A 268,443-nucleotide genomic window follows, 5' to 3' on the forward strand; every position below is an offset into this window, starting at 1 on the left:
ACTGCAGGACGAGACAGCCTGTTGGTGTGACCCTGGCTGCTGTGCGTGTGACCTTGGACAAACCTACCCTTGGGGCTACCCGCCTGCCTGCCAAGGGGGCTATCTCCGGGTGCCTTCCAGGATTGTCCTGAAGCCCCCCCTCTCTCGTGCACCTCGTTTCTCTCCTGAGACTCGGTGTTGTGGGCCACTCACCAGAACCACGTGACACCCAGCAGCCTGAGCTTCTCCCGTGACAGCCTTGTTTCCACAGGCACTGGCTCTCAGCTTTGTCTTTCATGAGGCCACACAGACTTAAAAATACAAGCTCATTATGTCCCCATTGTTAGTCTCTTCCTCCCACTGGCCGGCGTGAGCGCTGCGCAGGGACAGCTGGCCTGGGGCCCGGATTGATGCAGAACACAGGCCTTGGGTCCAGTGGGTTTTCCAGGATGCAGAGGCTCCCTCTGGGGTCGGGGTCCTGGGGCAAAGAGGGAGTGGGTACTGGCCCGGGGCCAGAGGTCTTCAGACCTGAAAGAGACCGGCCTGCTACAGATTATGAGGTCAGTCCTAAGGAAAACAGCCCGGCCCTTGCTGGCAACTAGCTGGAGAGCAGAGCAGGCCAGCAGACTCTGCCCAGGGCCCAGACTCTGCTTTTCGTCAGGCTTTCTCATTGTGATGGGGGCTGGCTCCTGGCTCAGCCGCTTGCTGGCTCCCAAGAGTGCTCATGCAGCCCAGCCCAGCCTGGCCCAGGGTGGGGCTCCAGGATGAGGTCTGTGGCTCCCAGAGCCTCAGCCACACCTAGATTGGCCTGGAAGCCTCCAGCTTCTCCTAGCTCCTTGGAAGACCTGAGGAGACAGGGGACCAGTAAGTACCTGGAGTTCTGCAGCCCACCTGCAGGCAGGCACTTTCTGATCCCCGGGCCCTCAGGGTGGAGGCGTTACAGCTTCTCTAGGATGGGCAGTAAGACTTCCTGGAGGAGGGGACACTGGGAGTTGGGCTCGGGCGGCTCAGTGGTGAGGGGAGTTGGCCAGGAAGAGGTGAGGGTGGTAAGAGGTCGGTACCGCAGACTAGGAAATGCCACGGACAGAAGCCGGGAAATCCCGGCAGTTGGAGTTGGAGTTGTGGTCCCTGGAGCCTGGAGTGGGCAGGGTCGGCTCAGCCTGCAGGGGCCTGAAGCCGGCAGTCCTAGAGTCTGCACGACCCCTGACGCATCCAGGATCTGGGGAAAGAAGCTTCCAGAGGGGTCTTGCTCTCCCAGTAGCTCTCTGGCACAGCCAGAATAGGCGGTCTGCAGCGTCATGTCAGCTTCCGGCCGAGGGCCAGGGGCACCATTTCAGTGTTTGCTTCTGGAATGGAGGCCGAGTGCTGGCCTTGGCCAGGAGCTCAGGGCTCCAAGCCGGGACTGGGCGGGTGTGCACTGACAGGAAGCAGCGGTACTGCGTCTTCGGAGGACAGATAGCCTCTGTCGCAGGCAGTCCTGTCCCTCCCACAGACAACTGCCCCTCATCATTCCCAGCTCATTGCTTTTGTACAAGAGCTGGTTCTGGGCCCTTTGCTGCTGGGAAGCACATGGCCTGACTTAAGTACCATTCTGGCCCACAGGGGCCCAGGGTGTGTAGCCTGAGCTAGAGATGGCCCTTGTGAGGGGCTGGCAGCCTGGCTATCAGCTGAGGTCAGAACTCTTCCGGGTAGTAAGACAGACTCACGGGCTAGAGGCACTTAGCTGGGGGTGGAGGGTGATTAGCCCCAGGCCTAGGGGACGTAGGAAGGAGGGCTCCCTGACAAGCAGTCCCCTGGGCCTGGATTCCTGCACCTCCCAGGAAGCCAGGACACCCTCCCACCCAGCCAGCCTGGGCTTGCAGCCACTTGCAACAGCGGCACCCAGGATTCCAGGATCCCATTTGGTTCAACTTGCCGCTTGGGACTTCAGGGCGGGCAGAAGGAGGGGAGTGTATGCAAAAGAGCAGGCAGATTTATGCCGAAGCAGTCTCAAGCAAGTGCCCCCAAATTTCCTAGAGGCGAAAGCTAGTGCTGCTGCTGTGCCCTGGGCACGTTGGGTGACCAGCCCTTGCCTGGGTGTGCGTCCATCTGACTCCGGCTGGTAATTAGCCCATGGTCTTAGTTCATGGGCAATTCTCAATGGTAACTGGGTGTATTAAACTTGATTCAGACGTGACGGTTTAAATTGTAAACAGCTGTGAGGAGTTTCATACTTAATTACCATATTTAAGTTTTACCATAAAGCACCCTTACTTCCATCAAACATGTAAATGCTGGAGACATTCAAATGAGATTTTATCCTTCGTGAAGTTTAATTGGCATGGATCAGTCAGCTTGTTTAGGGATTTAAGAATTTTTTGTTCAAAAAATTTTTTTTTGTAAAGGCAGTTGCTACGAATTCATCTCTCAATTAGACCCCGCTGTCTGGTGGCGGGGAGGGAGTGGGGCCAGGCCAGCCAGGCCTGAGCTTGTACCCTTGAAAGGGAGGCCGGGCTTTCTGAGGGAAGCACCTTGTTGCTTCTGGGTAGTTGGAGCCCGCGCTGGCCCTCCTTGCCCCGGGTGGCGCTGACTAGCCCTGGACCAGGGGGGTGGGCTGGAGCGTGGGGACCAAGCCTGGGCATGTGTTTCCACCACCGTCACTGTCATCATTGACTTCTCTGCAGAGCGGTGACCTGTGCTGGGGAACGGAGGTGTTCCGACATGGTACATGGCCCCACAGATGGGGTGGTGCAGGCAGGGGAGCTAACAATACTTTCAGATGCCCAAGGGCCTGGTGGGGCAGCCAGGCCTGTCAGCACGCAGAGCTGGGGATACTGGAGAGGTGGTCACATTGGAGTTTGACCTTAAGGGGTGAAGGGCCAGGTGTGGGAAGGTAGCCTCATGTGTCACCCCCTCTATGTGAGTTCTGGCACCGAACCAGGCCTTGCTCCCTCCTCCCGCCCGTGGTGGGGTCCAGGCACCTCCCTGCGGTGGCCTTGGGCGAACCGGCTGTACCCTCTCTGTGGCGCTCACGGTCTGCTCTCCAGTGCCAAGGGCTGAGTCAGCGTGTAGAGCCCTCGGGTAGCTAGTGGGGCTTGGTGGCGGAGGGGTTACTTGTTGGGCTGCTAACTACAAGGTCAGCAGTTTGAAACCACCAAGCCATTCCTCGGGAGAAAGAAGAGGCTTTCTACTCCCGCAGACGGACAATCTTGGAAATTCACGGGGACCGTTTTCCTCTGTCCTACAGAGCTGCTGTGGGTCGGCATCGACTCGATGGCAGTGAGTTTGGTTTTCCTGGAGGAAAGGGGCCCTGGTGGCCTGTGGGTTAAGCTTTGGCCTGCTGTAACCACATGGTCAGTGGTTCAAACCCACCAGCTGCTCAAAGGGAGAGAGGGGAGGCTGCCTGCTTCTATAGGGATTTAAAGGCCTGGAAACCCACAGGACAAGTCTACCTGCTCCTGTAAGGGTGTCGTGAGTCGGGATAGGCTCAGAGGCGGAGAGTTTGGTTTGGTTTTTGGCTTTCCCAGAGGACATGGAGACTTGGTGTCCCCGTGGTTGGTTAAGTGTTGAGTTGCTAACCACACAGCGGGTGGTTCAAACCTACCAGCCCGCACCGGTAGAAAGATGCGGGTTTACCGTCTCAGACAAAAGCCCTCAGGAGCAGTTGGTGGCACGCTGCCCCATGGGTGGCTCTGAGTGGGAGTGGCCCGGCTGACGATGGGGGCTTGGGCCCTCAGAGGAAGTGAGCCCCGGCCTCTGCTGCTGTGGCAGAGGGGAGGAGCGGAGAGGGCCAGCAGCCAATGCAGAGGTGCTTGCCACGGGGCAGGGATTTGTGGGGCACCCAAGGAGAGCGTGACCTCTTCCACCTGCAGCAGCCATGCCGCAGTGACCTGGGACGGCCTCCATCCAACAGGCACCCCAGAGCCAGGCCTGGTCCTCAAGGAGAGGGCATGGTCTGGTCTGGGGGCCCAGTCTTCCAGTTCAGACTTGGATCCCCTGCTGACACTGCATAACCCCTACACCCACTTCCTGTTTTTCAGGCCCAGGCTGTCACCCTCACCGTAGCCCAAGCCTTCAAAGTTGCCTTCGAGTTTTGGCAGGTGTCCAAGGAAGGTGAGTTTCACCTCCCCACGTGAGGCGGGGGCGGGAAGAAGGCAGCAGGGAGGTACTTGGGGCTCCCAGCCTCCTCCTCACCCAGCATGGGACTTGGGACCCTTCACCTGAGTCTCAGCTTCCCCATCTGAAAATGGGACAGGGGGCACCCTCCCCAGGGGTCTTTGCTGCAGAAACACCACCTGGGAAGCGCTGTCTAGCCCGGCCCTGGGTGCTGGGCAGCTGCAGCAGACTGTGCCTTGGTCCCACAGAGAAGGAGAAGAGGGAGAAAGCCCACCAAGAGGCGGGGGACGTCCCAGGCGGGGCCCACCGTGACAGCGTCCCCTCACTGAAGAGCCGTGAGTCTTGGGCCAGAGGAGGGGCCAGGCTGCTCTCTCCTGGGCTGGGGCGGGCTCGGGGCCTTCAGTCCTCCTTCTTCTGTGTTTTAAATCAGTAATGCTTGTTCATCATCGATGCATTGGAAAATGCAGCTAAAGGGGCGAGAAGATCGAGTTGTTTGGCACGTCTTCTCCCACCCGTGTCTGTGCAGGGTCTGGCTGCATCTCGCCGTCTATCCTGTCACATGCTCTCCGACACCGCACTCTGGTGACAGTCCAGTCCCAGCCCAAGCCCAGCTTGGGGGGAGATACCTTGTGGGCTGCCAGGCACTACCAATCCCCGGGGGCTTTGGGGGCGCTGACTGCTAGGCTTGGGTCTGCTTCCTGCTCCTACCCAGGCTGGGCTGACACCCCTAACCGCACCCCTCTAGTGGTCGCCACCGGAAACCTGTTAGACTTGGAAGAGACCCCTAAGGCCCCACTGTCCACAGTCAGCGCCAATACCCCTAACACGGATGAAGCTCCTCGGCCTCCAGCCCTGAGCAACAGCGGTGTTGTCTGGGTGAGTGGTTGGGGCCGGGGCCCCTGGGAGCCCAGCTCAGCCTCGGACATGTGACCCATGGCCTCTGGGAGTGAGGGTCAGGCCTGGCCCAGCAGCTTCCCAGCTGCCGGGTAGGGGTTGAACAATGTACCTTTGGAACTCAGGGCTTTGTCCTCACCAGGCCTGACCCCCCACCCCCCACAGCTGTCCCCTCACAGTGCCAGCCTCTTGTCCTGAGCCTCTGAGGCTCCTTGTTGTGGGTGTGGGCGGGGTTTGCTTCTGCACTCCCCCACTGGGAGCCAGGGGCCTGGCAGTCGGTAGCCTGGCCCTGCCTTGCCCTGTGATGCAAGGCGAGCCCCCTGCCCGCTCCCTGTCTCAGGCTTTTCCCCCTCTCCGTGAGATCTCTGCAGGACCCTGACTCTTGTTCAGGTGGGCAGGGGCTGGTGTTTTAAAATGGGTTTAGTTTTTCAATTGGAAATAATTTCAGCCTTTATAGAAAGTTACCAAAATAGTACAAAGAATTCCTGTTCAAATGTTAGCATGTTATATAACCACTCGACGCTGATGAGCACCAGGAAGTCAGCCCTGAGAAGTGCTAGTCCATTCTGCAGACCTCGCTCCCGGGGCCCCACCTATCCCCCTGCCCCATTATGGCCTGGGGTCCGGGGCAGGAGCACAGGATACTTTGTGGGGCACACCCATTTAAATCTCGTGCCCCATGCCCCGGGAACTATGCCTTTTCTCCAGGGAGGCTGTGGTAGGGGGCGGGCGCGCCTCGCTTCCCAACCTGGGCGGGGGGACGTGCACCACCAGCTAGCCCTCTTGAGGTGTCTGAAAGCCCAAGACCCTCTTTCCCAGCTCCCTGCTTTGATGGAAAGGAAAGCTGTTTCCCAGAGAGGACCAGTGAGTGGCCCGAGATCTCCTGGTGGGCAGTGGCCGAGCTGGGAACTGGACCCCCTCTGCCCTCTGTGCCATGCTCTTCCTCTGGGCCCTCCCAGCCCACGGCCCATGGGCAGGTGCTGACCCGACGGCGGCAGGCCTGGTCGCCCCTCGGGCCTCAGTCGCTCCCGTGGGCGGGGCCAGCTCTGCCGTGCGTGGGCTCCTCTTAGGGCTCTTCTCTCCTGCTGTTTCCCCAAGGAGCTGGATGATGGCCTGGACGAAGCCTTTTCAAGGTACAGGAGCTGGGTTTCCAAGGGGCTGGGTTTGGGGTGGGGGCAGCAGCAGCTGTCCTTGGTTCTGGCCTGCCCTTTCCTCCTGGGCCCCTTGGTCGGGTATGACAAAGTGATCCACTCCAGAGCAAGAGGCCCCATCCCTTCTTGCTTGCATACCTCCAAGGGCCAGGGGGCTCCGTGCCCGAGGGAGCCCGGCCAGTGGTAGCCATCCCACAACCAAACCCCCAACCCCCCTGCCAGCTGTCCATCTCCTCGCAATTCCTACTCCTAGTGCAGCAGCCTGCCAGGGTGTCCAAGACTGTGGCTCTGTCCGGGAGCCCACAGACCCCTCTTCTCCCAAGGAGCAGCTGGTGGGTTGAACCTCACACCTGTGGTTAGCAGGCCGCCCTCAGTGCCCCAGCCCAGGGCACACTCAACACTTCTTGGGGGCTGCACCTGGTGTGGCCCCACAGGTGGCTCTCCGAAAGTTCACCTTTGTGGAAAGGGGTTGAGTGAAGGCCCCAGAGTGTGGCCTCCAGGAGATTTGGAGCCAGCCTGAGGGCAGTGGGTCCTCCCCGGAGCCTGCGTCGGAGGGACACTTAGTCCTGGACAGCTCAGGGTTCCCCCATCCGGGACACAGACTGGAGGAACAGCCAAGACTGTGGGCACTGGGTGGAAGCGGCATCTCATCCACCGGCGGGCAGCCTGGCAGACCACTCGTTGCCTGTGGCAGCCGGCCGGCCGACCACCAGCCCTTTTGGAAGAAAATCAGCCGTTTGGTTTCCAGATCACTCAAGTGTCACACGCCCTTTATTGGTTACTTTGAGACTCAGCAAAGCACTTAACAGAAAACAGCACTGCCCCACCCACAATCCCACAGCCCAGACTTTATACATGTCCTTTTCTTCTGCCTCCATCAGCTCCTCGCACCCTGATTTTCCACTGGGCACCACCAGTGTGTAGAAGTGACCCTCCTGGCTGTTGTGCCATGTTAGAGATGCCTCGCCTTCTCACCAGGGGGCCTGGCCTTGTCGCCTTCCTTTTGCTGAGGGCTGCTGTGTTGGCTGGTGGCCTCTGGCGGGCCCCGTGCCCCATGCCCCACCCCCAGCATTGCCCTTCCTCCTCCCAGGCCTGTCTTGGTGGTGCTGGGACACTCAATGGGAATGCCTGCCACCTGCCCCATGGTTTTCTGAGCTCCTTAGCTTGAGGCATTGCTTCCCCTGGCACCTGGGGCTGTGCTGTGCTCGCTCCGTCCCCCCCCCACAGCTCCCCCACCCAGATCTCCCCCTCCCCCTACAGCTCCCCCAATCCTCCTGGTCCTGGCCTGGCCCTGTGCTCACACAGCCCCGCATTCTAGGCTGGCCCAGTCTCGGACGAACCCTCAGGTCCTGGACATTGGCCTGACAGCCCAGGACATCCAGTACGCCCAGTGCCTCTCGCCCGTCGACTGGGACAAGCCTGACGGCGGTGGCACCGAGCAGGACGACCTCTTCAGTTTCTGAGGACTCCAGGCGAGCGGACACTACCCGAGGGGACCAAAGCCTCCAAGGCCCCCCGCCCCCCCAGCTGCAGCCTTCGTTGGCAGGGAGCCGAGAGGGGCGTGTTTTCTCTCACCCCGCTCTTTCTCTAGGAGCTGAAAGATGCCTTGAATATTTATTCAGTGACTCTACTGTTGTTGCTTGGACCCCAGTTTGTGTCCACCACACCTCCCGCTGTGTACCGTGTGTGGTGTTAGAACTAGCTTCCCGATCGCGCTCTGGCTGAGGCGTCAGGACAGGGACGGAAGCCTTCCCTGTCCCTCCCTGCTGAGGGCCCACGCTGCCCCGGAGGCCCCATCGCGCGCAGGGAAGGCAGACCCACTGCCACTCATTCTGACGCACAGAGACCCAGCGGGACACGCGACCCAGCGGGACACAGGAAGTGCTCCTTAGCGTTTCTGAGACTGAGCTGCTTTCTCCCTTCGTTTGAAGCCCAGTGAGTAGCCCACGGCATGGCCGGTGCAGGCCTCCTCTCTTCCCGAGGGTGGTCGACTTTCTGAAGCTGTGCACGGGCGGGCCCTCGCAGCCTCAGGAGGGGACTGTGGCCCCAGGGGCCCTCGGACGGCTGGGCCCTGACCAAAGCCACCACGCAGCAGGGCACTTTATGACGCTCACAGTGGATGGGTGGTGCTCCCAGGCACCTTTCTTCCCGCCTGACTCCCAGAGTCCCTGTGGGGGAGCCCCACCCATGCCCGGGACCAGGGTCGTGGCCCCCTCGGACTCCAGGGCCATCACTCTGCCCATCGTGCAGACCAGGTCTGCCTGCTCTTTGAGTGTTGAAGCCCAATGTCTGCACTCGCTCAAACTGTTGTCTTGCCCTTAGACAGTTGAGGCAACACAGACTGCAGGGAGGCAGGGTTGTGGGGGGCTGAGCCCCATCCGATGCCAAAGCTGCTTTCTCCAACCCCCCCTCCACCCTCACCCCCCACCCCAGCTTTGTTGTCCTCCCAGGAACCAAAAATCCCCAGCTATTTTCTGACCAAAATGTGTTTCGTAACAAACCATCTGGTGCCTTCTGCGTACAGAGCTGGCACAGCCTCCACGGCCGCCTGCTCGCTCCATGTTCATTTCCACACAAACCAAGTGCTTGAAGTCTGAGAAGCAGAGAGGAAATAGTCGATTCCACCGCGGCGCGCGGCCCCTTGCTGACAGGACAGCCCGGCCTGGCCTGGGGCACAGCGCAGGCTGCCCCAGCACCCTGAAACCCAGCCGTGGCCGGGCGTGGGGCAGGTTGGCCACGCTCCAGGAAGAGGCGCGCCCCGTCTCCACCAATGATAACACAGACCCAGCCCCCGGTGCGGTGGTGAGGGGGCCTTTGTGGGCTCTTCAGCAGAACCCAAGGTCCTTTCACAGCCCACCCCTATGCCGCCATCCCCTGCGGGTGTCAGGAGGCAGTAGGGTGCCCTGTGCGGCCGGGCCAAGGCTGCCGCCCCCCAGTGTGTCTGCAGCTCCTCTGGTGGTGCTGTGGTTTGGGGCGCTGTAAGGAAGATCTAGCGAGAAAACAATAAATGTTACTCTTTCAAAGACAGCAGCTTTCAGGTAGTGGTTCCTGGGCCCGGCTGTGCACCCCAGGTGGGGCAGCCTCGCAGCAGATGGGGACCTGGAGCCATGTGTGCCAGCACTGAGGGGGCCCGCGCCAACGCGGTGAGGGGTGTGTGGTCGTCCATGGGAGAGCAGCTGTCAGAGGACCGTGGTGTCGATCCATGGGGCTGCTTGCGTCCAGGGGCCAGGCCCGGTGACAGGTGACAGGCCGGGCCAGGCCCGGTGGGTGTGTCTTGATCATGAGGATTCCCCCAGGGTGGCCTGGCAGAGCCGTGGGGGCTGCCGTCAGATGTGAAAAGTAAGCTAGCCCGTACTCTGCCTGTGCCCCTGGGTCTTGTGAGACAGCCTTGGGGAGTGGACGGTGATGCGCCAGTGAGGGACGTCGATCCCTAGAGCAGGAGTGGGCCCACCAGTGACAGACAGCTCTTTGGGGACGTGTGGTTCCGAAGCTCAATAGAAAATGGAATTTAAACTGTCATTTAATTTAAACATTCAGATAATGGTGACTTTACTTGTTTGTAAAAATACATTTCTGGCTCTTGACTCATTTTAAAATTGTTGTGAGGGAATCTGGATTGGTTCTCCCATTGCAAAAGCTTGCCAACCCCTGGTCAAGAGCAAGACGGTTGGGAGCAAAGATGTGCTGCTGCCGGAAGAGGAAACTGCTGGCCACACTCACCGGGCCCTCCCTGATTGCCAGGCTCTGTGCTGAGCTTGTCACGCAGTCTCAGCCAAGTCCTAGGCCTGCCGAGCCAGGTCCCGTCACCCTGTACACTCGGCGCCCCACAGCCTGGAGAGGCAGTGTGCTAGTCTGGTTGACTGGAGACACAAATCCAGATACACTCACATGTGTGTAAGAGACAGCTTTATATCAAAGAACAATTGTATATTGAGAAAACAGCCCAGCCCAGCCCTGATCGAGTCCATAAGTCCAATATTAGCACATATGTCCAATACCAGTCTATAAATTCCTCTTCAGACTCAGGCAGCACATGCAATGATGCCGAATGCAGGAGGATCACAGGCTGGTGGGTGGGAAGTCCTGTGGAACCAGTGGCAGTGGAAGCATCTCCAGGGCCCTGGCTGCCATCAGCATGGCTCCATGTGGTTTGTCAACAGTAATGTGTACCAGCAAGAGAGTTCCCAGAATCCTCATGAGAAGGCCACACCCACAAGGAGGGATGTCAGGTTGTGACCTGATTGACAGACTAGACTCCACCCCTTCATTCTTTTATCAAGTTGGGTAACCACCACAGGAAGTCAGTGTCCAGGGACTTCACAGAGCCCTGGCCCAGACTCCAGGAGCCGGGTCTGTGGTCCTGCTGCCTGAGGGGCCTGTCCTGCAGTGGCCCTCACAGAAGGACCGCTCTCACCAAGCTGGCCCGCCTCCCGGTCAGCTGTGGTGTGTAGGGCCTCTCTGGCCGGACCTCTGTCTTACAGTGACACTGAAGTGCAGGACCCAGAGGCTGAGCCCGAATTGCTGTGGGTTTTTAGTGGCTCGGGGATGACAACAGAGCCATCTCCTTCCTGCCTTTCCTCCGAATCTGAAAAGATGGCGGGTGTCGTCTCCAGATGCGGCAAGTGGGGCCCCTGCTCCTTCCTGCGAGGACAAGGTCACCCTTCAGATTGTGACCTTCATCTTTCAGGGGGGTCTTCTCCCCCGGGAGGAGCAACCAGCCTGCAAGTGTCACTCCCATGATGCATGGGTGAGCCCGCGAAGACCTGGGTGTTGGCCTGTCCTGGGTGCTGGAGGGGCCTGGTCCTGCTGCCACCTCTTGACCAGCCTTCTCCACCCTCATCCCATGGACGTGAGGGCCTTCCACGCGTCTACCAGGTGGGTGGTCCTATGGTCATCTCTGGAGTGGGACACCTGAAGGTCAGAGAGAGTGAATTGACCATAGTCCCTGAGCCAGTAAGGGGAGGGCCCCACATCTGTATTTCTGGCATCTCCTGTGGAGAAGAGCAAGCCCAGGCCTGGCAGGCCATGCCCTGCTCTGCTGTGCCAGCTGATGGGCAGACTCTCCACAGGGGACCTTTGGGGCGGCTTCTGCAGACGGGCTCATCATCCAGGAGGCGCCTCCTCATCTTTGCCCCTGGCAGTCACTGCTCAAGCTCCGATGGGCCCAGGTCAGCAGTGGCCCGGGCCGGAGCAGACAGGGAGGTGCAGAAAACTGCCTGTGGACACCAGCAGAGCTCTGTGCGTACATGCTAGTTGAAGCTGAAGCCTGTGGGTATTTGAGTGAATGGTGTGGAGGCCACGCCTGACTTCTTGCTACGAAATCAGTCAAGGCTGATTGCCACACGGCCAGGAACAGACATGCTTCCACCCCTTCCCCACCCCGCCCCCCATTTCCCTTGCCCCCTTCTGACACGAAGCTCTCCTCCCTAGACACTGCTCTTTGCTTGGGTTCAAGAATTCATTTCAATGGTCACCCAGAACTCAGACAACACGCAAACTCATGGGGGCTCCTCGGGAGCTAACGGTATCACAAGCCAGATCAGGAAACATGGCGGATACAGTCAGTGGTCTACAGCAGGCCTCCTCCCACCATCAGCCAGGTCTCTCTGGTCCTCAGCCTCTCAGCCATTGGCCCCTTGGCCTCTGCCTCACGGTCCCCTCAGCTCCGCTGCTCGGCTGCCTCTGCTACTTGAGACAAGGGCTTCCAGTGCGACGCTTCTTCCTCGATGGTCCCAGGAGTTCTCTCTGTCCCTGCTTCGGCGATGGCTCTCTCATGCACAGAGGAGAGACCACAAAAACGGACCCATCCCTGCTGTTAGGCTTTCACACACACTGTTTGCATAGTCCTACCCATTCCTTTGGTGGGAGTTAGAGATGTGGATAGAAGAGCCATCGTAAGAAGCTTTACTTCCCCACGGTGTTAGCAGTCAATTGTAGAGGTGGCACACCGGGGCCCACAGCAGGTGCATGTGTGGCCACACGGCTGCTGGCACTCTGTCTGCGTGTTCCTGCTGCCCAGGGGGAATGGGGACCAAACCGAATGGTGCTTTCAAGCTCCCAGCTGGTCACCTGTGCACGTTACTTATCCTCTCGGGCCCTAGTTCCCCCTCCAAACTGAGGATCCGGGCTCTGGGCCTGGCACAGAGGTGCTGGAGGAAGCCGGTGCCATTGCCTCAGTGCCAGGACAGACGCGGCTGGCAGAGTCCTTGTTGTAGGGCAGCAGTTCTGATGCTTCTGAGCCCAGCAGGGGGCAGCTAGGGCTTCCTCGGGTCCTGCAGGGGCACAGCAGATGCCTTTCCCTTTACAGCCTGGACTGTGCGTCATGGACCCTCAGCAAGGTTTGCTCCACTCCAGGGACATGGGAAGTCAGCTGAGGAAGGTTTCTGGGGAGCCACAGGGCACTACTGGGGAGGTATGGTGAGGGTGGGGCAGGTCATTTGGACCTTGAAGGGGATAGGAGGTTGGAGACTGCCAGCCTGGGAACCCGTGAGGTCGGGGCTGTGTCTTAGTCTCCTGGTACCAGTAGCTCATCAAAGGGGAGAACCAGCCAACATCCCGGAGCTCTGCTGTGCAGAGGGCAGCCCCGCTAGATGCTAGAGGCTCTGGTCCACTTTCAGGTGGGCACAAGGCCAGCCCACTGTGGCAGAAGTCCACGGGGCACGGGAGGCTCAGCACTCTCACTGCCTGGTACACAGACCTGGGCCTCCCCTTCGAGATAGGCCACATGTGCCGCCTACCAAATCAGCCACCCTCCCCGAAGATCTGGCCTTTCAAAGAGTCCCCAGAGCTAGATTCTAGAATGATGGTGCAAGAAGAGCCCCCCGACCCCTGGTAGTTCCCCCCCCTCTCCCCACCCACCCGCCTGGTTCACAGCTGGCAAGCCCAGGCCCATGGAGGGCGGGGACTTCCCCGGCTGGGCTCTGTAAACTATGCTGTCAGGGACCCCAGGCCTCGGCCTCCCTCTGCCCCATCTCAGCAGAAGGCACCACGTGCTGGCCTATGGGGCAGTGGGAATAATTACAACGTGACGAGGTTGGGGAAAAGGCCCTCCGTGACTTGTCGTGAGCCTCCGCTCCCCCATCCCTTCACTCCCCCCTGTCTCGAAGCCCCAGGGCCGTGCCTACAGCTGTGCCAGCAGCCAGGGCCCCAGGAGGCAGTGGATCGTGAAGGCAGCAAGGCCCTGGGCCCAGCTCTGCGGCTTACGAGCTGCGAGACTTTGTGCCTCAGTTTCCTCGTTCGCAGAAAGTCTGAGCAGGGTTGCCGTGAGGGGTAAATTAGTGAGTGAGCTTACTAGGTGCTACACAGGCGGGGCTCAGTCAAGGTGCCAACGTTGGGGAGGGGACAGAACATGTCCCCCAAGGGACATCTGGGACCCTCACGCTTCCATCCAGGGAAGCAGCCCACCCGGCCAGTGGAAGGGCTGTGGGGAGAGGAAATCCCTGCAGGGCCTTCTGGGGAACAGCTCTCGGCCACAGCTCCTCACTGGTGGAGGAGGAGGATGGGGCGGGTGGCCTCTCAGGATGAGGGAGAGGCCATCTTGCAGCCCGCCTGCCCTGGCACTCCTGTGGGTGAGAAGGAGGAAGCCTTGCCCTCTTGCCTACTGTGGGGAGAGCTCCCTCATTGAGGCCCAAGACTCAGGCAGGGGAAAGGGCCCGCTCAGGAATGATGAAGTCTGTCTGCCCATGAGCTTGGGCTCAGTCCTCTGGGTGCTCTTGGGGCAAGAGTCTCATTCTACACATGTTGATTGATCATATGCTATGTGCCAGGCTTAGTTCTCAATGCTCAGGATACGGCAGCAAACAAGATGAACAAAGTCCACTAGCTATGGGACAGTCCTTCGCTTGTCTCTGAGAGACAGACAGGAGGGTCCCATGCAGGTGGGAGGACGGCTCAGAAAGCGGCTGTGAGGGCCCATGCAGAGGCCTGTGATTGTCCAGGGTCAGGCCCGCGAGTCGTTTCTAAATAGGTTGGGAGAAGGTTGAAGGGGAGGCATTTCCCTCCCTGATTGGGGACATCTGAGTGGGTGGAGGGGCAGCATGTACGCCTGGCCAGGGGGCTGGTGAAGCTGTGGTGTCTGCGGCTGGGAGCCTGAGTACCCTTGGGTGTTGCTGGCGGGTCCCTGCCCGCTGTGAGGCTGCAGCGGGGCCGTGTGGGGGCCGCTTTGTTCACTCTCCGGGTGTGTGTGTGTGTGGGTGTGTGTGGATGTGGGTGCGGGTGAGCGTGGGTTGGCTGTGCAGCAGCAGCAGAGATGCTTGTGCATAAGAGCGTGCACACGAGGGCAGTGCGGGCGGGCAAGCGGGCGGTGTGTCTGGGTGGGCACCTGCTTGTCTACAGAGGGAAGTGGGGGTGGGGGTCCGTATCTGATTGTGGCCCTGTCACTGTCTAATTTCCTGGCTTGCTTGAGCGTCTAAAGAGTTTTGACAGTGAATCACAGCAGAGGGCTCCTGGGACCCAGCGGGGTTGGTGTGTGGTTCGTCGGGGCTTGGGGTGAGGGGGAGACTCTGACAGCTGACGTATGGAGGACAACCTGCCCCAGGCCCCACAATGCACTGCTTTAGACCCAGAGACGCTCCCCTCCCAGCCCCGCCCCCACCACGGTGAACAGGTTGGACGGGGGTCTCCCTCCCTCGGTAGGAAGACCAGACTTGGTTTGAGCCTCCAGGCAGCCGTGTCCCTGCCACTGATGAGTCTGCTCTAACCCGGAGGGGCAAGGGAGACGGTTCTAGGAGCTCTTAACTTGCCTACCCCAGTATGCTCCCCAGAGCCTGCGGAGCCCTTGTTGCAGAGAAGCGCCGTGGTGATATTGAGCAGGTGCTCCATGCTCAGCTGCCACAGAGTCATCAGCTCCCACTTGTGGTGGCTCCACGGGCCACAGAACGAAACGTGTGCTCCTGCGTCTCCTCCAAGACCCCTGGGCTGCTCCAGGCCATGGCTGCGGCCACGGAGTGTTCTGAGTGCCTGCCTGCTGGGGCGTGTGTCCTTCAGCCCTACAGACCTGCCACGTGAATCCCCATACACAACGACCCTACAGGACAGAGGAGAGCTGTCAGAAGAAACCCATCTCTAATAACCAAGGGGTCCGTAGGCGCCATTGTGCGGTGGTAATATATACAGATCATAGTAAAGTCACAGGCGATAGGAGAGAGAGTGAAATAAAGGAGTCAGGCATGTTTTATTACCATAAAATGCTCCTCTCAGCCCCTCTTGATGGTCCACGTGGAGGTGGGAAAAGAGAGTGGGAGAGAGGAGGAGAGCGTGTCTTGTCTTGGGATATTTATAAGTAGCCATAAGACATGCATATTCAGTAGATACATACGTCACAAGGTGGGTGGTAACCACAGTAAGGTCCCTGAGCTCACACGTGAGGAAACCTACTACCTGCATTGGGGGAAGGGATGAGGAGGGATGGGTGCTGCGGCGGGAGGAGATCATAAGAATGTCCGCTTCTAAAGGGCGATAGCATCCACCCTGTGCTCACTTTAAGGCAGCAGAGCTGTTCGGGCAGAATCAGTGGGAATGATATCTAAAGCAGGATTATGTACTTGGTTTATCTCTAACTTACCAAAGGATGGCTTTCCCACCGTCGGATACTAGCTTTCCAGATTCCCTCTGTTATAAGTTAGGCAAGATAGTCCTGGTCCTATTTCCCTCAGTGTGAGTTTCCCACAGAACACCCCCACAGGACTTCCAGGTGGTAATCTGTACAGAAGCAGATGCCAAGTGGTGCTTACCACTGCAGGGCCAGGGTACTTGCCAGCTCTTGACTGACCAGTCAAGTTAGGGTCCACAGGCTTTCCAGTGACCAATGCTTAAAGTTGATCACCCGCCTTTCTTCCAGCTCTCCTGAACCTTGCACACCAGGGGTGACCGGTTGACACTTGAAATATTGGTGTCACGGCTTCCAGCTTCACGCCGACATGCGGGCCACCACAGTACTACAGGCCGACACAGACGGCGGCCCACACTGCCGGGCTGAGCGGTTTTCTTGTTTTAATACCATGTTCAGAACAGCTCTGTAAAGGAGGGGGTGCTAGCCCCGCTTTATAGATGAGAACGCAGGCTCAGAGAGGCGAAGTCACACAGCCAATAGGGGCAGGACCAAGACTGAGCCCAGGTCTATTCAACGAGTCCCTGCCACGGCTGGTGAGACTGAGACAGGGCCCCAGAGAGGGCATGAGAGGTGCCCAAAGCCGCCTCGAGGAGGAGCACAGGGCCGGGGCTGCTGGCCAGCATTCTCTTCTTCAGAGAACAGGCATGGAAGGGCAGGGACAGGCACCTGCGAAGGTAGCAAACCCCACCTGTATGCCTGGAGCCCTCCCCATGAGCTGAGACATGGGCCAGTGCAGGGGCTGGCAGGGGCTGGCAGTGTGGCCTGGGCAGCGCTCACCATCTCGAAGACCAGAGGGACACCTGCCTGAAACACAGGCTCTGTGGCATTCGGCTGGGGAGGGCTGTCGATGGGAGTGGTGCCTGCTGTGGCCCTCCGGAAGCATGGCATGCACCCTCAGGTGGCCCCGGCCCCGGCCAACTCCCGCCCAGGGCCTGGAATAGATCAGGAGAGAGGAGCATGTCTTGACTGCTGCTTTATCGCAATACGTTTGTCGATTCAGCTCATTACATTTAATTAGAATTATTTAATTAGAATCTTAATAAAAGAGTAAAGCAGGAAGGAGGCAGAGCAGAGGAGGGAAGGATGTCGTCAACGTGCGTTGCCTGTAAAGTAGGCCCTGCGGGGAGGGCGGCAGCAGGGGGTTGGGAGCAGGCCTCTTCCCTACCCACCTGTTCTCTGCCGAGGCCCTGGGCTGGGTTCATGGCAAGGTGGCAATTAGCAGGGCCCACCCCACCCTAGAGGAAACAGACAGGAAGTAGAGGGCTCCAATGCCCAGTGTGGGGCCCCTGCATGGGGAGGCCGAGGCCACTGGCAGCCCTCTGGACCCCTAGCTGGGCATTGGACAAGACTGTGGGCCAGAGATGCCTGCAGTGTTTTGTCTGGATGATGCACTTGCTGCGGGGAGAGGAGAAAGAGAAACCTGCACCTACCAACCCGGGACCACTGCTGCATAGGGGTTTTGTTACTTGGAGCCAAATGCACCCCGCATGCTGCAGGGAATGCAGGGCAGGAAGAGAAGCCCACCTGGGACCAGGTTGGAGGCCCTGCCCGCATTTACAGGGTGGGTAGAGGAAGCGGAGGCTTGTAGATCACTACTGGCCCTTGTATTGAACACCTTCAAATGACCAGGCCAGCAAATGCTCATCTCGACTCGGTCCATTTCCAGAAACCTGATCCGGTTGCAGTAAAATAACAAAATTAAAAAAAAATTTTTTTTAACCTAGAAAGTTCCTAGGCTTCTGACTATGTCTCGAGTCAAGACTTCAGGAGCTTAAGCTTGTTGCTTTCTCCCTTCGTTGTCCAGTGTCCTAGAAGCAGCCACGCAGCCGGCCGTCTCGGGAATGTCTGTGCCCTTCGCCTGTCCCAGGGCAGCGGTCACTCGGCACTCACATCCCCGCCTCCAATGGCACTGTCTCTTCCAGATGGCCACGGGCCATCGTTTAATTAATCTAATTTAATTAGCTGTTTCACAACAACATTCCACAGGCTGCGAGATCCTCTCCCCTGGATACTGGCTGGATGTTCACTGCTTTCAGTCCCCGCTCAGCAGAGAGCCCTTTCCCAAGGGCTTGCTGTGCAGCCCCTCCCTCTGACCAGCTCCCACACCAGCCAGGTTTCACGGTTATAAACCACGGGGCTGGACTCGCTGAGTCTGAGCAGAAGAGGTATTTCCGTGACGGGTGTGCGGCTGGAGAGCAGCTCAGGGGATGGGCAGGCATCCAGGGAGGCTGGCCGCTCAGGACACAGGCCCCCTAGAGGACATACCCGGACATCACAGCCTCCGCACGGGGGGGGGGGGGGGGGGGGGAGTGAGGGGGGTGAGGGGGGGGGCCTCCGAGCTCTCCCTCTCAGACCACGTGCCTGCTCCTAACTGACCTGGACCAGTGTCAGGCCCCCTGTAGCTTTCACATTGTGAGCACAGAGCTGCCTCGCTTTGACCTTCAACGATGCCGTACACCCCAAGCAAGAAAGGGGTTTGTCTGACCACGAGGCAGAACAAAGGGGAAACAGCCAGCAAATGCTCCTCTCGACTCGGCACGCTTGAAACATTTTTATTGTAAAAATATAGAGCATGCCATCGACTGTTGTCTCCACTGTTAAGTGTGTGATTGAATAAAAACGACCATGGGGCTGGGGCCGGAGTACACCCTGTTGTCCAGAGGGTCTCCCGTCAGACCAGCTCAATGGCACCTAAACACAGCAATTCAGTGTCCTTGATGACACTCGCTGTGCCGTGCACCCGTCCCCGTAGTTCCGTACCTGTTTGTCACCCCCACAGAGAAATTGCGCCCATTAACTGATAACCCCTTCCTCTCGCTTCCTCCAGCCCCTGGTCACGTCTAATCCATGTCCTGTCTCTATGACTCTCCCTGCTCTCGATATTTCACCTAAGTGGGATCCTACGGTTTGCCCTTACATCTGCCTGAGGGTTTCAAGGTTCCTCTGGGCCACGGCCTGCGGCAGGACCTCCTCTCTGTGGTGGAGTAATACCCCGTCAACGCTCGTGATGGAAGACCAGACGGGTTATGAGATGGCATCAAGGACACTGGAGGTCTGGCTGCCTCGGTGTCAGTCTGGGTGGACTAGAGAAACGAAGCCAGGGAGACTCGGATATGTATAGGAATGAGCTTGATATCAAAGGGGAATTATATATTAAGGAAACATCCCAGCCCAGTCCAGATCAAGTCCGTAAGTCTGATATTAGCCCATGAATTCCTCTTCAGACTCAAGCACCACATGCAACAATGCTGAAGGCAAGAGGATCACAGGCCAATGGGTGGACAGTCCTGTGGGTCCAGGGGCGGTGGAAGCATCTCTGGAGCTCTGGCTGCCATCAGCGTGGCTCCATGTGGCTTTGTCATCAGGAATGTGGAGCAGAGAGAGAATGTGTGGCCTTCCTTCCAAGGAGAAAGAGTCAGTTCCCAGAATCCTCATGAGACGACCACGTCCACACAGAGGCATCATTGGCTGCGACCTGATTGACGGGCTAGACTCCACCCCTTCACTCACAATATCCTCAAGTTGACATGTGATGACGTAATCACCACCACATCTACCGCTCGCCTTCCAGGTCGTTGTACTGTGTGGGCCTGCGTGTGCGTTGCTGGGAGCTACACCCCTGGGATTTCACACAGTCACCTGTGGTGGGCAGGCTTCAGTGGAGCTTGCAGTTGAGAAGGACCTGGTTTTCTACTTCTGGGAACAAAATAGTGAGAACTTCATGGATGTTGTTGTTGTTAGATGCCTTCGAGTCAGTTCCATCTCATAACAACCCCGCGTAGATACAACCAAACACTGCCCCGTTCTGAGCCCAGCGCTGTCACTGCTGTGTCAATCCATCTTGTCACTGCCCCTCTACTTTACCAAACACGATGACCTTCCTTCCCCAGGGACCGATGGACCCTGGCAACATGCTCAAAGTATGTGAGATAAAGTCTTACCATCCTTGCTGCAAAGGCGCATTCTGGCTGTACCTCTCCCATGTCGGCTTCATTTGTTCTTTTGTCAGTCCGCGGGACTTGCAATCCTCTTTGCCAAACCACAACTCAAGTTTTCTTCCTTACTCCGTGTCCAATTTCACCTGTATGTGAGGCCGTTGAAAACCCCATGGCTTGGGTAACCTCCTTGTTGTCGAGACTTTTAAGAGGTCTTGTTGAGCAGATGCACACCATGCCATGGCCATGTGGTCTCCTGGCTGCTGTTTCCGTGAGCATTGATTGTGGACCAAGCAAGATGAAATCCTTGACAGTGTGCGTCTTTTCTCCCTTCAGGATGTCACCTCCTGGTCCTGGTGTGAGGGTTTGCTTTCCCTTACATTGAGTTGAAATCTATGCTCCAGTCAGTTCTTGATGTTTCATCAGCCAGTGCTTCCAAACCTGCCCCCGTGAGCAAGCACGGATGCATCATCTGGGCTCCGCAGGTTGTTAATAAGCCTGCCCCCACTCTGATGCAGCAGTCTTCTTCATATGCGCCAGCTTCTCTGATGGTTTGCTCATAATACAGATTGCATAAGTACAGCGAGAGGATTCGACTCTGAGGCACACCTTTCGTTAATTTAGACCACGCAACGCTCCTTTGTTCTGCTCTCCCCCGGCCTCTTGATCCATGTGCAAGTGCCACATGAACACAGGGAAGTGTCCCGGGATCCCCGCTCTTCTCAAGGCAAGCCGTTATTGGTTATGGTCCCCACCGTCGAAAGGCGTAGCACAGTTAATAAAAACACAAGCAGCCATCTTTCTGGTATTCCCTGCTTTGCACGACACCAGCAACGATATCCCTTATTCCACATCCTCTTCTGAATCCGACCTCAACTTCTGGCGGCTCGCCGTCAATGAAACTGATCTTCAGCACCATTCTACTTGAATGTGATATCAATGATATTGTTCTTTAATTTGAGCATTCTGTTGGGCCACCAGTCATTGAAATGGGTACAGATAGGATTTTCTTCCAGTCAGCTGGCCAAGTAGCTGTCTTCCAAATTTCCTGGCACAGACCAGTGAGTGTTCCCAGTGCTTCATCAGCTTGCTGAAAGTTTTTATTTGGCATTCCATCAATTCCTGGGGCCTTGCTTTGGGCTAATGAAGGACTTCTTCCTTCAGCACCATTGGTTCTTGCTCCCGGGCTACCTCCTGACACGGTGGACTGTCACCAGTTCTTGGTACAGTGACGAGGTATCCTTTATGATGCTTCCTGTATCATTCAATATTTTCCCATGGAAGTTTTCAACATTGCCGCTTAAGGCTCGAGTTCTTTCCTTCGAGTCTTTCAGCTTCAGAAGCGTGCTCTTACTTTTGGCCTCTAGGTCTTTGTACATTTCATGGCAATCTTTTACATCGTGTCGTGAAGCTGCCCTTGGCATATTTCACTCTGATGTACTTTGTATTGTTGAGCCACCCTTTAGAATCTTCTGTTCAGCTCTCTGACTTCGTTTCTCCCGTGCGCCTGAGCTGCTCCACGAGGAGGAGCAAGTTTCAGAGGCCCTCTGACATTCACTTTGATCTTTCCTGTCTTTTCGGTGACCTTGTGCTCTCGGCGTGGGTGCTGCGCTTGATGTCCTCCCACAGCTCCTCAGCTCTTCTGTCGCTGGTGTTCAGTGCGCCAAGTCTGACCTTGAGAAGTTCTCAACATTCCGGTGGGATCGACTCAAGCTTGTACTTGGGCTCTGGTGGACTTGCTTTCGTTTCCTTCAGCTTCCACCTGAGCTTCCGCATGAGTCACGGGTGGTCTGTGCCGCAGTCAGCCCCCGGCCTCGTTTTACCTGCCGACACTAAGCTTCTCCTTCATGGGGAGCCGCCGATGGAGTCGATTTGATTTCTGTGTGTTCCGTAAAGAAGCCCGCGTGTATAGTCACAGTCTGGGTTGTTGAAATAGGTATTGCGATAGAGAAGTCGTTGGTCTTGCAAAATCCTGTCTTGAGATCTCTGGCTTTGCTTTGCTCACCAAGACCGTCTTTTCCATTTGCTCAAACATAGTTCTGTTTGTCTCCAACTTTTGCAACCTAATCGCTAATTGTTATCAATGAATCTTAATTGCATGCTCGATCAAGTGCAGACTGACGACGTACGTAGAATTCATCTTCTTCATCACTAGTTTTAGTAGTTGGTGCATCACTTTAAATAATAGTTGTATTGATTGGATTTCCTTGAAGATATATCAATATAAACCTGTCTATCACAGACACCATTGTACTTCAAGGCAGACCTTGGCATGTCCATTTTGACACGGAATGCAATTTCATTCCTCTTGATTATAAATCAGCATAGTAAACCATATGGTTTTCTGACTCAAAATGACCAATACCAGTTCATTTAGCTCACTGGCGCATAGAATGTCAATCTTGATGCATCCCATTTAACTTTTTACAACTTCCAATTTTCCTAGACTCACACTTAGTACATCCTGAGTTCCAATAATCCATTGATGTTTCCAGCTGTTTCTCCCCATTTTGGGTTGTGCCCCATCAGCAAATGAAGGTTCTGAAGGCTTTCTTTTCTGCAAGCTCTACTCCACCCACGTTGTTTCGACAGATAGTCCGTTCAGAAGGCAGCTCCCCCTCAGCCCTGTGTTGAGTGTCTTCCAACTGCAGGGGCTCCTCTTCGGCTACCTCTGACCATTTCTGCTTCTTTGCATGGCGTTTTCAGTATCCGGCAATGTTCTGGTCCTGTCCATGAGGTGTCCCATGACTAATTCCTCACAAGTGGACAGCCTTGTCCTTCTTCATGGTCTGTTCTCGGTCTGGAAGCTCTGTTGGAACCTGCTCACTTTGGGGGACCCTGCTGGCATTTGAAATACCGGTGACCTGGCTTCCAGCATCTCAGCAACACACAGACACCACAGTACAACAGAGTGACAGACAAGTGGTGAATAGCAAGAGAAGATGGCCTGACATCGAGTCAGAACATGAATCCCTTGGGCTGCAAACCAAGCTCACTGCCATCAAGTCGCCGCCTCAGGTTGGAGGGGGACTCAGAATATAACTGGGGTGAGCTGCGTTCTCAAAGTAGAGTTGACCCGAATGGCAGGTGGAGTAGTTTTTGAGATGGTCATTGGCTGATGTGGTAGGACAAACATGAGACGCAACAGCTGCAAACACCTGTAGTAATGAAAACACGGAATGTACCCAGTATGAGTCCAGGAAAACAGAAAGCTGTCGCAAAGTGAAATGGAATGCTTGAAGATTGATAACCTAGGCAGTACTATGCTGAAATGGACCGGCCTTGGTCATTTTGAATTGGAAAATGATATAGTCTACTGTGCCGGGCTGACAGATTGAAGAGGAATGGCCTCCATGTCTAGCCCGAAGCACAACACTACCAGGGACAGGATAATACCCGTATGGCTATAAGGAGGACCAACCGGTTACTATCACTATTCTTCAGATTCAAGCACCAATCACTAATGGCAACGAGGAAGAAATGAAAGATTTTTACCACCTTCTACAGTCTGCAGGTGAACGAACATGCAATCAAAACGCAGTGATAATCACTGGTGATTGCCTTCTGACCAATTCTTCATTTACCGGTGGTGATAGTTTGCACATTAAAATTGCTGCCTTGTGGCATGGATTAACAGCACTGTCTTTACTAACAGAAGCAAAATTATCAGTGCCTGGAGATTTAATTGATCATATTTGAAAACAATTTAGAAAACTCAACCTTAAACTTTTATTTCTCTAGAACCACTCTTGGTATAAAATGTCTTAGGCTGTTTTCACTAAAGAAGCACAATCAGTGTAGCTTCTAGATATAAATAGAAAAAGACACGTTTATATCAAGGAAATGTGTCACACCGTTGTAGATGTGTGCAGGTCTATGGGTGACACCTCGGGCTGGAGGCTTCTGCTGTCTCCAGGAGTTGTGCAGGCCGACGCACCCAAGGAAGAGACAAGCATGTGGGGCTGCCAACATGGACTCTCCTTTCCCCATGAGCTCCATGTCAGCAGGTCAGGCACTCTGTTGCAGAAACAAATGAAGCCCAGCTGGTGGGCCACATGAAAGGCCACTGCTGACTTTCAGGATAGGGAGGCAATTGTGTAGGCATTTGGCTCAAGTGTAAACAGTAGGAGCCAACAAAAAGCAAGGAAACTCTTCCACAGTGTCCACTTATATAGGAGTCAGACCACATTCCCAAGGGGTTTATATAGTGACATAGTAAATAAATTATAAAATTCAGACAATTAAACAATTAATTCAAGATTAACTATGAGGCAAAAGGAAAACCACACCCAAATCTTTGCAATTTTTTTATGCTTCTGCCCCAAGCTACTTATCCCTAATTCTTTTTTGTTGTTAAGATTAAAAAAACAATTGAAAAAAATTACTGGTGATTGGAACGTGGGCGTTTGAAGCAAAGAAGAAGGGTTAGCAATCAAAAGGTATGGCCTTGGTGATCAACGGTGCCGAAGATCACGTGATATAATTTTACAAATACCCTTTTCAACATCGGTGGTAACGAGCCCAATGTGAGTACCTCCCTGCGCGGAATGCACAGGCATCAGATCAACCCTGTGCGTGGATGGAGATGACGATGGATGATCAAGGCCCGGGCCAACTGAAGAACAGAACACTCGGGTGCATATGCCAGCTCAAGGTGAAGCTGAAACTAATCCAAAGGAAACACAACCATGAGTTTATTCCACCTGAATTTAGAGACAATCTGAAGAATTGATTTGATGCATCAAGCGCTCATAAGAGAACACCACATGAGCTGTGGTATGATATCAAGGACATTATACACGAATAAAGCGAAAGAGCACATAGGGAAGACAGAAAAGACCAAGGCGAATGTCAGGGAGACTCTGAAACTTGCTCTGAATGTGGATTAGCTAAGCGCAGGGGAGAAACGATGAGCGCAGAGAGCCGGATAGATTTGAAAGGGTGGCCCAAGAAGGCAAAGCAAGACATTGTAATGAAATGTGCAAAGACCTGGAGTTAGAAAGAGAAAAGAGGACATGACTGGCATCTCTCAAGCTGAAGCGACTGAAGGAAACGATCCAGGCCTTGAGTTGCAGTGTTGCACTATGGGCAACAGATTGAATGGTGCAGGAAGTATCAAAAGAAGATGGAAAGAAGACACAGAGACACTGTACAAAAAGAATTGGTCAACGCTCAGCCATTTCTGGAGGCTAAGTAGCGTAGGACCCAGACCAATGGTACTGAAGGAGTAAGTTTCGAAAGTGCGGGTGAACACCAAGGCTTCTGGAATGGATGGAATGCCCGTTGTAATGTGGCAGCAAACAGATGTCATGCTGGAAGTGCTCACTCATCTATGCCAAGCAATTTGGAAGACCGCTAGCTGGCTGACTGGAAGAAATCCATATCTGTGCCCATTCTAAAGTAAGGTGATCCAACAAAATGTGTAAATTATTGAATAACATCACACTTCATCACGCACAAGTGAAGTTTTGCTGAGGATAACTGAAAAGAGTTACAGCAGTCCATTTGACTCGCCAGAAATGCGAGTCAGATTCAAAGGAGGATGTGCAACGAGAGAAATAATTCTTACTACTATCAGATGGAACGCGGCTCCATGCGCAGACTGTCAGGAAGATGGTCACCATGCTTTATTGACCAGGAAAAGCCATCCAACTGTGTGGGTCACAGCACACTGTGGGTGACATTGTGAAGCACGGGAATTGCAGAACACCTAATTGTGCTCATGTGGAACCTGTACACAGACCAAGAAGCAGTTTCTCGCACAGAACAAAGGAATGTGCATGGCTTAAAATCAGAAACGGCGTGCACCAAACTTGTACCCTGATCCCATCTGTACGCTGAGCAAATCATCAGAGAAGCTGGTAGAGGACACAGCCTTGCTCGCGAGTAAGAATCAAGGAGTTATTTGAAGCACCGACTGCTGAAGATTACAGACTGCGGCCTTCATTAACAAAACTCTCTAAAGCTGGGCTAATAAGCAATGTCATGCTAATCATCATCACATTTGTGAAAACATTGAAGTTGTGAAGGATTCCATTTCACTCAGTTCCACAGTCGACGCCATGGACCGTGCAGCCCAGAAACCAAAGGATGAATTGTCTCTGGCAAGCCTGCGGTCAAAGCCTCCTTTCAGGTGTTACAAAGCAAAGATGCCACTTTCAAGACGAAGGCGCACCTGACTCAAGACGCTGGGCCATGCGTGAGGAGGCCTGGAGGGCGTTCCCCTTGGGTGCCTTTGAACCACGGTGCTGGCGAAGCCTGCTGACGGTCAGACAAACAGACAAGTCTGCACGGAGAAAATGCAGTGGTAAGACTTCTTGGAAGGGTAGGTGGCAAGATTTCTTTTTTAAAAATCATTTTATTGGCGCCATACAACTCAGATCACCATCCATCCATCCATTGTGTCAAGCACATATGTACACTTGCTGCCATCATCATTCTCAAAACATTTGCTTTCTTCTTGAGCCCTTGGTATCAGCTCCTCGTGTTCCCCAACTCTATCCTCCCTCCCTCCCTCCCTCATGAACCCTTGATAATTGATAAAATTTTTTTTTCATGTCTTACACTGACCGAGGCCTCCCATCACCCACTTTTCTGTTGTCCAACCCCCTGGGAGGGGGTTATATATAGATCATTGTGATTGTTCCCCTTTTCTACCCCCCCCCCCCTCCTTACCCTCCTGGTATCGCTACTCTCATTATTGGTCCAGAGGGGTTTATCTGTCCTGGATTCCCTGTGTTTCCAGTTCTTATCTGTACCCGTGTACATGCTCTGGTCTAGGTTGAGTTGGGATCACGATAGTGGAGGGGAGGAAGCATTGAAGAACTAGAGGAAAGTTGTATGTTTCACCGTTGCTATACTGCACCCTGACTGGCTCTTCTCCTCCCCACGACCCTTCTGTGAGGGCGTGTTCAGTTGAGGTGGTCAGATTTCATCTCACATCTTTTGACTATCTTTTCAGGGGAGACAATCTCTGGAGAAGGTCACCATGCTTGGTAAAGGCGAGGGGCAGCAAAAATGAAGAAGACCCTCCATGAGGTGGTGGTGAGGGGGGCATCGGACTGGGCAGGGGTTTGTGCTGTCGGGTCCTGGGTGGCTCGGTGGCACCTAAGAACACTAGCCGTGATGTGTGTACCCGTTCATCTGTAGACAGACATGTGGGCTATTTCTTCCTTGGGGCGCAGGTGAATGATGCTTCCGTGACACTCGGGCACACGTACCTGCGAGCTCTGCTTGCACGTCTCTGGGGAAATTCTACTCCTTGTACTTAGGATAAGGTGACCAGATTTTAACATTGGTAAAGCGGGACACCATTGACAGGGGTGGTGGGGTGAGGGGGCGTTCTTGATTAAAAATTTGGTCTATATGGAGCAACAAAAATTTTCATAGAACGTAAAATAGTATTGTAATATATTTTTCAAAATTTCAACATAAGTACAATTTACAAATATAATACATTAAAATTATGTATAGTATTATTTCATTCTTTGACATATTTCTCATTTGAGTGAATTTTTTTAGTAGATTGCTCTCGTTTAAAAGGTCATGAAAATTTTCACAAGAATTTGTTAAATTATATTTCACATATAAATGGCTTTCAAAGTCTCAACACTTAATTGTGATTTTTCTTACGTCCACACTTTACTTACCGTAGAAAAAACGTGTTCATTGGCAGCATTAGTTCCTGGAAAGGACAGCGCGTATTCCACAATTTTTAGTGCATTATTGTATGGAACATGGTTTGTTTCAAAATGATGAAATATTTCTAACCATTTGTTCTCTATTGTGATTTTTGCTGATTCCTAAGATTTAACCTTTTCCTTATCAATGTATTTTTTAATAACGATACCTCATTAAAAAGATCATTTTTAGAAATATTACTATCTGGGAAATTTGGAGTAATATGATCGAATGATTTGTGCACATTATTCCAATTAAGTTCTTGTTTTTTTTTTTATTAGGGGCTCATACAATTCTTATCACAGTTCATACATATACATACATCAATTGTATAAAGCACATCTGTACAGTCTTTGCCCTAATAATTTTTTTCTCCTCTTTTCTTTTTTTACATTAGGGACTCATACAACTCTTATCACCATCCATACATATACATACATCAATTGTATAAAGCACATCCATACATTCCCTGCCCCAATCATTCTCAAGGCATTTGCTCTCCACTTAAGCCCCTTGCATCAGGTCCTTTTTTTAATGTAACTCAGTGAAAATGTTCAATATCATTGCAATGTACCATCCACTCTTCTAAATAATCTATGCAGTTACTATAGAACTTTGTAACGTGATTCATGATATCTGCACGATTTATTGCACCTTGTTCTTCTAGCTGGCTTATACTATTGTGGATAGTTAACGAAAGAAATTATTTTCTAACCGCTCTTGACACTGAAATTTTAAATTATTAACCTCATTTGCTACTTCAATTACCGAAATTTTGTCACCTTCAATAAGTTTTTATAGCATTTTGAAAAAGAGCTGCTTGATTGTGTACAAACTCTAGTCAAATTCTTGAAGATTCTTTTTCAAAAATCTCTTCTAAAATTCTAGGACATTTATCCTGTGACAGAAAGTAGGATTTCAAAGGATGGTATATTTTCAAAATTCTTTCGACAGCTGGCAACAGAGCTAACCAGCGCGTTTTACTGTGTCCAAGTATTTTCTGATATTCGACTTCTGCAGTTTCACAAAATTCTTTAAGTATTTCAATATGCACAGTGTAGATATAGAAATAAGAATATATATATATATTTTAATTTTTTAAAAAATTTTATTTTAACAATTTATTGGGGCTGATACAATTCTTTTCACAGTTCATACATATACATACATCAATTGTATAAAGCACATCTGTACAGTCTTTGCCCTAATCATTTTTTTCTCTTTTCTTCTTTTACATTTTATTAGGGACTCAAACAACTCTTACCACAATCCATACATATACATACATCAATTGTATAAAGCACATCCATACATTCCCTGCCCCAATCATTCTCAAGGCATTTGCTCTCCACTTAAGCCCCTTGCATCAGGTCCTCTTTCCCCCCCCCCTCCCTCCCCATTCCCCCCTCCCTCATATGCCCTTGGTAATTTATACATCGTTATTTTGTCATATCTTGCCCTATCTGGAGTCTCCCTTCCCTCCTTCTCTGCTGTCCCTCTCCCAGGGAAGAGGTCACATGTGGATCCTTGTAATCAGTTCCCCCTTTCCAACCCACTCACCCTCCACTCTCCCAGCATCGTCCCTCACACCCTTGGTCCTGAAGGTATCATCCACCCTGGATTCCCTGTACCTCCAACCCTCATATGTACCAGTGTACAGCCTCTGTCCTATCCAGCCCTGCAAGGTAGAATTCGGATCATGGTAGTTGGGGGGAGGAAGCATCCAGGATCTGGGGGAAAGCTGTGTTCTTCATCGATACTACCTCACACCCTAATTAACCCATCTCCTCTCCTAAACCCCTCTATGAGGGGATCTCCATTGGCCGACACTTGGGCCTTGGGTCTCCACTCTGCACTTCCCCCTTCATTTAATATGATATATATATACATATATACACATACATATATACATATACACATATATACACATACATACACACACATATCTTTTTTTTTTTTGCATGATGCCTTATACCTGGTCCCTTGGGCACCTCGTGATCGCACTGGCCGGTGTGCTTCTTCCATGTGGGCTTTTTTGCTTCTGAGCTAGATGGCCGCTTGTTCACCTTCAAGCCTTTAAGACCCCAGACACTATCTCTTTTGATAGCCGGGCACCATCAGCTTTCTTCACCACATTTTCTTATGCACCCATTTGTCTTCAGCGATCCTATCATGGAGGTGTGCAGTCAATGATATGATTTTTTGTTCTTTGATGCCTGGTAACTGATCCCTTTGGGACCACTCGATCACACAGGCTGGTGTGTTCTTCCATGTGGACTTTGTTGCTTCTGAGCTAGATGGCCGCTTGTTTATCTTCAAGCCTTTAAGACCCCAGTCACTATCTCTTTTGATAGCCGGGCACCATCAGCTTTCTTCACCACATTTACTTGTTCACCCAAAGAATATATTTTAATAATAATATTTTCCACATCTACGGGCAACAAATCAGCAGCTGTTTGAATGGTGTTATGTATTATGTGCACTGCACAACCAACACCAATAATGTTTTAATTAAGGTTTTTGTTTAATTTATAAAAAATATTATTTGTACTTCTCGCTTTTCCTCCAAAATTTGTGTTCATGTTGTCTGCACAATATGCAATCATTTTATGTTTAAAATTTTTTCCAAAATATTAATAATGGAACTGAAAATTATTTCAAAAGTTTCGCTGGACACAGAAATGAAATATAAAATTATAATTTTTATTCCAGCTTCCAAATAAAAAAATCGAATAATGGTTGGAAATAACTTTATATCCATATGATTAGATGCATCAGAATATATGGATATAAAATTAATTTTTCTAGATTTTTGTTTAATTCTGAAAATGCATATGGGGAAAGCACATTACACACAACTGCCTCAGATTTTGTTCTAGCACAGGCACATTTTTTGTTGATTAACTTTTTGACAACTTGTGATGTACAGTCCGTAGAGCTGAAGGAATGATTGTGATTAATAGCAGGAAAAGACCTAAGTCCTTCTGCTAATGCTAATTTCTTTTCTTTGTCTCCATAAGTTGTTTTCTGAAAAAGTTCCTGTATTTTGGAGGAAGATGCAGCAGTATTTAAATATCTTTTATGTTTCTGTGTCTCCAAGTGCTTTGAAATATCATTCTTCCCGCCGTGCAAAATAGAAAATTCACCATTGCATTTCTCACATTTTACCATGTAATCGCTTTTGATTTTTTTAATAAAAGGAAATTCACTTCTTAGATCATCGTTGAATTTGCATCCTTTTTTTAAAAAAACATTTTATTAGGGGCTCATACAACTCTTATCACAGTCCATACATATACATACATCAATTGTATAAAGCACATCTGTACAGTCTTTGCCCTAATCATTTTCTTTTTTTTGCATCCTCTTTTCTTATTCATTATGTTAAAAATCTAAAAAAAATTAAATTATATTATAAATTATTACATATATATTGCTTAAAACACATAATTACATGAACATATTTTATTGCTAGTTTATAAATTAAATTAATTTGATTGTTATAAAGTAACTATATTTTAAAAATTATTTTAATTTTAATCCTATATTTCTTTCTAAATAATAACAATTCTAACTTGTATTATTTTTTTCTCTGAATTTGCTGTAACATAAGTCGTGTCACTTTCAAGGCTGGCACTAGACTTTTTGCCACCACTATAAAATATAAATAATACGAGTACTGTCTGCTAAATTCAAGAAAATTTATCTATTTATGAAATAAATAAATTACTTACCTAAATGATCTGAATGGCTGATTTGTTGACATCACTTGTTTAACTAGCACTAGCACGCAGTACGATGTGTATCTTCTGAGAGACAGTTACAAAATGTTTCATCGTTGCCAATGCCAAAAAATGCCATTGTTCATTAAGTCCAAACAATGGTGGTCCAATTCTAACAACTGATCAACAATGCGAACATTGATAAGCAGTTCTTGATAATCAGTTTTCAACAATTATTTGTTATTATTAAAATTAACATTATAAAATTAACAAAAATAATATAAAACTCTTATCCTGGTGAAATAGCCACATGGCAGCCAAAAAACCATATTTTCCCTTCCCGTTCTCCTGTCGTTCCCTAGCTTGTCATGCATTCTTTCCAAAAATCGGGACTTTTTAAAATGTCACAGGACAAATTGTTAAAAATTGGGACTGTCCCGCCAAAAGCAGGACGTCTGATCACCTTAACTTAGGAGTAAGCAGCTTCGGGACCCACAGATCGTGGAGGTTCACAGGACCGGGCAGCGTCTCATTCCCTTGTGGATGACGTGGCCATGATCAAGATCGACTCAATGGCCGTTCATATAACAACTAATCTGATAGAGACTCATTAATATAACAAAGAAAACTTGCCTTCCAAGCAGGCTCACATCCTTGGGCTTAGGGGCCAGGACTTACATCCGTAGTTCAGGGAAGCAACTCAAGCCATAGCGCCTGCCTTCCTAGGGGGTGTGACGTGGTATGTCAATCCCCGTGCCAACATCGGGAAGGCATCGTCTCAGCTCCGACTCAGCAGTGTTCTTTGGAGAGGTGTTGCTCTGACCAGCCTGGCACTAGAGGGAGGGACGCCCGCTCCTTCCGCAGCAGTAACCTCGGGCGCTCGAGGCTCAGGGAGGACCCGAGCAGACACAGGCATGGAAAATAGCTCAGCACCGGATCTCCATTGCGGCTGACCTTGCACTTGGGGCCTCCGCAGTGACCAAAGGGCCTGTCCAGGCCGAGCACTTCCTCATTCTAGGTGCTGCTGCTGCGGGCCTGATGGGAGCCAGAGCCCGTGGGTCCTGGACCACAGCCGAGCGCAGTTTCTCACCGAGCAGAGCCAGGGGGTTGCCGAGAACATGTGTTTCTCTTCAAGACGCTGGCCCAGGCCCATGACCGGAGGCAGGCCCCAGAGCTGGGGGAGCTGCTGGGTTCTCAGGAACTGAGAGAAAACCCCACCCTGTGACTGGAGAAGGGGACAGGGCCTCTGATACGGAGAGGGGGCAGCTGCCCAGGGCCCAAGCACTGATGGGGGCCATCTGGCTGTTGGAGCCTCCCCCTTCAGCCTAGGGCCCTTCAGGGCCTCTCTCTCTGGACTGGAGGCTTCAAACGGCAGAACGATGTCCTGTTCAACATGCTGGGGCTTCCTGTGTATGCCTGTCCCCCCAGCTTCTAAGGGTGGGACTGACTTCCTGTGGACTAGGGGCACTGGAAGACAGGCCTGGGCGTTCTCACTGAGAAGTCGGCGGCCAGCAAGAGGCAAGGCGATTTGAGAAGTGGGAATACCACAGCTGGATGGGATGTGGTGGCCCCCTGGGGGAAGGAGGCCCAGACAGGGGCAGAGCCTGCTGAGCTCACCCACCAGGAAATGTCCCAGGATGCTTGCCTCCAGCCAGAAGGGTCAGGAGGGACAGGGGGAGGTGTGGCCTGAAGAATGCTGCTCTCAGAGCCAGGAGGAGGGGGCAGCCCCGTGAGGACCCAGCTGGCAGCTGCCAAATCCAATCCCTTGGAAGCATCTCTTGTTCTGTCTTGGATGTCGGAGTCCTTGGCCAGTGTCCCAAGCGATTGCCTCATCCCGCCCCACCAGGGAAGACAGATGTGCACAGCTGGGGGAGGGTCCCTGTGCTGAGAGGAGACAAGCTCAGAGCAGGGCTGGGCCTCGGGAATCAGGCGGCCTCGCTGTGTGGCTTTGGGCCGTGCCCTGACCTCCCCAACCTCTCTTTCCTTCTCTGTCACACCTGGCTGAGCTGCGGCAGGAGGCAGGCGTTGTGCTGAGCCCTGCCCCCATGGTCCCCTCTTCACCCAGTGCATGCTCCACGGGAGGTGACAGGAACCATGTGTAGCCTGGGACTCCGATTCGCTTGTTTCCAGTCACTGAGCAGTAGTAGGACCCAAGGGGCAGGGTCACAGTCCAGGATTAAAGCACGACGCTTAAAATCTGAATCCCAGAGGCAATGAGGCATGCTCCCTACCTTTTCCCCAGCCTGTGGCTTGAGGGGCTTGGATTGCGTGTGTGTGTGCGTTGTGTGCATGTGTTGGGGGTGACCAGTTCTTCCCTCCTTCCTGACTCCAGCATCTTTGGGGTGCCGTGGAGCATGTGGCTGCACTGTCCTGCCACCCCTTGGGTGGGTGCCCATAGGGAGTTTGCTGAAGAACTGCCGCTTCCTAGAGTCCAGGGGCTTCCGATTCCAGTCTGGCTCCGGGCTGCTCAGAGGCGGTCCATTGCAGGTGCAAGTTTGCAAACCCCGGGGCCCCAGAGCGGCTAGCCAGGCAGTTCTTTGAACCTTGTGAATCAGGCATATACAAACATATGTGCTATAGTCGGCTCTCAGGGACAGGCCCGTACGTAGATTTCCCCAGTGGGCATTGCGTCTCGATGGCCCGTGTGGCCTTGGAGGCTGGCTTCCTTCGTTAGTGTCATGCTCTAATTGCTAGAGTCTAGCAGGTGTCAGCACCCCTCATGCCTCCGTTCTCAGAGCCCTGGCGGCGTAGTTCGTTAATTGCAGGCCAGCGGTTTGAAACCACCAGCCCCGCGGGATGAGGCTTTCGTGAGTTTGTCTTGAGTCTGAGCTCCCTTATTAGGGACTATGTTACAGACACCTTCTTGCACCTGATGCTGTGTTCCTTTCCACGGGCTCTCAGCAGGGCTGTGGTGGCCCCGGCCGGCCCTCTGCAGGGAGTATGTGTGTGTTCGTTGGGGTCCGGTGGGGCCGCTGCTGTGGGTGAGGTGGCTTCTATGCAGCCTTTGCCCAACCAAGTGCAGCTCCTGCCCAGAGCCCTCTGCCCCACTGCTGCTGCCCCCTTAGGGGGCAGGTGCCTTCTTGTGCGGGTTCCAGAAGTTGGCTGGACACCAGAGATGACCAGGCCAGCTCTCCTCTGTGAGGTCTGCTTGAAGGTCACGCAGTCATGACAAGGGCAGGCCCCTCCCACAGGCGCCTCCTTCGTCTCCTCTGCCCCCTTTTTCCCCGCGGCCGCATCCCTGAGAGAGGCCAGCCTGCACGCCCAGCAGAGCCCCTTGCCCCATTTGAACAAAGGGCCTATAGGGAAATGAGGCGTTGGACTGTGCCACTGGAGACCCATATTGAAAGTACCAGGTGCTGCTAAAAGGACAGCCCAGTCTGTCTTGGAAGAAGTAAAGCCGGAGTGTTCCTTAGAGGCAAGGATGCCGAGGCTCCGTCTTACGTACTCTGGACATGCTGTCAGGAGGGACCAGTCCCTGGAGAAGGCCGTCCTGCTTGGTAAAGTGTAGAGGCAGCAGAAAAGAGGAAGGTCCTCAATGCAATGGCCGGACGCCGTGGCTCCGTCCGGCCCAGGAACCTCTGTGAGGACGGTGCAGGACCGGGCAGTGTTCGTTCTGTTGTGCAGTGAGTGGCGATGGGCCATAACCGGCCCATAACGGGGGCGTGGGGGGAGAGGACACAGCTTCCATATGAACCTGAGGAGGATTCCTGCCCCGACCCCATGCTTCTAGAAGGACAGGGGCGGGACTCAGGGTGGCTGGGCCGGCCTTAGCCTGTAGGGCGATGGGTCTGGCCCCGGCTCTTAGAGCCTCTCTTCAGAATGTGGGGTGCCTGAGTCCTTCATCTCCACTTGCACCCACTTGTCAGTCTGGGACGATTGGAAAGGATGTTCCCCAAAAGTGCTGCGAGGGGAAGTGGAGAGAAGGTCCTGCTCTGATCTTGGGGTGTCCTCGGGACGTGGCAGTTCCCGGGGTCCAGAAGCCGGAGGGGGTGGTGTGTCAGAGACGCAGCGGCAGCTGTGTCAGGGGCAGTGAGCTGGCACGGTGAGAGGCTCAACCTCTGCTTCTCTGATCCGGGCAAGTCCTGGATGATGATGGCCCCCCAACAGCATCGTCCTTCTGACATAAGTCAAATCCCTCTAGTTTCAGTAGGTTTGGTTTGGTTTCATCTTTAGACATCTTGATCTTCAAACACCCTAAAGAGAAGCCCTAAGAATGATAACTCCAGCCAAAGCACCCATGGCAACGGTGTCTGCACGGTGTCAGGGGAAGCCAGCCCCTAACACATCATTACGGGTCCGGTAGGCGCAATTGTACAGCGATAATAAGTAAAGATCATAGAAAAGTTATAGAGAGCATGAGAGATAGAAGTAAAGTATTGAAATAAATGGGAGTCAGACAACGATTCATGGTAGCATGCTCACCTCAGCCCCACTCGATGGTCCAGAGGGAGAGAGAGAGGGAGGGTTTAATGGTAGCCCTGGCCCCTTTTATATTCTCTGGGAACATGCAAGCCCCCTAATTACAGGTGAGGATATACTTCACTGGAAGGGGCTGTCCTATAGGTAATACAGTAATGAGAGGGGGGTGGCCTAGGGACATACACACAATAGGAAGGGGAGGGATCCTAGGTTCAGGATGGCAGCCTAACTTTGACCCATTCCCTAGATCTCCATAGGAACCATTATCAGTAGGGTGTGAATGCTTGGTCTCAGGCCTCAAGGGGGAATAGTTTATTGTTCCCAGTAGCAGGGAGTGAGGCCTGCCATATAGTCTGGTTGACTAACTTCCCTAGAGGCCTACCCTGTAGTCTGGTGACTAACTACCCTGGGGAGGATGTCTGTAAGCGTTTGACCTCTCCCCACAGAACGGATCACTAACAACCAGATGCACACAAACGGGCAAACAAAACCACGTGTCTCGATGTGACTCATGTGACTCAACTATGTCATAGAGGCTCCTCGTGCTCACCAAAGTCAGAATGATGCCCACCAACCTCCTTTGATCCATGGAGATGTCCATCATGCTCAGAGGAGGGGGTGCTTGCCCGAAGCTGACCTGTAAAGAAGCTGGGACATGAACCTGGCTCTATCTGGCTCCAGCCCAGAACCGCCAGGTCCATTTGACCCTGCTGGGTTCCATGGTACCGCAGGCCCACAAGGTGTGTCCATCCTGTCCCCGCCCTCCCCTTTTCTCTTCTACTGGGGGGTCCGCATGGTGCAGCCAACCTTGGGAACAAAGAGGGGTCAATGGACAAGAGAACTAGCGCTCCAGAGTCAGCCGGCCTGGGATCTAGTCCCCACTCTGGTTCTCTCTATCCTGCCAAACTGTGTGACCCTAGGCCAGTCTCTTCCTCTCTGATGGTCCGTTTGCTCGTGGGTCAAGTCTCCATCCACCTTAATTCACTGCATGCCCGTGTTACTGATGGCCCACAGAGGATGCATGGCCATGGAACTCAGACCCCTGGCACCCAGCCCAGGGCTCTTCCTCCTCTACCACTCTCCCAGAGACCCAGGAAGTGCCCATTTGGGGCAGTGTGGGCAATCAGGGCAGAGAATCAGAGACTCAGATTTCTGACGCTTAGTACCAGGGCTTTCCTGACAGCCCTGTCTCTGCCTGCACCTTCTCAGGGGTGGGGGGTGGGCAGGCGGGGCCTGGGGGAATGCCTCCTCATTCCCTAGGGCTCCACCTGCTCCCTGTAGACTACTCCCTGCAAACACCTGGTGCCAACAGACCGACTGCCTGCCCAAAGCGCCTGTGTACCTAGAGCCTGGCTTCAGTCAGACTGTGTGGGGTGGCAGTGCTGGGCCAGGGAGTGGCTTGAGTTAGAGTTGCTGGAGCAGACCCTGTCATTGCAGGTGCTGAAGAGAGGGGTGTCTGTCTGCCTGTCCTTGCTGGACACCCCACGCTTCCTGTGCTTGGCCAAGATTCCAGGAGCCCTGGCTGTCCCTGGTCGGGTACAGATTCACATCCCAGAGCCCCGCCATGGCCGAGCCCTGATTCTGGTTCCAGGCTGAGACTCAATCCAGGCCCAAGGCTGAGCTCACCCCCAAATCACTCTTCAGTCCCTGCTGAGCTGAGCCTCCAGGTCTGGGCTGAGTGCTGATCCAAGTTTCAGGCTGAGCCTTCCCTGTAGACTGAAATCTAAACCAGGCTCTCGACGCCGCCAGAAATTGAGTCATGATCCAGATTTCCTTTCTGTCCTGCACACAGGCTGAGCCCCTGAACCCCAAATTGCAAACCACCCCTTGACCTCTAGCCTAACCCCAATGGGAGCTGGGAGTCCTTCAAACCAGCTCCGGCCTCGTGCTGGCTGGCACGAGAAGGAAGGTTGGTGCCTCATCGGGCAGTTGTGGAAACTGCCAGCCCAGATGCACCAAGTGGGGGTTGGAGATGGCCAGGGCCCCCTCCCTCCACAAGGAGGGGCGTGTCCAAGGCCTGGAGCCCACCATCCGAGCAGGGTGTGTGGGAGGCTCTTGGATGCAGAGCCCATAGCTGTGGCTCAAAGCTCCGCTCCATCATTCATCCGTGACCCGATTCTGGCTGAGGGGACGTTCCCTCGGCTGAAGCGCCTCCGCCCGCTCTCCTCGCTGCCGTGGCTCCTTGAGGTCTCAGAGCAGCGGTTCTGCACCGTCCTCAGGCCGTGGTCCTTTCATACCACCTCACGTGGCGGTGACCCCAGCCATCACATTATTTTCGTTGCTACTTCATCACTGTCATTTTGCTACCGTTATGAATCGTCATGTAAATATCTGATAGGCAGGATGTATTTTCATTGTTACAAATGGAACGTCATTAAAGCACAGTGATGAATCACAAAAAAAATATGTCATTCTATAGTGTGAAACATTTATTTCTAATGACAAATAAATGAAATTTTGTCTTGAAGCAAGGTGTAACATGGGTAACAGTCTTAATATAACAACAGTAAACTACATTGTTACATTTTGCGACAGTATGCGTAAACAGGCTACATCAGTGCTAAGGCTGAAATAGCTTCTTTCTCACCAGCTCAGCATATCTGCATGTGGGCGGACCCGCCTGGAGACCGATAGAGGAGTGGTGTCTCGGTTCCTAAGACCATCGGAAATAAGTGTTTTCTGATGGTCTTAGGCGACCCCTGTGGAAGGGCCATTCAACCCTTAAAGGGTTCTCCACCCACAGGTTGAGAAAAGCTGTCTTAAAGCAACATTTATATCTTGCCCACTCTGCGCTTCCCAGATGAAATCCCCCCCTTCCTCCAGGCAGTCCTCCCAAAGCTCCACACGATGGACACCAGCCTGGCCACCCAGATGCCCCTTCAGGGAAGGACAGGCCTCTATGAAGGTTGGTTGGCAGGTGACCTTCAGCCTCTGGCCATCACCCCCTTCAGGGCTGTGCCCACCCTGGTGGGATCAATGGCTGCTCAGAGTGAGGGCATCTCCCACTCATACAGAACACCTCCTCATTGGGCCTGCATGGCAGCTCAGCTCCCCCTCCCCACGCTCCTCCCTCCCTCCCACGGGTGTGGATCCAACAGTAACAGTTGCCACCGAGCTGGTTTTGACTCAGGGCGACCCCGTGTGTATGTCGTGCATGTCAGAGTCCACCTGTGCTCCACGGGGTCTTCACTGGCTGAGTTCCCGGCTATAGATGTCACCAGCCGGCTCTGCAGGGAATTGAGCCTCCACCTTTTTAGCAGCCAAGCAAGAGAACTGCCGGCACTACCCACGTGCTCCGCAGTTAAGGACACTCCCTGGCACACACCTGATAACTTAGTCTTTTCTCGTGTCTTGCTCAGGCTGCTGGTTTTATCAGGCCAGAGGCACGTGCACGGACACCCAGCACCAGCGTCATGTGGTGCGAGCCGGAGCGGGTGTCCTGGGAGATAACGTAGAGGCAGAGCGGTAGTAGATGTCCAGAGCTCATCTCCCGCATTCCGATGCGACACGCCTGCAGAGAGGGGCCTGAGCGGCTGCAGCCATCTCCCTGCCCCACTCCGCAAGCAGTCAGTTGCTCTCAGCAACAAGAACTACCTCCATCAGGATGTCCAGGTGGGGGAAACACCGGGAGTCTTGTGTGCAGAGGCTTGCACGCCCAGGATCTGGGAGAGCTCACCAACATCCACCAGAGCAGACATCTGAGCCAGCTCCCGGCTAAACCACCAGAGGCCTGGAGAGGAGCCTCCGGGGCCCTGCAGGTGTCTCTCTCGTGCAGAGTGGATGCTTGCTGAGGGCAGGGCTTCTCTGTCTGGTCTCCTGCTCAGTAGCTGTGAGGTGTGATGTGGGTAGTCACCAGATCTGAAGGAAGGAGTGGAAAAGCATTATGCCAGGCAGGGGGCAATTGGAGAGCCATGATTCTTCTAGAAGTATCTCCTTAGGAAAGGGAAGGAGGTGGCGGGAAGAGAGTCTATGAATGGCCTCCATGAATAAGCACCAGCCAAGGTAAATGTTAACAGGAAGTCCCTCAGCAAATCTCGGCGGTCTCTCAGGCAGGGCTCAGGGCAGCTGGGGGACTGAGCAGGCAGAGCACAGTCTCAGTCTTAGGGGAGCCTCTTCTCTGAACTGCAACTCACCCTGTTCAGCTCCTCTGACACTCCAGAAAATTCCCGAACCAAACCCGTGGACATTGAGTCGATTCTGACTCATATTGCCCCCAGGGGTGACCGAGTTTGACTACACGTCACAGGTTTCTTTTTCTGTAAACATTGTATTAGGGGTTCTTACAGACATTATAACAATCCGTACATAAATTGTATCCAGCGAACGTGTGCAATGTTTTCAAAACATTGTCTTTCTACTTGAGCCCTCTGATACCAGCTCCTCTTTGTTCCCTCCCTCACCCTGCTGCCCTCGTGATCCTTAATAAATGATACATACAGTTTTTCATATCTTACACCATCTACTGTATCCCTCCACCCACCATCATTGCTACCAGTTCTCCCTTTCTCCCTGCCCCACGCCCTTCCCTGTGCACTCATGGCAGCGCTACTCCTGTTACTTTTTCTGAGGGTTTGTCTCTCCTGGATTCCGTGTGTCGAAAACCACTCATCTGTACCAGTGGACACATTCCACTTCTTAATGGCTGCTCTTTGGAACGTCCATCAGCAGAGTTTTGTTTTGTTTTTCTCCAGATGCCTCTGAGTGGACCCGAACTGCCAACCTTTCAGCTAGCTGCCAAGTGGGTTGACTGTCTGTACTCCCCAGGGCCTCCTCTCAGACCCACTAATGGTTCCATAAACTCGCCAAACCAGCCAGGGTCTTCACCTTGCGCTTCCAGTCATCTAGACCCATCCTCTCTCTTCCTTCAGGTCAGTACAGATGTCATGTCCTCAGAGAGACCTCATCTGGCCCCTAGCCTCAAGCAGCAGCCGTTGGCTCCCGCTGCTGCCCAGCGTTTCTCTTCCCATCATACGATGGCCATGGGTCTGAGCCAAGACCAGGGCAACCAGCAGGGACCCCACTTTACAAAGTGAAGATGTCACTTCGAGGAAGAAGGCGAGCCTGGCCCAATCGCCCGGCCTCATCTGCATGGTGTTGGACGATGAAGAGGGAGACAGAGCATAGATGTAACGGGCCTCTGGTGCTGGCAAGGACTCGGACACGGACTGCCAAGCCGTTCTCCAAAAACTCCCATCAGCAACATCCTTGCCATGGAGGCTGGGCAACGTCCTCTTGTGTCCTGTGGACACAGCACAAGGCAAGACCAAATGCTGGGAAAGGAGCCACGGTGGGTGAAGTGGATGGCCAGGGGGCCAAGGGAGGCCATCAGTGAGCGGGACCGAATGCAGGTCTCAGTCATGGGTTGGAGCATCCCAGCGGCCGTGAAGGTGGCTCAGGACCAGGCGGTGGTTGTCCTCTTATGCACCCGATGGACGTGGGTTGGGATGTGTTTGACAACGACACCCTGGTAATTTAATTTCTCCCCCCCCCCAACCCCATGCTGACTCCCTTCCCCAAGAGCTTCCTTAAGGACGCCGTCCGCAGGTTTACCTACAGAAACCCTGCTGTGTCTTTTATTTCCTCTAGGTCAGCGGTTCTCAACCTGTGGGGCGCGACCCCTCTAGGGCTCGCCTGATTCATCTCAGTAGCAAAATGACAGTGATGAAGAAGCAACAAAAATAATGTGATGGTTGGGGGGGCACCACCACATGAGGGACTGTATGAGTCATGGCATGAGGAAGGTTGAGAACCGCTGCACTAGTTGGTCAAGCTTGACTGTCTTCTCAGTGTCTCGCCAGGGCCCCAGGCTACCCCAGCAGGCTGACCCCAGCAGGCTGACCCCAGGGCCTCCCTAAACCATCCAATCCATAGTAGCTTTGAGCAGTGTGCATACAAAGGACAGGGACTTAGCGCAAGCTCGTATGTCCACTAGGAAGTCCTCCTTCGTGGGGATAACGGTGATCCCCAATCCTCATCTCGGACCTCTCAGGGCATCACAGATTTGCTATTTCTCAATCTGCACTGGCCGAATGCTGCTTGTCCCTCTGAGGAGCTGAGGGCTGCTGCTGCCTGGGGCCTCTACCTAGATAGCATGTGAGAGTCCCCTTCGTGATCGGAATCTACCCAGAAAACTTGGGCCGTGCATCACCCCTGAGGGACTCAGGAGAGAGATAGCAATCTGTCAGTCCTGTCCGTGTCCAGGCCGGGGTGCCCCGCTTTCATTTCTCAAAAGGACTTATCGCGCATGAAACTGTATAGACATGACGAACATACCTGTCTTGGAAGAAGTGGAGCCGCAAGCGAGGATGGCATGACTCTGTCGCACGCACGCTGGACATCTTATCAGGAGGGACCAGTCCCGGAGAAGGAACTCGTGCTTGGTAAAGCGAGGGAAAGGACTCACGCCGGGCTGCACCAGAGGGCTCAAACGCAGCCCTGACCGTGAGGATGGCGCGGCCCAGGCAACGTCTCACCGTGCCGCCCGTGAGGGTTGCGACGAGTCAAACCTCCAACAAGCACAGTGTATTTTTCCAACCCATAGATTTTCCTTTACTTAACTCTCATGCTTGAAAAGTTTCAACTGTGATGGCTGCAAAGCTGCTCCATGCTCACGCAGCACCCCCCCCACCCTAACCCTCCCCCCCAACCCCCCCGCTGTGCTATCAGGAGATCTGATCGTCTGTGGACGTGACCTGTCAGACGGCCATTTAATTTCAGGGCGTTCAGAGCGCTTTACTTGGCAGGGCTATTGGGATCTCGCGTAGCCGGGATGCGGACAGGACTCTGCCCGAAGGCATTTATATTCAGACGGAAAAAATGGGCCTGCAAATCCAAATCAAAGGAAAAAGCCCCCCAACTTGCGTTCAACACGGTGACCTCGATTGGATGCAAGAGAAGAGGCCAGTATTCCCTAGATCTGCAGATGCCATTTTGAATAATACTTACCAGTGATTCTTCTCTGCGCCGTGCCTCATCTAATCCTTCTTGGTGTTTATTTAAATCGTTTAATTTTTTTCCTTTTTTGGGGGGACTAGAATATTTTACTTCTTTTTTCTTCACGAATAAAGCCAACCCCTACACTGCTTTTCCGCACCCCCTTGTAAATGGTAGTCAAATGTTTGGTGAGTAGTTGCAACCAGTTTGCAACCTTTTACCTCCTTTAAAACGTTTTTCATTATGCCTGTATTTTATTAATAAGCAGATATGATGGTGACCTCGTCACCTCCAACCTGCAACACTACCTGACCTTGCACCATCGTCTTCAGGTTTGCTACGCTTAACCCCTGATGTGGTCACTGTGTCAACCCAGCTCCGTGAGGGCTTCCCTCATGCGCTTGACCGCTGCCCTACCAAGCCCACAGCCTCGTCTAGCTCCTGTGTTCAAAGTCAGCAGGACAAGGCTTCACCATGCACGGATCTAAGGAGCATTCTGATTGTAGTTCTCCTGACAGATGTGTCTGTTGTCCATGGGGTGTATTCTTGGCCAACACCGGTTTCCCTTGGAAGCATATGTAGTTATATGAAAATCCAACCTCGGTGAGAGAAATGACACCAGAGATTGCAGGGGAGGATTCTGAAAGACAGTGACATGTGTCGTGGGAATGCTGTTGGAAATGACACGACATGTGGGCCTCACCTGTGGACTAGACAGGAGTCAAATCACCCACATCAATGGGAAACCACAATGGCGAAGTTCAAAACCTTCGGTCAAGACAAAGTCAGGGACTGACCATGGGACAGACCGTCCACTGCTTCTATGCGTGCCTAAATTGAAACTCGAGAGAATTTAGGTGAGTCTGCAGAGTGTAGGTACGACCTTGAAGACATCTCATCTGTTGAGACCATCTCAGGAATAGACTCGATGCGCTGGGCTCGAATGGCTGGAGTCGGAAGAACACTGAGATGATATCCCACATGAAGAGAGTGAAATCATTACAAACAAAAACCCGACAACCATGATGGCTGAGAGACTCAGAAACTTGAATGTAGCTAAACTGAATAGAAGAAGTGGTGACGTAAAGGATTGAACAGAAGACCCCAAGGGCAACTCATTGAGACATGGTCAAGACTTACAATGAAAGGCATTGGGGTAAAATATACAAAACATAAAAATAGCCACTTTAGCCATTTTTCAGTGGAAAAGTAGCCTCTGACTCACAATGGGGTTCTATTCCAATGTTGTATGTTGATTCTGACATGTCAAATCTCTTTTTAAGTCTTCATTATGACAGTATTTGATTATTCATATATTTATCAACACAGTTGTTGTCTCTGGGGGCTGGCGATGTTGCATATAAACTCACAGATAGACTTCAATACCTGAAAAGAAATCAATCCATATAAACAAAAATGAACCATGTTGTTGTAACCCATTTGTGGAAGGTTCTGGATCATCCCTGGGGAGAAGGCTGGTGTTGTCACTTTACTCCCTGCAACATTGCGTGTAGTATGTACTACTAACACACACACACACACACACACAGAGAGTACCAGAGTGTGGTATACTGTCATTCAGTTCTGCTCCAAGCCTGGGTCTTCGGTACGCTCCTGGGCACTAAGCACACAATGTTATGCAACCAGCCCACGATTTGTTTCCATAACTTTTTTCTCACCTCAAACAGAAACTCGACACCAAGTAAGCAACAATTCCCCGCCCCTACCCCATAGACCCCATGGTAACCCTGCTTTCTGCTTCTGGGGAGTTTGTCTATTCTCGAAATTCCATCTATATGGATTCTATCCTACCGATGGTCGGCTTATTTCACTGAGCCTCACGTTTGGTCAAGAGGAGCCTGGTGGGACAGTGGGTGGGGCAGTGAGCGGCCCCCACAGGTCAGCAGTTTTCACCACCAGCTGCCCCGAGGGAGAAGGGTGGGGTTTCTGCTCTGGAGAGTCCCAGCCTTGGAAGTCTACAGGCCAGTTCTCCCCTGTCCTGTAGCGTCGCTGTGAGTCGGCATCGACTCCTGGCAGTGAACGTTGGTGCCCAGGTATATTCAAGTCATGGCGTGTATCAGAACATGATTTCTTAGTAGTCCGTTGTATGGATATCCACATTTTGCTTATTCATTCTTGAAGGGCACGTGAGTTATTTCCAGCTTTGGGCTACTGTGGATCCTGGGGGTGTTAATCTTGTATAACAACCTCTGTTTCCAGTCTTTTGGGCGTCCGTCGAGGAGCGATATTGACCGACTCCACGTGGAGTATGGAAGTTGTTGTAGGTGCTGTTGAGTCCGTTCCGCCCCACAGTGACTGTCCAAGCACAACAGGACGAAACACTGCCTGGCCTGTTCTGATGTTGAGCCCGTTGTTGCTGCACAGTGTGGAAGAGGAGGACCAATGGCCACATAAAACCAAGCAAGCCAAGTAATTTTACACCGGGGGTTTTATCCTCTCACTCGTCTGACATGAGCAAACCGACTTAACAACTCCCCTACCCACCCGGGCTTCTGGGAGCCCACCTGCCTGCCCCTATGCCCAGCCTGCTTTCTGCCTGTCTGCCTGCCCATCCACACATGCCTTTGCTTCCCCACTTGCTGACCCGTCTGAGCATCTACACAGGCATGTGCCAACCCATCAAATATATGAGTATATAACCACCCCCTCCACTCCCAGTCTCTGAATATCCTGAATCTCCCCACCCATTTCCTGCATCCATCTTCCTACCTGTCCATCCATCCGTTCATCTAACCACCTCCCTCCGTTTGCTGATCCCACAGTCTACCCATTTATCTGTCCACCCATCCGTCCATTCAATCTGTCATCTATCTGTTCATGTATCCACCCATTCTTCCATCCATTCCCCACACCTATCCTGACCCTTGTTCTCCTATTCTCGCTGAATGAGAAACCATGGCTGGCTCTTTTTCACCAAATTCTGACTTGAGAGATTCAGTTCTTTCTGAAAATCTCAGAATTCTGTTTGTCCCTAATCCTTCCCTCCCATTATCCTTCTGAATCACGAGTCTTATTTTCCCAGAGCAGAGCCCTAGATCATCAGAGTTGGGAGAGACTACAGAGAAACCACCATATCCAAATATCTCATGTTTTAGACAAGAAACCGAGACCCAAGGCCCTTCAGCAAGGTCACCGAGTGAGCCAGTCCCAGTATTAGAAGGCTTTTCTTTCCCAGGCTAAATCTGTCCTACATCAACTATTCATGGGTTTCTAATGGCAGGGCCTGACGCAGCCTGGCATCAGCTCACTGGGTAGTTTTCCACCGGAATCCTTGGGTCCAGGGACCTTGGGGGGTAGGAAGTGGTCTAGTCTGAGTCATACAAATCTATTCGGCCAGAGCACATGGAAAATTGGCTTGAACAGTGGGTTTGGTTGTTCAGAAAATAATGTAAATACTCTGTCTTTATCCAGAGCCTTGTGGTGTAGGCCAGGGTGTTGGATGTGTGCTCAGAGAGGAGCCAGTGCTGGCTGAAGGCCATGCAGCAGGTAAGTGACAGAGCTAGGTTGCAGACTCAGTTTTCCTTGTCTTTTCTCTTGTTGAGTTTCTGGACTGGGGTGTGTAGGGAAGAAGGAATTCTCTTCTTCCATCCCAGGGATTGCCAGGCCTCCAACCCCTTGGTTATCAGTGACCAGAGTCCACCAGAAAGGAGATCACACACACACACACACGAAATGGAACCTTCAATTCCTCCTTGCTGACAGCTCTTGAATCGCTGCTTCTCTTCCCTTACAAAATGCTGCCGTTAGAATTCAGAGAGCAGAGTCCTCTTGTTCCCTGTGATCAGAATGTTGTTGTTTTTTAACCATTTTTGTTGGGGGCTCTTACAGATATGATAACAATCCATAAAGCAACCTTATCAAGCGAATTTGTACATACGTTGCCATCGCCGTTTTCAAAACATTATCCAGTCCCGCATTTTATGGTTGTAGGGAAGAGCTGGGCACACTCAACCTGCTGGCACAGACAGGGCAGAGCCACGAGTGAGGATGGTGGCATCCTGATTGCCCAGCTTCTTGACCATGGCAGAGGCTGCCGCTCCTGTGGAGGCCCATTCTACGGGGTTCCTTTGGGAATTCTTCCTGGAAGCTCAGCGTGGAGTCCACCTCCAGGTGTCTCCTCGGTGTGGCAGGTGCCTCTTTCCTGCAAGTCCCCTTTCTACTGACTGCGCCGCAGCGGGTTCTGTGGTCTGAAACGAACCCATCCCAGTGTATTACCGTCGAGTCCCCTCATGACAGTCATTCTGGTAGGCCCATGATTTTCGGTTCCCTTTTGATCAAAACGACAGTTTCATCTGGCAAGTACGCCGAGCTGTTAGGAGGGAGGAAGCCCACTCTGGCCCAGTGAACAGAAACACTTCAATGCTGCCTTCAGCCACCCCCAAGCCAAGCTCTCCTTCATGAGCAGCTCCTCTGTGTCAGAGCCTGTGCTTGCTGGGTTCCGTCCAGCCAGTTCTGACGCTCAGAGACCCTGTGCACCACAGGGGGAACCACCGCCGCTCCTGCGCCATCCTCCCCATTGCTCCATGGCTTGAGCCCGTTGTTGCAGCCACCGAGTCCATCTCGTTGAGGAGTTACCTGTTTTTCACCACCTCTCCCCTTTACCAGGCATGCTCTCCTCTCCTGGGGACTTGCCTTCCCTCCTGGTGACATGTCCAAAGTACTTTGGATGCCAGAAAAAATACAGCAAAGTCCAGTTACATGTGATTGTCAGAGAAAGGGCCAGAAATGCATGAGTCATGCTTTGCATGGGCCACACAGGAACCAGGATCTGTTATTCATGTGGAATTCAAATGGAATTCAAATATAACTGGGCCTCCAACGCTTTTCTTCGGGACCTCGGGGACAGAGGACACAACAGTCACCGGACTCAGCCCTTGTCCCTAGGGAGTGGCAGGCTTAGAGGTTGGTCCATCTGCTTCTGCCAACGACATTTGACTCTGCATGGGTGAGCAGGTCCAGGAATACCTCTTCCCATGGGTCCCCCCTCAGTGCAGTGGACAGGACCTCTATGAGGGGGCTTCAGCACACCTGTGGGCAAATGGAACGAAAAGCTTATGGAATTTTCCCAATTTCTTGAAGCCCCCAGGTGTGGACAGACCAAAGAGTACAGCTTTGGGGTACAGCCCCCGCCTGTTCAGACCTGGGAGTCCAACTCCATCCTGGCCATCCTGGGCCTTCTTGCATGATAAATTATGGCTTGCTGGTCCATGCTGGTCCCTCCGGTTTGACCCTTTGCTGGACCATCTCACAGAAGTCACAGTTTGGTGACGTCAACAAGAAGAGCACAGAAGAGACCCATATGGTGAGGTCTGCGAGGGTCCCCAACACAGTGACACCCTCCCATGGCTGCCAATGTTCTTCACCATCCAGGAAGCTAAGGGAGAAGAAGCGTCCAGCACCGCCCTCGGGAGTCTCGTTACACGGTACAAATTCCAGCCCTCCCCACAGAGGCCTGCCACTACCAGGAAGTCTGACACCATGGGACTTTCGGGCCTGGCCAGCCCTTGCCCACTGGCTTCACCACCTCACCTACCTGAGTGATGTGTCACCTGGAGACCTTTTCAAAGACACTGAACATTCCAAGGTAGGGTTTGAAGTTATTGTTTGTAAGATTCTCTCTCAGGAGCCAAGACAATTCTTTGGGTAAAGTGAACATTAACCCCATAATTTCCATATGAAGTTGGATAACAAATGACCTTGAGTAACTTACCATCAGAGAATTTCATCCACTCACATTTCTGGAGGCTGGAAGTGCACACTCGGGACGTCGGGCTTGCCGTGCTCTTTCCGGGGGCCCCAGGCAAGAACCTCACCTTGCCGCCTCCTGGCTCCTGGTGGCCCTGGCGCTGCTGGGTGTTCTTGGTTTGGAGCGGCCTTGCAGGATCTCCACCTGCATCCACATGAAGGCTTCATCTCTGTGGGTCTGTGTCCTCTGACCACTGGGCGCAGGGCCCACTCACATGCAGTAGGAATGCATTTACCACCTGCATCTACAAGGTCACACCCGGACGTTCCAGCTAGACATGGATTTACAGGGAAGCCACTTGTTCTTAGGTGCCGTCACGTCAGCCCCAACTTGTAGGAACCCTGTGTGTAAATGAGTGAAACGATGTCCACAGTCGCCGTGTGTGAGTCCATCGATGCAGCCTCTGTGTCAATGCATCTCATCAAGAGCCCTCCTCTTTGTCACTGACTGTGTTAGTCTCGGTAGACTAGAGGAACACATCCAGAGACAGTCATGTGTGTATAAGAAAGAACTTTCTATAAAGAGAAATTGTGTATTAAGAGAACATCCCAGCCCAGTCCAGATCAAGTCAATACGTCCGATATTAGCCCTTATGTCTGATACCAGTCTATAAATTCCTCTTCAGACTCATGCAACACATGCAATGATGCTGAGTACAGGAAGATCACGGGTCCGTGGGTGGAGAGTCTTGTGGATCCAGTGGCCATGGAAGCATCTTAGCACTGGCAGGGGTCTCCATGTGGCTCCTCCAGCTCCGGAGCTCCATCAGCATAGCTCCATGTGGCTTGTCAGCAGGAAGACAAAGCAGCAAGAGTGCGTCCCACCTCCAGGGAGGAAGACAAGAGTTCCCAGAATCCTTCTGAGCAGGCCATTTCCATGCAGAGGCAGGCCTCACTGGTTGTGACCTGATTGACAGGCTGGACTCCACCCTTTCGCAAGTTGGCAGATTATGTAACTGCCACACTGGCTCTCCACCTGACCAAGCATGGTGTCTTTTCCAGGCACTGGTCTCTCCTGACCCAAGTACACCATGGCCGTGCTTCTTCTGAGACAGGCTTGTTTGTTCGTCTGGTGGCCCACGGTTCCTCAATTCTCTGCACCCACACCGTCATGCAAAGGCACGGTCCTTCTGCGGTCTTCCTCATTCACTGTCCCGCTTTCACATACCCCCCAGGCAATGGGAACAACTCCCCCCCCCCCACCAAACCCCTGGCTTGGGTCAGGGCCACCTGCATCCTCAAAGTGAAATCTTTTTGCCCTTTCATACTTGCAATATGCCAGGTGCAGGCAGGAGATGGGCTCAATCTTAAAGGGACACGACCACCATCTTAAAGGAACCCTGGAGGCGCTGTCAGGTAAGCATCGGGCTGCTAACCGGTAGGCTGGTGGTTCAAACCCCTCAGTCCCGCCAAGGGGGAAAAAGGACGCTCTCTTCTCCCGGAAAAAGTGTCAGCCTCAGAACGAGTACACAAATCACACTGAGTGCAAGGAAGAAGTTTGCTCGAGAATTGAGTGGTAATTGTCCGACTTTTCTTGATGTATTGAATTACCGTGGGTGACTCGCCAATAAAACTGTGAACAAAGAAAACGGAAGTTAGAGCCTCGGAAGCCCTGGGCTGGATTACAGTGAGAGCTGGAATGGACTTGAGGCAGTATGTTTGGTTTGGTTTGTTGTACTGTCTTACAGGGGGCATTTAGAGAAACTGCTGTGGTTGAGGCAACCCCCAGACCTCCCCACCCAGGGCCCCTTTTTCACTATCTCTGACACACCACTGCAGGTGGCCCTTTCTCAGAGGTCCGGCAGTCTCACCTCCCAGGAGAACCTACGTCTGCCATGTCCCTATGTCTGCACCCACCCCAGGTGCCAGTGGCCCCGCAAGCTGTCCAGCATGAAGCAGCTGTCCGAGGCCCGGAGCAGCCAGCCTATCTCGCCATGACCGTCAGGGCCTGGCCAGTGTTTGCACCCGGTTGCCTGATACAGGGGAGAAGGGATCCCCTCTCCTTGGCCTCTGTCTGTAGTGTCTGGTGGCAGCTCCGGCACCTCTGGGGATTGTGCAGCATGCCTCCGGCTCCTCTCTGCTTTCTCCCCATGGGCACTGGGTGAGTCAGGGTCCTGGTTCCACGGTCAGTCACGGTCTGTGCATCAGCTTTTCTGCTGTCTACTGTGGTTACTGTCCTCTTCTCCTCTGTGCTGATTATCCACGTGGTTGTATGCCTTCAGATAAAAAACCCAAACCACCTCTTCGGCCTCGGAGTTAATAAGGCGTCAGGAGTGCGCGTGGGTTCACCATGTCTAGCCTGAGCAGAGATTCGGGTCTAATGTATTCTTCACAACCAGACCGCAGGGGAGGCTTCTCCTCCTGCTTGCCTATCACGGGAAGCTGAGGCCCAGAGAAGGTGCCCCAGAGCTGGGGAGAGAGGGCGGAGCCGTCTCCAGTCCTGCCACTTGCTCACTCATGGATCTGCACCACTCAGCCCTCGGTCTCCAACATGCTTAACAACCTCACATGCCTGCCCCTGGGCGTGTGGACTGCCTTGGTTTCCCGGAAGGATAGCATGTCTTTGGCCCTTCCTGAGACTCCAGGATTGCCCATCTCGTCAGGGATGAGGCCATATCAGGGTGATTACTTGTGTGGAAAGGAGCAGCATGTCCACCAGTAGGGGTTCAGGTAATTAATTACGGCCTAAGACTCCACCTCACTGCCATCCAGCCCGTGCGGGCTCACAGCCCCCTTCTAGGACAGGGAGGATTACCCCCGTGAGTTTCTCAAATCAAAACACCTTATGGGAGTAGAAAGCCCAGTCTTTCTCCCAAGGAGGGACTGGTGGCTTCCAACTGCTGGCCTTGCAGTTAGCAGCTCAACGCGTAACCACACCAGCACCACAATACTATTCAACTAAGCCAAATGCTGTGGTGGAAGAATATTTCATTTTACAGCGAAGTGCTGCTGAGGTGTGAGTGAATTAAAGAAATCAATGTCCTACACTCCTCCAAAACTCCAAACCCACTACCAGTCAGTGGTTTCTGACACGCAGCGACGCTGGAGGACAGAGAAAACGGCCCTGGGCTCTGAGACTGCAACCCTTTAAGGAGTAGAAAGCTCATATTTCTCCAGCAAAGCAGCTAGTGGTTTTGAACTACTGACCTTGGGGTAAGCAGCCCAATGCATACCTCACCTATGTAGGTGCTGTGTATTCCCATGTTAAAAGCAAGCAGTTCTCAACCACGGCTGTTTTGTGTTAGGGTAGCACAGTGTATGCTGTGTGTTAGAGTAGCACAGTGTATGCTGTGTGTTAGAGTAGCACAGTAAACGCTTTCTGTTAGAGTAGCACAGTGTATGCTGTGTGTTACTGTAGCACAGTGTATGCTGTGTGTTAGGGTAGCACAGTGTATGCTGTGTGTTAGGGTAGCACAGTGTATGCTGTGTGTTAGGGTAGCACAGTGTACGCTGTGTGTTAGAGTAGCACTGTGAGCGCTTTCTGTTAGAGTAGTACAGTGTATGCTGTGTGTTACTGTAGCACAGTGTATGCTGTGTGTTAGAGTAGCACAGTGTATGCTGTGTGTTAGGGTAGCACAGTGTATGCTGTGTGTTAGAGTAGCACATTGTATGCTGTGTGTTAGGGTAGCACAGTGTATGCTGTGTGTTACTGTAGCACAGTATATGCTGTGTGATAGGGTAGCACAGTGTATGCTGTGTGTTAGAATAGCACAGTGAGCGCTTTCTGTTAGAGTAGCACAGTGTATGCTGTGTGTTAGGGTAGCACAGTGTATGCTGTATGTTAGAGTAGCACAATGTATGCTGTGTAATAGAGTAGCACATTGTATTCTGTGTGTTAGGGTAGCACAGTGTATGTTGTGTGTTGTTAGAGTAGCACAGTGGATGGTGTGTGTTACTGTAGCACAGTGTATGCTGTGTGTTAGAGCAGGACAGTGGATGCTGTGTGCTTTTGGAAGTAGATCTTCCAGGCATTTCTCCCAAGCGGCGCTAGGTAGACAAGGGAAGACACAGAGTACATCCACCACACACTAAGCACATACATGTGGAGCTGCAAATTCATTAAGAAGTGGTTAAAGGAGGAGGGAGGCAAAAAAATAAAAGAGGAGTTGATTCTATGGGCTCAATAGAAAGTAAATATCTAAAAAAGAATGAAGGCAATATATGTACAAACACGCCTGATGCAATCGATGGATAGTTTGTAATAAGAATTGTAAGAGTCCCCAATGAAATGATCTTTTAATTAAAAAAAAAAGGTTGACATTTATCTGCAAGTCCTGATCCTGGGGATTTGTCCAAACTAACATCCAGAGTCCAAGGGAATTCTATCTCCTGGAGGTGATGAGAGCCAGCTCCTGGTCTCTGTCTCCCTCCGTCCCAGCCTGAATGATCATGAAGCCTATGGTTCATCTTTGCTGGGGAAGAAAGTTCGTCAGGTGCCTCCCCCACTCTGCCCCTGGAATGCTGTGCATGCCATGCGCATCCTTCAGATAGTTTCCCCTTTATTTTCCCTCCTGGCCTCTTATAGTCTCTTGTCTTGCAGGGGAGTTGTGGTGGTGGTGCCACCGGGTCTGTGTTTGGGTCCTCGTGACCCCATGGGACAGAGAAGAACCGAGGCTGTGTCATCTCTGAAGAAGCGGCAGGCAGGCCTCTCTCCCCAAAGTGCTGGACACGTGGGATCTTCCAGCTTCTGCCCAAAGCCTAAGGAGGGTGCCCCTCTAGGGAGGGAAAGAATGTCAGTTTCCAGCAGGAATGAAACTTCCCTGATGCCAATGAAATAAGAGGAAGCAGTGCTGTGAAATCCAGCCACAGCCCGTAGTGGGAGATGGCGGGTCTCCTTTGCCTGAGGCCTTCGATAAGAAGGAAGATACATTCATACAGGATGCAAGCCGTGTGCTGTCAGCTGAAGGGCACTAGCCACGATCTCTGTGCCACCTGGAGCCCTCTGGGGTCGTGCTTACACATCGGTCTGTGATCTGAAATGTCAGCAGTTCAAGCCCACCAGCCGTGAGAATGATCGGGGGCTTCCTCTCCTGTAACAGTCACTGTCTCAGAAACTCTCAGGGACAGGTCGACTCTATCTAGAGGGTCAGTATGAGTCTGCATCGAGCCAAAGGCGGTGAGTTTGGTTTTTAGAGCTTTCTGTGTCGCCCAGGCCAGTATCCGGTAGCCACGTGGGCCTCTGGGTACACTTGAAATGTGGTTGGTCGGAACTGAGATGTTCTGAACGTGTAAAATACACACTAGATTATGAAGAAGTGAAAAGGTACGCTGTGTCTCATTCATCATCTAAAAATAATGACGACATATTGAATTGATAACATTTGGCTATTGTATTAGGCAGGGTTCTCTAGAGAAACGAAACCAGGACACATTATTTATATATATATGGATAGGTTTATACAGGGAGAAGGGATGTAACAGCTAATTAGTCCACACAGCAGCACAGAGGGCTCAGTTCAACTCACTTCCTGGAACAGTTAATATACTGGAAGTCCTTCAACTCATTGTGGGCTGCCGGGTCTTAGGTCAAAGAAGCAGACAGCAGAGTCCTCCCTGGGGTAATACAAGCAGAGGCTGCCATGGGCAGCAAGCAGCAGGGTCACCTACAGTCAGTAGCTCGGGACTTAGCGAAGCAGGCCCGGAGGGGATATCGAATGCAAGCAGTGTAAGGTGATGGAATCCACCATCCCCAAGCTCAAGTGATGCAGCACCAGCAGCGTGGCGAAGCAGGTCTTGAAGGAACCTCAAGCTCTAGCGACTCAATCCATGGGATGCCCACAGGTAGTGCAGTTCACAGGCTGAGATAGAGAACTGGCCACAGCAGCAGCATGCATGCTCCACCATGCTCTGATCATCAGAGATCAAGAGAGAGGGGGGTGGGCCTTACAGAGCCATTGATCTCTTAGCCCTCCAATCAAACTGTGACCTGATCATTCCCACATGTTCCTATTGGCCAGGTGGGCCCAATAAACCTACCTATCACAGATATATTAGGTGAAATAGAAAAGTACTATTAAAATGAATTTTGGGAGACCCAAAAATCCACCAGCAAGACAATTGGACAGTCCCTCTTCGAAGGGCCTCACAGAATGTAGGCTAAATCCAGAGAGTGGTGTGGCACTGGTGAACCTCATAACTGTCCTCTAGTTCTGCAAGATTTCCTCCCCTTACTATTATGGTCTGTACATGATATGCCCCATTGGTCATGTTAGACTTGTGTATCTGCATTTGTATATTTCAGATCGCTCGGTACATGGTAGTCAGATAGATGACCCCTCGGGGACAGTGACAGGAGTAAGGGTTTCCTGAGGGCGCGGGAAGTGAGGCGGGAGGAAGGAAAGAGGGGGAAAGGGGAGTTGGTAGCATTGATGATTGTATAGCCTCACTGATGGGATTGAACAACAGAACTGTATGGAAAGGGGTATACTGGAATGAGCAAGATATGCCAATACAAATATTATCCGAATAAAATAGAATGAATTCTACTCGTTTCTTTTCCCTTTTTAGAGTTTGGCTGCTAGAAGATTTGCGGTTATCGTATTTCTCTTGGGCAGTGTGACCTTCGAGAAGCCTGAGCTTAATCCTGTGGGCTATTCCATTAGCCAAGGAGCCCTGGTGGTGTCATGGGTCACACGTTGGGTGGCTAACCACAAGGTCCAAAGCTTGAAACCACCAGCAGCTCCTTGGGAGAAAGATGAGGCTTTCCATCCCCGTAAAGAGTTCCACCCTCAGAACCCCGCAGGGGCAGCACTGCCCTGTTCTAAGGGGTAGACTTGATGACAGCGCCCGCTGAGCTACACCAACAAGTGGTCCGCAGGCCTCGCTGGCACACACAGAGCATGCTCACCTCTCGTTCAAACTCCATGGCCAGCGTGGCCGCGCAGGTGCACGGAAGACGCTGTTCGTCGCAGTCCGGCAGGGAGCCAGGCCCTGGGTGACTAACTATGTGTCACCTTGCTCGAGGGCACGTCAGAGCTCCTGACCAGGTGCTGCTGGCCAGGAGCTGCTCTGACCTGGAAGTGACACGCCTGTTCTGTTCACAGTGGCTCCACCAGCGTGCTCAGCGGCAGGGAGGCTGGTGCGGACAGGCCGTGTTTCCTTCTGTTATACAACCCCCCCCCGCCCCTTCCCCCCATCCCCAGAAGCCCAGTTCTGCCCTAACACACAGGGGTCACCGTGACTCAGAGCAGCTGGAAGCAACGGGTGGTCACATGGTTTCTCCCAGCCTTAGGGGGCGAGGGCCTCGCTGGCACGAGCCCCAGACTCCTTTGAAATAAGCAGACCAGGAGAAGGACGTCCAGTGGGATGGACGGAAGGAAACACAAACCATCAGGGTGCTGGACACACTTTTAAGAATTGTGGTTGAGCCTCGTGGAGGATTGGAAGTCTTCACGGGAAAAAAAGGGGTCAGAGACCCAGCACGCGGGTGCCTTCTGCTTTCTCGCTAAGCAGGTGCTCGCTGGCTGGTCATCTCTAGGATGTGGTGGCCCCCTCGGGTGAGGCAGGGACCTCCATGGTGCCGTGGGATCTGCTAACCTCAGCGCTCTAGCCTCCTGGTTGACGGTTCAGGGTCCCCCGCTCTCCTTGAAAGAGGCACACTCTCAGAAACCGGACGAGTCGGAGCCGCCGTGAGTCAGCATTGCCTTGCTGGCTGACAGCGAGTTACAGGTGAAGAAACTGCCCACCAGAGGCGAGTGACCAGCTGCACAGGCCCCGATCAGGTAGCAGAGCTGGGACTGGACAGGGTAAATATACCTGTATTTACTCAGATGCCTTGAAACAATGTTCTCCACCGACTGATGGCCAGCAGGCATCAGCTGTGTCCCGCAGTCCAGCAGCCACAGGGCACATGGGGCCGATGTTAAGAGGAGGCACTGTGTGTGCATGCGCTATTCTTTATTCTTTTCATGATAACAATGTCCACATTAAGGAGCCCTGGTGGTGCTTTTGGGCACGCGCTGAACTGCCAACCACAAGTTTGGCGGTTCAAATCCACCACCCAGTTGGCTCCCAATGGACGACCTTGGAAACCCTAGAAGAACAGTATGAGTGGTCATCGACTCAACGGCGGTGGGTTTAATGCTAATGTTTGACATACACTGAGCTGAGTATTACCTAGTGCCATTTTCTAGCAAGGGAACTAGGCTCACACCAGCAAGATGACTTGTCCCCAAGTGTTCTTCTGTCACTCTGGCTCATCCGTGAGGTTCTAGAAAGGGGGGGAAGAGAGAGAGAGAGAGAGAGAGAGAGAGAGAGAGAGAGAGAGAGAGAGAGAGAGAGAGAGAGAGAGAGAGAGAAGAAGAAGAAGAAGAAGAAGGAGGAGGAGGAGGAGGAGGAGGAGGAGGAGGAGGAGGAGGAGGAGAAAGAAAGAGACCACCAAAAAACACACAGAATGGCATAATGGGTGAGGTGAGTGGGAACTTCCTGGGACGGTTTGGTCCATCCGTTTGGCCTTTCTTCACCCAGAGTGCATGCCCGATGCCTCAGCCCCTCTGGTCACCCTGAGCCCAGAGCAGCGAGTACTTTGACACCTGGCACAGATCTGGGGCCTCAATAGAAACAGACAGGCAAACGCTTCTTGACATTAGTAAGTAGAAGCAAGTGAATAAAGTATGCCTGGGTTGCAATTTAAAGAGGCGATTTTATTCCCAGCTTGATGGGGCTTGGGGTAAGCTTTTGGGGATGCATTTTTATGAGTTCCAAAGGTATTTGTTTCACATGCCTTTAAGAGGTACCAGTACCATAAATAATAACTGATATTGAGCTCTAGCTATATGCCAGCTACTCTGCTAAGTACGTCCACGTGGATCATTTCACTGAAGCCTCACAGGTCTGCGAGGTAAGCCTCCCCGGGCCTCGGCGTGACAAGGGCCTGGCTGTCTTTCTGCGCTGGCAAAAGTGGCAGCTGTGGGGTCCTCCTGTTCTGAGCATTCAAGCTCACTCTGCCTCTAACTGCAAGTTACGAACACACTCTGCTTCTGCGCTCCACATCTGCTGTGCTGCACCTCTGCGCTGTGCTCTCTCAACTCCTGGAAGAGAGTGGCTTGAGATCCTCGTTTCCCCCTAGGAAAACTTGATTTAAAAAAAGTAAGCAATTGAAAAACTAACCACAAACCTAGGGGCACTAAGACAAGGGATGTCTATACTACCAAACATAATGAAAAACACCCACACCACAGAAGCTAAAGCAGAGGGCTGGGACCTTCTGAAAATCCGACATGAATGTCCCTCAAAAGACTTCCTCAGAAGAGGAGGAAGAGAACTCGAAGACTGGGAAGAAAATATTTGGCAATAATGTACTAGGTAAAAGGCTAACTTAAAATCCACAGAAAACTGTGACACCCTACTAAGAAAATGCAAATAACCCAATAAAAATGGGAACAGAGCATGAACCATTTCCTAAAGATGACAGACATCAGGGGCCAACAACCATATGAAGAAATGATGGCATTCATTAGCTGTAAGAGAAACACAAATTAGAACAATGATGTGATACCACATCACACTGACACTCTTGGCAAAAAATTTTGAAAACATACATGCTGGAGAGGCTGTGGAGAGACTAGAAGGCTCATGCATTGCTGGTGGGATTGTAGAATTGTACAGCCGCTATGGAAGACAGTCTGGTACTGCCTTAAACAAATGGAAATACAACTACCTTATGACCCTGAATCTCTCTATGTGATATATCCCTGAAGGCACAAAGAACAAAACATAAACGGATGTAGGCACACCCACGTTTATCACAACAATTTCTGTGGCAGCAAAAAGATGGGCACAATCGAAAACCCCATCTCTGGAGGAAGAGATGAGCAAACTCGCACATACACACAAAGAATATTATGCCTCCGTGAAAAACAATGATGAGCCTGTTGAATGCCTCGTGACATTGACAAACGAGGACAGTCTGTTGAGCAAAGTTAGTCAATCTCATAAAGATAAATATTTCATGATATCATTACTATAAAGAAAAAAATGGTTTTCACACCGAAGGCCAACTCTTGGAAGACTGGGACAAGCCAGGGGCAGGGGAGGGAAGGCAGAGAGGAGGGACAGATTGGTGAGGAGGGAGGCTGGGTGAGCAAAGAAAAAAAAATCACATACACAGAGGTTCACTGGGATACTATCCTTGCTTTGATGCCATGTGCTGCGCTGTCCAATAACATATAGTGCTTTTTTGGTATCTATTATATTTCAAAAATAAAAAGGAAAATAGTACAAAATCATTATTTTATTTTAGAGAGAGAGAGAGAGTCACAGGCTTAGTAATGCTCAAGAGCCTTTACCTGGCAGATGTGCGCACTAGTCGGAGGGGCGACTAAAAGAAGAGAAGCAACATCGAGCACGATTTAAATTGGTTTGTGGCACACGAGGTTGTTTCAAACAAACAGACAAACAAACAAACAAAAAGGAATTAAAAAAAAATTAATGTGGCTTGTGTCCTCCAGAGATACATATTGAAACAGTAACTGCTGTACCTGTGAGCGACCCTGTTCAGCAACGGGTTTCTGTTTCCTTTTTGTCATGTCATTTGGGACCCATGAGAGTAGGATGGATCCCAGGTCTTGTAAAGAGCAGACTAGACACAGGGAGACAAACAGAGAGAAGACAGACCTCAGGCGACTACACAGCAGAGGCCTGCCGACCTGTCCAGGAATGCCGAGGATGACCAGCAGGGACTAGGAGCTCAAAGAAACAAGGAAACGTTTCTCTAAAGTCTGTGTCCCAGCTTGGATTCCCAGCCTCCAAATGTGGGCGACAATGAATTTCTGTTCTTTGATACCAAGACATTTGTGGTATTTGTGTCGCAACAGCCTGGGACGATTACCGTTGAGTGTCAACTTGGCTAAGCTTTGATTCTCGGTGGTTCGGCAGATAAGGGACTGCTTGCTTGTCCAGAATGTAATTGCTTTGAATGACGTGATCGGATGTACTCAGCCATCAGTCGAGAGTGGAGGTTCCTGGGCAGGATGGCCTGACTCCAGGATATAAGTGCATGTCTGACAGCATTCTCTCTCTCCAGCCTGTATTCTTTCCTCACCTGACCTCTGGTTCTTGGGCTGTGAGCCTACAGAAGTCTCTGGCCTGCTGCCTGATAGCTTTCGGATTCACCCCCATAGTTAGCCAGCATAGGTCTCCAGCCTGCCACTCACCTGTGGATTTTGAACTGGGCAGTACCCACAGCGCATGCACCATATCCTTGAAGTAAATCTGTCTGTCTGTGAATGTGTGTCTATCCAAACCTGCTATGGTATTGATTGCAACTTGCTGTTGTTGTTCGACCCCTGGGCACAGCGGAACGAAGCCCAGCTCGGACCTGCTCCATCGGCACAATCGTTCCTAGCCTGAGCCCGTAGATGCAGCCACGCGTCAATCCATTTCATCGAGAGTTTCCCTGTTTTTCCCCACTTTCCCACATATGATGCTCTTCTCCAGGAACTGGTTTCTCCTGACAAAGTGCTATAAGATGACGTCTTGCCATCCTGGCCTCTAAGGAGCCCACTGGCCGTACTCCTTCCGACACAGAGAAGTCTGTCCTTTGAGCAGTGCTGTGGTACTCCCGACATTCTTCTCCAGCCCCACGATTCAGATGCATCGATTCTTCTACGGGCTTCCTCATTCTCCACTGCATATGAGGCAGTGGAGAACATCATGGTTTCGGCCAGGCACACCTTATAGCAACCCTGTAAGACAGGACAGAACTGCCCCTGGCAGTTTCCAGAATGGTAACTCTTCACGGAGTAGAAACTCTCACCTGTCTCCCACAGAGAAGCTGGTGGTTTTGAACCGGTGACCTAGTGGTTAGTAGCCCAATGCATAACCACTGTAGCACCAGGGCTCGTGTGTGTGTGTGTGTGTGCGTGTGTGCATATTTGTGTATGTAGTCACTGGCTTGGCTCCTCTAGAGAACCCATACTAAACACAGCCGTAAGAAACAAACACACTTGCTATTCTGCAGTTCTGACATCCAGGGTGACAGCTATCCCCTCCAACGTCTCCTCTACTGTTCCCTCAGTTCAGAGACTTTCCCCATTCATTGTGTGTTTCCATCTTTATGCTCCTAAGCTTGAGGCCCCAGATGAAGCTGGGGTTTGAGACTGATTATTCCACACTCCACCCTGCACTGACACTGTCCAATTGTGGAGTGTTTCTCTGTCCCTGGGTACCCCCTGTGTGTTCCACTAACTGCTGTATCCCTACCCTACTGTTTATGTAGTATTTTTCTCTAAAGCTATTCATGCTTGTTACTGAAACATGTTTATTTTAAAAGACCCCTTTGTAGCAATGCCATTCATGGAAAACTAGAACCGTACTATCCATAGAAAGTAACCATAAAAAATACCAATAGTCAGAATGAAAGTTCATGAATTGTCTGCCAAGGCTGTGAGCCTGAGGCCTGGACTCTCTACATTAAAAAGAGATATGCACCCCCGGTATTTTTAAAGCCATGCTATTTCTCTGTGTGATATTGTAATGGTAGACGCATGACATCATACATTTGTCAAACTCATAGGGTTGAAAAGCACAAATGTGAACCCTCATGTGAACTATGGACTTCAGCTAAGAATAAGGTGCACATATTGGTCTGCCATATAGGAATGTGTATATAGACCAAGAGAAAATTATTTGAATAGAACAGAGAGGCTACTTCATGGCTCAACGTCAGGAAGGGTGTGTATCTTTTCACTATAGGTCCTCGATCTGTATGCTGAGCAACTAATCCGATCAGCTGAGCTATACAGAGAAGAGCATGACATCAGGATTGGAGGCAGGCTCACTAACCACCTGCAATATGCAGATGACACCATGGCGGCTGCTGAACCGGAGGAGGACTTGCAGCACCCGCTGGTGAAGGTCAAAGACTTCCGCTTGGAGGGCGCTGCAATAGAAAGACAACACAAATCCTCACAACGGGACAAATAAGCAACATCCCGTTAAGTGGCAGAAACATTACAGTTGTCAAGGATTTCATATTGCTTGGCTCCACCATCAATGCCCACAGAAGCGGCAGGTAAGAAATCGAACGACATCTTGCATTGGGCAAGTCTGCTGCAAAAGACCTCTGGAGAGCATCGAAAAGCAGAGACGCCCCTTTGAAGACTAAGGTATTTTCAATCTCCTATGCATACAGAGGCTGGCGAAGGAAGATGAAAACAGAATGGAAGCAGGTGAATTATAGTACCGGTGAAGAGTAGTGATATGGTGAGCAGCCCAGAGGATGCAGGAATCTGTACTGGCAGAGTAGTCAGGAGGCTCCTTGGAAGTGAGCATGGTGAGAACGGCGTCTCTGGCACTTTGGGCATGCCGCCAGGAGCATCCAGCCCCAGAGAAAGACGTCCTTCGTGGTAGAGGGTCGTCAAGAGAGGAAGACCCTCCACGAGCTGGACTGACCCAGTGGCTGGAACAATAGGCTCAAACACGAGAGTCGGGGAGATGGCGAGGACCAAGCGGTGCTTGGTTCTGAGATGCATCAGGTCACAGCATCCAACAATGATCAGTCTCTCCGTCGTAACAAACGCACCCGAGGAAGACCAGCTGCTCCTTACAGAAGCAGCAGTGTGTAGGCAGAGGACTCAGGGGGATGCAAACGTCTCTGAAAATGATTTAAAACACTGCACCCAGTAAAGGGAGGTAGTGGCTAGAGACACAGGTCGGGGGGTTGAGGGGTGCCCTGGTGTGACAAATGGTTATGGTCTTGGTCGCTAACCAAAACATTGGCAGTTCAAATCCACACAGCAACTCCGTGGGAGAAAAGGGTTGGCAATCTTCTCCCATGAGGACAACAGCCAGGCAAACTCTGTGGGGGGCAGTTCTGCTCTGTCCCATGGGGTCATGATGAGTCGAAATCGGCTCAACAGCCCCAAGCAACAACGTACAACTTTCCGACATGATATGGAGGTTTGGGAAGAAAACAACTCAAAAGCAGGGCGCATCTTTGGCTAGTTGCTTCAGTGTTACCCGATATGCTGGGGGACGACTAGAATACGCTGTCACTGTATTGCAGTCGTTGAAAACAGAACATTGCAAAAAAAAAGTCATTGCAGAAAGATCAGGCTCTAGGGCAGCAGTTCTCAACCTGTGGCTCGCGACCCCTTTGGGGTCGAACGACCCTTTCACAGGGGTTGCCTGATTCATCACAGTAGCCAAATGACAGTGATGAAGTAGCAACGAAAATAATGTTATGGTTGGGGGGTCACCACCACACGAGGAACTGTCTGAAAGGGTCACGGCCTGAGGAAGGTTGAGAACCACTGCTCTAGAGTCAGGCAGACACAGTGTCATCTCCACTGCTTCCTGTGTGACCTTGGGCCCACCCAGTTACAAAGTGTGCAAAGTGGGGATCATGACAGAATCCTACACAGGACTGGTCAGAGAGGACCTCCTTGCACAGTTGCCACTATTCTTATCTAGACCGAGCACAGACTTTCTAACATGAAGATTGGTTTGTACAGACTAACGAAGGAGGGCTTTCATAGGGACCTCACTGTTAGTTGTTAGGTGCCAGGGCTTTGGCCGCCACTCACAGCGACCCTCTCTACAGCAGAACCAAACAAGACCCAGCCTTCGACCTCCTCAGACTTGTGGTTATAGTTGAGCCCATTGTGGCCTCAAAGGTCTTCCTCGTTTTCATTGACCTTCTACTGTAGCAAAGTATGACATCCTTTTCCAGGGACTAGTCTCCCTGACACCATGTGGAAAATACCCGAGACAATGTCTCACCCTCCTTGCTTCCGTAGACCTTCCGCTGTGCTTCTTCCAAAGCGGGCCTGCTTGCTTCATCTGGCGGTCCACACCACCTTCCATAGCCTTGCCAGCGTCATCATTCGAACGCATCAATCCTCCGCTGGCTTTCCTTAGTCAGTATCCAACTTTCTTTTTTGAAAAACCTACATTATTTTATCCAGAAAGCAGTCTGATCACACAGGGTCCAAGAGCACTCGAATAGCAAACCAAACAGGATCAGATGTTATAGATTGGCCTTCAAATATCATGGCCAGCGACGCCATGCGTGCCTGGGAGCTCACCAAGATAAGACCGCCTCTATCCCTCAGTGGCCAGCCCACCACTCAGCAGAGCTTTCCTATGTGCAGCCGCTTCAGGCTCCATCGACTCTTTATTTTCAGGCTCTGAATAGCTGGGGTGATCTCAGCAGAGGTCAGAGAACCGGCTCCACATTGGCAGTGTGCCAAAACGTGGGCAATTGAGCCTTCGAATACGTCACAGCAACGTTTACCATCTCCAGAACCTCACCAGGTTACAGACAAATTCGGATGGCTCTAGGAGAGAAAGCCCGGGGTCCCCAAGGACCGGGGTCCCCAAGGACCAGCTGGAAGTCCCCTCCAGGAAGCCAGTGTCCACCTTTCACGTGCATGTGAGGCGATTGAAAACACCATGTCTTGGTCCGGTGCACCCAGTTCTCAAAGTGACCTCCTTGCTTTTTCCACACTCTAAAGAGGTCTGTGTGGCAGAGTTGTCCGGTGCGATGCATCTGTTGATCTCTTGACGGCTGCTTCCATATGCACTGATTGTTGATCCAAGCAAGACGAAATCTTTGACGATTCCATCTTTTCTCCATTTCCCTTTCCTACTGGTCCAGGTGTGAGGATTTTGGTGGTCTTTACATTGAGTTGTCATCCAGACTGAAGGCTGCACTCTGAGATCTTCATCAGCAAGGGCTTCCAGCCCCCTCACCGTCAGCAAGCGAGGCTGTGTCACCTGCATACCGCAGGCTGTTAATAAGCCTTCCTCCCGTCCTGATGCCATGGTCTTCTCGTAGACCCCAGTTTCTCGGATTATTTGCTCATCATAGAATGGAGCAAGTATGGTGAGAGGACACAGCCCGGGGACAGAGTATTTTTAATGAGAAACTTGGGGTTACAATGTTTCCGTTCCAGCCAGGCTAGCTTGCTTACTGTAAGCAAAGGAGGTCTCTCTTCATGCATAACATTTATCCAGAAAGCGCTAGACACAGTAACATTTACAAAGATTAGCTCTTCAGTTCTCACCACAACCGCATGTGGTGGGAACCCTGACAGCCCCATTTCACAGACGAGGACACTGGGGCCCCCAGAGGTGAACAATGGATTGGCTCTACGTCTCACTGCTGGTAGGTGCCTGAGCTCAGATTCAAGCCCAAGCATTCTGGGGTCCTCCTTGCTACCACGCCCCTCTCTCTCCTTTTGCAGTTAGGATTTGGGTCGGGCAAGACCACATGCTAGGCGGGGAAATGCCATGGAGCAAGTCCAGCCCAGGCCCTGCCTCCTGGGTGGGGGGGGAGTGCAGCGTCTGCTTGGAGCGCGGTTGTTTTCTTACCTTATTGAATTCTCCCATTCTCTTGTGTAGCTGGGTGTTCCTATTGACCCCATTTGATGGATGGGGAGATTGAAGTTGAGAGAGATCAGGTAAGTTGCCCACGTGTGGCAATCCAGCCAGTGAGTGGCAAGGACAGGATCCCTAGGTGGGCCTGTCTGACTTCCAAGCCTTGGCTTCAGTCCAGGTTTCTCACTCTCAGCACTGGGTGGGGTGGGGTGGTGGTGGTGGTGGTGTCATTCTTGGTGGTGGGAGACTGTCCTTTGCATTGTAGGATATTTAGCAGCAGCCTCCCTGGTCTCTCTGCCTACTAGAAGCCAGCAGCAACACCACCCCCGTTCCTTCCCTCTGTAACAACCAAAAATATCTCCAAACACTGCCAAATGTCCCCTGGGGACACCATCCCAATCCCCTTGTCTTCACCTACCCACCATTTGAAGACACCGCTCAAACCACTTGGCTGCCTGTGTCGGGTCCCTTGGCAAGAGCCTGGCTGGAGGGGCTGCTTCTCCTGTAGGGCTGGGGGCTCAGGCAGGAAAAGCTCAGAGAAAGGCGTCCTGGGTCTGAACTCAGCTCTTGGGGCTATCGGCAGGCCCTACAGTCACCAAGTCTCTCCTGCCCCAGGATCTGAAAAGAAGTCACTCCCTGTGGGCTTGAGGATTTGTAGACTGGGCCTGTGAACCGTGTGTCGGCCTTCCTTTTGGAGGCTGAGCCTGGGCTTGCTCCCACTCTCCTGGGCCCAACCTTCTCAGGGGTTCACCACGATTGCCTTACACTCTCAATGGAGATCATGGGGGTCTTGCCTCCAATGAGGGGTTGTTTCCTGCCCAGCTCCCTGAAAGTAAGCCTGCTCCTTCCTTCCTCTGGTGGGAAAGAGATGGTTGGGTGGTGGGAACCGGGAGAGGCCAGGCCTCTGGGTTCCTGCCTCTAATAGGTCATATGCCTGTCTCTGATGTTCCCAAGTGACTCTAGGGCACTGACTCCTGCCAGCCAAATTCACACGAGAAGGTTTCATGTGAACAAGCTGTGTCCATCTGTGGGGTTTGGGACAAGCCCTGGTGGTGCTGTGGCCTAGGCAGGGGGTGGGGTGGGGGCTTATGCTAAGCTCAAGGTTGGCAGTTCAAACCTGGACTGCCTCCCGTGGTAAAGGTTTATAGTCTTGGAAATTCTACACTGACTCACTACGACTCAGAATCAACTTGATTGCAATGGGGTTCAAAGGTTTTGGTATTCCAAACCAGCGAGCAAAGTATTTGTACCTCTTGCCCCAAACAGCCTTTTGGTTTTTGTTTTCAAATGAAAGAAATGTACAGGCCTGGGTTATTTAAATACCAGGGGAGGGTCTGCTGCCCGTGGCCTGGCCTAGAAATGAGGGCAGTCTGGTCTCGTGGGGGCCCATCTGCAGCAGGCCTCAGGGAAGAAGGAAGAATTACGAGGTGAAAGCCTGCCTGGGCCGCTTCCTCTGTCAGGAAAGGCCTCCCTGCAGTATTTTCTGTCTCGTCAACGCTGCATTTCATTTTAAATTGCAGCCGAAAGCAGATATTTTCCCTCTTGCCTATTACACCTCTTAATTTGTCTCTCCCTCTGCTGTTATTTGTCTCTATAAAGTATTTTGCATGAAAGCCCCACACAGCACAATGTTGTTTTGCCTGGGGACAGGTTTAACAGGCTTAGCAGACCCAGGGAGGCTTAGGCTGGAGTGGGCAGGTGTGAGGGTCTTGGCGGTAGACCCACGTGCCTGAGCACATATACCTGGACCAGGTGTACACGTGCGGACTTTGGGTGGTACCTGTTGTCTGACAATGTCTGTATGTGTGCTCATGCCAACGCGTACATACACATACATGTTTTCTGTTTCTGTGTAATGACTTGAGTGCACGTTGACTAAAGTGTTTTTGTGCAACGCCAGTCTGTGTGCCTGCCATCTCTGCACAGAGCACACGCGTGCACCCAGACACAGGCACCCAGGCGCACACAAGGCAGATAATGTGTGCGTACCTCTGTGCCCACGCCAGGGTTCCCGCCTCTCCCTGCCCCACCCGGTGGCCCTGGCCCAAAGTGGAGCTGTGGGTAAAGGAAGGCAGCTGCGGTCTGCGGGGAGATGGGGGCATTGGAAACCCTGCCTTTAGCCCTCAATCGCAGCCGGTACAGCAGCCCCATCGAGGCTCATCCTGAAGCTCGGCGACTCCCTGGATAGGTCCCGGGAGCGCCGGCCGGCCGCTGCCAATCCCGGGCTGGGGTAAGAGAGGCCACCCACCGACGGGCCGAGAACGCCCGACCAGGGCGATCGCCTGCCTCCTCCGAAGGAGCAGCCGCCGCCGGAGCAGCGGCGCGGACGGAGGTAGGGGAGGGGGTCAGGGTGGCTCCCGGTCCGACGAACGCTGGGCAGTAACCAATGGGCGACGGCGGCCCAACGGGGATCCCTCAAAGGCAGCCAATGACCTTGCTCCGCGCTGCACCCCGCCCTCGCGGCCCCGCGCCGCTGGACCATTGGTGCCTGCGGGAGTGAGTGTGGGGAGGGGGCGGGGGCGCCGTACCGGCCAGTCTGAGCGGGGGCGGAGCCTCGAGGCCCGGCCCCGCTCTCCACCCTCCGGGGCGCGGGCTGCGGCGCCGGGAGAAGCGGGCGGCGGGGCGCGCGCAGGGGGGCGTGGCCGGGGGCGTGGCCACGCGGGAGGCGGGGCGGCGGGAGCTGTCGCAGTGAAAGCCCGAGCGGGCGGCGGCGGCGGCGGCGGCGGAGGCGGCCGGCGGGGGTTCGCGCGTGCGGGGCGCAGGCTTGGCGGCGGCGGCGGCCCGTCTGGAGCGGCCGCGGCGAGGACGCCAGCTGCAGCAGGGGCGCCGGCGGGCCGGGAACAGGTGATCCCCGCAGGGGCCCCGAGCCCCGCCGAGTTGGCGGCGGGAGCCCGCGCTCCCGAGCGCAGCTGCAGCCTCCCCGCCGCGGCTCGTCGCCTGCCTCGAGCTCCCCTGGGCTCCCGGGGGCCCGGCCGCCCGCTCGCCGCGGAGCAAAGTTGGGGACGGGTCCCGGCCACTGAGCGCCGGTGCTGTGGCCCCTGTACCGGGCGGCGCGCCCTCGGAGCGGAGAGGAGCCGCCCGCCCGCCGCCGCCGCCGGGTCCCCGAGCCGGCGCCTCCGGAAACTGCTTCCACGGCTGAAACTTTGGGCGACGCCGCGCGCGGGCGAGAGGCCGAGGGGCCGCGGGCGGCGCGCGGGGACCAGCACGCCGGCCGGCCGCGCGGCGGACGGCATGTGACGGCCCCGGGGGTGGCCGCAGCGCGGGAAGGCGCGGGCCCCGCTGCGGGGAGAGGCTGCAGCGCGCGGCCGGTGGCTGCGGGCCCGGGCCCCGAGCCGTGTCGCCCGGCGCGCCCGGGCCCCGCTGACGCCGCTGCGCCCCCGCCTCTTCGAGGGAGGACTCTCTCCAAACTCCCGGAACTTCGGGGGGGGGGCTGTCCCAGAAGCCGCGGAGCTCGCTGAGTGGGCAGCCTTGCCCGAGGGCCCCCGCCCGGGCTTGGCCTCGGACGCCCTCTCCTTGCCCAGCCTCGGCCACCACGTGCCTGGGCTCCGAGGGCTCCCCGAGGCCGTGATCGGAGCTGACTGCCCCCAGCCCTGTGCCTGCTCAAGATGCTCGTGAGGAAAGTGCCCGGCCTGGTCCCGGCCTCCGCCTGGGGGCTGCGGTTGCCGCAGAAGTTCCTCTTCCTTCTCTTCCTCTCCGGCCTGGTCACCCTGTGCTTCGGTGCCCTCTTCCTGCTGCCCCACTCCTCTCGCCTCAAGCGCCTGTTCCTGGCCCCCCGGACCCAGCAGCCTGGCATGGGACTGGTGGCCGCGATCGCTGGCCACCCATTGGTCCGGGAGCAGGAGCCGTTTCCCAACCCGGCCCCAGCTGCGCCGGCCCCCGGGGAGGATGACCCCAGCAACCGGGCCAGTCCCCCCCGCAGGAAGGGGTGGCCGCGGCGCACTCGCCCAACGGGGCTTCGGGAGTTGTCCACAGCGTCTCGGGTCAACAGCATCGTAGCTCCCAAGCCCCTGGAGGGGAACGTCCCCTTCAGCTTTGACTACAAGGCGTTCCGGAGTCGTCTCCGCCACCCGGTGCTGGGGAGGCCCGATGAGAATGAGGAGTCCCGGAGCCTAGTGCAAGACCAGCGCGAAAAAATTAAGGAGGTAAGGACCGACACCCCCCCCCAAATAAAAGACCCAGCCACCCCTAAACCACAGCAGCATCAACAACCCCCTGTGTTTCTTTCTCGCACTTCCCTGACCCTACTCCTTCCTGGATCCTGCTCCACCCTCAGCCCTGCAGGCACTCTTCTTCCCAAACTTCCTACCTTCCCACCATCCCTCCCACTTTCCCCCCACCCGCCTGAGTCCACCATACCCAGCCTGGCCACATAGCCCAGCCCCGGGCCAGCTTTCCCCTCCACCTGATGCTGGTCTTTCCTGTCCTCCCCCCCACCCCTCTCTGGGAGACTAGAGGTCTGGTTCCTCAACAGTTCTGGTTTCTCTCTCCTTGCATTTGTCCGCAGGCAGGCAGCTGCTGGGCACATCCCTTCTCACTGTGTGCCTGTAAGGCCTAGCCTCCCCGAAACCCTCTTAGGGTTTGCCACCCTCCCCAGAAGCCCAGCACTGGGGGTGGGGGTGGGTGGCCGTATTTGGGGTCCTTGCAAGTCTTTTGTCATCTAGCCAGCAACCTACAAATCAGGATGCTGTGCCCTCCGCCTGTTTCTGTGGCGCCGCAGACCAGATGAAATGCACAGCCGGGGCATGTTACAGAAAGGCCTGGCTGTGCAGCCCCCAGAGCAGCACATCCAAAGTGAGTGGGTCAAACCCTACGGCTGCTCTCTGAGAGGAGGATGCGGCTGTGGGCGTTTATAAAGATGTCCAGCTTTCAGAACCATCCAGAGAGGCTGACTCTGCCATACAGGGTCCCTGCCAGTGGCTGAGGCATGGGAGCAGTTGTGAGGCTGGTCCAGGACCAGGCAGTGTTTGGTTCTGTCGTGCATGGGGTACAGTGCAGGAGGCAGACTGCATGGTAGGTGCCTGACACCGCCCCCTAAGCAAACAGCAACCAGCACAGCCTCAGCGGGACTGGAAGGCCACTTGTGACTCTCCTGTTATACCACGTTGAGAGCTGCCTGTGTGAGGCTTGCGCCCAGCAGTGTGGAGGGGCTGCAGTGACACCCCCAGGCCACGAGGGGGCTGTGGGCAAGCCGTGGGCCAGGGTCTCCTCCCTGGAAGAGAGGAGGTTTCCCCTTCCCCCCTGCAGACCCAGAAGGAAAGGGCTGCTTGTGTTTGCACTTGGTGGCTGCTGTGAGGAGTCCACGGGTCTGCCCTGAGTTGCAGAGAGCGCAAGGGTGAGGACCCAGCCTGCCAAGACCTTCTAGGGAGCGGGCAGAGCATTCTTCCCTCTCTCTCAGTGGCCCTCTAGCCTCCTCATTTCAACTGTGTTTCAACCGTTCTCTGCTAATCCCTGTTCAGACACTGTCTGAACGAGCAATCCCAGGGTTTCTTGTCACACTAAGATAGGAAGCCCCGGAGAAGCTGAGTCCTTATGATTCACAACTCCCCTCCACACACACAGCTCAGTTTCCGGATTCCTCTTGCAATCTCAAAGGTTAATGGAAGGCTGGACTGTGCACCAGACAAGTCATCTGCTCCTCCCCTTTCCTGTTCAGGAACTTTGTTATTGAATACTCACTCCCCTGGACCACCTGCAGCTCCCTCTCTAATCACCTCTGGTGGGCATTTTCAGCCCTGGAGGGCACTGCCTGCCACTGACACGACATTCACTGCATGCATCTGTTTTCCCTGAGGGGTGGGGAAATGGGGTCCAGATGTTCAAAAGGCTCTCTGAAAGAATTAAGAATTAGCTACTGCCTCCTGGGTGTTTGACCCATTCCTGAAAGCCTCTGGCTGGGAGTGGTACAGGAAGGGGGCCTGGCTACAGGGCACTTGGCCCCCACATCTCTGTACTGTGAGGACAGCCTCCTTGGCCAGCAGGGGCTGGGGCTTGGTGAGAGGCGTGGAGACTTGGTGCTTCTCAGGAGACTCTGCTTTAACGGGCTTAGCAGTGGTTTGAGTTGGTTGTCCGATGTTGTGCAAATCTGGATCCGTGATTTGGCGTTCCCCTGCACCCTTGTTCCCAGTCGGAAGCATTCTTAAGTGTACCTGCAGTTGGTGTTCTGTGCCTGAGCTCCCCATTGGCGGATTCAAGGCCTTCATTGTTTGCTGCTGTGGAGCTGGGCCTGACTCATAGTAACTCCAGGCACAATGACATGAAGTGCTGCCTGGCCAGCCCCATCCTCAGGACCACTTGGGAATAGGGTCATTTTGATCCATCGGGTTTCCTTTCTTTGTTCAATAAAGACTTATTTAAAATATTTTTAATGAGAAAAAAAGTATTTTAATAATTTTACTGACATGTAATTCATATTATACAATTTAGTGGTTTAAACATATTGAAAAGAATTGTGCAAGCACCCCGCAGTCCATTTTAGAATATATTCTTTCTTGTGCTATTAAGAGCTCCCCATTGCCCCCAACCTCCCCTTGCATGACCCTAAGAAACCATTCATTCGTGACTGTCCTTAAAGATCTACCTATTCTGGATTCCAGATCTACCGGAGTTTCATTTCACAAGTAAGATCATTGGGCCGCCTTCCTAGCCCATCTTGGTCAGGAAGCTCTTTCGAAACCTGCTCAGTCTCTTAGCAATACGCAAGTGTCCACCAACAGATGGTGGCAGGGAGGCACATTAGCTGGGACTTGAGCCTGGGTGTGTTAGTCCAGGTAGACGAGAGAAGTGAATTCAGGGATACTGATATGTGTAGAAGAAAGCTTTATATAAAAGAGCAATTGTATATTGAGAACATCCCAGCCCAGTCCAGATCAAGTCCATAAATCCAATATTAGCCCATATGTTCAATACTAGTCCATAAAGTCCTCTTTAGACTCATGCAGCCATGCAGTAATGCCAAGTGCAGGAAGATCACAGGCCAGTAGGTCAAAAGCCTTGTAGATCCAATGGTGGTGGAAACACCTCAACATTGGCGTGGGTCTCCGGCATGGCTCCTCCAACTCCAGGGCTCTGGCTCCATCAGTGTGTCTCCACTTGGCTTGTCAACAGAAATGTAGCAGAGTGTGTGTCCCGCCTCCAGCGAGCTATTTATCTCCTTAGTGCCTCCTAATGAGGTCATCAAGCTGCCACCTGATTGACAGGCTAAACCCCACCCCTTCACTCAAGTCTCTAGCTGACACCAGATGATGTAACTACCATGCTGGTCGGCCACAGGGAAGGCGAGACTTCTATCATTGAGCCTCACCATCCCTGATTTTGAGCTCCTTAGAGTGGAGATACAGGGTCACATAGACTATTGTGCTTTGAAGCTGCTTGTCTCTTCTGGAATTTGACTCCCCCCTCAGATGACCTGAAGAAGGTGGAGCCGATCTTTTGGTCTGGCTGTTTACCCAGAGTCATGCCTTCCCTGGTGCCACCTGATGAGGAATGCACGTGGCTTTCTTGTCTTCTCAGTTAGATCCCGCTCTGCTGTGCTCGGGGCTAGCCCGTTTCAGAGAGGCGCCTGTTTGCTCAAATAGGACCTGCGTTCCTCTCAGCCTCCTTGGTTTCCAGACAACGATGGATTAGACCCGGGGGCAGAGGGGACATCGCCATCAGATAAAACAGGCCCTGTGCTCAAAAGATGAGGTTTCTGAGGTGAAAGTAAACACTAGGAGGGACTCAGGATGACAAATGAGAGCCGATGCAAATGCAGGCAGGAGAGGAGCAGCGTGGCCTGAGAGATGGACACGCCGCAAGGTCTGCACTGATAAGACAGGTTGGAGCAGTGGGTCCTGGGTGTGCACGTCTCAGAAAGCAATCTGTCACTAGAACCAGCACCTTCTTACTGCACGATTTGGGGACTTTGGAGGAGGCAATGTGTGGTGCACAGGGGAGACCCAGAGAACCCGGACCCAGGGCTCCACGTAGTCATCAGCTGGCTGAGTGTGACGTGGGATACAGATGGGAGAATAGGCCGGTGGCCTTCACTCTTCCAACCCTGGCCTCCTAAGTGGACTGCCCTCAGTTGGTCTTGTCTTAGACCTGTTTTCAACCTGCCTCAGTTCCATGGAGCATTGCTGGGTGGTGCCCGCTGCTGCATCCCAGCACCTAACTGAGAGATGGTGTTCAGAGAGTTGACTCTGTTCATGATTCCCGTCACCCGTGGGGAAGGCTGGGATGCGGCTGGTACAGTGACAGAATCCCAGGGAATGTGAGGGGGTGGCAGCTTGCTAGCAACCACCTCAGTCAGATCTAAGTATGATGAAGGAAATAGGGCGACCTCAGCAGAGGTGGTGCGTTTCTTATGGATTCAGGTTCACGCAGACTCTTCTCACTCTCAAGAAGTACTGGGAAGGTAGTGTGTCAAGGCCACGTCCCAGTGAAGGATGGTAAAATCTCTCAGACCCTGTAGACCAGGGGTCCTCAAACTTTTTAAACAGGGGGCCAGATCACTGTCCCTCAGACCTGTTGGAGGCCAGACTATAGTTTAAAAAAAAAACAACCCTATGAACAAATTCCTATGCACACTGCACATCTCTTATTTTGAAGTAAAAAAACAAACAGGGCAAAAACACCCGGAGGGCCGGGTAAATGTCCTCAGCGGGCCACATGTGGCCCGTGGGCCGTCGTTTGAGGACCCCTGCTATAGATGGTAAGCCCTGTGAGGTAGTGGGCTACACAAGTCAGCAGTTCCAAACTCAGGGAGCGCTCCCCGGATGAGACAAGGGTGTTTACTCCGTTAAAGAGCTGCCATCTCAGAACCTCTCAGAGCAGGTCTCCCCATCCTATAGGGTCGCTGCGAGTCAGCACCGGCTGGGTGCCAGGGAGTACAGTGAGTGGGTCCTACAGGAAATGGCTGGTTGCCCAGCTTCTAGAAGGACATCGGGCTCTTTCTGTGCTGGCGGGAATCTAGATCGGGGAGAACATGGTACAGCGAGTTGGAGTCGCCCTTACCCATTTGTTATTTTTGGACAAGCTACAGAACAGAGGACCCCTTCCCCTGGGAATTGAAGCCTCCCTGAATCCAAATTCCATGAGTTGAATGTCACACCCCCTCCCCCCCCCCACACCCCTGCACCTCATTTGTCCAGCCCAGTGCCCTTCGGTGTCACCACTGGATTTGGTGGCCCTGCTAAAAGTCCAGCCTGGGCTCCTATCTGAACCATGCCATCAACTCTAACTTAGGGAAATACCCTTTCCTCACTGACCCTCAGTCTTGGTGGCAAAGCGAAGAGGCTGGCAGTTAGTGGATCCGCCTCTGACTCTTAACTCCCAGCTGTTGACAGTTTATAGAGCTGCCCAAGTGCCCAGCACAGGGCTGACACCTAGTAGGAGCCCAGCTGTTTGGCTCAATGGCTACGGTAAAGATCCATAAACTTTAAGGTTGCTAGTTGGCCAGTCTGAGTTTTCTTCCTAAAGGAGCCTGGCATTCCAAGGGAGCTCCGAGTTGGGGCGATGGCCAGGTGCAGGGACTTAGCAGCTTGGGGTCCAGAGAGGCATGCAGAAGTTGCAGTAATTTTCCAAGTGCAGGGAGGTGGCGGCCGTGAGTAAACCCTCTGATGCCTGGATGGCAGTCTCTGGAGGTTTCCCCGGAGTGCCTGCGACTTGGCAGGTGTGCCCCACCCCCTGCCCTGCGTGGCCGCTAAACAAAACCTCTGGGATATTGTTGGTTATGATAGATGATGGTGTCTGAACAAGGCATCTTGGCAAATGATCTTTGCTCCCCATTAATGGGTCCCTTCGCTAGTCCTGAGCGGTTTCTCTGTGGAGCGGACTTACTGTCCATGGAACGCGGGGCCAGGCGGGGGCATGAGAAGGCTCTGTGTTCTTTCAGTGTGGGAGCCTCAATCTGCGAGCTGGTTGGGAGAAGTGGGGATACGCACACCTCGGATGTCAGGAGCTGCCCTGCGAGAGCTCTGTCGGGGTTGCGGGTGCACGTAAGTGCTTTCGCTCCCAGCGCCATCCTTCGGCCCTCCCGTCTGCTCCTGCATACCCATAGGACAGATCAACTCTGAAGGAAGGAAGGCCTCCCACAGCACACCAGCCCCTTGGGAGGCTTTTGCATCCAAAGCCCAGCCATGCACCGCCTCCTCTCCTTTAGAGCTGAGTGCTGCAGGTAGGACGATGCTTAGAACTTGCCCCACCTGGTGTCCCCTGAGCCCCCACACAGCCGGTTGGGCGCCTCACCTTTTCGTGAGGATCAGGTGTCGGCATTCCACGAGCGAGTGCTTTTCTGGCCTTAGATCTTTAACTCTTGTCTTTAATGTGAGGGCTAGAAACCAATGGAAAGATGACTTTCAAAAGTCAGCTGCTTATTTCACAGTGCAGTTAGCAGGGGGGCAAGGAAACAGATTCCCTGGCGGTTTCTAGAGTGACTGATTTACATCTGAGCTCGGGAAATGCCTTTTCTTCAGCTTTCCCCGAAGACTGATCCATTACTCCACCAAAAATAAATATTGTGATATATATCAGGCATACTTTGCTCAAAGGGACTTACATCTTTTCTCTTATTGAAAAAAATAAATCAGGCTCGCGGGTTGTGCAGGCCGGTGCAGGGAAGCTGTGGCGTGGCCTGGTCTCCCCCGGCCGCTGGGCATGGGCTCTGGCTGGGGTGCCAGGTGGAGCCTGTGTTTGGGCAGGTGCTGGAGGCCTTCTGTCCTCCTGCCGTGCTTCAGTTGGCCAGCGGCCACTGGACCCAGGATTCAGGACAGGTGTTCTCTGGTGGGCTTGTGCCTGTTTCTTCATTTACTGTAAAGTCGAACCACACATGGGGGAGGAATGAGGATTTCAGAGCCTAGGATGATTGTGGGTGCTCGTTCTGTGCACCCGGGTCCCAGATGGCCAGAACCACATCCTGACAGTGGACCCTGGCCCCACACGTACAGCTTTTTTGTTATCATTTTTGGGAAAAAAGATACAACAGACTTTGCTAGCCCTATATTTCCAAGGAGGAGCCCTGGTGGTGTAGTGGTTATGCTTTGGACTGCGATCCCCATGGTTGGCAGTTCAAAACCACCAGCAGCGTCGCCGGAGAACGACTGAGTTTTCTATTCCTGTAAGTACAGTCTTGGAAACCCCACAGGGGGTCGCAATGAGCCAAGAGTGACTCCCTGGCAGTGAGTTTGGTTTTGGGTTGTGTTTCCACAGCAGATGAAGGTAAACTAAACTGGAGACCCCTCAAGGAGTGCTGCAGACCCCACAACTTACCTGCTACTTGGTTCCCTCTCCCCTTCCTCCCCCACCCAGGGGGCTTGGTCACAGCCGAGCGCAGCACAGCCTCGGCTCTCCTACGTTGCTGAAGCTGAGATTGCTCATAAGTCAGACCTGCAACGAGAACAGGAAGGGCCGAGACCACAGTCCCTGGCAGGTGGCTTCTCCCTTCAGAGACTAGACTCTGAGGTTTGCGGGGAGCCCCCAGGCTGGGCAGGCAGGGTGGGGCAATAGCTCTCACTCCCCTGGGGCCAGAGTCTGTCTCTTACTCGTCACTGATTGGAGGCCGTCCCCATCTTTCAGTGCAGAGCTTTCCACAGTGACCTTTACAGAGGAAACTTGGGGCATATTGATTAGTACCCTCCTTAATAGAGGAACCATAATTATGCTTTTATTTCCCATCCCCTGGGAGTCAGCTGCTCGTGTCCATCTTCCAGGGAGTGAATTTTCCCTTAATAGCACCCATTTTCAGTGCCCTCAGTGCCTCAGTTGGGCATCATGTGTGACTGATGCGCAACTCATAGCCACCAAGACTGCACTCTCGATGGAGTCAGGCTGTCACACCCTCCTCTTGTTCCTGGGTTCCGGTGAACAGCCCAAAACCTTGTCCCTGGGCCACCAAGGCCCTCTGACTCAGGAGAATGGCTCCGTAGGGTTTTCTAGTGTGTCAGCTTTACTTGAGTTCGAACTGCCAACCTTTCACATATCAGCTGAGCGTTTTAGCCACTGCACCAACCCTTCACGCTGACTTGGTGTCATTATAGAACCCATAGGGCCCCCGGCTGGGTAACGGGTTAGCGGCTCAGACTACCAGCCATTCTGTGGGAGGGAGATGAGCCTTTCTACTTCGGGGAAGGACTATAGTCCTGGAAACGCACAGGGGCAGTTCTACCCTGTCTCACAGGGTCTCAGTGAGCGGGAAGGCTGCAATGGCAGGGAGTTACAAAACCCACTGTGAGCTGGTAATGCCCTGCAGGGGCTGCTAAATGAAGCGTAAGACTGGCTGCCTCTCAATGCCTGTTGTATTTCGTCTTGTTTTTCACCACACCCACCCGGTGCTGGTGCTGCTTACAGGAAGGCTTCAGAAAGTTTGTGAGAAAATGCCAATACCTTTTGATTCAATTTTTTCCATGAAGCTCCTTTGTATTTCGATATACTCTCCATGTATGATATACTCAGCTCTTAAAATCTGTTGGTTTCTGAGTTTGTGTAGACACCCGTGGAACATTTCCATCCCTTCACAAAGTTCACTTTGCCCTTCCCAGTCATCCCCCCATCCCGCACTCTCCTTATCTCTAGTCACTGTCCGGGTGTCTGTCACCAGAGATTAGTTCTACCTGTTCTTGAGTTCCCAACACATGGATGCGCCCTTTTATGCAAGGCTTCTTTGACTGAGATAATGTTTTTGAAACTCACCCATGTGTGGCTATCAGTAGTTTATGTCTTAACTACTGAGATGTTTCCGTTGTACGAATATACCACAATTTGTCCACTCACCTGTTGTCAGGTCTCTGCGTTCGTTCCAGTTTGGGGATATTATGCTGTGAACATTTATGTATGTCTTTATGTGGACATAAGTTTTCCTTTTGGGTAAACACCTAGGAATAGAGTTGCTGGCTCACGGTGTAGATGTGTGTTTAACTGTATAAGAAACTGCACCCCGCACGTTCCCCAAGTATAGCTATTCTGTGTTCCTTCTAGCAACGTGCGAGCTCTCTATCCTGTGGCTCTCAGAATCGTCAGGCCTGTCAGCCTTAGCCGTTCTGCGCAGTGCACAGAGATAGCTTGCCGTGGATTTCAGTTGCATTTGCCTGTAAACTAATGACCACGGAGTATCTCTCGTGCCCTTATTTGCCAGTTGCATTCCTTCTTTGGGAGTTCTCTTCAGGTCTTTTGCCCTGCCCGTTTTAAAGCTGAGTCTCTTAGTTGCCTTAGTGTATTGTCTTGCTGTCTTTTTGAATTGTAGGATTTAGTCTCATATTCTGGATGCAGATTCATTGTCTTTATTTCAAATGCTCCCATTCTGTGGCTTGCCGTTTTATTTCTGCCTATTTTTAAAATGGTGTCATTTAAAGAGAACGTTTTAATTTTGATGAATTTCATTGCTTGGGTATTTTCTTTTGTGGTTAGTGCTCTTTGTGCCCATTCTAAAATATCTGTGCCTGCCTCGGGACCATAAAGATCATCCCCCTTTTAGTTGCAGAAGCACCAGCACTTCAATCCATACATTTAAGTCTGCAGCCCCCTCAGATAAATTTTTATTTATGAGATAGGGGTTGAGGCTCATTATTTTCCATGGAGATATCCAGTTGCTTCATACTATTTATTGAAAAGACTTTCCTTTCCCTGATAGAATTGCTTTGATACTTCTGTCAGATTAATTGACTTTATGGATGTAGATCTATTGCTGGACTCTGTTCTGGTCTATAAATGAATCCTTAAGCCAGTGCCACACTGCCTTGATCACTGTAGCTTTAGAGTGTAGCTTGAACACAGGGCAACTCCATCTTTACATTTCTTTTTCAAAATTGCTTGCCTATCATAGGTCCTTTGTGGTTCTGTATGTTTAAGGAGAAGGTTAATTTCTATGAAACATCTTGATGGGATTTTTAATGGGTTTGCCTTGAATCTATAGATCAAAGTGAGGAGAAATGACATTTTAACGCTTTTGGGTCTTTCAATGCTATTTTTCTGTGTTTTTTTTTTAGGGTTACTTTAATTTCTCCTGACAGTGTTTTATAGTCTTTAGTGTAGAGGGTTTGAGCATCTTTTATTAAATACATATCTTGAGCCATGGTGGTTTAGCGGGTAACACAATGGGCTGCTAACTGCAAGGTCTGCAGTTCGAAACCACCAGCTGCTCGGCAGAGAAAGATGAAGCTTTCTCCTCTTGGAAGCGGTACCGTGTTGGCAACCCCACTGGGGGAGTTCTGTTCCCCTGTACAGGGCTGCTACGCATCAGAATCAGCTTGCTGGCCGTGAGTTTGGAGGTGGGGCTTTCATTTTCTAATTGTTTATTGCTAATATATGGGATTGCTATATAGATTGATGTCCTGTTTTGAAACCTTGTCAAATTCACTTATTTGATTTTTGTTTTTGTAGATTAGTTTAGGACCTAGCATGTGTACAGTCGTAGGAATACAGACAGCTTGACTGCTTCCTTTCTCATTTGTGTGCTTTTCATCCCCTTTCTTGTTTCTTTGCGTGGACTAGGATGTCCAGTATAGGGTGGCGTGGCAGTGGAGAGAACCACCTTATTTGCCTGATTTCAAGCAAAAAGAATCCAAACGTTCACCATTCAGTATCACATAGGCAATAGGATTTTTTTTTTTTGGTAGATGCCTTATCAGATTGAGAAAGTTCCCGTATTTTGCTAGTTTGCTGAGGTTTTTTTATGAATGGAATTGAATTTTGTCAGATACTTTTTCTGAGTCTTTGGAGTCGATCATTCAATTTTCTTCTTTAATTCTGTTAATACGGTGAATCACTTTTGCTTTAAAACATCAAATCAAACACGCTACTTGATTTGCTAATATTTTGTTATGGATTTTTGCTTCTATATTCATGAGGAGGAACCTTGGCTAGCCATCGGTCAAACGCAAAGGTCAGCAGCTTGGACCATGCGTTGCGCCCCAGGAGAAAGAGGTGGTGTCTGTGTCAGGAGAGACGCAGAGCCTCGGCAGCGCTCTGTGGCAGTTCTGCTGCCTTATGGGGCTACGATGAGTTGAAATTTGGTTGGCGGCACTGACTTTGCCACTCTGGTTATATTACTAATATATATATTACTTGGTAGCTTTTTTGTAAAGCCTTTGTTTGGTTTTTGGTATCGGGTTATTATCTTGGTCTCATACAACGAGCTGAAAAGTTTCCTTATATTTTCTGAAAGAGTTTATGTGATACTGATGTTATCTCTTTCTTAAGTGTTTGAGAGAATGCCAAGCCTCCAGGCACAGAGGGCAGCTTCTATGTGTGTGAGTTTTCAATTATGAATTCAATTACCTTATCGGATATAGGGCAATTCAGAATTTTTATTTCTTGTGTCAATTTTGTGAATTTATTCTCCAAAGAATTTGACCATTTCATCCAAGGTATAGAATTTACCGGAATAAAGTTGTTCCTAGGCTTCTCACTCTCTTTAAATTTTTGGGTCTATACTTTTTTTATTTTGGCTATCAGGTGTATGCACATTCGGGCTCTTTTATTTTCTACTTTAATGGATACATTTAACACTATAATGTATCTTAGTCTCTGACGGTGTTCCGTGTCTTCACATCTAGGTTGCCTCGTTACTGTAGCCTTAGAGGCTTTCTTGTGGTTCGTCTTGACTTGGTCCTCTGTTTAAAGCGAATCTTTCATAAATAGCATATAGTTGGGTCTTGCTTTTTCCTCCAGTCTGACAATCTCTGCCTTTTAATTAGTCATATATATTCATTGAGTTTAAAGATATTATATAGCAATTTGTGTGTTTTTCTATGAGCCTCATATATTATCATATATTATTTGCTTCTTTTCCCTTCATCTGAAGGGAGCCCCAGCAGTGCTGTTGGATAAGCACTGGACGACTAACCGCAAGGTCAGTGGTTCAAACCCACCTGTCACAGACGAGGCGGTCTGCTCCTATGAAGATTGATTTACAAAGCTTCAGAGACCCTGTATTGGGTCGCTATGAGTTGGAATTGGTTGGGTGGTGGTTGGTTTGGGGGTTTGGCCTTCTTTTGAATTAATTAACTATTTGAAATTCCACTTTATCTCATCTATTGACCTTTGACAGTTTTGTTGTATTTTTATGTTTCTGTACCACCTTCACCATCAGTGATTGTTCTAAGGATTATAATGATCTTTATCTTATCATACTTGTATTAAAATAGCATTTCATGTGTGATGTACAGCCTTTATAATAATATATTTTTATTACTACTCCCAGCCTTTGTTTCATTTTTGCCATATGAGGATAAGTAAAAAAGTTTTGCTATAAAATTATAGAAATTTTTATTAAACAAAAACTTCAAAATATAAAGCTATTGTTTCTCAATTTCTAGTTCTTTACCCTTCTGAAGGTGGTGTCTGCGTCTCTACCTGTGGCCCAAGGAATTCAGTGGTCTTTGATTTACACCATGGCAAAGTGGCCCTTCTGACATCCTCCAGAGATTCCAATGGTGTTTTTTTTCCAATGTTTTTTGAGTTTGTGAAATAAAAGTATAGCAGGCCAAGGTCAGGGCTAGTGACTGGGGTAAGGCTTCCCAATGAAATTCTCCTAAGACAGCCCTGGCTGCCTTAGAAGAATGAACAGGTGATTTGTCCTGATGGGGAAAAAAAACATTCCTTGGCATAATATTTTTTTGCCTTTTTCTCAGCACTAAAGTTTTCTGTTTTTTAAAGACTTCTTCATAATGGGCTCCCAATATTGTCCTCTGTCCTTCTATTAAGATGATCTCTTTGGAATTCCAAAAAACTATTGCCATAAACTCAAGAACTGCTTTGTCTGGCTGGAATTGACTTGGCCCACGAGATTCCCCGGGAAGCTACCGTGTTGATTGGATCTGTTTTATGAAATCTCACTCTACTGAGACCTAACACAAATGTATTACAGAGAAAACTTGTGTGCAGCCACCCAGTGATCACTGAGATCTGTCTGAACACACAGGAATAAACCTGTGCAGATGCGAACTAGAATTCTGGTAGCAATATATTTGGACTTAATCTAATATGTTACAAACCCCATAATACACTGGTATTATTTTTGCTTTAAACAGTCATTTTATGACAGGGCTTAATCAATGCTAGGCTCTTTATGTACCCACATGTTGACATCACCAGTTTGTCGTACTGCGGCTGCGTGTATGTCACCGTGATGCAGGAGCCATGCCGCTGTCGCCCAGAGTGAACGTGCTTCAGTAGAGCTTCCAGACAAAGCACAGACGACACAGAAGGAGCAGCCTGTCCACTTGTGAGGAATCGGCCACCGAAACCCTATGGCTAGCACCAAAACATTGCAGATGCTGACAACCTCACGCACAGAAGCAGAACGTTGTCAGAAATAGTGCTAGGAGAGGAACCCCTCGGGGGGCTCCGTTACAGGAACACACAGCCTCCTCTTTCCTCCAAGGAGTGACTGGTGGGTTTGAACCATTGGCCTGCGGTTAGCAGTTCAGTGCTTACCCAACAGCTCTACTTGGGCTCTTTTCAACTGAAGGCAGGAAAGGGGAAAAAGAAACAAAGAATACATGGTAATAAAATAGGGGACTAATAAAAAAACTAACAGGGACTAATAAAAAATTGCTATATGATAGCAGTAGTCCTCAAAATCTGACTGAGGAGGAGCTGCTTTCTCAAAGTAGAGTCGACCTCAAAGAGCCTGGAAGATGAGTCTGTCCGCTCCTGTGGAGATTGACTTACAAAGCTTCAGAGCCCTGTATTGGCGGCTGGAATACCGCAGATGGAGTAAAGCCGCCCAGGGCTTGCTCTGCTGGTGGGGCAGGACTCCACGTGAGAGGAAACAACAGCAAGCAACAGTGAATCGTTGGAACCTGGAATGAACCAAGTATGAAACCAGGAAAATTGGAAATGGTTCAAAAGGAAATGGAGTGCCTATGATCGATATGGAATGGACTGGTGTTGGCCATTTCAAATCAGAAAATCATATGGTTTACTAAGCCTGGAATGACAAATCCAAGAGGAATGGTGTCACATTCATCATCAAAAAGGACATTTCCAGGTCCGTCCTGAAGTACAATGCTGTGAGTGGTAAGAGGTATCTGTCTATACTCAATAGGTTGACGTTGTCAAAGCTTTCTTCTTGCTTGGATCCACCGTCAGTGCCCATGGAAGCAGCGGTCAAGATCAAATGACCATTGCATGGGGTCCATCTGCTGCACAAGACCTCTGTAAGGTGCTGAACAGCAAGGTTGTTACTTTGCAGACTAAGATCACCTGACCCAAGCTGTGGTATTTTCAGTCGCCTCATAATGCATGTGAAAGTTGGATGTTGAATAAGGAAGACTAGAGAAGAATTGATGTACTGTGTTGTATACTTGAGTATAAGTCGACCCGAATATCTGCCGAGGCACCTAATTTTACCACAAAATCTACATTGAAAAATGTGCCGGAAAACTGGGTTTATACTCGAGCCTATGCGGTACTTGACTTATTATTCTGGTGAAGAATATTGGAACTACCAAGGTCAGCCACAAGAACAGATCAGTCTGCGTTGGAAGAATCACAGTCATACTGCTCTGCAAAGATGGTGAGACTTGTGTCGTGTACTTTGGTCGTGTTACGGGTAAAGTCGAGGGGCAGTGAAAGAGAGGAAGGCCCTGGACAAGAGGCTGAACACGGTACATACAACGGTGGGTGCATACATGAAGGTCGGTGGTGAGGACGGCCCAGGACCGGGCGGTTTGAATCGGAACCAACTCCAATGGCACCTAACAGCAACATACTGACCATTTCTCATGTCCGTCATTCCTTCATGAAGGGAATTCTGGTGGTAAATTCTTGTAGCTTTTAAAATCCGAAAAATCTATTTTGTCTTTGTTTTCAAAGTATATTTTTGCTGGATACAGAAATCTGGACCAACTATTGTTTGTTTACAATAAAGGTCATTCCACTGGTATTTTTCCCTGTGTGTGTGTGTGTGTGTGTGTGTGTGTGTGTGTTTTGGGGGAGGGGCGGGGTGGCTGTCTTTCTGAAACTTGTAATTTGTGTTGTTTCTGGAAAGAGTGAAATATCCTGGGTGAGAATTTTGAACCGTTGGCATGTTCTTGATAACTACAGTACTTCTGCTATCTTAAAGAGCCCCTAGGGTCACTCACTGTGAGATAAAATCACTCCATTGTGATGGGTTGTTTTTTTAATTGCCTTTGTAATCTTGACCTCTAGACCACACCTGGGGTTATGCTAATGTATGGAGGCCGCCTTCTCAAGGCGGAGAGATGAAGGCGACTCTAATCCAACACGCTTTGAAATGAGGCCACCGAGGCACTGGACTCCCTGCGCTGCCCATGCGAAGGCGGTGCATCCTTTAGGGTGGAGGCTCCGTGCTGAGCACCGCCCAGACCTGTCCTACACGTGCCTTTCCATCACTGAAACTGCAGTCTCACAGGCATGGTATCTTCCATGCAGTCTGTGAGGGGTTCCAGTGAATTACCAAACCCAAACGTGGAGAGGCCAGGCAGCAGGTCGGAAGTGAGGGGCTCGAGGGGTTGACACCCCAGTGGAGCAGAGGAGACCTCACTGCCCCATTAGGTGGCACATGGACTTCCAAGCTTGTGACCGCCTGGGTTGGCACTGTGGCAGATGGGGCTGCCCGGGAAGCTGGTTTCACACTGAGCGGGGCCGTGACAAGTAGAGATGGGTTATATCCTGGTGTGGAGGAGGGGCCTTGGTGGTGTAGTGGGCTACGGTCCAAAAGGCCAGTCAGTCGAAACCACCAGCCGCTCCTCTGAGTCTCTGAGGAGACTCAGGCCAAGTGATAGTCTTGGAAATGCACTTGGCAGGTCTGCCCAGCCCTGCGGGTCCCTACACGTCCTCCTGACCCGATGGCAGTGAGTTTGGTTTGGGTCATGTTCAGGAAGGACTTTAGGACTCAAATTGCCACACGAAGCCCCATCTTCAATATTTGGGGGGGGGGGTTTGGTTTGTTTAATCTTCAAGTTCACTGGTCTTTCCTTCTTTCATGTCCAATGATTTTTAAAATTTCCGGTTGGAACTTTAAAATGGTTTTTGTTTCTCTGATCTCCTCAATCTTTTCTGGTTTGCATCTTTTCCTTCTGACGCATTGAACTCACTGCATCGAACTGAGGCCGACTCCGACACACACCTCAGGCTAGTGGGTCCCAGCTCTGTGGGTCTTAGAGACTGTAACTCTTCACCGGACTACAAAGCCTCAACTTCCTCCTGCACAGCCGCTGGTGCTTTTGAACCGCTGGCCTGCGGCTAGGAACCTGTGCGTGACCACTGCCGCACCAGGGCTCCTACCGTCCTTTGTGAAGAAGTCTGTGTGTGCCGTTTCCAACGCCCGCGCCATCACTGGGTCGGCCTCTGCAGAGTTTTCGTTCACCGGTTGTGCACATTTTCCTCTGCAGAGCATTGTGGCTCCTGCTTTCGTGAGACGCTCTCGTCACCTGTTTTCTATTAGACTCTTGGCTGCGGCTTCTTGTAGCAGTCAGGGTACCTGTGTCAGGGCTGGTTTTGTTCTGTGTGTCGTCGCTTGCTCTTTTCTAACCTGGAGTTGGCTAGGAAACCATTTAATTGAGCTTGTTAACATTATATGTAAAGTACAAATAAGCCGCTTCCAGTGGGTCTCTAAAGACTCCTGAATCAACTACGTGAACTGCAATGTACAGATTTTAGCTGAGTTTAGCTATTTAAAGACACTTGTTTATTTTTTTTAATTGGCATTGGGTCAGTAAACTGTGCTGAAGCAGTGTCCAGGACAGGGCTGCTGATTTTTGACTGGTGTCGGGTGGATTCTTTTTTTTAAAATCATTTTATTGGGGGCTCATACATCTCTTATCAGAATCCATACATACACCCATTGTATCAAGCACATTTGTACATTTGTTGCCCTCATCATTCTCTCAAAACACCTGCTTTCTACTTGAGCCCCTGGTATCAGCTCCTCATTTTTCCCCTCCCTTACTGTGCCCCCTCCCTCATGAACCCGTGATAATTTATAAATTATTATTATTTTGTCATATCTTATACTGTCTGATATCTCCCTTCACCCACTTCTCTGTTGTCCATCCCCCAGGGAGGAGGTTATATGTAGATCCCTGTAATCGGTTCCCTTTCTACCCCACCTTCCCTCTACCCTCCCGGTATCACCACTCTTACCACTAAACCTGAGGGGACCATCTGCCCTGGATTCCCTGTGTTTCCAGTTGCTATCTGTACCAGTGTACATCCTCTGGTCCAGCCAGATTGTAAGGGAGAATTAGGATCATGATAGGGGAGGGGACACTTAAGAGCTAGAGGAACGTTGTATGTTTCATCGTTGCCGCCCTGCACTCTGACTGGCTCGTCTCCTCCCCGCAACCCTTCTGTAAGGGGATGTCCAGTTGCCTACAGATGGGCTTTGGGTCCCCACTGCGCACTCCCCCCTCATTCACTATGGTAAGTTTTTTTGTTCTGATGATGCCTGATACCTGATCCCTTCGACACCTCGTCGTGATCACACAGGCTGGTGTGCTTCTTCCATGTGGGCTTGTGGGCTTTGTTGCTTCTGAGCTAGATGGCCGCTTGTTTACCTTCAAGCCCCAGACGCTAGGTCTTTTGATAGCTGGGCAGGATGTGTAGATTCTTGCTTCCCGGCTTTTTGTAGGTGTTAGCAGGAGAAATGTTTTCTGGTATTTGTGATGTTCCAACAGCCTGCTTTAATTAGCGCTACTGTCCTCGAGGGATTTTATAAATTCTGTCAAATAGTTTCACTCCTGGCCCTGTTCCTTAAGTGGAATAAGTACTTTTAAAACTGTGTACTTTGTAGCCCAATGCCTTTCCCCCTATGTTTCAAATGAACTTGTAAGTTATTAAAGACTCCAAGTCTACTTCAATTTTACTTTTCCTTCATTTTTAGCTACTCAGACCAAGGAATCCGAAGGGGTGTAGTCCTATGTTTTAAAAAAGAAAAGAACCATTTACAGAGTCCAGGTTGCTGAATTATCGATCAGCCGACAAACCTGTTGGCATCAAGTTGATACTGACTCACAACGACCCCATAGGACGGATGGCAAATCTTGACGGAGCAGACAGCCTTGTCTTTCTCTCAAGAAGCTGCTGATGGCTTTGAACGACTAACCTCACAGTTACCGGCTGGGTGCTTAACCCAGTGTGCCACTAAGACTCCATTACTGATCCTAAGGAAGCCAGATTGACATGGCGGAAGGAATTTCCAAGATGCCGTCTGTGAGACTTGGTCTCTGTCTCCCCTCATCCAGAAAGTTCCACGTGAAGGAAACGCAGTACCAGGGCGAGTTAAAGAGTATTGCTCTCGTTCAGACAAAGCGTGTTGAAGCGCGACTCTGCGGTCATTAGGTGGCTGCGGGCAAGTTCTCAGTGGTACACCTGCCTTGGTCTCATTAGGCAGGATGCCGTCCAAAAAGAAGGCCCCATCTCAGCAGTGGCTTCCAGAGAGACCTGCTGGGCCAGTTCAGTTCCAGGTGGAGAGGTCAGCCCAGGGGGTTATGGCACTGTTTTTGTGGGATGTCCAAGGGTTGGGGTCCTGGATAGATTTTTCTCAAAGGATACAGAACGATCACAAGGTTCATTAGGAAACGGATGCTCCAGGAGGGAGAAAAGTTGTACTGAGAGATGCTTTCCATCAGGGCTGCTTGCTCTCCTGACTGTCCTGCAGGACTTTTCGCTGGGCAGTGAGGGGTGGTCCTTAGGACCCCTGCTGTTTGGAGCCTGCAAGCCTTGGGTCTCCGTGTCGACCAGCCCTGGTGCACGCTCGCATCTCTTTCTTCTAAGATGTCTAGTTTTGCAGCAGGGCTTTCTGACTCTCCCTCATGCCTTGTCCCTGTGGCTGCCTTTCTTTTTTCTTTGCGGGGTAGGAGCTGCCCAATACAGACTCTTATTTAAGGTCCCTCCCGCCCGCTCCTACCCCTTTTCAGAAGCTAAGCCTCACTTGTCCGAAGACACTGCCTCATCTCTGTACTCTTTCTTCCCTGCACTTGCGTTCATGACCTCCATAGCAAATCTGCCTCCTGTAAGACTCACCCTGAAGCCATTCCCCCACCTGCCCTGTCACCTACTGCTCAGAGCACTGGAGCAGCCTTGGCTTTCTGACGATAAGAATCAATGGGGAGAGGAGAATCTTGTTTGCAGAAGTGGACCTCTTAGGAAACAGCCACTAGACTGAGAGTGTAGTCAATGTACGTAGTTCCTTCTGAGTCTAGAGACCAAACTTCCTGTCCTGGAGTCAGTGCTGACTCCTAGCGATGCCCCTGTGGGGGCCTGAGACTATAATTGTGTCTGGGAGTAGAAAGTCCCATCTTTCTCACAAGGAGCTGCTGGCTTTTTGGAACAGCCAACCACGTGGATGGCAGCCCAACACGTGACCACTGCGCTGCGGGGCTCCCAGTGTAACGGCGCTGGGTGTAGAGAAAGGCTGGGCCGGGAGAGAGCAGCTCAGCCCAGAGTCTCGGTGCAGACCTGCTTGGGGCTGTAATGACGGCAGGGGCAGCGGCCTCCCCTGCTGCCCCATGGAGGGGGCGGTGAGCGAGAGCCCCTAGGAGAAGGCAGGAGTGTCTGCGGAAGACCCCTGGGGCAGTCCAGACTGCAGGCAAGCAGCCGCAGACGTTTCCTGCGATTAGGCTCTGTATTGGATTAAAGTGGCCTAAGAGCCTCTCTGCTCCCTGTAAAGTGCTCTTAGGCTTGGTACCAGTGGGGGCGAGGACTCAGCCTGTCGTCAGTCTCAGTCCTTGAAGGCTTCGCACTTGTTAGAGAAGGTGCTTCTGACTCTCTGGCCTCTCTGCTACCCTTGTTGTTGTTGTCTTTTAAAATTATTCTGTTGTGGGAAAATACATATTAATATTATGATCACACTTGGTTGTGCCCCTGCGGGACGTGTACATGGATCACGAAGCACTTGTGCGAACAGAACGGGGAAACACTGCCTGGTTTCACATGAGGAAAGGTGTGCGTTGGGGCTTTGTTCTCTCCCTGTACTCGCTCAGCTGTGTGCTGAGAGAAGCCGGGTTCTGTGAAGGAGAAGGCGGCATCCCGGTGGGAGGCAGGCTTGTGAACAACCTGCGCTGTGCAGCGGACACCACCTTGCTGGCTGAAAGCGAGGAGGACTTGAAGCGCTTGCTGATGAAGATCCCGGATTGCAGCCTGCAGGACGGATGATGACAGCTCAACACACAGAAGCCCAGCGTGCTCACACCTGGACCCGCAGGCAGCAGCAAGATCAGCGGAGAGAGGACCGACGTTGGGAAGGCTTCCCTCTGACTCGGGTCCGCAGTCAGCGGCTCCAAGGACACACTGCATTGGGTAAATCCGCACAAGGCCTCTGCAAAGGGTTTGAAAACAAGGATGTTACCTTGAGGAGCAAGGTACACCTGGCCCAGTCCTAGTTCTGTCCATGGCCTCAGGTGCATGTGAAAGTTAGACACTGAACAAGGAAGGCCCAGGAGCGTGGAGGCATCTGAATGATGGCGTGGTGAGCAGTAGTGGGGGTACCATGACCTGCCGAAGAACAAGCACCTGTCTCGAAAGTCCAGCCGGAATGTTCCCTGGAGCAAAGCATGGCACGAGCCCGCCTCGTGTACTGTGGGCACGTTGTCAGGAGAGACCAGTCCCTGCAGAAGGATAAAGTAGAGGGGCGGCGAGGGAGAGAGGCCCTGGATGAGATGCACCGACCCAGTGGCTGCAGCACAGCCTTAAGCATAAGAGCACGCGTGAGGCTGGCACGGGACCGGGCAGTTTCATTCTGCTGGACGCACGGCCCTGTGAGCGCGGACCGGCTTGACCGCACCCAACAAGCGGGGCTCAGCGACAGTGACTGCACCCACCACGCTGTGCGGACGCCACCCGCGCTGCCTGCACAAGTTTCCCATCCTCCTCCAGGGAAACTGTACTCCAGAGGCAACAGAGCCCCATTTCTCTCCCACCCGCCCGGGCCACCACCACGAAGACCTGTCTCTGTGCCCACTCTGCATAGTTCATCTAAGTGGTACTCCCAGCGTGTGTCCTGTGTCTGGCTTCTCTCACTTGGTGTTAGCTGCCACCCAGTTGACCCCCTCATGGTGACCCCATACACAACAAGGTCAGGCCATTGTTACCCAGAAGGCTTTTGTTGTCTGACTTTGGGGGAGGTGGTCCTCGTCTGTCTGAGTCTGGCAGCGCGATCGGAATGTGTTCAACACCCTCATAGCAAGCACGTCTCCAGAGACAGACAGGTGGGGGCTGTTGGAGGGGCGCTGGCTGGTAAGGGGACCCAGGTCTCCTGCATGGGTGGTGAGGTTCTACGACAGGACCCCCACTGTCCTCATGATTACACTGGGCATGATGTTTGTGAGGTCCCTCCAGGTCGTGGGATGGACACCCTTGCTCCTCAAGGCTGACTCGGGTTCTGTTGTGTGTGTGCACCACGCCTGGTTTATCTGTCCATCTGGTGATGGGCACTTGGTGTGTGTGGTGCTGCTGGACATGGAGGCTTCAGGGCGCTCCGTTCTCTGTGTGCAAATCTTCAGGGTGTACACGTAGGCGGGGGACTGCGGGGTCACATGCAGTTGTCCAGAGAGGCGGCCCCAGCTTACATTCCCACCACGGAGATTCCGTTTTCTCCACTTCCACACCAACACTCAGCATTGCCCTCCTACTTCCTGTTAATAGCCATCCTAGTGGGCGCGACTCACCTGTTGTGCTTTGAATGGAAGACTCTCCAGGCAACCTGGTTTGGCCCACGGGGCTGATGCCAGTCCCTTTCCGGACAGAACAGACTGAAAATTCCTTGTCAATGTGGTGTTTTTCATGGGGCCTCAGCATCTATTATGGGTCTAGCTGATCCCACAACAGCCTGGTTGCACAGGGTGCGGACGCTGGGCCCACGAACAGGGAAGCTGGGTCACGGGCCCTCCTCCAGTGGAGATTGTAACGCACTAACTTGCACTGACCCCCACCTGGAAGTTCCTGTGCTCACTTTACATCATCTGAAAGCTGAGAGGCGAGCGTGTCGAGCAGCGGTTCTCAACCTGTGGGTCGCGACCCCTTCGGGGGTCGAACAACCCTTTCACGGGGATTGCCTAAGACCATTGGGAAAAAACATAAATATTTCACAACATGTAATTACATATTGTTTGGTGATTAATCTCTATGCTTTAATTATGCTTAATTATGTTCAATCTGTAACAATAGAAATACATCCTGCATATCAGATATTTACATGACGATTCATAACTAGCAAAATGACAGTGATGAAGTAGCAGTGAAAATAATTTTATGGTTGGGGGTCACCACCACGTGAGGAACTGTATGAAAGGGCCGCAGCATAAGATGTAGAGGGAGTCTATCAGCGTGGAAAGGCATCAAGTGGAACTTGTCACCCCTTGGCGGGCGGGTGTTCCCATGGACTGGTCCTGTGACTAGTCAGACCTGGGCTCCAGCTAGCCCTGCAGCCTGGCATGGCCTGGGAAGCTCAGTAAATCCGGGAGCCTGAGGTGCTTACTCCCTGGCCCTTCTGATTTGATTGGGTTGGGGTGCAGTCTGTGTGATGGGATTTTTGAGAAGGTCTGGCTAGATTCTAAATCGTCTTCTCTGCTCAGTGGGCCCCGGTCACGGTGGGCTGTGATCCCCATGGTCGGCGGTTCCACGGGAGAGAGACTGGGCTTTCCGCTGCCATGGACAGTCACCGTCTCGGAAAGCCACGGGGTCGCTGTGAGTCAGCGTTGACTAGACGGCAGTGCGTCTGGCTTTTGGACTGTACTTGGGAGCACTGGTGACAGGGTCAGCAGTTGGAAGCCCCCAGCCACCTCGAGGAAGAATGATGCCACCGAGCCTGCCTGCAGTCTTTCTAGGGCAGTTCTCTCTCCTAGGGCCACTATCATGGGAATGGATTCCACAGCTGAGGGTTTAGCCCAGAATCGGGTTTAAAAAAGGTGGGGGAGTTGAGGATGGCCTAAGAGATGACGGTTTCCTGCTAATCTTATCAAGAGAAGCCAGGAAGGTGTTGAAACTTCCAGGAAAACATTGGAAGCCCCAAGAACCCAGCAAGCCTCGTTACAGGAAACGAGGCATCTTAGTGCCCTGCCCCCCGGCCCGCGGGCCTCACCCACCACCCTTCCTGCCACCGCCCGGCGCGTGGAGGGAGGTAAGCGCCGCAAGCTGTGTCAATATTTGCCCATCCCACCTAAACAGTTTGGGAGCCGGAAGCAGACAGGACGTAAATGTCTGAAAGGAAAATATTTGCCTCCTCCGAAGCAGATTTCCCTCAAAGAACTCCAGCCCTCCCCTCCGTGGCTGTCTGCAGCCTTCCAGCGAACCTGCCTGCCCTGCTGCTCGGGCCTCTGCTCGGCCCTGGGGGTCAGCAGAGCAGGCCGTAGTCTGTGTAGTCTGTGTAGGTGTGCGCAGGGAGAGGGCCAGTCCCTGGCAATCAGACGCTGCTGCGGCCGGGGCCCCGTAGCTGCCCATCTCCCCCTCCATGGGAAGTTTGGGGTGAGCTCCAACATGGGAACTGCTGCCTTGGGGTGGCCAGAGTAGCTCTGTCCAGGCCCCATCTGGCGGTGACTGTGTGTGAGAGAGAGTCATACGGATTTGCTTGGATGTCCCCAGTAGCTTTGTGTCTGTGGAGAAACCAGCGACTACCAGCCTTTGCCGGGCTGCAGTCTGCCTTTTCATCTGTCCCACGGTTCCTAGTAAAACTCTGCCGCTTGTCCCCGAACTCGTACACTAAGCTCCAAGGAGTGGCTAGCCAGCCTCGGAGCAGCCTCCAGACTTCGGAGCAGGAACGTCCCCCTGTTGCGAAGGCTCCTCTGAGCCTGTGCTTGCTCAGAGGCCTGGGCTGCAGGCAGCAGGGACGAGCCTGGAGCTTGGCAGATGGCCGTGGCTGTGGTCTCCTAGAGCCGGTGAGAGGAGATGATTGTTGGTATCTTGGTGTTCGTGTGCATACTGGTCTTAGTTTCATCTTCCTGAGCTACCCAGATGCTATGGTGATAGATTGATTCGAAACGACTCATTTGTCAGGGTTCCGTGGGGGACGCAGGTTTCCTTCCCCTGCGCAATGGAGTCTGAAAGATTTAATTAGATGCGGAGGCATCGCGGCCTGGGTACCTCTCTGCCGGTCTGCCCAGCTGGACGCCATGCCCAAGGTTGGAGAGGGACGGCAGCGGGGGGCAGGGGGGCGCTTTCTGGGCTCAGCCTCCTCCTCCTCATTTTGTCTCTCTGCAGTCCGCAGTCCCGCCTCCCTTCATCTGCTGTTTTCCCCCCGTCATCGTCGCTTTTTCCCCCTGTTCTGGAAGCTGCCTTGCTGCTGCTGCTGCTGCTGCTGCTGCTGCTGCTGCTGCTGCTGCTGCTGCTGGAACTTTCAGAGCTCGCTCGTGCTGGAAATCTAGTCAAACAAGTCAAAACCAGACTTTATGAAATAATGTAGTTGAACCGATAGACAGTGAGAGCAATATTAACTACCTGCTGCTTATCTGTTCTGGTGCCAGCTCAGCTTTTTCAGGGGCTGACTCTGATCTTACTGGGAGCCAGCCAAGCCCTGGGTGCAGAGACGGTCCAGGTGTGCCTGAGGTCCTTCACAGGTGCTGGCTGTGTGTCTGGAGGCGAGGGGGCCATCACAGGCGAATGGGAGGCCATGGGGAGGAGGGGGTGTGAGGCACGGCCGGAATGGACTTGGGCCGGGCCTTGGGAGGTGAGGTTCGGAGTGGCCATGGTTTTGACTTGGGGTACAGGATGACATCATCACATGGGAGATGGGGTTTGGAGAGGCCAGGGTTTTTCCCTGGGCCCCAGGCTGACATCAGGTGGCAGGGCAGGGAGAAATGCTGGGGGCGGGGAGGAGGGGGTGAGTTTCATCGTGGGCATGTCACAATGAGTGCTTGTGAAATGGATTCTCATGGGTGGTTGGGAATGGGGCTTTGAGGGGGGGGCGGCACACAGAGCCTATGACAGGGTGTGCTGGGGGGCATTTTGCGGGCACTGCCACCTGGGGAGAAGCTGGGTGGCGAGGCAGAGGGGTCAGAGCCTTGGGGTGGCAACATCGCAAAGAAGAGCCTGAGATGAGGGGAAAGGCAGGGTCACTTCGCTGGCCAGTGCTGCCTCAGTTGCCGTCCACGGAGCCTCGGGAGCCCCTCCTGTCCTCAGGCCAGGGCTCCCACTTGGCGTCCGTGCCTTTGGCCACTGCCCTTCTTGCTTCTCCCAACCTTGCCCCCAGTTTCCGAGGACTGCTTTCATTGCCCCCGATGCTTTCCTTCCTAGCCTGCAGCGAGCGTCAGAAAGTCCATCTGCCCCCTCCACGCCCTGATGGTGTGTCTGGACCCAGCGTGGGATGTCAGCGGGATCTGTGTTCAGATTTCCCGCCAAGAGCCTTTGCGCCCGGCTGAGCAGGGCTCCGGGACTCGGCCGCCGGCCCTTTGCTGAGTGCACCCAGCTGTGGTCACTGCCTCTGCATCCCATGGGACACTCCAGCCACTCCAGCCCCTGGGTGTGCCTCCCTGGCCCGCTCCTCCATTAGACAGAAAGCAGGTGGCGGTGGTGCGTGGTGCAAGAGGACTTCCGGTGGCCGCGTGGCTCCCGAGGAAAGGCCGATACTAGTGAGAAAGATGCATCGGGTCCCAGTGACCACGCTCTCAGCGTGGCTGGAGAGACACCACCACACCTTCCTTGGCTCGTGGCCGGAATCTGCCCTCGAATGCTCCAGCCCCTGACCACTGAAGGGGGGCCACTTGGCAAAGTCCTTGCGGAATCCACCCCCTCAGGGGACAGCGGCACTCTTACACCGGGAAGGGATTCCAGCTTCTCTGCTGATACCTGGGCCCGCACCACGGACGCAAACGCCAGCTGCTTCTGGACCCCGGCTTCTGGGCTGTGGAGGTCTGCCACACAAGAGCTGACATGTGAGTGTCCACAGTGGCCCTCACCACGATCTAGAAGAAACACTGGCAGCTGTGGCCCCAAAGCTTTCCTGGCGTGCGGTTCCCAGTACACTCGGGCCTCTCTGCCTTGCCCCATCCTTCCAACTTTCCCTGCAGCGGCCTGGCGTCTTGACGTCTGAATACGGAGGTCTGGTGGAGTCAGATCTGACCACTGGAGACCCCCCGTAGGTCAGAGTAGAACTGTGTTCCAAAGGGGAGGGGCTGATGCTCCTCCCAGCAGTTCTCCAGGCCTTTCTGCTGAGGGGCGTCTGGGTGGGCAGGAACTCCCAGCCTCCGGTTAGCAGCCTAGTGTGTTAGCCCGCTGCCTCACCCAGGAACTCCATGGTGGACTGAGACCGGCGGAGGTTGTGTTTCCAGTGGCCAGTCTTGGTTGCTCGGCCTCCCCAGAGAGGTGCTGAGAAGCTGAGCCGAGTTCTTCCTCCTTCCCCAGCACAGGGTCTGTGCTGCCTCCGGGGCCTGTGGCCACCGGGCTGAGTGCGTGGCTCGGCACACGTGGGCAGTGCTGACCACAGAGCCCGCAGCCTCACCACCGCCGGGAAGCGTTCACACTCGGGCAGCTGGGGTTGCTAGGTCGCGCTGAGGAACTGGCCACTGCTGTGCGAGGCAGTGGCGGTTTTGCAGGGTAGAAGACACACGCACACACACAATTGCATGTTAAAGCATGCAGTTCCATGTGTTCTCAGACTTGCCTCTCGCTCACCGCTCTCTGGTTCAGGAGTGATCTTATCGCAGGCAGTCACGTCCCTCGGCCCCTGGCAGCTGCTGGTGTACTTGGGTGTCCTCGTTGCTTTCGTAGAGGTGGGGAATGGTTGGGCTGCTTGGTGGAGGCTGGCACTTTCACTCGATGTGGTGCTGCCGGGCCGCATCCCCACGGCAGCCCCGGCCAGTGTGACGCTCCTGTTTGCCGCTGGATGGTATTCCATTGCTTGGGTGGCCTGCCCCGTTATCTGTTGGTGGACATTTGGGTTTTTTCCGCCTTTCGGCTGCCGTGATTAATGCCATCTGACACAATTCATAGGCGCGCGCGTGTGTGTGTGTGTGTGTGTGTGTGTGTGTACCACCCTGTACAGTTCTTCTCCATGTGGACTTCAGGAGCAGGACCCCGGGGTCAGATGGGTCCTTCTGTGCTCACTTGTTGAGGAACCACCCAATGGTGCCAGCAGCCTGCAAGGCCCCCCCACCCCCAAGCAGGGTCTGAGAAGTGTGCGAGCCCTCTGATGTGATGTGCGCTCCCCGGGAGTGAGAGTCAGGGTGGCAGGACCAGCAGCAGTGAGTGGAGGTGGGTGCAGAGCCTGGGCGACTTAGGTCCCATCTACAGGGCAGCTGAGTTCAGGGCCCCCGCATCCACAGAGGTGGCTGAGCCTTCCCTAGGTTGTAGGAGTGTGTGATAATTGGGCCACGTGGTAGACTTGGGAGGTGGCTCCAGGAAGCCCCTGTGGACATGAGATGTTGGACCCTGAGCCTGGCTTGGTGGCAGAGTGTGTGGCTTCTTAACCCCTCACCTGCCCAAGGGAAGATAGAGTTACAGAGACACAGACAGGCCCAAGCGCAGCCTTCAGGTCAAGCTGATGTGGGAAGGGGAAGGGAGCACTCAGCCAAAAGTAGCCAAGGTGAAGCTGTTGACTGCCCACCTAGGGGTCTACTCAGGTACAGGTGGTGCAGTGAGCTCCTTGGACTGGGGAGGGTGTACTGAGCGGAGCCCCTCTCCCGAGGCTGAGGCTTCCTCCGGCTCAACAGGTGAGCGACAATGCTCCCTGGCAGGGCCCAGACTCTGGGCCGGACACTCAGAAGCTGTGCTCAGCCTCTCTGGTATGCTTCTCAGTGGCGGCTCCTGCTCCTCTGGGGAGTGGAGACCAAGGTCTCGTTTGAGAGAGGAAAGCGTAATAGGGACAATGAAGAGATGTGGGTTGTTTTTTTTGGTGGGGGGGGGCAGAAGGGAGGAGCAGCTATTTGTGAATTAAATGCATTCATGGTACCACTGCACCGGGTTCTTGGTGGCTAGGCTAGCTGCCACAGGACCTGGGGTAGGTGAGCGGACATCACGGCTGAAATCAGATCCTCTGGGGTAGAGCAAGTATGGCAGGGCCGTCCCCACCCACCCCCAACTGCCAGACCCACTCCTGGAGATGTAGGCATCCATATCGTCAGGACGGGCTGCTGAAGTTTCTATGTCAGGGATCTCAGCCCACCTTGGGCAAAGGCCTCCGGTGGGGCCATGGGCTGTGCCGCATCTAGTGGGGACACTTCTCCAGCCACTGCCTCCTGCTGCTTCAGCCACCGGAAGTTCGCTCCCAGTCTACAGACTGAGGTTTAGACAGAAAGCACATGAGCTGCACTTCCTGGCTCTTATGATTGCCTTCTGCTTCTTCTCAGGAACCTGAGCAGGGGGCGGGGATGCTGCCCGCCCGCCCCTCATCCCCATCTCTTTTCCTGCCCCTGTCAGGCTCCCTTGACCCCTAGTGATGCCCCCACGCGCCTGTGCCATGTCTGGGCAGCAGCCTCCTGACGGGGCGCCCCTCACCTGAAGTCTGCAGGTCTCCAGCTTGAACCTCGGCTCTGGCGAGGCACAGTTCAGCATCTCCGCTGCAGCTTGGCTCTTAGCAAATGGTAAGCGCGGCTTGAGGGCAACATTCAATTATGAAAATCTATTTCTCTTGACACATTCAAAAAGTCTCCTAATGCGCCTTTGTGCACACGCAAAGCTAGTGACACATCACTAAATGTGTATGTGGTTGCCATGGAAACGTCTCCCTTCTAACCCAGCATTCCAGGAGCGAAGATACGGGAAGTTTTCTTTGTAAAGAGAAGCAGAGCAGAACTTGGCTAGTTGTCATCACACTAATCCCCAAACTGTCATTCTTCCCTGACTGCCTATCTCCTACTTCCTGTCAAAGCCCTCGCACGGTGCACCACCGGTCTCTTCTGCTTCCTCAGGAATTCCACAAGCTTTGTTCTTAACCTGGATGCCAGGCGAGGTACAGGAAAGACCCCAGGGCTTCTGCGAAGCTTGGGCGGCCTGCCTTCTGAGACGACCGGAGTTTGCCTCTCAGGAACATCGCGGTCTCAGAAGAGCGCCAGGCTTTTCAGGCAACGCAAGCCTCGCCCGCCTTCTGAGGATGCTCTGGGCATCTTTCCACCAGGGACTGTGCGCTGCTCGTTGTGTCTTGATGGCAAGTGCACGATAGGATGGCACACGTACCCAGGCATTTTTGGAGTATCAGAAAGCCCCATGATTTTCCTATGAAAATCACTGTGTGAGTCGGGGGTCCCTGGGAGGGGCAAAGATGAAGGTTGGAGGTCTCAGTCCCCCAGAGGTACCTCAGAAGAAAGATCTGGTCATCTATGTCCCCCCAAATTAGCCATTGAGACCCCGGGGCATCCAGTTCTTCTGTGACACATGGGGCTTCCCGGTGTGCACAGGCCCGTAGTGTGGAGAAAGGTGGAGGAGGATCCCTGAGGCTCAAGGCTGGTTGGAGTGATTTCTACGCTTGCTGGCTCTGCCTTCTGTGGACTCCGCCCTCACCCTGTTTACACCTCACTCAACTATAAATAAGTTCTTACACTTTTAGATCATTACTGACAACCTCTGAGGAGATCCCAGGTCCCCAGGCCTGGACCTCTCAGGCCCCTCTGGGGGGATTCCAGACTAACACCCTTTGGCTGGCCTTCGTTCGCTAACCGCCTGTACCCCCTAAGGACGCCTCCTGTCTCTTTAGGCTCCAATAAACCCAGCAAACTCGGTTGGATAGATGGCTGGTGGGAGAACTGGCTGCCCTTTGAGCTCCTGGCTTGTGCAAGTAAATATCAATTTCATCGGTATAGAAGGAAAATAAAGGCGACTTGGTTGTCTCCCTAATCCACAGACCCTGTAATTATCACCTGGAAAATCTGGCTCTCCTATTTCAAATCACTTAATGTCAGAGGCCAACACAGGCTTTGTTACTCTTATCCCAGCTTAGAGTTAAACTCGCTTTTCACCCGTTTGTTTGGTAAATAAGAAACCCCCTGAAGGGAGACCCCAGGGGCCAACCTTGGAGAAAGCGAGAACTGTAAATGACCCCAGAAAGCCGGGCTCCAAAGGGAAGCAAAGCCCAGCTCTGGGGACAAACTTCCGCCCAGATTGGGGCTCACCAACTGACCGAGCAGAAATTCTAGAAACGTGTCGATGTCCAGCGAGAACCAGAGAGACCGCTGGGCCCCGGAGCTCCAGTAGGATATGCACTGGCCCCCTCTCTCCCGCCAGCATCCACTGGGGAGACCTGGGTGGGAACCAGGCCTAGCCACCCTGAGAGATGTGCGCCTGGCCTGAGGGGTGGGAGGGATCTGAAACCTAGGGTTTGGTTGGCTCTCTGTCTTCCCTGGGTTCTAGAAAGGCCCGTCTGTCTCTGCCACTGTCCTGTGGGATCGGGATTGGGAAGAGCAGCCCCTACCCATCACTGTGGACCACACTCTGTCAAGGGAGTGTCCATCTCCTCCAGGGCCCGGGAGGCCATGACCCGAGGTGACCATCCTCTTAAAATAAGAAGAGGCTGCTCAAACGAACGTGCTCATTCATTAGTCGGAGGCTAATTCTTCTGGAAGGAGCCCTAGTGACGCAGAGATTAAGCGCTCGGCTGCTCACAGGACGGTCAGCAGTTGGAACCCACTAGCTGCTCCGTGGGAGAGAAATGTGGCAGTCCGTTTCCGTAACGATCCCCGCCTGGAGGAGGGGGGGTGGGGGGGAGAGGAAGCTATTATGGAATCAACTCAGTGACAGTGGGCTAATCCTCTGGCTCTGGCTGTGGCCTGCGGCTGGATGTCCAGAAAGAAAACTGTTCCCCATGGAAAGTCTGTGGCTGAGGGTCACACCTGGTGTTTCAGGTGTGCACCGGAACTGCTGGGTGTAGGGTTTAAACAAGCGACCAAGCCTGTGCTGCCTGAAGCAAGCCAGGTACGGGCTAGATTGGGTGGAGTCGAGTGGTCCCACATCAGTGCCGCTGTTGGCCACGAAGGGGGCAGGGGTGGGGGTGGGCACAGTCTGCCACCTGCTTGCTGTGACCCAGGGCTGGCCCGAGCAGGCTAGCTGAGTCCTTTGGGAAGCTCGGGCCTGTTCTGTTGCCAGCAGTGGTCATCCAGTGTCAGAGGGTTTATCTTCCTAGCAGCGCCTGACTCCTCAAAGTCTGACCGGCTGACCCCGAGGTTTCCGGGCATTCCCTGAGGACACATGTGACCCTCCCTCCCAGGGTTTTAAGCGGAGGAGCCTTCTCCTGTGTCCTCTTGCCCCATAGACTGGCTGGCTGCCATCACAGGCCTCCCAGACTCCAGGTCCAGGCAGGGCATGGGCCCCTGCCCCTGGCCCCGCTGCCGCCTTCCTGGTTGCTGCTGGGAAACAAATAGCTTCTTTTCTGCTCGCTGCCAGGGAAGCCTGCTCCGTGCGGCAGAGTCACGCTCTCCTGGGAAGTGAGGCTCTGCTAATGTGTTCTCAAGTCCCGTTCCAGCTGGCAATGGCCGCCGCCACCCCACAGGCTGGAAGCCCCCAGCACCCACCCAGGCTTGGGGCCGACTCGCTGGCAGCACTTAGCAGACCGAAACCTGCTGCCTGCCTCAGTTGTGCCCTCTTCCCCCACCTCTGGCAAGCCTGGGCCAGGGCCTTGTGGGGCTCGGGCACACAGCCACTTCTTCCTGCCACCCCAGCGCCCTCCCACTGATGGGCAGGACCAGTGATAAACCTGGAGCGAGTTCCTTCACCACTGCCTCAGCTTCCCTTTCCGAGTGACGGTGGCAGTGGCCCCATGTGTGGGCTGGCTGGGAGGATGAGTCACACACGGGCAAGCCCATCGCTGTCCAGTCTCAGTTCCACCTGGTGGCAGCCCCAGGTGCGGGAGCAGAACTGTGCAGCAGGCAGCTTTGTTGGTTGGTGTTTTGTGTGCTTGTGTTGCTGTTGAGAACGCACACGGCAGGACCCACACCAAGCCTGCCGTTTCTCCACCCGCAGTTCCGTGCCATCGACCGCCGTCTCTGGTCACCTGCTTGTCTGAGCCGTCCCTCCCATCAAGACACTCACTGCCCGCTGAGGGTCCAGCCTCGCCTTCGGGGTTCTGCTGTCCCTTGGATCCCAGGCAGATCGTTCACAGCAGACCTGCTTTCACTCGCTAAGTGAAACGGATTTGGTTTTAAGATGACGTCAGAGGCTGGTTCTGGCTTGAGGTTGAAAGATGATTTCAGGGCAATATTTTTGGGGAGTCCCCAGGCCTCGATGGCTCCAGAAAGTCTGTGTTCCATGGAAATTTAAAATTCTGGCCTGTAGTTTTTTCTCCTTCCTTTTTGATCAGGTGAGGTTCTTTGTTTACACGCCCGCCCTATGGAATCTTTTATGAAAATGTTGGGTTCTGGCAGCCAAGCACCACCCAGTTCTTCTGGTCTCGGGACAAAGAGGCCTTGTTCTTGGAGGCAGTTAGCCACGCGCTCTGTGTCCCCTTTCTGTTCTGGACTCTCCTTCCTCTGTGGCTCCAGACAGACGGAGACTGATTGGTGTGTCTTGGATGGCCACTTGCAAGCTTCTAAGACCCTGCACAGTATGCCGTGAACTAGAAGGTAGAACATCACACTAAACACATTTGTAGGCCAATTTACTAGACTGTCCCCTGAAACCATGACCCTGAACTCCAACCCAAGAGACTACGTCCCGTGAGGTGTTCGGTGGTACATGAGCAGACTCAGCAGCTTCTCTGACCGGTGTTTGTTTGGTGAGGTGAGGAGCCATTGTTATAAATACACAATGTACAGCTTTCTCCAGCTCAGCTTCTCACAAGCGTAAATTTATCGCCAGCCATTACCTTGACTGGGCAATTCTCCTCATAATCAGTGCCATCTCCCCATCACCATTGACCACCTCCCAGACCTGCTCCCGGTGATCACGATGTATGCACGTGCCGTTTTCTGTCCGCTTATGTAAGGGAAGGCATGCGCTCTTTGGCCTTTGTGCTTAATTTATCCCACTCAATACACCGTCTTCGTTTCATCCACATTTCGGCATGTATCTAGCCATCATTTCTCCTGCTGGCTAAGTTGTATTCCATTGTATCCAGATACCACATTCCATCTACCCACTTATCTGTTGATGGGCATTGAGGTGGTTTCTACCTTTTGGCTATCGGGAACAGTGCTGTAATCAGTTGGTGTGAAGTCTCCGAGTCTCTGCTTTTGCAGGTGTACCCCACGAGCGGACTTGCTGGGTCATATGGGAGTTCTGGTGATGTTGTGGGCTGTGCAAGGCCCTGCTGACCGCAAGCTCAGTGGTTTGAACCCACCGGCCACTCTTCAGGAGAAAGAAGAGGCTCTTTCAGTAAAGATTTAAAGTCTCGGAAAGCCCACAGGGCAGTTCTGCGGTGTCCTGTAGGGTTGACCGAGTGGGGACTCCACCGCGGTGTCAGTGAGCGAGTGAAGGTAGCTGCATCTTTAGTTTGGGGGAGGATCGCCACACTGATTTCCACAGCCTCTGGGCCATTTTGAAGTCTCGCCTGCAGGGGATAAGGCTTCCCGTTTGCCCACATCCTCCTCAACGTCTGTCATTTGGGGTTTTGTTGTTACTTTAATCTTAGCCATCCTAGTGGAATAAAGTGGTATCGCGTTGTGGTTGTGGTTTGCATCTCTCCGGCGGCTAATGGTAAAGAGCAGCATTCCAGGTGCTTGAGTGTTCTTGGTGAATTGTCTGCTCAGACCCTTCGCCCAATTTATGATTGGGCTATTTGTCTCTTTGTTGTCCGCTGTTGGAGTTTTATACATACTTTAGCTATTAGAGTCTCACCAGATATATTGTTTCAGAAGATAATCTAGTCGGTAACTTATCTTTTCACTTTTTTTGGTTAAGTCTTGAATTTGAATATAAGTTTTTACTTTTTTATTATGTCTTATTTATCTAGTCTTCTGCTGTTTCTTCTTTTGGTATTATATTAGATATTAGCTTGCTATAAAGCCAAGCCCGACAGTGTTGCCCTTGACTTTTCTTCTAAGAACTCTATGACTTTAGATTACACATTTAGGTCCTTAATCTATTTTGAATATTTTTGGTGTGCTCTGAGGCATGGATCTGGGGCTTTTGGCATGTAAAAAACCAACTTTCCAATAGCATTTATTGAAGAGATCCTTCTTTGCCCATTGACTAGATTTAGCATCTTCATAAAACATCTGCTGATCATAGATGTGGTCCCATTGGGTTTTGTTGTCAAGGATTTAATTTTATTTGGATCCGTAATCAACACCCAAGAACACAGCAGTCAAAAAAAACAACAACAAAAACCAAATGATGTATTCCCTTGGTTAAATCTGCAACAAAAAAAAACATTGTAAGCTAAAGCTGTCACTTTGAGGGCTAGAGTGTAGCTGCTGCCCCGAGCCATGGCATGTCCGATCTCATATGAGAGCAAAAGGTGGCCCACCACGAAAGGACCAAAGCAGAATCGATGCATTTGAATTCTAGTGTTGGTGAAGCAGATGGCGGAGTATGCCCACGGACTGCCGGAAGAATGAGGGTCTCTGGATTAGAAGTACAGCCAGCAAGCGCTTCGAAGTGAGGGTGGTGGAACTTTGGGTGTGTTATTGGGTGAGACCAGTCCCTGAGCAGGACGTCAGGTTTGGTAAAATAGAAGGTCACCGAAAAAGAGGAAGACTCTCAAGAAGCTAGATTGATGCAGTGGTTGAAACCATGGGCTCAAAAATAGCAAAGATTGTGGGGATGGAGCAGGGCCGGGTGTTGTTTCAGTCTATTATGTGCGGGGTTGTTATGAGTCCGGACCACGTTGAAGGCACCTAACAGCAGCAGCAGCACTCTGTGAGGACGCAGGTTGTCAGGGCAGAGAGGGTTTGACCGTGTACGTATTGGACAGGAGCCCCTGCCTACGAGTCCATACTCCCTTGTCTTTAGCAGTTCGAGCTCACCTGACGGCTCCAAGGGGGAGAGGCTGACAAGCAGCCTCTGCAGAGTCTGTGGCCCAGAGAGTCCAGGGGCAGTTGTACTCAGTCCCCAGGGGTCGCTGTGAGTCAGAGCCGGCTCCGTGACACCCAGCACCACCCCCAGCCGCGCGGGAGGTTGTCTTTGCGGAAGGTTTTTGATGTAGAGATTGTTGTTGTAAGGGACACTGGGCTGTCTTCCTGACCCGAGACCCCAGCCTCCTTCAGAGGGTACGGCTTGGTGAAAGGGAGCCGTTCAGACTTTGGTTTTTCTTAGGACTGCCTGGCTGACTCTGGAGCTGGAGCTAGACTCCGAGATGAGGAGGTTGAGTGGGCGCCAGCCTCACCGTCACCTCCAGCTCCCCAAGGTCCCAACACGCCTTGGCTAAATCCGTTTTCTCCTCCTTTGTGCTCAGCGAGCTTCTGCCGTCCTCTGTGCGGCCACGCTGGGAGCCGATTCTACAGCAGAGCCGTGGCGTGTAATCTGCTCACGTCATGGCCGTAAATTTCCCGTGGTCTCTGAGTGCGGGGAGCGGCTCTGGAACACAGGCTGGGCTCTGGTAACTGAAGTGGCTCAACACAAAGCAAGGCCTGATCGGTTTGAAACGAACCGTCTTTCGGGCTAGGCTACTTTTAAAGAAGCTAAAAACAAAACATCGAGCGTCTCTCTGATGGAAGACACCAGCCCACTTCATCCCCAAGGGCCCCTGTGGACTAAGGAATTGTTCTGCCAGGCCTTTGACTTCCCCAGATGCAGATCTCACTTATAAACGTGGGCACCAAGCCCCCTTCCCGCAGCTCCCTCGGGCTCAGCTCTGGAGCTGGGGGAACTGAGGGCTGTGCACGCCTGCTCCCCCAGGGCTAAAATTGCCCCTCGCAAAGGGTGAGCGCGCGCTGGCTCCCCTGCTTCCCTCTGCGATGACAATGCTCAGATGCTCTCGAAATACCAAGTGACGAGATTAGTTACACAGACTGGCTGGCAGTTGTAGTTTAAATCTCTCTTCCTGCCTCCAAATGGGAACTGCTCTCCGGTCTCTTCCCGCGGGGCTGTGAGATGGTCATTGTGCAGGTAGCAGGGCTGTTGTCAGCCTCAAACTTCCATGGCTCTTGGACGAAATCTCTCCCTTCTACAAAAGTCTCTAGAAAACACCGGTTTTCCCTCAGGGACTTCTTCCCAGGGCCGGTAGGACCGTGTAAAGAAATTCAATCTTGCCCCCAAACCCCAATTTCTCCCGCTGCCGTTTGACTTAAAGAGAAAGGGGGAAAACAGTCTTGTCCTTGGGACTGATGGTGTGGAAGCAGCTGGCAGGTGCAGGGACCGCAGGCCTGGATTGGGGACCTCAGGAGCCCCTTCCTGCCCTCGCAGGGTCTCCGGATGGATGGTCCAGAAAACCTGCTTACGTCTTGGGTTGGTATTATGCGTTCTCTAAAAATGATGTCAGTTCACAGTCTTGCTAAAGGTGAGCTTGGCACCTTTGCCAGGGCGAGCAGTCTGCCGAGGCTGGTAATGCGCTGCCACCAGGCTAGCTCAGGAGGCTTCCTCAACGCCATAGGGCCTCCTCATGCTTGCGGGAATGTGTGCACGCGCGGGCCCGTGCCGGCGGTCCATCGGGCCGTGCTTCTGCCTAATTGTAGTGAGGGCTTGCAAAGTACTGTCAGAAGTAGAACGAAAGGAGATGGTGCTTGTGTTGCCGTGCCCGCATCCCCAGGCTGCCACCCTGCTCTCTGCTCCGGGTGCCCGGTCAGGGAGGAGGCAAAGGCGACAGAAGGAGGTGGAGAGAGAGCCGCTTTGAGGAGAGGCTGTGCGCCTGGGCTGCAGGGGAACAGGCTCCAGGGCACAGCCTTCGAGTGAGAATTGGCCGTGGGGAAGCCTGTCCTCACGCAGCCACGTGGTTCAGGGTCCTGCAAACCCTTCTCGGGTCTGCCCGAGCAGAGCCGGTCGTGGAGGTGGTACAGGACTGGGCGGGCACGTGGAGTGTCCATGTTAGAGCCCACTCCGGGAGGAGCAGCAGAGGAGGAAGAGGAGAACTTCAGAAGATCTGGGTTCAACGTGTATCTGTGTTGGTGTCTGTTTTCAGACGTCATCGCAGCCCGTCCAGGGTGGGAAGGGGCCTGGGTGGGCTGCTGATGAAGTGGTGAGCCATCCACGTTGTTGTTCCATGCCATTGACGCGGTTCCAGCTCACAGCAGAACGGAACACTGCCTGGACCCGCCCCCTTCACAGCGGTGTTACGTTTAAGCCCATGGCTGCAACCGCTGTGTCACCCGTCTCTGAGAGCCTTCCTCTCTCATTGACTCTCCACCTCGCCAAGCATGACATCCTCCAGGGAATGAGTGGTCCTGACTTCCGAGGAGCACTTCTGGTTGGACTTCTCCCAAGACCAGAGTTGTCCTTCTGGCAGTCAATGGCTTGCTCAGTATTCCACAGTATTCCAGCAGCATAATTCAAATGCATCAATTCTTCTTCAGTCTTCCTTATTTATTGTCCACCTTTTGCATGCAAATGAAGTGATTGAAAACGACGTGGTGTGGGTCAGGCTCCCCTCAGTCCTCAAGGAGACGGCTTTGCTTTTTAACTCTGTAAAGATGTCTTGTGCAGCAGGTTGTCCCAGTGTTGTACTTCGTTTTACTTCTCGACAGCTGCGCTGGGCAGCCAACCACAAGGTCAGCAGTTCAAAACCATCAGCTGCTCTGCCGGAGAACACCGAGGCTCTCTGCTCCCGGCAGAAGTTACGCGCCAGAGACCACAGAGGCAGCTCCACTCTGTCCTCGTGGGTCGCTCTGAGTCAGAAGGAATTGACTCCATGGCAGTGAGTGATCGGTCGAATGAGCTTTGGCGGGCACTCGTTGTGGGTCCACGGGAAATGAGGCCCTTGGCGGCTCTGATCCTCTCTCCGTTTATCAGGCTGTTGCTTCTGATCCACTTGTGGGGATTTGGCTTTTCTCCGGGTTGACCCACACCAATGGCCACAGCCTTGGATCTTGGTCACAAGTGCATTAAGTTCTCTTCACTTTCAGCAAGGAAAGCTGTGTCATCAGCATATTGCCCTTGTGGTTAATAAGCCCTCCTCCCATCCTGATGGCCACCTTCTTCTTCAGTTAGTCCAGCCCCTCAGACTGTGTACTCCGCAGACAGATGCACTGAGAATATTGAGAAGATACAACCTTTAGGCACCTTTAAGCCCGGCAGTGTCCCCATGGTTTGCTTGCACACCTGCCTCTTGGTCCAGGTCCTGTTTCTGCAGGAGCGCAACGGAGTGCTCTAGAATTCCCACGCTTCACAATGTTAGCCGTAGCTTGTTATGATCCACACGGTGGAATGTTGAGCCACATACAGCATGCACAGCAATTTATGCTCCTCATTATTCTTTAGCAAGAAATACTTTCCGACTCATCTGTCACTTTAGAGTTAGACTAAAGGGCCCTGTGCTCCCTGTGCTGAGAATGTAGTTGCTTGTTGGCCCTTCAGTTCTATTTATGTCCCCGCTGGAGGCAGGGGCAGGGGGGCTGCCCTTGGCAAATACAAATCAGAGGTGGACACAGCCAGTGCAGCAGGACCACGAGAAGGCAGGACCGGCCACCAGTCACCTTGCTTTATGCCAGTGGTTCTCACCCTTCCTCGTGCCGAGACCCTTTCATACAGTTCCTCATGTGCTGGTGACTCCAACCATCACATTATTTCCGTTGCTACTTCATCACTGTCATTTTGCTACTGTGATGAATCGGGCATCCCTGTGAAAGGGTCGTTCGACCCCCAGGTTGAGAACTGCTGCTTTATGCCCTGCTACCCTCCTGGCTTTGGCCCCAGTAAGTGATCACTGCCCCCCCCCCAACCCCAGTCTTTTATCTATCACCCTCCCTGAAGAAAAAGCCGATGTAACTCTTGCAGGCGAGCCAGCCGCCCGGCAGTGTGGTCAGGGGAAGGGGCTCCGCGCTGCAGCCGACCACTGGATGAAAAGAAGGAACAGTGACGTCTCGCTGACCCCTGCAGCTAGACTCTTTCCTATGTCCAGGCCCCCCCCCCCCCCCCGCACCGCCACACACACACACCCCTGAGGGGCCATTTATGGCCAGGCCCTGTTGTAGCCCCAGCCTTGAAGACAAGAACATCAGGTTTCCCTCTGGGGGCCAGTAGATGTCAGCGACTGCTCCTGAGGGTGGGCCTTTGCCACGGGCTGTTCATTTCACAATGGTTCCAGGAAGCGGCCGTCGCCTCTGATGGTTGAGGCAGCTGAGGCTCGCAGCTCGAAGGTGGCAGAGCTCCATGTGACTGTGGAATGACGGTGAGCCTGAGCCTGCGCTGCACATGGATGGAGAGGAAAGGGGTGCTTCTCTGGGCCTCACAGGGTCCCTGGATGGCCCGACCAGGACAGTGCCTCCCATGTGGTCAGCCCACTGCATCTCCTTTGCCTAGCCTTTCCCCTTCTTGCCTCTTGATCTTCAAGCGAGTTGCTCAACTGCTCCTTTCTTACCAGATGAGGAAACGGGCTCAGCAGAAGATTCTGCCTTATTGGAGGTGGTGTTGCCCTGGACGAAGAAGGCCTGGTGACAGTGGTTAATGGTCAGTTGCTCAGATTCCATGGGAAAAAAAGACCTGCATCCTGCCCCCACAGAGACTCTGGCCTCAGATATCCTCGGGAGGGCTGGCCTACCCTGGCCAGACCACCAGCCAAAGGTTGGCACTGTGAACCCACCGGAAACACCTGGGAAGGCAGGCTGCCCTTCTGTTTCCAGGAGGTGACAGCCGTCACAGCTGCAGGGCGCAGTCCCACTTGCGCACACGAGGTTGCTGTCAACTTCTAACGACGAAGACGATGCTAATGGTAGGGGGGCAGTTGGTGGTTCGGTGGCAGGAGTCTCGCCTCCTGGGGAAAAGACCTGGTTTATGCCTAGCCAATGTGCCAGTGCACAGCTACTGCCTGTCGGCTTATGTGTGGGGATCACGCTCTACAGATTTCAGCGACGCTTCCACACTAAGACGAGGAAGCAAAGCCTTGCATTCTCGTCCCCAAAGCCAGCCAGGGAAAGCGCTGGTCCCCAACTGGACGCCACAGGACCAGGCAAGGTGCATGCACTGTGCCAGCTAATGATAACAAGCAAACAGCTTGTGGGCCCACCATCCTTGTCTTTCCCAGACCCCCTGTCACTTCGGATGGGCGCTGCATGTGGCCTGGGACAAGCAAGGGTCCTACAGCCAGCACCTGGCCTTCCCCATCCCTGGGCTGGCTAAGCCCCTCTGCAGCCTCCTGGCACCTCTCAGAGGCACTCATTCCCCTGCCCACCCAGCCCCGCTGCTTCCTTCACATTTGGAATCTACATGGACCCCCTGCGCTCCTGTGCTGTCCATGCTGGGTGCTGCCGGCAGTGTGGTGGCCGTGTGACCAGCCGCTGGCCCTGCTCATTGCTTCCTCTGGGACCCCATCCTGCTCCTGAGCCCTGTGCCGAGGAGGAAACATTGGACAGCCAGCAGTGTCCCGGGCGCTCTCTCCCCGCACCTGACTGAAGGACTTGAACTGCAACTCAGGCATGTGCGTCCTATCATGGTCCCTAATTTAGACTCAGCCGGGACTCCCGTGCGGAGCCTCTGGATCGGGTGTGGGTTGGTTTGCCTTGTTGTTGAGACAACAATGTGGGCCGCTTTCAAAATCAGAGCTGGCTTGTCCTCCTGGGTCACCGTCTCTACTACTAATTCTGCTGCAGCTCCTCTGTCACCACCCTCCCGCCCCTCTCCCTCAGCCGAGAATTTCCCCTCACTTTGCGGCCTGCAGGCGCTGCAGGGTTGGCTGCAGCGTTGGCTGCAGCGTTGGCTCGCAGGGAGCCCTGGTGGCATGTCAGCAGGCATTTGTTAGCCACAGGCTGGCAGGTCAAACCCTCCTCCCGCCCACGCTCCCTGGAGAAGGCTGAAGCCACTTGCTCCCGGGAAGATTCCCAGCCTCAGGAACTGACGGGGCAGTTCTCCTCTGTCCTGTGGGCTTGCTAAGAGTCGGGAGCGCTCAGTGGTTGTGGGTTTTCAGTTTGTTTGTTTGTTTGAGTGGTTATAGGACCCAGAATGTAATTCCAAAGAAGGTCCGCGTTTCAGACGCTTTGGTATGGGTTCTTTATAGGTCTCTGACTGCAGAGTTCCAGGGCAGCTTTCTGAAGCTAGACCTCCTACCACACATGTAGCTTTGCTGGCACCCAAATGACAGTGTGGTCTGCCTGCTGGGTGCCCTCGTGCTGGGCTGGAGCTGAGCCCGGGGAACCAGGTGTTACCGCTTCAGAAATACGGAGAGTGAGTGTGGAAACATCTAACAAATTATGTTGAAAATAAGGGCGCAGATATTCCAGACGTCATCATTCAAACTATTACACCACATTTCATGACTTATCAGTGGGTTGGAGGACATCTGTCTAATGTGTCTCTACATTGAGTGTCCTGTGTGTTCCTTCCCAACATCATGCCGGAAACTTGAAATTGACCATCGTTGGAATTATTTACACCAGAGAAATGGGTTACTTCATGGTTGTGACTAGGCTTAGGACAGTGATGGAGGAAATATTAATCAGGATCCTAACCCTAAAAAGAGTATCATTGTGGATAACCTGCTTGCACGCACAAAACAAACAAAATCAATAAAAACAAACTTTTCTTCCAGTAAGAAGTTGCTTGCTTATGTCATCGACAAATATGTGAAATTCTGATATAGTTTTGTTTTTCCATTTGCATCTTCCTTGTGAGGGTAAATGGATGCTGTGTTAGTCTGCGTTGACTAGAGAAACAAATTCATAGACACGTGTTTGTTAGAGTTTTATATCAAAGAGCAATTGTACATTAAGAAAACACCCCAGCCCAGTCCAGATCAAGTTTATAAGCCCGATATTACCCTGTATGTCAATACTAGTCCATAAATTCCTTTTTAGACTCATGCAGACCTGCAATGATGCTGAATGCAGAAAGATCACAGGCCAGTGAGTGAAAGTCTTGTGGATACAGTGGTGGTGGAAGCATCTCAGCGCTGACATGGGTCTCCATGTGGCTTTTCCAGCTTCAGGGTTCTGGTTCCATCAGCTCCATCACTGTAGCTCCATGTGGCTTGTCAACAGGAATGTCTTGCAGGGAGAGGACGTGTATCTGGCCTCCAGTGAGCTATTTATCTCAATTTACGCCTCCCAAATGAGGTCATCGAGCTATGACCTGATTGAAAGGCTAGATTCCTCCCCTTTGAAAGTTGACAAGAGATGTAACTGCTACAGAAGCATCGGCCAGTGTTCAGGGCAGAAGCTAGTGCACCCTTGGGTGCAGCTCTGTTAACATCCTGTGTGTTCTGCCATCTCTCTGAGGGAGCCTTAGGGACATAGTGGATTGAGCGTTGGATTGGTAACCACAAGGCCAGCAGTTCTAACTCACCAGCTGCTCCTTGGGAGAAAGATGAGGCTGTCTGCTCTCACAGAAATGTATACTCTCAGAAACCCACGGGCAGGTCTCTACTCTGTGGGGGCAGGGCTGTGAATCAGGTTGGCTATGCTTGGACCCGCAGGCCTGAGCACCCTTGCACTCCCAATTGGTTTAACAGAAACACACGAGCATGTGCTGCATGGACACACATTGAGGAAAGCAGCCGAGGTTCAGTTCTAGTGGACGGAGGTGGACAGTACTCAAAGTCAAGGTGCTAACTCCATGTACGCATTTCCAGGTGCTTGCCCTTCACCAAGGTAAACATGCCCCTCTGTGCCCCAGTCTCCCTCTGCCTGCAGAGGGCAAGCGGAGCCTCCTTCGTGGCCACATTGCTCAGCAGTGCCCTGGGAGGGACGAACCTCAGCTCTCCCAGGGGGCTCCGGGTCTGGGCAATTTTGGTGTGAACGGCATTGGACTCAGTCACCTAGGCTTGACCGTGGGCAGGCCCTGCGAGATCACTTTCTTTCAAGTTTGTAAAAACCAGAGGCCACCTCCCACCCCAGGGTTTGTTCTAGATCCCCGTGCTCTGCGGTTGACGGAGATCTAAGATGAGGCTGGAAACCGTGTCATGAGAACCAGAGAGGAGCACTCTCACCCACTCATCTATCTGTTCGGCACATAAGGGCCCAGCGCCGGTGCGCACAGCCGCACAGCCGGGTGATCCGACTGTGGGACAGTTTACAATGCAGGCACAGTCAGAGCGATCCAGAAGCCCCCACCCCGCGGCCCCAGTCTCTTTAGCCTCCTCAGGCCCTTCTTCCATCAGCCAAGTTCTTTCCCTGTGTACCCCACTCAGCATTGCACACATCTGCATGTGCATGTGCATCCCACATCTGTCTCTGACAAGAACGTCTGCTCCGGGAGGGCAGGGACACTGGCTTGCTCACAGACCCTGGTATGAGGAGGCACGCAGGAAAACCGCATAGAGGGCAGGACAGAAGGGAGGGAGGGGCAGCATGGTAGAGAGACCCTTATGGCCCTAATGGCCTCAGAGGCTATCCTGGAACTGGGCGGGTGACCACTTCATTCTCTGACACGCTCCTTTGAATTCGTCAAGGTCCGGGCCCAGCATCACCCCCTTAGCAGCGTCCACTTCCCCCGTTCTCTGACAGCACACAGCACTTTGTGTTCTAGCTGCCACTGGGCTCTGAGCCTCTTCTTGGGTTGCAGACCCCCATGCCAATGTGACAAGAACTCAAAGTCGGCCTCCCCAGCAGAATGCTGGGGGCACTGCACACACACAAGTAAGCATCTATCTCGGGGTTCCCTGAAACTGACTTGTCAAGACCACGCTCTAGAAAATGGTATCTTCGTGGCCGGCAGGCCTCTGCTTCCTCCGCAGCCCACCACCCCTCATGACTGCTGGTCCCTCAGCGACAGCTCACACAGGATACTTGGCTGGTGAAAGGAAGCGGGGCTGTGTGGATGGGCATGTTGAAAGGCGGCAGGCCACCCAGAGCTGAGCGGGTCATTCCATCAATGTCCCAGGGGAAGGGCCTGAGGGAGGGGCCACTAGCAGTGTCCCTCATTGCACTGAGTGGTCTCGGCCCCGGGATGTGCTTCTGCTCACACTTGGGAGACCTGCCAAGCCCGGAAGACCATTGTACAACTTGAATCCTGGACGTGGTAGCCAGCACAGTGTTTGAAAATGAGGCAAAATAGTTTAAATCGAGCCTGTCTGAGGAAATCAAGGGCTGGAGAATTTTAAAGGACTGTAATTTAACCCTGAGCTTGATTGAATTGTTCTTGGGGCTTCTTTAAATGGCCAGATGGGCTGGGTCAGGGGCTGGACTACACTTACCATAGAGCCTAGGGTAGCTCCCACCCACCCACCCCCTCCCGTAGAAGGACCCAACATGGCAGCCCATCTACCCCGCATTTTCTTCTGTGGCCACCTGTCCATCTTCTACAGTTAGCAGTACCTCTACTCCCACCAAAAAAGGCAATCACATCCTGGTCTCTAGAGTTTTTGATACCGGAAGCTTAAACGAATTTGGGGGGAGCCTTTAATCCCTGCCTTTCACATGAGGACCCTTGACTGTGCGCCGTTTCAGACACCAGCAGACCTCAAAATCATGGTAGGGGGGAGATTGGGGGGCCGGGACACACACAACAACAAACCAACAAACACTATAATAATAGAATCTTCTTGGGAAACAGTTGTCAAGTAAATAGATTTTGCAAAAGCATTTCCTCCCAGGAGAGCTCTCCCTTTCCGTGTATCCCCATATTGAATATTATTCTCCCGTGTGATCTTGGTAGGCAGAGGTACTAGTGGCAGGTAATTTGTCTAGCCAACATCTAATTATGAATTAAAGCCCTGGCTGGCACGGTTTCAGCTCAGCAGCCAATGGTGGGCGGCGTTCAAGTTCAGCCTGTAGTGCATCTGAAGTCTTCTTGGACTTGCAGTAATGACGGAAGATTTCTTGGCCCGGGCTACAGGCTAGGGAATAGGATTCTGTAAACTCTATTAGCAGACAATAGAAGCGCCTGATGGATGGAGCTGAAGTAGCAAAATGCTGTTCGATTAAAAGGAGAGGTGAGGACCCCCGGGGCAGGGGCTTCCACTCCAGGCCTCCCATGGGGAGTTATTTATCTCATGATTAAGCATTTGGGTGTCACAGCACCAGCTGGTGCTACTTGGAGGCTCTGTCCCTTGTAGGGATGCTTGGCTCTGAGCAGACCTCACAGGCGAGGCTGGTGGGTTTCATTCTTGCTTGTGGGAACTTAGTCCAGGCAGGGCTGGTGGGGTAGGTGGGGCGGCCGCAGACACTGGGCAGGGGCAGGTGGTTCATCACAGCTTCACCAAGGGCCCAGCCTGGGTAGAGACACGGGGGTGTTGCTGTGAGAGAGGCGGGGAGCTGGCCATGGCTGTCCGTCATTTCCATTCATGGGGGCTCTGTTGTATTTGTGGGAACCTTTCATTATAAAAAACTATTACTATGGGGTGGATTATCAGTGTTCTTCCTTCCAGTCTTGTTGCCTGGTAACAGCGCATTGTGCATAAGGCCAAGCGTATCTCAGGTGCCCACGGGCTGGAGAAATGAATACTTCCCTCGCTCAGCCATTCTTGCCACCACCATATGATCAAAAAAAGCTCTTTCACAAGAGAGAGCAGAGCCAAGTGTGTGCCCTGGCTGACAGACGGACCCAGGGTGGTGACAACTGCCTTGTGGAAAAGACTTCATTTTCACCAGAACAGTGCTTGCTGGCTCGACGTTCCCCCAGGACCAAGATGGAAAAACGCTTCTAAACAGTTAAACTGCATCCTACTCTCCTCTCTCGGATACCATTCCATCCCATTACAGACCAATCTCTGCTCCAGGACCCATCGTGCGCTTCCGCACGGACTGCCAGAGAGGCGGGAAGCTGGGGGATCTTTCTGGTTTGGACGATTTCCAACCGAAGAAATGACCAGTGATGGAGAAAATCGGGCAGTAGCTATTGCAGGTAGAGTGTGTCTGGACTTGGGTTATCTCACCCTGCCGGCTTCAAAAACGCCCCATTAGCCGGGTGATGGTGGCAGTGATCGCCAGGAGTACTCAGAATCGTTCTCTTTAAAGGTCACCCCGGTGGCATTTCCAGATAATGCTTGGCTCTGCTGTCTCTCTGTGTGAAGTGCAGAAGCAGCTGCTCCCGGCCTGGGAAGAGGTCACTGGTTGGGTTGTAGGCTTCCAGTCATGGCTGTCAGCCCAGAGAAGTGGTTATCGCTTCACAATAATTACATTCCGCATTGTTCACGCCGCACTCTTGAGATGGACTGATTGGCATATTTAAATCTCATCTCCCAGGCATTTGCTAATTATCATAGCCTAGTTGTGGGAAAGGGAAAAAAAAAAAACCCGAAAAAAAACTCTAATCAAATAACTGGAAATGCTTGGCATTTTAAAGTGGTGCTGGGTTTGAGGGAGGGATGGGGGTGCACCATGAGGTCTCCCTGTTTGTTCCTTGACCTCAGGCCAGCTGATCCCTCAGCGAACATTTTTGGCAGGGAAATTCTCTGACTTTTTGCCTTCCTTCCTTCCTTCCTTCCTTCCTTCCTTCCTTCCTTCCTTCCTTCTGTCCATCAGTCACCCTCTGTGCCGGCCACACTTAGTCCACCTCTGGGGGAGGGGGCTTGTGGAAGCCCAGCTAATGGGGCCATCCCTGTCAGTGGGAGCAGCCAGGCCTGGAGTCAGCCAGAGCTGAAGCAAGAGGCTGGTCCTCCTAGTGCCCAGGAAAAAAGGGAGGAAAGATGAAAGAGCAGCTTCTCAGGGCGGCAGGGTGAGTAGCAGCTAGCCTCTGTGGGGGTGGGGGGATGAGGTGTTAGGATATCAGCAGGAGCTGGAGAAGACCCCCCCTTCCCTTCCCCGCCCGCGGAGCTGCCAGCCTGCCAGCCAGTGGGTTTTCAGCCACTGGGCCTGGCCACAGACTACGCAGTTGTTGGTGACAGAAAGCTCACCGAGGCCTGCCTTCCCCGGGCGTATCGGGGAGGGCCTATCGCGGAGATTTATGAAAGCACCCCGGCGTGCACGCCACCATCACCACAAAAGCAAATGCACGGCCGGCGCGTGTTGTGAAGGTTGTGCGGAATCACCTGTCAGGGGCTGTCAGCTTGTGTGTGGCCCTTCTATGCAGGGGTCTGTTTGGCCCACTCTGCAGGAGCTGCCCTCTCCCCCAGCAGGAAGCCCAGATCCATCTTAGGCTGCTTAGAAACAGGAAAAGCCAGGCCGCTTGAGAAGCCAGAGCGGTGCGGCAGCAGGCGCAGGGGAAGGTGTATCCGCGATTTGGGAGCGAGGGATGCTCACGTTGGTGGAGGTGGGAGGAGGACCGGAAAATCAAGCCAGCCACTGCCGGCTTGAGCTTTGATGCGGATGGTTGAAACGATTGGGAAACCTGGGAGATGGGAAGATCTGAGCTTCCCGTCTCCCTCCTTGCCTGTCCCGTTCATTCATGGAGATCAGAGAGCCTTTCTGTGTTCCTTGTGAATTATCCCCTGGTCCTCTGGCTCAGGGTTTGGAAATCAAATGGCTCAGTGTTTGACTCACTCCCCGTGAGTGGGTTCTCTTTCCTAACCCGGCTGCTGCCCTGCTCGGTGGAACTGCCGAGGAAGGTCCCTCAGCGTCCCATGAAATCTACCCTCCCAGGAGCGAGCAAGCACCAGAAGTCCCTGACTGTGAGTCCAGAAGGGCCACCATCCATCATCACAGACCGGGACAGATGAAAGGGAAGAGCTACACGGAGTCGTCTGATTAATGCAAACTCAAGGAATGCTGATGGGGCAGCAGGGACTTGGTTTTGCAGGATGAATGAGCTCCAGGGCCTGAGTCACTTCCTCTGCTGTTTGTAAGGCCGAGCGGCTCTGCCTGCTGCTGGGAAGGCCCGGCTGGGGAAGGGCACGTGGGCAGTGGGCCTGCAAGCCTCCCTGGCCCAGAAAAGCAGCCACCTGACGCGGGTGTTTGACTCCCACTGGGGGCCTAGGAGGAAGAGGGAGAAGAGCCCAGTGTCTTTCCTGGGCTACACATGGGAAGAGGGAGGAGGCCTTTTTTCTCCCAGACACTAGTTAAGGTCTTGGATGGCCTGGAGGCATAGTGGGTAGCAGTGGGCTACTGACCCTCAAGGTCAGCTGTTCGAGACCGCCAGCTGCTTCCTCAGGAGAAAAACTGAGACTCGCTACTCCCGCAGATAGTTATGGTCTCGGAAACCGTCAGGGCGGTTCCGCTCTGTCCTACAGGGCTGCTGTGACTTGGAGCCCACCCAATGGCAGGAGTGTGGAGCAGGACAGCGAAGGTCTCCACTCGGTCACTGTCTTGGAGAATGTCCTGGGCCACCCCCACCCTTACCTGGTCTGCCTTTTTCTTGCTTGAGCATCTTCCAGGCGGATTGCCTGCTTGCTTGCTTGTTTCCTTGTGGTTGCCCATCTCCAGGATGTGCGAGTCCCAAGAGCGGGCATCCTGCTGGCCTGAGTACCAGGACCCTGGGCATCTGCTCCAGACATGCTTGCTGAACGGATGTTGGGGTGACGGGTGGTCTCAGGAAAAGAGCAAGGAGAGTCAGAGGTTGGAAGCAGGCAGACCTGGGTTTGGCTGTGTGGGCTTGTCCTAGTGCCGACAGCTCTCCGCAGCTCAGTTTCCTTGTCTTTAACATGGGCACGTTCCTCCGTCCCAGAGCAGCCGTGGATGGTTCGGAGGCATAACGGATGGGCACGGATCTGGCACAGGGCCAGGGACATGCAGGTGCCTGGAAATACTGGTTCTCTCTCCAGGCCTGGTTGAAACTGTTTCACTGGACAGACAGGCAGTGCCCTCAGCTGCCTCCCTGAGCCCAGGATTGGACTCTCCCAGGAGAGTGCTGCTGGTGGGTGCTTGCCGGGCTGCAGGGAGAGCCTCCAGGAACAGATGGTGCCGACTGGAGAAGTTCCACCAGACCACTGCCCTCCTGAAGCCTCCTGTCTGCATCCTCTGCCAAGGGCCACCCTCCGCCCCCAGACGCTCTGAGACAGGCCCCTTGCTGACACAGAGGCTGAGCAGTCTTGTTTAGAAAGGGAGCACGGAGGCTGGGCCTGGAGCACCCCCCCAGGGGGAGACCCAGCCCATGGAAGATGAGCTCTCTCTGCGCACCGGTCCACTCCCTCTTATTGTCCTCCTTCTGCTCAAGCCTGTGCTCGCTTCCTCCGCCCTCCTCTTCCTTCCCCCCACCCCCCGCCCGCTCCTTTCTTTCTGCCTTTTATTGTTAATATTTGCGCAGAAAGACTGTTTCTGCCTCTTTTACGTTCCAGATGCTCCAGGCACAGCTGGGGTGCTTTAAAGCGGGTCACCCCTACCTCTGGCAGCCAGCCTTCACAAGGCGGGCATCGGGACGTTTCCCACCTTCAAAGAGAAGCTGACCTCGCAAAGGGCCGGTCAGCCCGTCCTGCTTTGATTCTCTGCGCTGCATGCTGTCCAGAGACGTTCGGTCGATGTGTTGCTCGTTCATCCATTAGCCAGCCAGCAGCCTGGGGAGATGGAAAGGCTGGGCCCGTCTTCACACAGTGGCCCTGTCACTGGCCAGCTGCATGGCCCAGCTGTGTGACGGGGAGAGTGTATGGCGAGGCTTACCTGGGAAGGCCGGTGGGTGGGAAGCAGTAGTGGAGTGGTGAAGGGTGCTGACTGCCCACTGAGCCCCTGACGTCCCTTTTCTGGCCCTGACACTTTTTGTTTTATGTCCTCGGACAAGTCGTTTAACCTTCTAGCGCTTAATTACACTGGAGCTTCGTCAGTGGCGATGGTGATGTAATTAATGGCGGTCCACCATCCAGGGTCTGCGTGCTCTGAAGGGCCCAGCATGTAGCAAGGGCTGGGCAGGTGCTGGTGATTGGATGACGATGGCGCTGGGTCGAGGCAGCAGGACATAGCAGCTGGACTGAGTTCCTCTGTGCTGGACTCTGGGCTATAGATCAGGACGTGAAGGTGGATAGATCCTGCTCTGCCCGGGATAGGAGAGACAGATGTGAATGACTTCATCACCCAGCATGCTGCTGCCCAGCCTCTGGACTCTCAGAATTTCCCCCGCAGGAAAGGGCTGTGGGGGACTGGACAGCCCGCTGTACACGCACCGAGTGGGCTTTGGTTCATCCACTGGCAGGTACCAGGACCCCGCCGTGGCGGACTAGTTCCTGACCGCTACCGTAACAGATTGCCATCGGCTCTGCCACTTCAGCCAGCACAGGATGCACCGTCTTCCAGTTCTGGGGGCCAGATGCCTAACGTGGACTAGCAGGGTTGTTTCTTCCCGAAGGTTCTAGGGCAGGGGTTCTCAGCCTTCCTAATGCCGTGACCCTTTCATACAGTTCCTCAGGTGGTGTTGGTAACCCCCCAACCAAGCATTATTTTCGTTGCTACTTCATCACTGACATTTTGCTACTGTGATGAATCGGGCGACCCCTGTGAAAGGGTCGTTTGACCCCCCAAAGGGGTCGTGACCCACAGGTTGAGAAGCACTGTGGTAGCGGGTCATCTGTATTCTTGCCCTTTCCAGCTTCTGTGGGCCAACCTGCCTGCCCTGACTCCTGGATTTGAAGCCAGCGTGGCCAGTGAACTCTTCCTCACTCCCCCTCACCCCGACGTGGACTCTCCTGCCTCCTTCTCGCCCTTTTGAGCACCTTGTGATCACATTGCGCCTCTCTGAGTGACCCAGCACAACCTCCCCTCACCCACCATCAGCACCTGAATCCCACCTGCAGTCTGAATCCCTCCTTGTCCTGTAACCTAATGTGCCAGGTGGGAGGAGGCTGTGAGTGCATGTGGTCATGTCCAGAGGTCCCTGTGACTGGAGAGAGGATCTGGAAAGAGGGGTGGGGGTGGGTGTCACGTCTTTCAGACACAGTATGATAGATCACTCTGGGAGGCCCTGACGCAGGAATAGCATGGCATTGTTTTAAAGGATCTCTGGCCACTGAGCAGGGATGGGAGTCGGGGCAAGAGGGGAAGCAGGGAGGCCAGCAAGGTGTGGTCATTGCCAGGGTGCAGTTGAGAGGTGATGGTGGATGTTATTGGAGGTGGGGGTGGACCAGAGGTGTATGTCAGAGTCTAGTCAAGATCGCCAAACACATTAGGAGCCCTGGTTGGCGTAGTGGTTATGCGTTGAACTGCTAACCACAAGGTTGGCAGTTTGAAACCACCGGCCGAGGGAGAAAGATGAAGCTTTCTACTCCGATAAAGAATTAGTCTCAGAAACCCACAGGGGCGGGTCTACCCGGTCCTACAGGGTCACCTTGAGTCAGAATCGACTCAGTGGCAGTGAGTTGACTTTGTCAGTCAACGCACTGGCGAGTCGATGGGAAGTGTGGCAGGAAGGAGACGCCAGGGGAACTCCAGGGCTCCCCACCCAGATAACCAGGAAGATGGTGGTGCGGTCTCCTGATGTGGGGACGACGTGGGGACTAGAACCCAAGACAGGCAGTAAGAAGCCTAGCGTCTGTTGGAAACATGGCCGGCCCTGCCCACCCCACAGCTGTTGCTGTGCTGGGGCCTGTGACGCAGGCCTGTGTCACGTCATCCAGCTGAGGCTTCCTCTCCTGCTGGCTCCTACTTTACCAAGCATGGCGTCCTTCTCCAGCGACTGGCTTCACGTGACAGCACGCCTGTCCCGGAGCACGTGAGGCAACGTCTGACCGCCATCACGCCTAGGCAATATTCTGGCGATATTTCTTCCAGGACAGTCCTTCATTGCTCTGGCACCCCGATCTTCTCACCAGTTACTCTTCCACTAATACCCTGTCAAAGGTGTCAGCTCGCCTCCCGTCTTCCTTTCCCATCGTCCAGCTTCCATGGGCAGGAGAGGCGACTGAAAATACTATGGTTTGGGTCTGCTGCAGCTGGCTCTTCAAAGGATCATCTCTTGAAGAGCACCTCGCTGGGCTGGGGGAAGGCCCAGTGGGTGCTTGGCACAGGGCACCCATACAGCAGGTGGAGGTGGTGGAGGTGGCGGTGTGTGCCCGTGTGTAGATGCAGTTTATCTGCAGAAGGCAGTGGTCGTCTCTACCCTTCCTAATGCACAGGTGATGATAGGCACCGCCCAAGGGCTGGTTTTGTGCTGATTGCTACAAAAGGGCCTAGTCAACAATGCCCCCTGGGAGCTTGACTTGGGATCAACTGAGAGCATTCCCGCCTGCATCCATCTTTTCCCCACCCTCACCCCACTTCCATCCCCCCTACGTGCCCAGCACCCAGCCCCAGATACAACCAGGGAGCAGGGAGGCCCCTTCTTTCTGCAGCCAAAGCACCAGTCTAGCTACGCTGGGGGAGCTGGGCTGAGGGAGCTGGCAGCGGCATCTCCTCTGTCTTGGAAGACGCTGCGAGAATGCAGCTTCCGCAGGGCCTCTGAGTTGGAGCTGTTTTCTTGTTAGGCCAGGGCTGAATCCTTGTTGAGCCCGAGCCATTGGGTGATGGGCCTTGGGTGCTGCCCCTCACACCCTTTCTCTCTGTGGTCCCCTCAGCCTGAATATCCCCAGGGGGCTCCTCACCATCCGCAGATGTTGGGTCAGCATGTGCTTATGGGGTGGGGGTGGGGGGAGCTTTGTGTACCAGGCTCTCTGCTGGGTGCTGGGAGCCCACAGTGAGCACCCGGAGCCTGGCGACTGGTGAGAGCGGGTGATAATAGATGCTAATGAAATAATCACACGTAATAGGAAATTACATCTTTAATAATGCTCCACAATAGGGGGAATGGACTAGACTTGGGGGCCAAGGGCATCTTCTCTCGGCGTCTTCTCTCGGAGCTAAGCTGAGATCTGAAGATGAGTGGAAATCACTAGGCCAGCGGGAAAGGAGCAGCGTTCCGAGGAGGGGGTTATTTTGTGCAAAAGCCCTGTGGCAGGAGCCGTGGTTCTTTGAAGACAGAAAGCAAACCCGGGTGTCTGGGGCAGAGACGTGGGAAGAAACGTGGGGACCGGGGGTCTGGGACGCCGCAGGGCTGGGGAGGGCATATGAAGAAGCTTGATCTTCATACCTGATTGAAGTGCTTGCCTGTGTGTCTGTGTTGGGGTTAGGGAGAGAGAGGAATAGATTTGCATTTCAAATGGATCACACTGTGTTGGCAGAACAATTTGGAATGAGGCCAGAGAGGACCCTTATCTGCCATATGGAACCTGCTCAAGGAGCCCAGGAGCCCCAGGGAGAGATGGTGGCAGTGCTTTGCCTTGGGGTGGTGCTCCTGGTGGGGAGGGAGGGTGAGGGGGATGGGAAGGGAAAACACACAGTGGCTAAAAGGATAACAGCTGTCCCCTAGCTGCATTTTAATGAGCACGTATTATGCTCTAGCCAAAGGAAACCTACAGGGTCACTGTGGAATTGACCTCTGGCAGTGAGTTTGAAGTTTTGAGGCCTGACAGCTAGCTCCTGGCCTTGGGAGCTCACTGTGAGCAGCAGGGGCTCCAGGCTTTACAGCCCAGGTGAAGCTTTTTGCTGAGATTCCTGAGAATAGCAAACCTGGATCCCAGGGCAGGGTGTGGGGCCTGCCTGGACCCGCAGAAGGCCAAACTCACTGTCCCGAGTGAATGACCCTGTAGGACAGGTCGGAGTCGCCCCTCTGGGCCTGTAACTCTCTACAGGACTAGAAAGCTCCATCTTCCTTCTGCGAAGCGGCTGGACCTCAGATGGGTAGAAAAACACACAGCATTTAAAAAAAATCATTTTATTGGGGGCTCATACAACTCTTATCATAATCCATACATACATCAATTGTGTCAAACACATTTGTACATTTGTTGCCCTCATCATTCTCAAAATATTTGCTCTCCACTTAAGCCCTGGCATCAGCTCATTTTCCCCCCTCCCTCCCCGCTCCCCCTTCCTCATGAGCCCTTGATAATTTATATTTTGTCATATCTTACACTGTCATATCTTACCCACTTTTCTGTTGTCCGTCCCCCAGGGAGGAGGTTATGTGTAGATCCTTGTAATCAGTTCCCCCTTTCCACCTTACCCTCCCTCAACCATCCCGGTATCGCCACTTGCAGCACTGATCCTGAAGGGATCATCTGTCCTGGATTTCCTGTGTTTCCAGTTCCTACCTGTACAAGTGCACATCGTCTGGTCTAGCCAGATTTGTAAGGTAGAATTGGGGTCATGATAGTGGTGGGGGGAGGAAGCATTGGAAAGTTGTATGTTTCATCATTGCTACACTGCACCCTGACTGGCTCGTCTTCTCCCTGCGACCCTTCTGTAAGGGGATGTCCAGATGCCTACAGATGGGCTTTGGGTCTCCACTCCTCCCTCCCCCTCATTCACAATGATAATGATTTTTTGGTTCTTTGATGCCTGATACCTGATACCTTCGACACCTCGTGATCACACAGGCTGGTGTGCTTCTTCCATGTGGGCTTGGTTGCTTCTGAGCTAGATGGCCGCTTGTTTACCTTCAAGCCTTTAAGACCCCAGATGCTATAACTTTTGATAGTTGGGCACCATCAGCTTTCTTCACATTTGCTTATGCACCCACTTTGTCTTCAGGGACCACGTCGGGAAGGAAAAGCACACAGCATTTCTGATTGCCTGCCTGCATTTGCCTTTCAGTCGCTCAAGCAGACGCCTCCACCCAGCCCAACCCCAGCCTGTCCAGCGTCTGCAGTCAGGTTGCACTGAGATGGGCTGTGGGAGACTCTAACGGGGATGGCTTTCAGGGACCAAGCTGTCGCCAGCGACTCTCTAGGGCTGTGCTGAAGGTGAAGGAAAAAGCAGTCTGTGGCCCCAATCCCCCTCTTTGTGAGGGCATTAGATCCTGGGATCCTGAGACACCAGCTCCTTCCCCATCAGCCCTTGCAAACATCCCCCCCACACATACTCCCCCACCCACCCACCCCCGTGCCCCTGCTGGGAGACACCAAAAAGGCTTCCTCTCATGGTGTGAAAGCATGGCCTCAGTGACTGGGAAAATCCATTCCCTTCCTGGCAACTTGGGCAAGTCCTGGGTCACTTCCAAGCTGTCTGTCTGTCTGTGCTGCATTTTTCAGTCATGATACAGAGTGGAGGAGGAGTTCCATCCCCGTTTCTGTGTGTGTACCCCTTCCTCCAACACCTATCCTCACAGGATTTCCGGTGCAACCCGTCTTTCCATTTTCTATGTCCATTTCTGAGCCCCTTCGAATGCACCCCTTCTCTCCTGGTTCCATTTTACCGAGTGCCTCAGCTCCCTGGGGATGGGGGTGGCGGGCAGAGGGCAGGGTCTGTGCCCAGGTGCCACGGGGAAAGGCCTGTCTCTTCTCTGCAGGAGAATTCTCTCCTACGCAGACAGGTAGAGAGAGAACAGGAGCAGATCACCCAATAAGCGACGTAAGCATGGGTGTACTGTTGCTTACTGACCAATCTGCAGTGAAGTTGCTCTGGTTTGCTCGCTGCAGATTAGGAAGGAAGCACCAGGCCCCCTGAGCTTCCCTCGCCGGCCCGTTGGCTACAGTGGCCGTGAGCGAGTCGGTCCGGTGAATCAGCCGGGAGAAAGCACACCCGGCTGCTGTGCCAGTCCCCGTGCATCTCGGCAGCTGTTTCCTGCCTGTGCAGGACCAGGCAGGGGGAGCCTCGCGGTCTGTTGCCAAGCACTGCTTGAAACCATAAATCAGAGACTGCTAGGGGTGGGGGTGGGGGGTCTTCCAGAAGCACCTGGTCTCGGAGCCTGGAAATGCACGCACGTGCACACCTGATGTGTGTGTCTACAGCCTGCGGCAAGAGCCGTGTAGTCTCTCTCAGTATTTGGTTCTCATCCCTCTCGGTTCTGCAGGCCCTGCGCACGACTGCCCCAAATTTCCCTTGCTGTAGCTCAGGCTGGCTCGGCCCTGGGCAGCTGCTTCAGCGGCCTGACCTGTGTTCTCCGAGACCGGGTCACCCTGTGCTATTAACTTCCTGGCCGTGGCAAATCATTTCTCCCCTCCGGGCCTCACGTAGGCTTTGTCCAGTGTGTCTGCGGGGATGATGCTGGCACTGGCCCGACATTATGGTTGGCCCTGGGACTGTCCTGCTGGAGGTCTTCTCACCATGCACCCCCCCACCCCCACCCCCGCTCTAAAGCTCTGCCTCTCTCCTCCAGTCACAGCCCTGGCTCAGTCGGACCCTCAGGTGTTCTCTGAATCCCCTTTGATTTAGGGGTAGCCTCAACTCAGGGCACCCTTTTGTTTTCCATTGCAACCCCGTTTGTTTATTTCTTTATTTACACATACTTGCAGGTCTTTATTGTAGAACATTCAGGAAATACGGGTCGATGAGAAGCCGTGAATCGGCAAACTCAGCATTTGGGTGCATTTCCTTGCAGTCTTGTTCTCAACCCTCGTCCAGAGACCAAGGGGTTTCCTGTAATTTGGTATCTTGCTTTCTCAATATTATGCAGTGTGTATTTTAAACATTTAAAAAAGGTAGTTTTTAATATCCGTTTAATCTTTCACCACCCATCCTTTATTTAACCCTTGCACAATCCTATTTCTAGAGGGGAGGGAGGGTCTATCCTGCCACATCCTCTCAACTACCCACGTCAAATGAGATTAAGTTTGCAAAGAGCCACGTGGCACGTGGGAGCAGTGAGAATTTGTTAGTAACCCAAGTTAATGGCTTTACTGTGCTACTGAGAGATATACCTAAAACCCCTGCCGTGGGTCAGTCTGCCTCATAGATTTATCATCTTGTAGGAAACCTATCCATGTAGGTTTCCAAGATACTCAGTCTTAATGGGAGCAGATAACCCCATCTTTTTCCCACAAAGTGAATGGTGGGGTCGAACTACCAATCTTGTGGTTAGCAGCTCCTTGTTTGTCCCACTGTGTCACCAGTTCTTCTATTTACCTGTGGTCGTTACATAATCTGTTGTCAATTTGAGACTTAACAGTGAAGGGGTGGAGTTTAGTCCATCACTCAGGTTGGAGCTTGATGACCTCATTTGGAGGTGCTAGGGAGATAAATAGCTCCCTGGAGGCGGGGCACATGTTCACTTCCTGTGAGACATTCCTGCAGACAAGACACGGAGCCCTGGAGCTGGAGGAGCCACTTGGAGGCCCCTGCCAGTGCTGAGATGATTCCACTGCCACTGGATCCACAAGACCTTCCACCCACTGACCTGTGCTCTTCCTGCATTTGGTGTCATTGCATGTGTTTTGTGAGTCTGAAGAGGAATTTATAGATTGGTATCGGACATATGGGCTAGTACTGGATTTATGGGCTTGATCTGGAATGGGCTGGGATGTTCTCTCAATATTTAATTGCTATTGTATATAAAGCTCTCTCTTACACACTTATGAGCGTCTATGAATTTGTTTCTCTGGTCTACCTGGACTAACAGTGCCCATTCACCAAGTTTTATCCTGTTGGGCAGCACACGTGGGTTGGCTGTCATCTTCAGACGGGTCTGTGTATATGAATAGCTTTTTTTCCTTAGCAATTTCATATGGACTTAGGCCTGAGGAAATGATTTGAAAAAGGAATGTATACAAAAAATGTTCATTATGGCATTATTAATTTATAACAGTCCCAAACTAGAAAACACTCAATTGTCCAGTTGCATGGGAGAGAGCTGAAGTGAATGGTGCTGAATCTGCTGGGTGGGTGACCCACGAAGCCCTTGTAATGCATGTGAAGTGTGGAGGGAGAGAATCGCCGGAGGAAGCAGAGCCGTCTGGACAGACAGACACCAGGATGGGAACGGGGTTGTAGTGGAAAGGTGGCTGGTTGTTTTCCTCCCCTCGGTCTGAGCACACATGCTCCTTGTCTGCACTGCACACGCACGTGTGTGCTCTGGAAGGGCCCCCGCGGAAGATGAAGTCGAGGGGCCAGCACAGCGTGCGCAGAGTGGGGAGGAGGACCCGCGGTCGAGGCCTGCACGGAGCTGAGACCACAGGACAATGCTCAGGGCCACCAAAGGGTCTTTGGGTTTCTCTTTTGGAGCAGGAAGGATAGAGTAGGGACCAGCACCTCTTTGAGCATGGTGGTATCTGATCCCGCACCATGGCCATCGCGTCAATTCCAACGCATAGTGACCCTCTAGGACAGGGCAGAGATGCTCCTGCAGGTTTCCGAGACTGTAACTCTTCTTTTTTTCTTTTGTAACTGGCATGGTATTGGTTGGTTTGAGATCAGTACAGAGACATTATGAACAGTTTGTTCACAATTCTTAATGCGCATGCCAAAATCCTAAAATGGCACCTAGATACAATTCGTTTCTAAATTCCAGTGACTTTCCAGCCTTAAATTTGGAGGCAATTTCTAAAAAGAAGTTATCGAGTACCACTATTTTCAAATGTTGATAAGCTGTTACATCTTACGCCCCACTAATTCACAATGACACACACACCACACTCAAATCTTCAACCCTTCATAGCCCCTGAGACTATAACTGTTTTATGGAAATAGAAAACTTCATCTTTCTCCTGAGGAGCAGCTGGTAGTTTTGAACTGCTGACCTTGTGGTTAGTAACCCAATGCGTAACCCACTATACTACTGGGACTCCTTGGTATCATTGTAGTAGGGAGGAAACAATTGCGTGCTTGACTCAATCCTTTGGCCAGAGTGAGCAGGATGGCATAGGTGATGGGCCATGGAGAGACTGGTAAGGGGCATGTTTTGTCCTGATTTATTTACAAGGGTGAGACAATAAAATTCTGGCATGTACTGACTTGGGTGGAAACAATGTCAACAACCTTCACCAAAATCCCTTAGCATATGATTATTTAACATTTCAGACTTGCAGACAGGTTGCAAAAATCCACCGAAGATTTCACATCTACCCTTTACCCCGATTCTGCAGATGTTATTATTTTAAAGTGTTTGCTCTCCTGCTCTCCCCGCTCCCTCCTGTATAACCCTCGCCCCTCATTTCTCTACCGCAGTCCACACAATTACTGTTCACTGAGCCATTTGAGAATAGAGTGCAAACATGGTGCCCTTTCCCCTTAAATGCCTCATCGTTTCCCCCAAAGGCGATCGACTCGCTTGTGCATAACCGCAGCAGAACCGTCACAACCCAGAAACTCAGACTGCCCTCTTTCTACCAGCCCATGCCTCTCCCCGACTCACGGGTGGCCATGGCCTTTAGACGGACGAGAACAATCGCTGCTGCTGGGAGACCCGGCTAGTGCTCTTCGCCCGATCACCTCCAGTCTGGAACGGCTCTTCGATTCGTCTTTTGCACTCAGGACCTTGTTGTTTCTTGATGAGTGCGGGCTAGTTAATGTTGCAGGTCTCCCCCTCAGTCTGCATTTGGTGACTCCTTGTTTTGTGGGGGGTGTGGGGGTGGGTCAAGCTGTTTCCCAAAGAGGCTACACCATTTACGTTCCCAGTGTGTCCGGGCCCCCTCTGTGCACACCCTCACCAGCACGACACTCCAGTGCTCTCCGTGTGGCCATCCTCCCGGGGCAAATAGGGTGTGAGTGAGTGACCGATCAGCATCAGTACAGCGCATGATGGATGATCCACAGCAGCCAGTTGGGTTTCTGAAGAGCAAAATCGTGGCAGCTTAACCCCTTCTCTTCCTTACAGAGGAAGCAAAAGAGCAGCTGAGCAAAGGGATTGTGTGTTTCGGCCCTGTCTTTCACAACCTGCCAGTGGACAGACCTGGAGAATGGGCTTGTACTGACTGTGGTAGAGCCCTCGTTGGCTGATAGGCCCAGGGGAGGAGTCCCTGAGGCTGCCACCTGGACACTGTCTATAGCCTGGCTTGTTAGTGTTGCTGTCCAAATGCTGGCGGGAAGACTGCTAGCGACAGCCCCATCACGACTGCAGCGTATCTAAAACCAGCAGACACCTGACTTCCTGGTTCCAGAACATTTGAGATGCAGTGATTGGGCCACATGGTGAGGCCCCCGCTCCTGGAGAGAGTCCAGCTAGCACCAGGGAGCACTTCTGCGTTGATTTCTGCGCATGACCAGAGGCGTACCCACAAGAGATGGCCAACAAGTGTTGAAACACCCCAGAAAATCAAAGACCTTGGTCCAGGGGGTCTGCAGCCCGAGTGCCGGGGACTCCGAGCCACCCAGTCCCGCTGGTGTCCAAGGAAACAGCTCTTCACTTGGGGGGAGCGGTGAGCTGACTACCGGCTGCCCTCAGGGCTCACCGAGGAAAGCTGACTGACTAAGGAGGAGCTACCGAACGCCTCAGTTGGGATGGCCTGCCTGGTGAGGTGAGGTGAGATGAGGTGGTGAACTCCCCATCCTTGGGGTGTTCAGAGAGTGGCGGTTTAACCCTTCATTATGGAACCTGCGGTGAGGACTCAGCCGCTGGCCAGGAGGTGGCCTGGATGACCTTGGGGGTCTGAGAGCTGCCTATGTGTGATGTCAGGGATTGGCCAACTCTAAAGCCAAGTCTAGGGCTATGCCTGTGCCAGTTCTGGTCTCTGCAGTCTCGCCCTTCAGTGAGCCCTCCTCCCCTCCTGTGCCCCAACAGGCCATGAGAGTCTCCGTGAAGGTTTCCTGGAGATGCATGTCTGCCTTTTCCTGAGCGCCTGGCTCCACAGCCCCTCCTCTGACCCTCCCGTCACTGAGCATATCCACTCTCCCCACTGCGCGCTAAGCAGCTTAGGGTTGAAATCATGCATTCTGCAAATAGTTCATGAGCACCTACTAGCACCTGCTACTGGTGGTGCAGTGGTTAAGTGCTCGGCTGCTAACCACCAGGTAGGCAGTTCAAGTGCACCAGCCACTCCATAGCCACAAGTGAGGCTGTCGGTCCCCATGAAGAGTTACAGTCTCAGAAACCCTCACGGGCAGTTCTACCCATCCTTCAGGGTCAATGTGAGTGGGAAATCGACTCAATGGCAGTGGGTTGGGTTTTGGTTTTCCTAGGTGCCAGTTCCTGAAGGAGCCTGGCCTGAGGTCAGGAGCGATGCTGTTAGCCAAATGGTTTTAAGCACAAACATTTGGCATCTAGCTGCTGTGGGACCCTGCAGCAGGGCTGCAGGTGGGAAGGGGCCGTGCTGCAAGAGTGCCGTCTCAGCTGGGTCCTGGTGGAAGAGCAGCAGTGGCCGGGAGGACAGGGTGGTGGCCGGTGCAGCGCTCCCACCAGGGGTGCAGCCAAGCACAGGGTGGGAAGCCTGGCGGGGCTTGTTGAGGATGCGTTGTTGACGGTAACCAGCAAGAGTCAGCTCTCACTGCCAGTGCCCTGTGTGTTCTAGAGCAGGACTGCCCGTAAGGTCTTCTCATCAGTGATCTTCGCAGCAGCAGCCCTGGCAGTGTAGTGGGTAATGAATGGAGCCGCTAACCACAAGGTCAGCGGTTTGACCCCGCCAGCTGCTCTGAGGGAGACAGATGATGAGCCTGTTTCTGAAAAGATTTGTAGTCTTGAACCCACAGGGACCGTTCTACTCTGACTCATACGGTTGCTGTGGGTCAGAATTGACTCGATGGCAGTGAGTTTGTGTGTTTGTGGGAACTGTGGTAGTTATGTAATCTACTGTCAATTTGAGACTTATGAGTGAAGGGGTGGAGTCTGACCTGTCAATCAGGTCGCAGTTCGATGACCTCATTTGGAGGCCCTAAGGAGATAAATAGCTCTTTGGATGCCAAGTCCCTGCGAGACATTCTTATTGACAAGCCACATGGAGACAGGCTGATGGCAGTCAGAGCCTTGGAGCTGGAGAAGCCACATGGAGACCCCTGCCAGCTCTGAGATGCTTCTACCACAACTGGATTCACAAGACTTTCCATCCACTGGCCTGTGATCTCCCTGCATTCTCTGTTATTGCATGTGTTCATGAATCTGAAGAGCAATTTATAGGTTGGTATTGGACATATGGACTGATACCGGACTTATGGACTGATCTGGGATGTTTTCTCAGTATTCAACTGCTCTTGGATGTAAAGCTCTTTCTTAAGCACATATGAGTGTCTATGAATTTGGTTCTCTCGTCAACCCGGACTAGCACAGTCACCTTTATGGAAGGAGCCTTGTTGGCCTAGTGGGTCATGTGTCAGGTTCTCTCGTGGCAAGGTCAGCATTGCCAACTCTCAGAAGAAAGGTTTGCAGCCTCAGATGCTTAAAGGGCAGGTCTGCTCTGCCCTAAAGGGTCGATGTGAGTTGTGGTCGACTTGGTAGCAGGTTTAATCGTTACAGAAACAGATCACAGGCTGGGTCATTTACAGAGCCGCCGGGTGGCTATGAGCCACCAATGCCACCCAGGGCCCTGCCCAGTGAGTTAGGTCCGGCTGGGGCACCTTCCCTGCCCACCCCATGCCTTTGCTGGCTCCAGATGGGAGGCAGGTGTCCACCTGAGTGCCTGTGTGGCCGTGCACAGGTGTGTGGTCACGAGGCAACTCTGAGCCCTCTGCATCTAGTTCCAATGAGGTGGGGACTGTTGGGACCCCTGTTGCCCTCTGTTCCTGTGGGTGACTGCAGGAACAGGCCACCCCTGCCAAACACCGTCAGGCCCGTGGTGACAGCTCCTTTTACGAGCCTCTCCTTTACGCCTACACACCCACTGCTCGGGGCACTTACAGCAGGAGCAGCTTTGAGGGTGACGCAGGCCTCCCCTATGCCCTGCCCTCCCCTTCCCCGCCCTCACTGAGGCCCCTTCCACCCAGCCACTCCCCCACTGCACCCTGACTCAATGGACTGAGCCCCCCAGATAAGAGAGGCAGAGGGACAAGGCCAGTCGCCCCCCAGCACTCATACCCAGCAATTACTTCCCGTTATTGCCAATAAAAGATAAGTAGAAAATAACAGAGGAACGGAACCAGGACTCACAGCCCGTGCCAAGCGCTTGGCATGCGTTACCATGACATTTGCATGTGTGTCACATGAGGCGCCACATGTCCTGCCAGGCACGGGGGTGGGCTCTGCTGACGTGGGAGTGCAGAGGCCTGGATTCCAGCCCAGGCCGCCCATCTCCCCTGTAAAATGGTGTGTTCTGCCGGTTCTCAGAGAGCCTGGGCCCTAGACCCAGTGCGCTGCCCCCTAGTCCTCACACCCACAGGCACGCCCGGAGTGACTACCCAGATGGGCCAGGAGCAGCGGGCCGAAGGGTGCCTGAGTTGCTGCCGGACTAAGGGCTGAGGTGGAACAGGCGGAGGAGGAGAGCCAGAGAGTGCAGGTCTGCAAGTGAGGGGAAAATTGGAAACAAGGGTGCTGTGGGCTAGACCTCGGGCTGCTGACTGCCAGGTTGGCCGTTCAAACCCATCAGCCACTATGGGAGAACGAGACGGCCATGTGCCCATATAGATGGGCAGTCTTAGAAACCCTGTGGAGCAGCGGTTCTCCACCTTCCTCACGCCGTGACCGTTTCACACAGCTCCTCGGGGTAGTGACCCCCAACCATAACATTATTTTTGTTGCTACTTCATCACTGACATTTTGCTACTGTGACGAATGGGGTGACCTCCGTGAAAGGGTTGTTTGACCCCCCAAAGGGGTTGCGACCTACAAGGTGAGAACCCTTCTGGAGGGGGTTACTATGAACGGGATTTTAATAGGTCACTGGCTCTCACCTGTGGCCCAAGGGCCAGCGGCATCACTTGGAAACTTGTTAGGAAGGCCAGTTCTCCAGCTGCATTAGGGACACCGGTGCACCGAGTCTCCCCGGTAAATCCGAGGCAGTGTCTCTGGAGAAGCTGGCGGAGGGGCCGGAGGAGGGTGGGTGGCTGGGCGGGGGTCAGGTGGGACTTGTGCTGGCTGAAGCAGGAAGAAGTACCTGCTACCTGGTGCCCCCCCCCACGTAATCCTTGTGACAGCCAATTCTTAGTGCCCCCACCTCACAGAGTGGGCAACTGGTGCTGGAGACATTCCGTCACTTTCCAAAGTCATAAAGAGTGTGGCCCAGGGACGTAGGTGGGATTAGAACTCTTGCCCCTGTGGCCACAAGCCCACGTCTTTGTTCTCATCTCCTCCGCTGTGCCTGAGTACCTCTGCTCACTGGTCCCCCAGAGCCTGCTGCTCAGAGGCAAAGATGGAGGCCTAGGGGGACAGCGCAGGGGTGAGAGGATGGCCACAGGTGCAGCCAGCTCTGCCCAGCCCAGGGCTTGCATGATACGCTTACGGGGGCTGAGAGGAGCTGCCTGCCGTGATACGAACTCACACCCGCCCCCACTTGTGACAAGTCGACAACCAGTGGGTGATGCCTACCTGAGCCGAGCCCCGTGCTGGGTGCCATGGGGTGCACGGAGGCAAGGCAAGAGTGGTTTCTGGCCTCTAGAAGCCCATGTTCCACAACCAAGGAAACAAGAAACCACGTGTGCGGAGGAGCCTGTCAGCCAGGGCAGATCAGGCCCAGCATTGAGGGAGTCCAGTAAGCAGCAATGGGGACTTTCAGGGCTGGGCTGGGCTCCAGAGCCGGGAGGAGAGGAGGGGGGTTCAGCTTCCAGCTCTCAGTGACTCGCCTGGGAGCCTTGGCAGGCTATCTGATGTCTTAGCGCAGCCTCCTTATCTCCGGGCGGGCTTTAGCAACAGCTAGCTCGCGAGCTGGTTCTGTTAGATTAAGTCAGGTCAGGCGAGCAGCCAGTCACTGGCTCGTAGAAGACTCCTTCCTTCCCTTCCGAAGATCGCTTTGTTGGTGTTCGGTGCTGGGGCTCCTCTCGACCCTCTGTGGGAACAGCAGAAAACACCGCACGTTGTTCTTGGCCTTGAAGCCACTGTGCCAGGCTGCTTTGTCAAGGACTGTGGCCACTTTCTAGTCTACCAAGCACGATGGCTTTTTCTAGGGACTGGTCTCTCCTGGTAACATGTATGTGAGACAAAGTTTAGTCAACCTTGCTCTAGAACAGAGGTTCTCAACCTGTGGGTCGAGACCCCTTTGGGGATCGAACGACCCTTTCACAGGGGTCTTCTAATACATCCTGCATATCAGATATTTACATGACGATCCATCACAGCAGCAAAATGACAGTGAGGTAGCAGCAACGAAAATAATGTGATGGTTGGGGGTGACCACCACATGCATGAGGAGCTGTATGCCAGGGCCGCGGCATGAGGAAGGTGGAGAACCCTGCTCTAGCTGTACCTCTTCTGAGACACATGTGTTTATTTTCTCGGCAGCCCGGGGTACTTGCAGTATCCTCTGACAGCGCCATAATTCAAATACATTGATTCTTCCTTGAGCGTCCGTATTCAGTGTCTAACTTTCACATGCATGTGAGGCGGTTGAAAATACCTTGGCTGGGTCAGGCGCACCGAAGCCCTCAAAATGCCATCCTTGCTTTTCGGCCCTTTAAAGAGGTCTTGGGTGGCAATTCGCCCAGTGCAGTGCATCCTTTGATCTCTGCCTGCTGCTTCCATGAGCATTGATTGTGGACCCAAGCAAGACAAAACCCTTGGCCACAATACTGGGCCACAATCTTCCCTCCGTTGGATGTGTTACCTGGTGGTCCTGTGGTGAGGATTGTGGGGGTCTTTACATTGAGCTGTAACCCATACTGCTGGGTTGCTTTAGGCCAGTGGGAGACGGAGAGGCTTCATGGAAGAGGTGGTTTTGCATGGTGGTTGGCGTTGAAGGATGGAGAGGGCTGGCCGTCCTTGGAGCTTTCTGCACGTCCTCTGGGAACTCCGGGGGGCGTCTGTGCGGAGCTGCCCAGAAGAATGACCCCCACAGTTGCCTTCCTCACTTTGGAAAACGCAGCAGGTTATGTCTTGGCTGTGGCTGAAAACCCAGTGGCAGACAGACAAAGCCAGCGGGTCGGCCCAGCGAGGGGGGCCGCCTTGCTGAGGTTCTCGGTGTCCCTGCTCTCTTGCAGATGACGCAATTTGCCTGGGAGAGCTACAAGCGCTACGCCATGGGGAAAAACGAGCTTCGTCCGCTGACCAAAGACGGCTACGAGGGCAGCATGTTCGGTGAGTGGACCTGCGCCGCTTTGGTGGAGGGGAGACCCGGCGCCGCTGCCTCGGGGGCCAAGTGGAATTTGACCTTCAGCTCCTCACCTCCTAGCGCATGTCCCTCTTCCTCCTGACCCTGGGCTCTCGTAGGGGCTAAACCCAGGTGCTTGTCTCCAGCCCCCAGACCTCCTTGCGTAGACTCATCATGTAGATGTTAAAGCTGAGAAGCCTGCAGGTGGGAGGGGGGACCTGGGAGACGGCAGGTTGCTTCCCCGGAGAAGGTGCGGCATGACGAAGGACTTAGAGACCTGAATTTTAAGTGTGGACCTCTCCAGGGTGGGCAATAAATGAACTGGGGCTTTCTGTGCTGCCTTTTGAGTCTTGGGGGAAAGACTCTCCTGCACTGACAGAAACCGGACTCACTGCCATGCTGCACCCTGTGACCCGACAGGACAGGGAAGAACTTCCCCTGTGGGTTTCTCTGCGGGAGTGGAAAGCCCTGTCTTTCTCCCTTGGAGCAGCTGGTGAGCATGGCTGGGAGCGTGGGCACATAAGGCTGCCGCCCTTGGGGCGCCTTGTGCTGCTGCTGCTGCTTGGCACTTGTCACAAGGATTTGCAGCCTCCTTGTCGTCGTTGGTGCCTTGCATTCCCCACCCCCGCCTTCCGAGTCCTTCTGACCCAGAGCCTTGAAAGCCGCTCCCACAAGGTGTGGGCCCAGCCTCAGATTTCAGATTCATGTCACACCTGCAGAGTTGTCAGCTCTCGTCTCTGCAGGTCTTTCACCGGAGATGGTGGGGATAACCTGGCATCCTTCCTCCCTGGAGACAGGTGCTGTCTGGGGCTGGAGGTGGGAAACGCATTACCTGTATCCCTGCTCCTCCGAGATGCAAGCTCTCCGAGTGTCAGGATCTAGGTCTGAGAGGGAATTAACCAAGAAAGTTGACTGGGGACGGGCACCACTGACACGGCCCGGTCAGAGTTGGCTAAGAGGACGACAGCACAGGCCCACCTCTCCTTGCTCTAACCAGTCTGCACTCAGCCCTCTGCCTGTCCTGAATACCTCTCCCCTTTGAGCAGTCTGGTCCTCCTTCTGAGCATCACAGGTATGTAGGAGGAAAAAGGGGAGTTCTGGAAAGAGGACCACACAGTATACCCACCACGGTCCAGTCAGTTCCAGCTCCTCGGGACCCTGTAGGACGGAGTAGAATACACTACTATTTCTGAGACTGTTGATCTTTACAGGAGCACACAGCCTCATCTCTGGCCCTCAGAGTGGCTGGTGGGTTTGAACCACCGACCTTGTGGTTAACAGCAAACTGCTTAACCCACCATGCCACGAGGGCTCCGCTGCCATCCAGTCTGCCCACACGCATATTGCCATGGTGTAGTTAGGTGCCATCGATAGTGACCCTGTCTACACAACAAGAGGAACTGCTGCTTGGTCCTGCGCCGTCCCCACAATTGTTACATGTGAGGCCGTTGTTGCAGCCATTGTGTCACTCCATCGCATTGAAGGCCGTCCTCTTGTCCCTGACCCCCGACTTCCCAAGCACGATGTCCTTTCCCAGGGACTGACCTTCCCTGCCACCATGCCCAAAGTACGTGAGACCGTTTCGCCATCCTGACTTCCAAGGATTATTTTGCTTGTCCTCTTGGCAACTCGACACAATGTTTCTGAGACTCTAAATCTTTATGGGAGCAGACGGCCTCATCTTTCCCCCATGGAGCGGCTGGTGGGTTTGAACCACTGACCTTGTGGTTAGCAACCCACAGCACCATGAACGAGCATGTTTACCCTCCTAGCTGCGGCCTTCATGAACAGCTCGGCTCGTTGCCTTCTGATCTTGTGTGTCCTGCTCGGTGCTCTTCGGGCACAATTTATGTCCTTTCTTTTGGGCTTCGTGTTACATCATAAAGTATTTTTCTAAGCGTGTTCTTGAATGTTTTTCATGGTGACATTTATTTGCGTGGATGTGCCTTAATTTATTTAACCATCCCACTCATGTTGGACATTCAGGTGGTTCCCAGCTGGGGCTGCTAAAAATAACACAGCAGCCCCCATCTCTCTGCATAAGCTTTCGTCTTGGGATAGATTCCCAAGAAGAAGTGTACTGAGTCAGAAGGGAGGAGAGGGGGGTGGTGTTGCTAACCGCACATGTGAAGGGTGAGGATTCAAGTTGAGGGGCCCTGCTGCTCTACCTCCCTGGAGAACCAGCCGTCCCCAGCTCCCCATGTTAGCCCCGGGAGACACTTGCTGTAGTAGCTCTCCTCAAAACTGTGTTGTAATCCAGGGGCATGATCAGTTTGGCTGGGAGTTTGCAGGGAGTGGGTGCGGATGGGAGAGGTTGGTTTTTCAGTTTGCTGGGAGTTTGCAGGGAGTGCGTGTGGATGGGAGAGGTTGGTTTCTGAAGCCACACAACAGGGGCTAAACCATTGCTCAAACCGCCCATTGGGACAGAGGGGTCTGCACGGGGAGTGGCTGTTGGGGGGCATTGAGTCAGTTTGGACTCATGGCGATCCCGTGTGCAACAGGGTGAGCACACCATTGTCTCAGCCCCTGGGTCTGTCTGCCCAGCTTGTTGAAGGCCCTGCGCTGTTTCACCGACCCTCTGCTTTACCAAGTCTGGTGTCCTCACTAGGGACTGGTCTCTCTGGACAGTGTACCCACAGGGAGGGATTCAGCGGAACCACCTCCTCTCCCGTGGAATCCAGAGGGCCTGGGACTTCATTGGCAGCCCTCCAATCCTTCTCCGATCATGACGTGTGAGTTGGCTGTCGCCCAAGAACGACCTTGGAAGGCCATTAAGTGCCCCTCACCCAGTGTCTGCAGCCCTGCTGGCAGCCAGCAGACGAGCCCCAGGGTGCAGGCACTGGGCAGGGAGAGCCACGCTGGCCTCACTTATTTGACAAATGCCAAACTCAACTCCAGCTGCTGGGAGTACAGGGCTAAATGCCCAGCGAGAGCACCCCCACCTGTGATGGGACCTGCTCGCTCAGCGGTCGCCAGGGCCAGCTGAGGGCTGGCTGGGTGCTGTCAGAGAGAGGCAGGAGTGGACGGGCCTTTGCTGACTTGAAGTTCTGTGTCTGGAACCCGGCAGGCCTGGGCTCCAAAGCTGACATCACTACTTCCTGGCTGCAGTGACCCGAGGCAAGAAGACACTTTTCCCTGAGCCTGAGTTTTCTGCAAAGTGAGCTCATGATAACAGAAGGTACCCAGCCCAGGGCCTGCCTGACACATAACTACCTGCCATCAAGCCAGTTCTGACTCCTGGTAACCCGCACGTGCCAGAGCAGGGCTGTGCTCCAGAGGGGGTCAGAGGCTGGTTTCTCAGAAGCGGGCCACCAGGCCTGTCTTCCTCGGTACCTCTGGGTGGACTCAGACTGCCAGCCTTTCAGAGAGCCACCGTGCATGCTTACCATGCCCGCCACCCAAGGACTCCCTCCAACACATCCCAAAAAGAAAGAAAGAAACCCGAGCCAACTGCCATGGGGTCAGTTCCAACCCTGGTGACCTGTGCAGCGGTTCTGAGGCTGTCACTTAACACACGGTCGCTATGATGCATGCTCCCACGGATGGTTTCTTATGAGACAGGCCTTACAGGGACACAGCCAGAGGATGAGGTTTCTAGGCTTCTTAAGAAGCTAAGAGAGGTTCTATTTCGGGCTAGAGTCATGGGCAGCTTCAAAGCCAGACTCGTCTCAAAATGCCCAAACCAACCCCCTTTCGATTAAGCCCATTCCAACCACGGCCCCTCACATGCTACTGATTGGAACTGCCTTGTCGGCTTTTTTTGGCTCTAAGCTTTATGGAAGCAGTTTTCCAGGCCTTTCTTAGGCAGAGCCACGAGTGGGCTCAAACTGCCAACCTTCCGATGAACAATGATTGTAAACTAGTGACACCGCTGCCTGGACTCCGCCACAGAGGTAGAGGAGTGAATTTGCCTCAATGAATTGATTACCCACACCACCACTCCTAGCCTCAGGGAGGCCACTCCTGGCCACTGGCCTCCTCTGTCATCAGTGGGCTTTCAGAACAGCAAGCGGAGCATGGTCTGGTGGCAGCAGTACCCTGCCCCCCTGTAGCTGAACCTGTCTCCCTGGGCGCTGCATGCAGCGAAGAGTTAATGAGTTCATACTAGCCCTGCTTGGCCAAGAAGTACAGGAGCCAGCCAGGGTACAGTGAGCTCATGGGATCCCCGAGCCTGTCCTCCCTGGGCAGCCTTAGCCAAATTGAGCGCCCTCCTCCGGCTGCCTTTGTTCTGGCTTCGATGGAAGACCTCTCCAGCCAGTGTTTGTGCCCTGAGCCAATTCCGTTTCAAAGTGATTTCTTTTATACCATCACCCGGCGGCTCAGCAGGTCTTGTCAGAAAGACCTCCCAAGACCCCAGTGCTCTGAGCAAAGAGAACACAGGCCACCAGATCTCATCTCAGGACCCAGGCCCTGGCAGCATCTGCCCCTCCCCCTCCTCTGAGAGGTGGCCAGTAGCCAGATGGGACAGTTGATGGACAACTGGGTGGTGGGAAGAGCCTGGACTTTGGGTCACAAGAGGCCTGGGTGGGCCCTCTGCAGTGTAGCTCAGCAGCTGTGGCCGCAGAGTGGGGTGAGGATGCTGACCTGTGGTCTGGGCCTCGTGACCCCCATAGGGAGAGGGGCGGGACAGACACCTGACTGGGGAGCTGTGATCACATTGGAAGGCCCCAGGTGTGAGCTTGCCAGTTGAAGCATGCATTGGGGGGGGGCAGGGAGAAGCAGCAGAGCGTGGCCACAGAAAGTGACTGCAGCACAGAGGTCCTGGGGAAAGGGGGGGCAACTGCTGCTGGGAATTGGGGTGGCGGGGTGATGGATCTGGGGCCCAGTGGCTGGCCTTGCATACTACTCTGCCTTCCCAGCTGCCTGACTTTGGGCCATTTCTTAATTTCGCCTGGCCTCCGTTTGCCCACCTGTAGAATGGGACAGTAACTGTCCCTCCGTCCCTCCCGGAGTTGTTCTGAGAACTGAGTGCGTGTGCTGTACCTGGCATGCAGGAAGCCTTCTCCAGGTGGCCCTGCTCGGAGGACGACAGCAGGGCCCCAACATGGGTGTTTCTTCCATCTTCCCTGGCGGGGGTGGGGTGCCACATTTGGTGGGCCTAGGACCCATGTGCGGGCTCCTGTTCCCTGCTGCCCCCAGCCCATTGGGAGGCAGTCGCCCCTCGGCCCCTTGGCTGAGGTCTTAAAGAGTAGAGATAAGGTCCAAGGTCTTGGGATGAGGCAGCCACATGCGGCACTCTGAGCTGTAAGTGGCACCCAGCAGTCTGTCTGTCCACCCTTCACCAGCAGGTGCTTCCCAACAGGCCAGTGTGCTCCGAGCGCTGCTGGGGCTGAGGGCTGCCAGCAGGCCCAGAAGCTTGGAATGTCACCACCAGAGGAGCCCCTTGGGTTAGAGCTGGGGACACTGGGGTCCAGAGAGGGCAGGGACTTGCTTGAGGTGACCGGCATGTTGATAGGAGGTTTAGGACTTGAATGCTGGTGGCCCAAGTCCCAGCGAATTATACTCTACCCGCCCATTTCTGAGGGGCGCTCAATTGCCCTCTGCTGATGTGCCGACGCAGGCCGTGAGCATGGCCAGATCACCCCAACCAAGGGTGTCCGTCAGGTGGAGTCTGATGCCCAGTTATAAATCTTTACAGGAGCAGATAACCTCAGCTTTCGCTTAAGGAGTGGCTGTTGGGTTGGAAACACTGACCTTGCAGTTAGCCATCCAGCCGGATCACTCCCAGGAGCTAGAAATTCTCAGGAGCAAACCAGCTCTGAGGATACCTGTCATGCCAGGTACGGCTGCTGCTCCTTGCGTGTCCGCAGGGCCCTTGGGAGAGGCAGATAACCTATCTTGCTCCCATTTCACAGATGAGGACGCCGAGGCTTGATGAGGTGAGGGGTTTGCTGTGTCACACAGTTAGTAACAGGGACTTCACTCAGGTCTGTGAGCCTCCAAAGCCTAAGCCATAAGACTCCAGGTGCCTCGCCCTCGGTGACCATGTACGGAATGTTCAGAGACGGTCTCGGGCAGAGGGGTGGTCTCAGGATGGAAGAGTTGCATGTGCCACTCCATCCCCCCCTTGGGGTCAGGGGGCCAGGGTCCTCCCATCAGTAAAGTGCTGGACATCAGCTGAGTGTTCAGGGCCAGACAATAGCCTGAGATTTCCATTTTACCTCTGACCACAGCAACGTCTTTCATCCCTGCCCAGGAACCTAAAAACACCCGCTCGCAGCACAAGCCGTGGACCCTTGGCGTGAAAGGTGTTTGAATCTCAGCTCTACTTACTCATTATGTGGCCCTGGACACGTTTCCAGGTCCCAAGAGGTCATGTATACAATTGCTTCGAGAGCTGTGTGCAGAAACGTTCACACTCTGCTACACACACCTCTGTGTCTCAGTTTCTCCACGTAGAATGGGGGAAATGCCGACTTGCCCCAACAACTGTGGGGGTTAAAGCGCCTGGTTTCGGGGTGTTTGTGAATGTGTACTTCCTGAGGCCACCCCGCTGCTCCTGCTGCTATTAGAGTGGGGAGAACATCAGTAGGAGCCCCTGTGGTGCCGTGGCGAGAGCAGGCGGCTGCGCACCAGCATGCAAGGTCAGTGGTTCAAAGCCACCAGCAAGGCTGTGGGAGAAAGAGGGCATGTCGTGTTGGTGGGTTTGTAGTCCTGGAAATCCTATTGGGCAGCTGGACTCTGTCCTGCAGGGTTGCTGCGAGTAGGAGTTTAACGCAATGGCTGCGAGCTCCGTTTGGGTTTTATAAATAATTATAATTCTGATTCTGCTCCAAAGAAAGCCTCGCACAGTAGAGGCTCCCGGTAACCATCGTAGACCGAATGAACTGTCTCCTGCGCTTCTGCCTGCCCGGGGTTCCCTGTGTCCTCCATCCTGGGTTTGGCTGGAGTGGAGCTGGGCCCACCCTGCCCCCCTCTCCTCTCTGGCTGCCATGCCCTCTTCCTCTGCCACAGAGGGCACCCAGAATTAGCAGACGGACCCCGGCAAAGCCACAGTCCCGCTTCATCAGCAGGCCAGAAGCTTGGCAGCCTCACCCACAGGGTAGAGGTACTTGTGTGGCCAAGAACAACGCCCCCTGCTCCGAGCCGGCCCCAGGATGACCGTGAGAGCCCCAAATTGGATTCTGCCTCAGCCTCCTGAGTCTCCGATAGGACTGCCATCCAAATCCCCATTTCGAGGGATGATTTATGGTCTTGGGTGAGTTAAGAGGCAAAATGAACACAGCATGATTTTCAGATCACAGGCTGGGAATGTTCGGCCTTGGCAGAGAGAAAAATCATCTTTGCCGTGTAAACCGAGCAAATATGATGTTGAAGAGGGAATAAATCCAAGCCCCAAGATGTCATTTCTACAATTGCTTTTTGGCATGTGACTTAGTAGTGCCGTCTGCAAAATGCTCCACTCTCCGCACATCTACGTGCTCACACACATGCAGAGCTTGCCTTCTGGGGGGTAAGGATCGCCCCACCACGGGGGGTGCCTTGTGGACACCTCCTTTGCCTGGTAATTTATGGACACCACCTGCTTCCCGGACCCTCCTCCCAGCCCCACGTTGGTTCTGGGAGGCAGACAACACGTTTGACTTCGAAGAGAGGCCTGCTTGCCAATCCCAGCCTCACCATTTACCAGCGGTGTGGCACTGGGCTAGTCTCCTGCTTCTCTGAGCTCGGAGAAGCCGGTGAGGGGAGGTGACAAGGAGCCCTGGAACAGTGAGCGCCCTCCGGAGCCGGGACACAGCAGTCCTCTCCTAACGGACCTTTTCCTCCTGGCATGCACACCGCCCCCACCCGCTCCAGCTGGTGAGCAGAGGGTGTGGACTTAGCTGGCCTAGGGGACCATACTCACTTCCACCGGTTTTGGGTGTTTGGAGGCTTTGTCTGTTTTTCACGCCCACTTAAAAAAACAAACAAATGCCATAATTCTTGGAAAATGGATGCCAGGCTGCGTTGCTTGCCGAGTTGGGCCGGCTGGCCAGCACAGGCTCCTGACTCAGGCGGTGAGACTGTTGGAGACGGAGCCGCCTTCAGCCTCGGGAGTCTTGGTGGCAGTCCCTGGGATGGTACGGCTCTCACGTGTTTGGGGAGCCCCGCTGCCCCACCGGGAGGAGGGCAGAGACGGGAAATGCTCAGGAAGCAACGGCCTGCAAGTGCTGGTCACTGTATTTAGCACAAGGCGGGTGTGTGTGTGTGTGTGTGTGACTGGGTGGATAATAGGAGCCCCCCACGTGTGAAGGACAGGCAGGCGGAGCTGGCAGTGGCGGGCGGATGCTGCAGTCCCGTGAGGCTTCCCTGTGGCCTCCGCGGACAAACCCACGTTTTCTTGGCCACCTTCGGATGACCGAAAAGCCCACGAGGGTCACATCGGGTGACTGCAGAACCAAAGCCTCCGGCTCTCCGTGGGCTCTTGCACCTTCCCAAGCTGCTGACTGTCCGGTGGCCACGTGGTGCCCGGCCCCTCTTCCTTCAACGATTTCTTTCCAAGCAGTTCCTAATTAAGATGCGCCTTGGCCATCTTCTTGCGCCTTTTAAAAGGCTTCCCGTTGGCACAGACCACAGTTCCTCTCCAGAACACGGAGGAGCCCGTGGCTGCCAGGCCTCGCTTCTCAGCCGGCCCTGGCGCCACTAGCCCGAGGGCCAGTGCCCTCCGCTGGGCCACGCTGCTCCCAGAACAAAGGGGCTGGGGCTCCCGTCCCATCCCCCCACCGTGCCCTCTGCCCCACTGTGAGCGCTCTTGGGCCTTTGGCGATCTTACTGGCTCCCTTGCAGTCTGGAAATCGCGCAACAGGTCTTTGTCCTGTCAGAGAGGCGTGCGCCGAGGCTGTCTATTCCCAGAGCAACTGGCTGGGGATCTGTAGGATGACTCCTATTGAAACTGACATCCCTTCCTGGGGGCGGGGTGTTCCCGCCCACTTTCCAAAGACCTTCCTTCCCTTGGAAACAAGGCTGAGCCAACAGCCGACATCAGCCCCGTTTCTTCTCACCGCTCAGCTCCATGTCAAGCAATTGCCAAGTTTCCCGGTAAACCCAGCGGCAGATAGGTAGGCAGATTCCCACTCTCCAGAGGCAGCACCAGGTGGATTCTTCGAAGCCATGGGGAGGAGGACCCAAGGGAGGGGAAGGTGGGCACAGAGAGAGGAAGGCTGTGAACCCCGGGGTCTACTGCAAAGGTCCCCGAGGGGTGTGACACAGATGATCTGCACTCAGCTGCAGGCCTAAAGGTTCGGGCCCACGCCCATGGCACTGAGGCAGACAGGCTTGGCGAAGATGACCATCAGAGAACCGCTACCCACCCGTCACACGGGCCGCCAGGAGTCACAGTCAACCAGCTAGGGGTTCTACCCCCAACCCTTACCTTGATGCTGCCTTTTAATTACTTTTTAAAAATCTTTTCATTGGGGGCTCATACAGCTCTTATAATACATACATACATCCATTGTGTCAAGCACATCTGTACATTGGTTGCCATCATCATTTTCAAAACATTTTCTTTCTACTTGAGCCCTTGGTATCAGCTCCTCATTTTTCCCCCTCCCTCCCTTACAAACCCTTGATAATTTATAAATTGATATCATTTTTTCCTGTCTTATACTGACTGACCAATGTCTCCCTTCACCCACTTTTCTGTTGTCCGTCCCCCAGGGAGGGGGTTATATGTAGATCATTGTGATCGGTTCCTCCTTTCGCCACCACCTTCCCCTTATCCTCCTGGTATTGCTACTCCCGTTACTGGTCCTGAGAGGTTGATCTGCCCTGGATTCCCTGTGTTTCCAGCTCTTATCTGTACCCATGTGCATGCGCTGGTCTAGCCGGATTTGTAAGGTAGAATTATAAATCTCACAGAAGGGTCACAAGGAAGAGACGAGCCAGTGCAGCACCGGTGAAACATACAACTTTCCTCTAGCTCTTCAATGCACCCCCACCATGATCCCAATCCTACCTTAATTACTTTTTAAAGGAGGTATAGTTTACTGCATACAGTGCAATGCACCTGTCTCCAAGTGTACCGCTCAGTGACCATCACAGGTGGCTACACCCAGCTGACCGCCGCCCAGATCAACATGGAGAATGTGCCCATGGATTGGCCCAGACGGGTCCTCAGGCCCCTCCTAGTCAGGAGCCCCAGGAGTGGCAACGACTCTTGAGTCTCTCACATCTTCCTTCACACTGTGTGTGCTCTTTGCGGCTTGGTTTTCACTCGTTGCTCTGTCTGTGAGTTCACGGGCCCGCGCGCCGCCCTCTGCAGTGCCGGGTGCTAGACGGTGACTGAAGGTCCCCTTTCTCCTGCTGGACATTTTCATTTCCAGTCTTGGGGCTATTGTGAATGAAGCTGTGGTGGGCATTTTTTTGTGACTAATTCAGTGGCTTTTAGCATATTCACTGACTTTTGCAACTGTCACCAAAACAATTAGAGCATTGCCATCTTCAAGGGGAGCCCTGGTGTGGTGGTGTGTTATGCAAGTGGGCTGCTAACTGCAGGGTCTGCTGTTCAAAGCCAACAGCCACTCTGGGGAAGAAAGATGAGGCTTTCTACTCTTGGAAAGAGTTTCGGAAACTCACAAGGGCCATTCTCTCCTGCCCTCGACGGTCAACTGGAACCAGAATCGACTCAGTGGCAAGGAGTTTGGTTTGGGTCAAATCATCCCCAGAAGAAACTTTGGACCCATTAGCAGCCTTTCTCCATTTCTCCCCAACTCCTCCTCCCACAAAGCCCTTGGCAACCACTAGTCTACAGCCTATCTCTGTTTGAGCCTGTTGTTGCCACCACTGCATCAGTCCACCTCGTGGAGGGCCTTCCTCGTGTTCGCTGCCCCTCCACTGTACTCAGCATGATGTCCTTCCCTGGGGTCTGCTCTCTCCTGACCACATGTCCAAAGTACATGGGATGCAGTGTTGCCATCCTTGCCTCTAAGGATCACTTTTACCGCCCTTCCCCTGAGACAGATGGGTTGTTCGTTTGGCCGCCTATCGCACTTGCAGTATTCTGTCAGGAGATGTCTCGGTACTTTCTTCTTCTTCTTTTGCCAAATAAGAGTCCTCTACGTTTTGTTTATCCGATCATCGTTTGGTAAACATTTGGATTGCTTCCCTAGTTCTGCGGTTGTGAGGAATGCTCCTGTGGACATTCGCGAAGAGGGTGTTGTGGGACGTAGGTTTTCATTTCTCTTGGGTTCGTGCCTGGGTATGGACATGCTGAGTCATATGGTAACTGTTTAACCTGTTAAGACACTTCTTGGCCATTTCCCAAAGTGGTCGTGCCATTTTACATCCCATCTGCAGGATATGAGGGTCATGTCAGTTTGTTTTTTTAATGGACATAAGCATTCAACTGTGTTGGGATGTACTGCTGGACAACACTGCCTGTTAAGCTTTAGTTGGATTCTGCCAGCTTTCCTAAGTGGTTGAACCAACTGATACTCCTACCACCCATGTGGGAGAGTCCTGCTGGCTCCCTTTATCCTCACTAGTGTTTGCTATGGTCAGACTGTTTACCTGCTGCATTCTCCCCCTCTCCTAGTCAAGCACAGGGGAGACTGAGCCAGCTGTGGCCCCCACGGGCTCTGCCAGATGGTCAGCATGGCTGGATTGGTTGGGTCATAGTAAGCAGTCACCAGTGAACCAGGCCTGGCCAGGATCCCCAGAATGCAGAGCCCCAGTGTCTTCTCCCTCTCCCAGACCCCAAGAGTCAAGGAGACCTGGCTTCTTGTACCCTGGGCAGCAGTCTGCTCTGGGACCCAGACAAGGCCTGCCCCCCTCTGATCCCATTTCCTGTCCATCACAGGGACTCCCAGGTTCTTTCTGGGTCGGTGGTTGACCACTCTTGGGTGTGTTTCACCATAGCCAACGAGAGTGTGCTGGGCTGAGTGGGTAGGGTCAGCGACAGAGGCAGAGGTGCTGCGTTAGTCCTGGGGGCCCAGCCCGGAGTGGGGCCAAGAGAAGGCCTCGCTCTGGGAGCTGGTGGTGGGGGCTTCACCTCCCGCCCTCCCCCGGCTGCTGCTCTCCCAAGCGTACAGGGTTGGCATGAGAATCATGCCGGGATCAATAGGAATTGTGGGGGAATTCCAAAAGGAGAGCCTGGAGGAGGACAAAGCGACCCGGAAGTGTGTTGTCAGCACTATTGGGTGCTAATTCTCCAGTTTCTTTTTCGTCCATCACGTCTGAAAGGCGATTTGAAATCCACGGCCCTTGTTTCTTTTAATGACTGATAAAGCACAATTGCATTTTCTCCCCCAATAACTCTGAATCCTGGGGCCAGACTGGGTGGGGGGATTGCTATTGTGTAATCCCACCAATGGCCACACTTTCCGTTAGAGCAGGAAGCTCAGGGTGGGGGTGGGGTGGGGGAACGGGCACAGTGGGGCCTCTGCCTGCTTCATACACCCAGCAGGCACAGCTCAGCCCCCCAAACCCCGCCCTTCACAACTGGCATCCACCCAGGACAAACATCTGCATGTTGCCTCTCAACAAGTCGCTGCCAGCATGTGGAGGCTGGGAAGTGTCTATTATTTCTGAAGTTTTCATTCAACTCAGCGACTTGTTATCAAATCCCTTTTATTTACCCAGCTCTGAGCTGGCTACGGAGTAGGGAAGCGTGTGCAGACAAGCAAGCTACACCGGGCACCTCAGAGATGAGACGCATAGCACCGTTTATCTCTGCTGCTAGGCCGAGCCTGTGCCTGAGAACCCGGCTACAGGAACGTGAGGGTGTGCGCGACTTAAGAGAGAAGCCAGCTGTGTCAGTCTGGGTGCTTTAGAGAAACAAAGCCACAGAAAGTCATATGTATAAGAGAGAGTTTTACGTAAAGGGTAAGTGCACATCAAGAAAACACCCCAACCCAGGGCTGTCCAAGCCCACAAGTCCAACATTAGCCCATATGTCTGACACCAATCCACAAAGTCCTCCTCCATCTCACAAAACACACACAATGATCCTACTGCAGGAGGAAAGCTGAGTCAGTGAACATGTAAGCATCTCAGAGCTGGCAGGGGTCTCCACATGGCTGCTCCAGCACCCAGGGCTGCACCAGGATAGATCCACACAGCTTCTCCTCAGGGATGTCTTGCAGGTAGTGAGCCTTGCAAGCTAAAGCAGGGAACTGGCTAAGGCAGCTGCACCCTGGTCCGACCATCACAAAGCAAGAGACCCGAGAACTAGAAAGGCAAGGCTCACCGAGCCATTTATCCCTCCGCTCATTAACGCCACATGTGGTTATCGGCCAGGTTGGCACAGGAAACTAACTCACCGGCCGAGATCCTTCAGACAATTGTAAGTGTTTGTTTGTTTTTGTACACCCCTCCTCATTTCATTGCTGGGGAGTTCCAAAGAGGACGGGCGGCCTTTGAGAGGGCAGGTCGTGGGTAGCTGGGTTGGTAGATTTTGACAACAGAGAGTTCCAAGTGTCACAGGGAGAGGATCGGTACAGGAGGTGGGTGTTGGGATGGGGAGCTGTGGGACTTGGGCTGGACGATGCCAGGCGAAGCCCTCGCTGTTGTTAGCGACCCCCTGTCCAGCAGAACAGAGCACCTGCCCTGCCTGCCAGCCCCACAGCGGCTGCTGTGTTTGAACCCATTGCTGTAGCCACTGTGTCGCTGCGTCTCGTCCACCATCTCCTCTTTTCCACTGCCCTTCTGCTTTGCCAGAAGCACCATGTCCCGTGTCAAGTAAAGCCCCTGGTGATGCAGTGAAGCATTCAGCTACTAGTCCGAAGGCTGGTGGTTCAGACCCACCCGGAGGTACCACGGAAGAAAGGTCTGGCAATCTCCCCAGATTCTACTCTGTGGGCAGGGGGTTTCCATGAGTCTGCGTCCACAGAGCAAGTAGCAGCAACAGCATTCCCATGAAATTCCTCAGGTAGCGGGCACTCGGCACACAGATAGGGCTGTCCATGCAGAGTTTGGCGCACGGATAGGGCCGCCCATGCAGAGTTTGGCGCACGGATAGGGCCGCCCATGCAGAGTTTGGCGCACGGATAGGGCCGCCCATGCAGAGTTTGGGGGCGGGAGCAGGAGAGAAGAGAAGCCCAGGCTCGTTAGAGACCGTGTTGGTCCCGTAGATGGGGGCGGTGGGGCAGGATTGGAGGCGGGGGTGGGGGGGGGGACACATTAGGACTCCCAGCCTGGCACTTCCCCAGATGCAGGACTGGCATCACCATGAGCACAGCAGGTGCTGTGCCCACAGGAATGTGCTCATGTTCATTTCTTCTATGTGAGGGCAAAAGACAATAGTGCAGTTAGAACACAGGCCAAACTGCCACCACCCAGTCGACCCTGACTCCTAGTGCCCTCGTAGGACAGAGTAGAACCGCGCCGGGGGCAGTGTCTGAGACTGTATGTACGTCTTTACAGGAATCGAAAGCCTCATCTTTCTCCTAAAGAGCGGCCGGCGATTTTGAACTACTGACCTTGGGGTTAGCAGCTTAAGAGTGACCCACTGTGCCACCAGGGAGCCATACCGGTGCTGTTAAGAAACGTCGTTTTCAAAGGGTTTTGTGGAGGAAATGATAGACCAGAGCAGCACTGCCAGGGCCCACGGGGAACAGAATGCAGCCCCGTCCCTTGTCATCCTCATTGGGTGAGAGGCCTGGGTAGGTTCCCTTCCTGCCCTTGTCTGTCAGTGAAAGCTGGCAAATAAGGCCTCTTCCAGCTCGGACTCCCTGTCTCCACTCCAGCCAGGCAAAGCCGCAGGGTCCTGTGAGACTGCAGGTGCTCCACGGGGCCGCTGTCCTTAGGGGCAAGAGAAGAGCCTGGGAGGAGGAGCCTGCCCAGACCTGCGAACCTGGTGGAGCGACAGAGCAGTGGCTCAGACCCAGACATGCCTGCCTCCAAAGCCCTCACCCTGTTCCCTGCCAGGACATCCCGCTGGGAAGCTCCACCCTCCAGTTCTGCCCCGCCTCCTTCTGTGCTGCTCTCTCCAACCCTCAGAGCTCCCCTGCCCCCTTGCGCCCACCCCCCAAACTCTGTGCATGGGCAGCCCTACCAGTGAGTGTTTGGGGGCGCCCAGAGATGGCGGTGAATGGCCTGGAGACTGGTGAAGGACGAGGGGGCTGTGTGTCTTACTGGTTCAAGGGACACAGGTTTCTGTTGACCACAGAGGGTCAAGCCCACATCAGGCGCTGCTCACTGCTCACCACAGTGAGGAGGATGGCCTCACTGCAGGGCTTCTTTTGTGTTTGTTTTTCATTTTGTTTGATAACAGTAAAAAATAGAAACTGTAAAATTTGCCGTTTTCGCCATTTTTACGTGTCCAACCAGTGACAGTAATCATATTCATCACCGCTGTCTGTTTCCACCCCCCCACCGAAACCCTCTCCCCACTGATCTTCCCCTCCCCTGCCCTTGGGAACCCAGAATCCACTCTGTGTTTCCTGTTCCAGAGTCTCATTCCAGGTGCTCTGGTGGCGTAGTGGGTTATGCACCAGGCTGCTAACTGGAAGGTCAGCAGTTTGGAACCACCAAGCTGCTCAAAGGAGAAAGATGAGGCTTCTTAATCCCATGATAACGTGCAGTCTCATCCACAGAACCCTATGGAATGAGAGATGGAACTGCTCTCCCACAGACTCCTCATACCCACAGCGTCTGGAGTACCGGGACATTGGGAAAATTTATGATAACTTATACCCCAGGCGTGATTGACAGTGCTGCACTGCTTAGTTTATATGGCTTTTTGCTTCCTCCTTGTAGCTTGCTTTTCCCTTTTCTGTGGGTGCATGTGTGTGTTCTGTTTGTTTGGCTGCTAGTTGGCTTATGGTTGCTATTGATGCAGTTGGTCTTACAGGGTTTTGATTGTGTCATATATTGTGTCATATTAAGACCACCAAAGTAAACCTGAGACGTGGCGTATCCCATGAACAAGCAGATGGAGTCTGGCTTCCTACAGAACTCTAACCCCATTTCAAGAAGAGTTAGTTCTGATAACAGGGCCCTGCTCGATACTCACCTTCATGAAGTGGTCACTGAAGATAAGGGTACTACAGCAAAGTGTGGTGAAGAAAGTAGATGGTGCCCAGCTATCAACAGTGTCTGGGGTCTTAAAGGCTTGTATTCAAACAAGCAGCCATCCAAGTGAAAAGCACCCCAGCTTGTGTGGTCCAAAGATGACAACGTGAAAATTTGAATATAACAAGTGAAAAAGTATCAGGGCTAATTATGAACACCCAATTTGTAGAAGGCTATGGAGAACAGTGGGGTCCCCAACCCATCTGCAGAGTATCTAGTCAGACTGAGCCATGGGCGGATCTACTCCAGCCAAAGGCACCAGTCTCGATCAGCCTTCCTTTCAGGCAGAGACCATTGTAATCTTAATTAGGCTGGACTGAACTCAATACTCAGCCAGTTGGCCTCCCTTTAGCCCCGACCCGAATTGGTTTTGGTACAAGTATCTCTTACTTGTTCCATGACAGAAATTTCTTCCCTAGCTATTTGAATGAATGGGGGTCATTTTTGGAGATGCCGAGGCAGGGGTGGCTGAGAGGGAGGGAACGTGATTTCAGGAATCAGTAATGAAGGTGGGAGGAGGCTGGGAGCCCTCGAACTGTGATTACACAACTCATTTTAAGGGCGATTTCACCCTGGGATGGGGGGCGTTCTAAATTTGATGTGGGCGTGATTTCATAATTCCCCTTGATGTGATTGAACGACTGAATTGTATGCTAGATAAATATGTGCCAATCAAAGTGTTGGGGGGGTTTGACCCAGCGACACAAAGATTTGCAGTCGCAGAAACCTGCCTCGATGGTGGTGAGTTTGCGATTATGATCCACAGATGCGGACCGTACCACACCTGCCCTTCTGGGTCTGAGGGCCTTGACTGAGCATGGTGACCCCACGCTCCGCCCACGTCACCGCACGAAGCAGAGCTCCATTCCTCTTCACGGCAGAGTAACGTTCCGTTGTGTGCATGAGCTGTGGGGTGGGGGGGGGACACTGGCGCTGCCCACCCCCGCCCCCGCCCTACCCCTTGGCCGCGGTGAGTGATGCTGTGTGAACACGCTGAGCACGTTGGCTTGAGCCTGCTTGTGCGTCTTGGGCATACGCCTTGGCATGTGATCACAGGGCCACGTGGTAATTCAGTTGCACCCTTGGAGGAACTGACAGACTGGTTTCCACAGTGACCACACTGTCTTCCATTTCTCCCCGATCGTCCTGGGACTTGGCTCTCTCTCTCGTTCTAGCAGCGGTACTAGCGGAGGTGAAGAGGCATCTCCTTGTGGGGTTGGATTTGCATTTCCTTAGTGACTGAGGATGTGAGGGCTTTTTTTGGCCCTTTGTAGGCCTCCTTTGGAGAAAGGATAACTCGGCCTCTCTGCCCTTTGCCACCATTGTCTAGGAGTTCTTTCCCTGTGTTGGTGGGGCTTCTTGAGAAGAGCTCCAAGAAGGCAGAAGGGAAATTCGGCTCTCCTAGGCCTCCGTTTCCTGCCCAAATTGAACAGCAATAGTTCAGCTTCCTCTGGGCCAGGCAGTTTCCCGGGAAGGAAGCTTGAATGCCCAGGACCTGAGACACACCCAGATTCCGCTGTAAATATAACTGTAGTCTCTCCACAGGCTCACAGTCAGGGCTGGCTGCCCCTGCTCTTCAGGGAGCACAACTGGCCAGCTGCAGAGGCCCATCCACCCCAGAGCCAGCTCAACCCCCTGACGGGGGAGGAGGCAACCCCCACCCACTCACCCCGCCCCAAGAGAATCCAAACATTCTAAGGCAGTTAAACTACCCGATCAGAAGCACAGGGTTTGCCCCACAGGATGTTTGGGTTCACGCTCCCTGGCTGCGTGACCTTGAGCAAGTTAGTTAACCTCTGTGTGTCTCTGGTTGTGAAAACTCCGGCGTTTGAGATGGTCAGCACATGGGAGCTGCCGAAGGTACTTATTCGTCCGATTATCTTGCTCTTTATAATGATCAAAACTGCCGAGGGAAGCTGGTGAGGTTGGTCGCATTCTGCTAGTGACTGCCTGTGTGACCTTGGACACCCGGCGCCCCTGCTTTCTAGCCGGTGGGCTCAGTCTTGCTGCCTAGAAGATGGGCCATGTGGACCCATTTCCGGCTCTTCACCAGGAGAGAACATCAGAATTGCCCAGGGGGTTTCTAAGCAGACTTCCAGATTCGACCCCCGGAAATTCTGATTCACTGGCTCTCGAGCGAGGCCCAGGGATCTGAATTAAGAACCAAAGTTTCCTTTGGCGTTGCTGGCCACCAGCTTAGCAGGAACAGAAGGGACATGCATCTCCTTGGAGTTTCCATTCAGTAGGTCTTTGGTGAGGGTGGGCAGAGGAGTGGGGCGAGGCGGGGAGGAGGGTGGCATGCTTTGTGTCTGCTGTACCAGCGGCTGGTCTTGCTCGAGAGTAATGCTGGACCCTCCCAGGGTGGCTGCAGCTTTCTATCACCTGCTTGAGATGGATTTAGGGGACTGTTAGCCAGTGCCCCTGCCTTCTTGCAGAGCCCAGAGGTTTTTAGATGCCTTTGCTGGAGAAGCCTCCAAGAGGTTTACTTATTGCCACCAGTGGCCCGCTCCTTTGCCACAGATGGGCCGATCTTTCCACCTTCCCCTGGCTCCTCCCTCCAGCCACTCACTGTCTGCCACTAGGGCCCAGCTCCTCCCCTGATCAGCAAGAAGAGGCTGTAAACTCCATCCGAAGCCTTGGTGTCCGTGACGGTGACGCCCTCCCGTCTATCCCCCAAGGCAGCCTCCAGCCAGCCCTGCAAAGAACCCCTTCCCCCTGAGATGAGCAGCCCTCCGCCTCCACTCCCCAGATCTCCTCGTCTAATGCCAGCGAGGCCAAGGGGAGCTGTCTCTCTCCCAGAGGGCATGTGCTCCGCTACCAACTCTTGATGAGACCGGGCACAGGTGCCCAGAGCCACCCACAGGCCAAAAGTCGGTCTCCTGCCCACCGACCTGGCCTCCGGTCGGTGGGAGGCTTGGGACAGAAGTGGCATTTGGGCAGCCAAGACAGCCCCACACCACAGCTCCACAGGAGCTGGCGCAAGCATCTCAACAGTTACTATAGTTACGCGTCTAACCACTTGCATTTGGCATGTGTCTCAAGGTGCTGGGTAAGCATCTTGTCAACTTCAACACAGCTGACAAAGTTATGACATGGAGAATGTTTAGACTTTGCAGTTTTCCCCGACCTCCAGCTGATCCTGTTAAAACGTCTCTCCTTCCAGAGAGCTGATTTGTGCCCCAAATTTTCTCATCTCAGCGGGAAGGGGCTCCTTGCGAGGGAAAATAGAAATTCGTTGTCATCCTGAGCCTCTGATTTAGTGTTGTCCGGGAGGAAGGTGCGTTTCATAGCTGGTTTGTCACTGGTTTTCAAGGTTGGTTTCCCATGGAATGGAGGATGCAGGAGGGCGCACTGGGGGTGCGGGTGGGGGTGGGGATACTTTAATGCTAAGCTCTTCGCTGCAGTCGCAAAACCTTTAGCTGTGCCGGATTTTTCTTCTTCTAAGACCTGCAGTTCTTCACACATCTTCTCAGTTGGGAAGTGATGAGGTTTCAAGTCTCTTTATCCATGTTGGCATTATCTGAGTATGTGTGTGGGGAGAATTAAAACCACTTTTTCTACCTTTAAAATTACCCTTTCTCTTTTCCCTCCCCATTTCTAAATGCTAAAAAGCAGTACATGTCCGTCATATCATAATTAGAAATTGCCAATAAGAACTAGAAAGAAAAGCCCGTGTCACCCCACCAGCCAGGAGTGACCTCATGTACATATCCCCATGCCAATAAACAGATAGAAAGGGTATTTTTGCATCCATAGAATCATGATTAATACTGTCTCAGTCTGCTTGCTTCTCTTAACAGTGTATTATGGTTGTGTGTTCGTGGTGTTAAACATTAGATCCCTCTGCCATTGAGTTGATTCTAGTGTGTGGAGACCCCGTAGGATGGAGCAGAATTGCCCCCCTGGGTGTCCAAGGCTGTCTTCCTCCGGGGAAGCCCTGGGGAGTTTGAAATGCCAGCATTTCGGTTAGCAGCCAAGTAAGTGCAACGGGCTGTGTCAGCAGGGCTCCTTCTCCAGCCACTGAAGAGCCATGTTGTCATATTGAATGGCTGTGTGGAGTATCTATCTGTAGTCAGTCCCTATTTCTGACATTTAGATCCTGTCTGATTTTATGCCATCGGGGGCAATGGTGAAATGCAATTTTGAATTTAGCTCACTGATCATTTTGCATGCAGCCCCTGGGCGGTACAGAGCTCACACTCAACTACTGACCCAAAGGTCACAGGTTCTAGCCATCCAGCGGCCCCTTGGAGAACAGGCCAAGCGGCCATGTTCCAGCATGTACCATGTGCTAGTCTGCGAACTGCCTTGCCCACATTCCTACTGAAGCTCTAGACAGTTCAGCACAGACCTAGCCACCCTTCACAGGTGAGGGAACCGAGCCTCCTTGGTTGGGATCACACAGCTGGCAAGTCGCAGTCAGAATTCAGACCCGGCAGCTCCTGATACGAGAGACTGTAACAGGAACCAGGCAGTCTGCTGGCTGTCTGGCCAGCTTACCTGAACCCTGGTCACACACACACACACACACACACACACACACAGACACACACACACACACACACTCCCCCAGGTCCCTATTGCTGCACGCCCAACGGTAAAGCGCGAACCGGCAGTGTGTGTCAGTGGCATCACAAAGCCTTTACGCACTGTGACCTAGATAAGCCCAGAGGACCCCTTTCATGCGCTCTTGGGCCGAAAGGTGCCTTCTAGGAAAGGTGGCCTCTGGGGACCCCGTCTTTGAGGAGCTGCAGGTGAGTGTCTGCATGGGTCCCCAGGGCTGGCCAGATTGCTCGCCCGGGCTCAGAGCGAGCGTGGTTGAGGGAGCTATTGCCCTGGGAGAGTTTGCTTTTGCTAGTCAGGGCCCCAGCTGGGAGAGTTGGCAGGCACCAGGCAGCCTGAGACCACAGCAGAGAGGATGCTGGGAAAAGCAGGAAGCCGAGGGAGACAGATGCCAGGACAGAGGCTGCAAAAGATGTGCTCGGGGAGAACGCTGCCAAGATGGACAGAGCCTTGACCGCCGCCCGCTTTGCAGGACCCTGCTTTTCAGGGAGCACTGAGGCAGGCTGAGGCTGGTGGCTGGGAAGTGAGACCTGTCTCATGACCCTCGCGTGGCCTGGCTCTTGGTCAGAGGCCCTGCTGTTCCCAGGTAAGCCGAGGTCCTTTGCTGTGGGGCATGGGCTGTTGTATGGCTGATCCCACCCCATCCACGGGGACGCAGGCAGACGAGGCAGAGCACCTCCGAGGCTCCCCACCTCAGCCTGCTCCCGGGGAAAGTGAAGAGCAGAGAGAGAGGCGGCCGTGCCCCACGCGGCCCAGTTAGCCCTTCCTGATTTATCCACAGATTGCGCTTGATGATCCAGACGCATATCCATCCAGCTAATCACGCGAGTTATTTCTGCAATTTAGGTCTTCGAATAAGTACACTTGGTTGCTGAATATGTGATCAGCCAGATTTCTTATTCTTTAAAACCCGGGGAGCGGAAATGCCAACACATGCAGGCTTCTACCCCCCACACACACACACAAAACGGGGTGCTCCAGTGACTTTCCACCTCGCCGACCCCTAACCCCCATCGCTCTCCACTTGCCTATCGGTGCTCCGTGTACAGCCCAGGCGGGGGCGCTTTACCAGAAAAACCCCAGGGTATGGTAATCAAGAAATACTCCTGCACATTCTTTGTACTCACTAGAGAATTCCAAAGGAGAACAGGCATTCGGGGGCTTCAAAAGGGCGGGCTCCAACTTGGACAGCTACTGGAGTCTTTGAGGTGGAGAGGTCAGCTGCCACCCGACCGCCCTGGCCACCCTGAGCATGGCTGTCACCTTGACTAGCACCCGCTTCTCTTCTTCTTGCTCAGCAGCAGCACCCTGGGCAGGACTAATCACACCTTCTCTGGAGCTCCCCCAGGTGCCAAGTATGGAGGTCAACGCTGGAGAGCTCAGAGACGAGGGGACCCCAGGCCCTGCCCTTGAATCCCTCCTCATCCCACAGGCGAGTCCCTGGGCAGGGTGACTGGTTAAAGGGCCTGGCTGCCAGACGGACAGACTAGGCATTGTAACCCACGTCCTAGAGGCACTTTGGAAGAGAGATCCGGCAATCTACTTCCAAAAACTCAGCCACTGCTGGTACCAGGCGTTCCATGTTAAGCTGCTAACCACAAGGTCAGCAGTTCAAAACCACCAGATGATCCTTGGGAGAAAGATGAGGTTTTCTGCTGCTGTAAAGATTTACAGCCTTAGAAACCAACAGGAGCAGGTCGACTATAGCCTATAGAGTCACGATGGATTGAGATCCACTTAATGGCGGTGAGTGAGAGCCCCCTGTGGAGCACAGCTCTCTTACCCCCAGGGGGTCACCTCCACAGCTACTGGCTGCCTTCCTCTCCTGGCCCAGACAGCTGCACACAGCTGAAGTGCAGGCGCAGGTGCTGGGAAGTAAGTGTAAGGAATGCAGAGGAGGCTGGGCCTCCCTCCCTGTTTGGGACTGTCTGTGCCCAAAGTCTGGGCGCAGCTGTTGAGGAGAAGCTGCTTGCTGATTTCTCTGTGAAGCCTGAGTGTGGGTGTTTGGCGTGGTGATGGGCTTATCGGGGAGGAAGAGAGCACCCCCAATTCTGACTCATAGTGACCCTGTAGGGCAGAGTCGAACTCCCCTTTTGGGTTCCCAAGCCTGTAATCTTCATGGGAGCAGCCAGCCTCAACTTTCTACCAAGAAGCGACTAGTGGGTTTGAACCACTGACCTTGTTAGCAGTTCAGTGTGTAGGGCTCCTTGTAAAGGCATCCAGGAGTTGACAGTAGCTAACCTGTGCACCTCAGTTGCAGTCTCCTTGTTTCCCAGGACGATTAATGCTGATGTGCAGTTCCGGGGACATTCAAGTGACAGCCTCTATCTGAAATGATAAGAATGAGTGGACAGAGGGTGGCCTGAGACATGAAGACACCCTGGAGCCAAAATCCAGAGCCAGCCTTCATCCTCCCAGCCCAGCAGTCTGACTTCCCTGACCTCAGACATTTTAAAAGGCCCTACTAGAGCAGCATACGTCAATGAGTGCCCGTCCCTTGAGAGGGATCCCTTGGAAAGGCAGGCACACAGCCTCCTGCTGCTGCAGCCCACTCAGAGCAGCCACTGCCACCACCGCTGCCACTAGGTGTCGTCAAGCCAGTTCGATTCTTACCACCCATGCACACAGAACATGGTCCTGCACCATCCTGCCAATGGCTCCTAGGTTTGAGCCCGTTGTTGTAACCAGTGTCAAGCCGTCTAGCGAAGGGTCTTCCTCTCTGTTGCTGCCTCTCTGCTTCTCAAGCACAATGCACTGCTCCACACTCACTGCGCTCGGGTCGATACTGACGCATAATGACCCTGTAAATCAGAACTGCCCCTCTGGGTCTCCAAGGCTGTCATTGCTTACAGGAGCAGAGTGATTGGTGGTTTCGAACTGCTGACCTTGAGGTTAGCAGCCCAGCGTATAACCATGCCACCACCAGAGCTCCACGATGCACTGTCAGTCAGCTTCCACGAACTTGTCGCTGCTCATCAGACAGGGAGCCTGATAAACTCTGGTGGTGTCTCAGCCGCTGGAGAGTCTGTCGGCAGCATCTCCGGCTCTGTTTCCTTCTCTGTGAAATGGACGAGCTGATGGTGGTGAGGTTCAAATGCGGCCACACATAAATCACCTGACTCGGTGCCAGGCCCCTGGGAGATCCCAAGACACGGCAGGAAGAGCTCTGCGTTCAGAGTCAGCAGGGGGCCTGTGGGACCCGAGACAAGCACTGAACCTCTCAGACGCTGGTTCCTCATCAGAAACATGGGTGACTGGTTCCTGACCTTGGCCAGCCTTGACGGGTTCATGTAAGAAGGATTAGATTCAAAGAACTGTATGCAAATGAACTGCATGCAAATGAACTGTATGCAAATGTTTTTAAATGGAAGATGCTGGCTACCCTCTTGTGGTCTTCCTACCTGAGGCCGTGAGGAGTTGGATTCCGAATCAGTGCCAGAGAGCCATGGTCTCAGCAAGTCTCTGAAGAAGTCCTGCTAGATCTCACACCCTTACAGCCGGGCTGTGACCCTCTTGTTGTCCTGACTGCAACACTGACCTCAGCCCATGTCCACTGCCATGGAAGAGCCCAAGACCTCCCCCGGTCAGCTCCCTACCTGTGCTAGGACACTAAGCAAGGGAAGGTTGCCAGGTGTCAGAACGTCTTGTCCTCACAAAATAGCTCCCTTCCACTGGGAAGAGCCCTAGGCTTGCATGCTCTGAGGCCGGGAATCGGTTTTTCAAGGTGGGCAGGTAAGGCTGCCCATCCGGAGCCATGGGAATGAGGACTGAACTGTCAGCGGTGTGTCCTGCTCCAGCAGAGGAGATGCTTATGCGCCTGGGACAGTCCATGGGGGAAATGACAAGAGCAAGTCAGCTGGTTGGGCGTGGAAAAATCCCCAAGGCCCCTGGATTCTGGGACAGCTCTAACAGCAGCTCCAGGCCTCAAAGGCTGGCGTATAGTAGGTGCTCACTAAATGTCTATGGCAGCAGTCTTCAACCTTCCTCATGCCTCGACCCTTTCATACAGTTCCTCAATGTTGTGGTGACCCACAACCATAAAATTATTTTTGTTGCTACATCATAACTGTTGTTTTTGCTACTGTTATGAGTTGCCATGGAAATATCTGATATGCAGGATGTATTCTCATTGTTACACATTGAACATAACCACAGCTGAATATAAAAAGACCGATCAGCATCCGATTAAGTTCCCATGGTACAGATATTTTTTTACAGTAGTTGATGATTTTACATTTACCCAGTAATTGTAATTCATGAAGTGTCATTATACCTCCAATACTGCTGCTTTCAACACAGTAGCTGCTTTCTACACATTAGCTACTCTACATATATGTGACTGGTCCCCATAAGTACATTTTGGCGCCAACCCTGTCACATACACCTGTATTTGTACGGGGTGTATGTGATGGGGTTGACACGATGATGTCACATGCCCGGTACTCATAGGTGGGCGTATCTGCATGTGGGCAGACCCGCCTGGAGACGGGTAGAGGAGTGGTATCTTCGTTCCTAGAGCTATCGGAATGATGTGTTTTCTGATGGCCTTGGGCGGCCCCTGTGAGAGGGTCGTTCTGCAAGACTTCTTCAGCTGTGTTCCTTCGCGAGTTGTACCCGGGCCTCTTGGCTATGGTGAGTGAAGTACAAGGACTGCACCTGGAGGTGGCTGGAGAGCAAGAACATTGCTACTCACCAACACTTCATTCATATTGTCCATTTTAGAAGTCCCAGCCCTCTGGTAGGGGAAAACGCCATGTTCTTTGTTGAACCCCTTGACATTAGTTTATTTAACTCCTCAACACTTTTATGAGGGGACAGAGATGAATAATCCCCAAAGACCTGTCCAACACCTGGGGTTGGCGTTCCATTTAACCATGAGCAAGCAAATCTCAGTGAGCCTTGGCTTTCCCATGAATCAAGTGGAGTGGGTGCCTTAAAGCAGTGTTGTGATAATGATTTATAAATGATCAAGGATTCATGCGGGTGGAGGAGAGAGAGGGAAAAAAATGAGCTGATACCAAAGGTTCAAGTAGAAAGAAAATGTTTTGAGAATGACGATGGCAACAAATGTGCTTGACGCAATGGATGAATGTATGGATTCTGATAAGAGCTGTACGAGCCCCCAGTAAAATGATTAAAAAAGAAAAGAGTTGTGAAGACTAGCTGTCATGATATGTCAAAGGCCTGTCCTGTCCAAACCCACTGCCATGGAGTCAGTTCCAACTCAGTGTCTCTGTAGGGCAAAGAAGAGCTGCCTCTTTAGGTTTCTGAGGCTATGAATCTTTTCAGGAGCAGAAAGCCTCATCTTTCTCCCGAGGAGCGGCTGGTGGAGTTGAACTCTTGACCTTGTGGTTACCAGCCTAATGCATAATCCAATACGCCACCAGGACAGGCACTCCATAAATGTCAGCTGCCACTGTTGTGATTCACTCCTTTTGCTTGCTGACTGAAAGATGGTAGCAGGCACCAAAGGTTAAGAAAAATTTATGAGAGAATGACTGAATAATGGTGATAGCTACCACTTACTGAATACATAATCCCAAACCAAAACCATTCCTGTCAAGTCCATTCTGACTCAATGACCCTCCAGGACAGAGGAGAAGGGCCCTGTGGGTTTTTCTCGGGGCAGTAAATCTTGACAGAAGCAGACTGCCTCATTTCTCTCCCACAGAGCTCTGGGGGGCTTCAAACCACCGCCTTTCTGTTAGCAGGTGAGCCTTTAACCGCCGCGTGTGCATGCCAACTGCTAGCCTAAGTGCTCTTATAGATGAACGTGAGTGTTGAGAAATCTTACTGAGTTCCCAAAGTTTTACAATTTGAGTGAAAGCTACAATGGCCTGATTTTCATGATTGCAACTTGTGGGAACCCAGAACTTTCTAGGAGCATAAGTCTAGCACCTCAGAGGTAGTGGGGGGACTCCAGAGTATGCATCCACATAACCTCCCCATGCCTGTCCCTGCCCTTCTTTCAGAACCTGAGGGCTGAGGGTGTGGTAAAACCCAAAACCAAACTCACGGCCATCGAGTGGTGCCGCCTCACAGTGACCCTGTAGAGCAGCAGTTCTCGGTCTTGAAGGCCGCGACCCTTTTGTGCAGTTCCTCATGTGGTGGTGACCCCCAACCATAACAATATTTTCATTGCTACTTCATAACTATAATTTTGCTACTGTTAGGAATCTTCATGTAAATATCTGATAGGCAGGATGTAGTTTCATTGTTACAAGTTGAACATCATTAAAGCATAGTGATGAATCACAAAAACAGTATGTAATTCTATAGTGTGAAATATTTATTTCTAATGACAAATAAATGAAATTTTGTCTTGAAGCATGGTGTAGCATGGGTACCAGACTTCACACTGGGTACTTGTATGTGGGCGGTCCACCTGGAGACGATAGAGGAGCCGTGTCTCAGTTCCTAAGACCATCGGAAATATGTGTTTTCCTATGGTCTTAGGCAACCCCTGTGATAGGGTTGTTCAATGCTGCCCCCAAAGGGGTCGTGGCCACAAGCTGAGAACCCCTGCTGTAGGACAAGGTAGAACCGCCCTCATGAGGTACTGAGGCTGTAACTCTTTACAATAGTAGGAAGCCTCATCTTTCTCCCCAGGAGCAGCTGGTGGTTTTGAACTGCTGACCTTGCAGTTAGCTGCCCACTGAGTAACCACTATGCCACCAGGGCTCCCGGATGATTCTTTAAAAAAGGTTCCTTTTAAAAAGGTCAGTGTTCAGTGGCGCTGGAAGGAGCCCGGGGAGTGGTGCCCAATTCTGGAGTCTTGCCCCTTGCAGGTGTGGCTGTTGAGAACATGCCTCCTTTCCTGGACCACACGGCCCTCAGTTGTTGGGAGTGCTGAACTCAGTGACCTGTTGACGATGGGCATGTAGCAAGCCACCCCAAAACCTGGAAGCTTAAAACCAAAGCCATTTCTTTCTCATGCTTCTATAGGTCTTGGTTGGGCTAACTCGTGTCTCGTCGGCTGTCAGGCCACCTGGGGCAGGTAGGCCAGGGAGGGTCTTGGCTGGGTGACTCAACTTTACTCCGCACGGTCTCCTCTCGGCGGCTGGCAGAGGCAGGGGTCCTAGGAGAAGCCTCTGAAGACCGAGCTCCAGAACCAGGGCACAGTCACTTCCTCTGTAACCTAGGGCCAAAGCAAGTTAGGATCCGGGGATGAGGACGTGGACTCCATCTTTGATGACGGGGCTGCAGCGTCTCCTCGTCAAATGCACGGATGAGAGGGGGGTCGGGGAAGCAGACACAGGGGCCATCCACCACACTGAGTTCATCCCCACGCAAACCCCTCTACACTCAGGTCACTCATGGAGCGGTGTGGGACAAAGAAGCCCTGTGCCCGTCTCCTGGAACCCAAGCTACCCAGTCAGTCACTCTGGGTGCGGGGCTCAGCTCCCTGTGATCACATGGACGGGACTGTGGCCCCCCGTGGAGCCTTTAGTGAGCACCAGCCCTGGGCCAGGGACGGAGCTAAGCCCGAGGAGGGAGACGACAGCCTACTCTCAAGGCTCCCTCGGCCTATCCCGGCTGAAACCCCATGTGTCCCAGGGCCTTGTCCTCTGTAGGGCTTTCAGTGGCCCTGATCTTTCAGAAGTCGGTCTCCTGGCCCTTCTTCCAGGGTCCCGTTGAGTGAATTCAACTCTCCAAACATTCGGTCAGTAGTAGAACGCTTAACTATCTGTGCCGCTCGGGGGTCAGGCCATGTGTCAGTAGGAAGCCTAGGGTCCCACTTAAACTCCATGGCTGTGGACCAGCCCCATCCAAACTCTCTGACACCAGGCAGCCAGGAAACAGGGAAACAGAACAAGGTGTCCACAGCCAGCGTGGGCGGTCCAGGATGTCCGCTGCTGTGCTCCAGGCTGCTCTTGGCGGCCACGGAAGACACCCAGGGGCGCCTCTCGCACTCCCGCGCCACCAGGACTCAGGAGGGAGCTAGTGAAATCATCGCATTTCCGCCTGTCCCTCCTCAAATAGGCACCCAGCTGGCATTTCGCCTTCAACGCCACGCATTTTTTAGACGGAGAATCATGTGGGTGACATTGGACTAGATCACACTGTAAAATGCAGAGTAGCAGAAAGTCCATTCAAATTATTCTCTTAATAGAGTTCTTCTTCAGCGTGAGGAAGTGACCAGAGAACATAATCACTTCTTTTGTCATTTGGGCAAAACATAAGGGCTTCCATCCATTTGTCTGCAAATGTGTCTCTTCGGTACAAATTGCAGCAAGCAATCTCTTCCCAGGGTAAATGGTCTTTAATTAAAATCAGGCCGTTCCTTGTCTTGGGTGGCTGAGGGAGGTAGGAAGTTGAAACCCAAACTGATGGAAATTTCTTTTTGCCCTAAAATAAATAAATAAGAATATATTTATTAGAATTGCATTTCCTCCCCAATTTGGTAATTAGGGAGACGCCTTGTTTATGAGTAAAGATATCCTGGCTCTTTTCGTGGATCAAATGCTCGCAGCGGGCCTCTGAGAAACGGGAAGACTTCCGAAGCAATCCTGGTAAAAGCTCACCCTCCAGCATTGATTTTCGGAGCTGAAGTGCATTATGTGTTTTGCATGAGCTTTTGAAAGCTTAGATAAATGAGGTGGCTCAGAAAGCAGATAAAAAAAATGGGAGGAAATTATACCGATCCAAAAGAAGATAAATGTCCACTAATTCTCAGATTAGCGTTTTAGACTCTTTTATTTTTATAGGGGAATTTTTGCAGGCTGATAATGTGAGCTTGGTTTGCAATGTCACACACCAAGTAGAATCTGTGAGATCTGGTTTGTGTTCAACAAACAAGGAGTCAGCTACACCAGAAAGGGGTGGGGTTAAGACAACCACCTGGTGGTCCCCAGGCCTCCACAGGGATCAGGTGGCAGCGCTAATCCCAAGATGGCATGTTTTAAGAGTGACATTGACCTTCGAGATGAATTGTGTCTGCTTGCGCTTTCTGGGTTGCAAGAGACAAAAGAGCCAAGCCCATTTAGCTTAAGCCCCAGAGGAGTTTGCAGAGATGCCATGATGGAAAGTCATTTGGAGTGGGTTGCAGGCATAGCTTGATCCAGGGTGCATGTAAAATCACAAGACTTTCTCCTCCTCTGCCTCTGGACTCCACTTCCTGACCATGGCCCTTCCTTCATGCATCAACTTCAGACTCTATCTCCTTCCAAAAGGGTTTTGGTTTTAGCTTTACATTTAGGACCATGATCTATTTTGAGTTACTTTCTTTGTAGTATAGCATAAGGTGGAGATCTGACTTCCTTCTTTTGCATGTGGGTATCTATCCAGTTGGCTCAGCACCATTTATTTGAGCTGCCTTAGTATCCTTATTAGAAAATAAATCAGCTAGAAGTCTATTTCTAGACATCCCATTCTATTCTGATGCCAGTACCACACTGTCTTGATCATTTGAACTCTGTGGTAAGTTTTAAAATCAGGATACTTCAAACGTGTGCGCGCCCTACCCCACCCCTGCCCCCATGATCGTTGTGGATATTCTAGGTCCCTTGTAGTTCCTTATACATTTTGGGATTAACTTTTCACCTTTTTTTTTTTTTTTTTTTGCCAAAAGAAAGCCAGCTGAAATTTCCTAAGGATTACACTTTGGGGAGTATTGTCATCTTCAGAATATTAAGCCTTCTGATGGATGAATGTGGGCTGTCTGCCAGTTTATTTAGATTGTCTTTCATTTCTTTCAGCCATGTTTTCACTGTACACTTCTTATAACTCTTTTGTTATTTATCCTTTTTGATTCTATTGTAATGTTTCCTTAAGTTCATGTTCAGAATGCTTATTGATTGTATATAGAAGTACAACTGATGTTTTATATTATGTATCCTAAAATATATTTTTAAGTATATTTCTTACCATTTTTTATTCGCAAGATTATGACATCTATAAATAGCATTTTAATTCTTTCCATCTGGATGCCTTTTCTTTCTCTTGCCTAATTGCCCTGCCCAAGCCCTCCGTCCAATGTAAATAGGAATGAGAACAAGGCGACCTTGACTTGCGCCTGCCTGTAGGGGAAGCTTCTAGTGGCTCACCATTAAGCCGTGTCAGCTGCGAGTCTCGTTTCAGATCCCCCTTTGCTGGATCCCTTGTTTTTCTCTTGCTTGGTTTAATTCTATCCAGTAGCCTCCTGGAAAGGGACCCTTTGAAACTAAAACCTACCCATTTTACTCTGCTGCTTAAATGGATGACTAGACAAAAATAAAGAATTCTAGGATGGAAGTAATTTTCCTTAGAACTTTGAAACTGACCCATGGCATCTAGCATCTACCGTTCCCAGCTTCTCACGTCCCTTCCACCATTCGGATATGTGACCATTTGTATGTGACCTGTGTCTTTTCCCTAGAGGTTTGTAGGATCCACTCCTTGTCTTCCGTGTTCTGAAATCTCTCAATGCTGTGTCTTGGGAATGGGTCTGTTTTCCTCCATTGTGCTGGGAAACTAGGGGAGCTTTTCAATCTGAAAACTCAATGCCTTTCCATTCTCCTTTCTGGGAACCTTCTAATTCTTCTGAATTTTTTGTTTCTGCTAATGAATTCTCAAGATCTCTGTTTTATTTTGTGATTGTTGGGTGGTTGGTTTGAGCATCTGTTTATTTTATGTTTTTGAAGAGAAGATTAAGTTGTTGGGTTTTTAAATCATTTTATTGGGAGCTCATACAGCTCTTATCACAATGCATACATGCACCCTCTGTGTCAAGCACATGTGTACATTTGTTGCCATCATCATTTTCAGAACATTTCTTTCTCCTTGAGCCTTGGGTATTAGCTTGTTTATTTTGTTATGACTGTTTTTTTGAGCATCTGTTCTTTTCTTGAGGATGCAATATTCCTCATCTCCTGAAAGTTTCCTTCTTCCTGTGGAAAAACCGTGTCCTCCAAGTTGGCTTTTCCTGCTTCCTTGTTTGTATATGCAGATTTCTGTCTGTCTGTCTTTCGTGGTCGTTTCCCTCATATGTGTGTGTACCTTTGGCTATGTGCATACCGTATATACTCAAGTATAAGCCGGCCCGAATACCAGCCGAGGCACCTAATTTTATCACAAAAGCGGCATTAAAAATGTGCTGACGTATTATATGGCCACAGTGGTCAAAACTGTGGCACTGGTACAACGACAGATCTTCAGACCAATGGAAAAGAGCTGAAGACCCAGAAATAAAAGCGTCAGCATACAGGCAACTGATCTTTGATAAGGGGCCAAAAATATCAAATGGGAAGCAGATGCCCTCTTCAATAAGTGGAGCTGGAAAAAATGGATATCTACCTGCAGAAAACGAAGCAAGACCCTTACCTCACTCCATGCACAAGAGTAAACTCAAGGTAGACGACAGACCTTGAAGTAAAACCCCAAACTATTAGGGCCATTAATGAGAGAATTGGGACAAACCTGAGAAGCTTAGCACATGGAATACATAGGCTATCAGAAATAGGGAAGGATAGAAACACAGAGGAGGCAAAGTTGACAAGTGGAATGTGCCGAAGATAAATCACCTGTGTACATCAAAAGAATTCACCAAGAGAGGAATAAGAGAGCCCACAGACTGGGAAAACATCTTTAGCAATGCCACATCAGACAAGGGCCTTATTACTAAAATCAATAATACTTTGCAAGCTTACAATAAGGAAAAAACTAACTTCCCATTGAGGAGGTGGGCAAAGAACCTGGACAGAAGTTTCCCAAGGGCAGAAATCCAAATGGGCAATAAACATATGAGAAAGTGTACCCAATCATTAGCCATAAGAGAAATGCAAATTAAAACAACTATGAAATACCACCAAACACCCTCAAAGATGGCCCAATGAAAAAAATCAGAGAATAACAGGTGTTGGAGGGGCTGTGGGGAGACAGGAACGCTTGTCCACTGCTGGTGGACCTGTAGGTGTGAACAGCCATTATGGAAATCAATTTGGCGATATTTAAAACAGATGGAGATTGAGCTACCATACGACCCAGCAATCCCCCTACTGGGCATAGACCCAAAAGAGGCAAGAAACAAACCACGACCAGACATCTGTGCTCCAGTGTTCATCGCAGCACAGTTCACAACTGCAAGGAGTTGGAAACAACCCAAATTCCCACCAACAAATGAGTGGATCAAAAAACTGTGGTCCATCCATACAATGGAGCATTATGCATCGCTAAAAAGCAGCAACGAGCGCATGATGCACATCGCTGCATTGCAAGAACTGGAGGGAATCATGCTAAGTGAAGTAAGCTAAGCACAAAAGGACAAGTACAACATGAGTCCACTGAAGTAAGTTTTAAAAAAAATAACGGAGCATAAGGGAAAAGCTACTATATACACACTTTCCTGGGGTGAGGTCCAGCAACTATGGCAGGGACAAAACCCATTCCAGGGATACATATGGCAGCCAACTATGTAAGGGGGAGAGAATGGGTGGGGGAAGCCATGGGTAGTGGGGAGCAGGGCACTAATCCACCGAAGGAGAGGGAGAGAGAAACCAGGCTTCAACCCGATGCGTCAAGACGTGAATACAACAGACCGGCATGTACCAAGAAACCAATAGAGAGGTCTGCAGGGCTGGCCCCAATCCCAACTATGTAGACACCCCTCCCTCCCCTTCAGAAGAATTCCCTGGGGCATTCAGAGGACAGCACTGGGGCTACAGTTTGGGGAGAGGGGCACGTCGGATTAGAGCACACTGGAGAAACGCAAAGGGGTGGAGAGGGAGGAGAAGAGGACATCCTGGCCCACTAAGTCCCAAGGACGATGTTCCTGCTTGGAACAGACAATGCATGGGGAGGGCCGTAGAGTCCACCCCACCACGGGACATGGTGTCCCTCATTGAACCCTGGTGCTGCGGGGGACAGACTGGAGACCAGTGCGGGAAGAGTGCGCGGTCTGGCCACATCATGCTGGGCGAGGCACTGAGGACAGACAGCAGAGCAGCATGGGAGCAGAGTGATGAACCCCCCCCCCCGGGAATACCAAAAATAGACTTGAGAGACAGAGTACGGCACCCCATCAGACTTGACTGAAAACACTCGTAAAGGCCAACAAATAGACCTGGAACTATTTATAGGCTTTTCCATTTTTGTCAGTGACTCTCTTTTTATTATTGTTATTTGGTGGGGTTTTGTTGCTATTGTTGTTTTGTTGGTATTGACTTTGTTGTTTTATTCAACTTTGCCTGATTTTGCACTTATTAGCGGATCTGCATGTCTATGTAGATAAGATACGCAGGATAAATAATTCAGAGATGAAAAGAATGGGACCAGTGGTTCTGGGGGGATACGGGAGAAGGGGAGGTGGGAGAAAGGAAGGGGAGCAGGGACCAACCCAGGGACAAGGAACAACAAGTGAACTAAAATCAATGGAAGGAAGGTCATAGAATGCCTAGTGGGGCTCAATCAAGGGCAAAGTAGCAGCGAGGAATTACTAAACCAGAATGAAGGCCGAACATGAGGGTGGGACAAGAGGGAAGCAAAAGGACATAGAGGAAAGAACCAGGAGGCAAAGGGCATTTATAGAGGCCTAAGTACAAATTATATATATATATATATGGAGAGAGAGAGAGAGAGGAATAGAACTATGCTCATATCTTTATGTTATGAACTAAGGTTGCAGATGGACATTGGGCCTCGCCTCAAGTACTCCCTCAACACAAGAACACTTTGTTCTAACAGTCTGGCAGTCTGTGAGGCTCACCTTCCTGACACGAATGCTGAAGACAAATTGGTGCATAAGCAAATGTGGTGAAGAAAACTGATGGTGCCCAGCTATCAAAAGATATAGCTTCTGGGGTCTTAAAAGCTTAAAGATAAAACAAGCTGAGAAGCGACAGCCCACATGGAAGAAGCACACCAGTTTGTGTGATTATGAGGTGTCGATGGGATCAGATATCAGGCAGCTAAGATCCAGAATAAAACATGCCCAAGGTGAATTGGGGGGTAGGGGTGGGGCTTGGAGTGGAGACTCAATGCCCATCTGTAGACAACTGGATATCTCCTCACAGAGGGGTCACAGGGAAGAGATGAGTCAGTCAGGGTGTAGTACTGCACCAGTGAAACACACAACTTTCCTCTAGTTCTTTGGTGCTTCCTTCACCCCACTATCATGACCTCAATTTTACCTTACAAATTGGATTAGACCAGAACATGCACACTGCTACAGACAAGAGCCTGCAACACAGGGAATCCAGGATAGGTAGATCCCCCAGGGCCAACAAGGAGAATAGAGATACCAGGAGGATTAGGGGAGGGTGGGGAAAGAAAGGGGGAACCGGTCACAAGGATCAAACTAGAACCCCCTCCCAGGGGGACGAATAGTGGAAAAGTGGATGAGGGGCGACGGAGGACAATGTAAGGTATGGGAAAAATAATCTATAACATCAAGAGTTCATGAGGAAGGGTGGGTGGAGGAGGGAGGGGAAGAAATGGGGAGCAGATATCAGGAGCTCAGGTGGGAAGAAAATGCTTTGGAAATGATGATGGCGGTATATGTGCAAATGTGCTTGACACAAGGGAGGAATGTATGGATTGTGATGAGATTTAAGACCCTCCAATAAAAGTATTTTTTAAAGTGCTGAACAGTTCGGCTTCTACGCGAGTATGTACGGTATATTAAATGTGGGGCATGAGAAAGTGTGAGTAGGTCTTTAGTGTGCCTAGTGTGCCCTAGGTGGCCTTGCTGTAGGGAGATGGAATGGGTGGACTCTTTTTTTTTTAAGATCATTATATTGGGGGCTCAAACAGCTCTTATAACAATCCATACACCAATTGTATCAAGCATATTTGTACATATGTTGCCATTTTCTAAACATTTACTTTCTACTTGAGGCCTTGCTACCAGCTCTTCTTTTTTCCCTCCCGACCCCCCCTCCCACCCTCGTGACCCACTGGGTGGACTCTTGATGGACGGGGTTTTGCCGTCTGGGGTTGGGCAGTTGCTATTTGAAAGACATGCGACTCTCCTACCTAGAAAGTGAACTTTCTGAAGGGGAGGATCCAGAGTCCAAAATCCTAACTCTTGTGTTCTCAGGCCAGTGCCTCACTTTCTGCCAGGCGCCCTGAGTCCCCAGGCCCTGTTACGCTTCACCTCAAGGCCCACTCTCCGATTCCAGGGGGGCATGTTCTTCACTGAGCAGAGCAGGGAGGGACTCTTTAAGCTACCTTTCCCTCCATCCTGCGGCCAGCTCTCCTCCAGAGATGCCGGCATTGCCGCTCCTTGCAGAGACGGGGATCGTGAGCATAACCCAAGGGCTGCTTTTGACTCGCATCCTCGTGGGGGTTAGGAGGCTCGTTTGTTGTCAATGCCTGTAACTCAATGCCTATGTGACTCTCTGCTTCCAAAGCGTGTTGCTCTTGGCTTCTCCTGCTACCCTTAAAAAAAAAATACCACCCTGTTGTTTTAATGAGAGGCTAATGCGTTCATGCAACTCACTGTCTTCGGCCACAAACTCTTGGTCTTCCAAATGTTTGGTTCCCTGAGGCTCCGCTTCCAGGGGCGGGGGGACGCTCACTGCTACAGAGTCCTTTCCAGTTCATATCAACCCTGTAGGACAGGGTAGAACTGCCTCTGTGGGTTTCCGAGACGGCAACTCTTTCCAGGAGTAGAAAGCTGCATCCTTCTCCCTCGGAGGGGTTGGTGGTTTCCAACTGCTGACCTTGCAGCCCACTGTGTAACCACCCCACCCCCAGGGCTCCTGAGCCTCAACTTCATCATCTGTGACTTGGACCACATGGTCCCTGCCTTGATAATGCCTAGGAGCCTTTGTGAGGATCAGATGAGATTTGTGTAAAGATTCACTGTTCTGACTGCAGGGTATATATATGCCTGTGCATTCTAAGTGATGCGTGGGAGCTGAAGGTAGGGGGAACGTTTTCTGGAAGCAAGGCTGGAGAGCAGGGTGCCTGAGGCTGAGAGACCCTCCATTATCTGTGGCCACGATCACGGTGCATAACAAGCACCCGCCTCACTGGCACGCTGATTGAGCGTGGCAGTCTGCAGGGTTCAGCTGCCCAGTGGGCCGGCGCTGGAGGCAGTGGGCCGGCACTGGAGGCAGCCCTGATGATCTTGAATCTGCTCCCCCCAGACCTTGGAGCAGCTGCCAGTGGGCTGACTTCATGCCTGCGGCAGGAGCGATGGTGGTTGTAGTGGCTACAGATTGGGTTGCTAACCTCAAGAGGAGCAGTTCGAAATCACCGGCTGCCTCGCAGGAGAATGTTGAGGCTTTCTACTCCTGGAGAGTGATGGCCTCAGGAACCCACATGGGCTGTTCTGCCCCCTCTGTGGGGTCAAGATGAGTCAGAAGCACTGGGTGGCAGTGGGAGCATCTGCCCCAGCTGGCCCACCAGGTGTCCTGTCACGGAGGTGGCCCCAGGACAAGTGGAAACCGCCCAGCACTTTCCCTAGCCTCTCTGCACCACTTTCATATCACAGGCAAAAGTTGGCCACATGGGTGAAGACAAGCGGAACAGCCCGCCTCGCTCGAGAGGCAAAGGGCCTGGGTACAGGGAGAGGCGAGGGACTGGGGCTGTCCATCAACCGCTCCTGACTTGGAACCCAGAAGCCAGACCCATCTCTCAAGCCATCAGAAATTCTTTCACTGACAGAGAATACACTCCCAGGTTTCGGGCTGGGGCTGTAGATCACAGACAACTGATTTAATCTGCTTAATTATTTGATTCAATCAGAAGTTGGCTTAATTATTTTCTTGCTTCTCACCTCTTTTGAATCCATTCTGGAAACTGATTATGTCTTTAACACCAGCCCAGAGATAAGCGGTTCAATTGGGAAATGTAATTAGCCCAGGAAAAGGAAAGTGGGAGCTGCCTTTTGTCAAAGCGCCATTAAAACCCAATGCTGGTCAATACCGATGTGTGGGGACAAAGGGCACCATGCATGCTTGCGCTCCTCTGGTGGCTGCAGGCGGGGCAGGCCAAGCGAGAGCAGGGGAAGCAGGCTCCTGGGGTCTTTGCTGGAGGAGCGCCGGCATGCATCGGGAAGCCTGCTCACTAGATTGGTCACCAGGGAACCATGGGTGAATTGAGCATGTCCTTTCCCTCCAAAGGGAGAGTTCTTGGGGGTGTAAAGACCCACATGTCATTTCCGGGGACAGTCCTGTGGGGACAGCGGGAGCTGGGCTGAGCAGATGACAGTGGCATGAACCCTGAAGGATGAGCAGGAGGGTCCCAGGCGGGGAGAGCAGCCTGCAGAAGGCGTGGGTGCACAGGGCATGGCCCTAGAGCCTTCCAGCAGGTTCCAGCATTAAATGTGAACTGGGCTCCCCACAAGAGATGGCTGAGGGGTGACTTGGGCAGCCCCCCACCGTCAGCCTTCAGCTCCTTTGTGCCCCTCCTGACACTCGCAGCGTCACCCCACCATGTCCTCCAGGAGAAGGTATGACGGATTCTCTGGAAGTGCTGTGTTGGTGGAAGTGGAAGGTGTGTGACTCCTGAGGAACACTGAATGAACTGGAAGCCGGGTGATGGGTGCAGGCCATTCAGAGCCATAGCCCTGCAGGCCAGGAGGGTGGGAAGGAGGCACTCGGCAGAGGGCACAAGCTGGGCAAGGGGATGGGACTCCGGTTGCATGTGAAAGGTGGGTAAGCAGCCACCGCAGGGGCAGCTGGAGACCAGCTCTTCCAGGAGGGCCTGCAGGTGGTGGGCCCTTCTCCGGTCCTCCAGCTGCCCCTGCCCCTTCAGCCCCTCTGCAGTAGCGTGCTTCATTTCAAACACTGCAAGTGCTCAGGACAGCGGCCCCTGGCTGGCCTTCATCTCTACCTGGGTCCGAGGCCTCTCTGAAATGCAGTGGGGTGGAGATTTCCTGGCCAGGCGCTCTGCCCTACAGAAGAGGGAGGGAGGAGCCCTCGCTGCCACAGCTGCACCCACCTGGTTCCTAGTCACCTGAGCCCTCAGCCCTCCTCATAAGAAGCATGCCAGCTGAGAGCAATCATGAGCTACAGAAGTTGCCCGAACCCACTTCACTCCCGCACACAGGTGGGGAGGCCCAGTGGCCAGAGTGCGTGCCATTCTATGTCTTGCTTTGTTGCTGGTGGGAACCTGATAGCCTCTTTCCTTGCCCTCCCCAGGTAAGGCCCCTTGTCCCCTGTGAGGCCAGCTGCTGTTCGGAGACGGCCCAGCAGTGGCAGGCATTACGGCCTTGCTTCTAGCTCACTGGCTGTGCGACCTCGGGCAGGGTGCTTAATCTCGCTGAGCTTTGCCAGCGGCGTGGTGACAAGGCACGTGAGACACACCAAACAAGTGACCGTATTGCTAGGGGGCCCATTCGACCCAGTTCAGGTGACTGACTGCCCAGGGACAGACCGGGCGGGTACCCTTGAACCTCCGTGAGCGTCCGTGTTTCCTCCTCTGCAAAGTGAGGGTGATGGCACCCCTTGGGGTTCGTATCAGGTTCAAACAGATGAAAGACTTTGGGAAAATTATGCTTGGTCCCCTTGCGGATAAAGATCCTGGCTCAGGGTGTGGGATTTCATTCTGCCAGGTGATCCGGCTGGAGCTAACTGAGGGAGCAGAAGGGGGTGCTAGTGACGTGGGGTGGGAGTGAAGGGCAGTAGAGCCCTCTCGGCACATCCCCCCCAAGTTGTGGCCAAAGAAACACCTTCAAGTTGCCTGCAGCTAAACCCATCACGTCACCCACTGGCACTGCACGCCCTTCTTCACATGTCCCTGAGGGGGTCTCAGCACCAGTCAAGAGCTGGGAGTATAGACAGCTCAGGAGTGGGTGCCCGTTACCCACACCGCTGATAAGCCTCCTTCCCAAGTCCCTGCTCTGGTCAGGTGGGCAGGAAGGGTGCTCAGCTCTCCAGAGGTGGCATGTTCTGAGCACAGAGGCTGGGCCTGTGCAGAAACCTGATAAGATCCCGTGAAGTCTTCCTGGCTGCAGAAGCAGGCGTGCATCTTCCTGGCAGGGAATGCAATTTCCTGTTAATGAGTTGTGAGCGGTTGGAATCAGCCATCAGTGGGAGGCTGGGCCGCCTCTTCCCAGGGGAGCCCCCAGGAGGTGGGAGGCAAGCCCAGCCTCCTTCCTCCCTGGGTTGAGCTATTTGGGGAGCAATTCTGCCTGGAGTGAGGGTCTCCAATCTGGGTCAGCATCCTCTGGGAGACCATGACCCCGTGCCTAGAGCTTCCCATGCTCTCTCTCAGCCTGGCAGCTCAGAGAGACCACAGAGAGGGGTAGCGTTTCCCTGCTTGTCTGTTACCGCTCCCATTCATTGTCTTACTGGAGCCTCACAACATCCTACGTGAGAGAAACAAAATAATATGCCTGAAGTCATTGTTTGTGGTAGGAGTGTATTTTAAGGCAATGTTGGCTACTGTAGCAGCTACACCTGAGATCTCAGTGGGCAGAGACCCGACGTTGATTTCCAGTGCGCGTAAGGGTGGGAACTGTCCTCACAGTCGCTCAGGGACCCAGGTTACTCGAGGCTCCGGACACTTCAGGTTGTGGCTTCCACAGTTGTCTTGACCTGGGAGGAGGTTTCTGTGGGCCAGAGTTCAGAGTGGTGTGGACAATGAATGCCCAAAGACGACTGACCAGAGCCCAGTCATACAGCCCCACCTGGCTGCAAGGCAGGCTGGGAAGGGCAGTGCCTGTCTGGGCAGCACTTGCCCAGCAGCTCTGCTGTAAGGAGAGGGGCTTATGCTATGCTGGGCCTAGGAGAGGTGTTTTCCCAAACCGAGGCTGGAAACCCCAGATAAGGTGGTGGGTAGTCCTTGATGGGTGGCAGGGGGGTTGTCATTTATGAGTCAGCAAGTGTCCACTGTGGACAGAGACCTGGGAGAAGACACGGGAGCTCTTGACCCCAAGAGGGGCCCAGCTCTCAGCACATGCAGCCTCCTCCCTCCCCTCTGTCAGCTTTGATAGCCCAGCCCCAATAACCTACCATCATGACACCCCACAGCCCTGGCATGGCCCTGGCATCCACAGATCTTTGCAGCAGGATCCAACTCAGCTTGCCAGCGTTGCCTACCATCCCACCCCACGCCCTGAGCTCCAGCCACTAGCCTCAGGTCCTTTGCCTGTGCTGGGCCCTCCGCCTGCAATCTTCCTCCAGCTGCACTCTGCCCACTCAGCCAGCAGCTGCGCTACATGCTTCCTAGAGATGACCTCGTACAGGCCTCCCATGGCCGTGAGGCTGGCGGCCCATTTTACAGATTCGGCCCCAGGGAGCCTGGCTGCTAGTGGGTGACACAGCCAAACGCCAAACCCAGCTCTCCGGAGCCACCAGAATCCCAACCACAGGGTGTCGTCCTCCCTATTAAGAAACCAAGCCCCCAGCCAGCAAGTGGAGACCTACTCATAGCCACGCTGCAGGGCGTCTGAGATGAAATCTTAATGACGGCCTCATCGCTCTCCCTTGGAGCAGCTGGTGTGTTTGAACCTCGGACCTTACAGCTCAAAGCACAGCACCACATGGACTTCTTTATCCCACATCCCATGACCGTTAACCCACGTACTCACAAAGCTGCTGTTAATTTGCTTGCTGTCCTCCCAAGAAAGTGGCTGCAGGAGCCCTGAGGGTAGAGATCACGCCTTCCCAGCCTGGGATCTCCCTGGTTGCTGTCACTGCAGCAGCCAAGGCCTGCCATTGCCCCTCAAACAAATCCCTCGCCCTCTGAGACTCATCCAGAAATCCTCCTCTCATCATCCGTCATAATCCCCTTCCGGCTTCCCTGTCAGTTTGGGAGAGTTACCCTGAAACCATTTGAGAATTATTCAGGAGGTGGGGCCGGCCCCTCCATGCCTGATTAAGTGCGATGGCTTTTTAATGACTGGTGCTGTGCCTCGTGTGGATTGACAAGAATGGATTACCATATATTTCGGAACACTGTGTCACCAAAATCCGATATTTTTTTTTCTGTCGGGCTCACAAACTTTGCCTGTGCTTGACACATTATCCGGGCTTTAATTGTTCAGTCACCAGAAGGCGGGGCTGAAAGCCCCCTGGGGTTGGATCGTTAGGAAATTGAACTGTGTGTTTTCTCTGAAGTGCAGAGAGCCGTCTCCTGGGCTGGGGCACGTTTGCAGCATTTGTGAATTGCTTGGGCCCGGAGATCCAAAACGGAGGCCGTTCTCACCTGGGCAGCTTGTGTGCTCAGGATTGATTCGAATGAGCATGAGTTGGGGGTGCCCGGGGTCTCTACCTGCACAGACCCATCCACCTGATTCCTTTTCCTGACAGACTGCCGGGAGCCCAGCACCCTTCACGACATGGGAGCCTCCCGCACACACACCTTCACAAGACTGGCTCTCCGTAACTTGGTAATGGTCACACAGCTGACTGTGAAAGTGGCCTTTCAGACTTGTACAAGTGGGTACGTTCTGTCCCCTTCAAGCCCATGAGTCATAATAAGCTGTCTCGTGTAGTTGCCGGGGCTTGAACCTGGAAGCAGGAAAGCCATAGGGTGGGGGAGGCCAAGGTCAGCAGATAAGCTAGCAGGCTGCTGATAGCTCCCAGGGCCGTCAGGCAGTATGGCTGTCAATCTGCTCAAGTCCAAAGCGCCAGAGCTCAGTGAGGCACGTGCAGGACCCAGGCCAGCAAGAAGAGTCAAGCAGGACCAGGTGGTGCTTCTTCCTGTGGGACATGGAGTTCCCATCCGCCATCCAGCTCCCTGGCACTAACAACTCCACCCTAGTCTTCCCATAGCTGCATCGTTGGGTCGCCTTGTGAGAGAGGCCGCCAGTGCCAAACTGCTGAGGATCCTGGCCCAGCCAAGTTGGTACGAAGCCTAACAATCACACCACTGCTTCCTCTAAAAACAGACCAAATGAAGGCGCCTCCTCATTGCATACCAGCCAGTGCCAACCACTCCGGTCATGTGGCTTCCCCGGCACCGTCCCCATTCCGCAAAGGAGAGTGTTGGGAGGCATGGTTGTTAGTGATAGCTGAGGTGAGAGTCAATGCTCCATCTACCCAACTCTAAAATGACCCTCTCACCATCCAACCCGAGGATCCCCTCTCTCAATCTAGCAGTCAGCACAGGTAACGAGCCACTGAGAAGGTTGGAATAACACACATGTAAAGATCTCATCAATTAAGCCATGGGCTGGGAGGATTTTTTTAGATGCTAAAGGCCCAGCATCCAAAGAAAGGGGATATCCTGGTGTGGAGGGAAGGAGGGTGGGTCTGCCCTGGCTCTTGGTTGGGGACTGGGGGTGAAGCAGGAGGGAACCCTCCAGAGCCAGCTGGCGAGAGGACCACCGAGATCCAGCCTCTGTCGTGTTTGCCGGCTGCCGCCTCAGCTCTCTGGGTTCATGCGGTACATGCTTCCTCAGAGCTAGTGTGCACCCAGCATCCAGCCATGCTCCTGATGGCCCCAAAGATGACTATGCCTGCCCCCCCAAGACCCCCTGCCAGTGGGACAGACCGACACAGGGCCATCTTGTACATCCACCTGGATCGCCCTGCCTTCTGATGTGGCCTCCCCAGGGGGCATGGGGAGGCTTGTGCCAGGCTGGTCCGTACCTGGGGGCCGGCCCATGCAGCACCTGCTACAGAGGGGTGCCACTCCAGCCCCCAGGTGGAGGAACTGCATACCCCTGTGCAGGACCCCAAAAAGATGGCCTGGGGTCCTGAAACCACAAGTCCTTCCCTGGGACCCCCTCAAACCCTCCAAACCAAGAGGCCTGTTTTCTAGAAACCTGTACAGTAGCAGGCTACCATAGCAGGGAACGCCTCTCCCATTACCGACCCTGGGAAATCTACTGAACTTCACTAAGCCTCAGTTTCCCCACTTGTCAGGCAGGAGCAGTTGTGCTGTGAGGCAGTCTGCATCCACTCACCTGCAGGGCCGGGCCCCACAGCTCTCATTAGCGAGGCCTGCTGTGGGCAGCTGCCCCGTCCAGGCCGCACACACGCTCCGGGACCACTAACCCTCAGGACAGTCCTGTAAGGGGAGCTAGCCTTGCCCCCACTGCACAGATGAGGGAACTGAGGCAGGTCGTAAGGGTGACTCCAGGACGTGGCCCCTTTCTGCTGGCCCTCCCTCTGAAGACCAGCCGCCCCCCAGCTCTGCCCACTCTGCCTCCGTCTTTTCTGTTGCTTCGCGTGAATGGGGTCTCTGGATTCCTTTCTTTCCCCTTTTCCAATAATTATCATTCATCTGGATATCAGGGCTTCACATCTGTGACTCTTGGCACCGGTCCCTGTTGGCCACAATCAATGCGTAGCTCTGTGTGGCGCCGGTGTAGACTCGAGACCCCCCACCTCATTTGCTGTGATTGGATTGGTGGGTCCTACTCCTGAGCATCCTTCAGGCTGCCAGCACATGCCACCGCCACATACCATCACCACATGCCACCGCCTCAGCTGCTCCTGGTCCCGGCTTAATCTCTCTCTCTTTATTGTTGATATTAGAATAGGTAAGGAGATGTCACTTGTCCAAGTCTTTGTTTACCATTTCTCAACCGGACTCCTTTGTTCACCTGCGCAGGTGTCTACTGAACACTCGGGCACATTATGGGGTGTGGGGAGTGGCCAACACTTGAGCAGATGGCGTAATTTGAGTCGTCACGAGGCTTAAGAATAGGATGTATCTGATGACACGTGTGGGGTGCTCGGTCAGAGCTCACTGCAGTGGTTGTGAGTAGCCACTGGTGAGGGGGAGAATTCCATACACTGACTGCCATCGAGTCAATGCCAACTCAGAGACCCCGTAGGACAGAGTAGAACTGCCCCTTGAGTTTCGGAGATGTAACTCTTCACAGGAGTGGAAAGGTTGGTCTTTCTTCGGCTGGTGGTTTCGAACTGCTGAGCTTGCAATTAGCAGCCCACTGCGTAACTGCCACGCCACCAAGACTCCGGTCCACATCCAAGAGCTTGCCTTTCTGCCGTGTCTCCTGTGGGCCAGTATTGTGGAGCAGCGTGCTGCTGGTCTCGGTCCTCCAGACTCTCATGCCAGGTAGGCTTGTCTCTGCCAAGGGAGAGGCCTCTCCCCTGGGTGACCGCACTGACTGTCCGGGGTGCTCCTCTCTACAGAGACCAGCCAAGCAAGGGGTCCAGCCCTTCAGGCAGAGACCCTGGGCTCTGCAGGGCCCCAGTTGGTTTGGATCACAGGCTTGATTTCAGCCCTCAAGATGCTGGCTGCTGGGATGGACCTGACAAAAGGATGTGTTACCATAGTGACCACCGAGAAACAATTCCTTTGATGAGAGAGTTCAGAGGCGGGTGAGCGTCGGGTCCAGATGGGGCACTCGGAGATGTCTCTGTGGAAGGGGGAGCATTTTAACTGGGGTTTGCAGTAGACATGAGATTAAGACATGTTTGGGGACACTCTGGGTTGTGGCAGAAGGTGGTCTGAACAGAGGGCAGGAAGGTTTGGCAGCTCACCAGAGTAGCCACGTGCACTGGGTCAGCCAGATAAGAAGTAAACATTGTCACCACACAGCAGGGCCATCTGTTATGCAGCAGTTTGACAGCAGTGGCTGACTGATACAGCAGGGACTTCGGTCGATCGAGACTGTCCTTCGCTGGGCCCAGCTGTGCTCCCAGCTCTTTAATCCTTCTTGGACAGGGGGCTATTTGAGGAAGGTTCTGCTCACAGCAAAAGGAAGGGGTGTGAGAGAACCAGCCCACCATGCAAACCTATCGCAAACCTCTGCGCCAGGCATGCCCACCAGTCCCATGGGTCTCACGGCTAAGCCTGAAGTCCAGGTTCCTGTCCATCGCGAGAACAAAGCAAGTTGCATGGACAGGTCCAAAGATAATGAGACAGGAACGCTTGTTCCTGCCCATTCGGGGGAGCCCGGAGTGTGGAGAACTCGGGTTCTGACCTCGGGAGCTGTCCCGAGTGGCACTGGGCTTTGGCCTCTCTCGAGATGGGCAGCTGAGAGCCGATGGGGTCGTGGAAGTGCCGCCAGGTCTGCCCTGCCTGGGGCTCAGGCGTCCTGGCTGCGTGAAGTCAGCTCCATCGCTTCCAGCGGGGCCAAGTGCCGGCAGCTGTGCCAGCCTGGGTGTGGCCTCTACTGGGCTGAGCCTTACACCCACAGCCTGGCGTGTTGAGCACCTGCCCTGTGCTGGGTGTTCCCCGGGAGCGCTCGGTGTGGCCGTGCACCCCACAGGCCAAACCCCAAGACCCATGTGTCAGAGTAGACCTGCGTTCCACAAGGCTCTCATGGCCGTGCCCCGGAGGAGGCAGAGCACTGGACCTTTCTCCCAAGGCCCCTCGTGTGGGTTTGAGCCGCCGGCCTCTGGGTTAGTAGTTGAGTGCTTGACCTTTGCCCCACCCTAAGAGGGAGGGCTTGGAGAGGCTAGAGCTGAGTCACTCGGCTAGGAAGGGGTCCGGCTGAGGTCAACGCCACGGTTGGCTTGCTCTTGGAGTGTGCATTTGTGCCCGCACCCAGGCTGCCTGGCAGGAAGCTCACAAGGTCGTGTGGTCTGGAGGAAGGTCTCCAGTGACAGCTCTGTCCCTTGGCCGCCGTGTGACTTTGGAGACGTCACTGCAGCATTCTGGGCTTCAGGCTCTCCGCGTGTCCCCTTCTCTCAGAGGAGTTCTGAGCTGGACTCTCGGTCCGCAGCAGCCCCAGGGGGGCGTCTCCAATACAGGCATCCTGGTCTGACAACACCCGCCGTGCTCTTGTTTAAAAACAAACCAACCAAACACTCACACGCTCGAAACACACTCCTGCTTTCCAACCAGGGGCCCTGGCCGGTCTCCGCTGCAGTGAGCCGTGTCCAGGCGTCTGTCGCGGTGAAGCCCAGCCAGCAGCGACCACCACAGACCCTCCCTAGCCGGCTGTGGCATCTGTTTGGGAAGGGTGGGGGAGCCATTCGTTCTGCCAGGGCCCCAGCGTCTATAGCTGCCCATCTTGTCTCTCTGACAGGGCTTTCCTGGGGTAAGTAGCCACTGCTGTGTGGTTGTGTCCGGCCTTCGGGAGCATGGCGGGCACTTGCCCAAGGAAGTGCTGTCCCCATATCTACTAGCTTTTCATTCATTTCAACCACCACTGGTTCTGATGTTCACGGTGCCTAGCCTGGGGGTAGATGCTGGGCTAACGGGAAGGATGGGAACCAGCCACTGCCCAGGACCCATGGACATGGGAGCCAAGCAGCACAGTGTGGGCTGAGAGGAGCCTGGACGGAAGCAGGTGTGTGCAGAAGGACGGGAGGAGCCAGTGCTGCCTGGTCGTGCTTCAGCCACGTCGTGGGAGGAGACAATGCTTGAGCTGAGGCCAGGGAGATGAGCAGTTCCCCAAAGCAACTCAGAAAAAGGAAGTTGTACCAGGCAGAGCAGGGGAGAGGTGGCACAGGAGCCCTGGCAGCTGGGCCAGGGAGAACCAGAGGGGATGGTGGGCTTGTAAACCAGACAGGGATAGCGTCAGCTCTGACCGCCCTTTGTGATTCCACCTCTGGAACAGTGGTTCTCAACCTGGGGGTCACGACCCTTTCACAGGGGTCGCCTAAGACCATTGGAAAACACATATTTCTTTTTTTAATTAATAAATCTTTTTATTGGGGCTCATACAACCCTTATCACAATCCATACATACATCAATTGAGCAAAGCACCCTTATACATTCGTTGCACTCATCATTCTCAAAATTCACCTTCTACTTGGGTTCCTGGAATCAGCTCGGTTTCCCTTTTTTCCCCCTCCCCTTCGCTCCCCGCTCCCCCCTTCCCCCTGGTCCCTTGATAGTTTATAAATAATTATTATATCTTATCTTACACTCCCCAGCGTCTCCCCTCACCCACCTCCCCATTGCCCATCTCCCAGAGAGGAGGTTACACATAGATCTCCAAGATCGGTTCTCCCTTCCTACACCCCCTTTCCCTCCTGGTATCGCCACTCCTACCGCGGGTGTTGAGGGGTTCGTCTCTCCTAGATTCCCTGTGTTTCCAGATCCCTACTGCACCGCTGTACATCCTCTGGTATAACCAGGTCTGCAAGGTAGAATTGGGGTCATGATAATTGGGAGGGGAGGAAGCGTTCAGGAACTAGAGGAAGGTTTTGAGTTTCATTGTTGCTACACTGAACCCTGAGTGACTCATCTCCTCCACACTACCCCTCTGGAAGGGATGTCCAGCTGTCTACAGATGGGCATTGGGTCCCCATCATGTACTCCCCCTCTTTCACGGTGATGTGATTCTCGCCACCACCCCGCCTTTGTTGTTTGAGACCTGGTCTCCTCTGCCCTTCACGATCACCTATGTTGGTGTGTTGCTTCCGTGTGGGCTTTGTTGCTTCTGGGCTAGATGGCCGCTTGTTTGCTTTCAAGCCTTTAAGTCCCCAGACGCTATATCTCTCAGTAGCTGAGCACCATCAGCCTTCTTCACCACACTTGCTTATGCACACTTTCATCTTCAGCGATTATGTGAGGAAGGTGATCACACTGATTGTTTTTGTTCCTTGGTGTCTGCTACATGGTCCATTCAACACCTTGTATTCGCTTAGACCATGTGCTTCTTCCATGTGGGCTTTGTTGCTTCTGAGCTAGATGGCTGCTTGTTTGCCTTCAAGCCTTAAAAACCCCAGACACTATATCTTTTTGATAGCCGGGCACCATCAGCTTTCTTCACCACGTTTGCTTACACACACGTCTGTCTTCAATGATCATGTCGGGAAGGTGGGTATCCTGCAATGACCATTTAGCAGGGCGAGGTACTATTGTATTGGGGGAGTATGCATGAGGAGGCCCAATGTCCATCTGCTACCCTACTACTGAACCTATAAATATATGCATATAAATCTATTGACCCCCATAATCATAAATATATTTACATATGTACATATCTGTATTTAGGCTTCTCTGTATGCACTTTGCCTCCTACTCCTTTCCTCTATTTCCTTTCGCTTTCCTCCTGTCCCACTACCATGTTCAGCCTTCATTCTGGTTTCAGTAATTCCTCTCAGTTACCTTGCCCTTGGTCACTCCATACCAGTCCTCCCCCCCTCCCTCCTCTGGTTTTGAACCACTCGCTGTTCCCATATCCCTGTGTTGGGCGACACCTCCTCCCTTCCCCTACCTCCCACACTCTCATGTTCCTCCAGGACCGTTGGTCCCATTATTTTCTCCTCTCATTGTTTGTCCAGCCTATCTTGCCTAGGTGGACCTGCGGATATAGTAATATGTGCATACAAATACGGATGGCTTTGACAGCGCCCAAGTGGCACATATGAATATGGCTTCGACAGCAGCAACACTGACACGCTGATAAGCAGAAAAGCCACTAACATACAAAATTTACAAGGTAAAAAAAAAGAAAAGACAAAACAAAAAGATAGCAAATATTAAAAGAAAAATTGCTAGTAGTTCAAGGTCAGTTCGTTGCCCTTTAGGGGTGTTTTCTAGATGTAACTTGTGAGGTACCACGTCCTGGCCTGAAAGTCCATCCTTTATACTCCCTCGGGATCCCTTTGCTCTGCTTCCTCCGCTGCTCCACTGCACGCCCCCAGTGTTTGCCTCAGTGTGGTGGGGTCAGCTCAGTCGCACATCCCCCACTGTGTATCAGGTGCTGTCCCGTGGAGGGCCATGGGAAAACACATCTTTCTGATGGTCTTGGGAAACGAGACACGTATCCGTCTCCAGGCAGGTCCGCCCACCTATGAGTGCTCGGCGTGAAGACTGTTACCCCTGCGACACCACGCTTCCACCAGAGTTTCACTGATTTGTCATTAGAAACAAATATTTCACACTATAGAATTACATATTGTTTTGTGATTCATCACTATGCTTTAATGATGTTCAATTTGGAATAATGAAAATACATCCTGCCTATCAGATGTTTACATGACGATTCATCACAGTAGCAAAATGACAGTGATGTAGCAGCAACGAAAATCATGTGATGCTGGGGGGTCCCCAGCGCCTGAGGCACTGTGTGACAGCGGACGACAGGCCTGAGGATGGTGGAGAAGCACTGCTCCAGAGGCAGCCTTCTCCGGGGTTCCAAGACAGCTAGTCGGGAGAAAGGCTCCCGATGTTGCAGGGCGGGCGGGACACAGGCTTCCCACTCCCGTGCAGGCTCAGTCTCAGCAGCCCACACGGGGTGGGGGGCGGGGGCAGCCCTTCCCTGCCCTCGAGGGTGGCTGCTGCCAGTCAGCATCGACCTAAAGGTTACATTTTGAGTCCTCTAGGAGATTCAAGAAATCCCCAGAAACATTGAACTTCCTGTGAGCAGAAAGTTACCCTCTGGAGTCGATCCAAAGGGAATGGCCCTGCTGGAGAAAGCGGGGGCATCCAGGCCGTCCAGAAACTGAGGTCCGGAGTGCTCCAGGAGGACACTTTGGAAGCATATGGAGATGTCGCTTCAGTTAATCTACGCAGTGTCCCGGTTACAACAAACGTGACGGCTGGCCGCCGTGATTTCCTTATGCTCCCAGAGCCGGCGGGGCTGTAAGTGGGTATCCGCGCCACCATGGCTGGGCCCCAGCTGAGAAGGCTGGAAGAATCTGGAAGCTTTGTCCCTCACACGTCTGGGATGGACGGAGGCCGCAGTTGAAGCTGGCAAGTAGAAAGCCTGTGTGCAGCCTCCCTGCCCTCTCTCCGTGCGGGTTCAAAGGGCTTCCTCTCTGCATGGCGGCTGTTCCAAGAGGCAGGAAGTGGAAGCTGCCCATTTCTCAAGGTCTGGCGTGGTCATCCCTCCTGCCTGATGCTCCTGGTCCAGGCCATCACAGTGCCACACCCAGTCACCAGGGTGCTGTCACTGTCAAGGGCACAGGGAGATTCCTCACAGGGTGGGGGGTCCTGGGCCGCCATCTTCGGGAAGTACGACCTAGCTCAGAGAAGCACACGGGTGCCCTTGGGAGCTGAGGGAAACACGTCTGTGTTGTTTGTTTGCAGACTAAGGGGGTTCTCTGAGGCCGGTCTGGGAGTGCTCAATAGACCGGTGATCCCACACACACACACACACACTCAGTGTTCTCCCTTCTCAGTGTTCTTCCCACAGCTTGTGCCGCCCAGCCTGACCCATTTCTCTCACATCGTTCTGTGTGCATGAAAACCTCTGGCCATTAGCATCGCGGTCAGCTGAGTGGTCACAGACCACAGGCCAGGAGGACAGGGCTGTTCCCAGCCAGGCAGTGCCCAGGGGAGGAAGCCGCGGTGACCTGGGGATTCCCTTAGGACGGTGCTTGGAGCGCAGCAGTCCCCTCGGCCGATGTGGACACAGCCAGTGTGGGCAGCCAGCCTTGCCCTGGATGGGCTTGTTGGCAGAGACCCAGGCCAGGGACTCGGTATGTTCACTCAGACACACCCACTTTGAACCCCATAAAGGGCCCGGTCATGCCAGGCCCTCAGACGGAGACGGCCGGGAGCCAGAGCTCTTTCAGGAGTCCTCGCAACCTGAGGGCGAGCCCTGTACCCCAAAGACCCCCAGGCCTGTGCCGCGTGGCCAGGGGGACTCCACAGTGAGCACGACAGACTCCCCACATCCAGGAGCTGTCAGCCTGTTGGAAAAACAAATGGCACAGAAGCAAGCAGCTCACTGTAGACTGTCCTTGGTAAGAAAGGAAACCACATCAGAATCCGAGCCTGGCTCAGGGAGGGTGGTGGTGGTGGTGTTTTAGCAGAGTGGCTCTTAAGGGCGAAGCTTCAGGAGGGGTTCAAGGAAGAGCGAGCTGTTGGAGGGGGTCAAACAGGGAGCGAGGGGACAGACCTGGGGAGTGGGAGTTTGGTTGGTAACTGTGAAGCCTCCACTTTTTAGCTCCTAGTTACATGGGAGTCCTGGGTGGGGGTGGGAGGAGGTTTAGAACAGAGGAGGGACAGGATCCAACTTACTTTTTTAAAGCACACACTAGGGAGGGGGTGGAGGGTAGAAGCCAAGGGAAGAAGTAAGTGGCTCTTGGAATAATCTAAAAGGGAAGAAGGTGCTAGACCAAAGGAGGAGCCGCCAGCGGCCTGGGAAGGAGGCGTGGCTGGGCCGTGGGCTCCCACTGGGTGGGGAGTGCTAGCGGGAGCGGAGCTGAGTCAGGGCTGGGGAGCAACAGGACTGGTTTTATCAGTGGCCGTCATGTCCGACTCCTGCAAGGTCGTTGTGGGACGCTTGCGGGGCCCCAGGGGAAATGTGAGCAGGGCGCTAGATAGATGAGCCTGGGACGCAGGGCGGGGTCTCCGCTGGAAGGGTCAGTTTAGGGATCCTCAGCGTGTGTACGGGGCTTGGCACTGTGGGAGCAAATGGAATCACGAAGAAAAGTGAGGACAGAGACAAAAGGAGGTCTAAACACGGAGCCACGGGACACCCCAGTCTTTACCAATTGGGGTGATGAGTCAAACGCCAGCAAAAGGAGATGGGGAAGACGCACACAGATGGAAAAGCCAGGGGCAGAGGGGCACCTTGAATGCCAGGGTCCAGCACTGAGCAACCGTGACGCTGGGGCTGGGCCCTATCTGGCCGCCTCCCTGCACGGGGCGACCATGTCTCATCACAGAAACCCTGAGGGACAGGGGCACGTCACTGGCAGAGCTCCTTCAAGGGCGACGAGAGGAGGGTGGCTGTGCCCTGCAGATGGAGGCACACGACGCAGGGTGCGCAGTGCAGACCTACGAGCGGGGACCTCAGAAGGAAGCGCGAAGCTGCACAGCGAAGGTTGAGACTTCGTGCAGACCCCGAGGAGGAGAGCCGGATGGCTTCATCGGGAGAGAGACGCGTGAAGGGAGCCGGAGGTGCCCGCCAGCCCAGGTGGCGTCGCGTGAGGGCCATCCACAGTGCAGTTTGATGAGGTTGCAGGCGTGGGGTGAACGAGGAGGCCACAAGCGAGTGGCTTGTTTGGGCTAGGGAAGCCTGCTCCTTGGGGTTAGTCAGAGAGGAGGCCAGAAAGGTCGAGGGTGGGCCAGTGGGAAACCCTGTCCTGAAGGAGCTTCACAGTCTAGCTGGGAGATAAGATAAAGCCCCACTGTGGGGCAGGGGCAGGGGGGCTTAAGCGAGAGGCCTGAGGAAACGGCACGGCTCCGAGCTCGGTGGAATGAGAAAGGCTGCGGTGGAACGTGGACCTTGAAGAGTGTGTAGACCAGGGGTCCTCAAACTTTTTAAACGGGGCCAGTGCACTGTCCCCCAGACCCGTTGGTGGGCTGGACTATAGTTTTAAAAAAAAAACTATGAACAAATTCCTATGCACACTGCACATATCTTATTATGAAGTAAAAAGCAAAACAGGGCAAAAACACCCGGCGGGCTGGATAAATGTCCTCGGTGGGCCGCATGTGGCCCACGGGCCGTGGTTGGAAGACCCCTGGTTGTAGACTTTGAGCATACCGAGCACGGAGACGTGCTTGGTGGAGAAACAGAGCCGTGTGCCACACGCTCAGGCGGCGGAGCTTGATGGAGGGGAGACTGGCAAGCGTCCTTAGGGATGGAGCCACAGAGCTTCACAGCCTTAGTGCGTGCACGGGTTCTGGGGAGCCATGGTAGGCTCCCGAGCTGTGGGGGGACACAGTGGAAGCTGGTTCTAGGAAGACTTGTCGGACGACAATGTACGGGTGAATCAGGGAAAAGGGTCTGCAGGCAGGAACTCTTGGAGTCAGGACACAGCGGTTGGGAAAGTGTGGGCCTCAGCAGCAGACCCTGGTGGGTCCTGTTATCAGTTGGCCAATCCTCCCACTCCACCCCCAATATATGTTGTCTGCCTCTTAAGACTTCTACAGGCAGGAAACAGCCAACGCAGCTCCATCTGTTCTCTTCAAAAAGAAATAAAGAAAATAACCTCCCAGGAGCACCTTGGGGCTCTGTAGACCTGCTGGGGAGAGGGTAGGACCCTGATCTTCTGGGTTTCAGAGGGTGGGGGTCATAGTCTCCTGGATCTCAGTCCACAGCCTCCCAGCTTTCAAAGAGGAGCGTCTTCCTCGGCTCTGTGCTGCAGTGTGAGCCAGCCATTAGTGTGTATCAGGGAGATGGACCTCGAGCCAAAGCTGAGGGGCAGGACCCAGGCCCAAGAGCAGGAAAGCAGGTCCTACTGGGGCTTCGAGGGTAGGGTTGTCACTCAGATGGACTAGCAGAACGGGTCGCTCAAACCTGAGGGGCAGGACTGCCATCTCAGTGGGCCCAGAAGGCAGACCCGCGGCTAAGTGGCTTCTACCCAGAATCAAGAGTGTGTCCCACACCGAGGGGCTGGAGAGTAGGCCATTGTCTGGATAAGAGATGAGCAGATAGGGTTATTTTGAAGCCTGAGAGCTAATGAAAATTGTTCTGCAAAACACTCTTGTCCTCCAATTTCTCCCATATGTAATGGAAATTCTCTGTACCTGCCCCACCATTGTATTTCAGAAGCAGATCCCTTGTATTCTAGATTTCACAGGTTGGTGGATGGAGAGGTACTTAGTCTTGGGATGGAATTGCCTGGTGTGTTGATTCAGAGGATTCTGAAGATGAGCTTTTGGTGGGTTGAAGACGTCAGGAATGATGCGATGTGGTGAATGTGCTTGATGCGTAGCAAGGACATGGGTTTTGGAAAGCCAGAGAGTTTTAGCTTGTGTTCCCCTAAAACGTGTGTCGTAAGTCCTAGCCGCCACACTTGTGGCTCGATTGCTATTGGGGAGTGGGTTTGTTAAAGCTCTCAGGAGAGATAGGCCTCGCTCCTTGGCTTCTCACGAGAAAGAATTCATGCCAAAGCCTGGTTTGTGATCCCAGTGGGTTTATAGAGATTAGAAGCAGTTTCAGGTCCTACAGTAAATGGAACACAAGCCAGTCAGAGTCCGAGGCACATTTGCGGGACTGCGGCCTGGTCGCTCCAGACTGCGGCCTGGCTGTACTACATCCTACATGGTGTAGCAGCCGCTGGGAAAGAGAGGCAGCCCAGAGCAAAATCTCTGGCTTTTTCAGGGTCACCTTGGGAGGCGTGGTCGGTTGTACTGGTCAACCCCATTGGCTGGATCAAATTCACCTGGCTTAGATGGCCCAACCCAGGTGTGATGCCCACCTAGGTGTACCACCCCTTCCTGGCTGGAAGCTCCAACCTCTGAGCATGCGTCATGGGCGCCCCAGTCCTTGTGGTAGCTATCTAACAGGTTTCTCCCTATCATGTTAATGGGGCAGGATTCCTGTGGGGTGTGTCTTGAGGGGGTCTCATCTGAGGCATACAGGAGATTGAACAAGCGAGCAAACCGAGGAGCGATGGGGCAAGACCCATGCTAAGCCTCGTGGACATCTCAAGGAACCGGACACAGCAGCTAAGGGGACAAGGGCCTTCCTTCAGAGCCAACCAAGCCAGCACCCTGCGTTCACACTGCAGGTCTCCTCGGCTGTGAGGAAACGCATTTGTGTTTGGTAAAGTCACCTGCTCGTGGGCTGTGTTACAGTCACAAGGGTAACGAAGACAGGCCCCCGGTGGCCTTTTGCTTGGCTGGGCCCAGGGTTGTAATGCTGCTCACGGGCCTCTCGGACCTTCAGGAACACCGCCAGCCTTCTACCACCCAGAGGCCTGTGCAGAGGAGCCAGTGAGGGCCACACATTCCCGTCACTTCTTGCTGGGCTGACTTCGCAGGTGCGAATTTCGTTCCACCCGGCATCCCACTCAGTTCTCCCAGAAGCCTCACGAGATAGGGCCTGGCATCATCTCCATTTTTTCGGATGAGGAAGATGAGGGTCCGAGAGGTTCCGGGACTTGCCCTGGCATACAACTGGGAAGCGGTAGGGCCAGGATTCGAACCTGCATCTCTCTGATCCCCAAATCAGCCTCAACCGCTAAGGAAGGTTGCTTTGAAGAGACTCTATTCAATACTTAAACCAAGACCAGCACCCACTACCCCCACTAGAGGGAAGGGCAAGGGTCTCCTATCCTCAGCCTCCCCCTACTCCCAGGCCAGGTCAGGGCAGAGTCTCAAGGTGAGCAGAGAGAGCCCAGAAATAGGAACCATAGACTGAGTCCACAGGCACGTGCCCTGCGCCTGGTGTGCACAGATGTGTTCTGCAGATGGACTTGTGTCAGGCACATGTGTGGTAAGTTTCTGTCAGCTCAGTCTTTGCCCAGGGGTCTTAACTAGGTTTTACACATGAGGACTTCGATGCTAAGCAGATGGCTGCTGTCCCAAGCCGGGATTTGAACCTGGGCCTGTCTGATTCCTGGGCCTGCAATCCTGACATTCCTCCCTGGCTCTAGTTCTCACCAGCAGAGACCTCTGGAGCTGGCAGGAGCTGGGAGAGGGCCAACCAGCCCAGGCACTGCCTTTTCCTGCCCCAGTGGCTCTTTGCATATGAATATGGGCCTGTTTACAGCCGCAGGCTAGTGGCTTTCCCCTGGGGAGCTGCGCTGGGACCACAGGTGCAGGCAGGGTTGAATTAGGGACAGGGCCTTCTCTCCTGCCCAGCCCAGCACGGGCTGACCTCTGGCCTGGAATGAAAGGCTTTCCATAAGTGCTTGGCTGGACTGCAGCCCAGCTGTGTGGTGGGTGGGGGGCCAGGATGGGAAAGCAACCAGCAAAAGAATTCAGGAACCTGAGAACCGGGCCAGGATCCTGCCAGCAAACCCCTCCGGTGCAATTGGGAAGGAAACGTCCTCGGTTGCCCTGGGCAGAGCAGGGCCCGAGGGCCCTTGGCTGCCCGCCCAGCCCTGCAGAGGGCCTCAGGCCCAAGGACTCCTGCTCTGCTGGTGGAAGCAAGGTCTCAGGGTGAAACAGCAAGCCTCCCAGGACAGGATGCAGAAACTAGATACTCTTGGATGCCTCTCTCTGAACCTCAAAGAATGCTGGGCTTCTCTTCCAGCCATAGCTGAGCACAGAGGCCTCCTGCCTCTGTAGGGCAGGCTGGGGTTAGCAGTCAGACCTGAGATGTTTGTTCTGAGAATCGGGGCCTTGTGGGCGAAGGGAACATACTGCCTGGGCCCCTCCCTCCTCCATCTGATCCCTCAGCCGTGAGATGAAGGGCCTGGGTCCGGAGAGCTCACAGTCGCTCCAGCCCCTTCAAAGAGCCAGGACTGGGGTGGAAGAGGGCTTTGGAGCCACGAGGGTGGACGCCAGGCCCGGCACCGTGACCAGAGCACCTCAACGTGCAGGAAAAAGTCCCCCTGAGCCACACTCCACCCAGACAGACCCAGAGAGGCTGCAGTCTGTCTGTCTGTGGAGGGTGTCTTCATCCTGCCCTTGCGTGTGGGAGAGCTGGAGATGGTGGAAACTCACTTCAGCCCCGGCAGCGGAGCCATCCCTGGACCAGCCACTCAGCATGGGGAAGCCGCTGCCTCCCTCCACTGGCACTGTTGCCCCTCCCGGTGGCAATGGGCCCTCAAACTGCCAGCCTTCTCTCTGTCCTTCCGCCTACCTCACTCCCTCTCATCCCGCCCAAGCGGCCCTGCGAGTTTCAGAAGGGTCCCCTGCCCACAAAGACAACACCGGCCAGCATGGATGAAGGAGCGGGTCGGAGGTGCGAACACTGCATGGGCAGGGCTGCCCAGCCAGTGCATCGGCTCCGGGCGCTCAGTGTTTCCACACACGCCCCACCACCTGAGAGCAGGGGGAGCCCCGTGCTTTGAGCTAGAAGATATCATAATGGATGCACGAAAAAACTGTTCTAGAAATAACGGTAGTGATGTACGCCCCACTCGCTAATGTACCGAAATCACTGTTACAGGATGCGTCAGTTACACATCAACACTTTCGCCGCTGTTTGGGTTTTTAAAAATATTCTTGAAGATGTCATGACTTCTCTTGGGGCTCCAGTCCTTGGAGGGAACTGCTGCCCCCCTGTCATTATCAACAGAGGACAGCTAGAGCTCCTCTTCCAGGAAGCCCTCTGGGATAGCACCAGACTCGACCTCTTCCCCCTCCTCCCCTCTAGTCCATCACGCTCCAGGCTCCCGCTGCTTCCCGGCACTCGGTGTGTGGCTTGGCGACTGCCCTTGGCATAGTTCCCCGGATGGCATGGCACCCTGAGTGCCAGCACCTCCTGCTCTGGGTGCTCCCAGCCCTGAGGCGAGTGTGGGGACCACACCTGGGTTTGGGCATTTGCTCTGATTTCTTTTCCCAAACTTTCTCTTTCTTCCCAAAAACCGAAATGCATTTCTGAGTATCAGCCTACTCTCTACGTGAAGAAGTGAGAAAGCGCCTGCCATCCCAGGCACCCCGAGATAACTGTGGGGTCACCGGTTCCCCCAGGCTCCGTGTGTGCATGTGAATGCGCAAGCACGCACATTTGCTTACTACAGAGATTGCACTTTGACATTTTTCAGAATTCACTTAACATCCCGTGGATGGTCCTCCAAGTAAATAAACCCAAGCCTGGGCCCCTCGTGTGTAGCATCCTGTTTGCTGTTTGAGACGTCATTTATAGAAAGGATCCCCTCTTCAGGAACCCTGGTGCCGTGATTAGGCCACCGGTTTGAACTCACCAGCTGTTGGGTGAGAGGACAGAGCTGGCAGCCCGTCCCTGTAAATACTTCACCCTGGGGGCAGTTCTACTCTGCCTGCGGGGGCAGAGGCGCCGTGAGTCGGCAAAGATTGACAGTGTACAAGGACATTGCCAGACTTGGGGGATGGGGGAGTTCTACTTTTTCCCATCACTTGTGGTTCTACACTAACATCTCCTTGGCTAATTGTTGATAAACTTCCTTTTTTTTTCTTAGAATAACCCGTGTATAAAGATATTTGTAGACTGAACGCCCCAGCACCTGCCGGGCACTGAGCAGGGCTCCTGGGCCCGGTCGCTCGTGGAGTGGGGGTGGGGGTAGGAAGGCTCAGCATGACCCTGGCTTTCTGTCCTTGCAGGGGGGCTCAGCGGGGCGACAGTCATCGACTCCCTGGACACGCTCTACCTCATGGAGCTGGAGGAGGAGTTCCAGGAAGCCAAGGCCTGGGTTAAAGAGCACTTCACCCTGAACGTGGTGAGTCCCCGGGTCAGCCCCACCTGTCAGCTCTGGGGCGTCACCGGGTACAAAGCCAAGCTAGCTGTCCATAACCCAGGGCTTCGGCGCCCTCTACTCCAGTTGGTCCTCCAGTACTGACCAGCCTGGTCCCTCCCCTGGGTGGGGGACAGCCACCACCACTCCCAGGCGCGTAGCTCACACCCAGCAAGCCCCTTCCGGGGCTGTAACTGGCTCATTGCCGCCCCACCCCCCTCTAACCAGCACCTGGTTAGAACCCCATGAGCAGGCTTGGGGTTCCCTTGTTTTCCAGCCATGTGGAATCCTCGGTCAAGGCCAGGGGCCTGGTGCAGAGGGTGGTGGTACTTCATTCTGATGTCACAAAGGCCTGCATGCAGACCTCAGAGGTCTCGGCTCACCAGAGGCTGTTTTGAGAGGTGTGGGGGGTGAGAAGTAGGGGTAGGCGGGAGGGCAGACAGCCACCGTAAACAGGACACAGGGCCCTGCCCACCTGCACCAGCCACAGCCCTGCCAGGATGAACTGGCAGCGGTGGCAGTGGCTAATTCCCAGGCATGCTGTGAGGGTTAAACACTCGGGGTGTTGTCAAAAGCACGTTATAGCCTGTGAATTCGTAGGAGGCATCATCCTGGTTATAAAGGTCATTGCCATTCTGATGGTCGGAGTGAGGGGAGGGCATTCTGAATCCACCCATTACCGACGCCGTGGGGTTGTTCTAGGGGGAGGGGCAGCAAGAGGGGTCTGCACAGGACGCTCTGCCCCTCTGCTGGCATCACCCCTCTGGTGGGAGAGGGAAGCAAGGCAGTGGCAGTGGCAGGGCCAGGGGAGGGAGCCCAGGGGCGGGAGCCCAGGGGCGTTCAGGCAGCTGGAAGGCGGGGCAGTCTCCTTAGGATATCTTCCAAAAAACAAGCCAATGTCCAGTCAAAGCAGTGGCTTGAGAGGGGCTCTGCTGAGCCAGTTCAAGACAGAGGGGAGCTCGGGGTCATGGGGACTGGGATTCTGGGAGGGTAGTCTTCATCGGTGTCCTGGACAGACACAGGACAACCGCGGGGACTTTTTAGGAGGATGTTTTAAGGAGACGGAAAACTGCAGTGGTGAAGAAAAGGCCAGGGATTCTTTTTTCCCTCACGACAGTGCGCAAGCCCAGTCTGCAGGGTGGCAAGGACTGCCCTGCAGGATCTCCCCGAGAAACCTCCCCCGCCACCCTGCTGCCCTGAGGTTGCCCTCAACGCATTGGTTGCCCAAATGCCAAGCACAGTGGAAAGGGGCACGGTGTGAGTCCCTGCAGGGTGGTCAGACGCGTGTTTGGCGTGGTGTAAACCGCAGACTTCTACAGGGAAGGGTCCCAGAGATGGAAACTCCGCCTTCCGAAGTGGAGAGCCCACGGGGAAGGATCGGTTGAGAACACAGCTGCGCACGGTGATGGTTTTCAACATAAGGACCTCGGGTCGTATAGTAATGCACATTCAGCCATGTACATTGACAATGTTTTTGAAAAGGTACTTTGTCGGTGGAAAAGTTTCTCCCAGATAAAAGGATTTTGCTGTTGCTGTTATCAGTAATAAGAGCCTGTGCTGTGGGAGGCATCCTGGGGCAGTGACAGGTCCCTTTATTAGACCACACACTTCACGGGCACCTCCTCCCCTCCTCTCTGGCGGGAGGCCCTGTCAGCCTCATGTGCCACGGGGAAGTCAGGCGGCCTGAGGCTCCGCATGCATCTTTCCCAAAGCTGCGTGAGTGGCTCAGGTGGGGTTTTAACCTGGCTCTGCGGCTTGGCACGATGCCCAGACACCCCTGATTTACAATCGGAACTTAAGAAAGAAAATAACGGAGGCTAAGGCAAGCGTGGGTGTGTCCGCGGGTGAGTGCTGAGGGCCCGGGAGACTGCTGACAGTGGTCAAGTGTCTGCCTGGCACTGCGCCCCCCATAGCCCAAACCCAGGCCCTGTCCTCCCCAGAGCTGCCTCTGAGAGCCCTCCCCGTGCCCTGTCGCCCCCGAGGCAGGGGCCTCTTGGGTTGGTGGGGTGGGGCTGGACCAGAGGAGGCTCCACCAGCCGCAGCTCCCACAGGGGCTTAATGCTGAGCCAGCCTGCGTTTTCCCTGCTGGCCTCCTGCTAGGGCTGGGGCGGGGAGCCAAGCCTGGCATGTACTTGGAATGCTGCCATCTTTTGTTCCCGATGTCCTGCCTCGGGTCACAGGTTCGGGATGAGGTGGGCTGGTCCCAAGGGCCTGGCTGTCTCTGGGAGCCCTGTGGCCATCTCACAAGCTCCAGCCCCCCTGACTTGCTTCCTTCCTTCTGCCCTGCAGAGCGGAGAGGCATCCTTGTTTGAGGTGAACATCCGCTACATCGGAGGACTCCTCTCAGCCTTCTACCTGACGGGAGACGAGGTGAGTGCCAGCCTGGATTGCCCTGGCCGGAAAGGGCCTCAGGGTGCCCCCGTCCCCAGCTCTCATTTCACCTCTGCAAGAACAAGCAGTTCAAAGCTACCGTGCCCCCCTGCCCAGACTGCTCAGGGCACCTGTAGACTCCTTCTCGCTGCTGCCCTGTGATCGGCAAACCCAACCCGCCGCCGTCCGGTCACTCCACCAGGCTGTAGGACAGAGCAGGACTGCCCTGTAAGGTTTCCAAAGCCGTCTTCTTCGCAGACGTGGCCTGCCTCGTCTTCCTGCAGAGCAGCTGGTGGGCTCAGCCCTGTCAGTTAGCAGGCAGGCGCTTAGCCACTGCACCACCAGGCCTTCCGTCCCCCACGCTGTCGTCCGTAGGCACCACCCTACATGCAACTGGAGGAGAGGCCCCCCAGTCCTGTGCTGTGCTCACCTGTCTCCCGAGGTAGATGTTAATCCTCTGAGGACAGCACTGTGCCCCGCTGTCCACTCAGCCTCTCACACAGCACCCACAAGCTTTGGACCTCAGGCCTGCTGGGGCAGCAACTGGATGCGCGTCCCAGGTGTGGGTGCTGGGATTGATGAAGCCAAGATCATGTCAGGGTTTCCCCCCCAGGACCCCCGCTCGGCGTGGTCTTGCCACAGCTACCCTGGGTCTCCTTTCTTGCACCTGCTCCAGCCAGGCCCAGGCCATGGGTCTTAAGGGACAAAAGGCCCGAGCGAGAGACGGGGCAGCCCAAAGCCTGCTGCCCGCACGGTATAAGCAGATCCATGAGCCAGTTCCTTCTGGCTGCGCACCCCTGCTGACAGCTGGCACTTCCACCCCAGATCCCATGAAGCAGAATCGACATGTTAATAAGACTCTGATTTAGTATATCTGAGGTGGGCGTGCCAGTTCTCAGCCGGAAGTCAAACTGGAGCGAAGCCTGCCTGTAAGCGGGCGGTGTTGCCCCAGGTGAGCTGCCCTGGCTTCCGCAAGGAGGACCGTGAGTCTTCGCTGACTGATTTTTGGAAGTAGGTATCCAGATCATGCTTCTTAGTCTACAAGCTCAGCTGAAACCTGCTCACGTGGGTGACCCTGCTGGTAAGTGGAATCCAGGTGTGTAGCTTCCGCATCACTTTAACATGCAGGCCACCGCAGACGACAGACTGACAGTCTCATCGAGTGTCGACCGTGACTCGTAGTAACCCGAGAGGGACTAACCCTTTGAGTTCTCTGGACTGTCAACCTGTACAGGAGCATACAACCTCCTCTCTCTGCCAAGAAGCTGCTGGTGGGTTTGAACAGCCGACATAGCGGTCAGCAGCCTAATACGTAACCCACTCTGCCACCAGGGCTCCTGGTGATGCTGCTTTCCAAAACCGAACGCTCCACCATCGCCTTGATTCCAGCACCTCGTCACCCTGTCAGGGTGACGCTGTCCCTTTAGGCTTCCAAGGATATAAATCCTACGGGAGCAGAAGGCCCACCGTCCTCCCAAGGAGCAGCCGGTGGGTTTGAGCTGTTGTCCTTGCCCTCGGCAGTCCACCCTGTACCCTCCCACACCACCCAGGCCCCTGGTGACGGTCCCAACACCTCTTTACGGATCACAGGGCCTCTGGGAAAGGAGCTAGCAGTGACAGGGTCTGACCAGGTCTGCAGGCTCCAGGGCCTCCTGCTCAGCAGAGCAAGAGATGTGTGAAAATGCATCTGTCATCGAAGTCCATAAAAGGATCATTGAGTGCCTGGTGGCAAGGCTGGCCGAGTCCCCAGAAGCTTGCTGGTCACTGGCCGTTCCCATTCCGTGTGCCTCTTCTGGGAACAGAAAGGGCTGCTCCCCTCCACACAGTTCTGCCTCGGCCGTTCCCGGCCCTGCCCCGCCCCGGGTAGCCAGAGCCAAAGCCACCTGGCTGCCCCCATGGAGGAGCCTTGGAGGTGAGGAAGGCCGGTAACAGAAAACCCTGTGCTCGTTGAGAAGGGCATTTCCACCCTCTCCTTCCTCGGCGAAGCCAGCATTTTAGAGGCAACCGGCACGTATCTTGTCTCACCAGTCTCTCCAAGCTTCTCTCCACCGGGCCTAAGCTCCTCAGCAGAGATTGCTGCTTGTACCAATTTGTCCCCAAATCATTGTAGACGGGAGCCCTCGACTTTGAGCCACTGGAGCCTGGACTTCATGTGAAACCCCCAGGAGAGTGACCTGAGGCTGGCACAGGGGGTAAAAGCCACCGTGTCCTCTGGGGTCTGCCCAGCCGCCAGCAGGTGGTTGTGGTGGAGGAGGGTGGGATGGAGGGACAGGTGGGAGAGGGATAGAGCTGAGGCCTCAGTTGGTTTGGAGACCAGCAGTTCTGGGAGTTGGTGGCTCTCGGTCCCGTGGCTGGTCCCTTCCTTCCGTCTTATCCCTGCGGGTGTCTGGTTCTGGGAACAGGCTTCCGACCTCAAGTCCAAAAGAGCCGTCAGCCTGGTGTCTCGGGATGCAGACCACAGTGGTTGGGACAGTTGCCGTTGTGATGTGAGCGGTTCAAAAAGCTCAGGGGATGTAACCAAGTGGGGACTCCCAAGTCCTGGAGCTGGTGGGCGGCTGAAGTCGTCTGAGCGGCCGCCCATCCAGGGAAGTCCACCTGCCTGATAGTGGGCGGCGTGCTGTGTGGGAGTGTCTGGTTTGAGTCTCAGGACAGTCCCGTGGGCTGGGTCTCCCACCAATTTGTAGACAAGGAACCCAAGGAGAAGTAGCTGCCCAAGGTCACACGGCTTCTGTGGGAAGAGGGGCTCTGACCCCCGGCCCTGTGACCTTTCCGCTTCTCCCTTCCCTCGAACCTTTGTGGATGAGGCCCATGGCTCTTCCTGGGCTGCGAGGGTAGCTTTCCTAGGAGGACCACCCTGCCGGCCGGGAGGGGAGCCTCCTCTAGGACTTCCCAGGGAGGGGAGCTGGCAGAGAGGAGCCAGGGAGGATAGCTACACATGCCAAGGGGATGTGGAACCAGAGTTATCATTGCTGATGCTGGCCGGATCTTGGCTGAAATCACAGGATACCCCCAAATGGTTGCCTGTGTTTCATCGCAAACAGCAAGGGAATAGTACCTCGTGGTGTAAAATCAGGGAAAGTGTGCGTCAGGGTTGTATCCGCTCGCCCCACTTACTGAATCTGTGCTGAGCCGCGCATCAGAGGAGCTGGACTAAGTAAAGAACGCATCATTAGGAGGTGTGGTGGGTAGTTACATGATTTCACATCAACTTGATAAATAAGCAGAGGGGTGGAGTCTAGCCTGTCAGTCAGCCTGTCAGTCAGGTCACAGCCTGGTGATGCCTCCTTGTGGGCGTGGCCTTCTCGTGAGGATTCTGGGAACTTCCTGCTGGCAAGCCGCACAAGGAGTCTCCCTCTCTGCTTCACCTTCTTGTTGAGATGCCACACTCAGAGAGCTGGAGGAGCCACGTGGAGACCTGCGCCAGCGTTGAGATGTCTCCACTGCCACTGGATCTTCACGACTCTGCACCCACCGGCCTGTGATCTTCCTGCATTCGTCATCATTGCATGTGCTGTGTGAGTCTGAAGAGGAATTTATGGACATAAGGGATGTCCATAAGGGATCAGACATAAGGGATGATATCAGACATAAGGGATGATATCAGACATAAGGGATGATATAAGTATCAGACATAAGGGATGATATCTGCTTTATGGACTTGATCTGGCCTGGACTGGGATGTTTCTCAATATACAATTGCTCTTTGATATAAAACTCTCTCTTACACACGTAGGTGTGTCTCTGGATTCGTTTCTCAAGTCAACTCTGCCAACACGGGAGGAAAGCTCACTAATAAGCTTTATTTTACCGATGACACAGTTTTGCTGATTGAAAGTGAGAGCTGGAGCCCCTTGCTGATGAAGAGCAAGGATTGCAACCTTCAGTCTGGATGACAACTCAGTGTAAAGGAGACCAAAATCCTCACACCTGGGCCGATAATTAACATCACAATAAAGATTGAAGTCATGAAGGATTTCCTTTCGGATCCAACAGTTGCTCGTGGAAGCAGCAGCTGAGAGTCCACGATGCACGGCATCGGCTAAGTTGACTGCACTAGACCTCGCTAGAGTGTTGCAAAGCAGGGAGACTTGAGGACGAAGATGTGCACCTGACCCAAGCCATGGTATTTCCGTTGCCTTATATGCTTGTGAAAATTGGACATGGAATCAAGCAGGCTGAAGAAGAGGTGGTGCATTTGAGGAACTGCAGACTGCCAAGAGAACAAACAAATCTTTGTGGGAGGAAGTGCCGTCAGAATGCTCTTTAGAGGCGAGGTTGGCAAGACTTGGTCTCCTGTACTTTGGACCTGTTGCCAGGAGAGACCAGTCTCTGGAAAGGGACATTCTGCTTGACAAAGCACAGGGGAGGAAGGCCCTCAGCGAGATGGATCGACGCAGTGGCTGCAACAATGGGCTCACACGGAAGGACAGTGGTGAGGGTGACGCCGGGCCAGGCAGCGTTTTGTTCTGTTGTGCGCAGGATCGCAGAATGGACCTGACTCAGTGGCACCTCACAACATGTTCTCTTGACTCCACAAAGACATGCAGACCTAACACATTGTGGGGATTCTAGAACGCGGCATCGTGCTCATGTGGAACCTGAGCAAGGGACTGCTGTGTGATTCAGACCCGGGAAAGCTGTGTCAGAGTCGTGTAGTTGACACTTGCTCAGTCCAGAAGCTGAACTTGTGTGTGGAGAGGAATGGGGCATCAGTTTTGGATGAAGAAAACTCATTTAAAACCTTCACTGTGCAGGTGACAAAAAACAGCCTGGTCTGCTGGAAGTGACGAGGACGTGATGCACTTGCTGACGAAGATCAAAGACTGCAACCGCAACTGGGCCAAACAGTCGCGTCATGACACACACAGACCATACCGAGGTGGCTACGGGTTTCGTTTTACTTGGGTCCCCTGGAAGCTGTGAGCAAAAAATTAATAAAATGACATATTTCACTGGACAGATCTGTTGCCAAAGACCTCTTTAAAGTGTTGACGAGCAGATCTATCTCTGTGAGGCCTGAGTGCGCCCGGTCCTGGAAAGCCACGGCGTTTCTTTTTTTTTTAAACAATTTATTAGGGGCTCATACAACTCTTATCACAGTCCATACATATACATACATCAATTGTATAAAGCACATCTGTATATTCTTTGCCCTAATCATTTTCTTTTCTTTCTTTTCCCTTTTCTTTTTTTACATTTTATTAGGGACTCATACAACTCTTATCACAATCCATACATATACATACATCAGTTGTATAAAGCACATCCATACATTTCCTGCCCCAATCATTCTCAAAGCATTTGCTCTCCACTTAAAGCCACGGCGTTTTCAAGAGCCGCAGGTGCACGTGAAAGCTGGGCAGAGAGTAGGGCAGACTAGAAGTCCTGACGATGTTGGCGGAGAGTGTGAGCTGGATGATGTGCTGCCGGAAGAGCAGTCCAAGCTGTGTCGGAAGAAGTACGGCCAGACTGCCGCTTTAAAGCTAGAATGGTGAGACTTCATCGCACATTCTCCTGACATCGCACCGGAAAGGAGCAGTCCGTAGGGAAGGGCATCATCCTGGGTAAAGTGGAAGCTTATCCCACAGCAGGAAGGCCCTCAACAAGAGGAAGTGACACTGTGGCTGCAGCCAGGGCCCGGAGATGGCAGGCTGGCCCGTGTGTCGTGCTGCTGTACTTGGGTGGCCCCAACACCAGCCCAGAGCCCACACAGCAGGAGGGTGACCAGAGAGCTGCCCGAGAGAACCAGGCCCACCCGAACTCTGGAAGCCACAGAGTGATGGTGGTGCAGAGGTTGGCAGTTTGTAACCAACTCCCGTGAAGAGTGACAGTCCAGGAACCCCCAGGGGCAGCTCTGCCCTGGCCCATAAGGTCACGGTGAGTCAAAATCAACTTCGAGTTTGAACGTAAATACCTTTGCCTGCACCACCCTCCTCGCCGCTGCGTTCCCTGCACAGCTGCCTCCGCGTGTTTTAAACGACGGTGTGCGAGGAGGACTCAGAACGACTGTTTTGCTCCGGGGTCGGCCCGCCAGGCCACCCTCACGTCCCAGCATCGCCAAGAAGCATGCCTCCCACTGGAGAATACTGAGGAGCCTGGTTTACTGTCTACAATCATAAGCAACGTTTGTTGTGGAAGCAGTACTGTTTCCATGATTAACACCGCGCAGGAAATAAAATAAGCCCCGGAAAAAAGCAAGCGCGAGTATACGTGCGTCGTGTACAATTCTGTGGAGAAACAGAAATTCTGGTTCAGGCTCCCTCCGAGGTAGAAAGGCAACTTCTCGCAGAAGGTCAAACGAGACCGGGTCAGTTCAAAGCCCTGGCTTGTCTGGGCAGACCTACCCCACGGTACCCCGGCAGAAAGGCTTGGTGACCTGCTTCCAGGAAGATCACAGCCCACCATAACCCCGTGGAGCTCTCCTGCCCTGTGGCCTGTGGGTGGCCGTGAGCCGAAACCAACTTGGTCGTGTTGGCATTGTTGGCTGGGTTGTTTAGCAATGCTAGAACACATAGTCGAGGAGGTAAATCTGATTAATCCCTGAGACTAAATTTCCAGGAGGGAAACTGCTGAACCAGAAGGCCAAAGGCAGGCCCTTTGAGCTCATGAGTTCCAGGTGAGAGCCTGGAGCCCAGAGACCCCGGACTGCTTTGTGGTGCCCTTGGGCGGGTCGGGGTGGTTTGGAAGAAGCGCTGTCTTGCTGTTCTTTCATCCCCGTCTGTCCAGTGGAAACCAGGCAGGAGCCCTGGAAACACCCGGCACTTCTCCCGCTGTACATGCAGAGAAACTGGCGCCCAGAGGGAGGCGGTGGTCTGCTGAAAAGCTCACAGGCCCAATCTGGGGGACAAGGATTGGAGCCCAGCGCCCAGCACTCTCTGCACTTGGCTCAGATGGGTCCCCTGATGACCGTGGCACTCAGCCTAAGGCAGCCCGGTCCCAGTGATCTGAGCAGGCATTGACCTCGTGGCCAAGTCTTTATCTGGACTCAGCACTTCCCCCGCTGTGCTGCCTGCTTTTGCTCTCCTCCTCCTCCCTCGGGCCTCCACACAGTCATTGCAGCGAATAGCATCAGCATCATTGTGTCACCTGGTACCCATTTCTCCCAGCAGCCTCTGGGGAAGCCAAGGGCAGCCGCATTTTATGGACGACAAAGCAGAGAAGCGGCTCAGCCGCGGCCACACAGACAGGAGTTCAGGGAGCTAGGCTCGCATTCTGGCATAAGGTTGAGCGGCCACCGCCCCTGGTGGGTTCTGCCCCAAGAGCAACTTGAGCTCACAGCAGCCTTCCCTTACAGGTGTTCCGGACAAAGGCCATCCAGCTCGGAGAGAAACTCCTGCCCGCCTTCAACACCCCCACGGGAATCCCAAAGGGCATTGTGAACTTCAAAAGGTAGGATGTTGTCTTGTTTCCCTCAGGGGGACTACTAGACCTTAACTGCCAAACCAGGGAGGCTCCTGGCTAAGCCAGGTTGACAGCCCCCAGGATGCAGGACCCTGCCTGGCTCCCCCTCAGAGCCTGCTGGCCCTGGAGCTGCAAGCAGCAGTCTCCCAACCACTCACACCCGGGGAACCCGCTACACTGGCCAGCTCCGAGGATGTCCCAGCCCACTGAGCGGCTGGTTCCTGATCTCGGACTCTAGCCAGCAAGCACTCCAGGTAGTGTCTCCCCTCCATTCCTCGTCCACACATGCCAATCCTGGAGAAACTGCCAGTCGCCAAGGTGGTTGAGAAATTGACATGCAGGCCTATGGCTCTTTGGCCCAGGCCCAGCTTCACGGGCCTCACCAAATGGGGCCTGATTGAGGTGTCCCCCCCCTCCTGAGCTATGGCTCTGCCATTCCCCACAAAAACCCCAGCTTGGCCAGACTTTGGCGTCTGCCTCTCAATGTACCTCAGCACACAGACCTGGCACTTCTGATCGAGAGTGCAGATGTATTTTTAGGCTCTGCGCCACCAGGGTGGGTACATAAGGACACGCGCGTACATTTCCTGGTAACACCTCCCTTTCGTTGTCTGGGTGAGATGCTGTTGCTAAAAATGCCGCCCTGTTCCACCAGGAAAGCGTCAGGTGTGTATCCAGCCGCCCTGCAGGCTCTGCCTGCCATCGGGAGGGCGCTTGCTGGCACCAGACACAGCCTACTGTCCGTGCTCTCCGGGAGGACGGGCTAGCGCTCGGACCCCAGCAGGAGAAGCAGGTGACGGACCTCCACCCCAGGGAGGGGAGTGGCCCCGGTCGGTGCTCCTGTAGCTCGGCTTCTGGCTGGGCAATCAGAGGAGGTCCCGGCCTGTGACCTGCCAGGACCACTGAGCCCTCTGGGGGAGGGGCGGCGGCCAGTGGAAGAATCCCGCAGCTGAATCGATCTCTCTCGCTCCCACACAGTCACAAAAACATATGCATGAAACTCACCCGTCGCTGGTGGAAATGCAAAATGTCGCTGGTGGAAATGCAAAATGGTACAGTTGCTATGGACAACAGGTTGGCAGTTCCTCAAAACGCGGAACATTTAATTACCGTGTGACCCAGCAAGTCTGCTCCTAGGTCTGCCTATACCCAAAGGAAGGAGAAGCAGAGACAGACCCTCGAGCACCCGTGTCCTTGCAGTACAATTCACAGTAGCCAGGTGGGAACAGCCTAAGCTCCATCCGTGGATGAATGGACCGCAGGGCAGTGGGGGAGGGGGAAGACACAGTGGAATATTACTCAGCCAGAAAGAGAAATGAAGTCCGGGGCTCGCTACAACACGCACAGACCGTGAAAACCCGGTATTGGGTGCCATCCGTCAGTCAAACACGAAAGGATATTGCTGGTACAGAGGGTTTCCAGGCGTGTGGGGGTCAAAGATAATGGAGTTTCCCATGAACTCTCGGGAGCCCCTGGTAGGACCCCAGCTGAATGGAGCAGACAGGCAGTGAAGGACCGTAGTTCATTAAAGGTTAGCAGGACTGGGGCGGCAGAGGGGGCTCGTGGCTGAGAGGCACTGCGTGGCCGCTAATGCACAGTATGATTACCTAACCAGTGTCCCTGAATTGTCCGAGTAGATACTGTTGAATTGCCAGATGGTTTGTAATAGATTTTTTTAACCACCAAAAAACTGACGCTACAAAAAGATAATAGGCAAAAAATAGATAATAGGCTGCATACACTCTGCTGCCGTCCACACGCATCGTAAACTCCCAGACGCACACACTTGCCTCTCACACGCACAGACATGCACACACGCGTCTTCGCAAACAGCACACTCAGTATGTCCTCTCACACGCTCCTCTTTCTACCCCACAACCACACGAGGCCCTGCACGGGGCGCTCTTTGACCAGGGAAGAGATGGAGGCCCCTTGCTCACGGTCACACAGCGGGGCAGTAAGTTAGAGCTGGGATCTATGTCTGTGTGTCCGAGTTAACGATCATGCCAGATCCGTGAGCGGCCCCTGCTTCCAAGGTGCACGGAGTTGGAGGCCGAGGTGGAACTTTCCGCTCACCTGGTCGCCCAGCGGGTCTATCGGGAGACTCTGCCCAGAGCAGCTGCACCTGGGGCAGGTGCCAGCAGGGCACACTGACAGACCCGAGGTTTGCCCGTGGATTCAGTGTGTGACCTTGGAGCAGTGACTCGCCCTCTCTGAGTCTGAGCAGCCTCAGCATGGACAAGGATCTGAGTCTGGGTGCAGGGGAGAGAGATGCCGGAGCTGCCTGGCAGATAGCAAGAATGTAACCACCGCCCGGCAGTCCTCAGGATGGGTGTGGGAGGTGTGAGTGCGAGGTGAATGAGGGGCCTGACCCTGCTGGCACCTCCCACCAGGTCTGAGCTTGAAGGGCTGGAGTCTGTCCCTGGACCTCAGTTTCCCCGTTGCTTCCATAAGAATCATCAGGCAACCTTGTTAAAGGGTGGATTCTGACTCAGTGCATCTGGGGTGGAGATGCATGTCCTTAGCAGGAGCTGGAAGCCCGAACAGAGTGAGTGGTGGGCTGTGCTGTGTGGGGGCAGCTTCGGGCCCCTCTGCTCCGCTGTGAGCTCATGTCAGGGGGCGCTCACACCTCCCATGCCTTGTCTGCATCTGTGAAAGAGGCAGGTGTAAATGGAAGAGGGTGCCGCCCTCTGGAGCCAGGCTGCAAGGCCGTAGTGTTGGCACCTAATGCTTGTACCGCAGGTGTCCTTGGGAACATCTGGTTAGCTGTGAGGTCACCTCTGCCCCGAAGGTCCTGCTTCCCTCGAAGCTCCCCAGTCACAGCAACCCTGCTGGCCTCAAAACCCACACTACACGCCATCGAATCCGAGCCAGTTCATCGTGACCCTGGAGGATAGGTTAAAACAGGGGTCCTCAAACTTTTTAAACAGGGGGCCAGTTCACTGTCCCTCAGACCCGTTGGAGGGCCAGACTATAGTTTAAAAAAAAACTATCAACAAATTCCTATGCACACTGCACATATCGTATTTTGAAGTGAAAAAAACAGGCTACATCCTGTGGGAAGAGGCCGAGGACCCAGCAGGTTGCTCCTGCCTGTTGGCCTGTGAGCCTCTCCCCCCCATCACCCCCCACAACGTGGACCCAGCCACAGCCCGACTTACATCTGCCAATTCCATCTGAGGGATGTCCTGTGAGTAAGGTGACCAGATGTCCCGCTTTTGGCGGGACAGTCCCAATTTTTAACAATTTTTCCCGCATCCTGCAGTGTTTTTAAAAAGTCCCGGATTTTGGAAAGAATGCACGACAAGCTAGGGTATATGGTTTTCGGCTGCCATGTGGCTATTTCGCCAGGATATGAGTTTTATCAATGGCGTCCCGCTGGTGCCCCGCTTTACCAATGTTAAGATCTGGTTACCTTACCTGTGAGGCTTCCATGGTCCTGACAGCCTTATTAGTGCCACCTGTAAATCAGGTCATGTGCTGCCCTTTTTGGGGTGGGAAGGCAGCTCTGCTCCCACCCTCCCTGAGCCCCCACACTGTGGAGACAAAGACAACTGTGTGTCAGGCCGGCCTGTGGGAACTGCCCTTCAGCAGGCCATGGCAGCCCGCAGCCTCCGTTTCCTCATCAGGAACTGTCGCTGCCCCTGGGCGAGCAGAGCAGGCTCTTCCCGATGGGCGTTATTCTGGACAGAGGTGGGAGCCAGGCCGGCAGTGACAGCGGCTTCTGTCTTTTCAGCGGCTCCAACGGCAGCTGGGGCTGGGCCACGGCGGGGAGCAGCAGCGTCCTGGCGGAGTTTGGATCCCTGCACCTGGAGTTCCTACACCTCACGGAGCTCTCTGGCAACCAGGTCTTTGCCGAAAAGGCAAGTCTCCCTATGGCTCCCTGGGACGAGCCCGAGTCCCTGCTGCTGCCGTGAAGCAGCGTGTGGGGAGATCTCCTGGAGGCCCAGATGCCAGGCAGCAGGGAGGTGGGCACGGGTGATCTGGGGTCTGCTGAGGGCCAGGAAGGGACTGAGCTCTGTGGGGCGAAGCTCGGGGGCAGCCACACACGCGTGAAATGGAGGAGAGTGGAATGTACAGGCGCCGCTCATGTTGGTCAGAGTCTGCCACCACCACCTCCCCCCCCCCGCAGTGCCAAGAGCCCCCTTTCCTGGGATTTCTCACTTGCTGCCGCTCAGGCTGCAGGCTGGCAGGGAGACGCCCGCCCTGGGGTGGGGGGGACGAGGCACAGACTGCTCCTCCAGGCGGAGGGTGGGGCTGCCTCGAGCCCTGTTGTCTGATGCCGCACATCAGGTGAGAGGTGGGCCCAGGCCACCATCCCTGCCTAGCATCCACCTGGCCGTGCCCCTCTGTAATCACTCCAGTGGCTGCCAGTATCCAAACCATACTCACTACCTTGGAGTCGATTCAGCGATTCTTAGCGACCCTGTAGGACCAGGTAGACCTGCCCCTGCGGGTTTCTGAGACTAACTCTTTGAGTGGAAAGCTTTATCTTGCTCCCTCTGAGCCGCTGGTGGCTTTGAACTGCCGGCCTTGTCATTGGCAGCCCAGCACATAGCCAGTGCACCACGAGCGCCCACTGCAAATCCTCAGCTGGGGCACCTGTGAGAAAACAGCTCCCTGGGCCCAGGAGTCCCCGACCCAGGACTCGGAACGCATCCACGTACTTCTCGACTCCAGATGGGAGGCTGCTGGGCTCCCGGGTGGGGAGCCACCACATTTTCATCCCGGCTCACTCCCTCTGCCACTGGGCTAACACCCACCCCAGTCTTCAGACTTGTAAGACTTTCCTCCCGAACCTCCCTCTTCTCTTCAGGGGCTCCTGCCTGGCGGAGAGCCCCCACTGTGAAAGCTCGTGGGTCCGTGTAACTCTGTGTCCCAATGGGTGCTACTTTCCGATCCCTTTCCCCACTTCAAGCCCCACCCTGCCCTGCCCTAGCCTCCCCACTCTTCAGCTCCGCTGAGATCATCCTGACCAGCTCAGAGTGGAGGGAGACAAGGAACTCATTCTAGTCCCCAGCTAGTCTGGGAACAATAGCGACCAGTCCCTGTACACCTACTGTGTGCTGGGCAACTTGTCAGACTCACTGCGCATGGAGTGCATTCCCACACAGAGCCGCCAATCACCATACACCGTAGAGTGTACGAGGCTGTGCGTCATTACAGGCTCAGACCGGCCATCTTCCTTCCGAGGAGCGGCTGGTTGGGTTTAAGCCACCAAGCTCGCACGCCTCACCCACAGCACCCCCAGGGCTCCTGAAACTCCTCAGGGTTCCCAACCACCCTGTGAGGTGGCCTTTCTGTACCCCCACTTTACAGAGGAGCAAACTCACGCGCATGGAGGTGACATACGGTAACTGGCCACCGCGGGTTGTCCAGCTGTGAAGGCGTGCTGGTTCTGAAGCCCTGCTTTACAGACCACATTAAGTACAGCAGGCCCCAGCTTGTCACCAAAGGGCTTCTCCATCCCCTGTCTGTCCCTCTCCCTCTCTTTCCATTCCAAGTGTCTGGTTATTTGCATGCCCCACTCACGCTTCCCACCTAGGCGATTATTGGCAGTCAACAAATTGGCCCCAATTCTAGACGCTCTCGCACCCTCCGGGGGAGCTCATTCAGCCTGCTTCACTGCTCACCGCCAGGACAGTCGAGAATAACTCAGGAACAAGCACCTTCCTGGCCCCATAATGGAAGCCGTTAGCATAAGTGGATATGGGATCTGCTGCAGCCTCGCCAAATGCGGCCCTACAAAGAAAGGCTGACAGCTAAACGACTGCTCCCCCTTCCCTGCCCCTCGGCCTGCGGGTGAATCTGTGAGCATGGTACGTGCCGGCCCGGGGCTCTGTCCCAGGTGGGCTCTGTTCAGGGGAGTTCATGTGCCTCCCCAGAGGTAAAGCCAGTGGGATGTGCCCCCCAATTGCAAAGCTGGCCTCTCCCTACTCAGGCCGCATGTTCTGTGTGGTCACCGCCCTGATCCATGTTGGCCCCGGGCAGAGGCAGGTGGTTGGCGGGCTCACACAGCCTGACTCCCAGCCTCTCATTCGAGTTTCTCACCGAACATGTGAGCGCCTTGTGGGCTCTGCTGAGAGTGGAGGATGCTGTGCTTGAAGGGGCTGCCTCCAAGGGCCATGTGACCAGTGTGGACACCAGTTCATGCCCTCATTGTCGTCGTCATCAGTGTTACCAGGAGCCCGAGTGTCTGCTGAGGCATGAGGGTGTCGGGACCTCCAGGCCTTTCCTTCAAACAGTTCCTGCCAGTCAGATAAAATGGCATGTGACGAGGAGAAGTGGCCTGCCGTGTGGGACACTGGATGGGGCCGTTCTACTCTGTCCTGCAGGCCCCTCTGGGCCGTCATCTACCCGGGGCACTGTAACCGCGGACCAGAGCAAGGTGCCGGTGTTTCCCCACTTGGGGCCTATGGCAAAGGCAGTTTTACCTTTACTCTCTCAGAGGAGCCAGAATCACATGTGTACACCCACACACTAAACCACCCATCCCCTGAAATGATTGACAGTGAGGCAGGGGTGAGGTGAGGGCGGGTGGTGGGCCTGGAGGCAGTAATTGGTGGGGTTAGTGGGTTCCGCTCAGCACCGTCCATGGGGAGCTGTGGGTCAGGCCTCACCAGGCCTGGCACGGGCAGCTGCCATTCCTGCTGGCTGTCCTCGGTGGCCGGGGACCCCGTCAGTGATGGCGTGCCTGTGTCCTTTTCTCGGCAGGTCAGGAACATCCGCAAGGTCCTCAGGAAGATGGACAAGCCCTTCGGCCTCTACCCCAACTTCCTCAGCCCAGTCAGTGGGACCTGGGTGCAGCGTGAGTATGGGCCGGTTGGGTCCACCATGCACCCCATCCCCTGCCGGTGGGTGTTCACTTGATGCTCCAGGACACACACACACACACACACACACACACACACACCCCATCTGGGGCATTTTGTGGCACTTTCCTGTTGTGATTGCCGTGATGCCTAGTGCACCCCTCACACTGGCTGCCTCCAGCCCCAGATCAGTGCTGCAGCCTGCAGCTGCCCTGGTCCTCTTGAATCCACCTTGGTGTCTCCCAAGCCCCTGGGAAGACTACAGAATAGAGCTGTCAAAGCCAAAACTGGCTCCCAGAAAGGCCGTGTACACCGACCGTCTCCTAGTCCTTTGAGCTGACCCCCACCCCAATTTCTAAATTTACTTTTTAAAAAAAACAAGTTTTGTTTTGTTTTGTTAGAGGGCTTAACTGTCTGCAGTGTAAAATCCAACAGTTCACTCCTAGTCTCTTAAACCGAAAAATGAGGCTTTCTACCCCATAAAAATGTACAGTCTCGGAAACCGGCCGGGGACTGTTCTCTGTCCGGTAGGGTCGCTGTGGGGCCAAAATGGACTGGACTGCCATGAGTTGGGTTGCGAGTAGGGGGGTTCTTAAGTATCTTAAACTGGAAGGAGGGACTCGCATGGGGCGGTAGCCACAAGGCAAGGTTGGCAGTTAAAACCCACTGGCCGCTCTGTGGGCAAGGAGGAGGCTGTCTGCTCCCAGAAACCCACGTTAAGTCCCAGCGAGGTCCAATACTCAGCTGCTAACAGGAAGGTGGGTGATGAAGGCTTCCTGGAGCACCCGGGAAGAAAGGCCTGACCATCTCCTTTGAGAAAACCAGCCTTGGCAGGCCCTGTGGAGCACAGTTCTGCTCGGACAGCCTTGGGTCACCGTGAGTGTGGATGGGCTCTGTGTGACTGCTGCTGCTGCGCAGGGACCGTGTGAATGACAGAGTGACCCCACCAGGTCCTGTCCTGGGTGGACCACCCTCACGCTGGTCACTGTGCTTTGGCACAATGCTGCAGCCACTGTGCCAGTCTAGCTCGTTAGAGGCCTTCCTCTCTCACCCTGACCCTGCACTTGACCAAGCAGGATGGCCATCTCCAGTGAAGAGTCCCTCCTGATGGGCCCGTCCAAAGTATGGGAGACAAAGCTTCACAACCCTTGCTTCTAGGAAGCAATCTGGCTGTACTTCTCCCGAGACACGACTTGAGCATTCTGCTGGCAGTCGGGTTTAGTCCAGGGGACGCGCCAACGCCCCAGTTCAAAGGACTTGACCCTGCCTCGGGCTTCCTTTCTCCGTTGTCCAGTTTTCCCATGCATGGGAGGCGACTGAAGGTACCGTGACTTGGGTCAGGTGCACCTTAGTCGGCAAGCGGCCTGGCGCAGGAAATCTGCCCGAGGCAATGCCTCGTTGATTTCCCGCCTGCTCTGCCACCACCGCGGGCGCTGATTGTCGACCCAGGTCAAAGGAAACCCTTGACAACGCCAGTCTGGGGGACCTTAATAGTGGTGCCTCGTGCGGATCTGGCAGTGAGGGCTGTTGTTTCCTCGTGCTGCCATGCCGACTGTACCGAAGGCGGCTGGAACCTTAGTCACCTGCCGGGACAAAGCCCTTATCACATGGTTCGTGGGAATTGGTGATGGTCGATTCCGTGGGCCCAGCCTCTGAGAGCTCCCAGAACCTCCCTCAGGTCCCCACCACCTTCACTACCTCAGCACCCCCTCCCTTAAAGAAAAACCCCTCTCCTTTTCCCCTCCTCCAGTCCCAGCTGAGGTGGAAACAAGGGCTTGGGGTCAAGACAACGTGAGTCCAGGAGAATTCCCTTAATGTCTGGGAGCTTGGATTTCTCTATGGCAACATGGGATTAACAGTAGTGACATTTCACAGCTTGAGAGGCCTCCCTGCCTTGGTAGCAATGGCTGTAGGGTGAGCAGAGGTCCAGGGGCAGTCCTAGCCCCCAGGGCCTGGGAACAAGCAAGAGCTGGCTGAGGGCCTCCTGACCCGGAGTGCTTGCCACGGTGGGTTTGCCGCATCTGGTCCCCAGCAGATGGCGCGTGGCGCTGAGAGGGTCCGTGGTGCACAAGGCGGGGGCGGTTCTCGGGCAGAGGCAGGGGCCCCTGCTGTTCCTGATGGCTTTCATTTGCTTGTGCATCCATGCAATCACCAGCAGGCTCCTAGCTCCGGAACATGCAGAGCCGGGAGACTGGCCTGGGCTGGGAGCTGACCACCTGCATCCGAATCCCTGGGGTTGCTAACAAAAGTCTAGACCACCCCGTAGACCCACTGAATCAGAATTCGGGACGGGGGCAGGCGGTGGTGTCTGCATTCTTATTGAACTCTCCTCATGAGGCTGACAGCCCCTGCTGAGAATCAAGGGCGGGGGGTGAGGGCACCTCGGCCTCCATCAGAGCTGCCACCTGCTCTTCTTTGGGACTAAGCCCGCCGTTGTCCCTCTCGAACACTTGCTCTCCCCAGAGGGGCATCAGGAGAGCCCAGGACCGTTCGGGCCGCACCTGACTGTTGTCACTGACCATGCAGAGAAGCCCACGTCCTCAGCACTGGCAACCAAGCTGGCACCAGACGTCCAGGTGGAAGTGTGTGCAGCTCCAAGTTCACGCAACATACTGTAACACCCGGCTCTTCGTGCCCCGAACCACCCTGCAAGGCGGGGAGATAGACACTGACCCATGGTCACTGGCCCAAAGTGACCCTAAAAGTAAGGGATGGAGCCAGGTCACAGTTCTGGATCAGCCGTGTCAACCGGCCGCCCCTCCACTATATTTAACAGCACTGGCATAGGGCTCAGCTGTACAACGCCACAAGAGGCCTTGCTTCTGCCCCAAGCTGTCATGATCCTGTGTCTGGGGAACCGGGGTACCTGCTGTGTGGCAGGGCGGTTGTTTCTGTTGTGAGGCGCCATCGAGTCAGGTCCTTACGCACAGCAAAAGGAAGCACTGCCTGCGTGGTCCTGACCATCCTCACAGCGGTTCCTGTGCTCAGCCCAGTGTTCCAGTCGCGGTGCCAACCCATCTCCTCACTTTCCCCGCCCCTCTGATGTACCGAGCACGATGTCCTTCTCCAGGGACTGGTGTCTTAACAACATGCCCCATGTATGTAGGAGGACACTACTGACTGCTTCATACGTGGACGTGCGTTACGTGAGGGCTCCTAATCCTCACTGCTGGTGGCTGCCATGTATGACCACTTAGAAACAGGTTAGGAGTCTCAATCAAGGTCACACAGCTGGACAGAGGTGTTGGATTTAAACTTGGGTGTGCTGGCTAAAATCCCTGGGGGGTGCAAATGGTTACAAGCTGGACTGCTGACCGAAAGTTTGGTGGTTTGAGTCCATTCCAAAGTATCTAGGAAGAAAGCCCCGGCTAACCACTCAAAAAAAAAAATCAGCCACTAAACCCTACAGAGTCCTCACAAGTCAGGGCCCACCCATCAGCACCTGTGTCCTGCTCCTTGCTCAGGAGCTCAAGCTCTGGGCCATGCAGTGCCCACCCTGCCGGGAAACCGCAGCTCGGCCAGATGGAGCAGCCCAGGACCCACTGAGAGCCTCTGAGCAAATGGGGTGGGGTCCAAAGGCAGTGGGTGAAGAAACGTGGAGAGCAGTCCTTCCTGTTGGGAGGCAGAGCCCCAGAGAAGGAAGCTAGCACCCTTGGGATGTACACATGTACCCTCTGGCAGCCTGCCCACCGGCCAAGGGCAAACAGTGCATGAAGGGCAGCCACGCCCACTCCCGAGAGCGGACAGTGGAGTGGCCTTCCTGCCCCGGGGGACGCCTTTGATCAGACCCTGCTCTGCTTTGTACCCAGCCTGCAGTAAGTACCCGTGGAGGTCATTCATTTAATCAATGTGCTAGAAGCAGGCTGTCATCCTGGTTCTAGCACTAACTGGCCAGGCCATTCAAACATCCCGAGACTCACTGGAAGATGGGAGTGACGTCCTTCTTCCCACAGCCCCAGGTGGCAGAGAGGCCCTGAGCCATAGAGGTGTGGCCCAGAGGTCAGACCAGAGGGGGAGAACCCTCCAGGACATTCTTGACCGCCTGACTGTGTGTCTGAAAAAGGAGTTTTGGGGCAGGCACTTGAGGAAGAGGGCAGTGTGGTCTGTGGGACGGCTGAACCACATGAACGGTGGCCACAAACCTCTCCAGAGATGGCGTGGCTTGTCCCAGTGGGGACCAGGCCCTCACGCCACGCCATGAGCACAGAAAGCAGGCCTAGAGGGCCGTGGCCAGCAGGGAGACTGGACGGGACAGCAGGGTGCCTTCCCCGACCCCAAGCATCTGTCCTCTTGCAGGCCCAGGAAATACGACCCAGACATTTCCCCCCAGGGATAACCTCATTCCCAAGTGGCCTCCTGCAGAATCCACTTAGAGAAATTCAAGTGTCTTTTCACCAAAGCACAGGGCCAGATCCAGACGTGGGGGGGGGGGGGCAAGGCGGCGGTGTGAATTACAGTTCAATCACTGGTCCTGCTTTAATTGCAGGGCCTGACCGGGTAGCGAGAGAAACTGCTCTGCTGGCGTAGCTGCTCAAGTACAACGCAGCAAACCCCAGAAAAAGAAGCAAAGGGGTGTGTGGCTTGCCAGCCTAAACAGTTACCTTGGCAAATTACAGGGCAGCCCCGGCTGGGGGGCAGCGCCTCCTTTTCAGGCTGTGCCGGGGATGCAGGTCTGGGCAGTCGGTCACGTGGGAAATCGCCTCGTCTCAATAAACTATGACCCCTCGGCTTGCTACAGAGCCAGAGGAGAGGCGGTGAGCCCCTGCCCGCCTGGGGCCCACCTCCCTCCACACCCGCTTGACACTCAGGATCACCCCAGAGGATCCGCGGGCTGGTGGGCGGTTTCCTGTTTTGCTGCGTGTGTGTTTTCAGCAGAGGATAAGATTACCACCTTACGTAAATGTCTACACTCTTTTTTCGCCCCCTTTTCCTGAGTCCTCAGAACCAGCCGGTAAGCAGGACAGGCGAGGGCTGTTTAACCCACTGGCAGCTGGAGGGACAGAGAGCCGCCCACTCCTGCCCCTCTGCCCTTACTTGCTCCCCACTCCGCCTCGGACCTGAACCAGCCCTCCTTGCTACTGAGATAAACGCCCAGCTCCTATGCCACCAGGCAGTTGAAGTCAAGCTCATGAAGAGTCACTGAGAAGAGCCAAGAAGGGTCACGGGCTTCTCGTCCGTGGCCTGAGTCCACGCTTTCTCCGTGGGAGGGAAGTGGCCAGTCAGGGTTCTCCTTGGCAGGCAGAGCCATGGGACAGTCCCAGCCGCCCAGCCTGCAGCTTCTCCCAGCTTTCTGCTCGCAGCTTCCCGGCCTGCTCCTCAAAGCCCATCTCTGCTCTGAGGCTCGGAGGCACCAGCTCATGGTGCCCTCACATTTTACAGAACAGGAGACTAAGGCCCAGAGCAAGTCAGGGCTACCCCCAGGTGGTTTTGGAGGGGCAGCTCCTCCTGGCCAGTCTTGTGTCCCTCCGCACAGGGTGGACACGTAAAAGCCACACTTCTGGCGGAGAGCTGCCCTCTTCCTTCACTCGAGCCCCCCTGGGGTGGGGGTTGCGCACATCTACAGAGAGGTGGCATGTCTCAGCCAGCCACGGACCTGCCTCACCTCTCCCGCACGCCCCTGCCAGGTGGCGGCCTGGGCTGTGTCGCATGACCACGGTCAAACTCTGTGGCCCTCCATCCGAGGCCCCTCGGCACAGTTCACACACACCCCACCCCGTCTTCGCTTCTTGGGCTGGCTGGCTTCAGAGAACGGGGGTTACCGGTGTAGGAGGCCAGGTGGCCGCATTCAGGGCACTGGCTCCTAGAACCCTGACATTCACCGGGCTCTTACCATCTCTACCTCTCCGCCCCAGTCTGTGCTTTCCCTCTGTCTGCTACCCTCTGGGAAGGACTAAAGGTTAGGATCCCAATCCCTTTGGGAGCATGTGGTTCATCACCGCCTCCACCCACTCGCTCAGCGCTGACGGGGCACCTGCCACAGCGGGACGGGGCTTGGAGGGGGGCGGACACAGCGTCCCATGTGCAGGAGGTCACGGTGGTAAAGGGCTCCCACTGGGGGCGTCCCCTAGGGCCCGGGCTACCTGCTGCCTTCGCCTGTGGAGACTCCGGTAACCTATGCGAGGAAGGCAGGGGGCGGGCCCTTTCTCAGGAGGGGCGCGCTCAGGGAGTGGGGCGTCAGGTGTGTGAGGAGGGGCCCGTGCAGACGGAGCTGGCGATGAGAAAACGTGCGGCGAGGAGTGCTGGGGTCACTGGAGAAGAAAGTGCGGGGGCACGAGTCATCCCAGCCCCAGCCATGAACACATTTGCCCACCAGGGAGTGGGGCTGGAGCCACACTGTGCCCAGACAGGGCTCTTTCCAAACTCTTCCCTCCAGGCTGTCTGATTTCTCGCTCTACCATCTCCCAAGTCCAGCTGACAGCCCCCACCCGACCCAGCACGTACTTACGGATGGAGCCCAGCTCCTTCAGGTGCAGCATAGTGTTTACAGTTCTTGCCCCACCCCTGAGTCCTCAATCTGAACTTGAATGAGGACTGGCTTCCTGGGCAGGGCAGCACTGCTGTGTAGGGTTTCCCAAGGCTGTAATCTCAGAGAAGCAGACGTCTACATCTTTCTTCCGGCTGATGGGTTTGAACTGTCCACCTTTGGGTTATCATTTAAGTGCTTTAACCACTGCAACACCAAGGTGCCTTCTCCTGGCCCATCTTAAAAAGGAAAAATATTCAAACTCACTGTCATTGCATCGATGCCTATCAGTGACCCTGTAAGACGGGTAGCACGTCCCCTGTGAGTCCCTTTATGAGGGTAAGTCTTTGTAGGAGAGACGCCTCGTCTTTCTTCCTGAGCAGTCGCTGGCGATTTCCAACTGCCAACCTTGCATTCGCAGTCTGATGTGTAGCCGCAATGGCTCTAGCAGACACTAGCAGCTCTTCACATTCTGTGTCTTCCCCGAACACCTTCCTCCTCTTTGTCAACGACGCCCATCTTGCTCTCCCTCCTCTCTCTGCCTCTCTCGGAATCCTAACGTGGAAAAGAAGCTGGCTCTGTGAAATCGGTTCAGTGCCTTTGGGTTTCCTCTGGCCCCCTTTAAAGCATGTGCTTGATGGCTGGTCAGGTTTCCTTGCCTGTCTCTGACAGCATCCCTGGTGGGAGAGAGGCCTCGTGCAGTCCCCTGGAGGCAACCACAGGCTGGCCCATGGTCACAGGGTGGGTGCCACCGGCGGGGCGAGCATGATTTCAAACTCCATTCCTCTCGTTCCTGCCACTTTGAACTTCATTTATCCCCATTTGCTAAATTTAAACTATACTTTCCGAGACTGGCTTAGCACTGGAGGGTCGGAGAGACTAAATTAAGGTTCTCGTTCCCACTTTGTACGGCCTTTTATGCCCAGCATTAATTACTATGTTTGTCACTGGGTAATAAAAATCTCTGAACTTGCTGCCACCAGATTATCTTCTTTAAGAAATGCAACTCTCTTACAGTTAAGAACCAGGGGCCCTGCCTCAGCGAGATGCGTTGTAGCACCCAGAGTGGCTCGGCACTGCCCACGGGGCTCTGTCCTGGCCGCCGTGCCCTGTTGGGATTCTGGGATGCTGGTGAAATGTTCTCTCCGGCCAGCACGGCACAGGCATTGGAAGATGACACCCTTTCCCTGTCCTCTTCCCCTTCACAGACCACGTCTCGATTGGAGGACTCGGGGACAGTTTTTATGAATATTTGATCAAATCCTGGTTGATGTCGGGCAAGACCGATTTAGAAGCTAAAAATATGTACTACGAAGCCTTGGAGGTAAGACCAGCGGCTGCTTCCATGTGGGCGCTTGTCTGGAAGCAGGCTGCGGGGGCCCAGGGAACACGGCGGACACTGCTAGGGGCAGCAGAGGCCAAATGGTCCAGGGCTCACCCCTTCCCCATGGTAGGCTGGCCAGGACCATGACAAGGCAGTCCCCACCTGCGCCAGGTGCTTGGCACACTGTCTTCTGACTCCTCAGCAGCCCTGACTGCTGGCAGCCTCGGTTCACAGATACAAAGTGCAAACCCGGGTAGGAGAAAGCAATTTGTCCAAGGTCTCAGCGGAGGTGAGAGCCAGGCTCCTTCAGAAAGCACCCTCCCCACCGCAGCCTGGAGCACAGAGCTGGGAGAGGCTGCCACTTCGAGCCCCAAGGTGCATCCTGTCCAGCCAGAGGGCATCATTTGCATGGGCCTGCGGGGAGACTCCTCCCTCTGAGGAGCATCCCGCTCTCCTGCTTCTCTTTCCAAGGCCCAGAGAGGGCAAGGCACTCGGAGAAGGCCACACAGCCCAGAGCTCAGAAGGGGAGCTTGCCGAGTCCCATCAGCTGATCCTCCTTTGCATCCCACTGAGGGAGAAGTGGTGGCAGGGACTGTGCTGTGCTGGACACTCGGATGATGGCCTCACTGCTCACCGGGCCTCAGTTTCCCCATAAAGAAGGTTGGAGATACTCTGCCACCATCATGATCCAAGCTGCTCCTGGTCCCTGCCCTCTAAACTGGACTTGTGCTCCACCCCTGCTGCTCCCTCCCAGCCATTCACACATAGCCAGCGGAGCGGGAAGTGCATGGCCCTCCGCCATCAACTCCCCGGAGCTCTAGGAATAAGCCAGGTTCCTCCCGGTTGCCCATTGGGTCCCACGTGACCTGGACCCTCGAGGTTGCTTGGCCTCGTCTTTCTTTTCCTTCCAGCTGCCCACCTTCCTGCGCTTCCTCAGACACGCCAGGTGCCTTCCCACAGCGGGGTCTTTGCACTTGCTGTCCCTCTACCTGGGATGCCAGTGAGTGGCCAGAGCCCACCTGCCCATCCGTGCTCACCTCACATGTTATCAGAGTAGCCTTTCCTTCACACTCTCCAGGCTGATTCTCCTCCTCACCTGTATCTGTATTTACAACTGTTGCTCGGTTCCCGCCTGTCTGCCCCAGAGAGGACCCGAGCTATATCTGCTCCCACACCCCATGCACCATGCTTCTAGAACGGGCCGGCACTGCATGGGTGCACCATGGCTGAGCTGTGAACAAGTAACGGCTGGATGCAGAGAGGACGGAGGGAGGGTGAACTGCGCAGATGGATGGATGGATGGTCTCTAACTGCCCTCCGACCCCATCAATTGGCCAGGCAGGACATTGAAACAGGCCTCTGAAGCCAGGCACCCTTTGAACTGTGGGCTTGGTCCTGAATCTCCCATTTAGTTCCCCAGGCACCAGCACCTCAGTCATGAAAGAGCAGCCGCGACTCCGGTCTCAGAACATACCTGAGCCTAAGCCCCGGCCCCTGCCCAGGTTTAACCTGGGTGCAGACTGTGCCCAGTGACACCCAGGTTGGGGTTGGGTCTGTGGCCAGCACATGCTAAGCTGTCGGGAGGGACAGTCCCTGTGGTCCTTGCAAAGTAAACAAGAAGTTAACGAGCAGCCTGGTCCGCTCCCCTCAGGGCACACTGTGGTTGAGGCTTCAAGGATAGAAATGGCCATGAATTATTTAAGCAAGCTGGGAGTTGCACGGAAGTTCTTGCTTGAACAGGCTAGAACTCGCTGTGCTCCCTGCATTTGATCTCCCAGTGAAGACTCCCGAGCCTCTCGACCCCAGGAAAGTCTGGGCCTCTGGCAAGTTTGGGGCTTTGAAGAATGCGCCGGGGGGAGAACATGCACAGCCTTGTCTGCATGTTAAACCCCCCCGGGGAGCTCTGAGATCCTGGTGCTCAGGCCCACCGCGGTGACCAGGTCCGCCAGAGCCTCCCACGGAGCCAGGCCTCAGCATTGTCAAGTCCCCAGCTGTTAGCTCTCCCTGGCCACCCGGTGCCCGCCTCCCTCAATGTTTCTGATGGGCAGCCAGGAGACGATCGTACAGCGGGCATGTAGACAGGTGCCCCCGGGCACACGCCTGTGAGTGGCAGTAAGAACCACAGTGACAGTTTCTGCCACACTACAGGGCCCGTGTGTCATCTCCACAACACGGTGAAGCAAGCACCCTTGCGCCTCACCTAATGGCTGCTTAGGATCCGAGGACCAGGTCCTTATGTGGAAATGGAGGATGGCGGCATCATTACATAACTGCCAAATGATGTCCTGAGATAGCAGCCCAACCGCCGAGAGTCACAGCCCAGCCACGTTAACACAAAACGTTCACCCTCACAGGTGTGCCGCTCTCACCTGGCCCCCAGCATTTGTGGCTGCCAGACAAGACAGCATCAATGCACAAGATAGTTGAAAAGCAGGTTTTTCTTTTTACTGTTGTCGGACATGCAAAATGCCAGCTGATGGGATCATTGATAAAGTGAGGTGCTGGTATGTGAGTTGGTGTATTGTTATTTCCACCTCGGGCTGAGAAAGGCCCTAGATCACACCTGTGTCTGATTGGAATTCAGTGCTTCTGCCCCCAGAGTCCCTCGGGGTGGGGGGGAGGGGTGGGGGGAGGGTGAGCTCATGTGGAGCTTCTCCCTGGAAGGAGAAGGAAAAACTTATCAAGCATCAACCGGGGCCTGGGCTAAAATTCTTTTCAGCCCTTTCATCCCCAGAACCAGGCCAGGTGTTAGCTCTGCTCTGCAGAGGTAGCCAAGACGCCTTTGGAAAGTGGAGTTCTCCCAAAATTCACAGCTAGGATTTGAACTCAGGCCTCTGACTCCCCTCCCAGCCCTGTGCAGTCTCCTGCCAACCCGTGCTATCTTTGTATTCGTGCTGGGATTTAGAGAGGCTTCTCTTGTTACAGCCACGTGTGAGTCAGAGTTGACTCGCCGGCAGTAGTGAGGGAGGTTTGGGGGCTTTTTTTTTTTTTTAGTTGTCTTCACAATAGATTAACCTTTAATTTCTTCTTTTGCACACTCACTTCTGGCTGAACCCCACATGGAAATGGCTCTAAATTCTATAGGAGATGGTCTGGAAGATGCAGCTCTCCTGCTTCATGGAGGGACAACTTGGGATCCCGCCCCGCTAGTGTTCTCCCCTGAATATTGACACCTGGAAACCCTGGGCCAGGTTTCTGCCTCCTGGACTAGCCTGCCCCTGGGCAGAGACCCGCAGCTGCCCGCCTGTGGCTCAGCAATGCCTGGGAGCCGGAGGCCAACCTCCCCCTCCCTTCTCTGCGCTCGTCCCCATTTAAAACAGGTGCTCATCGGCCTTTGGATAGCCCACCAGCCCCCAGCCCTTCTCAAAGAGGGAGAAGGCGAGGGTCCCGAGGATAGCCCCCCACCAATCCCCAGCCCTTCTCAAAGAGGAAGAAGGCGAGGGCAGTGGCCGGGAAATGCTGCCTGAGCCCCTTCATGGTACAGGTGCGGTGGCCCTGCCCCAGCGCCCTGGGAGAGACAGCCACAGAGACAGACAGATACGCGGACATCTGCAGGGGCACAGAGAAGAACCGCTGGGGGCCATGAAGGCAGAGTAGCAGCAGGGCACCCCACCCCCACGGCAGCGGCACCCCAAACGTCAGGGTGGGAAGGCAGGTGGGCAGGGGGAGTACGCCAAGGTCACCTTCACGGAGACTGCCCAGGCCCTGCGCCCCGGGGCAGGACCCTTTGTCACCACTGTTCCGCCTCAGGCCCAGTTCCTTTTGCTCAAAATTCAGTCACACGCGTTGGCTCATTCTCTCGGAGCGTGCTGGGCAGGCGGTCTGCCCGCTCGGGACTCGGGCGGCACCTCGACTGGCGCAGCTGCACCCCTGCCCGTCACTCAGAGCTGGACTAAGGAAATGGAGGGGGCGGCAGGGCGAGTCGTGCAGGGGTGAGGAGGGGCGAGGGGTGGGCCAGGGACCAGCAGGAGAGGAGTCGGAATAACCACGTCTACTGAGGATGCGCCGGGCGGGGGGCAGCAACTGAGGATGCGCAGGGGGGGGGGGGCGGGGCAGCATGCGGGGCTCGGCCGCCCTCTCATCCCCACCCCATGCACGAGGAAGCTGAGGCCAGGAGAACATGCGCCCGCCTGATGCTGCACCGTGTGGAACTGGTGGGGACGAGATTTGAACCCCGGAGCTGTGTTGGCAGCTATGGGTTAGAGCCCAGGGTACAGATCAGAGTTCTGGGGGCTCTTGAGACTTTCTCCTAAGGGTTTTCAGCAGCTCAAGACATGGACCCATTTGTAGCTCCAGAGAACCCCCTCCGGAGCAAGTTGGAGGGGCAAGGACAGAAGCAGGGCTCTGTGAGAGTACCAGAGACCCGGGGCCAGTGGACCAGGCCCCAGAATCTAGCCTAAAGGCCAGTGGGCACAGGGCCACCATCACAGCCTGTCCCCGGGGCTCCCAGAGCTTGGAGCAGGGAGTGGACAGGACAGTGACCTGACCCCTCTCTCAAGGAGCAGAGAGGGTTTCAGAGCTGCTGCCCATCAGAGCCAGGGACACGTGTGCTTCCGAGCACCTCGTGGGTGGCCCTGGCCGGTAGCCGGGGACAAGTGTGTGCAGGGCATCGGTTCCTGCTGCCACTCTGGGTGAGTCCTGCAGATGAGGAGGTGGGTAATAGGGCCTGGAAGAGCTGGGGGGGGGGGGGTCCTCCGTGGAAGCAAGATAACACATATGGACACTTGATCCCAGAGGAGTACACATACACAAAAGGGTTTCATGCCCTTTGGGGGGCTTTCTAGACCCCCTGAAGCCCGTCCAGTAGGACTTGAGCTGGAGGAACCGGCGAGCAGAGGTTATAATGGAGGAGGAGGGTCATTTGGAAAAACCGAAGGCCCCTCCAAGCATAATACAATCGTCCAGGGGTGGCCCGGCCAGCCCGGACCTCAGTGACCAGCAGGCCACCCTCTGGCCCATCGGGACCATCACCAGCAGCGCTTCGGTGCCAATTGTCCCCATAATACTCATTTCTGCCCTCTCCCCTCCCTTCTCTGTGTCTTCCCCCTGCCCTGCTCCCAGGCGATAGAGCACTACTTGCTGAATGTGTCTCCCGGGGGGCTGACCTACATTGCTGAGTGGCGAGGGGGGATTCTGGACCACAAGATGGGGCACCTGGCCTGTTTCTCAGGGGGCATGATCTCCCTCGGCGCCCAGGATGCCAAGGAAGAGAAGAGGGCCCGCTACCGACACCTCGCAGCCCAGATCACCAAAACGTGCCATGAATCTTACGCCCGCTCAGGTAACCCTGCCTAGGGAGGGGCAGCAGGAGAGACTGAGGCTAGAGGCGGGGAAGGACTGGTAAGACCAGCAGTGCAGTAGTGAGGGAAGGGAGCACCCCAGGAAGTGAGTTAGAGTTTGAGTGGAAGGCGTGGTGTATGTCTTAGGTTCTGTTGAACGGGGACTGGCACTGAGTCTCACACTGGGGCCGAGAAAACTGAGGCTCAGTGACTTGGCCAAGGTCCTGCATAAGGGACACAGGCCTGGGGGCGGGGGGTAGGGGATCAGCAGTCCCCCAGTCCTGGAGGCAGAAACGCTGACTTCCTAAGCCTAGCAAAATCCTTGCCCCCTGGCCATCTGGTGCCTCCTCCACCCTGACACCACCCTGTTCAGCCCTTTGACTCCACGCCACCAAACTACCAGTTCTTCCCCATCATCCAGCACCCTGAAAGTCACATTCAAGAGCATGACTCCAGACCATTCTGCACTTGGGGAAACTGAGTCAGCCCGGAGGTGGGTGGGGGAGTGGCTTAGCCAGAGACAACACACAGCAGCTGAGCCTGGACGCCAGCCCGGGCCTTTTGATGTCCCCCATTACATGCTGCCTCTCTAAACAGCGCTCTTGAGAAAAGTCCCCAGCCCCCAGTGGCCCCAAGGACTACCTGCTACTCTGGATGCGGGTGAAGGGAGTGCCCCGGTGGAAGTGAAACCCCAGTCTGACGCCACCCTGCCACCCCCCAGTGCGGGGCCTCTAGTGTTCTCATCTGGTGGACGGGACAGCAGGCTGGGCCTCCTGGAGTGAGATAGAGGGTCCCCACAGGAAAGCCACAGCCCTGCCGTCTGTCCCCAGTATCACAGGCAGTTTGGGCCAGCACCCACCCATGAAGCCCACCACAGACTCAGCTCTGGGGCTCCAGGCCAACCTGGTTTTCCTGGCGCTGTTTGCAGGGAACCAGCGAGCTGGAGCAGGTCCTTGATGCTGGTCTCCTGTTCCTTCCAAAGGACTCCAGGCCAGGCCATGAACAAACGGGAAAGCTGGGACTAAGGAAGGCTGGCTCTTTGTCTGGGCCAGTCAGCCTGGGGCATAAAAAGACAGCCAGCTTCTTAGAGCACATTGTTCCTGCCAGCCAGGCCTGCCCACGGACAGGGCAGCGGTCACTGCCACTCCGCCCATTAGCAGCTCGGCAAACGCTTGCTGATGCTCAGGGGCAGCTGTGTCACGGCCAAGGGGCTGAAGGGCGAGGGCCTGGCCACTTCCTCCTCCTCTTCCTGAAGCCCCAGATGGCCTCCAAACTCCAGCCCCCGTATCAGGGAACACAACACTGGGCCCCATGGAGGACCCCCTTAGGACCAGAGCTGGGCCTGAACTAGAACGTAGAGGCATTCCAGGAGACAGATGTGACCCCACACCCTCAATCTGGACCTGGGATGCAGACCTCTTGGGGAAGCAGGTGAGTCAGCCAGAGGAGACACTATTAGACCCCGGTCACATCCCAGCTCAGCCCGACTCTGTTTGCCCTCTGTCCTCGGTTTCCACCGGAGCACAAAGATGTTTGTGAAGAGAGTAGGCTGATGCATGGAACACTGACACTGCGCTCGGCGGCGGGGTGGCAGTGCTGCTTACGGCCGGGCCGCCCAGGCAACAGAGACAGCAGCAGATCGCCCCGAAACCAAACCGATGATGGAAAGAGACACACACACACACACACACACACACACACACACGCCTCTTTATCCTGTGCCCGCTAACCACATGGGGGGAAGGGCATTTCCAAACAAATCTTACAGCATTTTCACTTCAACACTCCCCCACCCCACCCCAACCATGAGCTCCAGGAGGCTGGTCCCAGACCCACTGCCACTGAGTCGATTCCAACTCACAGTGACCCTGCAGTGGGTTTCTGAGGTTGTCGCTCTGTACAGGGGCAGACAGCCTCCGCTTCGTCCCATGGAGCAGCTGGGGAGTTTGAACTGCCGGCTTTGCAGTTAGCAGCCCAGCGCCCCGGGGAGGCTGGTTCAGGGAGGACTGCTTAAAAGCCAGTCCCTCCGAAGGGCACCTGTGCAGGAGCAGCAGCAGCAGGTTGGACGACCTGAGAGCCCCACAGACCAGAGAGCGAGCGCGCACTGTGTTTAACGGACCTTCCCTGAACGGCCTTGAGCCTGGGCCCTTTCTTAGCTGACCTCTGGTTCAGAAATTACAGACTAGAGAGTGCCGCACGGTGCTTTGGGAGTCTCTGCCTGAGCGTGAGACCTCTCAGATGGGGGCGGTCGTTCATTTGGACTCCCTGAGCCCAAGGCGGCAAGCTGCTTGAGGCCTGGAGCCTCTTGCTTTGGCTGGGCACTGTGGGGTGCGGTGCTGCTACTCCAGAAGGCCCCCGCACACCACTAACCCTCACCCTGGGCACCTGGGGTCCCCTGGGCAGGAGGATCCTAAACAACTGAAGGCAGGATGGCTGACCCGACCCAGCCCTCTGGTTGGATGTCCCTACAGATACCAAACTGGGGCCTGAGGCCTTCTGGTTCAACTCCGGCCGAGAGGCCGTGGCCAACCAGCTGAGCGAGAGCTACTACATCCTGCGGCCGGAGGTGGTGGAGAGCTACATGTACCTGTGGCGGCAGACCCACGACCCCATCTACAGGCAATGGGGCTGGGAGGTGGTGCTGGTGAGTGCGCCCAGCCAGCAGGGATCGGTGGGGGAGGCAGGAAGGGCCAGGCACCCCTAAAGATCCGCAGCCTGTCTCTGAACTCCTTAGCTCAAGCACCGAGTGGAAGGTCAAGCCAGGGGACACTTGGGCTGGGGGTGGGGTCATGGTGTGGTTGTAGAGCCAGGACCCTGCATGGGCAGAACCTGCGGTGGGACGGAGCAGCTCAGGAAGGGTGCCGAGGGTCCTGGCTGCCTCCCTTTTCAGGTCAGCCTTTAAGTGTGTGGAGGGGAAGCCAGACAGAGCGAGCACAGTGCGGCATACTGTCCCAGCAGACCCTTGTCCGACCCTCAAATCTCAACCTAGTGTGGGTGTCTCTCCTCCACCCTCCTCTCCCCAGCTGCAGCCCAAGCCCCAGCCCCACCCTGAAGCCCTGGCTGGTGCTTTCTGTGGTAGCTGCCGAGCCAGGCCTCTCCACTCTGGCTCCTTGTCAGAGGTGGCACATGGGAGAGGCACATCCGCCCCCGGGCCACAGAACATGGGTGCTGGCCCACATCTCCAGGCCCCTGGCTCTTCACCCTTGGACTGTGCTCTGGACCCATCCCTGTGTGTATATAGGGAACACAGTCAGCCTGGCGGCCCTGCCTCACAGCTCCGCAGGGACATGCCAGTGGCCCTCCTTAACCTCCCCCACCACTGTGGGTGCTCTCACAGACTGGCATCCCCTCCCTGAATGGCAAAGGATCCCCAAAGTTCACATTAGATGCAGAACCTCAGGGCAGGCCAAGCCGTCCTGCTGGCCGGTGGGGACAGCTCTCAGGGGAACCTAGAGAGGGCATGGCCCCTCCAGGCCTGCTGGGAGCCAGGCCATGTGGCTGGGATCTTTAGTCAGGGCACTTGGGGTCTGGCTGTCCATATGCTATAGCCAATGCTGAGGGCCAATTCCTGGGGTCCTCTCTCCTCCCCGCTCCCACCCACCCCCAACCCCTTCTCCTCAGGCCCTGGAGAAACACTGCCGGACTGCAGGCGGCTTCTCGGGGATCCAAGACGTCTACAGCAGCCTCCCCAACCACGACAACCGGCAGCAGAGCTTTTTCCTGGCAGAGACATTGAAGTGAGCTGGGGGAAGGGGGCACTTTTCTGGGGACAGGGCTGGGGGAGGGGAGGGGCAGGCAGCTTCTCCCCCCCACCAGTACTTAAACCCTGTTTCAGAAGACTGAGCAGGTGAGGAGGGGTTGAGGGTGATGAGGTGACACGTCTGTTGAGCCTGGAGCCCTGACCAGTCCTCCAAAGAGGGCCAGCCCCGTGCCAGGATGTCGCCCTGCAACCTGTGCCCTTGGTTGTCTGGACGTGGGTGCTCAGGGGTGCGGCATAAGAATGGTGGTGACAGGGCAAAGGTGGATGCCTTGCCAGGGGCGTGTGGAGAGTGAGCTGGCATGCCTGCCCTGTCCCCAAGGCCAGGACTGGGCGCTGCTGTTCTCCCTCCCTCCCTCCACAGCCAGCAGTGCTGTTCCCAGGGAGCCCCTCAGGCCCTGGCCTCTAGAGCAGGCTGGAGTGGTGTGGGCCCTGCACTCGGAGAGTCTCCAGCACAGGGCAGCTGCTTTGTTTAGTGCCGTCAGGCAACAGCCTACATTCAAGGGCAGAGTGCCCTGCTTCTGGAGGCATGTAAGGCAGCATGTGTGTTAGTCTGGGTAGACTGGGGAAAACAAATCCACAGAAACTTTTTATGTGTATAAGAGTTTTATATAAAGGGTAAGTGTACATTAAGAAAACATCCCAACCCAGTGCTGCCCAATCCCCACAAGTCCAGCATTAGCCCATATGTCCGAAACCAATCCACAAAGTCCTACTCCAGCTCACAAAACACACACAATGATGCCGACTGCAGGAGGAAAGCCGAATCAGTGAACGTGTAAGCATCTCAGTGCTGGCAGGGGTCTCCACACGGCTGCTCCAGCACCCAGGGCTGCATCGGGGTAGGTCCATGCGGCTTCTCCTTAAGGATGTCTTGCAGTAAGGGAACCTTGCCAGCTGAAGCAGGGAACTGGCCAAGGCAGCTGCACCCTGGTCTGACCATCAGAGAGCAAGAGACCCGAGAACTCGAAAGGCGAGGCACACTGAGCCATTTATCCCTCCGCATTCACCCCACATGTGGTTATTGGCCAGGTTGCCACAATAAACCTTAACTATCTCAGCACGTGTATGGGCTTGGGCTGGGGCAGCGCTCAGGCCGAGCTGTGAAAGAAGTGGGCTGTGAGGGTCCTGGCAAGGGACACAGCCAGGATTAAACCTGGTCTGCCCGACCCCAAAGTCCAGGACCTGCCTGGGTGGCCCCAGCCCGCTTCCCTGGGACGAGCCCTGTGAGCAGCCCCTGTCCTTGAGCCCCTGGCCCTGACGCTGTGTCTCCCCTCCCTGCCCCCGCCTGCCCACAGGTATCTCTATCTCCTGTTCTCTGAGGATGATGTGTTCTCCCTGGAAGACTGGGTGTTCAACACCGAGGCCCACCCACTCCCAGTGAACCATGTGAACGGCTCCAGCCCGGACCCCGGCCGGGCCCCGGTGGGACACTGACCCCGTCCTCCCTGGAGCCGCCAAGGACAGGCCTTGCCCCTTCGGGATTTGGTACTCTTCTCAAAGGGGCTGGGAACGTCCACCCGCCCCGGGGCAGACCCGGCCGGTCTGTCAAGCTCCACTTCTCCTCTGTGAGGAGACAAGGACTGGGAGCCAGCGACGTCAGCCCAGGGCCGCCCACTGCCTCCCCGGCTCCTTTCTACGGAGAATTTTTACAGAGACCCACTCCACTTTGCCATTCCAGGGCCAAAGGACCGCAGGTTTGTATTCCGCCACCCCCACCCCCCCAGCCCGGTATTAGCCTCACTTCCGTTCGTTTTGCTTGGTTTCCCCTTTGCCCTCTAGTTGGGTTTTTAATCACAGTTCTGTCGTTTTCAAAACCCTACGCTTTCCGAAGCAGCGGCTCCCCCGGGGAACCGCGGCCCCGGTTATATATTTTCAGAGCTCTGGCCCTGCATTTATATGTTCAGTTACCCATCATTTACCTTTTCGTTGAGGAGGGGGCTCCCCTTTGATTTGGATATATAAGTGTTACGAATCACTAGTACTATTTTCATTACTGTATCGGGAAAAAAAATTATCTGTGAACTAGAATAAAAGTTTATTGAATAAGAAACCCTGTCTGGGCTCTGTGCATCTGTGACACCCGGGACTTCGAAGGTCGCAGCATCATCAGAAAGGAGGATTAACAAGCTGGTAGCACAGGGCTAAGTTCGTCCAGCAGGGACCACGGACTCCCCATCGCTATGCCCTTCCCTTGACATTGGCCCTAATCTGGTCAGAGGAGCCCTGGTGGTGCCGTGGTTGGGCAGTGGCCTGCAATACCCAAGGTCCACAGTTCAAAGGCACCAGCTGCTCTACAAGAGAAAGACGAGGCTTCCTGCTCCCATAAGCACTCAGTCTCAGAAACTCACAAGGGCAGTTCTACCTTGTCCTACAGGGTAGGGGCTTTTTTGGCTTATATTCAGAGGTGTGACACTTATGAAGAGGCCTAGAGAGGGGCAGCAACTGCCTGAGGCCACAGTGCACATAAGGCAGAGGTGTGGTTTCCTACCCCCTCCCTCCTGTCACTTGTTCCATCAGCCAGCAAGCACCAGGGCTTCGGACAGGCTGTGGACATGCTCCACCGTTGCCTGTAACGCCATCTCTCCACAGCCCTCTTGAAGTCCCTTCCTTACTGGGTGTGTGCCAGCAAGGGGCCAGGCCTGTGGTCGATGCCAGGGACACGGCTGGGGGCAGGACGGGCCTGTGTCTGCCCGGGGGAGTGGACAGCCAAGGAGGAGGCGATGGGAGACTCTCAAGTGTGCACATAGATAAGATGAAATATGAGAGAGGCCAATGGCTGAGGCGGTGACCAGGACACACCTTGGACGGTCAGGTGACATCGCACCGAGACCTGGAAGGTAGAAGGAATAGCCAGCAGAGTGTCCTACAGATAAGCAAGCACCCCACATGTCCACTTTCCACTCCCCCAAGTGACCAACTTGGGCCCCCTGGGAGGGGGCCACTCTGCAGAGCAAGGGGTTCAGGTCCCAACACTGAGCAAGGGGCTCTTCTCCCCCACTGCTATCCAACAGCTGAACTCAAAAGACAATGTTAAAATCTCCCAGGAGCTGGGCCGCAGCTTCATTTAGACTCAGCCAACTTGAGTCCTTGGGCCGTTGGGGCTCCAGGCTGAGTAACCTGCCCTGAAGCCCTGACACTTGACCAGCTCAGGCTGTGTGGCTCCTCTGGACGCCTCTTTCCCCCAAACAGGAAAGAGCCCCGTACTGAGGCCGCGGTGAGAAAGGTGGGAGGGCACACTGGTGCAGGGGTGTGGGAAGGGCTTGCTCTGGAAACACAAGCTCCCAACATCTGGAATGGAGCGCTGGAGCAGCAGGGGAGCAGCCTCCAGAGCAGGAGCCCCTGCGTCTGGTAAATGAACGCAGCACATCCCGCCCTCTGACAGGCGCCACGAAACGTGGCTCCAGCAACCCACCTGTGCGCATGTCAAAGGAGGAGACTGTCACTACTGTCACCAGGCGGGCAGCATCTGGCTTCACAGGGGAACGGAGACCAGGTGGTGGGCATCATCAGCCCAAGGCCAGTTCATCCGAGACAGGCCAGACATGCCTCCCCTCCCCCTCTCCCCTTCGCCCCTGTTCTGACCCAAGCCCACTCCGTACAGGGCTTGGTTGTGCATTGCAATGGCCGCACACGACTCAGAGAGGACACTGAGGAGGGGGACGGCGGGGGCGTTATTAGGGAAACGAAGAGATTACAATTCAGGATCAGAAATGCTCGGGACAGATTTTTAGCCAAGACAGTCTTTGCCCAGCCATGCCGACAGGCAGGCCTCTCTCGGCTTCAGGGCTTCTGCCCACTCAGGCAGTGTCACAACACTCCTCAGGAGCCTGGAGGCAAAGCCAGCTCCCCAGGAAGTGCTGCTCCCCACAGGTTCATTGCATGGGGTCTAGTGGACACATCTTCACACCCTTTCTTGATGGCAGTGAGATGCCTCCCTTCCCACATCTGAGCTAGCGCTCACTTTATGCCCCGCGGGATGGCCACACAGACCGACCCAAATGTTCACAATCACAGTGATCCCCGCCAACAGTCACTCGCGGAGCCATCTAGTCTATCAGCATCCTCCCCCACGGCCCCAGGAGAGGGCACGTGGTGGGGGTGCAAAGGCAATTGCTAGAACTCCTTCAGCAGTGTACTGCCCTGCACCCTCGTCCATCGTGAACACCTTTCTCTGCCCCCTGTCCCGGGCTGTGTAGTCCTCCATTATACCCTGGCTACATTGGGCTTTATGGATCTAAGTCCTATTTCTAGGCCCAGCTCGACTTCCCACTGTTACATCATAGAAACCAGCTCTAAGCTGAAGCAAAATGCTCGCGTTTGGAATTGGTACCTGGCATCTCAGCAAAGAGCAGGCAGCCAGCCCTCACAGGGGAGGAGGTAATGGTCAGGGGTCAAGTTGCCAGATGCAGGGGCAGCCCCTCCAGGACCACCATCAGGAGGGGTGGGTCCAAATGCTTCCAGGTGCCACTGCCTCTGCCCTCAGGGAATGGGCTTCACATGGGCCAGGCCATGCCCAGGAGAGACGGGCACCCACTGAGACCCTGTGGGTGGGTGAAGGACAGTCCCAGAAGAGCGGAACTTGGTCACATAAAGAAGGCGCTCTGTGTGCCGGGCTGACAGAATCTGCCGGGCCCTTTGCAGGGCTGGTTTCGGAGCTCGCGGTGTTACACAGAAAGGGGTAGGTGAGGGTGTGGTCAGTCCGTCACCCTTGCCCCATTCCTTCCCATCGGCTTCCAGGCCATCTGTCCTCCTGGTCTCCACACATACTGCACACTCCTCCTGAGGCCTCGGCCCCTGCCCGCTGGGCCCAGGTGTGGTCCTCCCCATCGCCTCTCCCAGTGTTCTTGTCCTCTGCTTTATTGCTGGAAGCGAGATGCAAAAATGAAGGTTTTAAAATGCATCTTCCAGAAGGGCCCTCGAAGGTAGAGAAAGGACATTTTTCATTTTTGCCAACTAAACTCCACACCAGGCATAAAAATAAGTAAGCCCCCAGGTAGGCTGAGAACAAAGACGGCATTAAGGCATGAGTCAGCCTCTCAGCAGGTAGGAGGACACCTAGCGAACCACAGAACCCTCACAGCCACACTCTAGCCTCCCCCCTGCACCCCCTATGCAGCACTGCCTCCCGCCTGGGCCAGCTCCCCCACCAAGTCCCCTAGGAAGCCTCGCCTTCAGCCTTGCTGAGGGCAGAACCACATTTGTACCTGTTCTTGACATAGATGGGCGTCAAGCTTCATGCACACCTGCCTCCAGGCCCTGACTGGGTGGACTCACCCACAGGCACCTCGGAAGACAAGCCTGGCAGTCCCCTTCTGGAAGGTCCCAGCCCTGACAGCCCTGGGAAGCAGCTCTGCTCCGTCCAAGGGGTCCCCTGGGTCAGGATCAAACTCCACCACAACTGCCAGGCCATGGGCAGGTGCATGCCTCTTTGTACCGGAGCCTCTGCTTTTTCACACTGGCTTTGTGTCTTTGGATTTGCAATGGTCAAAACCCACACACATGGGGCAGACGCGCAAGCCCCGACTGACCCCGGGCAGCACCCCTCTGGGCCAAGGGGCGGAGCTGCACTCTCCCCTATGCTATGGGGAGGGGGTCATGGCACTGTGGTTCGAGAGCAGGCTGGAGGTGGGAGTGGACCAGTTCCCCTTCCGCCCCCACCCTCATGTGACACTGGGTGCCCAGCCTGGGTGACTAATGTTTAATCACACACCCCGGTGGGAAGGGGGGGAGGGGTGCTATTTTCTGTATCTAAAAATATGTTTGGTTCCCTGTGTTTGGAGCGGCATGTTGATCCTGCTCAGATCAGAGCAGCTCAGACTGGAGTGTATACGTGAACCCCCTCCCTGGGGGGGTGGGGGAGTCATTACAGTGCAGGGTCATCTGCCAAGGGCCTGGAGGGGAGTCCAGGTGCTGGGGTCCTGACGAGCTCCCGGGAGAGGCTGCTGCTGCTGCCAGTCCTGGGGCCACACTTGGAGTCGCAAGGCCTCCGCTTCAGGGCCATCCCTTCCGGAGCAGTCTGCTCTGTGTGTCCCTGGCTTCGTGGCCACTCAGAAGTGGAGAAGAGGGACTCTCCTCCGGGTTGGGGTGACATCTGCCAGGTCCCTTAGCTGCGGAGGGGCTTATCCTGAAACAGGTACCTGTCCCCTGGGTCAGCGGCTCCGTCCCCCGCAGGACAGGGCCTGTGGCGAGACAGCAACAGGGTGCTGTTGGCTCAGCACAGTGCTGCAGCGGAACGTGCCGGGGTGGTGGAGGCGTGTGGGGGGCGCCACGGGCCACGTGGTGAATCAGGCATCTGAAAGGAGAGGCGGCGAGAAATTCCGTGTGATTCTATTGTACTTCTATTTACGTTTCCTATCAATAGCCACTGCGTGTCCCCGCGTGGATGAGTCCCCCAAACACGATGATGCTGAACAAATTACTTCAGTCATTAGCGGACAAACGCCATGTGCTCTCAGTACCTGAAAACAAGTATTTAGAAACCGGGCGCGGTTCCTGCTTACCAGGGCAAGAGGGGGAGGAAGGGCGTGTGTGTGTGTGTGTGTGTGTGTGTGTGTGTGTGTAAGCCATTGACCTGGATGTGAACGGCACATGGATGTTTTGGAGAAAGGACAGTGCTAAGGAGCACTGGTGACATGTGCAGTGGGTAAGAACTCTGCCGATAACCAAAAGGCCGGCAGTTCAAACCCCCGAGCCACCCCTCGGGAGGATGACGCAGCCATCTGCTTCCTGCCTAAGAAGCCAGAATCGAGGAGGCCACCCCAGGTGACTAGGCACAACCTGAGAAATGCCGTCCGTGCCAACATGGCCGGTGGGTAAGCACGGAAGCTAGGGAGTGGGGACGCTTGGGTAGGTATTCACACCACAATGACGCACTGTGTGAGTGGTTTCAGGAGCTGTCCCTGGGGGCTCCGTGAGCTAAGCACGGGGCTGCGAGCTGAAAGGTGGGCAGTTAGAAGCCTCCAGCGCACTGTGGGGAAGGCTGAGTCGGCCCCCTGAACACCGACGGCCCGGGCACCTCCCCGGGGCACTCCTGCCCTGTGTCCACTATTGCTGCTATGGGCCTGCTGGACTGGGTTAGGGCTGGGTGTGTGGCCGCCTACAGAGCTCAGAGTGGGAGTCGCTGCTCCCTCCCTCCCTCCCACAGCCCCCCTGTCTTTACAGAAACCAGCTGGGCAGGAGCCAGCCTGTTTGCAGACTTGGACTGCCCTTGAAGCACCTCTCCGCAGAGGCCTCCGTTTTCCATGGCCATTTGCCACTGGTGCTTCTCGACACTTCGCCCTGGAAGGTTGACAGTCACAGTGGCCGGTGGGACAGGAAAAGCACCGCCTTGAAGCCCGGTCCTCCCCAGGCCGTGTGACCTTGAGTAAGCCTGTGACCTCTCGGAGCCTCCGCTCCTCCTGCCCCAGGGTCAGTGAGGAGCCCGTAAGGGACCCACGGTGGGTCCTCTGCGAAGGCTCTTTGTAAACGATGGCGCCTGGAGTAGATGGGAGGCAAAGCGCCGCTGTCAAAATGCTGCTTTTGAAACAGAATGCTCGGAAACTTTCGGGAAACGGCATCAAGCAGGCCCAGGAGACGAGCCAAATTCTCAGAGCAATCAATCAATCTCGCGTTCTGGTTTTGCACTGAGCAAGCACTGTGGTGTGGAGCCATAAAACTGCAGGAGTTGGGAGGCTGGAATGGGGTTTCTTGACTGTCCAAGGGCTTTCTGGGCCCAGCCTGGCTAGGGGGCAGGGGAGGAACGCAGAGCCCATGAGGCAGAATCAGGGAGGATTTGGAGTCCCCTCGGAGGGGAGCAGGACAGGCAGAGGTGGCAGTCCCATTTTATAGGGGAGGAAACTGAGGCCCAAAGAGGCTTAGCCAGTTCAGACAGCTGCCCACCGTGGGCTCCCTACCTTTGCCCACACCCTCATCTCCCTTTCCGGCCACACTTGTGACCGGTTTGTCTTCAGCCTGCGGTTCCAGAAAAATGCCTAACAGCCCCTTTGCTCCCAAAAGGCGGCAACTGGGGCAACGCATTACAGGGGCCGGCTGCCCGAGACTTACTTTCCCAGAGAGGCGAGGACAGTGGTGCCTGAGACAATTCCCCCAGAAGCCTTCAGTGTTTTTCATTCTGGGGAATGGTTAAAAACCCTGCCTTGGAAAACAAGCAAATGTGTCCAAGAGTCTTCCCTCCTCCACACATGCCATGTCTTCTTTACACACTGGGCCCCCTGCTGTCCTCTGCCCTCACCCCCCACCCCACCCCCAGCTGCCTTTCTTTCCTGAAAGCTAACTTCAAGGTCACCTCCCCCGGGAGGCCTTCCAGCAACACAGACAGAAGCATTTCTTGTCCCCAGCCTCCCCTGCCCTCCCCACTCCCAAACTCAACCCATCCAGATTGGTACCTCCGTTTCTGCAAGAAGAAAACTGCCCCGTCTTTGAGCAACAGGCATGCCCTACCACTCACCCTCCCCTAAAAATTATAGTAATTAAAGTCCACAATGAAATCTCCGCCACCCTCAAAACGAGGCCCACCATGTTCTCCAGTCAGATGTCTTGAACGTGAACCAGGCACCTACATAAAGCACAGGTAAGTGAGTGGCTCTGGGGCTCTCACTTAAATCACAGCCCGAATCCAAGAGCAGCTTGTCCTCTCGTGGAGCGACCGCTGAAGCTGTAAGCAGAAGAGCCAAGTGTGGTGCAGGAAGCAGACGGCCCGGCTGTCGGAAACAATAGCGTCTGGGGTCCTTAGGGCTTCTCTTCACGCACGCAGTCATCGAAGTGAGGCGTCCACTAAGACCACGTGGGAGAAGCACACCAGCCTGTGTGATCCAAGGAGTGTCAATAGTAAAATCCAAATCCAGAGGGGGAAACGGTATCAGGGTTTAAATTCTGAACACCCAGTTTGCGGAAGGCTATGGGTGATGGTGAAAGACGGGCCCCGCGTGGATGGAGCCTGTGGTGAATCCCCTGCGACTGTGGACCAGGGCCAGGAAGGCCTCGCTGTCAGACACGTGCCTTGTAGGGTGGATTCCTGCAGTTGCAACGAGGGCAGCAGTCGCCACCTTGCCATTTGATCTCCCTCTTGATCCATCTGTCCGGTTTTTAATGCGCCTGCTCTCTCTTTGATTGGGGCTGTCTCTTTCCTCCCGCCATGGCAGTGGGGTTGGGTTTGGGTCTTGTTTTTCTGTTTATGAAATCCAGGATGGGTGAACCGACAGAGACAGATGCTGGGTTCATCGGTCCCTCGGGGCACCTCAGGGGAGGCTGCTGGGTAATGAGGATCTTTCAACAATGAGTCCAGTGCGGAAGCAATGTGGGAATGGCTACACAAGCCTTTTGAACATGACTGAAGTATTCCAATGTATGTTGTGTGAAGTATATGGCAATAAAATGGTTTCGTTTGCTTCTTCAGCGAGGGCCAAACAAGCTAAAATGCAAGCCCGGCTTCTTCGGATTTTCCTGTTTAGCCTCCGGCTAGCAGGCCTCTTTGGGTGCCCAGATTCCTTGAACGCTGGCTTGCCACAGGCCCAGCGGCCTTTGGGGACCATTTCCTACATCCCTGGGTGTGGCCTCCACTTCCTGTCCAATGTCCAGTGTCTCACACATCCTGCTTCTCGGCAGCCGGACTCACGGCACTTGGAAAAGCAAGCACCAGTCCGGAAGGATGTCCCCCAGCTGGGATCATCCAGGCCCAGGGTGTCCGCCCCACCCAAGGACCGGAGCAGGGTCGGAGCACAAACAGGTGGAGAAAAGAGAAGATGCAGATGCAGCCACCCCAGAGTAGCAGTCCCCGGCCTCCGGACTCCACGGAACCCTCCTGCTTCCCAAGATTGTTCCCCCAGCACTGAAGCAAGGCCAGGGGGCACGCCGAGGCTTCTTTGGTTTTGCCTGTCAGGACGTCCATGAAAATACGCTCTCACAGATTCTGTCCACCTGCACCGCGTCCCCCAAGGAGATGCCTCCCAGCAGTCGGGAGGGGGAGGTGCACCTTCAGCTGGTCACCCTTGTTAGGGGCCTGACTCTACATGCCCCAAGGGTTTGCCCTTTGGTTCACGGTAGGTTACCCCAATTGCTCTATGTGGCCTCCACACCATCTCTGGTCACGTGCAGCCCGGACTGCTTCATCCCACAGAGCTGGAAGGGCCCCAGGAGTGTCCCAGACCCCAGCTGACCTGCCTGGCCTCTCCTGTGAAGTCTCTCCGGGGTCCTGATTCCTCTAGCTGAGAAACAATTAGAATATCTCCCAGTCCCCAGACCTCCCTGCTTGCACCTCCCTTTTATCTGTCTCTGCTGGCTCAGCCTCGCTGTCAAGGAAGCCCCTCCGAATACTGAAAATAGACTTTGGGGCCAGGACGTGGCACCCCATCAGACTCCACCAGAAAACACTCCTAAAGGCCAATGAACAGACCTTGAATTATTCACAGGCTTTTCTCTTTTTGTCATTGGTTTCTTGTTGTTTTATTTTCTTTTGCTGATTTGCTTTGCTCTGTCCTGTGTTGTGCATATTATTATCTCTGCATGTCTATCTAGATAAGATAGGCGGGGTAAACAATCTGGAGGAGAAAACGACGGTTCTTGAGAGACATGGGAGAGGGGGAGGCAGGGGAAAGGTAGTGGTGTTAATAACCCTAGGGGCAAGGGAACAATAAGTGATCCAAAATCGCTGGTGAGGAGGGTGTAGGAGGCCTGGTGAGGCTTGATCAAGGGAAATGTAACCAAGAGGAATTATTGAAACCCAAATAAAGGCTGAACATGATAGCGGGACAAGAGGAAAATAAAAGGAAATAGAGGAAAGAGCTAGGAGGCAAAGGGCATTTATAGAGGTCTAAATACAGGCAGGTACATATGTAAATATATTTATATATGAGGATTGGGAAATAGATCTATGTGCATATATGTATAGATTTAGTATTAAGGTTGCAGATGGATATTGGGCCTCTACTCAAGTACTCCCTCAATGCAAGAACACTTTGTTCTATTAAACTGGCATTCCATGATGCTCACCTTCCTGACACAATCACTGAAGACAAAGCGGGTGCATAAGCAAATATGGTGAAGAAAGCTGATGGTGCCCGGCTATCAAAAGAGATAGTGTCTGGGGTCTTAAAGGCTTGAAAGTAAACAAGCGGCCATCTAGCTCAGAAGCAACAAATCCCACAAGGAAGAAGCACACCAGCCTGTGTGATCACAGATATCAATAGGACCAGGTATCAGGCATCAAAGACCCAGAACAAAAAAATCGTATCCATATGAATGAAGGGGAGTGCAGAGTGGAGACCCAAAGGCCATCTGTAGACAATTGGACATCCCCTTATGGAAGAGTCTCGGGAGACAAGCCAGTCAGGGTGCACTATGGCACCAATGAAGCATACAACTTTCCTCTAGTTCTTTAATGCTTCCTTCCCCCATTATCATGATCCCAATTCTACTTTACAAATCCCTGGTACAGATAGGAACTGGAAACACAGGGAATTCAGGACCGATAAACCTCTCAGGACCAATAATGAGAGTAGTGATACCAGGAGGGTAAGGGGAAGGTGGGGTAGAAAGGGGGAACTGATCACAAGGATCTACATATAACCCACTCCCTAGAGGCAGACAACAGAAAAGTGGGTGAAGGGAGACGTCAGACAGTGCAAGATATGACAGAATAATAATAATTTATAAATTATCAAGGGCTCATGAGGGAGGGGCCATGAGGGGGGAGGGGAGAATGAGAAGCTGATACCAAGGGCTCAAGTAGAAAGCAAATATTTTGAGAGTAATGATGGCAACAAATGTACTAATGTGCTGACACAGTGGATGGATGGATGGATGGATTGTGATAAGAGTTGTATGAGCCCCAGTAAAATGAGTAAAAAAACAGGGAGCCCCTCCCTTCCTCCCCATGAAGTGGCTGGTCAGCACATCTTCCTGAATGTACTTTCTCTCCCCACGCTCCATGTTGTTACGCCAATCGTGCTTTCTCCTCGATAACATATAATCGTGGTGTGTTCGAGGGTAAATGAGAGAAACCTGTACGGGACAAGGAGGTCAAAGTGAAGCGCTGTTTGTGAACCTGTCCTCCACGCAGTTCTAGACACTTCCGGGCCACGCTTCCATCTCTCTCCCCCGCCCCTGACGAAGCGGAACCTTGTGCCATCCATTCACAGCGTCAAAACAGCGCGATTGGCGCTAGGGAGGTTTATTTTCAAGGTTCCTTGAGTTTGGGGAACAAAGAGAAGTTGGAAGGGGCAAGATCAGGGCTGTAGGGGGATGGAGTGAGGTTTCCCAAGGGAATTCTCCTAGAACAAACCTTGTTAGACTCAAAGAATGTGTTGTTGTGATGGGAGACGAAGAAAAATAGCCTTGGTTCCACTGTCTTAACCTTAAGTAACCGGCAAACTTCTTCCTACAAAGCCCCTGTGATTGTCCTGTGTCCTCTGAGGGAATCTGTCAAGGCTGTCCCTTGGTGACCCCACACATAACACATACATACACACACACATACACAACACACACACACATACACAACACATGCATACACACACATACACAACATACATACATATACACACACCACACATACATATATGCACACACACACATACATAAAGAAGAGCAATCATAACCTTTGGAGCTGCCTTCTCGACCTTGAATTTACTGTCAAATCTGAGAGTTTTTTCTTTAAATGTTTGCTTTTCCATTGGATGAAAATAGGCACGCTGGCTCCCATCCACAGTAGGTGGACCTTGGTGGCAGTCGGCACAGGGTCAGCATTGGTGGCAGTCCGCACAGGGTCAGCATCGGTGGCAGTCCGCACAGGGTCAGCATCGGTGGCAGTCCGCACAGGGTCAGCATCGGTGGCAGTCCGCACAGGGTCAGCATCGGTGGCAGTCCGCACAGGGTCAGCATCGGTGGCAGTCCGCACAGGGTCAGCATCGGTGGCAGTCCGCACAGGGTCAGCATTGGTGGCACGTGTGGCACAGCATCGGTGGCAGTCCACACAGGTCAGCATTCTCTTTCTTTCTGGCTTAAGTAATTTCACTTCCTTTGACGTAAACTCCCTGCCCCCTCTCCAGGATGCTGTGCACTCGATGAAAAGAAAGCTTCCCTCTGTCAAGTGCAGAGCACGCTCAAAGGAGACCATCTTTACTCTGTGAGCTAAACTCGTTGACCGGTGACTTCAGTGGGTGGTTTCCATTCAAAGTTGGAAGATTAACTCAGAGACATTCAGGCACAACGGTTCTTCATTCTTGTCTGGGTTTGGGGATTTGGGATATACAAGTCCTAGCCTGTCTTGTCTGTCTCCACCCCAACCCCCTGCCATCGAGCAGACGCAGACTCACGGTGAGTCTACAGGAGAGAGCAGAACTGTCCCCGTGGGTTTCAGGCATGGCAGTCTTCAGAGGAGTAGAAAGCATCATCCTTCTCACGTGGAACGACTGATGGTGTCAAACTGCCAACCTTGTGGTTAGTAACCACGGTTACAACTCATCTCCTAGACGCTGAGGGTCCTTGTACTTTTTGCCAGTCATGATCAAACCCTCTCTGCCCATGTGCATTTTCAACCTCAAGTGTCCACAAATGGGACTCGCTCACTGCTATTGAGTCCATTCCAATTAACGATGACTCGATAGGACAGGGTTTCCGAAGCTGTCACTCTCTAGGGGAGCAGAAAGTCTCATCTGTCTCCCTCAGAGCAGCTGGTGGGCTTGAACTGCTGACCTTGGGGTTAGCCGCCCAATGCATAGCCCACTATGCCACCAGAGCTCCTGCAAATGATATGAGCGTTTAGGAAACTAAAAAGGTCTCCAGGTCGCTCTGAGGTGTGTCCTCCCTTCTTTGGGCCTGCCTGCGCACCCAATGGTCCCTGTCTGCAGAACTGAGGCCTTGACTGAACTGGGGTTGGGGGGGTACTTCCAAGTGGACGCGAGGAGCCTGAGCCTCCCACTGACTTCCAAAAGGCCCCAAAGGCCCCATTATTTTTCCTCCTTTCTGTTTTTGGAAGCTGCACGGCCCTCGCAGCTGTCTGTGCTGTGAAAACCTCGGCCTCCCGCCCTAACCAAGCAACAGGGGACAGGGTGGACGGGAACCTTGAAAAACCAAAGCTTCTTTCGGCCTTAGGTCATCGTCCATGCGCAGTATTCCAAAAACTCGCACAGGAAACCCAGCTCGAAATGGCTGCAACCCAAGGATTCGCGGCGCTTCAGAATGATCTAGGAACTTACAAAATATCCCCTCCAGGCCGGGCCGGGGGAGAGGCAGCCACTCAGCGAGCGCCCGGGGAAGCTGGGGGGCTGAAGCTGTTCCTTTGGGCATGGTTCCCAGGGGTCTTTTCTCACCGCAGGAAACAAATCTCTTTCCCCGCCTGGACAGTATGAGCGTTCAGGCAAGCCTGCCATGCTCCTGACATTCATCTTGTTTCTGGGAATCACAGCCCCGACCCCGGTGAGAGCAGCCAGGACGCAGCCGCCTCTGCAGTCCTCACGGCCCATGAAGGCTGCTTTGCTTCTCTCTCCTCCAAGGACCTCATGGAGTCCCACAGCTTTAAATGTCCTTTCAAGGCTGATGACACCTTGAGTTACAGCTGGGGCCCCACCTTCTTTCTGGCTCGAAGCTCCTCCGACTATGAGCTAGAGGGCAGGGTGTTTCCCCTGGGGCATGGCCCCATATGGGCAGGCCGGCCATGTCTCCTCTAGGAGGAGACAGAATTAAGGCTTCCCCCAGGGACCACCAGCTCCCAGGCTCCAGCCAAGAGTGGACGCCTGTCTTTCCTCTCAAGGTCCAATCTGACTTCTGCCTCCAAATGTCTGTTGAACCTCATCCTCTCTCCAGCCCACTGACAACCCCCCCCCACACACACACACCCCACCCCCGGCCTCGCGCAGGGGCCCTGGTCATCTCTGCCTAGGAGACTGCAGTAGCTTCCTGTCTCCAGCCTCCGGTGCCCACTCCCTTCAGCACAATCTCGACCCAGAAGCCACCTGTCTGTCCATTTGTTGTGCTGTGCTGGCTTAAGTGTCACTGTGGTGCTGGAGTCTATGTCACTGGTATTTCCCAGGCCAGCAGGGGCACCCACCGTGAGCAGGCTTCAGTGGAGCTTCCAGACTGAGAACGGACCAGGAAGAAAGACTCAGCTCCCCACTTCGGAGGAAGTAGGTCCTCAAAACCTTTGGCATCACTTCCAAACACGGTGGGATATGGAAGGCCTAATGACTGGAAGGAGCACGTCAGAAATCCTGCTGGAGCACTGGCTCCTGGGGCTGCAGGGACCTCGGCATGGGCCTGCGGAGGATTGCTTTCTAGGAGTGGATCGACCACGGTGCTGTGAACGGAGTGGAGCCTGTGGGAGCGGAGACTTCAGGATCTTCGTTTGCTGTGGGCGTGACCCGAGCTGCAAGGCAGCAGCTGCTGATAAGGAGCTTCTCCAGCATCTCCTCCCACACATGCCATCGACTTGATTTCTGTGTGTTCCTTTGGAGAAGTCCAAGAACAAAAAGCATGTCACTGTGCGCTCACCTCCCGGATACGATCGCTGAAGACAAATGGGTGCATAAGCAAATGTGGTGAAGAAAGCTGGTGGTGCCTGGCTATCAAAAGATACAGCATCTGGGGTCTTAAAGGCTTGAAGGTAAGCAGGCGGCCATCTAGCTCAGAAGCAACCAAGCCCACATGAAAGAAGCACACCAGCCTGTGTGATCATGAGGTGTCGAAGGGATCAGGTATCAGGCATCAAAGAACAAAAAATCATATCATAGTGAATGAGGAGGGAAGTGCAGAGTGGGGACCCAAAGCCCATCTGTAGGCAATTGGACATCCTCTTACAGAAGGGTCTCGGGGAGGAGATGAGCCACTCCGGGAGGGTAGCAACAATGGGGCATACAACTTTCCACTAGTTCCGAAATGCTTCCTCCCCCTGACTATCATGATCCCAATTCTCCCTTACAAATTTGGCTAGACCAGGATGTACACTGGTACAGATTGGAACTGGAAACACAGGGAATCCAGAACAGATGATCCCTTCAGGATCAGTGGTGAGAGTGGCAATACCGGGAGGGTGGAGGGAATATGGGGTGGAAAGGAGGAACCGATTACAGGGATGTACATATAACCTCCTCCCTGGGGGACAGAAAAGTGGGTAAAGGGAGATGTTGGGCAGTGTAAGACATGACAAAATAATTTATAAATTATCAAGGGTTCATGAGGGAGAAGAGAGCGGGGAGGGAGGGGGGAAAATGAGGAGCTGATGCCAGGAGCTTAAGTGGAGAGAAAATATTTTGAGAATGACGTTGGCAACAAATGTACAAATGTGTTTTATACAATGGATGGATGTATGGATTGTGTTGAGTTGTATGAGCCCCCAGTAAAAGGATTTTTTTTAAAGAAATGAAACATGCACATAAAGATCAATACCCTAGGCATGAGTGAGCTGAAATGGACAGGTGTTGCCATTTTGAATTAGAAAATGGTCTGATTTACTACACCAGGAACGACACACTCAAGAGGGAAGGTGTGGCATTCCCTGCCAAAAAAGGATCTTGCTATATCCCCATCAACTGCCATGCTGCCTGTGGTAGGATTATATCTATCAAGGAAATCCAAGAAATACAACTATTATTCAAATTTATGCACCAAGCACAAAGCTAGTGAGGAAGAAATTGAAGAACTCTACTGACGACTGCAGTGGGGAATTGATCATGCGATCAAGATACATTGATCACTATTGGCGATGGGAAGGCGAAGGTTGGAAACAAAGAGGACGGACTGGTGGTTGGAAAATACAGACTGGGGGACAGAAACAAAGCTGGAGATCGCGTGATAGAATTTTACAAAACCAACATCTTGTTCATGGAAGATGCCTGCTTTTTAACAAGACAAGGAGTGACTCTACACATGCACTTCTCCAAATGGAATACACGGAAATCAAATGGACTGCATCGGTGGGAAGAGATGCCAAAGAAGCTCAATATCAACAGCTAAAACTAGGACAGGGGCCAACTGTGGAACAGACCATCAATTGTTCCAGTGTAAAGCTACAGAAAATTCAAACAAGTCCATGAGAGTCAAGGTATGACCTTGACTGGGAGACGAACGGCAGAGAAGGGGGGGAGGGAGAGTCCGGATAAGGCAAGATATGACAAAATAACAATCTATAAATTATCAAGGGCTCATGAGGGAGGGGAGAGCGGGGAGGGAGGGGAGAAAAAAAAGAGGACCTGATGCAAAGGGCTTAAGTGGAGAGCAAATGCTTTGAAATTGATTAGGGCAAAGAATGTACGGATGTGCTTTATACAATTGATGTATGTATATGTATGGATTGTGATAAGAGTTGTATGAGCCCCTAATAAAATGTAAAAAAAAAAAAAAAGAATTGTACAAGCCTCCAATAAAATGATTTAAAAATATATATGACTTTGAGTCTATCCCAACCAAATGTAAAGGCCATCTCAGGAACCGACTTGATGCATTGAACACATAAGACAGACCTGGTGAACCGTGGGAGGGCATCCAGAACATTGTGGACGAAGAAAGCAAAAGATATTAAAGAGAAGAAAGAAAGAAAAGACCAAAGTGGATGTCAAGGAGACTCTGAACCTTGCTCATAATCGTAGAGTAGCTAAAGCCAAGGGAAGACTAGATGAGGTCAAAGAGCTGAACAGAATTTTCAAAGGGCACCCGAAGAAGACAAAGCCAACTAGTATAATGAAATGTGCAAAAACCGAGCGTCAGAAAGACAAAACGAAAGAACACACTCGGCACATCTTAAACGGAGCGAACTCCAGAACTGCCAAGGCTGGAGTTGCAATAGTGAGCGCGCCCATGGGCAGAATACGGAGTTGTGGAGGAAGCGCCACGAGTGGCTGGAAAGAAGGCTCCAGTGCCCGTGCCAGAAGGAATCGGTCGCCCTGCCACCGTTTCAGGAGGCAGCATAGAGCCAGTGGTGCTGGAGGAAGAAGTTCAATCACTGAAGGCATTAGCCAAAAACAAGGCTCCAGAAACTGATGGAACGCGAATGGAAACGCTTCAACAAGCTGATGGAGCACTGGAAGCACTCACTCGTCTCTGCCAGGGAAGTTGGAAGACAGCTACTTGGCCGACTACTGAAAGAGATCTACACTGTACCCGTTGTGACGCAACAGATGCTCACATTGTAGCACAAGATCATGCCTATCACATGCCAGTAACATTCTGCTGAAGATCTCCCACCATGGCTGCAGCAGTAGACTGACAAGGAGGGGCCGGCGGCACAGGCTGCCTTCAGAAGAGGGCGTGGACTGGGCGCTGGCGTCAGATGGAGCGTGGCTGAAAGCAGAGGGTACCAGAAAGATGTTGACTGTGTTTCATTGACGACGCCAATCGTATGGAGAAGCACGGAACCCCAGAACACTTGGTCGTGCTCACGAGGAACTTGGGCACGGAGCTGTGTGAACAGAACACAGACACGCTGCATGTTTTAAAATCAGGAAAGGTGGGCGCCAGGGTTGTATCTGCTCACAGCCCTTATTCAATCTGTGTGCTGAGTAAATCGTCAGAGAAGCTGGATTCTCTGAAGAATGCGGCATCAGGATGGGAGGAAGGCTTATGAGCAACCTGTCATATGCAGATGACACACCCTGTTTGCTGAAAGTGAGGCCCTTGCTGATGAAGACCGAGTTTTGCAGCCTTCAGTGTGGGTTACAGCTCCATGTAAAGAAGACCACAATCCTCACCACTGGACCAATCGGTAACATCATGGTAAATGGAGAAAGTTGAAATTGTCCAGGACTTTGTCTTGCCTGGGTCCTCATGGAAGCAGCAGCAGTCAGGAGATCAAAAGCTGTGTTGCATTACATAAAGCTCTTTAGAGTATTGAAAAGCAAGGATGTTTCTTTGAAGACTATGATGGGCCTGGCCCAAGCCATCAGATGCATGTGGAAGTTGGACTTGAACAAGGAAGGCCATAGAAGAATTTATGCATTTGAATCGTGATGGTGGAGAAGAATATTGAAAACACCATGAACTGCTAAAATAGTGGGTCTCAACCGTCCTGATGCCGCAACCCTTTAATACAGTGCCTCATGCTGTGGTGACCCCCCAACCATAAAATTTTTTTTTTATAAATCATTTTATTGGGGTCTCATACCACAATCCACACATCCATCCATTATGTCAAGCACATTTGTACCATAAAATTATTTTCGTTGCTACTTTATAACTATAATTTTGCTACTATTATAAATCAGGCAACCTCTGTGAATGGGTCGTTCAACTTCCAATGGGGCATGACCCACAGGTTGGGAACTGTTGTACTGAAAGGACAAGCCAACCCCTCTTAGAGGCAGTGTGGCCTAAGTGCTCCTTAGAAGCAAGGGGCAAGACTTCATCGGACATATCTGGACTTGTTTCCAGGAGAGACCAGTCCCTGGAGAAGGACATCGTGTTTGGTAAAGTGGAGGGGCAGGGAAACAGAGGAAGGCGCTCAGCAGATGGACTGACACTATAGCTGCATCGATGGGCTCAAGCACAGGCAGGATTGGGAGGAGGGCAGGACCAGGCAGTGTCTAGTTCGGTTGTGCATAGGGTCGCGATGGGTTGGAACCCAGTCAATGGCAGCTAACAACAATGACAGCGACAGAAGCCAAACATTCTTTTAAAATAACTTCACTGAAATATCATTCAACTGTCCCACGCTGTACTCACGTAAGCCCATGTGCCAATGGTTTTCATTATCTTTGCAGAGTTGGCTACAACCATCACCAACATCTAATTTTAGAACATCCTCATCACCCCCAAAAGGAACCTTAATTCAACAAAGTTTCAGGCTACATGATCAGCACGCAGAAATGTATCATATTTAAGGGACCAGCAATGAACCATTCGAGAAGGAAATTAAGGAAATCACTCCATTTGCAATCGCACCTTTGTTGTGGTGTTATCTGTCAGTGTGTTGTACGGTGATGGCTTGTGTGTTGCAGTGATGCTGGAAGCTGTGTCACTGTATTTCAAATGCCAGCAGGGTCCCCCACAGTGCACACATTTCTGCGGAGCTTCCAGACTAAGAACAGATCACAAAGAAGGAATCGGCTACATTAACATCTATAAGAATAAAATCGTATAATAATAATTTATGAATTATGAAGGTTTCATGAGGGAGGGGTTGTGGGAGGGAGGGGGGAAATGAGGAACTGATACCAAGGGCTCAAGTAGAAAGTAAATGTTTTGAGAATGGTGATGGCAACAAATGTACAAATGTGCTTGACACAATGGATATATGTATAGATTGTGATAAGATTGTATAAGCCCCAATAAAATGATTTTTTTAAAGAATAAAATCCTTAGGAGTAAATTAAACTAAGGAGGTGAGCAAGTTGAACATTACTGAGAAAAATGAAAGAACTGAGTAAATAGAAACACAGTCTATGTGCATGGATCAAAAGACTTAATATTGCGATGCCAACATTACATAACGCAATTTAAAGACCCAACGGCATCCCTATCAGAAGTCCAGCAGCCTTTTTTGAAGTCATGGAAATGTCTTCCCTCAAATTCATATGGAATTGTCATTTTGAAAGTGAAGACTAGGATTCACAGTTCCCAATTTCACAACGTACAACCAAATGGTTAGACGCAGTCGCGATAACTTCCACTCCTAGTGCCCGTGTACAATAGAACAAAAAAATACCACTGCCTGGCCCGGTACCACCCTCACAGTCGCTGCTGTGCTTAAGGTCATAGTGTAGACACGGTGTCGACCCATTTCCTTGAAGGTCTGCGTCTTTACTGACCCTCTACCCAGCTACAGAAATCCAAGCGGTGTGGTGCTGGTGTAAGACTAGCAGGTAGACCAAGCGGACAGAAATGAGAGTCTGGAAAGAGACTCGCATATCGAGGGTTCAGCGGATGCTCAACAAAGGTGCTAAGTCCACACAATGAGGGAGAGAATCATCTCTTCAATAATAGAAGATTGCTGTACACAAAAGAATTGAGCTAGCTTCACACCACACCCAAAAATCGACTCCAAACAGATCAATGACCTGAATATAAGAGCTATAACTAAGTATCTTAGAAGAAAACATAAGGATCCTTAAGAACTTAGACTCTTGATATGAGATTAAGATCATGAACGTCAAGAGAAATAATAGATCACTTAAACTTTGCCTACTTGTTAAACATTCTCCGTGCAGTGAGGCCAGCCAGAGTGTGAGTCGTGAGCCTGTACTTGGTATGGCTGCACGGGCACCAGACTCTCTCATCTCACCAGCTCCTCCGGTGGGTGCCGGGTGGACCGGGAGAGTTAACATGTCTGCTTGCAGTGAGGCCAAGGTGGGGAGCAGAGCTCCTTGACCTCCAGGGACACAGGAGAGGAAGCAGACCCTCCCTCAGGGGCCTGGGGGACAAGCACAGTGGGCCTCTCCTCTGAGGACTCCACATTATCTTGAGGAGAGCGTGCAAACTCGCCACAAGATGGTCAGCACCCCAGCCTATTTGTCCGGCCTTCTCTGCCTTCCTACTTCCCCATGCTCCCTCTGCCCTACTCGAATCTCTATCCACCCAATTTCCTGGACACACCATTGGGCTTCGTGCGGCTGGTGTCCCCACCCACTGGCAAGCTGTTCCTGCTCTGGGACACTCTGGAATGCTCCCCATTGGCGCCTCTGGCTGGGGACTTTCTGAGCCCCAGACCCAGCTGGGCCCCCTCCGTGAAGGGTCTTCTGACCCCTCTGGACAGTCAGTGGGAGCTCCTCCTGCTGAGGGCTGACCCCAGCAGGTCATAATATCCATCGACTTGTCTAGATGAGTTCATTGGTAACCTCCCCGATTCCCACAGGAGAGCATAGGGGGCCCCCAGAAAGTATGTGTTGATGATGCAGGAACGACTTCCCTGCTAACCAGTAAGGCCTTCAAGAACTAGGTGGGGGTGGTGGGTCCCCCGTGGGAAAAAAAAAAAGAACTTGGCCAGCAGGTGGCTTCTCTTGGTGTAATTCCCAAATAGCACCCCTGTCCCTTTGTGGGGGGTCAGACACAAGGCGCCTGCTCAATTCCCTTGACTTGGAGCCCTCTGGGAAGGGTGTCCACCTGTGGGGAAACCCCCCTATGCCCAGAGGTGATGCAGTCCACGCTGGTCCCCAAAGTTGGTCTTTCCCCCTGAGGCTTGTTCATCTAAGCCAAACCTTGTAAACCTCTCTGTACTTCCCCTGGGCTTTGAAAGGCCCCCACAACCCATCTCCCCACCCTGAGCAGCAGAGAACTGTGGGATGTTGGTCTCTAACAAAAGCAAGTGTAATAAAGGAACATACACTTGGACAGAAGCCTGCATTTATTTTTTAGGAGCTTTGGCTCATCCATCTTTCCACTCTCAACCTGCTCTGAAGGATCCCAGTGGCACATTGGGTCAAGAGCTTGGCAATTCAGCAAAAGGTCAGCAGTTCAAATCCACCAGCTGCTCTGGCTGCGGAAGCTGTGGCAGTCTGTTTCCATAAAGCTTTACAGCCCTGGAAACCCTGCGGGGACAGTTCCACTCCGTCCGACAGAATCATTCTTTAGTTTTCAGACTAACCTGCTTGGAGCTGATAGCTGTTCTTCCGGACAGACTGGAATTTGGACTTCTAATAGCGTCTGCTGTTTGCAAGGTCTCCCCAAACTTTTGTGCTGAGGAGGTGGAAGCGGCCAGATGTCTACCTTCAGTGGGTCTCTCTGAGGTAGTAGGGCAAGGGCTGGGGCAGAGTCTGATTTAACAGACTCTAGATGGATGCTGGTTACAACAGGAGAGGCAAGGCTGCCTGCCACCCAGGAGACCAGGCCATCCTCTGGGAGTCCTGGGAGGCAGGATGTCCTGGGTGCCCGAGCTCCAGAGCTCCGGATGCTTAATCAAACAAACAGCACGAGCCCTGGGTGCCTTGGTAGTACGAGTGCAAACAGAAAGCTGTGGTAAGTCCCTCTATACCAGCTCCAGCACATAGTAGGTGCTCAGTATGGGCTGCACTCCCTTGGGCTTCCCAGGCTGGCTTAGATGCCAGGACTGGCATGATCTGTGGCCCCCAAAGGCAGGCACTGCTTGCTCCCCTGGGCTGGCATTCCCATCCACAAGCTGCCACCTTCTCCTGGGAAAGTACAGACTGGAAGAGAGCCCAAGCCCAAAGCCCAGGCTCCGGGGGTGGGGTGGGGTGGGGGTGGGGATGGCTTGACACACTATGCCCATATTGCCTGGAGAGCCAACAGCCTCCTTGAAGCAGGTGAGGGGCTGATCTGAGGAAGCCCATTCCTGTAACCATGCCAGGTCCAGGGGAGGGGAGGGCAGCTGGACACACACAGAGAGGCAGCCAGCACTGCCATCCCTGCTTCCCCTCCTCCCCCCAGCCCTGAGGGAGGGTCAACCCTTGGTCCAGAAGGAGATCTCCCCTCCGGGAACAGAAGTCTGGGGGCTGCACCACCTGGACCTTAGACTGGAAAGTCCTTGTCTTGCTTGCCTCTGCGGGATGGGGGTGGGGGTTCTGAGGGGGCGGGGAGTGGGGGGTGCCCTTCCAGTTGGCTCATGACTTTCATTGTCAGGTTTCTTTCCAGGTGACCAAAGGCATTGTAGAAGACAGATGGACAAGGTGGAGGCTGGGGTGCTGCAGGGGCTCCTTCCCCAATCCAAGCTTAGGGATGTGCAGGGCCCTCCCCACCCTCCAGCCCCCACCCCATCTCTCTGCAGCTCCCAGCCGGGCTTGCTGTCCCGGGCTGCGGGCCTGGCCCCTCTGGAGGCTCCCTGGGCACGGGGCGCAGCGCCAGGCCCTTGCTGGGCCGCGCTGCCCTGGGCGTCTGGAAGAGGACGGTGCGGGCAGAGGGCGCGGTCCCCGAGGCCGGCATCGCCGCGCGGGCGATGTGACCAGTGCGCCCCCCGCCCCCCGAGTCCCGGCACAGCCCCCGGCGCCGCCCCGCCCCGGCCGCCCGGCCCGCCCCCGGCCCCGCCCGCGCCGCCCGCCAGACCGCGCCGAGGAGCCGCCGCCATGGGCCGGGCCCCGCCGGGCGCGCGCCAGTCGCCCGGCTCCGGCCCCCCCGCGCCGCCGCCGCCGCCGCCGCCCGGGCCTCCCGGCCGCCGTGCCCGCGCCCTGGCGCTGCTCGGAGCCCTGCTCGCCGCGGCCGCCGCGGCCGCCGCCGCCCGGGCCTATGCCCAGCACGCCGAGGCCCAGGCGGCCGCGCGGCAGGTCGGCGCGCTCGCGGAGAGGGTCGGGCCTGGGGATGGCCAGGGACGGGGCGCGACTGGGGACGGTGGGTGGGTGGGGGCGTGGGGCGGGATGGGAAGTTGGCCACCAGCTTACAAAGGGAGCGGAACGAGGGAGAAATGGAGTCGGGGTGAGGTCCGGAAGAGGGTGGACGGAGGGAGGAGGCTGGCCCCCAGGGGCTGTCTGAGGACAGGCCATCAGCCAAGGAGCAGCAGAGAGCTGCTCGAGTCGAAGGAAGCCCCGGGGACCTACGGTGCCATTTCTAGGACACCAATGACCCTGGCAAGACACGTGGACAGGAAGGGACAGGGGTAGGGGACTGTCAGGAGAGGGGGGCAGAGTTGCAAGGACGCAGGGAGGGGGGTGACGGGGCTGGTCCAGAGTGAGGGTGAAGGCCCAGAGTGAAGTGGGGCCAGTTGTGTCCGCGCGGGGAGCTGAGCGCATCGTGGGGGCAGGCACGGCGGAGCAGAGCTGGCCAGGTCAGATGGAACAGACTGGGGGCAGGCGCTCAGAGAGCCTCCCTCAGTGCGAAGCAGGGGCCAGGAGAGGCAGCGTGGGGGCTCTGAGGGCACTTTAGAGATGACATTTGGGCAGTGGACTGGGAGGTACCACCACCTCTCTCGCCAGGGGCTGGCGGCAACTGCCCATTGGGGGTCAGCGAGACTGGGGGACCCAGCTGGTGCTCAGGCGTGCCCTCCCTTCCCCACAGGACTCGGCGCTGAAGGCCCTGGGGACAGATGGCTTCTTTCTCTTCTCCTCCCTGGACACAGACCAGGACATGTACATCAGCCCTGAGGAGTTCAAACCCATCGCCGAGAAGCTGACAGGTACCAGGAGCGGCTGGGCCAGGGAGGCGGGCCCCAAGCAGTGTCCTCAGGCTCTCAGTGGTGCCCTTAGAGCAGCCTGGCGCAGGAGGAAGATGCTGGACTCTGGTGCCTTCCCGCTCCCCCAGGGCTCCGCTTCAGCCCTCCTGGGGCCCCTGCTTTCCCTCCCAGCAGGAGTAGTGGCGCCTTAATCTTCACAGTTCCCCTGGGAGATAGACAGTTGGGAACACCGAGGTCTCGGAAGCTAACCACCTCGCCTGCTAGAAAGGTGCAGAAGCAGGATTAGAACTGGAGCCATCTGGCTCCAGGGGCCCGTGCTAAACTCACAGCTCTAAGACTGAATCCTGGGTTAGGCAGAGTTCACTAGAAAAACAAATGCAGAGACACTCATAGATGTTTAAGAAAGGGCTTTATATCGGGAAGTAGTTATATATATCGAGAAGCCATCCCAGCCCAGTCCAACTCAAGTCCATAGGTCCAACACTAGTCCATCAATCCCTCCTCAGACTCACGCAGCCACATGCAGTGATGCAGAATGCAGGAAGATCGCAGGCCGGTGGGTACAAAGTCCTGTGGATCCAATGGTAGTGGCTGCATTTCAGGGCCCTTGGCAATCAGGGTCAGCCAGCAGGAAAGTGAAGGCAGAGAGGGGGCAGTGCCCAGAACCTTCCTTATGAGAAGGCCACTCCCACAAGAAGGCACCATCAGGCTGTGACCTGATTGACAGGCTAAACTCGACCCCTGCACTTTTATACATCTCCAAGTAGACATGAACTTATGTAACTACCACAAAGCCCTGTCTGCTAACCCAGAGTGGGCCGTTCAGGCTCGCCCTGGAATTCTATGGAGAAAGACAGTCTGTTTCTGGAAAGACAGCCTAGCCAACTGTACTGGGCCAGTTCTAGCCCATCGTGTGGGGTCACGGTGAGTCCGAATCAACTCGGGGTACACAATTCTTATTAAGTACATTAAACTCTGCTTCGGTGCTGTCTGGGAGCTTTGTACGGGGCTGCTAACCATGCGGTCAGCTGTTTGAAACCACCAGCTGCCCCTCAGGAGAAAGATGAGGCTTCTACTCCCATAACCAGGGACAGGGTCCCCGTGAGTCGGGACGGACTAGATGGCAGTGAGGATCTCAGACTCCCACCCTTCCTTGTGAGCTGTGTTTGCTGAGATGGAATCAGCTACTTCCCGTCAATCCTGCAAAGATGGGAAGAGGAACAACTCTAATGAATTATAAAACGTTTGCTTTTCTAAGTTTCTTATCTGCCCCTCACTTCATCCAGATCCTTTACCTTTACTTCCCTGTAACGTCTTTATTTATTTTTAATAAATCATTCTATTAGGGTCTCTCACAGCTCTTAAAACAATCCACACATCAATTGCATCAAGCACATTTGTACGTATCTTGCCATCATCATTTCCGAAACATTTTCTTTCTACTTGAGCCCTTGGTATCAGCTCTTCTTCCCCTCCCCCCTTCCTCCCCCACCCTCACAAACGCTTGATAATTTAGAAATTATTTTATTTTAATATTTTACACTGCTGTCTCTATTCACCCATGTTTCTGTTGTTCGTCTCCCTGGGGAAAGGGTTGTATGTCGATCATTGTGATCCGTTACGCCTTTTTCCCCTTCTTCTTCCACCCGCCCTCCTACCTCATTATTGGTCCTGAGGGGCTTCTGGGTCCTGGATTCTGTGTGTGTGTCGAGAGTTCTTATCTGTACCAGTGTGCATGCTCTGGTCTAGCAAGATTTGTAAGACAGAACTGGGGACATGACAGTGGGGAGTGGTGGGGGAAGCATTAAAGAGCTAGAGGAATGTTGGGTGTTTTGTCAGTGCTATATTGCAGCCTGGCTGGCTTGTCCCATCCTGTGACCCTTCTGTGAGGGGATGTCCAATTGTTTACCGATGGACTTTGGGTCTCCATTATGACCTCACCCTCATTCACATCAAAATGGTTGTTTGGGGGTCTTCTGATGCTTGATACCTGATCCCACCAACACCTTGTGATCACACAGGTTGGTGTGCTTCTTCCATGTGGGCTTTGTTGCTTCCCTGCTAGATGGCCAGTTGTTTAGCTTCAAGACTTTAGACCCCAGACGCTAGATCTTGTACTAGCCAGGCACCATCAGCTTTCTTCACCACCTTGCCTTAGGCACCCATTTTCTCTTCAGCAATCATGTCGGGAAGGTGAGCATCACAGAATGTCAGGTTATTAGAATAAAGTGTTCTTGTGTTGAGGGAAGACTTGAGCAGAGGCCCAACATCAGCCTGCTACCTCAATACTTAACATATAAATGTATGGTATGTACACGGACCTATATCCCTATTGTTATAGCTTAATATATTTACATGTGGACATGCCTATATTTAGACCTCTGAACATGTATTTTGCCTCCTAGTTCTTTCCTCTCTTTCCTTTTACTTTCCTCCTTTCCCACCATCACATTCAACCTTCATTTGGCTCTCTGTACTTCCTCTCAGCTACATTGCATTTGATTGAACCCCACCAGGCATTCTATGCCCTCCTCGCCCTTGATTTTAGATCTCTTGTTGGTCCCTTGTCCCTGGATTTGTTGGCTCCTCTCCCCCTTACCCGCTTACCCGTGCCCCCGCCCCCACCCTCCGCCTTTCCTCTCCCCTGTCCCGTTGTTTTCTCCTTGGGATTGTCGATCCTGCCTATCTTACATAGATAGACAAGGAGGGAGGGGGGAAAGCCTATGACTAGTTCCCAGTCTATCTGCTGACCCTTATAAATGTTTTCTGATGCTGTGCCAAGCCCTGCCCCTGAGCCCATAATCAACTTTCGGAGTTCCTTGGTGGCTTTGCCCCCTTGCTGCTCTGTTGCACTCCCTTCACGTTCTACCTGGTGGTGAGGGGGGGCGGTGGTCAGTACAGACACAGTTCCCACACTGTGCGTCTGGTGCTGCACCTGTAGCACTGTGAGTCAGGGAGGGGACATCATGTCTTGTGGGGAGGCCGACCCACGGTCCTTTCTGTGCATTGGCTGCTCCAGCTGGGAATGTCGTCCTCAAAACTTGGTGGGCCAGGATTCTGCCCACTCTCTCTCTCCTGTAACTTCTTGTGAGGTGTCTTGGCCTGATTTTGGACAAGCTGGTTGCCCAGCTTGCCCAGGGTAGGTAAGTCAGTGGCTGAGAAAGGCTAGCTAGAACAAGAGACCCAGCTGTTCTCGGCCCCATACAAATATGAGACAGCATGGCGGGCTTTCTGTGTTTCAGAGCATGTGTCCCGCAGGTCAGCCACACACTGGCCGGGTGACCTGTTGTCACTGCCAGCAGAGGAAGGTCAAGTGGGAAATGTAATTGGCTGGAGCGGGTAGGTGTCAGCGGCTCTATGTGGCAGTCTGTGCTGTCAAGAAAGCAGACAGGCTGGTGACCAGGTCATCCCCTAGTGGATTTGCTTTTACATCTTCCTGTTATTTTGCATCCCTTTTTCCAACCACCTCCCCCAGCTACCTCCTTATCCTGCTCCTTGGCCCCAGGAACCAGAACTCCCGCAGAATGGCATCCTGGTGGGGCTGGCTGCCTTGAGGGCCCTTGCCGTTTTCATCCTCATAATTATTCTTCTCCAACAGAGCAGAGGAATGCCTCGCTCCGTGCCCCCCAAGGCCGCTGCGTGTGCAAGGCATGGCTGCCGCGCTACCCTCCAGCTGACTGCTCGCACGGCTCCCCGCTGCACAGAGCAGAGCGCCCTCTGGGGTTTCGGAGGCTACCTGTACTTCTAGGAGCAGAAAGCCTCATCTTTCTCTCCAGAGGTGGCTTCAGGGTTTGAACCCCCAACCTTGGGGTTGGCAGCCCACCCCTTAACCCACTGTGCCACTGAGGATCCTCCACAAGACCAAGTACTAGGAAATCAAAACACTGAAAGAAAAGGCGGGGGGCGGGGGGAATATCCAAGCAGGAAAAGAAATATGAGTGTTTTTGAATTTGTGCATTCCAGTTAATTTTTTTTGTACATTGCTTACAATGAACAAATATAAGTCAGGGAATAACATTTTTATTTTAAAAAAAACGCCACAGGGAACTGTGACAAGCTGGCTGTCATTATTAATAATTGCCTGTTGTAACAATGAAATCATGGAACATGCAAGGCAGATTGATCACCCTGCCCACTGCTGCTCCTGCCCTCCCAGGGTTCCAGGGGCGGCTTCGCGCACGGACTTACAAATTCAGGGATAGCAGTGTTTCTTTAGAGCCGGGCGCGCGTCTGGAGTCCCTGCGAAGTGCTAAGTAGCTGTGCTGTGTCCTCATTCTAGGACAAACGCCCTGCCACCAAGTCCACTGCGACTCAAGTTGATGCCAGTCACCCTACAGGACAGGGTCGAACTGCCCCTGGGGTGTCTGAGACTGTCGCCCTTTCTGGGAGTAGAAAGCTTCACCATTCTCCCGAGCAGTGATGGGTAGTTTTGAACCGCTGACCCTGTGATCAGGAGTTTAACATGGTACCCCTAGGCCCCCAAAGCTCCTGGAGGTAGAATCTGGACACCTGCCATTTGAAAGGACATTCTAGCTGGTTTGGTGACTCCTGGGTAAACCCGCTGCCGATGAGTCAGTTCCCACTCACAGGGCATCTATAGAACAGAGGAAGCCAAGACTAAATCTTTGCAGACTGCCTGGTGGGTTCGAACGTTGAACCTTTCTGTTAACACCCCGATGCTTTTACCCACTGTGCCACTGGGACTCCAGGTGAGCCAGTCGATCAGCAAACCCCAGGTCTCATCTGCATCACACACCGGGCTTGACCCATAGTGTGCAATGGGCTCTGCTTTCCCCTACGCCTTGCTAGTCTCTCCCTTCCCACCCGGGAGGTCCCAGTGTCAGCTTCTCAGGAAGAGAGCTGAGAAATCGAGCATGCCCGCTGCCAATCTGGCCCTCCTTGCACAGATGGGCAAAGCGGTGGGCCCTGGTGGGAAAGGGGCAGCCCAGGGTCACCCAGAAAATCCAAGAGGCCAGGCTGATCCCTCTTTGCTACCAGAGAGCTGGCTCTGTCCCTTGCTGCCCTCGGCCACTTTGATGCTCTGGCCCGAGTCCCTCTTGGAGTGGTTGCTTGTTTTCCCACGGGGCCTGGGCCAGGGCCGGGAATGGCTTCATGTCTCTGTGAGTCATAATGAAAAACAAGAGGCTAACCGGCTCGCCCCATTGTTGCAGCCGTTAGTGGTCATAGGTGCCGACTCTCAGGGCAGGGTTGAATTGTGCTCTGCAGGGCAGTCAAGGTGGGAACCTCTCAGAAGTACCTTGCCAGGCCGGGCTGCCCAGGCCCCTCCAGGTGGGTTCCAGCCCACAACCTTTCTGCTTGTCGCTTAGCACTGAACTGTTGATGCCACCCAGGGAACCTCGGTTTGCCCGCAAGGCCAGGAAATGGAGCCACTGAGGGCTGGGTGGGTGGTGCCGGCCCAGTAGGTTCTCTCTGTGGTGCACCTGCACTGCCGTCACTAAAAACTCACCGCCACGGAGCCAAAGCCGACTCCCGGCAACCCTACAGGACAGGGTAGAACTGCCCTGTGGGCGTCCGAGACTGTGACTTGGCGTTACAGAAAGTGCAGAACGCCCATCTTCCTCCCGAGGAATGGCTGGTGGTTTCGAACTGCTAGCCTTTTGCAGTTAGCTGTCCAACTCGGAAGCAGGCGCCTGTGGCGGGCCCAGCACTGCCCGATCGCAGACCCCCTGGAGCATGAGGGGAATGGAGGCCACGGGACTAGCCTGTTCTCTGAGGAAAAGGACCCCAAGTTCTAATATAGTTTAGAGACCTCTTTGGTAACTCTTCAACTGAACCAGGTCATCCTGATGAGGGGACCAGACCACCTGCATGAGGCCATGGAGGTCCAAAGGAAGGGAAGCCATGCTAAGGACAGAACGTGGAGGCAAAGGAAGTTCATCACGAACTCATGACTGGCAACAGGTCAGGTCATGGCTGTGGCCGGCGAGACGACCGGCAGGGAAGGGGTGTGCTTGGGGTTCACAGCCTCTCGCACGTTCAAAACACTCCTGTGCTAGTCTGGGTACGTTAAAGAAACAGCCACAGAAACTCATGGATAAGAGAGCGTTTTATATAAAGGTCAACTGTGCATCAAGAAAGCATCCCAACCCAGTGCTGCCCAAACCCACAAGTCCAACACTAACCCATATGGCCAAAACCAATCCACAAAGTCCTCCATCTCACAGAACAGGCGCAATGATACCGACTGCAGGAGGGAAATGGAGCCAATGAATGTGTAAACATCTCAGCACTGGCAGGGGTCTCCACATGGGTGCTCTGGGCACCCAGGGCTGCATCGGGGTAGGTCCATGTAGCTTCTTGGGGATGTCTTGCAGGAAGTCGGCCTTGCAAGCTGAAGCAGGAACTGCTAAGGCAGCTGCACCCTGATGTGACCATCATAAAACAAGAGACCCGAGAACAAGAAAGGCGAGGCTCACCAAGCCATTTATCCCTCCATCCATCAATTAACCCCACATGTGTTTATTGGCCACGTTGGTACAATAAACTACGTCAACTCCCCACGAGGGGTGCTGGCCCCCTCCACCACCTGCATGGCTGGGCCTCTTTGCCACTGGCCCTGGCACCCCAGTTTCCCCTTAGGGCAGATGCAGGCAGGTCCCTGGGGGAGGCTGGGCCTGCAGGGCTGGCTGAGAGGCGTTATCCCCTTGCAAGCACTCTGCCCGAGGGTCACGCTTCCTTTGTGGCCAGCTAATGGTCGGAGTGAATTTCATGGAGCCTGAAGTTAAGCCAAGACTCAAAATGCAGTTAGGGCTTCCCCTGTAAACGGTGGCCGTCCCCTAACCAAGTGCTTCGAATCGGGGCGTGGCACCCCGCCTTGCTGCAGCCAGCCTGACATATAGAAAGACCCCAGTGGGAGTCAGATGAATCAGATGGGCACCCCCGCTCAGGGACTGCCCCCACCCTGAAAGCTCACTCTTGCCTGAATCAGGCAGAGTGTGGTCCAGGTTTTCCCTGCAGGTCCAGAGCTAAGCCCTCTGTACGTAGATTGTCTGATTTAATTGCTTCTTGGATTTTGGGCTGACACCAAGTGTAGATCATCTCATTTACTCCTCATCACAAACCACTGGCTAGTGGTCCCCCAGCCTGTGAGCGGTGGGGGCTGGGCTCGGAGGGCAGGCCCTTCCGCAGAAGCGGGTGGTGGTAGAGCGGACACTGGGATCCTGACCCCTCGCTCCCTGGCTGTGCGACCTTGGGAAGTCCCCACACCTCTCTGAGCCTGCACGTTCTCATTTCTGCACCAGGTGGACAGCAGCCTTCTCGCCGTCGCCACAGGGCTAGAGGGAAACTCTCAGGACTCCTGTCGGGCCTGCCTTTACCGGGAGCCTGGCGCCCTTCACCCCCAGGCCAGGGTGGTACCGGAGCTGGTGGGGAGGGGCTTCGGCAATCTGTCTCCTAGGGTCAACTCCTGCGAGCAGCTACGAGGATGAGGACGAGGAGCTGCCCCCGGACCCCAGTGAGGAGACGCTCACCATAGAGGCCCGATTCCAGCCTCTGCTCCCGGAAACCATGACCAAGAGCAAAGACGGGTTCCTGGGGGTGAGTGCAGGGTGGGCAGGATGGGGGTCAGCAACCTGGGTCACTGGGGTGCACTCGGTCCTGTCCCCCTCCCTCTCTTCCTAGCTGTCCACTATGTCACCAAGTGTCCACTATGCTCACAGTCGGAGGGAGGGGACAGAAGAGAGCACACAGGAGCCTCTAAGCTCTGGAGGTGGCAGGATGGCATCCTGGAGGGAGTGGCAGCTGACAGAAGCCGACAGACATGGAAGGCTTAGCCTGGTGACCACAGGAAGGGGACAGCGCCCCAGGAGAGTCTATTCCAGCACTTCCGGGGGGATGACAATGATTGCCTTCTGCAAGGCCCTGTGCCCCAGCCCAGAGTTTCTTGTCCCGGGCATCTATACCCAGGCCCTGCCTGAGACCTGGCCCCTGCTCTGTGCCTTCTCCGAGGGGCAGGTACTCATTGCCTGATGGTTGCTGCCTCCTGGGAATGGAACCTGCTGCACCCCTGAGGGTGGGCCCAGGGTCTGACCTCTGCCTGCTGGCCCGTCAGACAGCGGGCTCCAGAGGCCTCTTGCCAGAATGGGGCAGTCCGCCCAGCATCAGGGTCCCCTGGGGGCTTCCTCTCCCCCTACTCAGAGCTGTCCCCCCTCCCTCATCAGGCTTCCTGCCAAATCCAACCTCTGCCCTCCTCGTCGGGACTGTGGGTCCCGGGAAGGAGACTGGTGAGGCTGGCGGGGAGGGGGCAGTCAGGGCTGTGGTGCCCAGCTTGGTCTTTGGGTATACAAGGAAGGCAAACAGGCACTCGTGTGGCCTGGGAGCCTTCTGGCTGAGGAGAGGCAAGTGGCGAGCAGGAGAGGGACATGAGCCCCGGCCCTGGCAAGACAGTGTGACTGTGTCACCAGGGAGCAGGAAGCTCCCTGGGCTTCCTCCCCACCCTGGGCTCTTGGGAGACCCCACCTAATGCTGGGCCACAGCAGTGGCAGTGGGTGTCGGTGGACCTGGTTCTTTAGCAGTGGGTTTCCAGGCCTTTCTGCCGAGGTGCTTGTAGGTAGAGTCCAATGGCTTACCCTTTGGTTAGCCACCAAGCGTCTTCCTTGTTTCCACCCCCACAAGCGAGGGGACCCCAAGGTCATGGTTGCCAGTGTCCCCAAGCTCTGGCTTTGCCCCGACCCAGGTCTCCCGCCTGGCCCTGTCTGGTCTCCGTAACTGGACCACCGCAGCCTCACCAAGTGCAGTGTTCGCAGCCCGCCACTTCTGGGCCTTCCTGCCGCCCCGGGGCCCTGTGGCACTTGGGGAGCCCTGGTGGATCATCCCCAGCGAGCTGAGCGTCTTCACCGGCTACCTGTCCAACAACCGCTTCTACCCGCCACCGCCCAAAGGCAAGGAGGTGAGGCCAGGGCCCCTCTGCCCCCACCCAGGTCCAGCCGGGCCACCAGACCCCCACAGCAAGCCTCCCAGACTGCCCTGCCCCCACCAGGCTCAGACTTCTCCTGGGCCAGCAAACCCACCTAGCTCTGTCCCCTGCCCAGGTCATCATCCATCGGCTCCTGAGTATGTTCCACCCTCGGCCTTTCGTGAAGACCCGCTTCGCCCCCCAGGGTGCTGTCGCCTGCCTGACAGCCATCAGTGACTTTTACTATACCATCATGTTCCGGTCAGTGGGCCCCACAGCCCCCATCCCTGCCTCCCACCTGGGACAGGGACCCCAGGCACTAAGAGGGCACCGAGGGAAACGAACAAGACAGCAGCCCCCCAGCTCCACCACATCCCCCCAGTGGTCTTGGGCGAGCCGCTTTGCCTTCTGCGCCTCGGTTTCCTCACGGTGCCTGTGGGGGCTCCGGTGAGGGAAGGGATGCAGGGCACTTAGCACAGGTCTAGTGGCCTTGGATGCGTCACCAAGACAGAAGAGGGTGACAGCTCCCTGGGGTGCCAGGTCACGCACACCCTGGAAAGGCTGTGGGAACCCAGTGCGTGGTCAAGGCACGGTCCCCAAGGAGGTGGCCTGAGGACTGGGCCAGGGTGGGGGTGGGGGGCTGCTCTGGAGGGCATTGTGCTCTTTCCCTGGCCCCCTGCTGCTTCCCTCCAGGCTCCCCTAGCTTCCAGCCCCAGATCCCCAGCCTCCGTGGGAGGGGGGCTATGAAGAAGGAAGTGGCCAGCAGGGCTCTAGCCTAGTAGGGGCTCTGCCCACAGCCGGTGTCTCCCTTCACAGGATCCATGCAGAGTTCCAGCTCAGTGAGCCGCCCGACTTCCCCTTCTGGTTCTCCCCCGGCCAGTTCACTGGCCACATCGTCCTCTCCAAGGATGCCACCCACGTCCGTGACTTCCGGCTCTTCGTGCCCAACCACAGGTGGGAGCTTTGGCCCAGCCCCACCCCTAGCTCCAGGCACCTGGAAGCCAGGAGTCCCCCAGGGCCCCTACAGTCTGCTTCCCAGAGCCACACCTCTTGGAGGTACCCGCAGCTGTTGCCTGCCCCACACCCCCACCGATGTGATCACCCCAGCCACGTGTGATCTTACCAGCACACCTTTCCCAGGTGCTGTGTGGTCCCAGCACAGGTGCAAACAGACCCTTCCTGCCTTCACACCACAAATCCACATCCTAGGCCACCTCATGCCAACCCCTGGGCGGGAACCTTGCTAGTCAGGCCCCGAAAGCTTCCCAGAGAAAGTGACAGCGATGCAGACCCCTGTGGGGTGAGGGGGCTAACACAAGCCAAAGCCTGGGGATAGACCCCTTCAGCCTGCCGGCACTACCCCAGAGCCTCAGGGCTTCTGGGGTGATGTGATGCCAGCTGCCCATGGCCTTCGTGGCCTGTTCTGGACCAGCTGGGTGTCAGGGGAGCAGGGCACCCAGAGGACCCAGTTCAGGCTTTCTAGACCCTTCCCAGCAATAAATGGCCCACCGTCAGTCTCAGCCTTGCCATCCATGTGTGGACCGTGAGGCTGTAGGCAAGAGCCAGTTTGTCCAGGCCTGTCTCCTCATCTGCCCGAGGGAGGCCCACTCCTGGCCGGTCTCGCCCACTAGACGTCCAGGCAGGGAAAGCTGCCCAAGATCAGATGTGGCTTCTCCCACTCTCTGCCGAGGGAAAGGAGGGGTCCATGGGGCCCAGCCAGGGCTGGGGAGAAGGCCGTCCGCCAGGCACAGCTGTCTCCAGCCCACTGCTGTTGGAAGGGCTGTTGGAATGGGCTGGACGTGATGGAGAGGGGCTGCCCTCACCCGCCACCCCTACTGCCAGAGGTGGAATTGATCAGTCCTAGGGCTCCCCCGTGTGGCCAATCCTCAGATTGCATGTGGTCAGACCAGGCTTCCTGCTGCCATGAGTCTTTCCAGCCAGTGCCCCCTGTGCCATGTGGAGGGCTCTGATGACATCCTGCCATGCACCCCTTTGTCCCTCCCCACGCCATTTCCAGATCTCTGAACGTGGACATGGAGTGGCTGTACGGGGCCAGTGAGAACAGCAACATGGAGGTGGACATCGGCTACATTCCCCAGGTAAGCACTCGGAGCCCAGCCCTTGGCCTCTAGGCTGATCCAGCTGCCAGGGACCTCAGCTGGCTAGGAGCTCAGACCTGCCATCTGTGCCTGCCCACAGTGCCCCGGGCTAACTGGGGCCTTGGGGAGCACCAGGCAATAGAAGGATCCCTGGCCATGCACAGTGGTCCCTCCCGACTCACGGCACAGCCTCTGCCAAGGCCCTGCCCTGCCCTGGGCCTCCGCCTCCCCATCGCTCCGGCGTGAGGGTGCCTCTAGACCTCCTGCTCTGACACCTCCCTCCCCACCAGATGGAGCTGGAGGCCAGGGGCCCCTCAGTGCCCTCGGTGATCCTGGACGAGGAGGGCAACAGGATCGACAGCCACTTGCCCTCGGGGGAGCCCCTGCCCTTCGTGTTTGAGGAGATTGAGTGGCGGCAGAAGCTGAGCTCTGAGGAAGCCGCCCGACACCTGGAGGTGGCCATGTATCCCTTCAAGAAGGTGCGGCCAGGTGGGGCAGGTGCTGGGGCCAGGGTCCACGGTGCCGAGACTGGGATTGGGGGGTATCAGGTGGGCAAGAGATGCTGGCATGCACACAGTTGGCTGTTAAGGGCATCTCTCCCTTCTCCCTGTACGGCCCAGGCTGGTGTTGGGGGAACCCCCAGCCCCCACCCACCTATGCCTTGCTCTCAAATGCACTCTCACATGCCCACCCATACTCTCACACACATACACACACACACCCTCTACACTCAGAATCCCTGAGTGGGACCTAGACTCAGCAGTGTCTGTCTGTCTCGGCATGGCCCCAGGTCAGCTACCTGCCATTCACCGAGGCCTTCGACCGAGCCCAGGCTGAAAACAAGCTGGTGCACTCTATCCTGCTGTGGGGGGCCCTGGACGACCAGTCCTGCTGAGGTGAGGAGACCCGCCCATTCCCAGGGGCACCCGGAGAGGCATTGTATGCTGGAAGTGCAGTGGGCTCCAAGCCAAAAGGGATTTGGGGCCACACCCATAGGGCAGGGCATACTCTGAGCCCGGAGATACTCCCTAAAGAGCCCTGATAGCCTGGTTCAAATCCCAGCTTGACCAGCTCCTATAGTGAAAAGCAGATCACATGCCCACCCCCCGAGGGTGGCTGGGAAGTGGTGTCTACAGAGAAAGAGAGAGCTGGGTTTGTGTTCACTTGTTCAGAATGTCCCCAGAGGGCAGGTTCTCTGGGCAGCCAGTGGTGGGTACTGGGTGACCTGCACTCAGTCACTCATCAAACACATTTCTGGGACTTGCTGGACGCCCAGCCTGGCTGGAGGGCTGGCGCCAGGGCGTGGGAGCATGCAGTGCAGTGCAGAAGCCAGCCACCGCACAAGTCACCCGAGTGCCGTGAGTGCTGACAAGGCGAGGTCCGGAACCATGAGTGTCTAGCTAGGGGGTCAGGGAGGACATGTAAGTTGAGGCTTTGAAGGATGAGTAGGAGTTTGGTAAGTGACAGGAAGAAGAGTGTTCCAGACAGAGGACCTTGAGGCTCCATGGATTTAAAGAGCTGTCACGATCTATAAGCCCCCAGGCCAGGTGGGCCCTCGCTCCAGATCTCACCCCAGGATGTCCATAGTTTACTGCTCATCTCAACAACTGCTTACTCCACACCAACTAAGTGGCGGGCTGCAAGATCAATGGGCAGCCCGTGAGGTTGACTCAAAGGGAGATTCCTGCTGCCCAGAAACCCCTGTGTGCCTGGCGGCGGGGGGGCCCTCACCTGCCGCCCGTGGCCTTTCCCTGCACAGGTTCCGGGCGGACTCTCCGGGAGACAGTCCTGGAGAGTCCGCCCATCCTGGCCCTCCTCAACGAGAGCTTTATCAACACGTGGACCTTGGTAAAGGACCTGGAGGACCTGCAGGTGAGCGAGTTGATGGCCCCCAGGGTCCCCATGAGAGCCTGCACAACAACCACTGGGGCTGAGCTAAGGAACATGCCCACCTGTCCCCTCACAGAACAGCCAGGAGAACCCGCAGCACAAGAAGCTGGCTGGCCTACACCTGGAGAAGTACAGCTTCCCCGTGGAGATGATGGTCTGCCTGCCCAATGGCACTGTGGTAGGCTCCCTCCGCTGCAGAACTCAGTGGGCTCTGCCTCTCCCTGGCTCCAAGAACCTGAGCCAATCTCTCAACCAGTCTGAGCCTCCCTGTCCTCACCTGGACAATCGGGACTGCCCTGCCTCCTGCAGAGCCTGGAAGGCCCCGTAGCAATGGGTGGGTCATCACAATCCCATGCTGACTGGCAGGAGTGGAGGGGAAGAAGGCAGAGGGATGTAGTCTAGCCCGAGCTGAGGCTCAAGACCCCTGCCCTGCATCTTCTTGGTGTGCCCTCATGACACCCTCACATTGGACCCTCCCCAGAAGGCCCATTCTACCAACAAGGCAACTGTAAGCCCCAAGCCTACGGTGGATGGTCCGTGGGGACTGAGGGCTGCAGGGGTGGCAACCAGGTTCCCCAGAGCCTCGGAGCAAGGAGCAGATCAGGGGCAAGAGAGGAGCTGGCCCGGGGAGGGGCTGTGTTCAGAGAGGGCTTGGTGACAGCAGGGTTCTACTGTCTCGGGCAGAGGAAGGACAGCCTTGGGAAGCGCCAGCCAAGCGGTATAGGTGCCTGATGGCCACCTCAGTGGGGGCCAGGACGCTGGAGCTGCGGAGATGGGCCCACAGGGCTGGGCCCTGAGCCCTCGCTGATGGGGGGGAGGCTCCTTGTCATCTGCTGGCTGAGTCATTTGCCAGCTCACTCCTTTGCCCGTGTGTCCATTTCCTGGGCACCTGTTCTGTGCCAGGCCCTGTGCACCAAACAGAGCCAGGCTGGAACAGGAGGGAGAGGAAAGCAGGCCTGTCCTGTGTGGTCGGCATGTTGACGGAAGGGCGAACATCCAGAGTGTCGGTGTTAGAGAACCTGGGGGAGGTGCTCGGCTGTGCTTTCTCATCTCGTCTCATCTGGGAGAGGGAAGGTAGAGAGGAGGGAGGAGACGGTGGTGGAACAGTTTGGGGCTAACTGAAAAGTCGGTGGTTCAAACCCACCCAGCAGCTCCTCGGGAGAAAGGCCTGGCAATTGCTCCTGTACAGACAGCCAAGAAAACCCTGTGAGCAGCTCTGCCCCGTCACGGGGTCCTTGAGTCAGAATGGACCAGACAGCACCTAACAACACAGCCAAGCCAGGAGCTGCAGAGCAGAGGACACTCAGAAACACTGGGTTTCCACTCACGGGCAGATGTGGGAGAGCCCTTCAGAGGGCCCTGAGGAAGCAGCCCGAAGGCCAGCCCAGCCTGGCCCCAGGGCCGGGTTCTAGGAGGGATGGAGCCACAGCAGCATGGAAAGCCCAGGCCTAGGATTGGCTACTTCCCCCAGAGGGTGGGGAGAGGGTGGGTGGACCCTCTCCCTGCCTCCTCAGTCTTTGTCCTCTCAGGTTCACCACATCAACGCCAACTACTTCCTGGACATCACTTCCATGAAGCCCGAGGACGTCGAGAGCAACGTCTTCAGCTTCTCGTCCACCTTTGAGGACCCCTCTACGGCCACCTACATGCAGTTCCTGAAGGAGGGGCTCCGGCGAGGCCTGCCCCTCCTCCAGCCCTAAGCGCCCACCGGGTCAGGGGGCTCTGGAAAGAAAGCCCTCAGCCGCTGGCGCCCCAGAGGGACAGTGGTCCTCCGCACATGGCCCACACTCCCAGCCCCGACCTGGCAGCCTCGTGGGGTCTGACAGCAACCAAAGGTGATCGTCCTGGCATGCTAAGTGATGGTGAACAGACAGGAAGTACCTGGGTCCGCCACCCCGTCCCTGTCCACGTGGGAAGAGCAGGCCCTAAGGAGGCTGGGTTTCCCCTCTCTCCTTACTCTCACCCCACTCCCCTCCACAAAGAAAGACCAAGAAACTGATGCAGGGAGACCAGGCTACCAAGGAACTGCTTCCTGTTCCTCTGCAGCCATCTTTCCTGGCCACACTCCTGGCTGGCCTCCGGTGCCCAATGTCCACACACGCACACACAGAGCCTCTGGGCAAGACCAGGCTCACTCCCTCCTTCAGAACTGGAATTCACATTGTATGCCTGCTGCTCCCCAAGCTCAGGGCTTGCCCCCGAACAGGAAACCAGCTGCCAGGGCATTTACAACAAAGCAGCAGGCTTCTTCCCTTAGCCAGGCACACCAGGGCCAAGGCACCACCCCACTCCCACCCCCCACCCCCACCCCAGCATAGTCACAGCCGGACTCGAGCCAGTGTCCCTTAAAAGGCCACCTGCCCTTCAACCTCTATACAAGGCCAATGCAGCCAAAGAGCTCCACCTCCCCAGCCATCCAGGCAGCACCCCTAGCCCCACTGGGTGGCTGGTGACTCCCTGGCCACTCTCGGGCTCAGACCTCAGCCCATGTCCTGAACCACTGACCACAGCCAGTCGTTTGTGTACACACCGGGAAGCTTTTGTCCAAGAACTTCCTCACAGTTTGTATGTATTTTTGATAACCCCAGTGCTGGAGAAAGAAGGGGCGATGGCTCCCGTGGGCAGCCACTCCATGAAGGCTGGGTCTTAAACCCTGGATGGACCCAGCTCGATGTCCTTGCGGTTGCACCTCTGGGGAGAAATCTCTCTCTTCTCTTCTGGCTTTTTAAAAACATTCCTCGGAGGGTCAGTGCACCCCATCCCAGCCTTGTCCTTTGGAGGGGCTCTGGGCTTTTATAAGGGTCTCTGGAACCAGGTCACCCCAGAGGCTCACTCTCGAACCCCACTGTGGATGGAGAACAGACCCTTTCCTGTGCTCCTTAGCGCACCCACCCCATCCCTTGGTCGCGATTTTGTATTGTATTGTGATGGGAATAGCCAATAGCCCTGCCTCTAGCTGAGGCACTGTGCCGCAGGGACACGGATCAGCCTCCCAACAAGCCTGGGAGAGAAGGTGGGATTGTTCCCATTTTGTAGATGGAGAATCTGAGGCTCAGGGACGTGCAGTGACTTACTCAAGGTCATCACTCCAGAGTATTAAATGCAAACCCACACGAGACTCCAAAGCCTGTGTCTTGTTTGGGGTGGCAGGGTGGGGGGTTGCCCTGTGCCCCCACTTCATTTCCTGGCTGTTTTCCCTGAGCTGGGAAGGAAAATCTGTGCCAGGATGCCTCAGCCCCTTGGCCGTCAGACTAGTGAGGCACCAGCCAGCCAGCTCGGCCAGGCTCTTTATGTCCGGAGAGATGCGCTGGAAATCCAGGCCCCTGCCAGTGGGGGGTGGATGCCGAGCCTCTCGGTACTTCCATCATCTTATCAGAGTGCTGATGCCAGCAAACTCGCACCCAACTGCAGCTTTAGGAGAGTCCACTCCACGTTGAGCCACCAACCACCAGCCTGTGACTCCCAGGCCTGCTCCCCATCCCGTTAAAGCTGTCTCCCCCATACTGTGCCTTGAGGGACCCCAGCGGCTCTCCTTTGGCCTCTCTACCACTCCCCTCTCCCGTCCCCAGCTCATCCTGCAGTAAGATTGCAGTCTGAGTAGCTCAGTCCTTTGCCCTTTGAGCACAACGCCCAGTCTATCCTGTGGATGGAGTTCATCCCCTGTAGCAGATAGGTGGAGTGCAAATTGGAGCTGGGGTGCCTTTGGGGACTATCTTATCTGTCACCAGTGGGCCAGGGTGACATCTAAACTATATCTATGATAGACTCACTACGACTTGAGATGGTATAGAGGTGGCAACTCATGGCTAACTACAGCCAGTGTGTGGCTGCCCCAGGCTCTGTTGAGAAAGATTCTGAAGTGGACATGGGGCTGCGCAGAGCCTGAGACAGGCCTCAGGGCATATGTGCTACAGCAGAGATGTGATGCAGGAATCAGCTGTCAGGGAGATTAGGGTTTGCGGCTCAAGCACAGAGGGAGTGGGTTAGTGAGCATGGTAGGAACAGGGACCCCTCAGAATCTGCCTCCCATACCTATCGTGTCCCCTCAGAATCTGCTTCCCATACCTATCGTGTCATGCACATCAAGAAATTCACTGAGGCAGGCTCTGGATCGATAGCTCTGGATCGATCTTGGATGTATGTGGGCAGTCCTAATGGCATAGTGGTTAAGCTCCTGGCTACTCACCCAAAGGTCAGGTTCAAACTCATGACCTGCTGTAGAGATTCTGTAACGATCATGGCCTTGGAAGTCCCATGGTGCGGTTCTATTCTGTCCTATAGCTGTCAGCATGAGTGAGGATCAACTCCAAGACAGCAAGTCAAAGTGTGTGTGTGTATGTGTGAGAGAGAGACATAAAGGCTAAGCGGGACCGTTAGCGCTGAGGGCAGCAGTCAGAAGAGAGGGCTGTGGAGAAGGAAGGAGGTGCTGCACAGCCCAAGACAGGTAACGCAGCCCCTTCCTTTCCTGGGACAGAATAGTGCTGGAGGGATGCATGAACTAACTGATGGAGACCAGGGCGAGATGAGGCAGGGCAGCACCAGAGCGAGAGGGGCATGAATGCCAGGGCGAAGAGTCTGACGTTTGCAGCAGGCGCGGTGCAGGGAGAGAGGTCTAGCATGTGTCCAGGAAGTCACTTGACCGGGGCGTCACGGAGCAGTGTCTAGTGACCGCAGTTTCCGTCACCAGCTGTGAGAACACTCAACGAGTTCAAACGAATGCGTTCGTATTGGAGAGCCTTCGTGGGTCGAGGCAGACGGGGATCCTGTTTGCTGTGTAGAAAGGGAAGATGACTGAGTATGTCAGAGACCAATCCTCGTTACTGAAAGCAAGTGAAAGTGACATTGTCATTTTCATGTAGTGCTATCACGTGGAAAGTAAGAGGAGC

General features: G+C 54.1%; 3 protein-coding genes across 4 annotated transcripts in view; all 3 read left to right on the top strand.

Annotated features, from left to right (window-relative positions):
• Nucleotides 1–9,146, top strand: part of LDLRAP1 (low density lipoprotein receptor adaptor protein 1) — a 22,562-nt gene extending 13,416 nt beyond the window's left edge. Inside the window, exons 5-9 of one of the 2 annotated variants that reach the window (XM_075552614.1) lie at nucleotides 3,999–4,071; nucleotides 4,323–4,409; nucleotides 4,820–4,950; nucleotides 6,067–6,101; nucleotides 7,438–9,146. In XM_075552614.1, coding sequence (XP_075408729.1) covers nucleotides 3,999–4,071; nucleotides 4,323–4,409; nucleotides 4,820–4,950; nucleotides 6,067–6,101; nucleotides 7,438–7,582 — 471 coding nt within the window. In that variant the 3' untranslated portion in view covers nucleotides 7,583–9,146. The remainder of the gene's footprint in view (nucleotides 1–3,998; nucleotides 4,072–4,322; nucleotides 4,410–4,819; nucleotides 4,951–6,066; nucleotides 6,102–7,437) is intronic. The other variant, XM_075552619.1, reaches the window with a different exon arrangement.
• A 58,084-nt stretch (nucleotides 9,147–67,230) lies between these two features.
• MAN1C1 (mannosidase alpha class 1C member 1) lies at nucleotides 67,231–227,724 on the top strand. Its single transcript, XM_075552626.1, has 12 exons — nucleotides 67,231–68,646; nucleotides 133,852–133,948; nucleotides 192,142–192,257; nucleotides 194,562–194,642; nucleotides 201,937–202,031; nucleotides 205,780–205,906; nucleotides 208,758–208,851; nucleotides 216,527–216,642; nucleotides 221,704–221,923; nucleotides 224,393–224,565; nucleotides 225,543–225,658; nucleotides 226,977–227,724. The coding sequence occupies exons 1-12, from the start codon at nucleotides 68,110–68,112 to the stop codon at nucleotides 227,113–227,115; spliced, it is 1,911 nt and encodes a 636-aa protein (XP_075408741.1). The 5' UTR covers nucleotides 67,231–68,109; the 3' UTR covers nucleotides 227,116–227,724.
• A 21,881-nt stretch (nucleotides 227,725–249,605) lies between these two features.
• On the top strand, nucleotides 249,606–266,675 carry SELENON (selenoprotein N). Its single transcript, XM_075552636.1, has 12 exons — nucleotides 249,606–249,812; nucleotides 250,540–250,657; nucleotides 258,072–258,211; nucleotides 259,350–259,562; nucleotides 259,705–259,829; nucleotides 260,385–260,522; nucleotides 261,586–261,667; nucleotides 261,958–262,146; nucleotides 262,458–262,563; nucleotides 263,427–263,539; nucleotides 263,634–263,735; nucleotides 265,087–266,675. The coding sequence occupies exons 1-12, from the start codon at nucleotides 249,615–249,617 to the stop codon at nucleotides 265,255–265,257; spliced, it is 1,695 nt and encodes a 564-aa protein (XP_075408751.1). The 5' UTR covers nucleotides 249,606–249,614; the 3' UTR covers nucleotides 265,258–266,675.
• Nucleotides 266,676–268,443: the final 1,768 nt, after the last annotated feature.

The sequence above is a fragment of the Tenrec ecaudatus genome, chromosome 1 (assembly GCF_050624435.1).
Source record: "Tenrec ecaudatus isolate mTenEca1 chromosome 1, mTenEca1.hap1, whole genome shotgun sequence".
Lineage (NCBI taxonomy): Eukaryota > Metazoa > Chordata > Mammalia > Afrosoricida > Tenrecidae > Tenrec > Tenrec ecaudatus.

Coding starts and splice junctions, on each gene's coding strand:
- MAN1C1 (XM_075552626.1), top strand. CDS start 68,110: ATGCTCGTGAGGAAAGTGCCCGGCCTGGTCCCGGCCTCCGCCTGGGGG. Junction 68,647..133,851: donor AGCGCGAAAAAATTAAGGAG/GTAAGGACCGAC, acceptor GCTCTCTTGCAG/ATGACGCAATTTGCCTGGGA. Junction 202,032..205,779: donor GGCATTGTGAACTTCAAAAG/GTAGGATGTTGT, acceptor CTGTCTTTTCAG/CGGCTCCAACGGCAGCTGGG.